General features: G+C 41.4%; 2 protein-coding genes across 4 annotated transcripts; one reads left to right on the forward strand and one right to left on the reverse strand.

Moving 5' to 3' along the window:
• Positions 1–33,104: 33,104 nt before the first annotated feature.
• Positions 33,105–155,428, forward strand: KHDRBS3 (KH RNA binding domain containing, signal transduction associated 3). 3 transcript variants are annotated; one of them, XR_015749057.1, is made up of 12 exons: positions 33,109–33,464; positions 76,446–76,564; positions 95,001–95,117; positions 103,782–103,928; positions 111,063–111,202; positions 115,553–115,745; positions 126,118–126,200; positions 142,461–142,519; positions 145,111–145,260; positions 146,862–146,914; positions 151,813–151,887; positions 155,147–155,428. XR_015749057.1 is itself a non-coding variant. In XM_026678522.2 (9 exons), exons 1-9 carry the CDS (start codon positions 33,377–33,379, stop codon positions 145,200–145,202), a joined length of 1,038 nt encoding a protein of 345 aa, XP_026534307.1. In that variant the 5' UTR covers positions 33,105–33,376; the 3' UTR covers positions 145,203–145,777. The 3 variants fall into 3 exon arrangements, 1 of the variants encoding a protein (XP_026534307.1); XR_003371885.2 differs by lacking the exon at positions 151,813–151,887; XM_026678522.2 differs by lacking the exons at positions 146,862–146,914; positions 151,813–151,887; positions 155,147–155,428 and having other exon boundaries at positions 33,105–33,464; positions 145,111–145,777.
• A 14,569-nt stretch (positions 155,429–169,997) lies between these two features.
• On the reverse strand, positions 169,998–171,098 carry LOC113419257 (4-galactosyl-N-acetylglucosaminide 3-alpha-L-fucosyltransferase 9-like). Its single transcript, XM_026678544.2, has one exon. The coding sequence runs from the start codon at positions 171,096–171,098 to the stop codon at positions 169,998–170,000; it is 1,101 nt and encodes a 366-aa protein (XP_026534329.2).
• Between the last annotated feature and the right edge of the window lie 117,260 nt (positions 171,099–288,358).

Raw genomic sequence — 288,358 nt, forward strand, 5'->3', positions numbered from 1 at the left:
GATGCTTTCTGAGTTTGGTGGTTTTCTTAGAGACATTTCATTCCCCAAATAAGTAATATCACCAATGGTATGAGGGAGTGGTGGTGGTGGTGATGGTGGAGGAGGAGGAGGAAGAGGAGGAGGAGGAAGAGGAGGAGGAGGAGGAGGAGGAGGAGGAGGAGGAGGAGGAGGAGGAGGAGGAGGAGGAGGAGGAGGATTATAGTCCTTGGTGATTTCTGAGCTTGGTGGTTTTCTTGCAGACATTTCATTACCCAAATAGGTAACATCATCAGTGCATTGATAATGTTACTTAGTTGGGTAATGAAATGTCTGCATGAAAATGACCAAGTTCAGAACACCAAGGATTCCACATTATCATATCACCATCCATGCCTTTTGAAACTATTGATGAATGATTCAAAACGAATGTAGGACTCCAGAGATAAAAAGATATTGGTTGCTCTTGGAGGACTATGAACTAGATACTAGAAAGCTGTGATGTGTCTAAAATGGAAGAAATAAGATCATTTAAAGTTGTGCAAAAGTGAGTATTGTGAATAGAGTCCTTACGTAAAATTACATCCATGCATAAAATTGTGATAGGTCAAGAGTAGAAATAGCCACGCTGAGCAATTTCTCAAGATTAAGTTGACATTCCAGTCTAAACATTCTTCAACACCATGCTTCAGGGTTTAATTTTGTTGTTTGTGCCACACACAACCTGTAGAAGCAATGTTCATGTTTACTTTTCTGCTTATTGGGCTGGCATGGAGGCTCCCACAAGTCTTCAGAGGCAAGTGATGTAGTTTTTACCATAATTATTGAAAACTTTACTTTGCACTGGAACTTTTATTGATTTTACCCAAGAGTTTGTGGACACAAATAAAAATGATAATCCTGTCTGCAATTAAGCTGTGCTCTTCATGCCTGAACACAGAACTTCTCCTTGTTCGTGTTTCATGCTTTCTCCTAGTAATCTAATGATTTGCAATGTTGTATAGTTTTCCAGACGTGAGTTGGAAGGAAGGAGGGGAAAGTCAATTCCAGATTCAGTAGCACCTCAGCAGATGCTATCCAACAATATTTTGTAATGGTATGTGTGAATGGTTTCAACTGAAATTATTTATATGGTGTGCTCATCTCACAGATCCTTTTATGTGTTCCCAGGTCAGTGGATGTGTTAAAATGGGTGGAATTTTGGTGGGATGGTGGGATGTATCAGCTGTTCTGAGAAGCAGCTGTTTTAAAAGACTAAAATGTTAGTGCTGATTTTTTTCACTTTTCCAATGTCTTTGTAGCAGGCAGTAGGGCTCCTATTATTTAAAAAGTGCTCAATAATAATTATAATCTACCAATCTGTCTTTGTCTAGCATTTGTCTGTCTGTCTATCTGTCTGTCTGTCTGTCTACATCTATCTATCTATCTATCATCTATCTATCTATCTATCTATCTATCTATCTATCTATCTATCTATCATCTCTCTCTCTATATATATATCTTTATCTCTATCATTATATCTGTCTCTCTGTCTCTATATTTATCTATCTCTATAATTTATCATCATACCTATCATCTATCATATCTATTTTTCTTTCTTTCTTTCTTTCTTTCTTTCTTTCTTTCTTTCTTTCTTTCTTTCTTTCTTTCTTTTTTCTTTCTTTTCTTTCTTTCTTTCTTTCTTTCTTTCTTTCTTTCTTTCTTTCTTTCTTTCTTTCTTTCTTTCTTTCTTTCTTTCTTTCGTCTCTGTCTCTGTCTGTGTCTGTGTCTATCTATCTATCATCTCTATATATATCTTATCTCTATCTCTATCATTATATCTGTCTGTCTGTCTATCTATCTCTATCTATCATCTCTATATATATCTCTATCTCTATCATCTATCATCTATCATTATATCTATCTATCTATCTATCTATCTATCTATCTATCTATCTATCTATCTATCTATCTATCTATCTTTCTGTCTCTGCCTCTGCCTCTGCCTCTGCCTCTGCCTCTCTCTCTCTCTCTCATCTATCATTATCTATCCATCTATCCATCCATCTATCATCTATCTACTGTATCTATCTACTCTATCTATGCCTCGTCTGTCTTTTTCTCCTTTTCTCCTACTCCCTCCACTTTCTTATGAAGAAGAAGAGCATAGCTAGCCTTAGATCATTTTACCCGATATGCATGGCTGTCTGGGACCATTTTTTGGGATGGGGTGGGGTGGGTGGGATAAATTTAAAATAAATTTGTTGAAATATGACACCTGTTTCTTAGTTTCTCTCAAAAGAGAAATAGCAAAAAAAAGACTTCTATGGTGGGTCTTCCTTTGGAGCCTCAGGTGGGCAAGTCTTGTTTTTGACAACTGTATTCCACAATGCCTCATGTTCAGAAATGAATAGTGAGTACTTTCACAATAGATCCACAATTAAATAATGTAGTAATGTTGAGCTGGCCATTCAACTGATTCAAGTTGCTCTAAAAAGCCTGCGTTATGCAGACTTTCTCATATTGTCTTGGGTTGGCCTTGACATTTATCTAAAGCTTATTATGCTACGACGATTGCAATAGGTGACGAAATGCAGAAGCTAAAAACCAAAAATTCAGATCTCCACTTCTGTTGCTTTTGGCTGGTACCCATTTAATTAGACACTTGTGCTCATCCTTGGTGCTGAGACCGGCTGGTGTTTTCAGTTGCTGTGTGCTCTTCTTAGTGGCTGATGAAACTTGATCGTTAAAGGGAAACAGCAGCAGCAACAACAACTTTTTGGGTTACAAGGCTGGTGCCTGGAAGAAAAGATTCTCTTTCCTCATTCGGGGAAAAGTTTAATATTCATCATGAGAAGGTTTCCTATAGAATACTTGTTTTGATGTGTGTCCTGTATTCTCCATCTGCCTTGGTAAATGTTAACTTGGAGAACTCTAAGGAGTCAAATTTGCAAATCCGCACACAAGTGAAAACCCAACCCATCTTGGAGCCTGCTTTGTTGTGGTCTTGCAAAAGTAATTTTATTTATTTTTTATTTATTTGATTTGTCAATCACAAGATAATAGGTATAAGAATAAACATGAGTGTGAATACAGGAAATGGGTACAAATAAATGGGGACCATAGGACTGGGATGATAGGCACGATTGTGCACTTATGCACACCTCTTACAGACCTCTTAGGAATGGGGTGAGGTCAGTTTGGAGCGGTTAACATTGAGTTTGTATCTGTTGTGTGCTCTTGTATTGTTGCAGTTGAACCTGAAGAAGTCATTGACTGGTAGGACATTGTAGCAGATAATTTTGTGTACTATGCTTAAGTCCAACCATAGGCGGCGTAGTTCTAAGTTGTCCAAGGCCAAAATTTCAAGACTGGTGATGTAGGGTATTCTGTTGTGAGCAGAGGAGTGTAGTACTCTTCTCATGAAATACTTCTGGACTTGCTCAATTGTATTAATGTCCAATATACAGTGCGGATTCCAGACAGATGAGTTGTATTCGAGTATTCGTCTACCAAAGGTTTTGTATGCCCTAGTTCCCCGTTTTGGTTTTCTTTCGGTACCTTAATTTGCACTGAACTTCTTTCACTTTCGATATCAGCTCCTTTAGGAATCCAAAATGATCACAAAATGGGATAAATATGCAAAAAAAGAAATAGCCATCAGATCTCATTCCCCAACTGGTTAACTCATACATCAACAAAACATTGATGTGCAGAAGCACTGGACTATTGAAATCCAGTTTTACTCCAGATAACTTTTTCTTAATTTACCAATTTGAACCTAATCCTACAGAAACCAGGATGAGAGCCAATAATCCTTCTGTTTTAAGATGGTTTCTATCTTAACTGAGCCATCCAACATATTACCTGATTATGAAAGTTTTGGCACATTGAAGAGCTAGTTTGATATAGTGATTAACGTGCTGACATAGAAACTGGGAAAGTGTGAGTTCTAGTCCTGCCTTAGGCATTAAATCTGCCTGGGTGCCTTTGGGCCAATCACCAGGAGACTGTGAGTTCTAGTCCTGCGTTAGGCATGAAAGCTGGTTGGGTGACTTTGGGCCAGTCTCTTAGCCCCACCCACTTCACAGAGTTGCTATTATGGGGAAAATAAGTGGAGGAAGTATTTGGTATGCCCACCACCTTGCATTACTTATAAAGTAAGAAAGGTGGGATAAATACCTAATAAATAAAACATATGGGCAGCGGGCTTGTGGCTTTGAACGTGAGGAACAAGCAAAATAAAGTGAGTGCTGCTATAATATGATTCCTTGCAGCTACAAAGGAGAAAATGAAATAGTTACAGGCAAAGGAATGAAAAAAGACAAGGATACATTCAATAGAAGGTTGGGACTGATTCTTACAATCCATTGGCTGCTAAGATCCTCATTCCAGAGGTGGTATTCAGCAGGTTCTGACCAGTTCTGGAGAACTGGTAGCGGAAATTTTGAGTAATTTGGAGAACCGGCAAATAACACCTCTGACTGGCCCTGCCCCCATCTCTTCTCTGTGTCCCATTGAGTCCCAGCTGATCAGTTGGGTCTTCTTTTGTTGCCCTACACAGGAGAACGGAGATGGAAAGCAGGTTAATGGGGTGGGGAGGGAATGGTATTGTGCAGTAACCTTCCCCTGCCATGCCCACCAAGCCACATCCACCAAGCCACGCCACACCCACCAAAGCATGCCCACAGAACCAATAGTGAAAAAAATTGAATCCCGCCATTCTCAACTTTCCCCACATTCATGGCTGTCTCTAGGGAAGAAATCCAAAAAAGGCAGATGGTGACCCCAACCAAAGCTGCACCCTTTTTAATGTAATCTGTGTCAAAAAAAAAAAAAAAGGTGGTGGGATTCTGAGCACATAGTTCTGGTCAACCCTCTTCTCATTTTTTTCACACACACACCCATCCAAATTATTCCAGCTAATGCATCCCATCATTCCAGGACATCAGATCTATGGTGATGTTTCCCCTGGGCAGGTCATCCCAAGCATCTATAATAACCTATCGCAATTACTCACCCTTCTCATTAAGCACATTTCTAGTTTACGTTTCCTGCTGAAGAGTCACCCGAAGTGAGTATAGGATCGTGCCAGCTCCTCCCCAGCCAGATGGTCAGCCTTGGCATTAAAAGCCAGCAAGCTGAATACTAGATTATTGACACTAGAAGGACATAATTTGTTGTTGGGATGGCATGCCTTCTTATGGTACAAGAGATCTAAAATACATGGTTATTTCAGAAGACATTACATACAAGAGGCTTTGTTATTAAATTGGGAGAAGATTAAAAGGCAGCATTATTTAAAAATTACAGTCTGGCTATCAACTATAGAAGCATTTTCATATCCAGTAATATATAAAATGGAACAAACAGTTAGATATGGTGAAATATTGAATGAAAAGGGTGAACTTAAATCTACACAAGAATTAGAAGAACAAGATATACGGATGAATTGGTTTTCATATGTGAAAATACATTCTAGATATGATAAAGATATTAAAACAGGTTTTTATGATAAATTGACTGATTTAGATAAAATTTTGACAGGTACTGATGAAAAGGTGATTAAAATATTATATGGATATTTACTAGAGGTTAAGCTAGAAGAAGAGCAAGTTAAAAAAAACATTTGATTGCTTGGGGGAAAAATTTTGGATTCAGGATTGATTTAGAGAAATGGCAAAAATTGTGGTCTCAAAACTATAATATGACAATGTCAACTGCATATAAAGAAAATTTATATAAGATGTTTTACAGGTGGCACTTACCCCTGACAAGAATAGCAAGAATGTTTAAGAATAAATCCGAAAAGTGTTGGAAATGTCATCAGATACCTGGTTCATTTTACCATATGTGGTGGACATGTGTAGAGGTGAAAAGATACTGGACTAAATCCCACACATGGTTGGAAAAAATGACAAAAAGACATATTGATTTTAAACCAGATATATTTTTATTGGGTATTTTACCAGGAATATATAGTAGAGAATTGAAATATTTGATTGTAAATGTATTAACAGCGGCTAGAATTGTATTTGCTAAAAATTGGAAAAATGAGAAAATACCAACGCAGGAAGAAGTCATTAAGAAAATAGTGGAATGTGCTGAAATGAGTAAATTGACATTTGAAATTAGAGAACAAGAAGACAAACAATATTACAAGATATGAGATTTATTTTCTCAATGGTTAGACAAAAAATATGGAAATGAAATACTTTAAAAAATTTCATAATACAAGGATAATAGAACTATAGTGAATATAGCATAAGGACATATTACTATCACTATTAGACTGGTTTATGATGATGTAATGAATGCTATAATAAGCATAAAGTTAAAATGTTGTATTTCTCAATAAAATGAAAGAATAATAGTTATAGTAAAAAGTTGATTAATAATGATAAATAATATATATATCTACTAGCTGGATAATATGAGAATTTATATAAATTATAAGTGAGGACTATGGAGCAGTGGTGGGATTCAATTTTTTTTTACTACCGGTTCTGTGGGTATGGCTTAGTGGGCGTGGCAGGGGAAGGATACTGCAAAATCTCCAGTCCGAAGTGGTATTTGCCGGTTCTCCGAACTACTCAAAATTTCCGCTACCGGTTCTCCAGAACTGGTCAGAACCTGCTGAATACCACCTCTGCTATGGAGATGAAGCACAAAAGACTTGTAACCAACCGACGCACTGTACGTAACTGGAAGATGGATTTGTGTTTTATATTTTGTTTGTGTATGTTTGTTTAAAAAAAATAAAAATTCTTAAAAAAAACAAAAAAAACACCAGCGAGCGCGTTTTGGAGCTGGGCTGCAGACAAAAGCAGCTCATTATGAAAGCAGGTGGAGGGATGGGATTGGTGGCATGCAAAAGTCCTTATCGAGTCATCTCTGCCCAAGTTGGGTTGGATCTCCCTCTGACTGCCCATTACTTCTTGTCTTATCCTCTGGTGCCTTGGAGAATAGATCAGTTTCCCATTCTCTGGGACAGAATGTGTGGATTCCAACTCCCAGAATTCCCCAGTCAGCCATGGTGGCTGGAGACTTCTGGGAGTTGAAGTCCACACATCTTTTAGCTGCCAAGGTTAAGAAACACCAGATTTAGACAGTATTGTGCCCAGCTTATGACTTAAAAAAATATGAAAGAACTGGGTATGTCTAGTTTAATGAAAAGAAGGACTAGGGGAGACATGATAGAAGTGTTCCAGTATCTCAGGGATTGCCACAAAGGAGAGAGAGTCAAGCTATTCTTCAAAGCACCCGAGGGCAGGACAAGAAGAAGCAATGGGTGGAAACTAATCAAGGAGAGAATCAACTTAGAACTAAGAATAAATTTCCTGACAGGGAGAACAGCTAATCAGTGGAATGACTTTCCTCCAGAAGTTGTGGGTGCTCCCAACCTTGGAGGTTTTTAAAAAGAGACTGGATAACCATTTGTCTGAATTGGTGTAGGGTTTTCTGTTTGAGCAGTGGTTTGGATTAGAAGCAGGGGTGGGCTGCTACGGGTTCACCCTGGTTCAGGCGAACCCGTAGTTAATGTTAGGGCCGCTTCGGTGAACTGGCAAATCCCACCTCTGGCTGGCTCCATCCACCCCACCCCGCCCCTCCTAGGAGACTCCACACGGGCCGTTTTGGATGCGAGGTAAGTGCAAGGCCCACGTGGAGGCTTGAAGAGGGTGAAAAATGGCCCTCCCAGAGGCTCCAGGAGGCCAGAAATCATTTCCGGCCTCCGGAGGGCGTCTGGAGCCTGGAGGTGGCTGTTTTCTCCACCCAGAGGCTCAAGAAAAGCCTCTGAAGCCTGGTGAGGGTGAAAAACAGGCCTCTCATAAGTTCTGGAAGGCCAGAAACAGGCTCGTTTTCAGCCTCTAGAGGGCCTCCAGAGCCCGGGGGCCTGTTTCCGTGCTCCCAAAGGCTCGAGGAAAGCCTCTAGAGCAATGGTCCCCAACCACCAGGCCCCGGACCAGTACCGGTCCGCGGATCATTTTGTACCAGGCCGCTGGTTTGCTTGGGCGTCACCATCTTGTTTCGACGGCGCTTGAGAAAGTGCTTCCGGGCGAGCTTGTCGGTTGTCGGTTGTTGGAAAGCGGCGTTTGGGTGCTGAAGGAATCCTCGCGCCTTAATTTCGTCGAAGGGGGGGCGGCTTCGAATGAAGAGACGTCCCAATGGCGGTGGAGTCTCGCGTTACTCAGGAGGAGATTAAGAAAGAGCTCGAAAAGCACAAAAAAGGTACGAAGGAGGAGTTGAAGGTGGGGGGAGAAGCGGGGGACAGCTGGCTGGCGGGTCTCTCGGCTCACCTTGCCTTGGTCATGCGTGCTGATGCGTACCGGTCCGTGGATCATTTTGTGATGCCGGTACCGGTCCGTGGTACAAAAAAGGTTGGGGGCCACTGCTCTAGAGCCCAGAGAGGGTGAAAATGCCCCCCTTACAGTGGTGCAGGAGACCAGCTAGACCACCTCCACCGTGTCCATGCCCACCCAGCAACTGGGCAGAGAACCGGTTGCTGAAATTTTTGAAGCCCACCCCTGATTGGAAGACCTCCAAGGTCCCCTTGCAACTCCTGAAGTCCACAGAGAAGAATCTCTTTTTGAGAGAAGAGGCATGGAAGACCACCTACGTCTCCTTGCCATTGTAATCTTCTTCTGCAAGGACACCCTGGGTAATCTTGAGAATTAGTAAGAGTTTGCAAATAGCTGTGAGAATGTCAAGCACTGCAGAATGATTGAAGCATTTTCCTCTTTAAACACAAAAGGTGCCCTGATTTGCTACATATAATACTTTGGCAGGTCACCCTGCTAGTCAAATAATGACACCTTTGTTAACTATTGTATGCAAGGGATAAATATCATTTAAAATACACTCAGTGTGTTCTGTCCTCGCTACAGGTTATTCTGTGTGCAGCTTGACATGCATCTAAACCCACCTATCCTCCAATAAAACAGACCGTGTGCACAGATCTGGATGCTTTATTAAAGGAACAGGATGCCTGAACCTGAACAAATAGAAATACATACAATGAGAACCCAAATACAAAATAAGCAGTGTTGCAGGTGAGCATGACAGTGAACAAATACAGATACATCTAAATCTCACCAGAGATGCTGTGTGTATGGAGTGTGGATTTTTGTCCTCGGATGAACATATGCCACGGATTAAGCTGGATTTTTCCTGGTGCTTCTGTTTCCTTGCTAAACAGGAACGCTACAGAAAATGGAATCTGGCTTCCCAAGATGCATTTGTTTTGAGAGTGAGTGGCTAGATGATGTCATGGCCCCATTGGAGCCTGAGTCTGCGGAGGAGGATGAGCTGGAGCTGTGGCTGCTGGAGATCGAAGGGGCAGCCTCGTTGACTTCGGAGGAATATGGGAAGGAGCAAGACAAGGCCATCTCAGGTTCCTCTGGTGTTGTCATGCCCCTGGTGGAGACTGACTCTGAGGGAGAGGAGGAACAGCTGACAGGGAGTGGAAGTGTGGCTCCGGAGGTTGCGGAGGAGGCTGGGGAGGGGCAGAGGCCAACTGAGCAGTCAGAGGAGGACCCAGGCCCATCCCCTCTCCATCCTAGGTCATGCAGGGAGGAGAGGATAAGGGAGAGACGCGGTCTACTCATGAGAAGAGGGATTTGATCCTCTTCATGGGCTGCAGGGTGTGAGAACTGCATAAGAGTTTGGACCTGCGTTCTGGCAAATGCTGGAAACAAAGCGTGTTTTATTTTGGTTTGAGGTTATCTTGGTTGGCATCCTTCCAACAGGCTGTGCCTTATTATCTCCTTGAATTTGGTAAATACTTCCCCTGTTCCGTTGTGGAAATTTCGTCATTGTAGTTTGTTTGGTTTTTATTTTCACCTCTATCTGCTCATTAAATTCGGACCGTATTGCTTTCTTTTGAAGACTATTTCTGAGTACATTTTGTCTCCAAGTGAGAATTATTGAACAATGGGGCCAAGTTGGAGGCATTATAGGACATTTATTTATGTTTGGGATTTTGTTACGTTTGTGTTACACTCTGGGTCATCACAGGTGTGGGATGGCTTGCCAGCAGGGAAGAAAGGGGGCAGGATGACCAAGAGAGGGGGGAAAGGTGGCAGGTAGTGGAAATGAGGAGTGACGGAGCTCAGGTGACGAGCAAGGACTGCCCCCCTCCTGATCCCTGAGCATGGAGAGTGGAGAGGAGATGGGAGCAGTGCAGGGCAACCCGACAATTCACAAGGCACACCTTGGGACTGAGATTTAAAGAGATGCTTTGGGGAGAGGCACTTGTCGGGAGCAAGCACTGAATTTGTGGAGCTTTGTGTGCCATTGCTGACATCTGGCATTCTCTGGACTTCTTGCTTGATTATTGCTTTGTTTGTTTGCCTTGTTGGACTCATTGCCACCTTACTGCCTTGTTGCTTTGCCTTGCTGGACTTCTTGCCTTGAAGCCATTGTGTTAAGAGCATTTTGCTGGACTACTCACAGCCAGAGACTGCTGGAGGTGTGTGTGTCAGCCCTTTGCTATGTGCCTTTGCTATATGCGTTTGTGGGAAAGTTGGGGTGATAAAGGGGAGTTAGAACTATCAGCTGGCTGGGTTGCCTCCGTGCCTTGCCCTGGGTCAGTGGTGGCGAAACGTTTTGGCACCAGGTGCTGAAACAAGAGCGCGCGCATGCCAGAAACCGGAAGAGCAGCTACCTGGCGCACCACATGGGAGCACTGGAAGCCAGAAGAGCAGCTCCCTGGCATGCATGCACACCAGTACCTGGTCTTCTGGTTTCTAACACGTATGCGCACGCAAACACCAGCTGGCTGGCATGAGCATGCGCTCCAGGGAGCTGCTCTTCTGGTTTCTGGTGCTCCCACGTGTGCAAAGACCAGCTGGCTGGTGTGCATGCACATGCCAGAACCTGGAAGAGCAATGGGCAACAGCTGGTGTGCCCGGAGAGATGGCTCTAGATGCCATTTCCAGCACGCATGCCATAGGATCGCCATCACAGCCCTGGATCATCACAGAGGACTCTTAAAGGGCCAGGTCAGTTTCCAAACAATACAGATTGGTATTTGGCCTGGCCATCAGATGGGGCCCAGAGAACAACAGTATATATACAAATTATATGCTGGAGTATGAACTGTGGTTGAAGCCATTATATACCATGATAAGGTACAGCGATAAGGTACAGTCCATCTTTGTGTTAATGGCAAAATGTAGTTAAAACTGATTTTATTTTCAACCAGTCTGGATTTCACTCATGGGAAGGAGCTGTTAGATCGGGTAGATCGGTCCCCATAGAGACGCGAGACCAAAAGTGAACATTCAGCTCTTTATTGAGTATACAGTTCTGTACAAAACCTGTGCTTCTCAGCAGCCCCTCATATAGGAGCTGTCCGCGGCGCAGCGGCCAATGACAGGGCTTTGAATCTCCCGCGATTGGCTCGGCCAATCGCGGTTGATTCTAAGCGTGCCAATCACGGCCGTTTAGTTATCCAATCAGGTTGCGGCCCGTGTGGACCAATCAGGTCTCAGGGTTTGGAGTATGCTAATATAGAACAGGAGCCCTCGCTGAAAGGAAAGCTGGTGTTAAAGGAAGAGAAGAGTGAAGGAAGCAGACACAAGGAAACAAATAAAATCCCAGCGTCTTCAAGGCTAGACCATTAAAGGGCTTCATCAATAAAATGGAACATTTTCATAGCTCTGCGAAACAGTCTTTCCATCTATTCAATTTCAGGGCATTGCTCAAATGGAGCAGAAGAATGTCAATCCCTTTAGGAACTAATCTCAACAACAATATTTGGAGAGTTTTTCTAGCTGTATATAAATATTGGAAGAGAGTCAGTTCAGAAGATGTTCCCTATGGTCACCTTGGAGAGACAACGTGCTGTAGTTCTGGAAGTGTTGGACCAGAAATTCCTAGCCATGGAAGCTCACTGAATAACTTTGGAGCAGCCCAATCTACCTCTCCGGATTGTTGTTCTGAGAAATTATGAATCATGAAATCATGCTGGCTGGGGAATTTTGGAAGTTGAAGTCCACAAAGCTTAAAATTGGCAAGGTTGGACAACCCTATTCTAAATCAAGGATTTTTCCAGGTTTTTGTTCTTTTCTTTCAGTTTGCTGTTCCTGTTACAAACCTCAGGAATCTTAGTCAAAAGACGCTCATGGTTTTCTGATCTCGGCCATTCCTTCAGGGTCATTAAATTAATAGTGCTAACTCTGGGGTCCTTCATCCGTTCCTGCCATTAGATCACATTGTACCCCATGAACAAATAATAATTCTTTAGTAGTTAACTTGATATGATATTTGGTTTGGTGGTAGGAATGGGGTGTGTGGAAACAGGGAGAGTGGAGAAATTTAAAGGAGAAAAGGATTAATAGAGACAGTGCACAATATCAGATATGCGTCTCTTTCTCCTCCTGAAATTATGCCAAAACAGTGACTGTAATTGCCCATTATTCAGCCTTGTCTTGTGCCTATAAAAATTATATTTGTGCTAAAGCAGCCAAATAAATCAAGACAAAATGGTGAGGGTTTTTTTTTTTTTACACAGTTGTTTCATAATCCGTGGTGGAAATTGCTCCCGTAATATATGCCTCGGAAAATGAATTGAATGACTGCAGAATTATCATTCGCCTGCTATCTGCTTCAAAGGGTAGAAGCCGGAAAAAGCGTATATATTTTTTAAAAAGCCAATATAATGGGACGTGTCATTTATAGTGTCCTTATTGGCTTTATAGCATTTTTGGCATCGGAGTGCATTAGTGTGGCAGGATGAAGTTTGGGGAGAAGGAAAATTGTGGGGAGCAGGAGGTGGAAGAGAGAGGAAGGAATGCTAAGTGTTGCCTTTTATCTTGTGAACAGAACATTTATGGCAAATCCCAGGCAGGCATCCATGTAATGGATGCGAAAGGGATCTTCCTGCCACCAAGCTTGGCAGTCGGGAATCATTTATTATTATTTTTTAATTGTTATGCTAATTTGGGTGACTTGCAGCAGCAGCCAAGTGGAAATTTAAGAGGAATGTATCCACTGCTAACTACTGATGCTGTAAAGATAACCTTAGCTCTTTCTGCTAATTTAACAGGCTTGTTTGGAGTGTATTTTTCAAGCACCCACACTCCCACTGGCACAGTGTGTGAAATAGGAACGGTTGGGAAAGTCGATAAAATGGGCTGGTTTTTGTTTTTTTTCAAAGAGTCGTCAATGATTTTCTTTTTCCCCTCCGAGAGTTTCCTGGGGAACGTTAGGAAAAAGGTTGACAAAGGGTTTATCAATAAGATGGAGGTGTAAAAGTTTCTCCTCCTCCCCTCCCCCTCCTCCTCCTCCTCCTCCTCCTCCTCCTCCTCCTCCTCCTCCTCCTCCTCCTCCTCCTCCTCCCTCTCTACTGTTGCTGCCAGAAAGGACCCCCACGGGAATCAACTTCAATGGCACCAAAACCCTAGCCACTATAGAAATCCCCAGCCACAGAATTATCAGAGAAGCCATATAGATTGAAAAAAGACCTGAAAGCATGAATAGAAGAGATGATTCCACCAGACTGTCAATTATTTGGAAGCCTGCACTCACAAACAAAAAAATCTCCACACCACAAGCCAGCCAAACACCTGGGCACAAACAGCCTCCCCGCTGATACCTCCAGCTCAAACACACCCCAACCAGGCACTCAGATGAAACCTAGCTTCCTAATAAATGATAGCTGTCCATTTACTCAGAGCCAAGCTGCACTAAAAGCCTCCAATACAGGAACACAATGTTGCCAGCCAATCAAGACAAAAAAAAAGGCACAAAACAGACAGAAGATATTAGAAACACCAATCAAGCAGAACACAGCAAACTCCAAGACCAATAAACACAGACCAAGACTCCCAACCAATCAGGATGAAGAAAAAACCATTCTGGCACAGCAGTAGGCTAGCCCCAAATTTAAAACTGAAACAACTGTAAAAGTCTGATTCACAGACAAACTCAATACAGAAGCCTGATGATGGCAGATGAGATTCTGCCGAAACGTTGCTACAACTTCAAAAGCACAACTATAATGACGTGGGAAAATACCCGAACAAAGCTGAATACCATACATGTATGTACCTGCGAAAACTTAAGAAAATATGTATATGTATATGTATATGTACATGTATCATCTATCTCCATCTCTATCATATCTATCATCTATCTATCTATCTATCTATCTATCTATCTATCTATCTATCTATCTATCTATCTATCTATCTATCTATCTATCTATTGAATCATATCTATCTGTCTTCTGTCTATCTATCTAGCTCTATCATATCTATCTATCATATCTATCTGTATCTGTCAGTCTGTCTATCTATCTATCTATCTATCTATCTATCTATCTATCTATCTATCTATCTATCTATCTCGATTATATCTATCTATCTATATCCATCCATCCATCCATCCATCCATATATCTCTCTATCATATCTATATATCATCTGTCTATCTGTCTGTCTGTGTCTGTCTATCTCTATCATATCTACCTCTGTCTGTCTGTCTGTCTATCTATCTATCTATCTATCTATCTATCTATCTATCTATCTATCTATCTACAATATATACATGCACAGTTCTGTGCAAGCTACCATTAGATTTGTTGTTATAGCAATGGTATAAAAAGTAATTGGATTTTACTCCTCTAATTGTTGCAAATTCTAGGGGGTGGTGTCCATCTCTGTTTCAAGGCCATTCAGCCAGTGCTGTCCAAAGATATTTCTGCTGTCATGTCGCCAGCATGACATTACAGAGTGCTGTTAGATTCCTAGTGAAGTGGTACCTATTCATCTACTCCTATTTGCATGCTTTCAAACTGCTAGGTTGGCAGGAGCTGGGGCAAGGACAGGAGCTCACCCCATGATATGGTGCTCAGGTCCCAAACCTGGGCTTCCAACTTTCCAGCACAAACCCAGCATCTTAACTGCTGAGCCATTATGTCGCCCCAGCAATGGTATAATGGTATCTCAGCCTCATTATTAGAATACAACCAGAAAATGCAGGAAATTTATCTTTTGTATTTAAAAACAGGAAAAAGCAGGATAAAAACTTCTGTAGGAAGTTACAAGTATTTAGTGTGATCACACACACCCCTTATACCTGAGCAATGGAAGACACCTGGCTCTCCTAAATCTAAATACAATGGAGGTTGGAACCCTAAGTCTGTCTTTGCTAACACCTGTCTATGTCCCACTATTTCATGCTAAAGTGACAGCTGCGCAAATAGGTCTACCACACCAGGTTTGTGCAAGACATGTTTGAGCATTACATACAGCACAGACACATATTGTATGAGTGTAATTAGTTGGAAGCTTGCTAATAAGACCAACTTTCAATCACATCATTCCAGTCAGATGGAGCTCTTGAAGGTGGCAAGAACTAATTACACTTTCTAAGGATTCCTAGAGAGTCAAAGAACTTCAAAGAACAAAGAAAGGTAAAGTTTTCCAACGTAGGGAACTCAGGAGGGAGAGTTCAAGATGGCCAGCCATGGTAGCTGACTATATTGTCTGCATCCTGATCTCAGATAACAGATAATCAGAGTTGGAAGGGACCTTGTAAGTCATCTAATCTAACCCCTGGCCCAAGCGGGAGACCCTACACCATTCCTGACAAAATGGCAGTCCAATCTCTTCTTGAAAGTCTCAAGTGATGGCGCTCCCACAACTTCCGAGGGCAAGCTGTTCCATTGGTTGATTGTTCTCACTGTCAGAAAGTTTCTCCTTGTTTCCAGGTTAAATCTCTCCTTGTTCAGTTTCCATCCATTATTCCTTGTCTGGCCTACAGGTGCTTTAGAAAATAGCTTGACCCCTTCCTCCCTGTGGCAGCATCTCAAATATTGGAAGACTGCTATCATGTCTCCCCTGGTCCTTCTCTTTACTAGACTAGCCAAGCCTAGTTTCTGCAACCGTTCAATGTATGTTTTAGCCTCCAGTGCCCTAATCATCCTGGTTGCTCTTCTCTGTACTTTTTCTAGAGTCTCAACATCTTTTTTATAATGTGATAACCAAAACTGAATGCAGCACTCTAGATGTGGTCTTACTAAGGCTTTATAGAGTGGTATTAGTACCTCACTTGATCTTGATTGTATCCCTCTGTTAATGCAGCTTGGGATTGCATTGGCTTTTCTGGCTGCCAGTGCACACTGCTGGCTCCTATTTAGCTGGTTGTCCACTAAGACTCCAAGATCCCTCTCACTGTTACTGCTATTGAGCCTGGTTTCACCCAGTCAGAAATAAACTTCACCTCTGTTTCAAGCAACTGCTTATCTTCTGTGTACTTGTTCTTGTCCCATTTTGGAGCAAACTGGATTTCCTTCTCACAAGATCTTATCAATGACTTGGACATATCTTCAGAAACTGGACCTTCTGCCAAGAATATTATGAAGGAAGATGGATCCATAGCAGGTCAGATCTGGAGATGGTTTTACGACATTTTTAGCCACAGAAGGGAAAGAAGTGACTCTTGGTTGAGAATATTTTCTTGGGTAATATTTTTCTGCTCACCTTCTCCTTCTCAATTCTTAGATTACAAGGCTTGTGTTGCCCTCTTTATCTTAATTGCTACAGATAGGGAGAAAAGCAAAAGGCCCAAAGGAGTGATTTACAATGCAATGATGCAATTTGCAAAACTGGGTAAGTGTTTGTGTGGAGAAATTTACAAAACATAGCTTGTTGAGGAGCAAACAGATAGGTTCATTGGTTAGATAACCCTTTCTACACAAATCTACTTTATGTCTGCAGAGAAAAAAAGAGATCCAGACCACCATTTTCCTGCTATACCTCTGCAATGCCCATGCAAACATGTTGGACTCTGGTGTTTGTGCTTGCAATGTACCCAGAGAGTATAGAGGAGGAGGAGGAGGAGAGGAGGAGGGGAGGAGGAGGAGGAGGAGGAGGAGGAGGAGGAGGAGGAGGAGGAGGAGGAGGAGGAGGAGAAGAAGAAGAAAGAAGGAGGAGGAGAAGGATAAGAAGGAGGAGGAGGAGGAGGAGGAGGAGGAGGAGGAGGAGGAGGAGGAGGAGGAGGAGGAGGAGAAAGAAGGAGAAGAAAGAAGGAGGAGGAGAAGGATAAAGAGGAGGAGGAGGAGGAGGAGGAGGAGGAGGAGGAGAAGAAAGAAGGAGAAGAAAAAGGATGAGGAGAAGGATGAAGAAGAAGGAACAGGAGGAGGAGGAGGAGGAGGAAGGAGGAGGAGGAGGAATAAGGAGGAGGAGGAGGAGGAGGAGGTAGTAGCAGCAGCAATTTGGTCATTGTTTAAGGCATCAGGCTAAAAACTGGGAGATTGTGAGTTCTGGTCCTACTTTAGGCATGAAAGCTGTTACTATGTAACTTGGGCTGGTTACTCTCTCTCAGCCCAGCTCACCTGACAAGGTGGTTGTTAGGAAAATAGGAAGAGGACGGAGTATTATGTATGTTCACTGCCTTGGGTTATTTATGTAGTAATAAAGGCAGGACAAAAATCAAGTAAGTCCTGAAATAACAAGAATACGTAGGTAGCAGGATTAAAATCTGAAAATGAATCCTGAGAAAGAGACAGGGAATGTCAATAATTATAAAGGAGCTGAACTGGGGAGACAAATGCAGGTAGTCCTCGACTTACAATTTACAACAGTTCATTTAGTGAAAGTTGCAATGGCACTGAAAAAAAGTGACTTATTACTATTTTTCCATACTTACCACTGTTGTAACATCCCAACATGATCAAAATTCAGACGCTTGACGACTGATTCATACGTATGATATTTGCAGGGGGTCAAGTGATCCCCTTTGGTGACCTTCTGACAAGCAAAGTCAATGGAGAAGCTAAATTCACTTTACAACCGTGTTATTAAGAACTGCAGTGATTCACTTGACAAATATGTCAAGAAAGGTCGTAAAATGGGGCAAAACTCACTTAATGAATGTTTCACTTAGCCAACAGAAATTTTGGGCTCAGTTGTGATCGAGGACTACCAGTAGGAGATATGCTATCCCTACTTTAAGATAGGACGAAAGGAATAGGACCTATGGTTAGATTGCAGTGGATAGAGCAGAGTCAGCAACCCACGGCTCTGGAGCTGCATGTGTCTCTTTCATCCCTCTTCTGCAGCTCCCTGTCACCAGTCAGCTTCACAACTGATAGGGCTTTCGCTTAGAACAGGTAGAGGAAAAAGGACGCCGTGCTAGGAGGAGACTCTATGGTGGGGGGAACCGGATTTCTGGTCAGCTCCAGAATTGAATGGGGGGCTTCTGGTTAGGACCTTTGTGATTCTTTGAGAATTTAAGGTTGCCAACCCCTGGGATAGAAAGAAGTCCTGGTTTCCTGTTTCTGAAAATAATTTGCCTTACTAAGCTATTGACGTTTACAGAGATATTTGAGCTTTGCTTGAATTTTTCTCTTAAGAACAGCTATCTTAGAAGAAAAGTCCTAAAAGAGATGGAAGAATGCAATAGGAAATGCAGACCAACCCCATTTAAAGCCAATTTTGGTCTCCTGAAAGTATAAAATCAATACAATTTTTAAAAGAGAGAGAGAGAGAGAAAGCGCTCTAAGAACATATTTTTCTCACTTCAATCAGCTTTGGTTCTCAAGCGTTCAATGCAATTTCAGATCTGGAAGGGGCTCTCCTTATTCTGAAAATTCAACTTAAACAGTCCTAGCTCTGGTTAAACTATCTGTCTGTCTGTCTGAAGATATGTCCCAAAGACTTTGAAATATAGGGAAATCCTGAATGGGACTGAAGTGGATTTAAAAAAAAAAATGTTTCCTTAAGGAGAAGATTCTTACAACCAGTGGAATAGAAGAGACAGAATCAAACAATAAAAGTGGTATAGCAAGGGTGACCAACCTGGGCCATTTTAAGACTTGGGGATTTCAACTCCCAGATTTCCCCAGGCCAGCATGAATTCTGGGAGTTGAAGTCCATAAAAAATGGCCAAGATTGGACACCTTTGTAGTAACGGATGCCAGCCAAAGATGGTATTCAGCAGGTTTTGACCAGTTCTGGAGAACCGGTAGTGGAAATTTTGAGCAAATACCACCTCTGACTCGCTCTGCCCCCATTTATTCTCTGCTTCTTTAGTCCTAGCTGATTGGCTGGTTCTTCTTTTGTTGCCCTGCGCAGGAGAATGGAGCTGGAAAGCAGATTAGCGGGATGCGGAGGGTATGGGATTTTGCAGTAACCTTCCCCTGCCACACCCACCAAGCCATGCCACGCCCACCAAGCCACACCCACAGAACCGATAGTAAAAAAAATTGAATCCCACCACTGATGCCAGCTATTACCTGGAGATGAAATGTTAGCAAAAATACTTATTTGTTCAATGGTCACACTATTAAGGTTTAATATTAATATTAATGTTTTAAGGAGGCTTAAAGAGGGAGAAAGAGAGAGAGAGAAGAAGAAAAAGATATGAACATATTAAAATCGGCTTTGTTCCCCTTGTTGATTGATAACTAGATTTCTTCCTTTGTAGTGTGTTTCTTCGGTTCCTGCAGGGACCTGCTCTCCTTCTGTGAATATTCCATGATTTAAAGGACTTTGACTCTTTCAGATCCCATGGAGAGATTTCAGAGAGATTGGTTTTATTTTTGATGATCGGGGTAGATGTGGGAAATGAATATTGCAAAGCCCAAATTCCACAACTCTCAATTTAAATCTTAAATCAGGTCAAGGCGACACACACACGCACAAAAGTTACCTCCTCTCTTGCGCTTTGCACTGGAGGTTCTTTCTTTGGGCTGTCTTCTTGCCTAGCTTTCACCTTCTTGGGCTTTTCATCTTCACCTTCCCATGGTGAATGTGGTATTCTATTTATTGCCTTTTTTTAAAAGCATGAGGCTCCCTGGCTAGGCACGGAGCCAACATGTATTGCATTCCAACTAGAGTAATCAGAATTTGTAGAAAAGTAAACCCTCCTGCAGAATTCTCTGTGCTGGTGCAAGGAAGAGTATATTTTTTATCAAGAAGCCATCCCTGGTTTGACTGGCAGCCATCGCTTGGGATGAGGCTATAAAGTGGAAGAAAGGTGTTCTCTTTTCATATTGCAGCATGGTATATGCCAGAGGTGGTATTCAGCAGGTTCTGACCAGTTCTGGAGAACCGGTAGAGGAAATTTTGAGTAGTTCGGAGAACCGGCAAATACCACCTCTGACTGGCCCCACCCCAGTGGTGGGATTCAGTCAGTTCGCACCACTTCGGGAGAACCAATCGTTAAGTTTCTGAGCAATTTGGTGAACTGGTTGTTGGAAGAAATAATTAGGGCAGAGAACTGGTTGTTAAATTATTGAAATCCCACCACTGCCCCACCCCACTTATTCTCTGCCTCCCAAATCCCAGCTGATCGGTTGGGTCTTCTTTTGTTGCCCTGCACAGGAGAAGGGAGCTGGAAAGCAGGTTAGTGGGATGAGGAGGGAATGGGATTTTGCAGTAACCTTCTCCCTGGAGTGGGGAGGGAACGGAGTTTTTACAATATCCTTCCCCTGCCACGCCCCCACCAAGCCACGCCATATCCACCAAGCCATGCCCACAAAACTGGTAGTAAAAATTTTGAATCCCATCACTGGTGTATGTGTAAGGCATATCGGAGGTTCACCACATCTTACCTGAGTAAACATTTCAAAAGTTGTGATTAAAGACACACAATAAAGTTCCTTGTGGATTCTGAAGGAAGTGGACGTTGGGAGACACTAAAATTTGCTTGCACAAAGCAAACAGGAAGTAGCCCAAGGTACAGAATAACAGAGTTGGAAGGGATTTTGACGGTCTTCTAGTATTGCCCTACTGAAGCTATACTATCTCAGACAAGTGGTTGTCCAATCTCTTCTTAAAAGCCTCCAGTACGGAGCACCTACAACTTCTGGAAATAAATCTACTGATCTACTCATTAATTGTTCTCGCTGTCAAGAAATTTCTCCTTAGTTCTAGGTTGGATCTCACCTTGATTATCCCAAAGGTGCTTTTTTCAAGAAGCAACTGGACTTTCTTGTTTTGAAGACGTTTCTCTTCTCATCCACGAAACTTCTTCAATTCTGACAGGATAATGGGGAAAGGAAGGATTTATATTCCTTGCAGACAGCTATTAATTTGCATCCTTTTAGAGCAGGGTCTCAACCTTGGAAACTTTAAAGCTTGTGGACTTCAGCTCCCAGAATTCTGGGAGCTGAAGTCCACAAGCCTTAAAGTTGCCAAGGTTGAGACCCCTGCTTTAGAGGGTCTTTGAAGCACTTGAGATGCAAATGGCCAGCTGCCTGCAATAAATATAAATCCTTCCATTCCCCGCTATCCTGTCAGAGCTGAAGAAGCTTCTTGGATGAGAAACAAAACATCTTCAAATTAAGAGAGTCCAAGAAAGCCTCCTGAAAAAAGCATCTTTGGGATAACCATGATGGGGATAACTGAGAATCTCTACAGACCTCTCTTTGATTGGTTTCCATCCGTTGCTTCTTTTTTCCTGACTTCTGGTGCTTTGGAAAATAGGTTGATCCCCTTCTTTTTGATGGCAGCCCCTCAAATATTGGAACACTCCTATCAGGTCAAGCCCGGCCCTTTTTTTCAATGAACTAGACATACCCAATTCCAGGATTATTTTATGGTTAAAAAGAAAAGTTTGTTTTTCAACGTAGCATTGGAATCCAACACATGGTGGGCAATATAATCCAAACAAAAATAGCATTACATTGGGAAAGGTTATGCTTTTTTAAAAAAAAGATTTTTAGAACATGCATGATAAAAAATGCTAATTTATGCAAAAGGCTAAGTTGAAATGTGAAGTAATTAGAGCGCACTAAATATAGGAGTTCTTCATGAATGAAGAAGTGGTAGTGATTTGCCTGAGAAAAGAGGGAATTCTGTCTTTCTAATATAGAACAGTGGTGGGATTCAAATTTTTTTACTACTGGTTCTGTGGGCGTGGCTTGGTGAGCGTGGCAGAGGAAGGATAGTGTAAAATCTCCATTCCCTCCTCACCCCACTAACCTGCTTTCCAGCTCTGTTCTCCTATTCAGGGCAACCAAAGAAGACCCAGCCAATCAGCTGGGACCCGGGAGGCAGAGAATAGATGGCAGCTGGGCCAGTCAGAGGCGGTATTTGCCGGTTCTCTGAACTACTCAAAATTTTCTCTACCGGTTCTCCAGAACTGGTCAGAACCTGCTGAATACCACCTTCTGATATAGATGTTAAATATACGAACCGGATATTGATCCATATCTCTCTACTTATGGGTAAATATTTATATGTTCAAAATCTGGCTAGCTTTGTCCCTGGTTTCAATCCTACTGAGCTTTAAATTGTGCCTGGCTACTATCATTGCTGTTATCATCTGTGGGATGTCCTCTGTATGTTTTTAGAAACATACTAATTCTTCTGAACATACTCTCTTCTGAACCTTAGCAACTTGAAGATGGGTGAACTTCAAGTCTCAGAATTTTCCAGCCAGCTGATGGGCTGGGGAATACTGGGAGTTGAAGTCCACCCATCTGAGGAATTCTGGGAGTTGAAGTCCAGCCATCTTCAAGTTGCCAAGATTAACAGAATAACAGAGTTGGAAGGGGCTTTGGAGGTCTTCTTGTCCAACTCCCTGATTAGGCAGGAGGGCCTATACCAAACAAGTGCCTGTCCAATCTCTTTTTAAAAACCTCCAGTGTTAGAGTACCCACAACTTCTACAGGCAAGTCATTCCACTGATTGTTTTAACTATCAGGAATTTTCTCCTTAGTTCTAGGTTGGTTCTCTCCTTGATTAGTTTCCATCTATTGCTTCTTGTCAGGTCTTCTCGTGCTTTGGAGCAGGGGTCGCCAATCTTTTGGACCTCAGGGACCACCAAACTCATAATTTTAAATCCCGCAGACCAGAGATCCTGGGAAAATCCCCCAAAAAGTCTGCAGGAAAATTTCCCACCCCGTTTTCCTACCTATCGATCACTCTTTATTTGGGATCGCAGGATACCATCTCCAGCTCCATTCTTGGGAGGAGAGAGAGAGAGAGAGAGAGAGAGACTTTTGGCTTCATGCAAGGAAAGCAGCAGGAGCTGCAGAAGTTTTTGTTTCTCTCCCCCAAACTCTGCCAGAAATGAGTCTTTGTGAGACTTGTTGCACTGGTGCAGCCTCTTGTAGCAGGATGCCTTGCAGGATCCCAAAGACTCATTTCTGGCAGAGTTTGGGGAGAGAAAGACTTTTGCTGCTTTCCTTGCATGCAGCCAAAAGCAGAAGAAGAAAGAAGCGGAAAGAAGCAGCCTGGTGGCCAGGCCAGGCACGTGAGGCGAATGGGGCAAATTCCCCCCTCTGCCCTTTTCCCCCTCCCCTCACTACCTCGTGTTGTTCGCAATGCAAGCGATGCAAGCCTTGTTGTTGTTCGCAATGCAAGCGGTGCAAGCCCGTGGGCCATGTGGGCGGCACAGCCTCGTGTTCCCATGCAGCCTTGATTAAATGCTTTGGTGATGACATTTCTCTGTGGACCACCAAAAATTTCTCACGGACCACCAGTGGTCCCCGGCCCACCGGTTGGTGATCACTGCTTTGGAGAATATGTTGACTCACTTTTTTTGTGGCGGCCTTTAGATATTGGAACACTGCTATCATGTCACCTCTAGTTCTTTGAATGAATGAATGAATGAATGAATGAATGAATGAATGAATGAATGAATCCGTATTGTGCTATGAATTCCATAGTTTAAAGAGATACTCTTCTGAAGCACCCAAAAATTATCCAAGCATGAAACAAACATGTTTCCCAGCTCTACTTATAAATGATTCAAAGACCCTCAAACTTAATCCAAGCTAGTCTCTTAGCTGTCTGACACTTCAGCCAAACATTCCTTGTTACCAGCTGAAGTTTTCCCTCTGTGCAAAGCGATTGGGATAAAGAGATAGGAATTCAGGCTGATTTATTTCCCTTATTGAAATATTTATAAGCAACTGTAACCTATGAGCTGCTTAACAGGGTGTGTTGCAAACACCATTTGAAGAAGCTTGGGGGGCAGAGAGAATAATACTTATTGGTTTTTAATGCTTGGAATGAGGGAGATTGAATTAATTATGGTGCATGGTTAAATTGTAAGAAGGTTGGGATACATTTTAGAGAATTTTTAAATTTAATTTTGCATTTTAAGATGGTAGGTCTCCAAGTTCAATGTGTAAATTCCAATGTATGAAGAGTTATCTGGTAATATAGACAGGAAACTCAAGAGGTATTTAACTGACCATAAAGCTGAGATCAAAAACTTTGAATAAATAAAGACTTCCAGTTTGCCCTGTTTGGGTTAATTTAGATCAGGGGTAGTCAACCTTTTTATACCTACCACCCACTTTTGTATCTCTGTTAGTAGTAAAATTTTCTCTAACCGCTCACCGGTTCCACAGTAATGGTGATTTATAAAGTAGGGGACAAAACCCCTACTGCCCATCATGAAAGCTGGAACGTCCACTATTGGGCAGTAGGGACCAGGTTGACTACCACTGATTTAGATCATACATATTTAATGTTTAATACGTTTTATGAGTCTGTAATCTTAAGTCTTGAACAATTTCATTCTACCATTGGCCACTTTAGGAAGAGCCAGGCAAGACTGATCAACCATGGCCAACTGTTGAACCCATCATCCCCTCCCCCCCATCCACCAACATTCTGCTTTTATGGTGTAGAATAGAAGTGCAATCACCTGGTGTCCTATTTTCCTTCTCTATTCTACTACTCTTATTCATATAAAAAGGTTTAAGCTGGAATGATCACATTAATTTCCATGCTAATTATTGTCTGTATTATGATATTTCAAAAGGCTCTGAAAAAGTCCATGCCTTGAGAGACAGAGAGAAGCGAAAAATGTAACTTTGTTGACAATTGTTCATACCTCTATTTCACCTTCAACACTTTGTAGTTTTTACTTATTGCAAGGAAACCCGGAACTTTCAGATTTGGAATTTCCCAGATATGCCAGTTTACTACTCAAATAAAAAAGAACTTTTTCAATGAGCCTTAACACCCTGATCTAAATTAGTTTGATTTTAAAGTAAGGTCAGCTTTTACTAGGGTGGCACTGACAAAGAAACACACCACAAGCAAAGTAGTACCTTTATCTGACTGTTTCACATGATTTGCATCTTTGAATCATGTGGCATTTTGAATAATTCCACTGAACTGGCTGTACCTGAATTTCTGCCCAAGTGATGTTTGAAAAACATTTTTTTCTTCCTCAGATTTTTGTTCTGTTTTTCTTTCAGAACTTCAAGATGAAGGGGGAAGGCAGGGGAGAGGGAGAAAGAAGAGAGAGAGAGAGAGAAAGCGGGCAGGAGACAGGTACAAAATCCCTATAATTGAACATGGACTTTGATTCCTAATTTAACCACTACACTACCTTGGTATTTCTTCTTTTATCCCCATATAGAAATTAGGATATCTAAATGATCAGATACTTGCAGCAATTGAAGTCCACAAGTCTTAAGAGTTGCCAAGTTCCAGGACCTCTGTTCTAGACCTTGGTTGACATTATACAAGCTGAAGGAACTGGCAGATAAAGTCCTACCTCTCCACTTTACTCTTATATTTAAGTGCCCAGCCAGGCCTGCACACAGGTAGTCCTCGACTTACAACCACAATTGAGCCCCCCAAAATGTATGTTGCTAAGTGAGACATTTGTGAAGGGTGTTTTACTCCCCATTTTACGACTTTTCTTGCCATATTTGTTAAGCGAAGCCCTGCAGTTGTTTAAGTTAGGAACACAGCTGTTAAATGAATCTGGCTGTCCCATTGGCTTGGTCACAAAAGGAGATAGCATGCCCCCCCTGCCCCGGGACTCTGTAACTGTCATAAAACGGAACCACTTGTCAAGCCTCCGAATGCAAATCACCTGACCACGGGGGATGATGCAACGGTCACAAGTGTGGAAAATGGTCATACATCCCTTCCCCCCCCGGTGTTGTTGTAACTTTGAATGGTCACTAAATGAACTGTTTGTAAGTCAAGGGCTGCCTCTACTGAGTGCATCAAACTACAGAAGTAGGAGAAATCTGCAGCTCGAAGTCTCAGCAGGAGCCAGCAGGGCCCCGAGGGAGAAATTTAAAGTGAGTTAATTAAGGCAGAGTGTCTCTGAATATTTTGAAACACTTTTTTTTCCCAGGTTTCTCCCCACCTGGGCTGAGCTGAAGTTGATGTGATAAGCTGTCAAATGACTTGCTATCACTTCAATCTCTCCCTACAATTTCTTGCTCAGTGGGATTTCCAGCTCCGACACAATTTTCGACGATCTGCATGTCAGTGAGGCAGATGTCCTAACGGGGGTGGAAACATAGGATCATAGCCATAAAGTAAAACTCAACTATGTGTTCTTATTGATTGTACTACTAGGCTGGGTTAAGGACATATCCAGTGAACTTGGAACAATCTTCTTCTTTTAAATAAATGCTAAGGCTTTGGCAGAAGCAGCATCTGTACGAAAATCTCCAAGGGAGTCTTGAAACCTATTTGGATGATCAGCCTCCAGGGTTGACCATCGCGTTTGGTCTTTCATCTCCATGGAAGCTACAGGTAGTGTGTCTCTCAAAATAACCCCAAACCCAAAACATACATTAAAGTCCGGTAATGCCTTCAACTTAACTTCACTGTTTTATTAGGCCCAGTTTAAAGTCACAAAAGTCAATAATGAGGCAAAAGGAAACCAAAACAAACCGCATTGACGAGAGTTCCGAAGCAAGCCAAGATAATTCATCATACATTCCAGGAAGGATAACGGGGAGAGTCCATGGGAAGACCACCAACAAAGATTAACATCTTTCAAAGGAAACACTAAACTTTGACTCCAGCAATTCTGACTATGCAGTTACAAACTTATATACATAGCTCTCAGCTGCAAGCCACGAGGAGAATCATGGTAATCTCCTCCTGAGTAGACCTCGCTTTTCCCTGATCCTCTCCTCTCTGCGTGCCCTAGGATGGATAGGGGATGGGCCTGGATCCTCTTCTGATTGCTCAGCCAGCCTCTGTCCTTCCCCAGCCTCCTCCACCACCTCTGGAGCCAAACCTCCACTCCCTGTTGGCTGTTCCTCCTCTTCCTCAGTCTCCACCAAGGGCATGACAGGCAGCCTAAATGTCCAGCTTGATCAGTTCTGCTTTTGCTCATGCCAACAACGACAATTGAGGTGGTGGGAGGAATGTGCTCATGAAAGACAGCAGAGAAGCTTGTGTGCAGAGATTTCCCAAGGACCGTGATGTTGAGATCCCCATGACTTCTCATGTTATTAACATCCTTCCTGTGGGTGCCTCACATGAAGTGTTCATTTGTGCAAATCAAAAATTAATCACGTTGTATCTCCCTGTATGGGATGTGGTGGCTCAGTATGGGATGCGGTGGCTCAACGGCTAAGACGCTGAGTTTGTCAATCAGAAAGGTCGGCAGTTCAGCGGTTGGAATCCCAAGCGCCGTGTAATGGAGTGAGTTCCTGTCCCAGCTTCTGCCAACCTAGCAGTTCGAAAGCATGTAAAAATGCAAGTAGAAAACTAGGGACCACTTTGGTGGGAAGGTAACGTTATTTTGTGCACCTTCGGTGTTTAGTCATGCCAGCCACATGGCCACGGAGACATCTTTGGACAGCGCTGGCTCTTCGGTTTTGTAACGGAGATGAGCACTGCCCCCTAGAGCCAGAAACAACTAGCACATATGTACGAGGGGAAACTTTACCTTTACCTAGCTGCCTTCGGTGACCATTTTATTAAGTTTTTGACTGAAATTAGCTGGGGATTAGCAAAATTGCTATGGAAATGTGATATGCAAGGAAGTTTCTGCTTTAGCCTCTTTAGATCATGGTAAACCCTAGCTCCTTGGTGCAACTAACAGACGCTATGGGAGAAACTTTCCAGGGGTCTCACAACTACCAGCTAAAGTAAAAAACAAAAACAAAACAGAACAGAACTCTAGTATTCAATCTTGAAATGGGTTTGTGCAAATGATGTAAGAAGAATATACTTTGGCTGTATAAGTATACTGTTAAATCTATACGCTTGATAATGGCAGTATCTTGACAGTCTCTTATGATTCAATCTCCTTCTTTCCCACTGGATCTAACCATCACATGGATTAAGCTATTTTATCGTACTGATAAAGCGAAGGTTCAAGCTTTCATCCTTGCGTTTTTCTTCTCAACATTATGCTCTCTTTCCCCCCCCCCCTTTCTTTTATCAGAGAGGTACTAAGGATTTCCTCTTGCAGCTCATGGAAAATATACAAGTGAGTACTACTCAGATCAAAGTTGGACTCTCCAAACAGAGGTTAGCATCTCCTCCCAGCTATTTCAGTTGGCTGTGATGCTGTTCCATCACTTCTGCTGAGATCTCAGCCAGATATTCTCACCACCATAGCCATCCCATAATTCCAACTGTCCCAGAGCTGTAATAATTTCCTATCTGGGTCAATGCTTTAGAAAATAATCTTAAGGACCTGGATAGCCTTACTGTTGATGTTTCTAAGCTCTTTTGGAAGTCTCCAGAGTTTTCTGAAGAAAATAACTGTTTCTAGATGGTTGATAGAAGAATAGAATAGAATAGAATAGAATAGAATAGAATAGAACAGAACAGAACAGAACAGAATAGAACAGAATTCTTTATTGGCCAGAAGAGAATAGAATTGTTTTATGTGTGATTGGACACATAAGGAATTTGTCTTGGTGCATATGCTCTCAGTGTACATAAAAGAAAAGATACATTCATCAAGAGTCCAGAATCATCAGGTACAACACTTAATGATAGTCATAGGGTACAAATAAGCAATCAAATCATACTAGGAAACAGTCAGTATAAATCGTAAGGATACAAGCCACAAAGTTACAATCATACAGTCACAAGTGGGAGGGGATGGGTGATAAGGAGTGATGAGAAGATTAATAGTAATATTATTAATTAATTAATTAATAGCAGAAGGTTGAGGTACATAGCTTTTCTCCTAACTGCCATTAGCAAATCCTAAAGGCACTTGCCTTATGAACCTATAAGTCCTCAGTATCTGTTGCTTATACTAGACATGTTGCTGGGAACATCCCATATGGATTTTTTTTTTCTCCTCTGGAGAAGAGAAAGGACAGTGAGAAAAAAACCTATTCTTTCTACACCACTCCTGCGATCCCATTTGCAGACCTTATTTTCTGTTCATTTTAATTATGTTCATTTTTACATAAATAACATGCGCTCCTACTTCTAGAGCAGGGGTATAAACACAATTTCATTGAGGGCTGTATTAGGGTTGTGTTTGAATCGGGGGTGGGGGGGCATGGCTAGGGTGGGCATGGCTACCTCAATGTTACTCATGTCGGGGGTGCCTTTGGTGGTCTGGGTTCTCTGCCAGCGAACACGGGCTCCCAAGCTCCGTTTCCAGCTGTGATGGCCTCCTGCAACCCTCTGCCAGGGAAAATGGAGCCCAGGAGGGTCACACACAGCCCCCATGAGCTCCATTTTCACTGGCAGAGGCAGATAACAGATAATCAGAGTTGGAAGGGACCTTGTAGGTCATCTAGTCCAACCCCCCACCCAAGCGGGAGACTCTATACCAGGGGTAGGGAAACTTGGCTATTTTATCACTTATGGACTTCAACTCCCAGAATTCCTGAGTGAGCCATAAAAATTTCCCCATCCCTGGCCTACTGGTTTTTCAGTTGTGGGGGAAATCAATTTTTAACTTGAATGGGATTGTTTAATATACAAATGTAGGACATACTGAACACCACTTCTGCTCCTGAGCTCTGTTTTCACTGGCAGAGGGTTGCAGGAAGCCATCTCAGCCAAAAACAGAACTTGGGAGTCCATTTTTGCTGACAGAGCCCTGGAGCCATCACAGGTGCCCCCGACATGAGTGACATTGAGCTGGCCATGCCCACCCTGGCCCCCAAGGTGAAACAAACCTTGATTCAGCCCTCAGTGAAATCAAGTTTGACACCCCTGATCTAGAGTGTGCATCACAGTAGTTTAGCCTAAATATGTGAACATATAATCTTCAACTCAATTGTTATGGATGCAGAGTATCACTAGATAACATTCTGGATGGATAGACATATAGACAATAGATAGACAACATTCTCAGAGACTCTTCCCATCCTGCTTACAATCTTTATGAATGTTGCCTTCTGGCAGAAGATACAGAAAACTCGGACCACATATTTTCTGAATAGTTTTTATGCCAGAGCTATAATTGCACTTAACAATGAACTTAAGGACCACCATCAGTGAGCTGTTGGACAGAATTACTTGGTCTGTTGTGTGGATGCTTGTGTGTTTTTAGGAAGCGGGGTGGGTGTTTGGAGATTGTAATTTGTGTGTGCATGTTGAGTCTGGGAGTTATGTGAATTTCATTGTATATATACTGTGTATAAACATACAATGACAATAAAGAGTTCAATTCAATAGATGCTACTAAGTGCCTATTAATGATTGCTGTGTGGTTCATTTTAATTAGTGCTTATCTGGGTATGGACTGCCTATGAGGATTTGTTTTGGTTGTTTTATTTCCTTTTTAGTTTAATTTAGCTTAGTTTGGCTCCTTCTTTCTTAAGCTTAGCTTCAAGCTTTCCTTAGGTCTTTCCTTCTTTCCTAAAAAAGGAAGCTAAGCCAAGCAGAAAACACAGAAATCAAAACATCTTTTTCCCGGCAGCAAGGATTAACACCAGACAAACCACCAAGCAGAAAGCAATAACTTAATCAAGAAACTTCTTCATGTCTAGTGCAAAGCACAAAAGCGTACTCCACAGTTCTTGATACACAGCTACAATCTTCGCATCCTTCCACTTAAGATGGATGTTTTTCAGATCTAATCCGACCTTTGTTGGATCTTGGGTGAGGGTATTTGCTTATGAATAGAGCTATCTATCTCTATATCTCCTAAGTGCTGACATCTGCTGAGCAGAGGTGCTATTCAACCGGTTCGCACCTATTCGGATGAACCGGTAGTGGTTATTTGGCATGGGTCGCCGAACCGGTGGCAATCCCTGGCTGGCCATGCTCCCAACCAGGTCGCCTGGTTGCTCACTTGTGATCGCTCTCCTAGCTTTCCGTTCCCCACGTCCTCTTTCTCCCCAGGGAAAAGGAAGAAAGGCATGGACGCTGCAAGTATCACTTTCCCCATGTGAGTTAAAGTGTCCGGAGTGAGAAAGAGTGTGGTCTGACAGAGTGGGTGGGGGTGAATCAAGCCTTGGAGAAATTTAAAGGAGCTGCTTCCAAAATGCTTGTCTGTTAAGTGCTCTGTGTGTATGTGTGTGTGTGTGTATGAGAGAGAGAGAGAAAGAAAGAAAGAAAAGAATGAATGAAAGAAAGAAAGAGGAAGGTAGAGAAAGAAAGAAAAAAAATAGGAAAAGAGAGAGAGATAAAACTCTGTGCTATTATTTTTAATTGTTCCATTATTTATCATGTGTTAATATTTTACACTGTCCCTACACCTAGAGTGATTTTTCTGCCTTTCTTTTGCCCAGGGCTACCACATATTTTTCAGGGTTTACATGCATTCAATGTCAATAGTCCAGAGCATAAAATACACACATGTTTAACAAGAGTTGAAAGGGACCTTGGAGGTCTTCTAGTCCAACCCCCAGCTCAGGCAAGAAAACTGAGGATGCCAAACTCTGAGTAGAAATCCTGGGAAAGGTGTCAGAATAATATTTAGAAGGGACCTTGGGGTGAACCCTATACCATTTCAGAGAAATGGCTGTCCAGTCTTTTCTTTAAAACTTCCAGTGATTGAGCACCCAGAACTTCTGGAGACAGGCAGTTCCACTAGTTAATTGTTCTCACTCACAGGAAGTTTCTCCTTAGTTTTAGGTTGCTTCTCTCTGTTCAGTTTCCATCCACTGCTTCTTGTTTGCATTCTGCTTCTTTGGAAAATACATTGTCCCCCTTTCTTTGTGGCCTGTTGCTTATCACACTCTTGGGTAAAGCATGTGAGCCATTTCCTCCTTTCAGTGGTCCATGAAAGTACATCCGTAGTATGCAGATAATAAAGTCAAAAAAAGATGAGGAACATTTTTACAAAACTAGAGATAAGTTGAGGCTGGGTGACAAGGAATGGCTGGGAGGGGAGGGGCCAGGTGAGGCACCCCTTGATGTGAGTGACATTGAGTTGGCCACGCCCACCCAGTCACATGACCATAAGCCATGCCCACCAAATAAGCCACGGCCACAGAACTGATAGCAAAAAAAAAATTGAATTCCACCACTGCTGCTGAGGGCTATTGAGAAAGGTGGGGGCTGCTTTCCAAGAGCAGGCTTCTCCATTTCCGATGAAGGGAAATACAATTTTCTGCCTTTTTACTGTTTCTAAAAATATTTCATTCGTCTAAGGAGAGGGGTGGGTGCTAACTTTCTATACCCTGAACTCCAGTAATCCACTTCTTCAGCTGAGACCATTGGAGAAGCTGGAAAACCCAAGGCATCCACCAGGGGGCAGCAGAAAGAACCCCAATACCCAGCATTGCTGCCCCCTAGTGGTCCTTTGGAGTCTTACAAGCCCCACTCTGGGAGAAATGGAATAGAGTACTGTAATCTTTTTATTATTACTATTATTACTATTACTATTACTTATTACTATTATTTTTTATTTTTTATTTTTTATTATTAATTATTATTATTATTATTAATAATAATAATAATAATAATAATAATAATAATAATAATAATAATAATAATAATAATAATAATAATAATAATAATAATAATAATAATAATAATAATAAAAAAAATTGTCTGAGGGGTTTCGTAGGATGATTAGCCAGGCGCGCCCCCGACGGGTGTTTGAACGCCCACAGGTTGCCGCCAACCCGCCTCAAGGCGTCCAAACGATGCAGCGCGCGCCCGGCCACCGGCCACGCGCCCCCTAACGGCTTCTTCTGGGCGCGTGCTAGCTCGCCTTTTTGGTGGGGGGGGGGCGCAGGTCTCCGGCGGGCGGGGCGGGGCGGTGAGACCTCTACCTCTTTGACATTCGCGGAAAGGAAGGCGGGCAGAAAAGCTGCCAATCTCTCTAGGCGGGGTGGGAGGGGCCATGCCTCCTGGCGTCACAACGCTCTTCCGTACCCAATGGCAAACAAAGGGAGGCGGGCGGAAGGGGGACGGCTCGGTCTTTCCTCGCCGGGCGTTGGAAGGGTGGGGAGGGGGCGCGGCATTGCTGCGCGAGGAGAAAGGGGGGGCGTGGCCGCGGAGCCTACTATTTAAAAGGCGAGTTCCGCCGTTGGCACGCTCAGTCGCGGTTTGCCACCGGAGGGGGTGGTGTTGGGGCATTCTTGGCGGCGTCGCTCCTGTTTGGATCCGTGGCCTCGGGGACTAACGAGCGCTTGTGTTTTGTCCGGGAAGGGCGCCAACCGGAACCACCTCGTTTCCTCGGCTCTCTCGCCCAGGGAGGATTTACCGTCTGTGGCCGCCGCAACCGCGTCCTGCTTGGCTTTCTTCCCGGCGTGTCGAAGCGAGTCGTCCGGTGGTCCCCCCCCCAGCAGGGCAGGCGGGCGGGCCATGGAGGAAAAGTACCTGCCCGAGTTGATGGCGGAGAAGGACTCCCTGGATCCGTCCTTCACCCACGCGCTGCGACTGGTCAACCAAGGTGGGGGCCCCGCGTCCGCGCGGCTCTTAAAGGCCCGGGGTGGGGGGGGAGCGCAAACCGAGGCCGGTCCGGTGGGGCGGAGGCGCCGCTTTGCATTGCCTTGTACGGAAGCTCCAGTCTGGGAATCTTTGTCATGTAAGCGGAAAGGGGGGGGGGAACCGATATAACTCGTTTTGCACCCCTCTCCCAGCTCGTGTGAACGCAGGCTTGGGTGCAAACTCGCGTCGTCTCAGCTTCTCCGCCCGGTGCTTGCATTCAAGTCTCTCCGTTTTAAACCCCGGTTGGATTAAACCGGCGTTCCTTAAACTGGAGATCCGTCCGGGATGCCTGGCATGGCAGCTTTTTCTAAATGGGGGTCCTCCCCAAAAATAGGGATAAGTCAACTCCCCCCAAAAACCCACCCCACTCCGCCGTATTGCACAGTAGATGGATCCTGCGATGTTGCTGGAGACGGATTGGGGCGGTTCAACGCGCATCCCTTTTTTATATTTATTTATATTTATATATTTATATATAATATTTATATATATATTTATATTCCAACAAGGGGGTGATGGTATATAGTGAATTTGGGGTCTTCTTTGTCTTGACCGGCTTAGGTGCCGCTCGGTGAAAAGAACAGAATAAGGGTCTCTCTTAAAGAGAGTCTCTCTCTTTTTATGGGGGCTGCATCCAATGCCGGAGTTAGGAGAAAAGAGATGGAAGTTGCTTGTAGGATTGAAGATTGGCCCCCCGAAGACCACTTTGGGCTTGGAAAGATGACCTTTGCTAACCTCCAGCTGCTGAAGGAGGATGGAATATGATGCTAAGGAAAACTGGTTCAGAGAGGCAGTTGAGCCCAACCCCAAGTTATTCTCTCAATATTTGGAGGGTGGGGGGGAGAGAATCACATGAGGTTCCTTAGAGACCCTTAAATCTGGTGGAGCGGCTATAATGGAAAGGCATTCTGGACTTTACTAATAAACATTTGTAGCTCAGGGTTGACATGGGGTGCTCTCTGAGCTTGCTTGACTAGCACTGATGATGAATACCTAGTTTGGGGTAATGAAACAAGAAAAACAAGCTCACAGAGCAGCAAGGATTCTTTCATTTTGAACTTTGCCTTCAGCTTTTGAGAAGTTGCCTTCTGTCTACAAGTGATAGCACCCCTTTTCCTATGACATTGTGGGTTTACTTGGAGGATGGGGTTTTTGAAGTAGATATGACTAGATGCATGGAGGGCTTTGTGGAAATCAGGTATGGAGGAGACTTTAAAGGAAAATGGGGCGTATGCAAAGGTGTCTGGAATGTGTATAGAACAGGGGTACCCTGAGTTGTGAATCTGGAAGCAAAGGCCAAATGAAGATTGGTTGTCCTTAAAATTCAGCTGATCCCCAGAAGGAATTAAAAGCAGATCCGAGGGAATTCATTCTTCCTAGGGGTTTGCTTTGTATGTCTGAGACAATTCTTCTTTCTGTGGAGTCTAACCCTCCAGGTGTGTAGAAATGCAGGTGTAATTACACAACTCTCAAATGAATGCCTTTTTTTTTTGGTATGGATTGTTATTATAAAAGGAAGTCTGTTCTCCCTTCAGGGCAGGAAGTGGAGGAGAAAAGAACCTCCTGTTCTCAGCTTAACGGCAAGGAGGAGTAAAGAATCTATGGTATTGACTGGCTTACCGTGTTAATAGCTTTTGTTTTTCTGTCTGTAGTTCACTGAAATAAGCAGTCTCATCTGCTTCAAGTTAATCATTGTGGCATCTTTTGCAGCTCTTTTAAAATGTTCCTCTTGTAAATAGCTTGTTTTATTTCCTCCCAAACAATGGAATTTTGTGTTCTCGTTTCTGGCTGCCCTGCAAATTTATTTCCTTCTTCCAGAACTTGATGTTCTATGAAGAGCGATCATGAGAAAAGATAAGGATCTTCTCTCTCCATGGTTGTTGGACTGTAAAGGTTAACCTGGTTTTTGCTATCTGGGAAACTGAAAACAACAGATGGTGCTTTTAATAACCAGGTAGGCTTGCAGTTGCCCAAGGAGTCTGGTATAGGTAGTGTCCTGTTTCCATGGTCCCATTAAAACAAAATACAGCTTATTGACTTAACAGGTGATAAATACTAATTTTAGCCTCAAGCTGTTTTGGAAACACTTGTTACTGCATCTTTAATAATGAGATGGTGTCAACATTATATGCTTCCCCTACCCAATATTTTTACATGGGACAGCTTATCAATCTAGTTATAGTTGGAGGAATTCTAAGAACAGTTTAGCACTAAACAAAATTCAGTGTCACTCTTGGTGGAATGCTTTTGGGTGTTTTGGGGAGCTTTAAATGTGTGTGAGTCCTTTAGGTGGGAGATGCTGGTTTTGTGCAATCAGATACATTGTTTTGGTAGCATATACTTGAGTATTGTTGAAATTGGATCTGTGGACTGCCGCTGGAGTTTGTAATTACATATTTAGACAAGCATTGAACATTTTTTTTGGGGGGGGGGGGTTCAGTGTTTGCATCACAACAACTTGGTTAGGTGGTGATCATGTGGTATGGAAGTATGTCAGAATAGCTTATTTACTGAGTTAATTTTCATAAACCACCATGGGCAACTAAAATGTAAGGCGTTAGTGTTTTCCCTTCATTTGCTTCGTAGTCCTACTTTGACACTGCAGAGGGAGCCTCGTGTTCAATCTGGGGTACTTGGCCATGGCTTTAGATGCAAAGGAAACATTGAGGTAAATTTTCTTCTAACAGACTGCTTCTTAAATATTCTGGACTTTGTGTGGACATTGTTGGTGTTATATTTTAGGGGTAAAGAACTTGAATTGTTTTCTTAAAAGTTAATGCACCCCTGTAAGTTTACTTTTCACAATCCAGCTTGCCTAATATTGATTGCTACAACTTTAATTCTGCTTATTCAAGAATGCAATAATAAAACAAGCTTTTAAATATTCTTGCAAAGAAGAATATTTAAAGAAGCACAAGCCAGGATTTCTTGGTTAAGTTTCTTGTTTGTCTAGAGTGTAAAAAAAATACTAGAAGGGAATATTAAACTCCCCTCCAAGTGATGATTAAGTGATAGCCATAAATCCTCACTTTGTAAATCAGTTAGTGTAGGGTACTAGCAATAATCATTAGGGAATCCTTAAATGTTAAGCAGGATTCTTGGGTAATTTAATTTGGGGAGTAAACAATGGGAAAAGGTTATTCCCCACATTCTGTTTGGGTCTTTTAGCAGATGGGAGCACTCCGATTTTGAAATTTGGTGCCATGCAATTTTGTTTTTGAAATCTGAATGATATAAGTATAATCAAGTTTCCAGGTAGAAGACATATTGGAATTTGTTAGAAGGTACAGTTTAAATTACAAAATACTGACCGAATCATAAAACCCTCTTTGTAATTAGTTTTTGCAGTACCATATCCTATTGATGAATGAGTTGGATGACCATACAGTATATGCTGCGGTTAATAATTTGCATTCCAGTTTAAGTTCCCAGACCACTTTATTTTAAGTGATGCATCCCTGAACATCAGTCTCTGGGCTTAACATTCATCTTTGGTGAGATGCTTATTAATTCAAATTGAGAATGACCTCTTTGGGAATGGGCTGATAGCCAGCATTTAAACTGCTGTCAAAGGTTATGTATCTTTATACTGTAGATAATCTTAAACCATAGAAAGCTCTGCAGTGTTAATTTGTCTTAAGTGTCTGCAGGAACAGGTTTGCTATGATAAATTGCTGAGGTTTTGCCTAATGTAAGGAAGCACTTGTAGTCTCAAATGTACTATCTCAATTTTTTTTATTATATAAGGCTTCTAAGGTTGTTCAGCTCCATAGTATTCTTGGATGGTATATTAAAGATATTAACTTACAGAAATCTAACCTAATATTAACATATAAAATCAAAAGAAATGGGGTGCAAATTAACTTTAAAACTGGGCCCTTATGAGATAGCTTTTGATGAATTTCTGAAATTTAGGTGCCTGAATGAAAAGTTCAGGTGAGGGAAGAACAATGAAGTTATTGTTTAGCAAAAGTTCTGCATGCTATCTGAATTGTCGCCACATCTCTATGCTGCCTATTTGTATGAATTAAGAGGTTTGTCTGAGGGGACAGTGAAATAATATCTGTGATGCTTAAAAGGGAAACAGTTTTTACAAAAATGAGAAGTGATGGTAGCCCAATTTTTAATAATGGTAATTTCTTCTGGTGTGGAAATAGTGATGCATTGAGTAATGCATTTTAAATTGAGAAATAATGTGCATATTGGAAGGTTAGGAAAATTATTCCAGATATAGAATAAAGATTCACATGGATGCCGCACCGTCATCCTACTATGCTATCTTTACTGAATTATCCATTTTATAATTAAAAAAAAAACACTGACATAACTGATTTTTAAAATAGGTCGTTGGTTTTAAGTAATTATACTTCCTGCTCATTAAACAAATATTCAAGACAAGCAAAATTGTATTAAAACTGTGGGTGCTTTCCTTCAGGGCAAAAATATCCTCTGATTTGGATAAATTTGAGAAGTTATAGAAAGTATCTGCTCTTTAAAAAGCATTTTTGAATGGAAATCTGAAAAAAATCAAATTTATATGGAAGATTAATGTTCTGGGAATGAAATCTATGTTTAACAAGAATGCGTGTTTCCTAGAAACGTCTCATAGAGCAAATAATTTTGATTTTAATCATTGCGTGTGAATCCTTTGGGCAAGTGATCTGTCTGAAATGATGCAGCAATCAATCTTTAAAGAAATTTGTTTTCATTGTCACTTCTACAGAAACATGGACCAATTTCAGCAATGTAGGCTAGAATCTGATCAGGGTAAGGACTGTAAGAGCCATTATGTAGGACAAATGGGCAGAAGACTAACAGCATATCTATGAACGTCAACTAGCAGTCAGAAAAGAGGGGGAAAACTCTTCTATCTAGACTTCACCATAGTTTCAACTGGAAAATTATGAGCTCCTGGACCAAGCCAGGTGCCAGGAATTCATAGGAGCTTGACATTCAGACAAATCATCCATCAATAGATAGAGATAAACCACATTTAAATGCTAAGGAAGTTAAGGTTATGGAAACAAAAATATCCAAATAGATTGCCAGCAACCAAGTCAGATAAGCTGGAATTAATACAAGGCAAACAATCTGCCAGAAAACGATCTAGATGCCATCAAGAATAATTTCCTCAACACTGTCCAACTATTTACAAAGTCTGCACTACTATTACTATTAATCTTCTCATCACTCCTTATCACCCATCCCCTCCCACTTGTGACTGTAGGACTGTAACTTTGTCGCTTGTATCCTTACGATTTATACTGTTCCTTATATAGTTCGATTGCTTATTGCACCCTATGACTATTATTAAGTGTTGTACCTGATGATTCTTGACGAATGTATCTTTTCTTTTATGTACACTGAGAGCATTTGCACCAAGACAAATTCCTTGTGTGTCCAATCACACTTGGCCAATAAAGAATTCTATTCTATTCTATGCCATCAAGAAAAGCACACTCCCATCAACTCTGGCAAGGCAGGCTACTGTATGTAAATGGGGAGCAAACCCCACTCTTGAAGGCACTGATGATTTACCCTAGTTTGGTAATGAATCATCTGCAGCAGGCATGCAACCAAGCTCTGAGGACATCAAAGACTCCATAAAACCTGACCGCAAGACTATTGTTTCTCAACTTGGACACGCAGCCTGGAGAATTCTGGGAGTTGAAGGCTACACATTTTAAAGCTGTCAAAGCAAAGAAACAAATATTTCAAAACCTACCATTTAGATTGTCAATCTTACAAACATAAAGTTGTTTAGCTTTTTTCTCCAAAGGGACAGTCTGATCAAAGGTAGCTGAGCCTGCAGCAGGTATATGGGACCCCCTGTTTATGGTCGTGGACTGTAAGTTCTGTTTGGGGTGGGGGGGGGGTAATTGTATTTTTCAGACTCTAAAGATTCTGTTAATGTAATCTTCCAGTAAAGTAGTAATTAGCTTATCTGGCCACAGTTCTCATCGGGTCTACCTCACAAGGCTGTCATGCATTGAGAAAATAATTGGTTCTTTGATACTTTAGTCATAAACTACAAAAAGTAATGGCCATGTGTGACTTGAGAGGTCTCTCATAAATGTAAGAACTTCATCTAATATAATGCATTATCATAAATGGGTGAGATATATGGGGCATTCATATTTTCTTAAGCATTTATTGATTGATACTTGAATATGGCTTCATTTTTCTAGAACGTCATATTCTTGGAGGACAGTATTGAATACAACTTGCTTTACTATCATTTTTGTTGGTAATCCCCACAAATATTGTCACGAGTTTTAGTTGTAGGACTGAGTATATTAAGTAGTAAATATTATTGGAGAAAGCAAGCATGATCCAATTATATGTAGGAAATATCAAATTTTATTTTGCTAGTTACAGTATAAACATAGCAAAGAAATGCATTTGCTTAGCACACACCTTAAAATGATAAAATGTCCATGATTGAAATGTTAAACTGCTGGCTTTCCAAATACAAAAACCACTAGGGGGTAATAGACAGAAAGGAAAAGGTAATTTTTTTTTGCATCAGTCCCTTGTCTACTTTGCAAAGAATAATGCAAATTTACATCAGAATTGTTCAACCTTGACAAATTCAAACTTAGAATAGAATGAGGGACCTTAGAGGTCTTGTAGTCCAGTCCCCTGCTCAAGCAGGAGAACCAGTACCATTTCAGATAAGTGACTATGCAATGGGTAAAGATGAGCTGATTGCCATGTGCCCAAAATGCAATAATGTGATTGCAGCTGTTATAATTTCAGAATCAGGTCATGAGTAGTTTTTAGTGAGTCCATTGTAACTACAACTAGTCATAAACTGAGGACTTCCTATACTTTATTCCTTTATATAATGAAGAGAAAGCAGAGGACTGGGGTAGGTAACCTGGCAGGAATCTTCATTGGGGAGATGTTGCTGGTCTTATTTGATGGCATTGTCCTCCAAACAGAGTGCTGAATTTCTAAATGCAATTAATCAATTTACAACCATTCTGTCAACTAAAAAAATACTTCTTTGGTCTTTTTAGTTGCCAGCAGAAAGGGAGTGGGGAAAGTAGTGCATTCCTTAAATGCTTCAGATAATTGCTAGGCAGCCGAAGCTGTTGGTGCACAAGATTATCACTGGAGAACATGATTGATGACTCGTGGCTATGGATGTGTCCCAGTGGAGAATATACATCCAGGGGGTGGGGGAAGACCAGAGTCAATGGGTGAAATGAATGGTCACTCCTAATCAATTTTTTTTTTACTCTGAGAGATGCGGCTAGAGACTTATGATTTGAATGGGGGTGTATTGCATTTAGTGAATGTTCAATCTTACAAAGCACTGAAAAAAGTGACTTAAGAGCATTGCAGCATTGCTGTTATCCCATGATCCAAATTCGAATGCTTGGGAACTGGTGTGTATTTATGATGGTTGCAGCCCCAAGGTCATGTGGTCACCTTTTTTGACAAGCAAAGTCAACAGGGAAGCCAGATTCACTCAACAACCGTGCTACTAACTTGCATGGGCAAGGAGGGGTGAAAGGAGCCAAAGTCACTTCACTCCTGTCACGCTTAGCAATGGAAATTAGAGGCTCAATTGTGGTAATAAGTTGAGAACTAACTGCACTGGAGAATCCTTTAGACACATTCTTCGTTTGAAGTAGGGCCTTCACCCCATTTTATATTTAACTATTTCTGAGACTGATATAGAGCAAGGGTGTTGCACTCGATTTCATTGAGGGCCGCATCAGGGTTGTGTTTGACCTCGGGACCAGGGTGGGCATGGCTAGCTCAATGTCATACCTGTCAGGGCACCTGTGGTGGCCTGAAAGCTCTGCCAACTAAAATGGGCTCCCGAGCTCCATTTTCAGTTGTGACAGCCTCCTGCTAACCCTCTGCCAGCGAAAACGGAACTCGGGAGGGCAGCAGGCTGGCAGAGGCCTATGGGGGGGCTATGGGCTGTCCTTTGCTGTTTCCAGGTCTGCCTGCGGGCCAGATCTAAGCACCCCATGGGCCAGTTTGACACCCCTGACGTAGTAAGTTGCATGTGTTGATTCCTTGTTCAAATTAATTTTGCAACCTGACACAATATACCCTTAAACCTAAGAGTGACATTTTAGTCCCTGCCCCATATGTGGTTTAAATTAAACGAGGCTTGGGGCCATTTTGTTTCCATTAAGGACTTTATATATAAAGATAGATTCATAAGCAAATACTCTAAACTAAAGCTTAATGGAAACCCTGTACCGTATAAATAGTTGCACAAAAATGGAGGGTTTTCCTTGCAGAACCTTTAAAAAACACCACTGTCTCAGAAACACAACCCTCTGGTAGTTACGCTTAGATTTGATCCCCGAGCATGACTTAAACGCTTTAAACTCCCCTCATTGTCTTTCAGCCATCCTAGTATCAGGGGAAAAAAAGCGTTCTATGTGAATTAGTCTGCTGGCAGAGCAGAATAGAAACTGCCATTGTATTTATGCAGGGCAGAGAATTTAAGGAGGCATTCAAGACAAAGCTAATCATGGCTCTCCAGTTAGAGCAAAGCAGAGCAAAAGAGGCCCTGAACCTTGGATGTCCTTAGCTAATAGACCTTACTTGGATATATGCTGAGCAGGCAGCAGTTGCCCAAGATAGTGTCAATTATTTTTGCTTCTCCCAAACTGCATAAATAAGCCATGCAGGGCCTTAAAAGTTGTCGAGAAAAGAACCGAGATCCTGGAATAGCCTAAGAGGTTTTTGCTGGGAACAAAACCATCAATCTCCTTTCATTATGGCAGAGATGTTTTCTGGATGAGGGCCTCCCACCATTGCCTTCAAGTTTGGGATTTGACCCATCCATGGCTCTTTGTAACGCTAGGCTCCTGCTGGAATATGAAACAGGCTGACGTGAAGTTTTAAGAAGAGAATGCTAATACAGTAAATGAAGTTAGCCAATAAAGATGCTGAGCCATTTAGTTTTTAGGTTCATTAAGATTTTACACCAATCTTTCTGGGCAACCAGCTTTGTGCTCAAATGGAGTTATATCGAAGTTTCCTTGGCCATGTGCTGAATGACTCAAAAAATTAAGGAATTCATTTTCCGACAGGGTGCTTCTGTCTGGCTTTGCAAAATGTTAGCGATCTGCCAGACAGGCAAAAGCAACAGTAATTACGTGCTTTTTTGATCTTGGTGTTCCAGAAAAACAAATACTGTAGGACATATGTTAAAATTACACTCTTTTAATAGTTAGGCTTGCCTCACATTTGCTGACAATGTAAGACAATGTCTTACAGGAAATGTAGTTTGTCACTTCTGTTTATACAGCCCTGACTGTAGCTTACATAAATGTTTGCACTATATCCTTAGACCAGGAATGTCAAACTAGTGGCCCGTGAGCCAGAGGAGTCATGCGCTGGCCATGCCCACCCCCAGTTTAGGGAAGGGGAAAAAAGTTGTGATACATCACGTGATAACGACATGATGCCACAAGGTTGACACCTCTGCCTTAGATCATAGTATCAGAAAATTGCCATTTTTCTTGCACATGCTTTTCAGTAACTGCTTGCTGGTGGGATGAAGGTATCAGAACAGTTTCATCTTAAAATGTTGTCATTTTGCCCATACTTAGAGGTGGTGAGATATACTGGTAAGTCTTCCATTTACGGCTGGTTGCTTAAAGACCTATCAAAATGACAGTCAACCTCTCAGGGCTATTTAAAGTCCTGACCATTCTCCCATCATCATAAGTGGTTGCATTTTGGGCAACCACTTAGCCAACTATGAAGGTGAAGGTTTGTTCTCCGATCTTGTGGGTTGGTTTCCGGAAGTTTTGTTACCAGGCTAGCTAACAACTTCAGCAGAATTTAGGAGATGTCAGTGTTCTGTTTATAGGGGCTTCTTTTATGGGTATGTCAAGTGAGGGTCTTGTGATAGGTCAGGTGTGAGTCATCAGTGAGAGTCTTGTGAAGGGTCCTGTGATAGGGAGGTTATATCAGATCAGGGTCCTTGGGAGGAGAACTGGTGGGTGGGCTTGCATGGGTTGGTTGAGGGTTGATGCTGTCTCTGGCTGATTGGCTCAGTGGTTGATTTGGATTCTGAGGGGTTTGTAGGCTGGTTGTAGATCAATGTGTTTGTTGATGGAATTGGTTGTGGAGTGCCAGGCTTCAATGAACTCACAAGAGTGGCAGGTGGTAGTGTGGCCAATGATTCTTGTGTTGCTCCAATCGAAGTGGTGCTGTTTGGTGTCGGTGTGGATAGAGATTAAGGATTTGGGATTGTGGTGTTTGGGATGGTGGCGTTTCGCTGCCAACTGGTGTTTGTCGATCCTGGTTTTTAATTGGCGTGATGTTTGACATTTAGCAACTAGCCTGCATTTATGGACATTTGCATCAGCCTGCAGTGACATGACCACAATTTTCTTTTGCCGGAAACAATCATTTACTTCCATTTTCCGACAAAAACTGCCCATCGCAGAAAATGGATTTGCTTTACAATCATGGTATTTGCTTTAGGATTGCTGTAAGAAAGATTATGTCAGATCTGGTCATAGCATGGTGACCTGCTTAACAACCAGCAGGCCTTACAGTTGCAATTCCAGGTTCAATTATGGTCATAAGTCAGGGACTACTTGTAGTAACTAAAAATAGATAATGTAGTTATTTTTAGGCCATGTTCAACCATAGAAACTCACTGTGTGTCTTTGGACTAGTCACTGACTTGGGGCCCAAGCTGTGTCATAATGTTGGTTCAGAGGAGGAGGAGGAGTAAGGAGTGCAGGTTGGGTACTTTGAAATCCTTTAGAAAGAGCAGATATACAAGGATAAATTCTGCATAAATCATTCTCCTACATTTCTGTTAGCATACTCTTCTGTTTTCTACCGAAACCTTGGTGCTCCTGCCTTAAACTTGGGGTAGAAAATTGAGCCATCTTACTATTTGCTTGTATTTTTGAAAGGACTAGAGGCTAATTTGGAAAGGGACGCCTGCACCAGCTCAATTTGGGTTACGTCCTAAAACCAAGCCGATTGAACCACAAGAAACGTTGACCTGTGAAATTAAAACTAAGGAGCATGTTGTACCTGCAGGAAAAGGATGAGCTACTTGGGGCTGTTCACGGACCCTTCACCATTACGTACGATCATGAGAAATATAATACAGGTAGTTCACGACGTACAACAGTTCGTTTAGTGATTGTTTGAAGCTACAACATCACTCAAAAAAAGTGACCATTTTTTACACTTACAATGGTTATAGCACCATGGGATCAAAATCCAGATGTTTGGCAACTGACTTCATATTTATAGTGTCCGGGGATCGTGTGGCGACCTTTCAGCGAGCAAAGTCAAATGGGGAAGCCAGATTCACTTAACCAACATGTTACTAATTTAACAAGTTTATCGATTCACTTAACAACTCTGACGAGGAAGGTCGTAAAATGGAGCAAAGCTTAACAGCAGATAGTTTGTAGCTCTGTTGTGGTCATAATTTGACAACTACCTGTAAATGAGGATGGAGAATAAAATCAGAAAATTCTTCTCTTTTTAGCATACTGCACTTTGCAGATTCAAGGTCTTGGCTGTAAATTATAACAGACAGTTTGAAAATAAAACAAACAGTGACATGAGTCTCTTTCCAAAGGAGAGGAACAAAAGGCGTTTCGTTTTTTCTAAACTGTAAGCCAAGAACGGGAACCAAAGAGAGCAGCTTACATGTACAGTGGCGGGTGAATGCTTTTTTGTTTTAAAGATGGCACTTAACGCTAATAGCTTTATGCAGCAAACATTCAACATTATTGTCTTCGGGGAGTATTTATTTGTTGTAATTATAGAGTTGACTCTTCAAAGAAAAAAGGAGAGAAGGAAAAAAAAAAAAAAACAGGCCTTGGCTGCTGACCAGAACGATCTCCCATCAATTTGTAACCTTCTAAATGATTCTGGGTCGGGTTCTTCTCTCAAAGAAAATGCATGGAGGTATTTAAGAGTAAAAGATGATCATGGTGGAAGGATATAAATATATATAAAGGTCATTTCAGTGTTATTGAACAGGCCTCTGATATACAAGATGTGGAAGTTGAGCTGCAAATAGTTTACAGTCCGATGGGGTGGAGGATTGGAACTCCTCCAACTGTTAGTAACAGGCAAGGCAGTCCTAATTCATGAGCTTGTCTGATTGGAATAGTCTTTTCATCCTAATACAGGTAGTCCTCGACTTACAACAGGTCATTTAGTGACAACGGCACTGAAAAAAGTGACGACCATTTTTCACACTTTCGTTACAGCATCCTCATAGTCACATGATTTACATTGGGATGCTTGACACCTGACTCACATTTATGACAATTGCCGTGTCCCGTGACCCCCTTTCAGCTTAACTAGTAGTGATTCTTTTGCATGCCAGCTGTCCTCATCAACTTGCATTGTTTGGATCCTTCTTTGCAATTACTTTTTCAGTCACCTACAGAAGATTTGCTATCACCCCAGTGGGCCCAGCGAACAACCCCAGAATATGGTGCCTGGCTGCTCTAACTCATCTCGACACTGGATAAACCTCTCTTTAGACTGTCCTGAATTTAATATGTTATCAGTAAAGCCTAAGAAGAACTTACGAGGGACAGGCTAAGCTTAATTAAATGGAGGAAAGTCATTGTGCTGTTAAGATGATCTACTTCATATGGAAGAATAGAATAGAATAGAATAGAATAGAATAATAGAATAGAATAGAATAGAATAGAATAGAATAGAATAGAATAATAGAATAGAATAATAATAGAATAGAATAGAATAACAGAGTTGGAAGGGACCTTGGACGTCTTCTAGTCCAATCCCCTGCTTAGGCAGAAAACCCTACACTACTTCAGACAAATGGATTATCCAACATCTTTTTAAAACTTCCAGTGTTGGGGCATTTACAACTTCTGGAGGCAAATTTTCCCATTGATCAATTGTTATAACTGTCAGGAAATTCCTCCTTAGTTCTAGGTTGCTTCTCTCCTTGATTAGTTTCCACCTATTGCGTCTTGTCCTGCCCTCAGGTGCTTTGGAGAATAGCTTGACTCCCTCTTCTTTGTGGAAGTCCCTGAGTAGGCAGCTTGACAATGGTTATAAGGCTGCTGGTAGTATTTTGCCTACTCACTATAGTAGCCGTTTTCAGAATATAGGTAGTCCTCGACTTATCACTTATGATCTGAATCTGAGGAGGAAGCCGAATAGCTGACAGGGAGTGGGAGTGTGGCTCCATTGGCTGTGGAAGAAACTGGGGAAGGGCAAAGTCCGGCTGGCAGAGCAGGGGAGAGTTAGAGCAAGGAAGAGGAAATTCAGAGTAAGACCCAGGCCTCTTCATCCTAGGGCACGCAGGGAGGAATAGAGAAGGGAACAACGTGAGTTGCCTGGCTTACGGGGGAGAAAAGGGCCCTGATTCCCTTCATTAACTGCAGCTGGGAACACAGTGTATTAAAAAGGAAGCTGCGTGTGCAGCAAGCTGTTGGGAGCAAACGTGATTTTCTCTTGTCATGGCTTATCAGTGTTCCTGGCATCTTCCCAACTGTGTGAGTTTTGCCGTGCTTTCAAGTCTGAAATACCTGCTCCTGCCCTGTCAAGCTAATTACTTCAGCTTGGTTTGTTTGGATTTTTCATTAGTTTGTATGTACCTTGTTTTGGACTGAATTTTCTACAGTTAAAGGCTGTTCCTGGGAGAGTTTTTCTCCAGCCAAAGGTAACCCGGACATTGGGGGCAAAGTTGGAGATAATAAAGGGACTCTTATTGCTTATTTTACTGTGTTGCTTTTGTGCCATGCCCCAGGTCATCACAGTACTTTCTGCTTGACAGAAAATCACAAAAGAAGATCAGATGAGATGACCCCAGGGCACTGCAACTGTCATAAGTACATGCCAGTTGCCAAGCCTCTGAATTTTGGTCAACCATGGAGATGATGCAACAAAAGTCACTTCGGTGCTATTGTAACTTAGGTTGCTAAACGAACGGTTGAAAGTTGAAGACTACATGTGCTGCGGATCTTTGGACAGCTGGATTGCTTTGATCATGGAGACCCAGTCAACATAGACATGAAGTGATGTCCCTGAAAAATTTTCCTTTGCTGCTTAGTTGATTTTTTGTGAGAATAACTACCTGTGAATCTTAAAGCAATTGAGCCACTGCATTATATATTTTGCCAACTACTTCTTTTTTTTTAAAGTAGCAAGCCTTTATTAGGCTTTCCCATAAGTATTAAGCAGAATTGAAATGATAGTATCACTTCTAAGAGATTGCTTCATCCTCAGGTGTTCGAGCAGTTCTTGACTTACTGGCTGATTATCAACCATTCAAAGTTACGGCAAACCTATCTTGGACTTACTTACGACTCAGATTCAAAGTTATGACAGCCTGCACCCCTCAATGACCAAATTTCAGGTGCACGTTAATCGGGCTGCATTTACACCTGTTATGGGTGTCACACAATTGTGTTTACAATAGTTTTGATGAAAATGAGCAATTACTTTCAGTTTTTGGCAAGACTGCACCTGTAACAATCCATAAGTTCCCTTAATGGCCATGGTGGCCACTTTACACCTGCCAAGTTGGCTTAATGATTGCAGCAAAAATCCTAAGATTGGGTTAATGATGTGACCAATCTATTCTACAAACATTGTGACTTATGAGTTTCCATTACAGTCTTAAGTTGAGGACTGCATTCTGGGCTTCTCCTTCTTTTGATGGCAACAGGTCCAGGGTGAAAAACAGTGGATGTCAGAAGCTCAAAATAATCACATTGTGCCTAATAGCTATAACTCATCTGGAGGCCAAATGACTCATGTCACTTTGGGCAGCTGTTGATGTTTGCCATCTCAGGCAATGTCCCAAGTTTAGACTTGTAATACCTATTATTATTATGAGCAGCAGATGTTAATACGGAACATGGAATGATGTGGCATCGTGGGAATATAGATGTTTACCAGAAAAGAGTTGAAAACACACAATGGGGGAAAACCTCGTGCTGTAGCTCTGCCCAGCACTCCATAAATGGAAATTATTCTGAAGGTTGAACTAAGCGTGAACTTGCATCTGAGTCTTGAGTGGGTGTATTATGTTAATTTAATCTGTATTCTACCGTGTTTCCCCGAAAAAAAAGACCCATCCCAAAAATAAGCCCTACGTTGGTTTTTACATGTGCACCCAATATAAGTCCTATCCCAAAATAAGCCCTAATTAAGACCCCACCTACTAATGGATGCATGGGATGGGATGAAGTGCAAGGGTAAAAATTAAGCTAGGTTGGGGAGGGTGGTGGTGGAGCTACCCTACTTTTGGACAGTTGCAGCCAGGCCTCACACACCCTGATGCCTGCCTCGCTGGCCCATTTCCTGAAGTTCCTGAAGGCTCTGGCAGCGAAAAGGCCGGTGGGGCGACGTGCACAAGTGAGGTGAGTCAGTGGATGACTTCCCCCCAAAATAAGGCCTGGCGCCTTTTTTTGGTAGCAAAAGAATATATAAGACTGGGTCTTATTTTGGGGGAAACAAAATTCTGATGAGCATCCTGTTTTATGTAATACAGCTAGCCCTCGACTTATGACACAATTGAGCCCATAATTTATATTGCTAAGTGAGAAATGTTTGGAGTGAGTTTTGTCCTATTGTACGAATTTTCTCACTGCATTTGTTAAGTGAATTACTGCCTTGGTTAATTTAGTAACGTGGTTGTTAAGTGAATCTGGCTTCCCCAATGACTTTGCTTGTCAGGAGGCTGCAAAAATGGTCACATGACTCTGTCATAAATTTGAACCAGTTGTCAGGCATCCAAATGTAAATCACATGATCGTGGGGGATGCTGCAGCAGTCATAAGTGTGAAAAATGATCATAATTTTTTTAGTCTGTTGTAATTTCGAATGGTCATTAAACGGGCACTAAAATTTCTGCAGCTGGCAGGTTATTGAATCAATTTTTTTTTCACTGTGCAATCGTTAAAATGTTTTCCTCTATAAAAAATTACTGAAAAATTACTAGTCAATCTAAACTCAGGTAGTCCTCGACTTACAGCAGTTCCCTGCTTCGAATTGCATAATGCCAATTCTGTGTTTGCTATTGAGTCATAGAATTAAAGGGGAGAAGCTGGAAATGGCTATAGTTTTGCTTTCATTTATCATTAAGGTATTTTATTTCACTTCTGAACTAAGACAGCTGCAAGTGTTGGTAAACTACCAACATGTTTTTCCAGTATTTTTTTTAAAGGAAAATATTTTAATGATTGCACAGTGGAGAAAGTTGATTCAATAACCCGTCTGCGGCAGAGATTTTAAACAAATCGGAACACCAAACCACTAGAACCAACGTTATATTCCCAAGCTTTTTTTGGAAAGAACTAAACAGATATTGTTCCCCTTGATAAAGGGAGTGATGGAACAAGTGGGGATTGCTCCATCATAGCAGCTATTACCTCTTTGAAAGTAGAAACATAGCCACGATTTCCTTGTTTTCAGTTTTTAAAAATTTCTATTGCATTTTCTGTGCAGTTATTTTCTGCGTAAGTTTCTGCTTGCATGAAGGATAGTGAACGGGTGGGTGTTGGTAGTGTATGCACTGAAAGGCTTGGAAACCAAAGGTAGACCCTTCGCTGAAAAAAAAATTAAATGATAAAATCATTTATGGCTTTGAAGATTAAAAAAAGGAGGTGGATTAAGTGAGGAGCTGAAGGGACTACTTGTATAACATTTAAGAAGGAGGAGGGATTATAAGATTGTAATTTGTTGAAGAAAAGGTCAGAAGTCATATTTCATAACTTTACATTTCTTCTCTTCTGATTTGCCTGTTGCTGAATATAAAAATCTTAATGCAAATAAAGAAATACATACAGTAGACCATGCATTCAAATATCATTCCATGTTTCATTGCTGGATTTCATTGACTTCCCATGTGAATAAAGACTATAAAAATCACGAGAATGATCGTGCTCAGAATAAGGAATGCTCTTTTAACATGTTGAGTAACCCAATTATGTCTGTGGATTTTCTAGAAGCCGATCTGTAACCACAGAGGCTTTGCAGTACCTGATTGACATGTCTACAAAACAGGTTTTCGAAGAGCCTTTCCTTAGGTAGAAAGTGTGTGTTCCTGATACAGCTATAAAAAGTATGTAGCAGTGTGAAAATTGGGAGTTTCGTGTTATGCATGCTTGTCGCTTTGAGATTCCTAAGGGTTGCAGTATGTTGCTTGCCACCTGTTGCGTATAAACATTAAAATTGCCCGCATGTTTAAGAGACAGTGGTCTGGACAAGTTTATTGTCAGTATTGGCTGGCTGTCAGGGCTCCAACAAATCCACCCTCATTCAAATCAAAAGTGTCTAGCTGCATCTCAGAGAAAAGAAAATTGCTTTATTAGAGGTTGCCATGTTGGCGTGTGGCTGGGTACAGCCAATACTAAATTACATCATACATTTCCCCCTTGACCCTGGTCTTTCCCCCCCACCCCCTGGATGTGACTTCTCCAATGGGACACATCCACCTCCAAGAGTCATCCATCATGCTCTCCAATAACCTTCTTATGCTCCGACAACTTTGGGCTACCAGGTTGATTATCTAGGCATTTCAAGAAGGCCTTGTTTTCCCCCACTCCTTTTTTTCTGGCAGTTAAAAAGACCATCTTTTTAGTTGGCGTTTATCAGAGATTGGAGGCTGTTAAATTCAAGAGTTAACAGAGGGTTTTGAAGATTAGCTTTAACTTTTTGGATTACCAGTTAACAGCTTTTTACAGTGAACAGAGATTGGGTCGATTTGATTATTAGGCATTAGAATTTTATATTTGGGATATTTGTTAAGAGATTGCAATTTAAAATGCTAATGTTGTAAGTATAGATGGGAAAATTTACCACAATTGAGCCCAAAATTTCTGTTTAGGCTAACAACTGCTGAAAGAATTTTGCCCCACTTTATGACTTTTCTTGCCACAGTTGCTAAGTGAATTGCTGTGTTTGTTAAGTTAGTAACATGGTTGTTAAATGAATCTGATGTTTGCTTGTCAGAAGGTCGCAAAAAAGGGATCACATCACCTAGAGACACTGCAACTGAACCAGTTACCAAGCATCTGAATTTTGATCATGTGACCATGGGGATGCTCCAATGGTCGTAAGGGAAAAATGGTTACTTTTTCAATGTTGTAACTTAGAACGGTCACTAAATGAACTGTTGTAAGTCGAGGACTACCTTTATTTGTAGACCCGTTGAGCAAGAGGGTGAATCTATTAGACTTGTTTTAATTATATTTATCAACATTCAGCCAGACTGGACATTTAGTCTTGTATATTTGTTACATACACCTTTTTTATTTGTTTTATAAACAGGGTTGTTAATTTTTTGCTCCTGTCTTGTTTGTAGTTTTTGTTATCCTTTGATCTTGTTTTTTTTTTTTTTCAATTTGCATTTTGTGTTTTATCTTTTGGCATCAAGAAACATAATTACCTGCATATATTGCAAAGTTAGCATAGAGCACTTCCCACGTCAGCCGTCTTTATAGCGAGTAATTGGTACAAACAGATTGGTCAATTCAACAGCTGTTTCACAATTGAAAAGATCGTAGGCAAGAATAATATTGGGTGGGGACTTGTCATTCATAATACAAAAATAGTTGTTTCTCTAGGAAAGGGGCCAAAAAACTGCCCAAAGCCTAATTATTTTATACCGACAAACTTACACCGGTCTAGGCAGAATGCTTTGAACACCGGAGCCCTGGTGGGGAGTGTTTAGAATGCAGTATTTGCAGGCCAACTCTGCCCACAGCTTAGAGTTTGATCTTCAAGGCTAGCTTCCATTCTTCCGACGTCAGTAAAATGAGGACCTAGATTGTTGGGGGTAATATGCTGACCTCTATAAACCGCTTAGAGAGGCCTGTAAAGCACCTATGAAGCGGTATTCAAGTAGTCCTTGACTTACAGCAGTTCATTTAGTGCTCACATGACCTTGGGACACCGCAAAGGTTATAAAAATGAGCCAGTTGCCAAGCACCTGAATTTTGATCACATGATCATGGCCATGCTGCAATGGTCGTAAATGTGAAGAACAGCCATAAGTCACTTTTTCAGGGCTGTTGTGACTTTATAAACGGTCACTCGGTGAACCATTGTAAGTTAAGGTCTTACCTGTACATTTCACAAGGAACCTAAAATCACATAAAAACCCCATCCACTCACCAGACGGTTTGGTCAGCTGTCCCAGAACCGATTGCTGAATGCCACTTAGCTTCTAAACTCTGTTAAATGAGACTTCCTTCCTTACCTTCATGTCCTCATTTGCTCCCTTTTTGCATCCGTTCTCCTGACTGGAGAAGCGAGCCTGATCATTTTATTTTCAAAACACTACTTTCTAAAAGTGCAGTTGCTAGATTCAGTATTAAAGTCACTTGAAGTTGAAATCATACCCATATTCCTCGTAGTAAGAAAACACTTGGAGGTTTGGGCTTTTATTGTGGACTAAACAAGATGGAGATAGTGCCAGTCTTCCCAACAGCCTGACCACCATTCTTTGTGTTTAGAGCAGCTTCAAGAATTGGTGTTTCAATGCATCTCAAAGGCACCAGGTTATTAAAAAAAAAAGTGCCTTTTCCATTTCTTTGACTTTCAGGGTTGACTTTTGTTTCTTTTGTCTTTGAATAGTGATGTAATGTTCCAGCTCCAGGAATATTGTCAGGCTAGTTAAGGCAGAATGGGGACAGCGAATTAGTCTTCCAACACAAGGTTAAACGTACATTTCCTTTAACAGTTAGGGGTAAATAGGTGTTTCTGGATGAAGGAGCAAGAGAAAAATACAGCCGGGAAAAGAGAGAAAGGAGGTGAGAGATAGGAGATGTTTCACTGGGTCAGTGGAAGCTGAAAGTTACAGCCTGGATGGTGAATATGTAAGAGATGAGTTGGAAAGGAAAAAATTGTCAAGCATAGTGTGTTAATTGGAATACAGGTTGTCCTTGACTTAAGACCCTCCCAATTGAGCCCAAAAATTATGTTGCTAAGTGAAACATTGGTTAACTGAATTTTGCTCCATTTTACGACCTCTCTTGCCACAGCTGTTAAGTGAATCACTACAGTTAAGGTTGTCAGGATTCCGGCAGTTACTCCAATTAAATCATGAGTCTCGAGACCCCCCTCTCTTTTGGTTGGCAACTCTAAAAAAGACCATCGAAATATTTTATGAGTTGACAAAGGTACTAATAGTTATTAAGTGTCTCTGGCTTCCCCATTGACTTTGCTTGTCAGAAAGTTACAAAAGGTGATCACATGACCCCCGGGACACTGCAACCGTCATAAGTACGTGTCAGTTGCCAAGCTTCCGGATTTTGATCATGTGACCACGGGGATGCTGCCGTGGCTGTAAGTTTGAAAAAATGGGGGAAAGGGGTTTGAAAGAGCAGTCACTTTTTCCAATGAAGTTGTAACTTCGAATCGTCACCAAAGGAACTCTTGTAAGTCGAGGACTCCCTGTGCTAGGTTTGCATCTACTGTATCCTTCATCGTTATTGTGAAATGGTCTCTATCCTTGACCCATGTGGGGTATGGAGGTAGTTTGAGTAAACAGCGACTCAAGAGGTGATATCAGCTCTTGAGTTTGGACCTCCTGTCCCAGGCAGCCTCTCCAGAAAGAATTTGTTCATGTGGGCTCTGCAGCAGAACTTTACCATTTTTCATTTGTTTGCGTTGTACTACTTACAACCTCCTTGACTTATAACCACACTTAAATACGGTGTGTGACTTGCAACCTCAGTCCTCAGGCTTACAACCAGCGCAGCATCTCCAGTAGTCTGAGACCATGTGGTCTCCATTTAGGGCCTTCCCAGCGGAGATGGTACTCAGCAGGTTCTGACCAGTTCTGGAAAACCAGTAGCGGAAATTTTGAGTAGTTCGGAGAACCGGCAAATGCCACCTCTGACTGGCCCCTCCCTCATCTATTCCCTGCCTCCCGAGTCCCAGCTGATTGGCTGGGTCTTCTTTTGTTGCCCTGCACAGGAGAACGGAGCTGGAAAGTAGGTTAGTGAGGGGTGGGGAGGGAATGGGAATTTTGCAGTATCCTTCCCCGTCAGGCCCACCAAGCCACGTCCACCAACCCAAGCCACGCCCACCAAGCCACACCCAAAGAACTAGTGGTAAATTTTTTTGAATCCCGCCACTGGTTCCCAGCCCAGCTTTTGGCAAGCAAAGTCATTGGGGAAAGCCATATTTGCTTAATGCCCAGATGATTCGCCTAACAACCACAGTTGATTCGCCTAACAACCACAGTTTAAAAAAAGTTTATAAAATTTGGGGGGATATCTCACTTAACAACCATCCTTGCTTAATAATGGAAATTCTGGTCTTAATTGCAATAGTAAGTCAACTAACCTGAAATTTTACTAAGGAACATAACCCTTTTATTAATTTCATGCACGTGCTTCCATTTTAGGCAGGGCACATCCTTCTGAAAAGAGAAGTTTTCTTTGTTTGTGTCTACGTGGTTGTGGGTCAGTGATTAGGATTGAAATTTAGCTGCGGTAAGCGGTGAAATTCACAATATAATGATAAAAACAATAATGTGAATACCAGAGCAAAAACAATCTCTCATCCTCCCTGAGGCTGTGATAGCTGTATTCCTCATAATGTTCTTCCAAACCGGTGGCCTTTTGTTGCTATTCAGATCTGGAAAGGTTTAAACACAGTACTTTCAATAATTCTAATTGTTAACTTCCACAGTATAAAAGCCACCGTAATAAACAAAGGTAAATATTGTATTTGGGGGCCTGTTCTTTCTACCTTGGCAAGTAAAGCTTTCCGAAATACCTGAAAAAAAAGATGTTTTGTCAGGATTAGAAGAAAAATGATGCTGTGTATCGCCTAGCTGTGTTCCAATATTGATTCAGTGAGCTCAAGGTGATTTTAGAATTAAAGTAGTATGAAAAATAATAACGCTCAACCTGCTGTTTTACCTGCTCATACTTTCTTCATCTTATGAGATTTCTGCTTGAAGTTCTTCATCTTGCTTCCCCCATGGGGCCTATAAATCTTAGTGTTGTGTTCATTTGTATAACTGTTGCATACCTCTGTTGATGGATGATGTCCTTCTGAAGAACAGGAGAAGGTTGACTCTTAATGGCTTCCCTGCCAGCAGCACATGTCAAAACACATGCAAAAGTCCCTTGTTTTCCAAAGCAGCGAGTTGACCAGCTCTGACGGGTCCTTGGTGCTCCCTGTGCTTGGTTATTTTCTTGCAGAGTTTCATTACCCAAACTAGGGAACATTGCCCACAAAATATCTGAGGTTAAAGTTAGCAATGAAAAAGCTTTGTTCTAAGTTTATGGGGCCATTCCCTATCGTGAAGGTGATTAACCCTGTCACAGTACAGCTTCAATTGTCCCGGTTACTGGGAAAGATACACCCAATATTCCACAGCAGTCTGTTGAAACTGGTAGTGAGTTCACAAGTCAGGTTAATGGACCAACCCCGTGGTGATCGAGGATCAGGCTCGTTATGAAACAAAAAGAATTATGGACGGGTACAAAGGGGACAATTGGAATATTTAATATATTGAAAGGGGTACACACTATCTGCAGCTACCTGGGTGAAAAGTTGGAAGGGGAATGCAGATAGATTGGTAAGATGGTTCCATGACGAGTGTCCTCAGAAGCCTAAAGGACCTCCCAGTGAGGGAAGGGGAGGCTAATGGCAATGGTAATTAGGTCTGTGCTTGATTCTCGCAGGGATGTTCCTCCAGTTGAGGGGGGGCAGCCTGTCAAGCCTGAATTTGGTTAGGTAGTGGATTCATATGAATTCAGTTTGACACACTTGAGACTGGAAGGGGGGACAGCTGTGCTGGATGCAGTTCCAGCCAAAACAACATAGCTGGACGATGAGTCAGCCGTATTCCTATGGCTGCTCAGACAGAGGAAGGAGGAGTGAAATTGCCAGGAGACCGTTTCATATCTTGGTTGAATAATGTGGCATTGTTGTGAAATTATAGTTATAGTGACGTGGAAAGCCGGGAAACTTTCAGTACTGGCTTTCCATCAGTTGTGCCAATATGGTGTATCCAAATAAATTTGTTCTTTGAGGAATTGAAATGCCTCGGAGTTCATTTTATAATGGTTGCATTACTTGGAACCTGACAATGGCACCAGGAGAAGAGTGTGAAACTGAATCTCAGAGAAAGGAATTCTTTAAGTAGTTGTGGCCTAAACAGATCTGATTTCATGTTTGGATCATTGCTTCACTTAATCACAGAAGCCTTTTTTATTCGAATACTTAGAAGGCTCTTAATTGCTGACCTCCAGAGTCAAATGATTTTAAAAGTAGCCAGTCTCAAGTAGCATACTTAAGTGGCTTGTGCAATTCACAATAAAAGTAGTTTAACTTCTTGATTGTTGATATTCTCCCTATTAATGACAGTTGTAAATTTTCCCATTTCGCCAAATCTAGCGCTATCTGCTGTTTAAGTTTGATATAATTATTCTCTTTTAGTGTACTGCATCTTGCTGTCAAGTATATCCCCAAGTACTTGATCTTATTCGTGACCTGAATTTTCAATAGGTCTGCCAATTCTTCCTTTTGTCTTGATAGCATATTCTTTGTCAAGATCTTTGTCTTATCTTTATTTATTTTCAAACCAGCCACCTTTCCATATGTCTCTATCTTTTCTATCAATTTTGATGCTGTTTCTAGTGGGTCTTCTAAGATAAAAACCAGATCATCTGCAAATGCTTGCAACTTAAATTCTTCCTGTTTAATTTTCATCCCTTTTATATTCTTTTCATCTCTAATATTTCTGTTTAGCATTTCCAAAGTTAACACAAACAACAAAGGTGATAATGGGCACCCTTGCCTTGTTCCTTTTCTTATATCGATAGATTCTGTCAGTTCTTCCTCTATCATTACCTTTGCCGTCTGCTTATGATATATAGCTTCTATTGCTTGAATAAATTTTCTAGCAAAGCCCATCTGTTCCAGCAGTAATAACATGAATCGCCAATTCACATTATCAAATGCCTTCTGTGCATCTAGAAATATCAAAGCCATTTTTTTTTCCAGGATGTGCCTTGTAGTATTCCAAAGTGTCCAAGATTACTCTCATATTGTCTTTGATTTGTCTCTTTGGCAGAAATCCATTTTGGTCAGGATGGATAAAATTATTTAAATATTTTTTAAGTCTTTCTGCCAATATTGAAGAAAAGATTTTATAATCTGCGTTTAGTAGGGAGATAGGTCTATAATTCTTGATTTGTAATGGATCGGTCTCCTCTTTTGGAACAAGTGTGATAAAATTAGCTTCTGACCATGATTTAGGTATCCTCTTCTTTAACATAACTTCATTCATAACTTCTAGCAGTGGAAAATTCAATGATTCTTGTAATGTTCTTAACTTGCGATCATTTGTTTAGTAACTGAAGTTACAACAGTACTGAGAATAGTGACAAATAGGACTGTCACAGGTTCCCCATAGTCATGTGATCAAAATGGGGGTCATGTGGCAACTGGCATATACTTAAGGTTGCAGTATCCTGGGGTCATGTGATTACCATTTGCACCCTCCTAACACAAGGGGGAAGCCAGATTTGTTTAATAACTGCGTGCTTCGCTTAACAACTACAGTGATTTGTTTAACAATGATGGTAGGGAATTACGATTTTTATAGTACTTAGCCCTTAGACTTACATGCTTCTTCACAGTGCTTTACAGGACACTCTAAGCCAGGGATTCAAAGCAAAAACCCACAGGCTGGATGCAGACCGCAATGTGGTTGATTCCAGACCGCAGGACCATCCTGGTCTATCCAATGCGAACATAAAAGATGTGGCTTTGGCCTGGTCAACCCAGTGCAAAGAAAGATCAGGCCAGCGTAGCTTCAGCCTGGTCTGCCCAGCATGAAGAGGAAATATGCCAGCAATTTGGAGAGTGATGTCAAGCTGATCATGCCCACCCAGTCAGCCCCCCAGCTGAGAAATCAACCACAGACCTGATGCAGCCCTCAATTGGGTGTGACTCACTAAACTGCCTTGGTTAGCAGTTGAAATTGTGACTCATTGTGGTCATAAGTTGAAGAGTAACTACTCAGGTTTAAAATAACAAAGATCAGGTACATCACTAAGTCTCTTCTGGAAAGACTTTGCTGTTTAGTTTGAAATTTGAATTTGGGACAATTTTGTCTTTGCATGTTCAGACTATGAAGCTCTGGGAAACACCTCCAGTTCTGTTGGATCACAATTGACATCATCTCCAGCTATCTGAAGTTGGAGGCACCAGTGCACAAAAGGCCATCCTAAAACCTCATTGTGTATGATGTGCACATAATATAGATTCTATTTTCATTTGTCATATTTGTGGATGTAGCATCCTGGGTACATTAACTGGAGCCTAGTGCATCTTTCTACTCTGTGCTCATCAGCAGATCTGTCTTTCCCTGTAATTGTGGGATTGCATTCAAAGGATATGAAATCAGCATTCTATAGAGTTGAACAACTGAACAAGATTTAGACATCCGTCGGGAATTCTATCTGAGGTTCTTTTTATTTTGATAGGCAGCAGCTTCTATATGTCTCTATAGGGAACAAGAGACCTCTCTCTCTCTCTCTCTCTCTCTCTCTCTCTCTCTCTCTCTCTCCCTCTCCCCCTCTCTCTCTCTCCCTCTCTCTCCCTCTCTCTCCCTCTCTCTCCCTCTCCCCCTTCCTCCCTCCCTCCCTCCCTCCCGGCAACTTTATCTAGCTAAGCCTAAAGCGTCTTTCTTTTCACGTCATTTGGTTTCATTTTAACAATTTCTTGCCAGATGTGCTGACACACAGAAATAGGAACTACGGCTTTCCAAATGCAGCCATGAGGAAAAAACACTTTTTGTGTATTGTAATCTTTTTTGATAGATTACTTTTCTTGCATGTGTTGTTACTTTCATGGGGAAAAGTGTTGGTAGCAGAGATGAACTCCCACTTACATTTTGTCCTCAATGTATGACCACAATTGAGCCCCAAATTTTTGTTATTACAGTGAGACATTTTGTTGTGGTCTGCCAGTGCCAGTGGAGGTGGAAGTAGATTCGGACAGTGAGGAGGTTGGGGAGGAACATAGGCCAGTCCTGGAGTCTGGGGAAGGCTCTGACAAGGGCTCTGCGTCGGAGGCAGAGATGGGGCCAGGGCCGTCCGACAGTTATCAGCTGCCTTCGGAGTCGGACATCAGTGAGGCAGAAGAACAGCTGGAGCCTGTTCACAGTGTGCGCGTGCACAGAGCTTCCAGAAGAAGGGAACAGCTAAGGAACAAGGGTCCTTGTTGGGAGTAAAGCTACAGGTGGACGGTGAATGGTTCCTCCTATAGAGAATAAAAGAGGAGCAAAAGGGGAGTGGGGTTTTGCGGGAGACAATTAATTCATTTGGGTGAAGATCTGTTCCTGTATTCTTGCCAAGTATTGTCCGCTACAGTGTGGAATCTGAAAAATATCGGTCTGGCCCCTCTCCAAGCCTGATAAAGGTCTGTAATTGTGAACTATCTTGAAAGACAGAGGGTTTATCGGAATGAGGAGTCGGCTTTGTGCTGTTGGGGAAGCCTAGGTCAGAATACATTTGTTGAGTGAGTTTTGCCCCGTTTTACAACTTTTCTTGCCACATTTGATAAGTTAATCACTGCGGTTGTTAAATTAGTAACACGGTTGTTAAGCGAATCTGGCTTCCCCATTGGCTTTGCTTGTCAGAAGGTCTCTGTGGGTCACTGCAAGTGTCATAAATGTGAGTCAGTTGCCAAGCATCTGATTGTAAATAACGTGACCATGAGGATGCTGCAGTGGTTACTGGTGTGAAAAATGGTCATGTCACTTTTTAAAATCCCATTGTAACTTCAAACGGTTACTAAACAAAAGTGTAGTAAGTCAAGGACTACTACACCTTGATTTAGTCAAATTTGCTTGTAACTATTTTTTTAAATTTTATTTTTGAAAGCAGCTTGCCTGCTTGTGTTTCTGTCTCCTCCTCCTCCCCCTCCTGCAGGAGGAAATTGATTGGAAAGGTGTATGTCAGAGATTAAAGTCTTCGCCTACTCAGCCTCTTAATCTGCCCTGCCATTCCTTTCAATTGGGCTGTTCCCGGGGCAAAGGAAGGGGCGGGAAATACATTTTTTGTTTGAATTCAAAAAAGGCATTGTTGGAGGAGGATGGCAAAATATGCTCCCATCACGTTCAAAATTCATGAATATTTTTTCCCCTGTGAATTGCTTCTCCAAACTGCTGGGTTAGGACAACACTCAAATATCAGGGTTGGGCTTCAAAAAAATTAGCAGCTGATTCTCTGCCCTGTTGCTGGGTGGGTGTGGGCTTGGTGGCCCAGTCAGCCTCCTGCATCATGGCAGGGGCATTTTCGCCCTCCCCGGGCTCCGGAGGCTTTCCTCGAGCCTTCAGGAGTGTGAAAACGGCCTCACCAGGCTCCGGATGCCCTCTGTTTCCGGCCTTCCGGAACTTCTAGGAGGCCCGTTTTTCACCCTCCCTGGACTCCAAAGGCTTTCCTTGAGCCTCCAGGAGGCCCATTTCCCCCCTCCGGAGGCTCTCTGGAGGCCAGAAAAGGGCCTGTCTCTGGCCGTCCGGAGCCTCTCATGGTCCCTGCACTTATCTGGATTCCAAAACGTGCCGCATGGAGAATCCTGCAAGGGGAGGAGTGGGCGGGGCCAGCCAGTCATTGCAACTACCCGTTTGATGAACCAGATGTAAAATTAGCATCCGGTTCGCCTGAACCAGTAGTAGCCCACCCCTGCTCAAATGCTTCTTTAGCAACCCATGTGATCATGGAGTTAAAAGAGTTGGATGTTTCCTTCCTTCCATCCATCCATCCATCATCCTGTCCCATCCCATCTCAGTGTGTTTGGTTTTTAACCAACCATGAAAACATGGAGAGTTTGAGATTTCTTGAAGAACCTTCTTCAAAGTTTTTTTTAATCCTACCTTCATTATTTTGTTATAACTAACTCAAGGTGGCCAACATACCTAATACACCTGTTTTCCATAGCACAACAACCCTGTGAGGAGGGCTGGACCGAGAGAGCGACTGGGAGACATTTCCCTGAGCTGCTTGTGAATGCATAGTTCTGGACTTAAAATATGTTTTAAGTGCTTAGTGCCCAGTTAAAGTTACAACATTCCCCCATCTGATGATGTTAGGTGCTTGCTCACGTTTACAACTGGTTGCAGCGTTCTGTGGTTATGCCACTATGATTTATGACTTTTTTGCCAGTGTCCGGCAGAATTACCACCACCCATTTAAGGAGAATAGGTTCACTTAGCAACCACATGGTTCACTTAGCCATGTAATTTGCTTAATGATTAGTCTTAACTGTAGTAAAATTGAGTCATCTTACGTGTCCCGCTTAACATCCACAATTGATGACCAAAATTCTGTGCTCAATGGTAGTTGTTAAGTGAGGACTACCTGTAGCTCCTATTGCCTAGGCTTCCACACATCCCTGTTAAAGTTTCCTCCCTTCTCTCTTCATAAATTACCTCACAACCAAATGGAAAGCATTTGGGATTGTTCAGAACAAGGAGTACAGGTAGTCCTTGACTTACAACAGCTCATTCAGTGACTGTTCGAAGTTAATCACGATGCTGAAAAAAGTGATTTGTGACCGTTTTTCACACTTCACAACCGTTGCAGCATTCCCCAGGGTCACCTGATCGAAATTCAGGCACTTCAAAACTGGCTCATGTTTATGACGGTTGCAGTGCCCTGGAGTCATGCGATCGATCCTCTTTTGGGACCAGATTCACTTAACCACCGGGGGACTAACTTAACTGCAGTGATTCACTTAACCACTGGCGTAAAATGGGGCAGATTCACTTAACAAATGTCTCACTTAAGCAACAGAAATGTCGGACTCCATTGTGGTCGTAAGTCGGGGACTTGCCTGTATTACTGGAGGATGACAGTCGATAAATCTTCAAGCTTGCACAGCCCTCCTGCAAACAGTTGCTCATTCGGGCCACGGACATTCTTAAACTCAAATCCATCGAGTTGATTTGCTTCCGGCCTCCTTCAGTACTGGGGTGTACTACAAGTCAGCACACAGCCTTCTTAAGCAGGAAGTTTGCAAGCACTGATCTGTATTGAGTTGCTGAAGCGGTAAAAAAGAAAAAAAAAATAGTTTCAGGAAAGGCCAAAGGCGGTTAAGTGCAAGAAAGGCAAATAAACTTTCAGAGTTGAAAGATTGGAGGGGGAGGGGAAAAAAAAGTCCAAGCAGAGGCTAGCAATGGAAATGAAAGGCGTTGTAGATATAGAGAGGAAAGCAGGAGGCAGGAGTATTTCAGACCGGCCCATGAAATGTTAGCTGCTTCTGCATTCACTGGGTGGAATTGCTTAAATACCCCCCTTGATTTTTTTGCTTTAAGTTTGCTTTTTTTTTTTTTTTTTTTTGCCAATTCTGGAAACTGCAACGTAACAGATACACAAGTTGCACAAGATGCTGTGTTTTGGAATAACAGAGTTGGGCGGGATATCAGAGGTCTTCTATCTAGTCCAACCACCTGCACAAACAGGAGACCTTATAGGGCAGGACAAGAAGCAACGGGTGGAAACTAATCAAGGAGAGAAGCAACCTAGAACCAGGGAGAAATTTCCTGACAGAACAATCAGCAGAACAACTTGCCTCCAGAAGTTGTGAATGCTCCAACACTGCAAAGTTTTTAAGAAGAGATTGGATAATCATTTGTCTGAAATGGTATCGGGTTCCTTGCCTAAGTAGGGGGTTGGGCTAGAACAGTGGTCGGCAACCGGTGGGCCGTGAGAAAATTTTGGTGGGCCGCAGAGAAATCTCACCTCCAGAGCACCCCCCCCCCCAAAGCAATTAATCCAGGCAGAAACACAAGGCTGTGCCGCCCCCATGGATCGTGGGAACCCTCCCCGCACACTCACTCCTTAACCAGCAAACTTGCCTGATAAATTGCTAATTTTCCTTTTTCTTACCATCAGCTGTTCTGCTGTGCGGGGGGGATTTAGATTAGCTAGGAAGCAGGAAATGGTTGGATTTTTTGCTTTCTAACTAACCTTTAGATCTTCAGCTCTGATTTTAAGCACAGCCGAACCTCCCTTAGGACTAAAGGTTCGATTATTCAGTGCAGCCTCATGGCAAGCAAATTTTATGTGACATACTCAGGTAGCCGATGGAAAATAGATAGATCACTGAATGATTCTGTGAGCAACTCAATCTGCCTGCCTGCTTTGCCTGATTTTGGGTAAAAGTTGCTCTTTTTTAAAGAAAAAAATTCAGTTATTTACTTACATGGTGTGTTGTGAGTTAACTTTGTGAGTTTGTTTGCAAACAAATTTTATGTGACAGACTGAGCTAGCCGATAGCAGATAGATAGATCACTGAATGATTCTGTGAGCAACTCAATCTACCTGCCTGCTTTGCCTGATTTTGGGTAAAAGTTGCTCTTATTTTATAAAAAATTCAATATTTATATAAATATATATAGTATTTACATACAAGCCATGCCCAGTCAGTCACATGACCACCAAGCCACACCCACAAATTAGGGCTTTAAAATTATGAGTTTGGTGGTCCCTGAGGTCCAAAACTACCTGTAAGCAGAAGCTCTTTTTTTTAAAAAAAAAAATATTATTTGCTAACGTACACAGAGCCAGATTTTTTAAATCAAAACCTTGACTGGTGATTCTTGATTATTGCTCTGTGTAGGCCTGCATGCACAGCTTCTTCTCTCCTGTTGTGTGAACTAGTTTGTCTATAGTTTGTCTATATTCACATTTCCACATTTCATCTCAATCAGAAGCTGATTACCATGGTTGAATTAAGCCATTGACCAAGAAAAAAAAAAGTATTACCGCATAGAATGGAAGGACTCCCATGTAAGGCTCAGCAAAGATGTCTCATCTGGCAAGTTATTATTCAAAATCACAAATGGTGCTTAACTGCTATTAAAAATTCCCAAGTGTGCAGTATAGCTTTTTGTGTGAATCCACACTGGAATATTGATAACATGATGATGCTGATGACGACAAAGACAACCAGGAGGCTGAAATTAGCCCGTTCCTGATCTTTTCTTCCTGGTTGTTTTTGACCACATTTTGATTATGTGCATGGATAGGTAGTGAAATTGGCTGCACCCTTCTTTGTGTTGTATTTTTTTATCTTCAATAATCTACCCTGTCTGACTCTCCACATTGCAATGTCTCCTCTAAGATGATTTTTAAAAAGTCTATTTCTTTGGCTCAGCTTTGCTGAGGTCTGGATGTGCCTTGCAAGGTGGACATTTCAGTCACTGTTCAAGAGGGAGAAATATTTGGAATTTCAGAATTTAATTTATTTTTAAAAAAAACCTCTGGTGGGATTTCAAGGCCACAAATATTCAGTGGAAATGTGGAGACTTGGTGGTGGGGAGACCTTTGGGAAAACTGTCATTTTCCTAGTTTTCCTCTTGGCCTCTGCTTGTTTCTTTAAATTGAAGCAGCGGAAAAAAGTGAAGGGGTTCCAATGAAATATTTAGGATAACAAATTAGAATCAGATCTGGTGCTGATACACTGTTGGACTTTCCCCATACACACAATATTTTCTAATTTGTAATAAGATGAACCTTACAAGAGAAGAGACATTTCTTACCCTAATTCCAAGATCTAGTGCTTGATAGAGATAGTCCTTGACTTTCAACCGTAGAGCCTGGAATTAGAGTTGTAAATTGGGCTGGTCAGGAAGCAGGTCACAGTGTGGATTTTTTATGGCAGTCATTGAAGCAACTACATTGTCCTCAATGAGGGGTGTCTTTGGCAGGAAACCAGGAGTAAATGCTGGTTTCCAGCAAAACATTGTAAAATTGTGGATTTTTTGACTGCAGGACTCTGCAAAAGGCCATAAATGCAAGCCAGTTGCCCAGCACCCAAAATGCAACCATGTGACTACGTGGGAGTGGGACACCTATCGGAACTTTGAATGTGGGTCATAAGTAGCCCTGTGGAGGCCCATTTCTAATGGTTGCCAAGCCAACTATTCGTAATTCAAGTATTACCCTGCGTGCATGATTTTAAAGTAGCAAGGCAAATTTGTCAGTTAAGAGTTATAGGGGGAAGAGAAATAAAGAACATTGGAGATACTTATGAGCCACGGTGGCTCAGTGGTTAAAGTGCAGTACTGCAGGCCGCTACAGCTGACTGTCGGCTGACTGCAGTTTGACAGATCGAATCTCACCAGGCTCAAGGTTGACTCGGCCTTCCATCCTTCCGAGGTGGGTTAAATGAAGACCCAAATAGTTGAGGGCAAGATGCTGACTCGGTATAAATCACTTAGAGAGGGCTATAAAGACAGGGGTGGTATTCGACCGGTTCGGACCGGTTCTGTAGAACCAGTTATTACGATTCTGCGCAGTTCGGAGAACCAGCCAATCGTGCCTCTGGCTGGCCCCGCCCCTCTTCGCCTGCCCCCTTCCCTGCCTGCCCAGTCAGTCCTTATCGCACATGCGCAACATCGTGCATGCCCGACATCACTGACTCCATTCTCCCCTGCCCAGTCACTTTTTAAGGTATTTCTTTCCCCCCCCCCCTCCCAATCAACTCCCTTCGCTCTCTTACTGCTTCGCCCAGGAGGCTTCCTTGAGGCCCAGGAAGGCAAAAAATGGAGCGGGGCACAGCACCCCATCCTACCCCCACGCTCCTTTTTTTTTGCTTTCCTGGACCCTAGAGAAGCCTCCTGGGAGCAAAAACTCCCCCCCCCCGGAGGGTTCCCTGAGGCCCAGAAGGCCCCAAAAATAGGGGGGGTGGAGGGGTGCTGCAAAAAACAACAACACCAACCCACACCCACCCAGTTACATGGCCACGCCCACCTAGCCACGCCCACAGAACTAGTTGTTAAAAAAATTGAATCTCACCCTTATTTAAAGCACTGTAAAGCAGTATATGAATTTAAGTGCTGTTGCTACTTCCAGTTTCATTCCTGTAGATTGTGGAGAAATTTCTTCATGACTTTGAAATTTCCAGAAATATTACATCTTTTCCAAACTTTTTCTCTGCTAAAGAGTTTCAAGACTGCTCAAAATTTCAAGATGCAGAAGATATAAATACAGGTATAGAAAAGTGGGTAGATGTAAGTGGGTAACAGTTTTCTTTCTTTATTGTTGTGAACTCTCATTTATCAGCTAAAAGTTTGTTTGTCAATCTTGAGAAGAGGAGATATTAATGAGAGTTGTTTTGTATGTGATGTTCCACAAATATGGATATATCCTTCAGTACCACTTCAGATCCCTTGGTCCAAAACTGAACTAAAATACAAATCTGTCTAGTGCTTGCAGATAAGATATGATCTGGCCCAGGATTACAACAAATAGATAAAAATCCAGTTTTCAGTATCTGCAAGAAGAAGCGAATGGAAACCAGGTGTAATAGATTTGTTTTCTATTTGATCATATACCAGGATCCCCAACCTTCGACGCCGCGGCCCGGTTCCGGCGTCAGCTTGGCGCCATGCCGGTTCTCGGCGTCAGCTGGGCGCCGCCATCTTTTTGACGAAAATCACTTCCGGTGACGTCACCAGAAGTGATTTTTCGTCAAAAATGGCGGCGCCAGCGCTTCTGGTGAGCTTTTCGCAGAATGGCTCTACCCGGAAAGCTCATTGAAACGCTAGCGCCGCCATCTTTTTGATCAAAAATTGCTTTTTTTACCAAAAAGATGGCGGCGCCAGCAACCAGCGCCCGGTAAGGCTTGTTCCATGTCGCACCGGTCCGCATGGGGACCGGCGGTTGGGGACCCCTGATATATACGATTGGAATATTAATGCATATAGAATTTGACGGCTACACAGCCATCAGGGTGTGAGCTCAGTTCACAGACTTAATGGAGAAGATAACAGCATTTTTTATACTTACCACACTTAACTTGCTATTCACTTGAAATCTGCTCAGAGCAACTTATGTTAGCATCATGCAGTTTTTAATTTGCAGACTTTAAATTCAAAAGAACACATAGTAGCAGATGGTCTGAACCTTCAGATGAGAAATTGTGAAATTTAGATTTTAAAAACATGGTTCACTTTTGACTTCTGCTACTCTAGATAAGTGAATATATCACTTGGTGAATGCACCTCTTGAGACTTCTTTATATATTTTATTTACTTAAATCATTAGTCTACAGCTGGTGTGTCCAACCTTAGCAACATTAAGACCTGTGGATTTCAACTCCCAGAATTCCTCAACCATGCTTCCTGAGAAACTCTGGGAGGTGAAGTTCACAAATCTTAAATGTTGCCAAGGTTGGACACTCCTGGTTTATAGGAGACCCCAAGTTGGATATCCTACACCATCAATCCTTTCTGGCGACCTACTTCTTTCTTAGCTCAAATTATTTAATGTTGATTAAATAATTCTATGATACAATATCTCATTCATTTCTGTTTCCCTCTCCCTCCTTCCTAACTACATACTTAGCTACAGTTTTGCTACAGAATAAATTTGCAAAATTATTATCCAAAATTTATCTGGTTGATTAACAAGAGGGAACATTAACTTTATCAATTATTTTCTAGTTTACATCTTTTAAAGCATTTATCACTTGGTCAAACTCAATCACATGCAATTATGGAAGAAGGAAGACAAAATTCATTCATTCAAGACACATTCATTTCAGGAAGACAAAAAGGATTCAACATGAGTTCCCTTTTATTCCTTTCCTAATCTGATGACAGAGGTTCACATCTCATACTTGAAAAATACGCATGAGCAGATGAACTTAAAGCTCTGCCTTCTGTTCCAGATAGTACCATTCTTACTTTGGACATTTGGCAAGGTTATTTTCTCATAAGTCAGATTTATATAGGTGAAATAATACTCCTCAAGTGTCTGGAGCAATATTCTTGTTCTTTTTCATCTCTTTGCTTATCAGAGAATCAAGGAAATTGCAATTTTATTTCCCTTATTTTATTCTCTTCCCTTGTCCATTGATAAAATCACCAGATATTGAGGTCAGAGTTGGAGTGAAGGTTGAATGCAGTTTTCTGTTAAAACAGTGCCCAGTTTCTTCCCAGAATAATTTTAGTGTCATTGGCCAATGACTAGAAAAGAACAGAGAGGAAACATTCCTTAATATTCCCATCTAAATTAGAAGTTTCCTTGTCACAACATTTAGCACATGGTGAGAGGATGCCTACAGAATGGAAGCCAGATAAAAGCAAAGAATAATAAGGATGAGAACAGCAAATACTGTTTGTAAAGGTCTAGAAATGGTATCATAATCTTTCTGGGAATAATCTTTAAGCATAGTATGTGTAAATGCAGTAAGTGTAGTTATTAATGTTTAAGTGTAGTAAGACTACATTCACAATACTGCATCCAGTTTTAATCACCATGTTATAAAAAAAGATATTGAGACACTGGAAGAAGAAAGCAACAAATAGAGGGCTGGAGACTAAAACATGTGAAGAATGGTTGCAGGAAACGGGTTTGTCTAGTGAAAAAAAGGACTGGAGTGACATGATATATCAGTGTTACAATCTTTGAGGGGCTATCACAAAGAAGAGGCTATTGTCCAAAGCCCCAAAAGACAAGAAAAAGTGGATGGAAACTAATCAAGGAGAGAAACAACCTAAAGGAGAAATTTCCTAACACAACAATTCAGAAGTTATGGGTGCTCCATCCCTGGGCGTTTGTAAGAAGAGACCGGAGAGCCATTTGTCTGGAATGGTATAGGGCTGTGGTGGCAAACCTATGGCACGCATGCCACAGGTGGCACGCAGAGCCCTCTCTCTGGGCACACATGCTGTTGCCCCACCTCGGCTTCGCCACGCATGTGTGCGTGCTTCCTGCCAGCCAGCTGGTCTTCGGGTCTGTGTTATGCATGCGGGGGAGCACATGTGGGGGGCACGTGCATGAATGCGGGGCGTGCATGTGTGCGCAGGGGTGGACACATTGCATTTTGGGTATGTGCTCGTGTGCTTTGGGCCCTCTGTACCAAAAGGGTTTACCATCACTGGTATAGGATCTTCTGCTTTAGCAGAGGATTGGACCAAGGCCCCCTCCAGCTCTGTTATTCAGTTATTCTGTTTTACAAATAACTTGACAGGGCCAGTTTCTTAAGCTTCCCAGAGAAATAATGGAGCTTAAAATATTGTAATTAGTGGTTTAAATCATCTTTCTGGTGTGTGAATTTCCAGCTTCCTCAATTTGCACTCAATGTAGCTAATGCTGAGACTTACTCAACGGAAAAGTGGACTGGCTGGAGAAGACTTTGTGGAAAGGATATGGATCAGGCAGCAGGGAAACCAAACTGAAAGAGGACACAGATAAACCTCCAAGTGCTTCAAGGACCCTCTAAAAGGATGCAGATGACCAGCTGCCTGCAAGGAATATAAATCCTTCCATTCTCCACTATCCAGTCAGAGCTGAAGAAGCTTCTTGGATGAGAAGTGAAACGTCTTCAAAAGAAAAAAACACAAGAAAGTCCAGTTTTCTTCCTGAAAAAAACACTTTTGGGACAAACTGAAAGAACATGAAGAGTATCTTCATAAGATGAAGGTGGAAGGCCTGATTGGATCTGATTGGGTGGGAGAAGTTAATTGAAAATATTAAAAAAATCTCATAAGAAGACTGTATTACTGTAGAGAAAACTATATGAACATAACAGATAACAGATAATCAGAGTTGGAAGTCCAACCCCCCACCAAGCGGGAAACCCTACACCATTTCTGACAAATGGCAGTCCAATCTCTTCTTGAAAGTCTCAAGTGATGGCACTTGTTTTATATACCCAACAGGCAGCCAACCTCACTCATCTTGGAGGTTCAAAGATGGTTACTCATTGAGATTTTTCATATCTGACCTCATAATATAACTCATATTAAGAGTTTCATCGTTGTAAATTCTTGGATTTGAATTCAAATACTTCCAAGCTCATTTTTTCTATTATAAATTGTACGGTCCAGATTTGGCATTTATATTTTCAGTTCTTTTAACATTTACTTGTATAAAGTATTTAGAATCCTGAGACAATTTCCCCATATAAACCGATCAGTTTTTCCATGTACATATAATTGCGTTTGAATTGGATTAAAGATTCGAGAGATATTGTTAGATAGAAGAGGGTTGAGGGGGCAGATTAATGCACTGTGAAAGCTCTTTGTATGAACTTTAAGCAGATGCTTATCTTATCCACCACAAATCCTTGCAACGAGGAAAAAAAAAAGTAGTTTTGCAAATCATTTGGGATGTGGAAATTAATGTCTTAAGCAAAACTTTCATTAGAGTAAAATGCTTTTCAGATTAAAGGAAACGCTGGGTTTGCATTTACTATATTAACAAAAAGAGGCCTATAGAAGCCATAGAAAGGTCTCAGGGAAATCTTTGTTACTGTGCCTAGTTTGAATATTATGACTCTAGTCTTCCATTCTTTGCCAAGTCCATGCGATAAAGCTAACCACTAAAAGGGCTTGCGGTTTTTATACTTAAATGTTTACTAAAATCTGTGGTTCTGCTGTTTTATCTTAGTTATTGATGGAGACAATCTCTTGAAAGGCATTCACTTTAATGCGGGCAAAGCTCTCTCGCATAGAGCATTAATAAAGATAGCTAGGCTCATGTCGATGGTCCTCGCACAAGAAGATTAATTCTTTTGAGGTTATCAAAAGAAGTTATCTTTTGATCCATTATCTAAATGCACTCGGCGATTCTGCGGTCCGCACTAGGAAACAATCCTGGCTTAGCCTATTGTGCTCTGCGTAAAATTCGGTAATTCCTTTATTTGACCTGAATTTCTAGGTATCGTGTCCATGATTTGGGAACATGGGATTTTAATCCTTGGCATTATAAAGAAAAGACCTTATCACACACTCATCTATTATTTCTGAGCTAGGAAACTACATCGGAACACAAAGCTTACTACTGGTGCAGTATGTAATCTAGCGATTAAAGAAGGCAAATCCTACTCATTCGATTTTGGAAATCTGATTAGATTCCCCTTGTTGGTCTAGCCCTACTCTATCTACAGCTAAATCGGTATCCTGCATATGAAAATCGCCCACTGGGGGCTTTGGGTGTTGCACTGATATCATCCAGTTTCTCTTAAAGCAGGAGTGAATATGAAAGGGACAACATTCTTGTTCTGACCAAGGCTTCCTTAGACAGTAACAATCACACGCTTAGTCCCAAAAACCCTCTTTTTATTTCAACGGCTGTGAATTATACTCATTCACAGCCCGTAATGAGTCCCAAACAGTTTGTGAATAGTCCAACAGAAGTTTACCACAGTCTTTTTGGGATAAGGCTGATAAGCACCCACCTTTATCTCCCTTGTTACTCCCGAGTTGCCCCTTTTGTCTTAACTGTTATTGTCTTCTAGCAGTCTGTGCAAGAGCGCACTGGGAGCAGGCTCCCCCCTATTCCTCTGTCTTGCTGATGTCAGATTCTGAAGGCTCCGGAGTCAGCATATAACTCTCAGATGGTCCTGGCCCCATCTCTGTGTCAGATGTAGAACCCTCGTCCGAGCCCTCCCCAGACTCCAGGACTGGCCCATGTTCCTCCCCACTGTCCAACTCTGCTGCCAGCTCCACAGGCCTCCAACGGACCACAACAGTTCTTGCGTTGATTTTGTGATAGTAAATATCCAACCTGTGTGTCTGGATTCTCCAGGTAGTGAAAAGGAAGAATTGATAAGATATACGTTGCAGACACATATATATAAATCTATATATATATAACTTTACAGACTTGAATACAGGTAGTGCTCAATTTACAATCCCAATTGAGCCCTAAATTTAGGTTGTTAAGTAAGAAATTTGCTAAGTGAGTCTTGCCCCATTTTACGACTCTTCTCGCCACGTTTACTAAGCGAATTGCTGCAGTTGTTAAATCAGTTACACGGATGTTAAGTGAATCGGGTTTCCCCATTGCCTCGGCTTGTCAGAAGGTCACAGAAGGGGCTCACATGCCCCCCCCCGGACACGGCAGCAGTCATAAATATGAATCAGTTGTCAAGCATCCATCTGTAAATCGTGACCACGGGATGCTGCAATGGTCGTTAGTGTGAAAAATGGCCACAAGTCACTTTTTTTTCACTGCCGTTGTAACTTCAAACAGTTGCTAAGTGATCTGTTGTAAGTCGAGAACTACCTGTAGTTTGTAACTTTCGGGTTGCAATTCTCTTCTTTTTAGGGTTTGGCTATTGACTACTATATTTACAAAATGGTAGGAGCTCTTTACAGCCGTTTAGAGCACCATGGCATAGTTCGGAATGCATGAGCCAACTTAAACAATTCAAATGTTTTCATAGGATAAAACCTTGAAACTCCACAGGTAGTCCTGGACCTTACAACCATTCATTTAGTGACCATTCAAATGACAACAGCACTGAGAAACGTTACTTATGACTTGTCCGTGCACTTATGACCATCACGGCATCCCCATGAGCACATGATCAAAAATTCAGGCACCTGCCAACTGGCCTGTCATTAGCAATGGTTGAAGCATCCTGGGGTCCTATGTTCACCGTTTGTGACCTTCCTACGGGTTCCCATCAAACAAAGTCAATGGGGAGCATCGTATTTCGAACAGAACAGAATAACAGAGTTGGAAGGGACCTTGTAGGTCAGGGGTGTCAAACTCGATTTCATTGAGGGCTGCATCAGAGTTGAGTTTCATCTCATGGGGGTGGGGCATGGCCAGGGTGGGTGTGGCCAGCTTGACGTCACTTGTGTTGGGGGCGCCTGTGGTGGCCCAAACGCTCTGTCAGTGTAAAGGGCTCCCGAGCTCCGCTTTTGGCTGCAACGGCTTTCTGCAACCCTCTGCCAGCCAAAACAGAGTTCAGGAAGGCTGTCCGCAAGTGGATCTATACATGCGCTTGCCTGCCACTTCCGTGGCCCAGTTCTGAATGAGCCACAGCCCGGTTTGTGGGCCGTGGCCCCGGAATTGGGGACCCCTGATATACAGTATAAGTCAGGCCTGTCTAACTGGCAGCCCACAGTGGCCACGTCCACCCCAGCGCCACAAGACAAAAAAACATTGCGATATGTCACGATACGCAATCAAGTTTGACACTCATAGTATAAATAGTCCTCAACTTAAAACCATTTGTTAGTGACAGGTAGCTCAAAAATACAGTGGTACTGAAAAATGTGGCGTGTGATTGGTCCTCAGACTTATAATCATTGTAGCATCCCTGTGGTCTCATGATCAAAACTCAACAAGCATGTATTTATGATGATTGCAGCATTTTCTGGGTTCATTTGATTGCCATTTGTGACTTTTCCCGAAACCTCCATTAAGCCAACAATGGGGAAAGCTGGACTTGCTTAATGATGACCAATTCACTTAAAACATGATTCACGGAGCGACTGTGGCAAAAAAAGGTAAAATCTGATGTGACTTGCATAATAACGGCCTTGCTAAGCAACGGATATTCTACTCCCAGGTATGATAGTAAGTCAAGGAATAACTGTAGCTTGCCTAGGATATTGTTTCCTGCTTGTTAGTTCGTGGATTAGGGTGTTGTTTACTGTTTGATTCTTTGTCTGGTGTTGATCCTGGTGTTAATCCTTGCTTATCTGAGTGTTGATAGCTGGCAAAGAGATTTCTGGTCTCCATCTCTTCTTTTTTAGTTCCACAAAAGTTACTTGATAATGAATTAAACAGCTGGAGTTTGCATTTCTGGCTTGTCACTTTATTTTTATTTGGATACACGCCTGTTCTATTTTTAAAGTATGGCTCTTTATTAAATATATTGGAGGTGCGTGACTTAATTTTAGGAGAACGTGACTGCTGTGCCAACAAATTCAAAGCTTGGAAAAAGTAGCTGATATAAAACTCTACCCATGGATTTTTTAGCTGCATATTATTAGAACACTCCGCAAGTTTTTCTTCCTGGCCGTTTTATAGAATGTTTGCAAAACAGATTTGCATAAAACCATGTAACACTTTAAAACATGTATGATCGTTACAAGCTAAATATACAGTATATGACAGTGTGTAACATTAAAGCAGGGGTGCTTAAATCCAGCCCACAGCGACGGCCTGGAAATATCAAAGGACTGGCCCATGGTGCCTCTGCTGGCCAAAATGGGCTGTGTGTACCCCTCCCCCTGGTGGCCTGTTTTTGGACCCCCAAGCCTTCTGCAACACTCTTCTGGCTAAAAACCGGCTGCGCGGAGGCCTTGGAAGGCCTCCGCATGGGCCGATTTTGGCCGGCAGAGTGCTGCTGGAGGCCGGGGAGGCCGAAAACGGGTGGCGCTGGCCTCCACGTAGCCCATTTTTGGCCAGCAGAGTGCTGCAGGAGGACATGGAGGGTGAAAACGAGGCACCGGGGGGCCGTGTACCCCCTGCATCCCATTTTGGCTGGTAAAGTACTGGAGGAGGCTGGCTGTTCAGGCTGAAGCGGCCCCCATGCCCTGTTTTGGCCGGCAGGGTGCTGCAGGAAGCATCGATCCTGTCTCCCCCCCGCTCTCCGCGCTACCGCCTGCCCGCGAAGGGGAACTACAATGCTGATTCAGCCCTCGAAGAAATCCAGTTTGACACCCCACATTAAAGGAAGAGATAGCTATGTGCGGATGTCCTTCCTTAAATGGAATTCTGTGTTTTAGATCATGTAAGGAAGACTTTTGAGATTGAAGGAGCAAATATGTGTCCTGGGATAATATTGCAGGACCAATCTGGGTCAGTTACTCTAGGACCAGAGGCTTTGTGTTCTGAGTTTTCAAGACTCATGCTGGTGGCCATCTTCAGAGAATCTCTCTGAAGATGGCCACCAGTATGAGTCTTGAAAACTCAGAAGACAAAACCTCTGGTCCTGTTGACTGACCCAGATTGGATCCGGCAAGACTTTTGAGTTTCAGTAAAGAATTGGGAATAAATGAAATAAGGCATATCCTTAGGCAAGACTTAATTATGCTCCACAAAAAAAAAATGCTCTATTTCCTAATTTAGAAGAGGGGGGAGAAGTAGAATCAGGCAAAGAAAAGAGTTTCATACAGAGTAGAGTACAGTAGAAAATAGAATATAGAATATAGAATAGAATAGAATAGAATAGAATTAATTGTCACTTTGAATGTACACTAATCGGCTTGCATTAAAATGAAATTACGTTGCATACAGCTCTCAAAGGGTCTCCACCTTTAATATAAACATGACAAGATATATAAATGTATACAAAATTACGCATGTACCCACATATTTTATATGACACTGAGGAACAATGTCCCACAATTTTTCCAGCTTTGCAGACCCGGGCTGGGATGAAGGCTGGGGTGGGGGGGGGAATGGATCTATGCAAGTGGCAGGCGCAAAGTTCCATTTGTATGAGTGATGGATGCTTGCATGTGCCTGTGCCTGCACCTTGTGCAAATGGAGATGCACACGCCTGCCACCTGTGTGGCTCGTGACCCGTGCACAGCCCCGGGAGTCAGGGACCCCTGTCATACAGCATAAACTTCATGTAGAGTAGAGTATATTTATGTATATAAATATCGAACACAGTGCAATCATCCTGGCATTTCCTCCGCCATACATACAACAATTAAAACCAAACAACATACATATTATTTATAAATTACTAATTTTGTTACCGTTATTTTGATCACAATACCCATTTTGGTTCATCTATGGTGTCACATTTTGGGTCTATTTATCCTAGCTGTTTTATGTTCCTACTTCCACCTCGCTTCCAACCATCAGTAGAATCTATTCCATGTATAATAGTATTCTGTTTCCCATTTATTTTTTAGTTCTAGAGTTAATTCTGCGCAAATCAGTATTTTCTTTATTATCTCTCTTTCTAGAGGTGTATTTTCACTCTTCCATTGCTGGGCGTATACCATTCTCACTGCTGTCAGAATGTATAGTATTAAATAAATTGACCCTTCAGCATAAAGGTTTTTAGAATGCAGGATTCACTGCCCAATATGTTTCTTGGGCTGGATCTGATGGTTATGGAAGTTGGTCACTTGGGTGGCAGATAAATTGCCCTAATGAAGTCTTGGCTGTTTTAAATGAAGATACGTTGTTTAGGAAAGCTCATTCTGAAACAAGTTTTGTATTTCATGTTACAGAAATCGATAAGTTCCAGAAAGGAGAAGGCAAAGAAGAAGAAAAGTACATCGATGTAGTGATTAACAAAAACATGAAACTGGGGCAAAAAGTATTAATTCCAGTAAAGCAATTTCCTAAGGTGAGTTCAATGCACACACAAGCAGATTTGCTGTTGTGTCTGCTCATTGTGTTTCATGCAGCGCGCCATGACTGTAACAGATTTTCAGATTTGACAGCGTAGCTCGAAAGAATCATGCAATCTTTCCGCAAATGTTGGGAAATATAGATTCTATTTTATTTTTTATTTTTTTTAAAAAAATATTGCCTGGGTATATTCATTAATTAGTTAAATAATAATATGATAATTAGTACTATGTAGTGTTGGAAGTTGTGATTCCCCTCTCTTCTAGGAAAACATTGGAAGGGGAAGGAAATTCCCCTAAAAAAAAGAAAGGAAGAGGTGAAAACACAAGCAGGGTCAGCTCCATCAGCCCCCACCTTTTGTCATGTAGGGCTATTAAAATAGCTGGAGCCAGTTTACAGAGAGAAAAAAACCCTACAAACTTGCTAAGATCCTTTCCCATAGAAATCAAATAGATGGCAAGTTATAAAAACTTGTGAAAAGCAAACCAAAAGGCATGGCAGGAAGGAAACATGATAGCAAACAAGCAACTACAAAGGATCAGGACCATAAAACAGTTACTCCTACCAAGATCCCTGGAAGAGATCCCAATCTCAAGAGACAGGAACTCATCACACACACACAAATCAATGACTTCAAGGGTTCACACTTACAAAATCAAAGGATCTGAAGGGTATAAGAAAGGGTTTCTCTCTACTCACAAGATTAGATTAATCCTAGGAACGCTGTGAGATTTCTTACCTGCCTTCCCATTAATAAACTGATTCTGACTTTCAACGCAGCTGACCAAATCATTTTGCATTTCTCCCAGCCAGGAAATTTGAGTCCACAAAAGGAAAGAACTTTGCCTATTCCTTAAAGGGCAAGATTTCTTTTTTCCTTTCCTCAGTTGTTATAAAATGTTCATGTTACCAACCAATGCAAATGAACACTTTTTTTGATTGCACAAAACATTGTTGAAAAAGCACTGTAGCAACATAAGAAGGGTGCAATTCTGAAGTTTTTTGAATCTTTGTTGTTTCACAAATCCCTCCCATTTTTTAGATCATTTTTTTAGTACTTTAGGCATAGATGATTTGTAAAACAACAAATGTATCTGAACGAGTAACTTCCCCAAATCCCAATGCTTGATCAATAAATGAGTCCATTTTTAAAAATCATTAAAATAATTGAACAGTGTCATCCCAAGAGCTGTTAAGACTCCGTTTCAGTTTTTGGCATTCTCTTTTGTAAGATAAATGTAAATGCACACCAAGAGAGCTATTTAGTTGTTGTCATTTATTTATTCAACTGCTGTAGCTGTGCATCTCAGTCAGTGATTCTCAATTCAAAAAAAATATTACAATCAAAATACAGATGGTCTTCAACTTACAGCAGTTCGTTGAGTGACCATTCGAAGTTAAATGGCACTGAGAAAAGCGACTTAACAACCATTTTTCACACTTACGCTGCAGCATTCCCACAGTCACGTGATTTCCAGTGGTGGGATTAAAAAAATTTTACTACCAGTTTTCTGTGGGCGTGGCTTGATGGGCATGGCCATGTGACAGGGTGGGCGTGGCTTTTTTCTTTTTTGCAGCCCCCATCCATTTTTTGGGCCATCTGGGCCTCAGAGGAGCCTCTAAGGGGGGGTGTTTTTGCTCCCCTAAGGCTCCTCTGAAGCTCAGGCAAGAAAAAATGGAGGTGGGTGGGTTGAGGCTTTTTTTTTTTGCCTTCCTGGGCCTCAGCAAGGGGTATCCTGGCACAGTTGATCTATGTACAGCTGATTGTCAGGAGGGGAAAAAAGGAAAGAAATACCTTAGGCGAATGTCAGGCGGGCGGGGTGAGCGAGCATTGGATGGGAGGGCGACCGGGTGCGGGCGTGGCCAGACAGAACTTACTACCAGTTTGGCGACCCATGCCAAATTCTTGCTACCGGTTCGCCCGATCCAGTGTGTTACCGGCTGAATACCACCACTGGTGATTTCCATTCAGATGCTTGGCTAAGTGGTTCACATTTATGAATGTTGCAGGGTCCCGGGGTCATGTGTTTCTCTTTGGTAACCTTCTGACAAGCGGAGTCAACGGGGAAGCCAGATTCATTTAACAACCGTGTTATTAACTTAATCACTGCGGTGATTCACTTAACAAGGGTGGCAAGAAAGATTTGAAAAATAGGCTAAACCCATTTAAAAAATTTCTCACTCAGCAACATAAATTCTGGGCTCAATTGTGATTGTATTTCGAGGAATACCTGTACTAGAAACATGTTAAAATGATTAAAAACAATAGAAACATCCAAAGTAAATACTATTTTATTTTACTAGTAAGTATTATTGGGCTCTTTAATGTACCTTGACTTCCATAAGATGTTACCTGTATTGTTGTTTCAAAAGAGAGAGAGAGAGACAGAAAGAGAGAGAGACAGAGAGAGACAGACTGAGAGTGAGAGCGAGAGCTCTACTAACTAAAGTTGTGATATTAGTTATTACTTTTTTGAACAGGTGATATAGTGCCTGAAGCAGGATTAATAGGTATGTGCAAAAACTAATTTTCTGAGAATTGAATGTTACAGAGAACTGATCTGACCATTTGGAGAAATCTTGAATTTCCAGGATTTTTGGGAAACAGAAATGTGGGTTACTTCTGGTTTGGAGGATTAACTCCAGGAAAACAACAGGTAGTTCTTGACTTCTGACCAGTTGCTTAGCAACCATTTGAAGTTACGAAGGACAGCTCCAGAAGTTTCTTACAATCTGGAAGTTCCAACAGTTGCATACTCCACTGTTGGTCGTAGGGCTATTTTGGGGGAGCTTGGCAAGTAGGTTAACTTTACATATGGTTGAAGCATCCCATGGTCAAGTTGCTCTAATTCACTATGCTTTTTGCTGGATTCTGGTCTTTTCAGCTGGTTTCTGGCCCAAAAACAAAAAAGGTCCACTGGGAATACATGGATAGCCTTAATGACCATTGCAAAAAGAAGTCATAAAATTGGGTCTGATCATGTGAGGGCCCTAACTTACGACTTTCATCACTTAATGACAGAAATCTGGGTCATATTATGGTTATAAATCATGGGGTTCCTGTACAGAAAAGCCTTCAGAACGTTCCTATCAGCATAGAATGGTCGATCCTGCACATCCCTCGGCTAGAAAATAAATTAAATGGTGATTTGAATTAAGAATGTAGACAGGTATTTAATCCTGATGGTTTATGTATGCAGTAGCATGGTTTTTGACACTTCTGACAGATGTTTCCAGCCATACCTCAGAATGCCCCTAATTACATTTCTGTTCTAGTTTAAATATAACCAAGCAGCTGAAGATGCCTGATCCATTTGTGTGCGTGTGTGTGTGTATATGTGCAAGCTCCATATGCCTTTTTATAAAAGGAAGAACTTGAAGTTTTTTTAAAAATGGGTTGCCTTGTAGCAATAAGAATCCAATCCAATTCAGAATAGAGCTGGAAGGGACCTTGCGAGGTCTTTTAGTCCAACCCCCTGCTCAAATTGCCAGCGATTACTTGCCAACTTATTTTACCAATAGCAAAAGGAAGGCTGGTGCAGTCACAACAATTAATTGTACCCTGACACACCAGCCACAAGGCTGCTGTTCTTAACATCTGTGGCTGTGTATTGTCAAAAATGGAGGGTGGGGGAATGGTTTTCTAAATTGCTTGCATCAAGTAACAAAAGCAGAGTTTAATATTTCCTAATTGATAACTTTGGGTCAGTCTGCCATGCTCAGTCTTCAGATTTATATCTTAAAGTAGCTCTTGACATCGCGAAATAGATTTCTTGCGTGGTTTACTGTAAATGAGTAATTCCTCATTTTACAAATGCACTGAAGATTTATTTATCTGCTTTCCCTTAATAGCGTACCTTGCCGAGTATTTCTGGCTGTTCCGTTACTGCAAAAAAAAAAAAAGGCCTTGTAATCATCAAATCATGACAGGATTCGGATTATATTGACCACTGTTCCATTAAACTGAAAACTAGATCTTTATGTATGTTAACTATGGAGCACATTTCAAGCAATGATCATTTCTAATAAAGTGAGGGAATTGTTGACAAGGCATTACGGATGTCTGGAGGGTTTTTATTGTTTTTTTAAAGTATTCTTACTAAATGAGGCTGAATCTATACAATAAAGTTTAATAGCAGTTCCCCTACTCCCTTCCCAGTAACTCTCATGGCTTCTTCAAAAATTAAAAGTTTGCAAATGCTGCTGAATTTTTGCTGTTCTTCCTATAAATTGTCCAAGTCCCACAGCGAAGCCATGTTAGCTCCAACTATGAATATCTAGAGCAGTCGTTCTCAACCTTTTCTTCGCCATGGACCACCTTTAAATACCTTTTGTAGCCACGGACCCCTCAAGACTTAACTTAAGAATTACACCACAACATTTTTTCAAGTCCTTGTGGAGCCCCTGTGACAACATCACGCCCCCCCCCCTCCCAAAGAGGTCCACAGGCCACAGGTTGAAAACCACGGCCTAGATTATCAATTAAGAGGCAGCCTTTGTGAATTTGACCTCCTCCAGTTTGGTTGGGCTTTTTGTCCCATAATTCCCAGCTAAGACTAGTCTTTGGGAGTACAATTCCCAGCCAAGCTAGCTAACCCCAGATTAGGAAAGGCTACACATAAGTTGTGTGATTATTCAGTGTTTAAATAATTGATGAATACCCTGGTCTACAAGGAGAAAGCCTCAGAAATGAAAGTAGCTTAATTTAATCAGAATTGGGTCAATAACAAAAGAAAATTAAGTCCTGAGTATTAATTGGCTCCAGTTTCCAAGATAACAGCTTCAGGTCAAAATTGCGTCCAAGTAATTCAAAATTACGAGGGTGTGTGTGTGCGATTATGCTCCATAACTTTTCTGCAATATGTTATATAGCAATGAGAACAGTGCCTCACCAATCATAAATTTTATCTTTTTATTGATTCCAATAACATAACTTTCCATTCATTTATTGGTTTTTCATGGAACATTTTCATGTTTTTTTGCATGTAAAACTGACCAACTTTAACATCAGATTAAACGACAAGGTTCCATCTCTATTCGGTATCTAAAATGGACTTTTTGGCTTTTATCTTATGAAGTGCAGTAGGATCATTCCTGGGGAGATTCCAGCTGTAATCGGCAAGCATGGATGGGCTCCATTTCCCTTTGGTATCTTTTCTCCATGCCTGCGATAGATATCCTGGTGGAATCTCTCCCCAGGCTTATCACTCACTGGCCCACAGTTCAAAGAGAAATAGTCTAAATGCGAGTGGAAGAAATGAATTTTCAGTGGCTTGTTTGCACCAAGTGCTTTATAGGCCCTAAGCCAATTTCCCACGTGGTTTTCATAGCCATCTGCCTTGCTGTTCTCAAAGTGAAGATAAATTTATACACTTCCGTGTGGTACCATTTTCATTGTTCTACAGTGCTTTGTTGAGAAGTTACAAAGCCATCATGGTCATTGGAACAGCTCCCTCCTTTGTAGGCAAATATACCCACCTGTGTGTAAATCTTTATTGTGAAATATGTTGAAAATGTTAACCAACCAGCACCTTTATCACCTGTTTTTTTTAATTCATCTAATCAAAATATGTAAAATTAACACATTTTATCACGGAGGTCGATAATTTCCCAAAATTTGTAGACTGGTGATTTAAATAGCTTTGGGTGAAGGATCCATAGTTTTAGTTCCTCCATTATGAACTCTATGTATTGTCTCCGTCCTGTTTGATCCTTAGCTAGTTAAACGTCGATAAGCATCTTCTCTTTTTGTTAAAACAAACTAAATGAAATCCAAGGTCTAAAGGAGCAAATGCATTTTTCCAAATAGCAGTTTATAACGTCTTAAGTCATCCAACCAAAGTAATAACAATGTGCTAAACCAATAACAATGAATTCGGGGCTTCAATCATTTCAGCGAGATCTGAGTGATGCTGTGAAGATGTTATTAGTCACGATAGCGGAATAATGGCCTCAGAATAAACAAATTTACGGAAATTGATCTCTCGCAATGAAACTTGGCATACAAATCAGAGGGAAGCTAGCTAGTTGATGGCTGCAGCTTCCCTCTGACATGCCTAGTCCTACAAAACTTTTAAGACGCTTGTACAACTATATGTCACAATATTTACAGCAGTAACAATTGTAGTAAACACTATTTCTTGTCTATCAGAGATTGCCTCTCAATATGTTGTCGCCCATTGGCTGTTGTTGTTAAATCACTAGGAATATGCTGCCTCTCGAATTCCCTAGGGATATTCCATTCAAGGGTTAACCAGTCCTGATTTTACTAAACTTGCCAACCAGAGATCATTGAGAAGGGATGTTCACCCCAAAGGTGCTTTTCCAAAAAAGCACTTGGACTTTCTTGTATTTTTTTCCCCTTGAAAATGTTTCGCTTCTCACCCAAGAAGCTTCTTCAGTTTTGACATCAGATTTTTAAAAAAAGAAAAAGAAGAAGCAAGAAAGTCCAATTGCTTTTTGGAAAAATACCTTTGGAACATTGGATAATTGAGAATCTTCATAGAACAGAAGGGAAGCTGTATTTATACACCTAGTGCTGTAGGTCAAGTTTCAATCTGCCTTGCCCGAGTCTCAGTTTAATACTAATGATATTTGTTAGGGTTGTCCAAAGCATCTCAACCGATGCTTCGTGGAACAGTTGAAGCATCCCTCTTTATAAACATAGATACTCTGTCCTTTTGACAGCTTGGAATGACTATACCTGTCTAGATGTGGACTAGATTGCTGTCTTAAGTGGAACTGCTAAGACTCCTTATGTCAGTCTTGGAAGCCATTTTCTACTTGGAAGCTTGGAGGTTGTCACATTCAGTGCCTGGGAATTTGGGAAGGGGGGATTTCAGAGTGGGGTAGAAGATTAGACATAACAACATCCTTTCTCAGAGAGTCAAGGACATGTTGCCCTGCACCTGGAGGGGAGTGACTGAGAGGATGTCTCCAGTTGGGACGAAGATTTGATTGGACCATGTGATGGACTGATGGTGAAGGGGATGGATCTTTGATTTCTCTTTTGGGTGGGAAAACCCGGAACTCTCAGATTCGGGTTTTCCCAGATGTGCCAATATGACAACTCTAATAAAATGGAACTTTGAGGAACTGCTTGTCTCTGAGTTTTTTGGTTTGGAGTTGATTAGTTGGAACACCTTAAGCAGTCCCTTGAAATTAACAAATTAAATAACAGGTAGATTTATGACCACAATTGAGCCCAATATTTCTTTTGCTAAGCAATAGAGTTGTTAAGCGAGTTTTGCCCCATTTCAATGACCATTCTTGCCACAGGGCTTAAGGGAATCACCACAGTTAGTAAGTTGTCATGGTTGTGAAGCGAATCCCTGCTTCCCCATTGACCTGGCTTGTTAGGGGGTCGCAAAAGGTGATCACAAAAATATCACACTACATTGGAAGAAAGGGATTTGCAACAACAGTATTAGGTTCAGATTTGCCAAAAGGATAAAGAAAACGGCTGTAGGAATACGATAAATGTTTTTGGAATCCTCACGTCTGTAATATAATCTTGTTTTTTTGTGCGTTATTGCCATGCCTATCAATGTGCCATTGGATCATTTCTTCAGCGCTGTTGTAAATGCACTTTTCTGATTCATTTAGCACCACTGTTGTTTTTTTTAAATCCTTGATTTATTCTATAAGAAGAAAATAGTCTTCTGCCATGACAGCTAAGCTAGCTCAGAATATCTACATTATGTGACTGTCAAAGGTTTCTTTGAAAGTTTAGCTAAACGTGACTATAAACCAGTATGAAACATTATATAATACTTGCAAGCATTTGAGTTTCTAAGAACTCTGTATCAAACAAGGGAATAGATTGCGTTCCAGGAAAAGAAAGGCAGAAGACAGGAAGAAAAAAAAAAAAGGATGGTTTACACTCTGCTCACGATGTAATATTCTTGGGTGAAATATAAGATAATTTCCAGATCTGCAGTTACATCTTGAATTACCAAATACAACAATGTAACTTTAGATGAAACGGCTTTCTGGGTTTGTCGGCTTCCGCGGCGGCAGGGATTTGCGAAGCTGTGCGATCCTGCCGCGCTAGCCGTTTTTGGGGCTCCGACCCAGCCGGGTGCGAGCTAGGCTGCCCTGCAGGGGCAGCTGAAGGTAGGGGATCCGGAGAAGGGTTTGGGGGTGCTGCAGACTCCCTCCCTGGCCGGCAGAACTCCCTTTTCCCAGGACGTGCAGCGGCGGTCTGTAATGGCCGCCACAAAGAAGCTGGCAGCCGGGTAAGAATGCGCAGGAGGAAGTGGAGAAAGTGATTGAGAGGAGAAAGTTTTTCTTGGCTCCTAGGACTCTAAGACATATCTAATAAAATTCCTGAAAAGTATGACTTTCTGAATAATACCTGCCAGAAGAGGAAAAAAGCGGCTGTTTGAAGGTGCTGAAAGGATAGCTTTCCCTCTTTTCCTACGGAATAAATAACTGGATATTAAGAAACCTATTTCTTTTAGGTGAAAATTGGTTTTAAGCGATGAGTGGGAAGAGAGAGGATTAAAAAGAAAACATTTGTATGCTAAGACTTTGTTGGAGCAGATGCCTTAAGGATTTGAAGACTAGAATATATTGCAATAAGATTTTAAACAGATTTGGACTTTCTTTCTCTTGGATTGATATTACCCCAGAAGGAGAAAGTGAGAACTCTGCCTTGGTTTGGACTGACTGATAACTTTGGGACTGTTTTATTTTTTTTATTTTCTTTTGAATATTCTGGTTGTTGTAAGAAGAAAGAAGGGGAAAAGAAAAGAAAAGATTTATAATGGCTCTTTCTGTTGAGGAACTAAGAAAAGTATATGAACAAGCAAAAAAAAATGGTAAAGATGGTGTGGAAGAAGCTTTCCTTTTCTTAGAAATGGCGCTTATTAATTATCAACAAACATTACAACAGATGAAGACAGCAGAGGAACAAGAAAGAAAGAAAGGAGCCATTTTTAATGAATCTCAGAACTTGATCCAGAAAGAAGGAAGAGAGAAAGAAAATAAAAAGAAGAGAAAAGAAGAAAATTAAAGGACTTAAGGACTTAAGATTTAAAAAAACATTTAAGAAAGGGAAAAATAAGGTGCAAAACCAATATGATGATAGTAAACAAAAGGGAAAAGGAATACGACAGAGAAGGGAAGCTGGCAAGGCAGAGGCTAGAAGAAGGGGGGTAGAAAGGTTTGTTGGGAGAAGAAAGAAAGGGAAAAGGTGGAGAAAAGCTACAATGTTTTGAAATTAAATGAAAAAAAAGAAATTTTTTTTGGATAATGGATAAAGTATAATTTTTTTTAAAAAAAAAAAAAGATTTTGCAAGGTACATAAGATGAGATGGTAGTATTGTCATGATTTAAGAGTTGATAAGAGATTAAAATGTTAAAATGTTTAAAAATGATTGGCTTTAAAACCTAATAATAGGGGAGGTTTAGAATATTGTTTTAATTAAAGAGTTTAATAAGACTATGGTATTGATGTTATTATAAAATTTTTATTATAGTATCTTTTTTTAATATTTGGATTTATTGTCTAATTATGTATTTAATTATGTTGGATGTATTAGTTAGATAGAATGTACCAAGCAAAATCGGATTGGGTATTAGATATTATTTTAAAGATTAATTTGATTAACTTAGGGGGGAGATAGAAAGGCATCATACTCTGATTAATGATTTCAGGAGAAACTTATTTTCTTTTTTTTTATAAGGAATGAGACAAAGGGATGATAAAAATGGACAAAAGATATAAATATAATGATTCAAATTAAGATGATTAATTAAGATAGAAGTAAGAAGTGTGAAATATGTGGGGAAGTTAATATAGAAGGCTTAGAATGGTAAATAAAATAAGTAATGATATGTAAGATGAGCATGAATATAATTGAAGTCCATGAAGAGAGAGACACCTGGGTCCAAGTTACTTTCCAAAAAGATTTTTTTTTATGTTTTGTGTGTTGTGTGTATATGTCTTTTTGGGGGGAGAATTAGTTAAAAATTGTAGAAATATAGATTGAGAATAATGGTAACTAAGTCAGAAAGAAACAGATGAAATAATAATAATGATATTGAATAAGAGTAAAGAGAAGTAAAGAGAAATTGAATAAGAGGTTTTGGTATGTTGTATGGAAATGGTTTAAAACAGAATTATAATTTATCTGACTTGTTAAATTGACAATGAAAAAAGGTTTAAACATGTAATGAATAATGACAATTTGTGTGTTTTAAAAATTAATAAAACTTGTTTTTTTTTTAAAAAAAAAAACCAGTATGAAACATTATATAATACTTGCAAGCATTTGAGTTTCTAAGAACTCTGTATCAAACAAGGGAATAGATTGCGTTCCAGGAAAAGAAAGGCAGAAGACAGGAAGAAAAAAAAAGGATGGTTTACACTCTGCTCACGATGTAATATTCTTGGGTGAAATATAAGATAATTTCCAGATCTGCAGTTACATCTTGAATTACCAAATACAACAATGTAACTTTAGATATGGTTGTCATATTTAGTCATATTTAGTCGCACTGAAGAGGAAATGTGATACTCTGCATCCTGCCTTATTTTCTGAAAATGTAAAATTCATGTGATAAAGTCTTAACAACCTTTGTGAATCAAAGCAGAAGGGAGAGATCAACGCAGCAGTCCTAGAAGATCAGGGGTAAATTTAAGTGTGTATTAGAAAATAATGAATCACACCTAAGTAAAACAAGATACTTAACAGATAATCAGAGTTGGAAGGGACCTTGTAGGTCATCTAGTCCAACCCCCCCTCCCCCCAAGCAGGAGACCCCATACCATTTATGACAGATGGCAGTCCAATCTCTTCTTGAAAGACTCAACTTCATCTAAGAGAGAGGGTGATAGAGCCTCCTAGTACAGCACAGGTTCTTTGTAGGTTATTACAATAAAATCTACAGTGCAGTGGTGGTATGCTACCGGTTTGGCCCGGTTCTGCCGAGCCCAGTAGGAGCAATGAGCGGAGACTGAACTGGTTCTCTTCGGCGCTTTGCTGTTGGGCCCACCCACCTACCCGCCCTGGCTCCCATACTCACCTTTATCCTCTGCTTTTGAAGTCCAGTTGCTTTGCGCGGCACAGAAGAATGCGGCAGCTGCTAAAGCCCACTGGGAGAGCGCTGGCTTGCAGGACATGAGTTGGAACACCTCTGCGCCTGCGTAAAATGCGTATTTGGTGTGTGGGTGCACGCACGCAAAGCATGCCCACCAAGCCACATCCACCGAACCAGTGGTCAAAGGTTTTGAATCCCACCACTGCTACAGTGCCTTCAGCAATACTTCATTAGAGGTAATCCTCAACTTACGACCACAATTCAGCCCCAGATTTTTGTTGCTAAGCGAGACAGTTAAGGCGAGTTTTGCCCACAACATTTCTTGCCACAGTTATAAAGTGAATCACTGCAGTTGTTCAGAGCTAGTAACACGGTTGTTAAGTGAATCTGGTTCCCCTATTGACTTTGCTTGGCAGAAGGTCCACAAAAGAGGATCGCATGACCCTGTGATGCCATAACCGTCATAAATACGAGTCAGTTGCCATGCTCCTGAATTTTGGGGAGGCTGCAATGGTCATAAGTGTGAAAAGCAGTCGCTTTTTTCAGTGCCGTTGTAACTTCGAACAGTCACAAAGCAAATTCTTGTGAGTCGAGGGCGATCTATATGGATTTGTAAAATCCAGAGGCTCCCTCAGCGATTTGTCTCAAACACGAGCCATTCATATCTGTTGTAGCACCTCACATAATCTTTTGTATCTGTTGGAGTTCTACCTACCTACCAACCCAATTTGAAAAAGGTAGCATAATCAAATCAATCTTTATTGTCAGAATACAACATGTGTACAATGAGATTGGCTGAGCCTCCCTTCGTGCACACACACACACCCCAACACAACTCACAGTGAAGACAAAAAAAATATCCCTAACCCAGTGAATCCTAACAAACACACTATCTATCTTATTGCACCATGTGAATTTATTGCCCAATGTGCCGGCCCAACAAGTCTATCATACTATGTTGACATGAATTTTCTGTTCGGGAGTCTGACAGGCCAAGGGTAGAAACTTCTTCAGTCTGTTGATGCGGCTGGCTATGCTTCTATATCTCCTACCTAGTGTCTAAACTTCTGGACCTTGGACTTTCTCATTCAATCTGCCTTTGGATTATGAATTTCCTGTCTGGCCGCTCACAGAGGGTCAGATTAGGTAATCATACCTCTTCAGCCCTCATTCTTAACACTGGTACGCCACAGGGTTGTGTGTTGAGTCCCTTACTCTATACTCTTTATGTGCATGACTGCATTCCCACTCATGCTAGTAATGCTATTGCTAAATTTGCAGAGGATACAACAGTCATACAAGACTCATCTCTGGAGGGGATGAGTCTGCCTACCGAGATGAGGTGGACCAGTTGCTTTCGTGGTGTGGAGACAATAACTTGGTCCTCAACACCAGTAAGACCAAGGAGCTTATAGTGGACTATAGAAGGAACAGATCAGGCCTCCAGCCCTTGCTTATCAATGGAGACCGAGTGGAGCAAGTGGCCAGTTTTAAGTTTCTGGATGTTACCATAAAAGAGGACCTGACCTGGGATGCTCACATTGGAGCAGTGGTCAAAAGGACCCAGCAGAGATTATACTACCTGAGACTTCTCAGAAAACAACTGAATGAAAAACTGCTGGTGACCTTCTACCTCTGCACTATAAAGAGTATCTTAATTTACTGCCTCTGTATGGTTTGCCAATTGCACAGTGGCAGATAGGAAAACACTTCAGAGGGTTAAAGTCATTGCCCTGAAGATCATTGGTTGCTCTCTCCCCTCTTTGGAAGAGCTTTATAGCTCCCGCTGCCTTAAGAAAGTTTAAAACATTCTCAAAGATCCATCTCATCCCGGGCACCCCCTTTTTTTTGAACTGTTACCATCTGGCAGACGGTACAGGATAATAAAAACAAGGACAAATAAGCTGAAAACAGCTTCTATCCCAGGGCAGTAGCTCTTTTGAATTCTGCTATATAGTGCAATGTTGGTGTAGTGTCAGGGATTTCCAGTTCAATGTGTGAAGGGTGAAGGATGTGTGTTTGTGTTTATTTTCATGGTCATGATGTGCACTGAAGATGGTGTTTGATTGCGTTGTACGAGGTGCAATGATAATAAAGTAAACTAAATACCTGATGGTGAGAGAGTGAAGACTCCTTCACTCACCAGGGAGGGTGTGAGTTGTCCCTGAGAATTTTCCTCACTCTTCTAAGGCAGTGAGCCTAGCGAGGTCATCTAGTGGTATCAGGGAACTGTCTATGATATTTTGTGCTGTGCTCACCACTCTCTGTAATGTCTTTTTATCCACGGCTGTCAAGCTGGCATACCATACCGTAATGCAATGTGAGATGACACAGCCTATAGTGGACCGGTAAAAGGAGGTCATCAGTCGTTGTTCTGTGTAATGCTTTCTCTCTGGGTACTGTTGGCTAATAGAAAACGACACCCAGGAAAAGCAAGAGGAATAACTCTTTAATTTCACTTCCTCTCATTACGTGATTGGCCTCTGCTGATTATTTTCTGACTTCGCAACTTTGACAGCAAAGGCTCTGTTGAGCTTTTTTGGCTCAGTCTCCCCTGATCTAGTGCCCTCCAAATGAGTTGGACTGCAATTGGCGTAATACTTTGAAAAGAAGCCAGGATTTAAAAAAAAGAGCAGCCTGACTGCAGGGCGATCTGAGGGGAAGAGAATGTAATTTTCGACCACTTTTACGCTGCCGAGATTGTTGCGCAGTTAGCAACAGAGAATTGCCCCCAATCAGCAGAGAATCCTCCCAATCGGTATTATTAGGGGAGAGAAAGATGCTTTAATATGTCTCTCTCCAGATCTTCCCTGAGTCAGAATTGTTTTCATTTCATCTTTCCATCCTGATAGCTCCCTAGTCAGGGTTCCTGAGAAAAAGTTTCTGTGCTACCTACAAAAATATGGCTATCCTGAGGCAGAGGGGAATTAATAATACTAATTAGCATAGGGGAAGAAGGATCACCCTGAGGCTATGAAATCTGCCTGCCTGCCTGCCTGCTTTCTCTTTCCTCCTTCTCTCCCTCTCTCTCTCCCTCCCCACAAGGTGAGTCTGGAGAACTTACAACATTTAACACAATAAAACCATACAAATACATGTAACCTTTGGCTTAACAACACTTCATTTAGAGACTAAGTTACAACGGCACTAGGAAAAAAAACAAAAACTTACGGCCATTTTTTTTACAGTTGTGACCGTTGCAGCATCCCCATGGTCACGTGATCAAAATTCAGATGTTGGCCAACTGACTCATATTTATGACAGTTGCAGTGCCCCGGAGTCACGTGATCCCCCTTTGCAACCTCCTTGATGAGCAAAGTCAATGGGGAAATCAGATTCACTTAACAGCCGTGGTATTAACAACTGCAGTGATTTACTTAACTGTGGCAAGAAAAGTCATAAAATGAGGCAAAACTCACTTAAGGGTTAGGGTTACTCATTGTGGTCATAAGTTGAGGACTACCTGTACATGTACCTAATAGCAATAGCACTTAGACTTAAATACCACTTCACAGTGCTTTACAGCTCTCTCTGAGTCAGCCTCTTGCCCCCAACAATCTGGGTCCTCATTTTACTGATCTTGGAAGGATGGAAATTTGAGTCAACCTTGAGCCTGATGAGACTCGAACTGCTGGCAGTTGGCAGAATTAGCCTGCCATACTGCCTTCTAACCACTGTGCCATCATGGCTCTTCCAAATATAAATGTATCCCAGCGGTTACGCATGTTCATGATAAGATACAGTCTGACACAGAGTTTCCTACATTTAAACTTTTTCCCAGTTATGGGCTAAAGGGACCAAGAACTGCAGAAAATCTACAAAACGGTAAGGCAAACTTGGATGCAGTGATTGCCATCCAAGAATCTTAACTGGACAGGTTTCTCCTATTCCGTGACAGTCAATCCAATGGAAATTCTGCAGGCTTTTGAAAGGCAAAAAAGAACAATAAATTCCACAGCTCTGAGTAATGTCCCGGGCTCCTTTTGAGCCAGGCCAAAAGAGCTGAAATAATCTGTCCAAAAAACATGAATGCTACAGCTTATATCCCTGCATCACTGGTACTTTTGCCATCTTCCATTCTTCAAGAGGCCAATCAGTCCTCAAGGGGACTGACTATTTTTTTTTCCTCAAGAGAGCGCTTATTTTTAGATTTTATCTCTTGAGGGTCAGATCAGAGACACTGCTGGAAACCATCTCAGTTGGTTCTGTCAAGTCTCTCTTGCTTTGCCCTGGAATGTCAGAGTCATCTCTTGTCAATCTCTGTCCATTCCCAGTAGAGATGAGCATTTTCAGTGTCTAAACCAGAGATGTCCAATCTTGACAACTTTAAGACTTGTGGACTTCAACCCCCAGAATTCCCCAGCCACCTGTGAACAACCCTGATCTAGACCTTGCCTTTCTCTGACTTTTCGTTGGATACTTTGTAAGATAAACGAAGAAAATGGATCAGTGGAAATTTCATCCATACCTTAGGACGTCATCCACACTTCATTCTTAGGGAAGTGTGGAAACCAACATCTGCATTTCCTGTGTTAGATGAGGAGAGCACACCTTTCTCCTTCTGTCCTGGCCACTTTCTACAGAGGCACAATTGAGAGCATTTTAACAAACTACATCCTTGTTTGGTTTGGTGTCAGCAGCGCCTCAGATAGAAAGTCCACACAGAGAGTGGTAAGGACAGCCGAGAAGATCATAGGAAGCTCGCTTCCCGTTATTCAGGATACTGCTTATAAGTGCTATGTGCTTACAGCTCAAAACATTATTAGACACCCCACAGTCCACTTTACAGTCTGTTTCGGTTGCTCCCCTCTGGGAGGAGGTTTCAAAATATTTCCAGCAGGACTACATCTCTTGCCATGTACATGTATACACCTGAACTAGACTGTGTTGTTTCTCTGTGTCATAGAATATATGTGGGTATATGCATAATTTTGTATTTATTTTATCTATCTATATCCATGTTTATGTAGAGTATATTGGAGGTGGTAGCCCTTTGAGAGCTGCATGCAATGAAATTTCATTTTAAATGTATGTTGATTAGTGTACATTCAAAGTGACAATAAAGTTATTCTAAGTCTTAAGTCTAAGTCATGGCTTCTTGCCTGTCCCAGAAAGTAAAGACCATTGGATCCAGATGAGCTTTACTTGAGAAGAATTCCATCACTTGTGCATTCATAAGTGGCAGAGGCCTTATTCCATCTGGCCTCTTGGACCACTAGAGGTGTCCTTAACTTACAGCTGGTTGCTTAGCAACCATTCAAAGCTTACGATCTATCTGGAAAAGGGGATATGGCCCAGATGCAAAGTTCCAACCATCTCTTCCCCACAGCCATGTGACTGCCATTATGGTCACCATATCTTATTACATTTTGACCGTTTTTATTACATTTTTGGTGGAAACCAGCAGTTCCAAATTTTGGCAGTGCTGCACCATAGCAAATGTTGAGTCAGTTAATGACTGGCCACAAAAGGCATCATAAAACTGGGTCGGTCCCATGATCATTTTGCAACCTTTATGACTTAAAGCTGTAATGGGCAAGTTCCATTATGGTCGTAACTCAAGGACTACCTGTACTGTTCTCCACTTTTACAATTTGTCTTTAAAATACCCAGGATTTTTTTTAAAAAAGAAACGTTGAACACATCTGAAAACTAGCACACTTTTTGCTTTAGAGGGATCACTTGTCCAGCTTGAAACCTTGTCTGAGTGGAGGGAGCCTTTCTTCCAGTTGACGCAACCGTTTTGGCCAGGCTTCATGAACAAGTCACAGAGCCTGGTGCTCAGGAGGGTTTCCCAGAGAACTTTCTAGAGAAAGGAGAAGGAAGAGATAGAAAAATCTGCTTTTTAAAAAATCTTTGAGCTCACCTTTCATGGAATCTAGTCCTTCTCCACCTACAACCATCCGTTTACAACAGTTTGAAGGCACTAAAAAAAGTGACGACAATTTTTCACACTTAACGACCGTTGCAGTATCCCTGTGATGACCAGGGGCATGGCACAGAGATAACACAGTCAGCTGGCAGTTCAAACAACCCCTTTATTTCTTCAAATTTCCCTGAATGCTCCCATGTTTCGTGCAAGTCCCAGAGCAAAGTGATGACAAACCTCCACGCACACCTCAAGCAGTCTCTGGCTGCAAATAGTCCAGCCCAGCGCTGTGTACACCGAGGCTGCATAGCAATAAATCCAGCAGGGCAAATCAAGGAGTTCAGGAAGCAGAGGATCCAGGTAATTAGTCCAGAAAACCAGAAAGAATGCAAATGTCAAATGGAAAGTTCAAATGTCGGCACTTCACACTTCAGGAACTCTAGTGTTTGTTCCCGCCAAATGCCCCTCCCCATACAGTCTCCTTGAGTCTCATTCCCCAGGTGTGCCTTGTGAAGATGGGCGGGGTGCTCTCCTCCCGAGTAGCCTACTCAATCTGTGTTGTCCTCACCTTCTCTTCACTGTCTGTGTTCTTGGATCAGGAGGGGGGGTGAGCCTTGCTCCTTGCCTGAGCTCTGTCTCTCATGTTCATCCTGTTCCTCCCTGTCTACAAGCTGTCCTAATCCTGAAAGGCCTTGGGCTGACTGGTCCTGCCCTTCTCCATTTTCCTCTGCAGCCAGTGAAGCCTCCCCCTCGATCACTGTCAGCTTAGGTTCCAGCTCATCTTCCCCTGCAGATTCAGGCTCCGTTGGGGCATGACGCTCCCGTTGTCACGTGATTAAAATTTGGACGCTTGGCAAGTGGCACACACTTAGGATAGTTGCAGTGTCCTGGGATCGTGTAATCACCTTTTGTGATCTTCTGACAGGAATGTCAATGAGAGAGCCAGGCTTACGTAATAATAACTATGTTATTTCCTTCACAACAGCAGTGATTCACTTAACCGGTGTGACAATGAAGGTCGTAAAATGGGGCAAAACTCAACAGTTGTCTTGCTTAGCAATATAAATTTTGTGCTCAGTTGTGATTCTAAGATGAGGCCTCCCTGTGTCTGTTTTTCATGGAAATTGATTAAGTTAATGGGTGTCATTTTATTATTTTTGACTGAGTTGGAGCTCCAGATGTTTGTTTTCAGATCCCTACAAAATATTTTGTGCCTTTTTCACTTCTTAATGTAGCTTTTTATTACCTTAGAACATTTTAATGCGAAGAAAGCTGCCAGCAGCAAAAGTACTAGCATTATGGTAATAATTTTTTTCCTTTGTTCCTCCTTTCATTCGTCCTCGGCAGCAGTAAAATTTACATCCTGATATGTTTCTTTATTTCCCACAAATAGACAAGTGCTGTTTTCAGCAGCATTTTTTTTTTTATCCCCGGCACAAATCTTAAGACAAGCTTACTCTCAGCACTGTGGGTAGATACTTTATTGGTTTTTATTGTTCCTTATTTTTTCTTTCAGTTCAACTTCGTGGGGAAACTTTTGGGCCCGCGTGGCAATTCTCTGAAGCGCTTGCAAGAGGAGACATTGACAAAAATGTCAATATTGGGAAAAGGATCCATGAGGGATAAAGCAAAGGTAAAATTGCCGGCTGAAGATCATTAGCATGCACTGTACTGCTGTGTGTGTTTTTTCCTCACCAATCCTAGGGTAGCCTGGGGAGAATTAAAGCAAACACAAGTCAAGGTATATATAATGACCTATCCCGATTTGCATTCTGCATGCGTTTTGCTCTTCCCACCATGCATTCCTTGCCTCGGGAGAAAATTCCGTTTTTTTACATGCCTTTTGAGGATAGTTTGAATAGACTGTTGACTGCCCAATCTAGTCTCCAAATTTTTCCTCATGAACTTTTAGCAGTGTACAAAATTCTTGCCACCATGGTACAGGCACTCAAAGCTTTATTTCATTTAGGGAGCCATTTTGGTTTAGGGGTTAAGGTCAGTTAGAAACCAGGAAATAGTCCGCCTTAAGCATGAAAGCTGTCTGGGTGACTTTGGGCCAATTACTAGGAGACTGGGAGTTCTAGTCCTGCCTTAGGCCTGGAAGCTGCTGACTGACTGGTCCAATCACCAGGAGATGTTGAGTTCTAGTCCCATCTTCATCCTGAAAGCCTCTGGGTGACCTTGGTCCAATCACCAGGAGATGGTGAATTCTAGTTCCACCTTAGGCATGGACAGCTGGTGACGTTGGGCTAGTTATACACTCTTCTTTGGAACCTGTATATAAAGAACTTAGGATTTAAGAAGCATGTGGAGTAGCAAAGATAATTATTTTGTGACAATGGAAATATGGCCTTGCCCCAGACTTAGTCTTGGTCTGATGCATTCTTTCTTAACCTTGGCAATTGGACTTCAGCTCCCAGAATACTGTAGGCAGCTTTCTGGGAATTGAGATCCACACATGGTAAAGTTGCAAAGTTTGAAAAACATTGGAATTGATAACGTGTTAATGTGTTCTGTTTTCATTCAATGAATCAATATTCTGCATATATATAATGGGAAGTCTCATCACTTATATTCAGTGAAGTCAAGACTTAATACTGTCTTTAAAAACTGGACTCTAATGTGTGTATTTTTTTCTTTTCTTTTTTTATTTCCCCCCCTTGTACTTCTGTATGTAAAATGAGGAAATAAACAAACCCCACCTGCCTCTCTTTGTCAACAGAGTTCAGACTTGTGTGGATAAGGGCTGGTGAATATTGTAAAGCTACAAGGAGATCCACTTAGATTACGATTAATCATACTGTCTAGCACAGCTCTTGATTATCTCAAACTCTGCTCTTCTAAGTCTTCTTATATTATGTAGATTGAAAATTCTGAGCAAATCAGACCAGGATTGCATATTCCTCTTAAGGTTGCTGGGCAGTTCAGTTAAAATGCATTGCAGGAACCTTGGCACTTATCTGTTGTCAGTCCAAAGTTGCTTTTTCAAGAGGCAACTGGACTTTCTGGTTTTTCTTTGAAGACATTTCACTTCTCATCCAAGAAGCTTCTTCAGCTTTGCTTGGAAGGTGGGAAATGGAAGGATTTATACTCTTTGCTGACAGCTGGTCATTTGCATCCTTTTAAAGTGTCGATGAGGCCTGCATTTCAAAATGAACTGCAAATGGTTCCTGTTGTCTACAGTTTTTTTCTGGAAATCCATTCATACTCCTGCACCATTCAAAAGGCGTTTATCCCAAAGTGCATAGCTAAATGTCTCTGGGGATTCTCAGTCAGCCAGGTCTTGGTTGTCCCAAATGTGCTTTTGACCAACTGTCTGCAAGCAGTATAAAAATCCTTCCATTCCTCAGCATCCAGTCAGAGCTGAAGAAGCTTCTTGGATGAGAAGTAAAACATCTTCAAAGAAAAACCAAAAAGCCCAGTTGCCTCTTAGGGGGCAAAAAAAAAAAAAAAAAAAGCACCTTTGGGCCAACCATGACCTGGATGACTGAGAATCTCCATAGATATCTGTTGTCTAAACCAGCAAGGAGTGTATGTAAAATCCTCTTGTTCACTTTGCTTGACAGCCCCCCACATTAGCACACATCTTTATTACAGTTTTAATGTGTGCTTTTATCTTTCAATCCTGACTGCTCTTTAGACCATCTAGGAGAGGCTGTGAGGCTTGTTTACCAGGTGGTTTGTTTGTTTGTGTATCTCTCTGCTTTGTTCACTCTTAAATTGTTCAGGATATCAGGGCTTGAGCATTGTTTCCCATGGGAGACTATTAGAGCCTAATAGCTCTCACTGTTAAAAAGGATTTTCTGAAAGCTGGCTTGGCTTTTTTTTCCAGATTAAATTTATTACTTGCAGCTCCTTCTCCGTTCTGTTTGTGGACTTTGCTAAATTGCTTAAAAAGTAAAGAATTCTCTTCATCTTTTGAAAGCCGGCTTCATTAGGTACAGGTAAGGCAGCACTAGTATGCAGACAGGGGACCAAACCCCAGTTCATCTTGATGCCACAAATAAAGAAACGGGAGAGGCTAATAAGAACAGAGACTTTATATTTTTCTTATTCTTCTACCCGTTCTTTGTTACAAGCCTCAAACTACCCATCTTTTGATGTGTGTTAACTTCCCCGATTTATGTGGACCTGTCAATTGAGCCCATTATTTTTGCTATACATTTCAGAATAAAAAGATTGTTACCCAGAAATAGTTTCTGAGTGACACAAACCTAAATAGCTCGTAAATAACAATGCAAACCAAGAGCAAATGCAAGAACTTTTTAACCGGATCAGACAAATGTGCGTCTGTGGTCCTTGTTGGAAAAAACAGTGTAGCCTAGAGCAGTGATGGCGAACCTTTTCGGCACCGAGTGCCCAAACTGAAATGCGTGTGCCGGACCACCACGTGCATGCTTGTTTTGGGGGCCATTTTCGGACCGTTTTTGGCCTGAAAACGCCCCCAAAACGGCTTGTTTTTTTGGGTATCTTTTGGGCCAAAAACAGCCCCAAAATGGCCTGAAAAAGCCCAGAAAATGGCCTGAAAAAGTCCTGAAAAACTGGTTGTTTGGGGAGCATTTTTCGGGCCATTTTCTGACAATCTGGTGCCCACAAAGATCAGCTGGCTGGTGCATGTGTGCATTGGAAACCAGAAGAGCAGCTGGTGGCGGCGCACGTGCCCACTGAGAAGCCTCTGGGTGCCACCTGTGGCACACGTGCCATAGGTTCACCATCACGGGCCTAGAGTGTATTTTTAATACGCCCTACCTAGAACAGTAATATAGAAGCATTTCAGAACATACGTAGACTAGAAACGTAAAAGAGGCCATCATGGGTTTCTGACTATTCAGTATACCAGGAGCTTCTGATGTACTTGCGGGTAAGGAATGTCCTTAAATGCCCCTCTTCAAATCATTAGTGATACTGTTCTGTAGTTCTAGTTTTGTTTTTTCCTAATCAGCACCTATTTTACAAGCAGTTTTTAATCTAATTCTCCATGAAGCATAATCCTGTATGCCCAAACATTTATTAAAATAAACACAATGGCCCACCCCAGGTGCAGTGGAAAATGAAAGTGTGTGTGTGTGTGTGTGTAGGTATGTACACAAACACACATACACACATTCCATTTTCCAGTACACCTGGGGTGGGCCATTGTGTTTATTTTAATAAATGTTCTAGGTAGGTAGGTAGAAAGAATCCATGTTTTGAGATTGCTTACTTATTTATCACATATGTTGTAAGTAGATGGGGTTGAAATACCAAAAGACATATTTGTTCCAGGCCTTCCTTTACCTCACAACTTTTATCCTATCTGTGTGGTTCATCCGTGTTTACCTATATGTGTTGAAAGGGTCAGTGGCATCTGCTAAGCATCGCAATATTTCAGTTGCCAGGCAACAGAGATAAGATAGAATGGCAAAACAGAGGAAGTAGAGCAGAAATAGAACACTTGGTGAGGGAAAAGTGTTGTGACAAAGACAAAAACTTAAAGCAGACTTAACGTTATGTGCTAGAGGTTAGTGGCATTTCATAGTTGGGGAGAAAAAAGGATCAAGGCCTGCCATGGACTCGTTAGGTGCCTCTTTTGGTGTGATCAAGTAGGGTGAATGAGGACGAAGGTTACCTATATTAAAGCCAGCACTAAAATACTTAGCTGATTGACAGCTGTAGAGAGCAACAGCTCAAACTGCCCAAGGAGCTGCTGATACAGTTCTACAGAGGAATTATTGAGTCTGTCATATGCACCCCTATAACTGTCTGGTTTGGTTCTGCAACCCAACAGGACAGACACAGACTTCAGAGAGTAATTAGGACTGCAGAAAAAACAATTACTACCCACCTGCCTTCCATCGAGGTCCTGTATACTGCACGAGTCAAAAAGAGGGCTGTGAAAATATTTACAGACCCCTCACATCCCGGACATAAACTGTTTCAACTCCTCCCCTCAAAACGACACTATAGAGCACTGCACACCAGAACAACTAGACACAAGGACAGTTTTTCCCTGAACGCCATCACTCTGCTAAACAAATAATTTCCTCAACACTGTCAAACTATTTACTAAGTCTGCATTACTATTACTATCACTATTAATCCTTCCTTTCACCCATCTCCTCCTACTTATGACTGTAACTTTGTTGTTTGTATCCTAATGATTTTCACTGACTGTTTCCTAGTATGATTTGATTGCTTATTGTGCTCTGTGGCTACCAATAAGTGTTGTACCTTATGATTCTTGATGAATGTGTCTTTTCTTTTTATGTACACTGAGAGCATATGCACCAAGACAAAATCCTTGTGTGTCCAATCACACTTGGCTAATAAAGAATTCTATTCTATTCTATTCTATTCTATTCTATTCTATTCTATTCTATTCTATTCTATTCTATTCTATTCTATTCTATTCTATTCTATTCTATTCTATTCAGCTTTCATTTCAGAAAGCCTGGGAGATAGTTATTTTTTTCTTTCAGGTTTCCAAGATCTTTCCTGGTATCTAGGCCTTGATGGTGGGTGGATCCATGAACAAATAAGTACCTTTAAATGGAGTATCCAAAATATATCTTTTTTTCTAAGAGAATAGCAGGATTTTGAGAATTCCCATAAAGCAGGAAGTTCTTTAGAAGATGTGTAATAATAAGTATGAAACAAAGGGATAATTCTTTAAGAGTTTACAATAGAATTGGGAGGAAGGGAAGTCTCCCAAAAATAATGAAAGGACTATGGATGGGTGCTCAAATGATGCAACAGAAGGAGACAAGGGGTAAGCCAGAGGTAATATTTAGTTGGTATAAAAAATGGTAGAAAGAGAAATAAGATCCCAAGAGAGAAATAAAAAAGAGGGATCAAAAACTCAATAAATGATGAAGTTTCAAAAAGAGTAAGAGATGATGGATAGAGATAAAAAACCTCTCAATATGGTAAATGTATTAGAAATTAAAAGAAGTAGACAATATAAATTGGAAAAACGGGAGCTTCCGGTTTGGGCTTCTTCGGTGACGGGACGAAATCCGCGATTGTGCATGGTTTCGATCCGTTCTCGCTGCTGGAGTGCCCCGATCCTTTGGATTCGGGGCTGAAGCCAACCTGTAGAGGTGGTGAAGAGGGGGGAGACTTCCAGCTGAGTTGAGGGGAGCCACATCTCTCCTCATTGGCTTGGCATTACTCCCTTTCCTGAAGGCGGTTGCAGCAGTGGTCAGAAATGGCCACCTCAAAGAGGAACCCAACTGGACAAGATTGAGCAGGAGGGGAAGACAAAAGGAGAGAGCTTGACAAATCAGGCTAAGCTGAGATAACATCTATGCAAGGTACCCTGGAACTAAAAAGAGAGGGGAAAAGGAAAAAAGATTTTTTTTTTCTTTCTCACATTGATAGCTGCATTCGGCTTTGAAATTTAAAAAAGAAGAGACTCAACTAAGAAATTTGTGTTAATTTACTTTGACACTAGCAGGCAATTCTAAGCTGAAATTAAAGTGTCAAGGGGAAAATAAAGATTTTTTGGACATTTTAAATCCCTCAAAAGGAGGAAAGTGGAGGGAAAAAGAAAGGATGGATTTGGAAATAACAAGAGAGTATTACCTGGAAATAAAAAGAATTAACTGTGAAACTTTAAAAAGATTTCCAAAGGATATACTGTAAATGAAACTTTGCTACAATATAACAGAGCCCCCGGAAAGGAAAAATTGGACAAAGAAGTAAGAAGAAATAGCTTTGGATTACTTGGTGATTTTTGGAATTTTGAGTGTTGAATTTTGAGTGGTTTGAATTAAAATCAATTGGGTGGTTGTTTAAAAGTGTTTAAAATGGCAGTACTCCTAGAGAAAATAAAAAGGGAACTTTAAAAAATGAAAAAAGACGCAAGAGGGAAGAGGATCTTTTGGCTTCGCACTTCAATTTTTAGAAATGGAGATTTTGAACTATGAAAAACAACGAGAAACGCTTGAAGAACAAGAAGGGCTGGACAAAGAAGAAGCCATCTTCAATGACCAAACAATGCAATGTGGGGTAAAATGGAAAAAGGGGTGAAAAGGAATTAAAAATTTAAACCCTGGGGCAACAACTAAAAAAAAAAGAACAGTTTGAAAAGTAAATATAACATTAGGAAGAAGCAGAAGAGAGGATTACAGAAGGGAGAATCAGAGAGATAGGAGGACAAAAAGGGTGGAGAGAAAAAGAGGGGAAAGATAAAAAGGGAAAAAGTTATAAGGGACAGAAACAGGAAATAAAGAAACGGGAAATGTACAAGGCTTAAAGGCATTAGCTTACTTGACATAGAGATAATGGTTAAAAACATAAAAGAAAGGATTCTGCAAGGGTACAAGAGACAGCGTTGTTATATTAGAAATAGTAATGAGCTAGAAAATATGAAACAGGTGATTAAAGTGAAAGATAAAATTGGTATTGTGATGTAATGGAATGCTTGCTAGGAAATAAGGATTGAAAATATTTTAATTGTTTTTAAGAATTTATAAAATACAATTGAAGAGAAATATGAAAGATTTATAATGAAATCAATATCAGTTGTCAGGATGAATTTGAATGGAATAATCACTTTATTCATTATTTCTATATATTTTTCTTTTTTTAGAATTAAGTGTGTATTTTTAAGGGAAAGCAGAATTCAGTTGATAAGAGTTATATGATATAAAATAGATATTAGGAATTGAATGTTATAATTGTATAACGTATAAATTAAATGTTTAATGAGATTTGAAAGGATAATTTTAAAATATAAAGGTGATACACTGTACCTGGTAATTATAGGGGGAACCTTGCTTTTTAATGCCTGGAAGGGGAGTGAATTTTCTTCTTTCTCTTCCCTTTTGGGATGATGATGGAAAAGAATCTATGAAATTGTAAGTAGGACAGACAAAAGCACAAGTATGACTAGAAAAATATAGAAATTTAGAAAAAGATATATAATTGAATTAGAAAGGAATGATATAATTATAAAATAAGGTTGAGGAAAGTAAGAGAAGAATTATTGAAAAATTGATAAAATAGTGATAAGATATGAAATTGAATACAAAGATGAATACGTAACTGAGATTATGTCTGTATGGAGATGTGATAATCTGATATCATGCTGCTCTCAAAAAAAGATGTTTTACTTCTATTATGTTTTGTGAAAACTCAATAAAACTTTTACATACATACATACATACATACATACATGTATATATGAAAACAGTAGAACATATATAGATAGATAATAGAATTTACTATAATCATAAACAAATTAAGATTAGAAGGTAGAAGTCTATGATGTGGTAACCTAACTTTATTATTATTATTATTAACAACGTGTAAAAGTAATATTGAAACTTATAATTTTAGGGTATTGGAGATATATTTTCAGGATTGAATAAATTTGGTTAATGATTAGTCTTATTGGTGTTTTTAAACAATTGGAATATTGGATTTATGGTAGAATATTGAATAATTTTTAAAATATTAAAATACTAGTGATTTAACAGGATAACAAACATACTGCATGAAGAAATGTTATTGAAGCTTATAAGTACATAGTGCAGGTTAAGGTCAGAAGTTGGAAGATTAGAATTATACCTAATTGTATTTTTCTTGCTAGCATTGCATAAAAAATATATTGACCCAGTCAATATACCTTCTTCAAAATATGAATATATGTTAAAGGAAAATTGCAAATTGTGTGTGTGTGTGTGTGTCTAATTCCGTCTTGTTCCACCCTGGTTACAAGGACGGTGGTATAAAATCCACTTTATTTTTGATTAAGAGGCAGACCATTGTAGATTTGTTGAACAGCTATTGAATGCAACCATGAGAGGATTGTTAGCAAAATTCAATCTAATTCAGAATTCTCTCTCTGGTACCACATAATAGTGTTTCTCAATCTTGGTCACATTAAGATATCTGGACTTCAACTCCCAGAATTTCTTGTTGGGAAATTCTGGGAGTTGAAGTCTAAAGATCTTAAAGTGCCTAAGGTTGAGAAATACCGCCATATAGATACTTGTTATTAAAGACCTGAGACCTAGTTTCTACTCATAACGTTGGTTACAGGTTATACAGGGCTCAATTGTGGTGTTACGTCAAGGACTACCTGTGTACCATAAAAGATTAGCAGAGTAGGCACTATAGTATCTTGGAATTATTTAGTTAATTGATAACACGGGAATCCATATGGTATATTTATTTCCAGATTCATTTTGGTTAATCATTCCCTTTCCCCCCCCTTGACCCCTAACAGTGTGTAAAACTATTCATGATCATTGTGTGACTTCTTGCATTTCTTCATGCAATGGTTTCATACAACATTTTACTGTCTTCCCAGGAAGAAGAGTTGAGGAAAAGCGGAGAAGCAAAGTACTTCCATCTAAACGATGATCTGCACGTTCTCATCGAAGTGTTTGCCCCACCAGCTGACGCCTATGCCAGAATGGGACACGCACTGGAAGAAATCAAGAAATTTCTCATTCCTGTAAGTACCAATCACGGCCATTGTTGTTGCTCGTTCATTCATTCATTCATTCATTCATTCATTCATTCATTCATTCTTCAGTTTCTATGACCATCCATCTCAACAAGTGACTCTGGGCAGCAGACAGAATTAAAATGAAATGAAAAGAATTACAAAATGTTACAAAAGTTAAAATGCAAAGCAACTAAGAAAAAAAAAATCAAATCCCTAACACAGGAGTGTCAAACTGGATTTCATTGAGGGCCACATCAGGGTTGTGTTTGACGTCGGGGGGACGTGGTTGACGTGGCCAGGTTGGCATGGCCAGGTTGGCGTGGCCAGCTCGACATCACTCGTGTCGGGGGGTGCCTGTGGTGGCCTGAATCCTTTGCCAGCAAAAACGGGCTCCCGAGCTCGGTTTTCCTCTGTGACAGCATCCTGCAACTCTCTGCCAGCAAAAACTGAGCTCGGAGTCGGGGGGGTGCGTGTGAGGCCCCCCCGAGCTCCGTTTTCTCTGGCAGAGGCACCGTGGGCCGGTCCTTTGCTGTTTCCAGGTCAACCCCATGGGCCAGATCTAAGCATCCTGCAGTCCAGGTCTGGCCTGTGGGCCTTGAATTTGACACACCTGCCCTAAGACAACCAAGGTTTTTATTTGAAAGCATTTGCACATTTGGATTTTTTCCCCCAAAATGCCCTATTTTTTTTTTTTTTTCTGATAAGAATGCTAACCACTGTGCCACCGTGGCTGATTTGGACAATTTTCCCAACCTGCTACTTACAAGTAGATTTGATTATTAGAACACTGGCCTGACCATTTTATTGGTCACCTTAATCAGTTTTCTCCAAATACCTGCATGGATTTTTTTTTGATTTTTTTTTGCAATTAATGAGTCTGTAGCAGCAGGCGATTCAGCTGAGTGTGGTACGTTCATGTTGTAGATTATTAGGACAAATAAGTCTTGATTACTTTCCCACTGCTGATAATTTTTTTTTAAAAGCCAATTTCAAAACAACATAAAAGCGGAAAACATTAGGATGATCGAAAGCAGCCTACAGAATAGAACCATTAAAATACTTAAAAATGAAAATATTTTAATGGCCCAGCATAAAAGTTTTGCCAAACCATGCAAAAAGAGAAGAGAATACCAAATGAGATGGCATTTTATAGTTTTCTCAAGGATTGAAGTATTTGCATGTATAGCAAACCCTTGATTAAACTCCAATTTATTTTGGCTTCAGTAGACAATATATGTTTTTGGACATTTTCTCTAAAATAATGGGTTTCACACATTGTATCTATACTAATTTAAATAGTTCACTGAACTTTACATTAATTCTGACAATTTATGTCGTTGACATAAATTATGCAGATAGTGTACGTTTCTATTGAATCTAATGGTCATTTAAGTTTTAATGCTTAGCTTCTACCCAGAAAATATGTTAAATTGAGTTTACTATATGTTGCAAACCACTTGGCGTGCAGTGTACCACATATTTTATTTTATTTTATTATATATATATATATGTATGTATATATATATATATATATATATATATATATATATATATATATATATATATATATACATATACATATACATACACACACACACACACACACACACACACACACACACACACATATATATATATATATATATATATATATATACACACATACATACATACATATACACACATACATACATATATATACATATATATATATATGTTTTCTTAAGTTTTCGCGGGTACTTACATGTATGGCCTTCAGCTTTGTTCGGGTATTTTCCCACGTCATAGTAGTGGTTCTTTTAAAGTTGTAGCAACGTTTCAGCAGAATCTCATCTGCCATCATCAGGCTTCTGTATTGTGTCCGTCTGTGAGTCAGACTTTTACAGTGGTTTCAGATTTAAATTTGGGGCAGTATGTATATACATACATACACACACAAATAAACTGAGAATTTTCTGTGTCAATAGAATAGAATAGAATAGAATAGAATAGAATAGAATAGAATAGAATAAACAGAATTGCAAGGGACCTTGGAGGTCTTCTAGTCCAACCCCTTGCCTAGGCAGGAAACCCTACACCAATTCAGACAAATGGTTATCTAATTTCTTCTTAAAATCTTCCAGTGTTGGAACATTCACAACTTCTGGAGGCAAGTTGCTCCACTGATTAATTGTTCTGTCAGGAAATTTTTCCTTAGTTCCAAGTTGCACCTCCCCCTGCCCCAGTTGAGTTCAACTTATGCACAGATGGTATCCTATGCATACACAATAATACTTTAAAAAGTATGCATATATTCTGTATATACTCACATATAAGCGCATCCTGAGATAAGCTGACCCTCGAATTTTTAACTACAATGCCATGAAAAATGGATAACCCATGGATTATCCACGGATAAGCCAATTATTAAAAAATTAAAACATAGGAACATTTTGAGGGTTGAGTTATCTGTGGGTGGTACTTTTTCATGTTTTTTTATCATGACAAGGACATGATAAATTGAGTATTTTAGTCATTAGAAATGAATGCATTCCTAAATCTTGTGAATGTTAGATAACTCTCTTGCACTTTTGCAATGAAATGACAATGTTGTGAGGAAGCTTGAGATCCAAATATGATGTTTGGGGGCTGAAAATATATAAGTTACTTGTTATATAACACCTGCAGCACATTGGCAAGGCTGTGTGTTACTACATTAAAATTGTGGAGGAAGATAAAATAGCGCAGGACCATAGCTGACTTGAAGATCCTTTCTATCAACCTATTTTCTCCAAGATGATAATAATACAAGTAGCCTGAGACTTATGGTCACAATTGAGTCCCAGATTTCTGTCACTAAATGAGACATTTGTTAAGTGAGTTGCCCCATTTTATGACTTTTCGTGCCACAGTTGTGTATTTATTGAATCACTGTGGTTGTTTAGTAACACAGTTGTGAATCTGGCTTCACCTCTGACTTTGCAAAAGATTATCACATGACCCCAGGACTGTTATAATTATGAGTCAGTTTCCAAGCATCTGAATTTTGATCGCGTGATCGTGGGATGCTACAACATTTGTGAGAAAAACAAACATCAGTCACTTTTCCCCCCAGTGCTGTCATAATGTCGAAAGGACACTATCAAGTATTGTCAGTCGAGGATTACCTTTATGTACTAATCTCTGGTATCTCTAGACTAATATCATATTACTGGTGTTTCAGTGCTTATTCAATGTTTTGTGGTAAAACCTTCTTGTAAGCAATCTTCAGTATTTGTTTGGAAAACAGGTTGTGTGTTTTTAAATTGCAATAAGCACAAAAAGTGAAAATCACCTTCCCGCTTCCTATTGAAGTAAATATCAGAACTAGAGACCAAGGCTCAGCACAAAAAATTCAGAATAGGGATAGTCATGGCATGGCATGGCATGGCATAGCATAGCATGCAGAATAGAACAGAATTAACGTTTTCGGCACCAAGTGTCGAAATGGGAGCACATGTGCCTCAAAAAGATACCGAGTGCAGAAACGTATGCGCTGGAAACTGGAAGAGTAATTCCCGGCGTGTGCATGCGTGCGCTGGCCAGCTGGTCTTTGCGCCCATGTGCGTGTTAGAAACCAGAAGACCAGGTTGGCCGGCTAGTTTCTAATGTGCATGCGTGCACGGCCAGATGGTCTTTGTACTCACATGTAGGTTAGAAACCGGAAGACCAGGTTGGTGCACATGCATGCGCCGGGAGCTGCTCTTTCAGTTTTTGGCGCTCCTGTGCGTGTGAAGACCAGCTGCACGCCAGAACCCGGAAGAGCAGCAGGCGATGGCTGGTGTGCCTGGAGAGATGGCTTTGCGTGCCACTTCCGGCACGTGTGGCGTAGGTTCGCCATCATGTCCCTATACCGTTTCAGACAAGTGGTTATCCAACCTCTTCTTAAAAACCTTCCAGTGTTGAAGCATTCACAACTTCTGGAATCAAATTGTTCCACTGGTTAATTGCTTGAACTGTCAGGAAATTTCTCCTCAGTTCTAGACTGCATTTTTCCTTGATTACTTTCCATCCATTGCTGCTTCTCCTGCTCTTAGAGCCTTTGGAGAATAGCTTGACTCCCTCTTCTTTGTGGCAACCCCTGAGATAGTGGAACACTCCTATCATGTCTCCCCGACTCCTTCTTTTCATTAGACCAGACATACCCAGTTCATGCAGCCGTTTTTCATATGTTTTAACCTCCAATCCTCTAATCATCTTTGTTGCTCTTGTTTCTTTCATTCTTTTATGGCTTAAAAGTTTGCTCCATCTTAAAATACAGACCTAATTATGTGTAAGTAGAGATTAACATTAACCTATGGACACATGTATTCTTTATTACCTTAAAATCCAGGCATCAGGAGTCCTTCGAGATCTGCCCTTAGATATTTGTGATTCATGCCTCTACGGCTAACATTTCTCATGTTTTCAGCTGACAAATGTATGAAAAATGAACAGAAACGCATCTCGTTCTATGTTTTTTGTGCCTTTTCAGACCCACAACAAAGGCATGAGCTTTTATATGAAAGTTGACATGCCTGTCTTTCTTTTCCCCCCAAGTAGTCTTTTGGATTTTTATAGACAAATGTTTTCAATCTATTCTTCCAGTTGTTCAGTTAATGAAGTGTTTAGCAATCCTGACAGGATTTATGAATTTAGCATCTGGGGTAACATTTCTTCAGTGGGAAAGGCAACCTATTTAGAGGCCCTGTGGGAGTAAGATCAAAGAAACCATATTGGCTTCCTTCATCCTCCTTTACGCAATGTTATCTAACTCAATTATAGAATATTCTGCAAGAGAAATTAAGCTCTGAAGAGCTAACTTCAGTTCATTTATCGATTTTGGGTTGTTTTTTTCCCCTCCATCCTGCACGAGGAAAAACGCATCTTTTAAATATGCAAGATTATTTAAAAATATCTTTTTCTAGAACTGGCAGGCATTCTGGGAACTGAAAGAATCCCTCTTGAAAAGGCAATCGATGGAGAATAGAAACATTTATTGCTTGCCTCTTACTTGTGGTGTGGCGCCTTCTGCTTGGAGGTTTTTCAAGGTTCTTAAATTCAACCTGTCAGCAAAACTATAAACCTCAATCTGAATACAAATGAAGAATTCAGCCTACTCTACACATCAACAGCTTATATTAAGCATAGGGTAGTCCTCAACGTACGACCACACTTGAGCCCAAAATTTATCTTGCTAAGTGAGAAATGTATATTGAATTAATTTTGCCCTACTTTACAATGTTTCTTGTCACATTTGTTAAGTGAATCACTCCACTTGTTAAATTAATAACAAGAGTTATTAAAGTGAATCTGGCTTCCCCATTGACTTTGCTTGTCAGAAGGTCACAAAAGGGATCACTTGATCGCTGGGACCATCATAAATATGAACCACTCGCCAAGAATCCAAATGTAAATCACATGACCATAAGATATGCTGCAACGGTCATAAGTGAGAAACCGTCATTAAGTCACTTTTTTCAGTGCCATTGTAACTTTGAACCATCACAAAGCGAACTGTTGCAAAGTTGAGGACTACTGCTATACCTAACTGCCAAGCGTTTTCAAACAACTCCTGTGTTTGTGGCCTTTGTATAATCTAACAGGCGGTTCCCACCAGACCAATCCCAAAAATCTTGACCCATCTTCAGATCTTTCTTCTTCACTCTACATAAGTGTTTCTCAGCCAGAGCACCTTTAAGATAGGTGGACTTCAACTCCTAGAATTCCCCAGAGAGCAGGTGGAGTCCACCCATCTTAAGGTTGGTCAGGTTGAGAAACACTCTCCTACATCAAAACAACCAGGCTGAGATAAGCCACGGAGAGTAGCACCTTAAGTGATGTGGATTATCTTGGGTTCTGATGCGTTTGCCTTCCACAATCAATGCTCAGTAAATTGTATACATCCGATAGAATATTTTGTCGCTTGGGGTTGAACAGTAGGGTCCTTAATTCTCTCTAAGCTTGGTTATTTTCTTACTGATGTTTCGTTACCCAACTAGGTAACGTTATCGATGCGCCAATTATTTTACCTAATGGGGTAACGAAACATCTGCAAGAAAACAACCAAGCTCAGAGATCACCAAGGACCTCACAGTATTGCACATCCATTAACCACTACTTATGGATGCTACTGCTTACACTAGACCTTATCTATCTGTACTACCTAGAGAGTTCAGTAAGGAAGCTGTATGTGGGATGTGTAAGGTAGAACACACTTGTTTTCTGGTTTGTGGGAAGGTCCTTGACTATTCAGAGCAAATGCATGACCTGGATCAGGGGTCTCCAACCTTGACAACTTAAAACTTCTGGACTTCCAACTCCCAGAATTCCCCAGCCAGGTCTTTTTTTTTTTTTTTTTCACTTTGCTGAAGTCAAGATATATCACGCTTACTGCATTCCCACCATCTATTAAGAAAATTATCTTACATGACTGACAGAGGAATTCTGGGAGTTGAAGTCCACATGTCTTAAAGTTGCCAAGGTTGGAGACCCTTGACCTGGATGTTTACAGTCTGTCTTATCAGGGTGTGCTTAAATACTTCCGGACTGCGCTTTTGCCAACTGCAATTCTTAAGATTTCATTCGATTGAAGGATTGTATTTCTGGAATTTCTGCATGGTGGAAATAACAAACATGTTTACAGCAGGCAATTTAAAGAAAGCTGGTCTGTAAAGGGCTGTTGACCACAGGAAATAATAAAGTCTGTAAATACAGAAACATTAAATCTCTTCCCACAAGATTCGGAGGATAAACAGGAGGGGGGGGGACATTTTCAAAGCTTGCTTGATCCAGCAAGACACTTCTTGCCTTTTTCCCCCCTCCCTCTCACCATCTTAAAGTAAGCTTAAAGCGAGAGAGAGAAAAAACAGAGACCCTCAGGCTTGGATTTCTTAAATCCCACAGAATACTTCCTTTCAGATGTTTGTTTTGCATTGTTTCTGCTTTATCAAAGTGTTGAATCGGCTCTGTACCCAAAAATAAAATAAAATAAAAATAAGTCTGCACCAGTTCTACGAACTCTCCGTTCTTATTAACTGTAGAACCATGAAATTAAAAAAAAATACTTTCAAGACTTTGACACGAGTGCATCTTCAACAGTGTGACATCTCCCCCCCCCCCCCTTTTCTTTTCCCTGTTCAGGACTACAATGATGAAATCCGACAAGCACAGTTGCAGGAATTAACTTACTTGAACGGCGGCTCAGAAAACGCCGAAGTTCCGGTAGTCCGTGGAAAACCTCCTTTAAGGGCACGAGGAGGCTTATCTCCTGCTTTGGCAAGGTATGCAGTGGGGGTGGAGGGGTCGGCAGAGATCATATTTTGGGCTGTTGGCAATAAACTCACTTTACAGTTTGTTGTTGTTGTTTTTTTGCACAGCATCCTGTGGTCACATGACTGCAATTTTCAGTGTTCTTTTCCAGTTTTCTGGCAAAAAACAACAACAACGTCCATTCTGTAAAACAGATTGGCTTCATGATCGGAATATTTGTTTAATGACCATGGCAAAAGAAAAAAAGGCACAGTCATATAATGAGTGAGCCACTTAATGACATCATTGTTTACACCAGTAATTCCAGGCTCAATTACGGTCATTATTTGAGGACTACCTATAACCACTATATTCTGCCTTCATATCTTGCAGGCCAATGATCAATCAAAATTTAGCAGTAATAAAGAGAGGTCCACTTGGACGTAGTGTTGAGAGAAACATTACATTCACAAAAGCCTCCAGCATTACAGATGGGAACTCAAAACAAGAAATGGGGAAACTTTTAAGTGATACCAGATACTTCAAGAATTTAAAAACAAAAGGGGATTTGCTCTGGTCTCGGAAAGGATATTTAGCCAGAAAAAAAGAGACGACAAAAATAATCAATGCAATTGTAGAATGAGGCAATGAGGAAAACAATGAATGAATGAATGAATGAATGAATGAATGAACAAATATCCTTGCTTTACTTAACATTCTTCTGCTGTCTAAAGTAAGAAGAATTAGGGATTTTTATGTGAAAAAAAGAAACCAGCTCCATGGTAATTGACACTGCCAATATTTGCCAACACATTCCAGTAGAGAGAAGTTCCCTGAAGATGGGCCCCAGCAAGAGTCCAAAAGCTCAGAATGCTAATCCTCTGGGCCTGGTGACCGACCCAGATTGGATCCTGCCAATATTGCTGTGCAAAGCAATGATGTAGTTTTTAGGTGCAGGAAAAATTGGAAACCCTTCCAAGATTGCTAAACAAATATATACAGTGATATCTCAGTACTCATTGCTAATTGCTTCCAAGAGGTGTAATGAGTACCAAACAATTTTTTTCCATAACGAATAATACTGTGAGTTACAAGGCAGCGGCAAGTTCTAGTTTGTGTGTTGAGTACCAAACAAACAATGAGTACTGGGACAAAATTTGCACCAAGTCCCATATTCGATGAGTTACAAAGCAATTGAGTACCAAGGTACCACTGTATATCTTTATGTGTATGATTTATTAACCCAGAAGGCAAAATAGTTCAAAATGTAAAATAGAGAGGACATTGAGTATCAACAGTGAAGAGTATAGAAACATCAGTCCATGGGCCCCAACTTGTGGTCCACGGCCTAGTATCAGGCCGTGGGCAGCCACTGGGCCACATGAGGGGACGGCCGGTGTGCGCACCTTTGCCCACACACAGCCTTTCTCGCATAAGCCTTGTTGTGGCCGGTTGCCACTCATGTGAGTTGTCACAAGCACTGGCGGCCCCACTCGTGCATTTCTCGTGGGCACATGCACATATGCATCCCGCCCCCCCAAAAAATTATCCCCTCTTTCCCCTTTCCCTCACACTCCAGGATGCCAACCCGGAAAGTTTGGGTAACTCTGCATTAGTCCTATTCTCATATCATTTTTTAAAGTATTCTCTCAGCTGTCACCTGTGAGCCTGGTTGCCTGTTACTGATTCCTATCGATTGCTGTTTTTATCTTGGCTTTCTGTTTTCTTACAAGCTGCCTGCAATCCCATTGTTCAATTTGGACCACCGCACAAACCCTTTAGATGAAATAAATAAAATACATCAGGCAAACAGAGTGCCGCTGACGAATCGCCTTGCAAATATATCTCCAAAAGGGTTTTGCACATAGCCGTGTAGTGACTGGCAAAATAACGGCTGGTTGAAAAACATCGGGAGCTTTTCAGAGGGGAAAAATGTGATTGTTTTTTTTACTCTCCCTGATTTGATGGGAGAGATAGCGTCTAGGGGTGATAGGGGCAAACATGCGTTGTAGATTATGAACTATTATCCTTGTCTAGCCATCTGTGCAACACAAAAAGTTGAGCTGCGGTTTAACATGAAACAAAAGGTTCAGGTTTGAAGCATTGATCGCTGAAGTCATCTTCAAACTGCTCACCGTCTTGACTTCTTTATCTGCTTTTGCTGCTTCTGCAAAAAAAAAGGGAAAAAGAGAAAAACCCTGCAGATAGTGTATTCTTCTGTGTCTTCTGTTTGCCTTTTAATCTATTTCTTCTTTTAAGACAATTCCTTGAATTGGATAGGCTATGGGCCCTTGATCTGCTACTCAAGAACAGAGCTGCTTGCTAGCCTCCTATTTTTCTTTTTTTTTGCAAAACCAGATTTTTTTTTTCTCCTTTGCTTTGGTTAAAATGCTTTTAAGTTTTGTTTCTGGAGCATTAAGTTTTTTTTTTAATCCCTCTATTTCCAGAAGCAGCCAAGAAAAGTGATACTTCTTAGTGACATAATCTCTATATCCACGTTTGTGTGACTGTACATGTGTACGTTCAGGCTCCTTCTGAAGAAACAAATGAAATTCGTATTTTTACAAGGTGTTTTTTTCCCCCCCATCTGGAGGGTAGTTGCAGATGGCTCTCTGACCCATTAGATTGCATTCTTTCTCTAATACATTTCATTATGTGTGTCTATTAAACGCACAAGGCCAGGTTTTACCCTTACTATAGCATTTCATATGGCAGCTTGCAGCATCTCTCACCCCAGCCAGGTTTGGGGAGAAGCTCACCAAAAATGAGATGTATGTGATGAAATTCATCGGGAAGGACTTGTAATCAATCATCTACAACTGGAAGCATATATCACCATCCCTGGAAAAATAATACATGGTTCTCTTAATGAGTGTTTGAGATGATCATTACCAGTCACCAAGTTACTGTTCTATTTTTTCCTTTCCTTAACTTATTACATCAGAATTGCTTTCGACCACGGCTTGGAAGTATCACATTAATCTCATTTGTTGCTCAGGGTGATCTATCAAAAAGGATACAGGTAGTCCTTGATTTACAAAAAAAAATTGTTTGCTGAACATTCAGTGTGATGATCCAGGAGCCAGAGAACAGGTTTAACTCCTCTTTATTGCTCCAACTTTGCCCCCAAACGTCCCCACGTTTACTACAAGACCTGGAGCAAAGCTCTCACATGCATCTTCAGAAGCCTCTAGCTGCGAGTAGTCCAGGAAGCCAGAATAGCCAGACAGTAACCAGGTCCAGCAGTTCAGCAAAGCAGGCAAACTGGGCAAGCCCCACAAGACGGCACAGTAATCTCCAGGTGTCGGCAAGTGCACACAAGTTTCCACAGATTCGACACTTGTTCCTGACAAATGCCCCTCCCACCGGCACCTCACATCTCAGTCCCCGGGTGTGCCTTGTAAAAGGGGGGCACTCTCCTCCCTCGTACCTGGCTCAGTCTCCGTTGGTCTTGCCTTCTCTCTTCTCTCCGTGCTCTAGGATCAGGAGGGGGTGATCTTTGCTCTTCGCCTGAGCTCTGCCTCTCCTGCTCCTTCCTGTCTGCAAGCCTTTCTAATCCTGAAAAGCCTTGCCCGGACTGACTCTGCCCTTCCCCAGTTTCCTCCAAGGCCAACGGAGCCGCCCTCTCAATCTCTGTCGGCTCTTCTTCCAGCTCATCTTCCCCCACAAATTCATATTCCAACGAGACATGACAATTCAGAGTTATAACAGGACTTATGAGCATTTTCAAACTGAAGCACTGCATAGCCCTACCACGGACTACATTTGCGTTAAATTGAAGGGCAGGGGAAAAGGAGAAGAAATTACATATTTCAAAGAGAATAAACTCCTGACCATCATATTTATTCATTCCTAGTTGTGGAACATGTTCTATGCCTGTGTGTGTGTGTGTGTGTGTGTGTGTGTGCGTGCGCGCCTGTGTATGTGTGTGGATCAAGGTTGATTCATCCTTCCGAGGTTGGTAAACTGAGGACCCCGATCATTGGGGGCAATATCCTGACTCTGTAAGCCACTTAGAGGGGGTTGCTATTGTTATTTGCTATTCCGTTGCTCTTATTAATTCAATTAGAATAAACCTGGAAGGGACCTTGGAGGTCTTCTAGTCCAACCCCCAGCTCAAGCAGGAGACCCTATACCATTTTAGACAAGTGGCTGTCCGGTCTCTTCTTAAAAACCTTCAGTGATGAAGCACCCACCACCATTTAAAAGCAAGCCACTGGTTAATTGTTCTCATATTAACAGACTTAAAAGGGGGCTAGGTGGGATGATTCCTAGGTAATTCCACATTGAATCTCTGTGTCCAGCCTGGAAGAGTTTGTGGGAGGTTCTAAAACTCAGAAGGTGCACTTTTCATGGTGATTTCCCTCTTTCCTTCCCCTTAGGGCCCGTGGGGGTGTGCTGCCACCACCCTCCAGCATTCCAAGAGGGGCCCCAGCACCCCGGGGAGTCCCCTCGGGCAGAGGTCCCGTCAGCCGTGGTCGTAGCCTTATCACTCCCAGAGCAAGAGGAGTCCCGCCATCAGCAGGTTACCGACCTCTCCCGCCACTCCCGGCACAAGACACCTACGGGGAATACGTGAGTACTGACCTCCCAAAATAATGGATGTACCTTTGAGTTCTTACGGCAACTGGCTCACCTTTACATGCCTACCTTGATATAGGTGGACCTCAACTTAAAGCCATTTGTTTAATGACAGTTCAAAGTTACAACAGCACGGAAAAAAAGTGACCCCTGACCTTTTCTCACACTTCACAAACCGTTGCAGAGTCACTTAACAGCTGTGTTGCTAACTTTATAACTGCAGTGATTCACTTACCAACTGTGGCAAGAAAGGTCGTAAAATGAGGCAGGACCCACTTAGCAAACGTCTTATTTAGCAGTGGAAATTGTGGTCATAAGTCGAGGGCGACCTATAATCTGATGGTCAGACAGACTTCCGAGCCCCATAATGCGGTATAATTTCTTTGCAACCTTTCAAGGTAGGGCACATTTCCCCGTTTATTGGGAAGCAGGTCACACTTGGTCCTCACCTCCTCCTCCTTGGAGAAAGATATATGGTGGAGGAGGAAATGAGCAAATGCTCTTGGACAGTTTCTGCATGAACCACAAGCTCATAGGAAAGGAGGCAGCTCCATTGGGCTGGATGAAACCAGTTGCATCTCTCTGCGTTCAGGGAATCCTTCTGCATGGCTGCCACAGAACGTGTTGAGGTGCTTTTGCAGTTAATTGGAATTGGGTGTTACTGTTACATAGGTATTCTGGGCTTAGGTCCACAATGGGGACCAGAATTGTCATTGTTCAACACACTGATCATTAATTAAGTCGAGCCCAATTTTCCCACGGTGTAAGGACCTGCCCCAGCTGGTCCCTGAGGAAAGCAAAACTTCTTGAATCCAAATAATTTTTACTGAGAGAACATGGATGCAGTAGAGCAAGGCGGAATCTGAAAAGTCCCGCGTGAAGCACAAAACAATTCTTTCATTTCCCCCAAACCTAAACCCCTTGACTGGTCCACTGGTAACCAATGTAATGCCACAAGGTTGTTTTGAGAACGCTGAGGTGCTAGGCAGATAACAGTTCACTGTCAGGGCACATCGACCTTGAAACCAAGCTGGAACCGGTTGGGAGGGAGGCTGCTCCATCTCCGAAGACAATCCCCCTCCCTAATTCCCAAGCAGTTACACCACCTCCAACAGAACGACAGGACACGATGGTGACACACAGTGACACACAGTACATCCGATGTCTCTCATTGACTTCGGTTGTCAGAAGCCAACTGAAAAGGTTGCAAATGTCTGTCACATGCCCGTGATCCTTGTAAACATTGTAAATGCATGGCAGTTGCCAAGAGCCCGAATTTTTATCATGTGACCGTGGAGATGCTGTGACAATCATAAGTCATGTTTTTGTCAGTGCCGTTGTAATTTCAAACAATTGCTAAATGAATTGTTGTAAGTCAAGGACTTACCAGTATTGTTCCGACCAAGGCTTCCTGAGACTGTAATTAAGCACACGCTTAATTAAAACAACTCTTGTTTTATTTCAGTGCTGGGAATTATGTTCATTCCCAGCCTGTAATGAGTCCCAGTCCCTCGAGATAAGCACCCGCCTTTCTCTCCTTTGAATTGCTGCCAACAACTAAAGTGCCAAATTAACTGTAAAAAGCCAAACCAAGTACACAGAGCTTCAAGGATTAATCCAATCAAAGCAAATGACTTTGCTTCCTGCAAAGGTTTCTCTACCTTTGCATGTCCTTTATACCTTATGGGAGGGGCAATCACCTCCAAGCCTTACTCCCGAGTTGCCCTTTTTGTCTCAGCTGCTCTTGCCTTCTAGCAGCTCTACGCACACGTGCACTGGGAACAGGCTCCCTTTATTCCTCGGCCTCGCTGCTGCCAGACTCCAGAGGCTCCAGAGTTAGCACACCACTCCCAGATGGTCCTGGCCCCATCTCTGCATCGGATTCAGGACCCTCGTCCAAGTCCTCACCAGACTCCCAGACTGGACCCCATTCTTCCCCACTGTCCGATTCCGCTGCTGCCTGCACAGTCTGCAGGCAAACCACAAGTATCCTGACGATTGTGTTGCAGAAACTCAGTGCAGAGTGTAACCTGTTCTCAGAATACAGCCCCTCATAATACTATCAGTTTATGCAGGAACTTCCAAGGGTTGGCTCTCACTACTCTTGTCTTCCCTTTGTAGGGACTGCCAAACCTTTCTGATCACAAAACCGTTTGCTTAATTCCCCATAAACTTTTTGAAATGCAGCTATCAGCAGGGATTTTCAGGAAACGCCACCGGATCATAACTCTTGATCTGAATAATTACTACATCAAACCAATCAATGAATGAAATGCAGGCGGTTGTTAGTTAATAACCTTCAAACCAACTGTTTCTCATTAGATCCGTTTTTGCAAAGTGGTCTCGTGGCACGCTTTGACTTGTTGACAGCAGCATCTGTTGGAAAACAGATTGCAAGAATTAAAAACGTTTAGAGCTATATGCCATTGTACTGCTAGCCAGATGAAGAATGTCTTAGATAACCAAGGAAATGGTCTTAACGTTAGATTTATGAAAGAAAGGCAACCTCAAGAAGGTCTTTTTAAAATGATTAAAAGTTGGTAGGTGAAATTTTCCAAGTCTGGAGATAATTGAGCATCACACAATTGAACTGTCTGGCAGAATCTGCAAAGGGCAATGTTTGTATCATGTTTTCCTAAACTAATATTAGTTCCATGTTTCTCCTCATGTCTGAAATGAGCAAAATTCACTTAATGAGATCCTCCTATATTTAAAAGGATGGCTTGGGTCATGAAGTTGTTAAAAAGTGCTGGGATTCTGAGGGAAATATTTGGGTGACCTTGGGCACGGTCCCTGTTTTGAATTCTTCACAGAAAAATAAGTTAAATCCACAGTAAATAAATATTAAGAGTTCCACCTGATTTTTAATAGCTTTGTTGGCTGTGGGTTTCTATGTGCAGGAGAAAACTTAACGGAGAGTCAGGTATAAGAATTTACAAATCTAACACTATTATTTTTGAGCAGACAGTAAAATCTTCCATTTAAGAAAAGTAACAGATTTATCTTGTTTCCTTGGAAGATTTCACCAGAGATTTATCAAATTGGCAAGTACAAATTAACAACAACAAAAATCCAATAAGGGGTCTGACGATTCTGTGAAAGAGTACTTCTAAAATAGCAGAAAGATAGATAGATAGATAGATAGATAGATAGATAGATAGATAGATAGATAGATAGATAGATAGATAGATATTCATTTCCAAATGGAAGCATAGTTTTCAAAGAATTTTAACCCCTCATAAGTATCAGAAAGGGGTGCCTACAAATGAAAACTTATGCATCCCACAGGTTTTATGCTTGTATAATATTTGAAACGCACTGCAAAAGACTTTGAGGGAGATTTTCTAATAAATTAAAATGTTAAATGCCTGTTTTTATACAGGTAGTTCTCAGCTGGGACCAAGGTTGAGCCTGGAATATTGGATACTAAGTGATAACATTGGTTAAGCAAGTCATCCCATGACTGGACCCATAGATACGGCCATTTTTACCATGGTCATTAACCATATCTTTCCCAATTGACGTTGCTCGATAGAAATTGGCTGGGAATCGTGATCGCAGGTCATTGCAATCAGTTGTCAATGGGAGCCTATTGCCAAGTGCCTAAAATTTTGTCACATATTTTGGGGATGTTATCAACCAGAATAGAGCTGGAAGGGACCTTGGAGGTCTTCTAGTCCAACCCCCTGTTTAAGCAGGAGACCCTATTCCTGTGATGGCAAACCTATGGCACGTGTGCCACAGGGGGCACGCAGAGCCATTTGTGCCACCACGCAAGCCTCAGGCAAACTTACCTCACTGCGCACCTCCCAGCTGATTTTTGGCCTGCTTGAGACCTTTTTCAGCCTCCCAGAGGCTTGAGGACAGCTTCTGCAGCCTTTGCAGGCCGAAAATAGGCCCATTTCATCACTTCCTGTTTTTTTCGGCCTGCAAAGGCTGCAGAAGCTGTCCTCAAGCCTCTGGGAGGCCAAAAAAAGGCCTCAAACGGGCCAAAAATCAGCTGGGAGGCGCAGTGCAGGTATGGGGGTGGCGGGGGGTTTGCATGCACATGCGTGGGGGGGCGCACGCATTGCCTTCTGGGTGCTGGCACATGAACGCGCAAGCGCACACACAATTTTTGGCACAGGAACCCAAAAACTTTAGCCACCACTGCCCCAGGGGTGGGATTCTACCTGGTCGCACCAGTTCTATAGAACCGGTTGTTACGATTCTGCGCAGAACCAGCAAATCGCACCATTGGCTGGCCCCAGTTGCAAGCAAATTTTATGTGACAAACTCAGGCAGCAGATTGCAGAAAGGTAGACCTCTGAGTGAATCTGTGATTCTGGGACCAACTCAACCTGCCTGCCGGCTTTGTCTGATTTTGGGTAAAAGTTGCTCTTTTTTTATAAGAAAAATTCAATATTTACATATTCAATATTTACAATATTTACACACAAGCCACGCCCAGCCAGTCACGTGACCACCAAGCCACGCCCACAGAACCGGTTATTAAGACATTTGAATCCCACCCCTGCACTGCCCTATACCATGTCAGACAGGTGGCTGTCCTGTCCCTTCTTAAAAACCTCCAATGTTTTTTTTTAAAGGTTTTTTATTTATTTTCAAAACCTCCAATGTTAAAGCACCCAAAACTTCTGAAGGCAAGCTGTTCCACTGGTTAATTATCCTCACTTTAGGAAGTTTCTCCTTAATTCCAGGTTGCTTCTCTCCTTGATTAGTTTCTACCCATTGTTTCTCACCTTGCCTTCAGGTGCTTTGGAAGTTAAGTTGAGCCCCTCATCTTTGTGGCAGCCCCTCAAAAACTGGAACATTGCTATCATGTCACCCTAGTTGTTTCTTTTCTCTAGACTAGACATGCTCAGTTCCTACAACCATTCTTCATATGTTTTTTGTCTCCAGGACTTTAATCCTCTTGGTTGCTCTTTGCTCTTTATCCAAAGTCTCAACATCTTTTTTTGTAATATGGTGACCAAAACTGTATGCAGTAAACCTAGGTGTGGCCTTACTAAGGCTTTATAAAGCGGTACTAATGCTCTACATGATTTTGATTCTACACCTCTGATTATACAACCCAGGATTGTATTAGCTTTTTTGACTGCTGCTGCTGCATACTGCTTGCTCATGTTTAAGTGATTGTACGAGATGTAATTTGAGGAAGGTCTTAAATATTATTATTTTTTTGAGTCTCTTGTCCTTTTGAACCATCATTAAACAAATGGTTGTAAATCGAGGACTATGTTTACAGGTAATTTTTTTTAAAATGATTATTGCATGAGGCCCAGTGTCAACTTTTCACAAGATGGGTGCCTGTATAAATTTGTTTAATAAATAAATCTGGAAATAGTTTTTAAGAACACTCTTTACGGATAAATAATATAATTCTCAGGCAACACCTAAGAAGCTCTTTATCAGCAGGATTTTTTTTTTTTTAATATACTGTAATTTGAGCTATTACCCAGAGTTACAGTGGCATTTTAAAGGATTATGTGATGCAGGCATTTTATTTGCTGGTTGTTTATATGCTCCCTTCCCTCCAGGAGTTCAGATCAGCCTTCATGCATCTCTCATCCCTTTTCCCCCTACAGCAACAATTTTGTGAGCTCTGTTGTGCTGCAACAAAAAAAGAGAGAGAGAGATTGGGCCAAATTGCCTGCTGAGTTTCTTCAAAGGAGGGTAAACTTAAACCTGGGTCTCTGCAATTCTTTCCACAATCTTAAAATTCTCTCCCACTGGCTGTCACTAAAATTGAGGGCTTGCCTAGCTTTTCACAGGTGCTTAACTCAAGCATCCAAGGTTCAAGGACAGGAAACTCGAACAAAGCCCAATCTCAAATATGAACAGGATGAGCTCCTATGACAGATTATTTTGCCTTTCCAAAAACTCTGCTGAGTCTCATTTTTCTTCAAATTCACTCTCCCGAAATGTATTTAAAATTCAAATAATATCGTATACATGCTGAGAATTCCATTTGGAACATGTAGTCCTCAACAGAACTACATCTGCATGGAGGGAAGTAAGCAGTGGGATACCCCAAGGTTTCGTTTTGGGTCCAATACTCTTCAATATCTTCATAAATGACTTAGATGAAGGAGTAGAAAGGGAACTCATCAAATTTGCAGCCGATAACTAAGCTGGTAGGAATAGCCAACACTCCAGAAGCAAGCTCAAGATCCAGAAAGATCTTTAAAGACTTGAACAATGGGCCCTATCTAACAAAATGAAATTCAGCATAGATAAAAGTAAGGTTTTACACTTAGGCAAGAAAAGCCAACACTATAAATACAGGCTAGGGGAAACTTGGCTTAATGCCTGTAATTGGGAGAGGAATCTTGGCGTCCTAGTGGACAATCTCTTAAATATGAGCTAACGGTGTGTGGCGGCAGCGAAAAAAGCCAATACAATCCTAGGCTGCATTAATAGAGGGATAAAATAAAGATCATATGAAGTTCTAGTACAAAGCTTTAGTAACATCACACTTGGTCTTCCAATATTTGAGGGGTTCCTACAAAGAAGAGGGGGTCAAAATATTTTCCAAATCACTGAAAGGCAAGGCAAGAAACAATGGATGGAAACCAACCAAGGAAAGAAGCAACCTAGAACTAAGGAGAAATTTCCTAACGGTGAGACCAATCCATCAATGGAACAGCTTGCCTCCAGAAGTCGTGGGTGCTCTATCACGGAGAATTTTAAGAAGAGACTGGACAGCCATTAGTCTGAAATGACATAAGATTTACTGCTCAAGCAGTTGGACTAAAAGGCCTCCAGGCTCCCTTCAATGGCCAATTTGTTTTGAGCGCTGTCCATCTTGTCTAGAGGCCACTTCAAACACCCGGTGATATTAATATGAAGTACTTAATATGAATCCCAGGTTCAAAGTCTTTTTGGGCTTCATTTGAGCAGAGAACAAGAGTGTCCAGGAGAACCTCCTTTCCACATTCCTGACTTGAAGTCTCCAAAAAATGGATTCAGTAAAATCAGACAAGCTGATGTGTTGGTATCCTTCCTCCTTCCCCAACTACATGCTTAGTGACAGTTGACAGTTACAACATCATTGAAAAATATGACTTATGACTGTTTTGCACAGTTATGACCAATTGCAACATCCCTGTGATCAATGTGATTAAAATTTGGACGCTTGTATTAAAGATTATTACAGTACACTAGCGTTTTAGAATATAGAATATCAGAGTTGGAAGGGACCTTGGAGGTCTTCTAGTCCAACCCCCTGCTTAGGCAGGAAACCCTACACCACTTCAGACAAATGGTTATCCCATGTCTTCTTAAAAACTTCCAGTGTTGGAGCATTCACAACTTCTGGAGGCAAGTTGCTCCACTGATTAATTGTTCTAACTGTCAGGAAATTTCTCCTTAGTTCTAGGTTGCTTCTCTCCTTGATCAGTTTCCACCCCTTGCTTCTTGTCCTGCCTTCAGGTGCTTTGGAGAATAGCTTGATTCCCTCTTCTTTGGGGCAGCCCCTGAGATTTTGAAAGACTGCTATCATGTCTCCCCTAGTCTTTCTTTTTATCAGACTAGACATACCCAGTTCTAGCAACCATTCTTTATATGTTTTAGCCTCTAGACCCCTAAACATCTTTGTTGCTCTTCTCTGCACTCTTTCTAGAGTCTCAACATATTTTTTACACCAAAACTGGATGCAATATTCCAAGTGTGGCCTTTTCCAAGACATTATAAAGTGGTATTAACACAAGATCACTCATGTGATCTTAATACTGTCCCTCTGTTTTGTTAAAAGAAGATCTCTTTTGACAATTACTTTAAATCTGTAGCCTTTCAAAATGAGGATTTATTGGCTGGTAAGAGAAGAAGTAAATATATCAAACTTAGGTCAAGAAAGTACTGTGGATATGATTGCCACCCTCTTTCCTTGTCTATCTAAGCACACAGCAGTAGGCATCTTCTCATTTATATAATAGATATTCAACACATTATAGGATATGGTTACTCACTACCGATGGTAAATAAAGTTTTAGATCACTGTCAGTTTCATCCACCATTCAGATTTGTCTTCTATTCTTGAACCAGGATCCAGAAAGTTACTTGTTTGCAATATCCAGAGTTGGTGAGATTTTTTTTCTCTTCCCCTTTCTTTAAGTGGCTTTGTCTCCCTTTATGACCTTGCGACTCATTTTACAACTGAAGAAGTACAACTTCTCTTTAGGGAGTGTTGATCCCTGGCCAACTGTAGCCAAGGCTAATACAGATGACTGGGCCTAAGGAGTTTGGTTTACACTGGTAATTCCAGATTGATTTCTAAGCATTGTATCTGATCAATTTCAATGCCAATTTATTAGAAAGAGAAAAGGAGAAATCCAGCAACCCTCTTCCCACTTATCCTTTGAAATCCCATCAGCGAAAGGGAAACCAGTCATCTGTTTGGGAGATGAGTCAACTGGTTGTCTCAGGAGGCCATTTGGCAGAGCCGCAACGCTGGATTCAGGAGGTATCAGCCAAGACTTGAACAGCACTTGCAACACCTGGTAGAAAAGTATTCCAACTACCTGTAAAGAATGCTGTCTCTTAGCACTTGCCATAGATTTAAGGGCAACGCTCAACCTTCGCCACCTTCTCCTTTGCTGTGGGGTCTGGTAGAAGATGTGCACCTCATTTAGGACACAGGGGAATTTACTGAAAGGTAAAATGGCAGAAACATTTTCTACAAACTTAGAAAAATAATATAATTCTAAAGCACCTAAAGGCAGGACAAGAAGCAATGGATGGAAACTAATACAGAAGAGAAGCAACTTAGAACCAAGGAGAAATTTATTGACAATTAAAATAATTAATCAGTGGAATGATTTGCCTCCAGAAGCTGTGGGTGCTCCAATACTGAGGGTTTTCGAGAAGAGTCAGTTGTCTGAAATGGTACAGGATCTCCTGCAAGTGTAGCAGATTGGACTAGAAGACCTCAAAGGTCCCTTCCAACTCTTATTGTTCTGTTAATTCTGTTACAACAAAATACTCAAGGCAGATTCAATGCAACCATTGATGTGACCTTTCCCATTCTTCTCCCATGCAAAGATGCATCCCCTTCTTTTCATTTTCGTATTCCTTCCATCATTTCAGCAAAACCTGAATTTTCCAGAGTCAGCCAACAGCCGTGTCTCAATCTTCTTCATGCAGTCCTTTTGAGCACACAAATGGGTTTAAGGCAAAGGCTCCAAGGCCTTTGCAGAGAAGGAAGGCTGGCCATCAACTGTGATAAAACAAAAATAATCCTGGTTACCAAGAGACTGGCCAGCTGCAGGCATTGCTGAAACTTTAATGGTTTCTGTAGAGTACAAACTGAATGTCCAGGATTTTCATTCTTACCTGTGTGGAGAAGGGGTCTCTGTGTAGGACAGTAGAGTTGCTAACACTTGTAGTTGGGCTTGTGATTACATTTCCACTGCTGTGAGTCAGAACAAAAGCTATTTGTCCCTTGCACAAGTCACAGATTTGTCCTTCTAGATCAAGATCTTCAAACTTGGCAAGTTTAAGACTTGTGGACTTCAACTCCCAGAATTCCTGAGCTAGCATGACTGGAGAAGGAATTCTGGGAGTTGAAGTCCACAAGTTTTAAAACTGTCAAGTTTGAAAGCCCCTGATCTAGAAGAAGTCCAGTCCATTTTTTTAGGACACGTTTAGAGTGTCTTGGTGAATCTCCAAGCCTTAACTTGGTATCTGGACTAATTTATTTAGTGGCTCAGATGCTATTTTGCCCTTCAAAATGCTGGCTAAAATTGATCTTGATTTGTAACCTTTGCTCATTCAGGATAATTTTCTGTCATCCTGAAGAAAAGGAATTGATTTGGATTTAAAATCCTTTAGTGTTGCAACTGGACTTTGTGGCTTTTCCTTGGAGACGTTTCCCTCCTCATCAAAGAAGCTTCTTCAGTTCAGAAGCTAATTGGATGAGAAGTGAAACATGCTCAAGGAAAAATCAGAAAGTCCAGTTGCCTCTTGAAAAAAGCATCTTTGGGGCATCCATGACCTGAATGACTGAGAATCTCCACAGACATCTGTTTAGCTTAATTCCCCATCCCCTTCTTGTTTATTTTCCCTTGTCCAGTGCAGTTAATTTGACCATAAGTCAAGATGAAGTAATTTATCTGATTAGTAGCTTCCCATGTCCTCCCATCAGATGTTCCTAAGATTTTGCTTGCCCTGGGACCAGCTGTTCCATTTTCCTTCTGAATTAGACCCGAGCTAACTTTTACCAAATACTTAGTCTTGCTAGCATCTCTCTGTGAATTTAGGTTTCTGGGGGGGGAGGGGAGTGGTGGTTTTTTTCAGACAGACAAAGTGATGTTCTGGTATAACTCTTGAATTGTAATGCTGCCTTTATGTGGGCGTTTCTATGCAGGAATACGATGATGGATACGGCACTTCGTATGATGAACAGAGCTACGATTCCTATGATAACAGCTATAGCACTTCGGCACAAAGGTAAGGAAAATAATGCATCTCACGCCCTTAGCTGGAATCACCTTCTTTTAACAGAGTTAGAAGTTTCAGCTGTAGGTGGCTTGGGTTGAAGGATCATTTCTTCCGTTGAAGATGTCAGAGAGCTAATGGAGTGGCTGAGTAGGGAAAAACGGTGATCCTTCCAAAGCATTTGGGGGAGAGTTCAGGACACGCTGCCTATCCAGAGGGCATCCTTTCCCTTTTCATCATGTCAACTCTTAAATTGTTCTTAAATGTTCATGTTGGAGTAAAATAGTGTGTCGGTGTCTGGGCATGATGACTTTGTGCCCTCAGAAAGTCCAATTATGTTGGCCTACAATGCCTGTGGTTTTAGGAAAGCTTCTGTTGTCTTCCTGTAGCGTGCTAATTTGAGCTTTTTTGCAATAATGTCAATATTCACGGTTGACCTCACCTCTGTGTGGTGCTAACTCACACCATGGATGTCTTAATTATAAGCCTGCCTATCTTTTTTCCTCTAATGATTAATTATTATATTTCTCATTTTGTCCTTGCCTTGTTTTTATTTAATGTTTACTTTATTTTCCTTCTACTTCCCTTGGTTTTATTTTGGGATATTTTTATGGCTGTTAGAAACGACTTCAGGGTTTTTCTCTATAATGAGAAATGGCATAGAAGTACTTTTACCAAAAAGAAAATAGTGTTACACTCTTTCAAAATGCCCTCGATGATTAAATATTTTTATTTATTGATATCTTTGCATACGTTTTGTGCCAGGGAGTAAGTAGGTCTATATGCATGTGCACTGAAGCAGTAGAACAGTATTTCAGGTGTGGTAAGCTTTTAAATGCCATTGAAGGAATTTCTTTAAAATGCTGAGCTAAAATGTAATTGGGAGGACTTAAAATGATTTAAGGGATTATCTTACAAACTGGAAGCAAATTTCAGCAGCCACTGCCTAACCATTCGTCTTGTTCTTCTGAAGTGAATTCAATGCATTGTAATTCACAGATATGGTAGCAGGATAGAGAGATGGCTGGATAAATGGATTTATTTATTTATAGGAATTACTTTTGACAACTGACTGCAGGGATATAAGATCTGCTGCGGTTTGTGCTGGCGAAATTCACTCAATTCCATTGACTATAGAGAAATATGAACGTGGGCAATAGTGTTCAGAGGAAACTACCATCAGTTTGCATAACTTTAATTGAGACAAGCCAATTACAGAGTGTTTCTAGAAAGCCACAATATCTAGGTTCCAAAAAAATAGTGGTGTAGATGTTGAAGGCTACACAACTCTGAACTTTGTTGTTTCGGGAGAACCTGTTCAATGCTCAGACTATATCCCTGTATTTTGATTCCCCAAATTAAAGACATAAAACGCCTGGATATTTGTAAGTGAGGGTAAGTAACTAGGATGCTTTAAGCCAGCGGTGTCATATTCAATTTCATTGAGGGCCGTATCAAGGTTGTGTTTGTCCTCAGGGGTGGGGTGGGGGTGGACAGGATGGGCGTGGCCAGCATGATATCACTCGTATCAAGGGGGGGCGCCTATAGTGGCCCGGGTGCTCTACCAGTGAAAATGGGCTCCCGAGCTCTGTTTTCAGCTGAGACAGCCTCCTGTAACCCTCTGCAAGCGAAAATGATCTCGGGGGGAGTGGGACATGTGGCCCTTGCGAGCTCCATTTTTGGCCGCGACCACCTCCTGCAACCCCCTGCCAGCGAAAACTCAGGGGGGACGTGTGGCCCTTGCGAGCTCCATTTTTGGCGCGACCACCTCCTGCAACCCTCTGCCAGCGAAAACTCAGGGGGACGTGTGGCCCTTGCGTGCTCCATTTTTGCTGTGACCGCCTCCTACAACCCTCTGCCAGCGAAAACTCACGGGGGACGTGTGGTCCTTGCGAGCTCCATTTTTGCTGTGACCGCCTCCTACAACCCTCTGCCAGCAAAAACTCAGGGGACGTGTGGTCCTGCGAGCTCCATTTTTGCTGTGACCGCCTCCTACAACCCTCTGCCAGCGAAAACTCAGGGGGACGTGTGGCCCTTGCGAGCTCCATTTTTGCAGTGATCGCCTCCTGCAACCCTCTGCCAGCGAAAACTCAGGGGGACGTGTGGCCCTTGCGAGCTCCATTTTTGGCAGTGACCGCCTCCTGCAACCCGCTGCCAGCGAAAACTCAGGGGGACGTGTGGCCCTTGCGAGCTCCATTTTTGGCCGCGACCACCTCCTGCAACCCTCTGCCAGCGAAAACTCAGGGGGACGTGTGGCCCTTGCGAGCTCCATTTTTGGCTGTGACCGCCTCCTACAACCCTCTGCCAGCGAAAACTCACAGGGGACGTGTGGTCCTTGCGAGCTCCATTTTTGCTGTGACCGCCTCCTACAACCCTCTGCCAGCGAAAACTCAGGGGGACGTGTGGCCCTTGCGAGCTCCATTTTTGCCGTGACCGCCTCCTGCAACCCTCTGCCAGCGAAAACTCAGGGGGACGTGTGGCCCTTGCGAGCTCCATTTTTGGCCGTGACCGCCTCCTGCAACCCTCTGCCAGCGAAACTCAGGGGGGACGTGTGGCCCTTGCGAGCTCCATTTTTGGCGCGACCACCTCCTGCAACCCTCTGCCAGCGAAAACTCAGGGGGGACGTGTGGTCCTTGCGTGCTCCATTTTTTTGCTGTGACCGCCTCCTACAACCCTCTGCCAGCGAAAACTCAGGGGGACGTGTGGTCCTTGCTTGCTCCATTTTTGGCCGTGACCGCCTCCTGCAACCCTCTGCCAGCGAAAACTCAGGGGGACGTGTGGTCCTTGCTTGCTCCATTTTTGGCCGTGACCGCCTCCTGCAACCCTCTGCCAGCGAAAACTCAGGGGGGACGTGTGGCCCTTGCGAGCTCCATTTTTGGCCGCGACCACCTCCTGCAACCCTCTGCCAGCGAAAACTCAGGGGGGATGTGTGGTCCTTGCTTGCTCCATTTTTGGCCGCGACCACCTCCTGCAACCCTCTGCCAGTGAAAACTCAGGGGGGACGTGTGGTCCTTGCTCCATTTTTTGCTGTGACCGCCTCCTACAACCCTCTGCCAGCGAAAACTCAGGGGGAACGTGTGGCCCTTACAAGCTCCATTTTTTGCTGCGACCGCTTTCTGCAACCCTCTGCCAGCGAAAGCTACCTCCGGGGCCATGCTCTGCCCACGTGAACTCCGTTTTTGCTGGGAGAGGCACCCCAGGCTGGTCCTTCGCTTTATCCAGAGCAGCCCCGCAGGCCAGATCTAAGTACCCTGCAGGCCGGATGCAGGCCTTGAGTTTGACACCCCTGCTTTTAACCATTATTTCTTGAAAGCTGACCTTAACTTGCTACGTTTTTATTCTTTAATGCAGGGGTGTCCAACCTTGGCAACCTCAGCTTTGCTGGCTGAGGAATTCTGGGAGTTGAAGTCCACAAGTCTTAAAGTTGCCAAGGTTGGACACCCCTGCTTTAATGTAACTGACCAGTAGATCTTTGCACTGCTTCCGTGTAACTCCCTATGTTAATCTTTGGGCTACACATGATGTTAGATAGCATTATGGGAACTCCATTAGAAATCTTCTTGAACCTACATCCCACTAATTGTAGTGTCAAAGCCTTAAGAATTTATTAATTCGACGGGTCCAGAACAATTCCATTATAAAGTTCTCCTGAACAGGGAAACAAATGGAAAACCGGATTTGTAACAGGCGTCGTCCACAAATTGTGTTTGAAATGCATTTTGTAAACAATCCTACTATGTGTAGTCTGTTGTTTTTTTTCCTTTTAAAACACTTTCTATGCACAAAATTAGACCACTGGGCTGCAAGCCTTGCAGGATTTTGCCGTCTCCCACACTAGTCTTTGCAGAGGCAAGAATCGGGGCAAATGTAAACCATTGCTGATAATTCTATTGCTGATGTCAGCCCACTATTTAATGTTCTCCAGCATGCATAAGATTTATCACAGAGGAATTATGGAGTAATGGCAGAGTATAGAAACAGAGTCCACCAGGGAGATGTATTACATCATTTGGATTTAGCGCTACCATCTGCTTAATAGCGCTCAGATCACTACCAAGATACTTATGATCAGCCATTCATGGCAGTGACAGATGCTGCAGAGAGTTAACATGGCAGAGAATGAAGTTTGTTACTAAAACTCAGAAGATGTGACCGGCTTTCAGAAAGAGAAGGAATTTATTTCCCGGGAAATATCATTTTTATCCTGATTTCTTATCTGTCTCTTATAAGATATTAAGCAAACATGTTTTGGAATTATCAAGAGATATGCCATTTCGGCATGAGGTGGAGGAGAGGAAGAGCGGAGAGAAGGCTGGGAGGAAAAACTGAGAAAAATACAATGTGATCCTCAAGGGTTCTTGATGCTCTCTGAGCTTTGGAGATGTTTCATTAGCTTGGTTGTTTTCTTGGAGACATTTCATTACCCAATTAGGTAACATCATCAGTGTTGGAAGGGGTTGCCTTCTGTTTATATACAAGCAGCTTGCCCTGTCAGCTCTGGTGGGAGTGTTTGTGGCTCAACAACACTTGGCTGACCAACACGGTCAGGGCAAGACACTTGTTTATAAACAGAGAACAAACCTGACTCCCTTCTAGCAGTGATGATGGTAATTGGTTAGGTCAGAGGTCTCCAAACTTGGCAACTTATAAGACTTGTGAACTTCAACTCCCAGAATTTCTCAGTTGACTGGGAATTGAAGTCCACAAGTCTTAAAAGTTGCCAAGTTTGGGGACCCCCAGGTTAGGTAATGAAATGTCTGCAAGAAAACAAGATGAACGAGCACGAAGGACCCCACAATTCAACCCTGAGCTACAAATGTTCTTATCAATACCTCGAGGAATTTTTATGTTCCCATTATGTAGCGTACTTCCTAATTATGGATAGGTTTGCCACCACGTCTTTGAATGAGGCTGCCAGCTGATTCATGGAGTTTAGGGGTCAGTTAGATCCAAGGACAGTTGTGAATCAAAATTAAAAGAAAGGCACTTAAAATAAAGCTTTTGAACTTTACGTGCAAAGAATGCCCATTGCTTTTGGAATGCATGACCTCATTGTTCAAATCTCAAGGGTTTGTACACATTATTTTCATCATTTGTCCTTATTTTTCGGGGATTTCCCCCCCCCCCCCATTTCTTTTTACTGTTGTTACAGCCCAACTTCCCCTCCTCCTCCCAAAATCAAGTGGCTTGTTAGGACTTTGTGGCAGGAGTGCCTTGACTGAAATGCTTGAATTCTGATGATGTACTCAAGACACAGTGGAGGACTGAATGGAACTCCTGAGTCCAATAAGAAAGGAAACAGCAACAACTAAAAAGTGTATTGCCGAGAAACTCTTGTGTTTAGGGAAAGCGGTAGCGCCTCTTTCCAGAGGTTGAAACCACCCAAGCTGTACTTGCGATGCTCTGCAGTTATCAATCACAGGACAAATGATGCTGCATTGTTGCAAAGGCACGCAGCAACATTCCTCTTGGATCTTTTAGAGTGGATGTAATTGGATCATTCAAGTCTGAAGGCCTGCATTGATTGCATCTTGAAATGGTAGCATTGAGATTTCAAAAACTGTACTCAAAACAGACTTGCTAATGTCGGGCTTCCGTTTCTCTGAATTTTATGTGGATCAGCAGTACATTGCCAGTCGTACACAAATAAATATGTTTTAAACACTCCAGTGTATGCCGAGCTATTGTTGCTGGTAAAGGCAGCCATTTCCTTTCTATTGATGTATTGTAAATTTACAAGTTAGGAGTAAGTAGCCTTCCAACTCGGCAGCAAATGAAATAAAAATCTCACAACTGTATATATGTGTGTATGTATATAAAAACAAATTGTGTGTGTGTGTGTGTGTGTGTGTGTGTGTATCTGTGTGTGTATAAACACACACACACACACACAAAGATCTGGACTTAGATGTAGCACATTTGAGTTTAGGACTATCCCAACATGTCCTAATCCAACTTTTCTTTCTGTTGACCATCAGAAATACCCCTTTGACTCACAAATCTGAGAAAGAAGTTATTACTATATATGGTATTTATATATAAAGTTTATAAAGCCTTGGTAAGACCCCACCTAGAATACCGCATCCAGTTTTGGGCACCATATTATAAAAAGATGAGACTCCAGAAAGAGTACAGAGAAGAACAGCAAAGATAATTTGTAAGTGACTGGAGGATAAAATGTATGAAGAACAATTGCAGGAATTGGGTATGTCTACTCTAGTGAAAAGGACTAGGGGACTAGTTTTCCGATATTTAAGGAGCTCTTACAGAGATGAGGGGGTCAACCTATTTTCCAAAGTACCAAAAGGCAAGACAAGAAACAATGGATGGAAACTAATCAAGGAGAGAAGCAACCTAGAAGCAAGAAGAAATGTCTTGACAGTGAGAACAATTAACCAGTGGGCCAGGTTGCCTTTGGAAGTTGTGGATGCTGTTGGTTTTAAAGAGGAGATTGGACAGCCAGTTACCTGGAACGGTAGTTTATTTGGCCAAGTGTGATTAGACACACAAGGAACAGGATGAAAAGATAGTGTGTGTAGCAGAGTTTCTCAACCTTCACACCTTTAAGGTGGGTGGATCCTGGCTGGGAAATTCTGGGAGTTGATGTGAAACACTGGAATGGGGAATGAACCCCATTGAAGGACTGAAAACCAACTGCAGCTCTATACTCCTTATTCTTGAAAAGAGCCAAACAAAGAAGCCCTTTGAAACATTGCACTATGTAAGTGAAGCTGCTTTGAGCTGTAATATATCTGTCTCAACGATATCCATCACGTTGAGGTCATGAAAATGTATTTTCTGTCTGCCTGGGAACAGACGTGAAGACGTCTCTTAAAATCTGCTGCTGGGAAATACGGGATTGCTTGACTTTCACAAGGAAAAGTAACTATAATGGAGTTAAGAGTGAGTTTTAATGAGGCATCTGCTTTCTCTCCTTGGAAAGCAGGTCTGTTCCCAATAAAGCCGTGTTGTGCTAAAAGTGAGAGGCACGTTTCTTTAATTTTTTTTAACTTTTCCCAGCTCCACATGGCAGATAACGTCCTGTGAACAGAGTCAGATCCGGAAGGCTTGTTCAGCATCAGTTACAAATGTGTTTGAATTTTTAAGCAGGCAACTTTGTTTTCCTGATCACAGAAGGCTGGGGGGCGTTCAAGTTTTTGCATGCTCTAGTTGAGAAAGCAAGGGGCGGCTGGGGCGGGGAGAGAGAATAAAAGTGCCTGAGATCTAATCCCCTTCTGGCACTGCAAGGTTTCTCTGTGCAAAGCAGCCAAGCTTCCCCCCCCGGAAAATGGTTCAGTTCAGATGTGGAAATGGTTGTGTGCGCATGCTCCGTCAAAAGTTTTAATTAGCTCTGGCTTTTGTGTCTCTTCTGCGTTAAAACCTTTGCAGAGTGTGAACTGAGAAAGGAAACTTGCTGATCAAAAGATTCTAAGCAAGAAACATCTCGGATGCTGGTAGTGCTTGGAAGTTACAACCGCACCCAAAAAGTGACTTTTAAGTTTTTCACATGACTGCTGGCAGCATCCCCCATGCTCGCGTGATCAGAATTCGGACGCTTGGCATGTATTTATGAGGGTTGCAGTGTCCCGGGGTCATGTTGAACTCCTTTGGCAACCTCCTGACAAGCCAAAGTCCAGTGGGGGAAGTGTTGTGGTTCGCCAGCAGCCAGTGCAGACGGCAGCAGAATCGGACGATGGGGAAGAATGGGGACCAGTCAGGGAATCTGGGGAGGACTCGGATGATAGTCCTGCATCCGATGCAGAGATGGGGCCAGGACCATCTGTGAGTGGGGTGCTGCCTCCGGAGTCTGGCAGCAGCGAGGAGGACCCAGGGGAGCCTGTTCCCAGTGTACATGTGCGCAGAGCTGCTAGAATGCAAGAACAGCTGAAAGAAAAGGGGTGACTCAGGAGTAAGGCTTGGAAGTGATTGCCCCTCCCATAAAGGATAAAAGTCAGGCCAAGATGACGAAACCTTTGCAGGAAGCAAAGTAGTTCGATCAGTTCCAAGTCATCTTTGAAGTTCTCTGTTCTTTGGTTGGTTTTTCTTTTACTTCGGTTGGTTTCTTTTCTAGTTAATTTGATGCCTCTGTTTTGGCAGCGCTTCAAAGAACTGAAAGGTGTGTGCTTACTTTGGGGGACTGTTTGAGCTTAATTCCAGCTGGGAATGAAAACAATTCCCAGCGTTGCAATAAAATAGGTTTTGTTTTTAAAACAAGTTTGTGAATAATTACGGTTTACGAAGCCTGGGTCAGAACAGGAAGCCAGATTCACTTAACAACCGTATTCCTCACTTACCAACTGTGGTGGGTCACTTAAGAAGGCAAGGGGGAAGAAAGGTTGCAAAATGGGGTAAAAGTCACTTCACAGCTGTTTTAATTAGCCATAGAAATTTGGGGCTCAATTGCGATCATAAGTTGAGGGCGTTTCCTTTTTTAAAAGAATGGGGTGGAAAAAATCATCATTTTTCCAGCCTAGCTGAAGAGATAGAAGGCAGTGGCGCTAATAATTAGCTAATTTATTTTTGCCTTTTTAGGAATTTGTGGAGACAGCCTTGGTTAACTCTTGGTGTCCTCTTTGTACTTGCAGTATTTCAGAAGCAACATTGAGGATGATGTTGTAAAGTCTACATCACTCTGCTTTGTAAGGATTAACAGAGTAACAAAATAATAACCATGGAGGTCTTCTAGTCCAACCCCCTGCTCAGGCAGGAAGCCCCATACCATTTCAGACAAATGGTTGTCCAATCTCTTCTTAAAAACTTCCAGTGCTGGAGCATTCACAACTTCTGGAGGCAAGTTGTTCCTCTGATTAATTGTTCTCACTGTCAGGAAATTCCTCCTTAGTTCTAAGTTGCTTCTCTCCTTGATTAGTTTCCACCCATTGCTTCTTGTCCTGCCTTGCAGATCCTTTGGAGAAAAGGATGAGTCCCTCTCCTTTGTGGCGTCCCCTCAAATATTGGAACACCACTATCATGTCATCCCTAGTCCTTCTTTTCATTAAACTAGACATACCCAATTCCTGCAACCAATTTAGTTCTTCAGCAGAGGATGAAAATGTTCAGAAATGGCACTGCTAAAGAAGAGTGTGTAAAACAGAGTTTTCAAGCTGGACTTCAACTCCCAGAATTCCCCATCTAGCAAATCTGCAGCAAATTTTAGAAGGTAGAAACAGTTTAGGCCTGGAAGTGCCTGTAAATTAAAAACATGGATGTAGGGTACTGTATTTACTTGCTTCTAACCAAATCTGGTCACTCAGACAATGTATAATTGTTTGTTTGTTTTTTGTGGTATTTTAATTGCTGTGGTATTATTCTCCGATCAGTTGGATTGAGATGGGCGGCTAGAGAAATTGGATAAATAAATAAATTCAAGATGTGTAGAATTCTTCCAGCGTTCCAGCCAGCTCATTAACTCCACTCCCAACCTAGCCTTTTGTATAACACCCAGGGATTAAGATGATGAGTGGCCTAAAAAATAACCATCAGTCAATAAAAATAAATACATTTGGAGGCGCCCAGCTTGGGGTGAAAAAAGCCGAGGAAAAATTAGTACTTTAAAAGGGATCATCTGAAAGGCTTATTCTTTGCGAGCCCGAGAGTGTTTTGTACGGTGAGGGCCTGTGACATGCTATTCTCAGAGATAAAAGACATTTTAAGATTATGCTACAACTGGAGATTATCCTGCTTATATTTGTTTTAATTGCTTGGGAGACAACCAAGCAACCATTAGCTATAGGGGATGAAAGCTGGCTACAAGTGCCAGACTGGAAGAAAGGATGAAAATCAGGATTGATGTTCTTGCTGATGTTAAGCTATCTCACCACAGAAAATGCAAAAATGAGCAAAGCATAAAAGCCTTGGCCGGAGAAAAGGAGGGTTTTTTGCTGTTGATTAGATACTGTCGTGCTAATCTCAAACGACAGGGAAGAGGTGGAAAGATCTTTTTTATTAGAAAAACCCAAGCTGCCTCACCTGTCATCCTTGGAAATGGCCTCGAGATGGTAGAAAAATACAGGTGTTCTTAAACGTACGACCTCAGTTGAGCCCCAAATTTCTTTTGCTAAGTGAGATAGTTGTGAAGTGAGTTTTGCCCCCATTTTATGACACAGTTATTAAATGAATGACTGCAGTTGTTGAGTTAGTAACACCGTTGTTAAGTGAATCTGGCTTCCCCCACGGACTTGGCTTGTCAGAAGGTCTCAAAAGGTGATCGCATGACTTCAGGGACACTGTAACCGTCATAAATATGAGTCGTTTGCCAAGTGTCTGAATTTTGATCTAGGGGGATGTCTGTGGAGATTCTCAATCATCCAGGTCATGGTTGTCCCAAAGGGGCTTTTCCAAGAGGCAACTGGACTTTTTGGTTTTTCTTTGAAGACGTTTCACTTCTCATCCAGAAAGCTTCTTCAGCTCTGACTGGACTGTGGATTTATACTTCTTGCAGACAGCTGGTCATTTGCACTCTTGAAGAGAGTGGTTGAGGCCACCTGGAGGTTTATCTATATAGTCAGGGTCACCTAAGTGGCGCAAATGGGTATGGAGCTTTCTTGGAACTGTTGAAGAGGCCATTATGTCAAAATTGAACAGCCCTTTCTCAGCAGAGGGTGAGGAATATGACATCATCTAACTCCAAATCTACAACACAGTCCTTTCAGCAGTTCCAAGAAGGCTCCACACCCATTTTCACCACTCAGGTGACCCTGACGACACAGATAAACCTCCAGGCGGCCTCAACGACTCTAAAAGAATGCAAATGACCAGCTATCTGTAGGGAATATAAAACCCTTCCATTACCCCACCATCCAGTCAGAGCTGAAGAAGCTTCTTGAATGAGAAGTGAAACGTCTTCAAAGAAAAACCAGAAAATCCAGTTGCCTCTTGGGAAAAAAAAAAAAACCACCTTTGGAACGACCATGGCGATGCTGCAACTGTCATAAGCGTGAATAACGGTCACAAGTCACTTCTTTGTAACTCGGAACGGTCACCAAACGAAATGTTGTAAGTTGAGGGCAGTCTGCGCTTTTCTGAAAGCGTAAAGGTTGCACGAGGAAGATCTTCGCATCTTTACTAAAAACAGAAATAAAAGCAGGCAGCTTTCCTTAGCTAAGGAGCTGCTATATATTTGTAGCAGAAGACCAGGGGAAGGTAGGGTTTCATAATTCATAGCGTTATGCCAAGCAGCCAGACTTCTTGCCCAAGGTTTAACCTGATACGGATCTCCACGGCTGTTGATCTAACACGATTAGGCAGGTCTCCTTCCATCTGACTGGAGACTTTGAACCTGAAGTGCTACTCATGCAGAAGAGGGGAGGCTTCACCTTGGGCCTCCTAGTTATTCCATGTAAGTGAACCATGCAGGGAGCTCCGCGTTGAAGCCTGTGCAAAGGTCAAGCAAGTAGCAGACTTGTAGACGCTAAGAGATGGAGGAGCTGATCTGGGGAACTTTGGTCTCTCGGACGGTCTGTGGTGCTTTAGCGCATCCTCTCGTGTAGTGGTGCGTGCCGATTAATTTGATTTACGGTCCTCTGGTGTATTGGAAAGATAAGGAAACCTGAAGGTGGAAGCGAGCTGTTGCTTTTAGGTCACCTTTCTCAACTGTGACAGCTTGAGGTTGTGGGGAGCTCAACTCCCATAATTCCCACGCAGAGAAGGAGAGGGGAGACAGGGGTCAAGGGTGCCCCCGTTCCATTGAGAGCCCCCTGATTTGTCTCCCTTGAAATCTGGAAAGAACAAGGTGTGCTGGGTTTCAGATCAACTTTATTAGGAATCTATTTGGAGAAATCTATCCAACCGTTTGAGCCACACTGTCGTATTTTCCATTTTTTGTGCAGGTCAAAACGTGGGTTTTTGTTTTGTCTCCTGGCTTGTTTTAGGACAATTAAATGAATTCATCATTTGCCGGTCAGTTTCTGCCTGTGATATTTCTGGCACTTAGCAGTTATTTCGATTTAGTGGTTCTGTTTTGAGCCAAGTTGGAATTCATTCATTCGATCATACATAAAGAACAGAGTTAAAATTTATTTCTTTTTTTCTTTATCACATTTAGAAGCTCCTCTGGCTTTGCGACTAGGCCTGGGCATGAATGACAGTTTAAAAGGGCCTCCTGTTTAGGAATAGGCACAACTGCTGCCCAAGATAAAATTATAAACACCTTATAGATTTTTGATACCTTTGATACCTATATTTTTAATAAGCCAGGTCTTTTTCAGGATTATCCAAGCAGGATGCAGTTCCCTTCCAGGCCGAGATGCAGCCTCAGCGATCGCTTTGAGTTACTGCTTCTCCTTTCTTTTTTCTTTTTTGATACGATTATCGTGGGTGAAGGGTCTGTCAGTTAATAACATTGGTGGGCTTTTTTCATACACCTTGAATGTAAATAAGTGATTTCTCCGCCTTTCCAAGGAATTATTGGTTTTGCTGTTTACATGCCCACGAGAGGCAAATCCTGTTTGCTTTAACAGGCGTCTGGGTTTGTGCAATGAAGCCCTGCTAAAGTAATTCTGACAGGATGGAAGTGAGTGGAAGAGAGGGGGCTCAGCTGCTTGAAGCGCCCAGCCTTGATGGCTCCTACAATAAGCAATCAAGATACTGTAGGGAAGGAATAGCAACTGTCACTTCAAAGGTCTCCGTCAAGATATGAGTATCTTGCTGTGATTGGTGTGTGTGTTGGGGGGGGGTAGGTAAAGTTTTGTGAATCAAAAACAGTGCTGCGTTTTCTTCTCCTGCAAAGCTGTTCAGACTGTGTTCCATAATTCTGGCTGGAGGTTCTTTATGGAGTAACTTAACAGCGGTGTCTTTTGCCCCCACTCCCACCCCCTTGTAGTACTGATAGTTATCTAATGTGCTTTCCGTAAGGCGACTGCCATGCAGAGTGAGAATGATTGCATTCAATGCGATAATGAAGCGTCCAATTCATGGCCCTCAGGGCCATAAATGTTGCTTCTTTGCTCAAAAAAAAATCACAACACCTGCAGCAGGTAGAAAATGGTAGAGTTTGCTGATTACAAATTCCAAATTCCAAATATGCGACACTGATTCATCTGGAAGGAACTTGCTGGAGAATATCTGGAACATTCCTTAAGAGCAAACTGACATTTGGGAATCCTACCTTTGTTGGAGCTTATGAGCCAAGGCAGGATTTAGCCACCTGCAGTCTACCCTTCCTTCCCTTCCCTTCCCTTCCCTTCCCTTCCTTCCTTCCTTCTCTCTCCCTTTCTCCCTTCCTTCCTTCCTAGGCAGAGGTGAAGGCAGAAGTTAAGGCAGAGGTAACCAATTCTCTCTCTCTCTCTCTCTCTCTCTCTCTCTCTCTCTCTCTCACACACACACACACACACACACACACACACACACACACTTTCTCACTCTTTCTTACTTTTTCTCTCCTTTCTTCCTCTCTCCCTTCCTCCCTTCCTTTTATAAATAATGCAAACACACAAAATATTCCTTCCTTTTCCTATTTTCCCCACAGCAACAATCCTGTGAGGTGAGTTAGGTTAGGAGTGAGTGACTGGCCCAGCTAGCATTCAGGCCTAAAGTGGGACTAGAACTCACCGTCTCCTGGTGATTGTCTCAAAGTGACCCAGCTGGTTTTCGTGCCTAAGGCAGGTCTAGAACTCACTGTCTCCTAGCAAGTCACCCATCCTGGCTTTCAAGCCTAAGACAGGACTACAACTCATCACCTCCTGCTTTCTAAGCCAGCACCTTCACTATTACCCAAACTAATTGCTGAATATACGGTAGTAGCTTGGTTTCCTCCCATTTTCTGATGGGGAACCACGTGAAAGCTATATCATAAAACTCTTAAAATTAGCTTAATATAGTAAAAGGAAAAAAAAAACCTTATTCAGATCCTTCCCCTCTCTGAAAAGCCCCGATCCTTTTGCATGTGTGATATGGGCCTCACTCTTCTTGGGGTCCAAGACCTTTTCAACCCAGGAGCTTATATCAAAGTCACACCTTAGTTTCAAAACTTTCCATCTGCAAGACTTAGCATCTGCCTCGCTTAACAAGGCAGAAGTGTAGAGCAGGGAGGGCCCAGCCTGTTTAAGTCAGAGGACATGTTTGACCTGACAGCATATGTTGGGGGCTCTAGCAAAGCAGTTACTTTGATGGATGGGACCAGTCACAGCAGATTAGTCTTGACAGCTTTCCTATTCATTTTTCTGTTGCTGAAAAGAATCTAAAGATTCAGTAGAGCAAGGCGTTAGCTTACATCAAGGACCAAGTTGGCCTAAAGTGGACCTGCTATCAGTTGAGGAGCCATTAGTGCCACCTCTGAGATGATAACCAGCAACCTGACACATCTCTTTGTGAGCCACTAACCCCATAACATTAACCACTAGCACCACCAGGAGAAAACTCGTCATTCTTTTTATATCTATCTATCTATCTATCTATCTATCTATCTATCTATCTATCTATCTATCTATCTATCTATCTATCTATCTATCTATCTATGGTTATTCGGGTTTTCTCCCGCATAAGATTGGAAGTATCTAGGCAACGTTTCGATGAAGTCTCATTAATCATCTTCAGGCTTGTGTCTTCGGCTCTGTAATAATCCAAAAATTATTCTGGTCAGAGGGAAAAATAATCCAATAATCACCAAATGATCCAAATAATCCAAAGCTGTTTCTTTCTTCTTTCTTCCCTCAGTTAAAATGTATCTTTTAGGAATCTTGTTAAGACTTCACTGTAAATTCCTTTTAATTCCAGGCAGTCTCCTCCATTTTTCCAGATCCTGCCCTTTTATTCTTTTTCTCTCCTTTCCTGTTTTTAAAAGCTTTTAAGTATCCAGAAATCTTTATTATCCCTTTAACATTTTATTTTCAGCTTAAATGCCTATTAATGTCAAAGTGGATTTTTTTTTTCCAATTTCTTGCTTAAGTCTCTTAGCTGTCAGTATAAGAAAGGGAAGAAAAAAAAACCAAATCCTTTCCCTTCTGTCTCTCCTTCGCTGCTTGAAATACTTATTTGGGAACGATGTTATTTTTTATAGTTTAAAATCCAGGATACCTTACATTGTTGCTTTTTCAGTTTAACCCGGTCAACCAAAACTTTCTCTTCTTATCTTCCTCCTGCACATTCTTTTCTGGTCGAGTTCTTCTTTGAGGTGGCCGTTTCTGACCACCGCTGCAACTGCCTTCAGGAAAGGAAGTAATGGCCAGCTGGAGAGGAGAGATGCAACTCTTCTCGACCCTGCTGGCAGTCTCCCCCCTCTTCACCACCTCTACGGGATGGCTTAGCCCTGAAACCAGCCGGCTCAGGGTGTTCCGGTGGCGAGCATGGATCAAAACCGCGCACGATCGCGGATTTCGGTCCGTCGCCAAAGGAACTCAAACCGGAAGTCCATCATTCTTCTTCTCTACTTGGAGGGGAAGCAGGCAACAAATAGCAATAGCACTTACTTACATACTGCTTCACAGTGCTCTACATCCCTCTCTAAGCAGTTTACAGAGTCAGCCTATTGTCTCCCAACAATCTGGGTCCTCATTTTAACCATTTCTGAAGGTTGGAAGGCTGAGTCAACCTTGAACCTGGTGAGATTCAAACTGCCAAATTGCAGGCAGTCAGCAGACGTGGCCTGCAGTACTGCATTTTAACCACTGAGCTACCATGACTCATTGTTCTGTTGCTCATTCACTTTGGCATTCTACTTTCCACTAAGGAATCTTTCTGTGGACTAGAGTTGTCTTTATTTTTATTTATTTATTTTTTAAAAAAAGAAAGACAACTCCATCTTTATTTGAGCACCGTGGCCATTTTAAAGCATTACCAAGTCATCACAGTTTTTATGTTTTGTTGCTGTTTTGTTGTTATTATTACCTGACTTCTTTTCTGGTGTTGTGCTTCTCCTTGGAATCAGAACTAAAGAACTGTTGTACGTATTTAAAATGAATACATTTAGCCATTTAAATTTGGAGCTCTTTAATACTACCTTGGTAAACCTCTAAGTTTTCCTCCCCTTTGGCCTGTCTGATGAAGCTTGGAACTGTGAAGAAGTCTGCCTATATACATCATGGTCTATCTTCAAAGGGTGTGTGTGTGTGTGTGTGTGTGTATGGTCACCAGAGACAGGGATGCTCTGAGTTCAGTGTGTCAATTTGCAATGCTTACTAATGTCTTCTTGCTGTTTTTGAAAGATGGTCAAAAACGCAGCTGTTAACATATGAATAAAATAAAAAATAATAATTTAAAAAAGTGTAGCTGCTAAGTACGGTCAGCTTCATTCTGTCTTGTAACCAGATGAACATATTTTCTTTTTCTTTCAAACAGTGGTGGCGATTACTATGACTATGCCCATGGCTTGAACGACGAGACGTACGATTCTTACAGTGAGTACCTTGAAATGCTCTGGAGTACACTTTGATGCAGAAAAAGGGGTGATGGCTATCGTATGTTTCCCAGAGTAATAATTGCCCATGTTGTCATTATTATTGAAAATGGGAATTAATTATGCATGGAGATGACATTATTCAAGGCATGTTCTCCTCTCTCTCTCTCTCTCTCTCTCATTCTCTCTTTCTCTCTCTCTCTCTCTCTCTCTCTCTCTCTCTCCCCCCCCCCCCCCCACACACACACATAGGAGGAGAGTTTGAAATTACAGGAAGGCAGATTCTCAGTTAAAGTTAGTTATATGAGTTTCTGACACGGATATGGGAGTGAGTGGGATTTATTTTTACCTTATATGGTTATTGTAAAGGTTAGATTGTCCCAATTCAGGGTTGCTGGATTTAAATTCCTGCATTGAGCTGTGGTTGGACTAGCCTATATGATTCTTTGTGATTCTTTCAATTTGCCATTTTATACAGCAGGGGACTGTGGTTTCAGTCCCAAAGCAGAGTGATTAGGTAGTGAAATTTACCATTTCACCAGCCAAACTGGAGATTGGTGGGTAGGTACCAAAATGGCTGGCCGTATAAGGAAATTTGGCCAAGGTATTTGTCCATTCCACTAGATTGGATGGCGTGGGCACTACAGAATATGGAACAACTCCTCTTCTTCTCTAGCAATGTTTCTCAGCCTCCACCATTTTAAGCTGTGTGGCCTTCAGGTCCCAGAATTCCCCAGCCAGCCATGAAATGGAATGCGGAAAAGGGAATGGGGTCCAATAAAATAAAAGCAAAGGTTTGGAGCACAAAGCTGAATTTTTAAAGATTGTAATAAGACTAGAGGTATCGGATAAAGGATGTTCCAAGATGTTATGGGGAAAGGGGTGGCTAGATACCGGGAGTGGGGGGAAACCCCTCGAAATTTCAACCAGGGCTTCACGCCCATGAAGACAATCATAATCACACCCCACCACATTTTTCTTGTTGTCAGAGGGAGTGACAGCAGATTTCTCTGCTAATTGCTAGACGTTGGGAGAAACAAGGTTGAATTCCTGTTTCTCTGGGGCTCTTTGTAGGTGGGAGGGGATTAAAACATTGTTTCTCAACTGAAGCACCCATCCTCTTTAACTTGGGAATTTGTCATGATACAATAAATTATTCTACCCTGCAAGCTGCCTCCATGTCACAGGTTTAAGTAGACTCTTAAGTCACCTGGAGAGGAAACAGCTGATTACATGATTCTCTGAAAAGTCACCGAAGCTTTCTCTTTTTTTCCCCCTTGCAACATGATAAATTGGTCTCCATGGACTTCAGAGCTTTAATTGTTCCATGCTCCGACATCAGTATGAGTTGTCCCCTGTGTGCCTTCTTGCAGGATAACATTTTAGCCCTGAGCTCACTGTGTGCTTGGTGCAAACAGGGAATGAGTCATTGCTGTCTTCCCATACCTCTGCTGACACCATCTCAAGTCTCAGTCCTCCTATTCTTCTCCCATCTGATGCTCAGGGACTGAGTGGGGGGGATAACAAAGAATCATGTAAAGAAAAGAGTTACAGGAAGAATCATTTTGAGGCTGGGATACCCCAGTCAGAAATGATTTCTCCGGGGAGGGGTACGCTTACACTCATCTTTGCTTGCCCGTAAACGAGGAGCAAAAGTGGGCCATCTCACTGAATTTTTCCAAGGATTTTATTGTTGATGTCTTACATTTTTTTTAAAGTGGTTTAGATGAGTGGAATGGTACCATTTTGAGTTTTTTTTTCTTTTGAGGGAGGGAGGGAGGAATCTGATAGGGGATAGAGGAAGGAAGGAGAGAGGGACAGGAAGGAAGATGGTAGGAGAAGAGGAAAGGAAGGAGAGAGAAGGGAAGGAAGGAAGATGAGATGAAAGGGAAGAAAGGAAGCTGAGGACAGGAAGGAAGATGGGAAGGGAAAGGGAGAGGAAGGAAGATGAGATGAAAGGGAAGAAAGGAAGCTGAGGACAGGAAGGAAGATGGGAGGGGAAGGGGGAAGGAAGGAGAGAGAGAAAGGGGAAGGAAAGAAGGAAGATGAGAGGGTAGAGACAGGAAGGAAGATGGGAGGGGAAGGGGGGAAGGAAGGAGAGAGAGAAAGGGGAAGGAAGGAAGATGAGAGGAAGGGGAAGAAAGGAAAGTGAGAGGGGACAGGAAGGAAGACAGAAGGGGAAGGAAAGAAAAAGACTCTCAGGCATGCTGTTCCCATGCGATTAAACAGATGTAACTCGCAATCCTGTACCAGGAAAAAGGGCAGCTTTTAACTTTGCTAAGGAGCGGAAAGGAGTAGCAGTATAATTCTCTGCCCTAGAGCTTAGCTGCCACTGAAGAAAATTATGCTTGGGCCTAGCTTTTGCCGATGAGCCAGGTTTTTGTTCAGAAATTCCATGCAGTTCGTGTTTTCGGGGCTGCTGAGGTCCTCGAGGAAAAGGTATTGTGGAAGAGTGAAAATATTTCCTTTTGGGTGTTTCCCCCCCCCCACACACACACACACATTCCTCCTCCATCTTGAAAAAATAAAATGGATGTACACCTTGAAGTTTGGTACAAAACGCCTTACACCTTTTCCAAACTGTGATTTCAGGACAGGAAGACTGGACCAACTCAAGACACAAGGTTCCTTCAGCAAGATCATCAAAAGGAAGCTACAGAGAGCAGCCATATGCAAGATACTGATTATTCTGTCCGATGTTGTGAATTGCCCAAACTCCACCAGTCCTGTAAACTGTTCAAAGTAATTTTTTTCTATGAACAATCCCTTTTTATTAAAATCAAAGTGCTTAATCTGAATGGACGGACTGAGCTTAATCTATTTTTTGCTGACTGAAAAACCTGTACAGGAAGGAAGACACGTGAAATGAGCTTTCTTATTTCTGGATTGTATTTGGGAGAGGGGGAGGGGGGAAGGAAGGGGGGGGGAAAGGAAAATAGGTGATCAAAAAAAAAATACAAAAAGGAAAAAAAAAAACCTTTAACTAGTGTTAAAAACAGCTAGGTTTACTAAACATGTTAATCTATTATTTTAACCTAAGCGTAACCTTTTATTTTAAAGGTTTTCAACAATTAAGTTCTTCTCTAATTTTACCTTTCAACTATTTTGCTAGTTTTTTCTCTTGCAAACATGCGTAAAAAAGGGAAAGAGATCACAAATGCAAATAATGTGGTATTTTGTAATTTGAGTCTTGAAATGTTCTGTAGTGTTAAGCAAAGTTTATTCTTGCTTGATACTAAATAAACTTTTGAAAGAAAAATCAGTGTGTGTGAGAGTATGCATTATTTATTTAAAAACCTTAATAAATAGTTGTAAACAGGGAAGGAGTTATTTTTTTTTAACCACGATCAGCATAAAATGGTTCCTCTTAAAATATCTGTACAACTATTTTTGTTTTATTTTTTAAAAAATGGTAAAAACCTAAAGGTGCATTACATTTACTATAGCTATCTCTCTTTTGTTTTCCATTTATGCACACAATATAGATTTTAAAGAGTTGTTAAAGGAAGTATCCAAACGGTATTGAGCGGCTGGATTCCAACTTTTTTTAAAAAAAATATATTCTTGTTTTAAAATAGCTAATGCATTTTCTGAATCAGATAAATTAAAAAAAAACGCAGAGAATCAAAAAAAAAATAACCTGTGACTTAGTTTTTCATCTTGTTGAGCAATTTCTTCATTAGTGAAACTTTGGAATATTTTTTGTTGTTGTTGTTGTTTTCTGAGAGTTTTGATACCTTAATGACAACCTCACACTCCGTGCCGGAAGCAATAAATTCAAAGCTTTTAAAGACTTTCTGACTTGACTAATTGCGGTCGCTTTTCGTCAGAGGCAGAGGATGTAACCCTTAAAACGGTCTTCATTTGCAAAAGGTAAATAAATCAAATAAGATTTTAATCTCACTTAATTTATCTTAATATAACCCATAAAAGCAGGGAAGCATACCAATTAGCCAGTTTTATTTTAGATTACAGAGAGAGGTTTTTAAGATCACCACCTAAAATTTCATCTTAAAAAGTTTAATTTGTGCCAGTACCTAAAAAAAAAAGAAAAAAGCCTTAGCTCAGTCAGTTTAATTGAAGCCAAGTCTTCATGATTAAACCAATGTAAAACATCATAACTAGTGTAACTTGTAATCCTAGAATTTATGGACAAAATAATGTAACTAAGAACTCAAAACATTAGAGATGTTTTGCCCCCTAAACCTTATTCCTCTTTGTTGGCTTGATGTCTTTTAATTGTGGTGTTAATGGTTTATGATTTGCTCTGTTGATTTTAGATTTTAGAAAAGCGGAATTCTTGAATTAGTAAAAAAAAAAAGCCATTTTCTTCTTTTTATTAGGAGTCAAATGGAACGTATGGAGACCAAAGAGACCTGTTTCTCTTGATACTTTGGTAGGTATCTATTTTTTTTTCTTTTAATTTTAAGCTTTAGTTAATAATGTACCTGAAAATTGCTCTCAAATAACTAACCCATGTTTCAGACTGTTTGACGCTTTTCTACCGATCAGGGGGAAAAAAATGGGAGATTTCTAGCCAAAATTTTTCTCCACTTCCAGAGTGTCCAATTGCACCTTCAATGGTGAGTTGGAAGCTATGGTTGATGCATTGGAATTCAGAAACGGTTGACGTTGATGCCATTGGTCGACCTCAAGGTGTGGTTCCATTTTTGTGGTGGAAGGCATTTTTATAGGGTAGATGGGGGGGAATCAAGAACTTGAGGTCCGAGTGGACAATCACTTAAATATGAGCCAGCACTGTGCTGCAGCTTCCAAAAAAGCCAACACAGTTTTCGCTGCATAAACAGGGATAGAATCAAGATCACGTGAAGTGTTAATACCACTTTATAATGCCTTGCTAAGGTCACACTTGGAATAATGCATCCAGCTTTGGTCACCACATTGTAAAAAAGATGTTGAGACTCTAGAAAGAGTACAGAGAAGAGCAATAACAATGATTAGGGGACTGGAGGCTAAAACATATAAAGAACAGTTGCTGGAACTGGATATGTCTATTTTGATGAAAAGAAGAACTAGGGGTGACATGATAGCAGTGTCCTGAGGGGATCACGTTGATCCCCTTTTTGTGACCTGAGAAGAAAAGTCAATGGGGAAGCCAGATTCACTTGAATGACCACGTTGCTAATTTAACAACCACAGTGATTCCCTTACCAAATGTGGAGAGAAAAGGCGTAAAATGGGGGAAAACTCACTTGTAACAAATTTCTCACTTAGCAACACAAATGTTGGCCTTAGTTGTGGCCGTAAGTGGAGGACTACCACTGTATTTAGGAGGCTGGGAACATGTGATGGCCTTTTGTGACCTTCCCAGCTGACGTCCGACAAGCAATTTCAACAAGGGAGGCTGGCTTTGGTTAACAACCACATAATTCACTTAATAATTAGCCATTCGTTTAATAGTTGTGCCCCCCCCCCCACCCCCAAAATGGGTGAAAATCACTCAACAATTGCCTTGCTTAGAAAAAAATTTCTCATCCCAGTTGGATGCAGATTATTTTTTCCCTATCAGTATATCTTGTTTTGGGGAGATAAAATTTTGTGGTATTAAATTACAACTGTTTAGGTCATATCCTTCAAAAACTGATCTGGGCCTTACATAAAATCCCAGCTGTGCAACAAAATTCAGAACTACATTTAAAATCTGTCTTCCCCAATTTGTCTTCACCTCAGACCTGTTGGATATCTGGAGACTCCGCGTTGGTCTAGTGTTGGGGAGTTTAGTCCAGAACATTTGGAAGACTATCAATATGGGGGAAACAGATGCACATCTCAAGAACAAAAATATTTTTATTTTTAATTATATAAAATACAAAGAAGAGAAGAAAACGATAGAAAATGAAGGGAAGGGAAGGGAAGGGAAGGGGACAGGGAAAAAACATTGACTTTGGTTTTGTTGATTAGAAAAAATTGATGTTATGGGAATAGCTAGTTATATATCAATGTGTAAAAGCAAAAAGTTGAGGTTGGAGCATGTATATTTTGTACTGTGCTAAGGAGAATTGGAAGTCAAGAACAAAAGACTATCCATTGTAACTATCCAATGTAAGAGTTGGTTTGAGGAAACTGCATGTAGAAGGAGTTTAAGGTATGTCCCAAAGGTGCTTTTTCAAAAGGCAACTGGACTTTGTTTTTTTTTTCCTTGAAGACTTCTCATCCAAGAAGCTTCTTCCGTTCTGAGTGAACGGTGGAGAATGGAAGGATTTATATTCCTTGCAGTCATCTGGTCATTAGCCCCCTCTCTGAGAGTCATTGAGGCCACTTGGAGATTTATCTGTGCCCTCAGGGTCACCTGAATGGTTCAAATATGTGTGGAGCCTTGGAACTCATTGTAAACAGGAGATAGGTAGTGTCGTATTCCTTCCCTTCTGTTGAGAGAGGGCTGTTCAAAATTAACATAGGTGGCCTCTTTGTTTACAACACAGTTCCAAGAAGGTTCCACACCCGTTTGCACTATTCACGTGACCCTGAGGGCACAGATAAACTCGTGGCCTCAACGTCTCTCAGAGAAAGTGCTAACAACCAGATGACTGCAATGAATATAAATCCTTCCATTCTCTCACTCAGAACTGAAGAAGCTTCTTCGATGAGAAGCAAAACGTCTTCAAGGAAAAAAAACAAAGAAAGTCCAGTTGCCTCTTGAAAAAGCACCTTCAGGATAACCATAACTTGGATGATTGAGAATCTCCTTAGACATTTAGTTAAAGGTATATGTTTAGAAAGATCACTATTTTTGTGCCTCTCCCCCCCAAAAAATCCACTCCCCCTCCCTCTCTCTCTCTCACACTGCTTCCAAAGAATCTTTTAAAAAATCCATTTATGAGAGTTCAATAATAGCCAGTTATATAGAATTTTGAGCATCAGTTCCTTACGTCTTTTCCATCTCAATCTGCTGAAGCTTGTTTACTCGCCATTTGATGATATCATATTTACACCATTTGGGAAAATAGTATGCTGAAAATACTATGTGTTTAACCATGGCATAGTAGTGTGATAGCGCCGTCTTCAATAGCTTCCTTTCTCCCCCCCCAAAAAAATAAAAAAAATAAAAACCTATTCACATAAAGGCAGGTGTTTTCAAAGTATGAAATGCTGCACATCTTATGAGAATTGATGAACTGTTTGCTCCTTAAGGGCAGTATAGAATATGTTATTGTTTTTTTTATGAAAGCCACTTGCAGAAATAAAAGTCATTTTGAAAAGTACAGAATCTCAGAAAGTACCACTGCCAGGCTAGTAGTTAAGTGCTAACACAACAACAGTTTTCGTTTCTGTTTTTCTAGAGGTTAAGCCAGATAACACCTTTGAATCCAATAATGGAACAAATTTATTCCTTTGAGAATGCTATAAGCCTCCCAGAGCCAGTTGTGTGTCAGTTGGGATGCTGTATAAATGTAATTAATAAAATTTCATAAACATTCTTTAATTAATCCACGTGGAATGAAATAATACCATATTTTTTAATTTAAAAATGTGGCTTGGAATATAAAGAGCAGATTGCTCGTTCGTGTACAAAAAGTTCAAACTCATTTAACTATCGGTAGTCCTTGACTTACAATCCTTTGTTTAGTAGCCATTGGAAGTTACAGACAGCACTGAAAAAAGTAATGCATTAGTTCTTGAAGTTATCATCATTGCAGCATCCCCACAGTCACGTGATCAGGTGCTTGTCAGCCAGTGTATATTTATGAAATTTTGTTTCTAATAAACAAAGTCAATGGGAAAAGCCTGGTGTGCTTAAAGGCCATGTGATTCACTTAATGTTGTGGCCTGCCAGCTGTCAGCAGAGCTGGCGGCAGACTCGGATGATGAAGAGGTTGGGGAAGAACTTGGGCCAGTTCTGGAGCCTGGGGAAGGCTCTGATGGATGCTCAGCGTCAGACGCAGAGATAGAGCCAGGGCCGTCCAGCATTTCCCAGCCAGAGAGGCAGCTGCCTTTGGAGTCAGAGATGAGTGAGGAGGAGGAACAGCTGGGGCCTGTTCTGGATGCGCGTATGCACAGAGCAGATAGGAGAGGTGAATAACGGAGGACAATGAGCCAGCTCAGGAAGCAAAACAAACATGGACACTGACTGGCCCCTCCCTGGCTGGGGAATAAATAGGAAGAAAGGGGAGTAGTTTGGTTGTCGCAGACAACTATTCGTATTTCTGGAAAGTTTGCTCCTTATGTTTGTTTCGTGGGACAAAGACTGCCTTGCCAGAACTGATGTCTGTCTATTTCTCTGTTTGAACTGACTTAATTGGCAGCCTCTGGGCTGGGAACTCACAACTTTGCATTTATCATAACGAGCTGATAAGGACTATTGACTTCTTGCAGGACTCTTGCCTGGACTTTCTGTTGGTGAATGCAGTTAATTCCCAAAGGGGTTTTTCTTTGCGGAGAGTCTATTTAATCCTTCTGTGAAGGTCGGGTCAGAACACTGACAACCGTGGCAAAAACAGTAAAATCAAGTCTGCCTCACTTATCGACTGACTTGTTTAGCAATGGAAGTTGCCATCATAACTTGAAGATACCTGTACTATAGTGTCATGAGTAAGCAATTGCTAAAAGCAGAGTGGATCCACGGATTCAGATTGGGCCATTTTAAAATGGGTAAAAAATGTCAATTTTTGTGCTATTGTCTATATTTCTCAAAACAGTTGTGGAGATTTGACAAGGTAACTCCACTAATTTGGCAGCTGAACAGCATCATTTCTTTTTGTACATCCAGAATTTGCATCTGTTTGTTTTTTGTTCTATCTAGACCAAAGGTTTCTGAATTAATCTGCCTAGATAAAAGTTAAGGTTAAGTATGAGATTTAAGGGGGTTGTGTTGACTAGTTTTTTGGGTCTTCCTCTTCCCAAAGTTAATATTTTCTGTTTTGGTCTGTCAGTTAATTAAGGACTCGTAATTACTGTGTAGTCTAGAAGGAAATGAAATGGCTGTCTAATGCATAGAATATAGGTACTCGTGTTTCAGAAATGAACCAATTGATTCTTCATTTTAATTTAATGCATTTAAGTACAGATATTGATTCAGTTTACCAATTATCTGTACATCTAACTTATTCAGATCCAAACTATTCAATATTGGTCTAGGTTTACGAGAAAAAGCATTTAATTTTTATGATTCTTGAAAATAATGCAGTTTTTATATATACTTTTTCATAATGATGATAGATTTTTTTTCCTTGTTCTCATTAAAAGTTAAATTTCTGCTTAGGCAATATTTCTTTCCAAATGCATGATCTTCCGAAGAAAATATTCTCTCATTTATTTTTTTTATTTATTTTAAAGGAAGTATAATTTAGAAGTCTTAGAGCAAGATGGCTGGCTGGGGAGTTGAAGTCCATCTGTCTTAAAGTTGCCAAGGTTGGATACTCCTGATATAGAGAGAAAAAAAAATCTGAAAATGTTAATCTCTGTTTTTAGTCCAGAGTGTAAGCAATAGGTTGCTTAGCTTTAATTTAGAGTTTATACACTGCTCAAAAAAATAAAGGGAACACTTAAACAACACAATGTAACTCCAAGTCAATCACACTTCTGTGAAATCAAACTGTCCACTTAGGTAGCAACACTGATTGACAATCAATTTCACATGCTGTTGTGCAAATGGAATAGACAACAGGTGGAAAGCATAGGCAGTTAGCAAGACATCCCCAATAAAGGAGTGGTTCTGCAGGTGGTGACCACAGACCACTTCTCAGTTCCTATGCTTTCTGGCTGATGGTTTGGTCACTTTTGAATGCTGGCGGTGCTTTCACTCTAGTGGTAGCATGAGACGGAGTCTACAACCCACACAAGTGGCTCAGGTAGTGCAGCTCATCCAGGATGGCACATCAATGCAAGCTGTGGCAAGAAGGTTTGCTGTATCTGTCAGCGTAGTGTCCACAGCATGGAGGCGCTACCAGGAGACAGGCCAGTACATCAGGAGATGTGGAGGAGGCCGTAGGAGGGAAACCCAGCATCAGGACTGCTACCTCCGCCTTTGTGCAAGGAGGGACAGGAGGAGCACTGCCAGAGTCCTGCAAAATGACCTCCAGCGGGCCACAAATGTGCACGTGGCTGCTCAAACGGTCAGAAACAGACTCCATGAGGGTGGTATGAGGGCCCGACGTCCACAGGTGGGGGTTGTGCTTACAGCCCAACACCGTGCAGGGCGTTTGGCATTTGCCAGAGAACACCAAGATTGGCAAATTCGCCACTGGCGCCCTGTGCTCTTCACAGATGAAAGCAGGTTCACACTGAGCACATGGGACAGACATGACAGGGTCTGGAGATGCCGTGGAGAATGTTCTGCTGCCTGCAACATCCTCCAGCATGACCGGTTTGGCAGTGGGTCAGTAATGGTGTCGGGTGGCATTTCTTTAGGGGGCCACAGATCCCTCCATGTGCTCTCCAGAGGTAGCCTAACTGCCATTAGGTATTGAGATGAGATCCTCAGACCCCTTGTGAGACCATATGCTAGTGCAGTTGGCCCTGGGTTCCTCCTAATGCACGACAATGCTAGACCTCATGTGGCTGGAGTGTGTCAGCAGTTCCTGCAAGACGAAGGCATTGATGCTATGGACTGGCCCGCCCATTCCCCAGACCTGAATCCAATTAAGCACATCTGGGATATCATGTCTCGCTCCATCCACCAACGCCACGTTGCACCACAGACTGTCCAAGAGTTGGGGGATGCTTTAGTCCAGGTGTGGGAGGAGATCCCTCAGGAGACCATCCGCCACCTCATCAGCAGCATGCCCAGGCATTGTAGGGAGGTCATACAGGCACGTGGAGGCCACACACACTACTGAGCCTCATTTTGACTTGTTTTAAGGACATTACATCAAAGTTGGATCACCCTGTAGTGTTTTTTTTTTTCACTTTAATTTTGAGTGTAACTCCAAATCCAGACCTCCATGGGTTGCTAAATTTGATTTCCATTGATAATTTTTGTGTGATTTTGTTGTCAGCACATTCAACTATGTAATGAACAAAGTATTTAATAAGAATATTTCATTCATTCAGACCTAGGATGTCTTATTTTTGTGTTCCCTTTATTTTTTTGAGCAGTGTACATCTGCATATCGGAATCTTACATCTATAAGAGGAAAAGTCCATTCACCATTCTGATTAATGATGTAGTTAATTCACTATTTTGATTAATAGATGGTAGCAACAGAAGCTTAAAGTCACAAAACATCAAACTGGGAGATTTCCTGACCAATTGCCAGGGTTTTGTTTTTTTTTGCATATATTTTTAAAATATGAACCAATTGAACCAAATACAGCAGACAAAAGAATGGGATAAAAGGAACTGTTGTAAGGCAAAACACAGAAGAAGCAAAACAATCAGGTCAATTAATGAGATCTATCGTGCTTTTAATGTTCTAGAAATTGGTTTCATTGAAATTTTTTCTGAAAAATTATATACATATACAATATATATACATATACAGTATATATACAGTACACACACACACACACAAATATATATATATATACACACACACACACACACACACACACACACACACACACACACACACACACACATGCACACACCTGAGATAATGGTACCTTGGGACTCAACTGCTTTGAAACTTATCGAATTTGATACTCAATTTTCAGTGTGAAAATTTTGTCCTAGTACTTATCATTTGTTTGGTACTCAATGCACAAGCTAGAACTTGTCGCTCTCCTCTGCCTTATGACTCATTGCATTATTCCCTATGGGAAAAAGTGGTTTGGTACACCTCGCGCCTCCAGGATGAGTACCAAGGTACCACTGTAATTTGATTTTCTGCACATATAGGTAGCTCATGCTTACATACAGCTTTGTAAATCCCAGTCAGAATCAGATTTTGTTATGTTGGGGGTCCCCAGTCCACAACTCGGTACTGTTGACTGCGGCCTGTTGAGAAGTGGGCTGCGCAAGTGGTGGGCAAGTACACACACATACGCAAAGCTCCATTTGGGTACGCGGCAGACACGCCCACAAAACCATCCTTCTCACACACCCTCTCCGCTGCCGCCAATGCTGCTACTCTGCAGAGCCAAGAAGGTTTGGGACCGCTGTGTTATGCTACAGTTCAAGTCACAGGCAGTCAAAATAATGACAGCCCTGTTCTTGACATATCCATGTTAGTTTACGTTTGAAACATGAAATATTAAAAAGTCTCTTTTAATGTGTAGCTTGCTGTTTTAAGCTTTGGTGGTGCAGTGGTTAGAGTGCTGTACTGCAGCCACTTCTGCTGACTACTGGGTGCCTGCAATTTGGCAGTTCAAATCCCACCAGGATCAAGGTTGACTCAACCTTCCACCCTTCTGGGATGGGTAAAATGAGGACCCAGATTGTTGGGGGCAATATGTTGACTCTGTAAACTGCTTAGAGAGGACTGTAGAGCACTGTGAAGCAGTATATAATAAGTGTTATTGCTATTTCAGTCGTAGATCATTTCTACCAAACGGTAAAGCCAGGGCCATGTTAATTTGCTGTTCTTTCTCAAACAAATTATTACTCTTTCTAATTGCTATTTTCCATCCTTACAACATGAAAGTCCCAAGAGAACTATCAATTGTTATTAATGTTATATATATATAATAAAAAAAACAACTGTGTGTCTTTTGTTCTGTTGTTTTCCAGGGATTTCATGATGGATATGGACAGCTTCAAAATCCTTCCTTCACCAACGTGCCTCCAAAACTATAGCCAGTTCGTAGATGAAACAACAGTACAATTTTTATGTTGCGCCTCTCTCTCTTTTTCTCTTTCTCCCTCTTTCTCTTTCTTTCTCTCTTTTTTTTTTGTCCTAAACTTTGTAACACAAAATAGCTTTTCTGGATCTTTGTTTTAACTCCAAAGTGTTTCATCACTTATTATTGTAACTTCGAACAGATGTAAATAAACAGTGGGGTTTTTTTGTAATTATCCTGCGCAAAAGAATCTTCTTCAATTATGAATCTTTTTCGTAGATGGATGACTTCAATTTTCACATCACTCAGCTCAATGACTCTTTAAGAATAACCTGAGATATACTTTCTTTCAAGCTTGCCTATTATAGAAAGGTGGTTATCTACTATGGGCGTAATCAGAGGAAGCAAACAGGCAGAAAATACTTCGATTAAATGTCAACAGGCTTTCTAAATATAAAGTCACATGAAGAGAAAGGAGAGGGAACCCAACATTTAATTCCATGCTGTTGGTAGAAAATCAGTTAACCGAAAAACTTTCCTCACTGGTGTTGAGTTGTTGCCAACATAGCACAGGGCACCAAAGTGTCTAATAGCAATTTTAAAACCACATTCACCTTCTTTCAATCTGGCTTCCCATAAACTATAACCAACATAGAGGGATAGAATCAAGAGCACGTGAAGAGTTAATAGCACTTTATATGATGCCTTGGTAAGGCCACACTTGGAATACTGCATCCAGTTTTGGTCGCCATGATGTAAAAAAGATGTTGAGCAACAAAGGTGATTAGGAGACTAGAGGCTAAAACATCTGCAGAACAGTTGCAGGAACTGGATATGTCTAGTTTAATAGAAAAGAAGGACTAGGAGAAATATGATAGCAGTGTTCTAATATCTCAGGGGACTGCCACAAAGAAAAGGGAGTCAAGCTATTCTCCAAAGCCCCTGAGGACAGGACAAGCTTAGAGAAGCAATAATCAAGGAGAGAAGCAACTTAGAGCTAAGGAGAAATTTCCTGACAGGACAATTAACCAGTGGAACAACTTGCCTCCAGAAGTTGTGAATGCTCCAACACCAGAAGTTTTTAAAAAGATGTTAGATAATCATTTGTCTGAAGTGGTGTAGGGTTTCCTGCGTAGGCAGAGGGTTGGACTAGAAGACCTCCAAAGTCCCTTCCAACTCTCCTAGCATAAATAAGGGGACAATATACATCCTCCTCACAATCCTTTGCCAATCTGGAGCTCAAGTCTGTTTTGGCATGTCCATCTGGACTGTAATTTTTTGTCCTCTGCAAAGGTTTCACCTCAGAGGACAATGAGATGTTCTGGGATTCCTGGTTGCCTAAGGACCTTCTACAACTTGAGATTGATATGAATAAAGATCTTTCTTTAATCATACAGATTCCTCTTTGGTACTCTGTTTTCTCAATTATCCAGCAGGGATTATCAATATTGTGTCTTGTTCCTTGGCCTTTTCTAAAACTAACATGAATATGTGGCATCTCTCTTTCTGTGTAGGACTCTAAACCTGCCATTAGGTGATCCCAAGCATTATTTTGCTAGCAAGTGAAATTAAGAATCATACAATACATTCTGTTAAGTCTTCTTTCTTTGGTTTCGATAGGTAGATTGTCCTCTTCTTTTGGCCATTGTGTCGTTCTCCATATTTGCTGCCTTAGTTTGCTTGGACCTTTTTATTAGATCTTCTGTTGCTTTCCATATTCCTGCATCCATTCCATCAATTCTTGTAGTCTTCCAACTTGGCAACAACCAGAGTGCGGTTCTGATTTTGTCTTCTAGTATGTACTTATAAATAGGGAATACCAGTAGCACTTAGACTTATATACCGCGTCACAGATATTTACAGCCCTCTCTAAGCAGTTTACAGAGCCAGCATCTCACCCCCAATCATCTTGGTCCTCATTTTACCGACCTCCTGAGCCAACCTTGAGCTGGTCAAGATCGAACTGCTGGCAGCTGGCAGTCAGCAGAAGTAGCCTGCAGTACTGCATGTTAACCACTGTGCTGCCACAGCTATTATCTTCTACAGCAGGGCTGTCAAACTCGTGGCCCACGGGTTGGATGTGTCACATGCTGGCCACATCTAGTTTAACAAAGAGATCCCAATACATCACGTGATGCCACCATGACATGAGTTTGACACACGTGTTCTACAGTATTCTGGCCCCTGATGCCTTTACTGCTCAGAATTTCAGTATATTCCTTCCTTTTTATTTGATCTTGAAATCAGCTGCTATCTGTCCATTGGTATCTTTCCTTTCTGTTCCATTTCCAATATCCTAAAACAGATTGTCATAATAACTACTTTTTGGTTCTTCTGGCAGCTCTCTTTGTGAAAAAACTTTGTTAAGTTTCTTCTGGAGATCTTTCCCTTTGGCTTCTTTTATCTTCTTGGCGATTTGTTTTGACATCGGTTTGTTTTCTATTCTTTCTTAGTTCATATTTAATAATTTATTTTTTTTACTGAATTCCACAGTTCCTGTGGTTTCTTATCAGTGAGATTCAGCACTTTAAAATGATTCCTTGTAAATAGTAAGTATATGACCAGGATCCTGCCATGGAAACTGGTTGGCTTTACTTTCCCACTTTAGCTTGACTTTGCACATAAGTAGTCTGATATTAACAGATTAACAGAGTTGGAAAGTACCTTGTAGGTCATCTAGTACAGTCTCCCGCCCAAGCAGACCCAACACCATTTCTGACAGATGGCAGTCCAGTCTCTTCATGAAAGCCTGCAGTGATGAAGCTCCCACAACTTCCGAAGGCAACTTCTGTTCCATTGGTTGGTTGTTCTCCTTGTCAGACAATTTCTCCTTATTTCCAGGTTGAATCTCTCCTTTGTTCAGTTTCCATCCATTATTCCCTGTCTGGCCTTTGGGTGCTTTGGAGAATAGCTTGACCCCTTCTTCTTTGTAGCAGCCCCTCAAATATTGGAAGGCTGCTATCATGTTACCCTTAATCCTTTTCACTAGTGGTGGGACTCATCTCCAGGGGGGATTGAGTCTGCCTACCGAGATGAGGTGGACCAGTTGCTTTCGTGGTGTGGAGACAATAACTTGGTCCTCAACACCAATAAGACCAAGGAGCTTATAGTGGACTATAGAAGGAACAGATCAGACATCCAGCCCTTGCTTATCAATGGAGACCGAGTGGAGCAAGTGGCCAGTTTTAAGTTTTGGGGTGTTGGAGGACCTGACCTGGGGTGCTCACTTTGCAGCACTGGTCAAAAGGACCCAGCAGAGATTGTACTACCTGAGACTTCTCAGAAAACAACTGAATGAAAAACTGCTGGTGACCTTCTACCGCTGCATCATAGAGAGCATTTTAACATACTGCGCCTCTATGGTTTGCCAATTGCACAGTGGCAGATAGGACAGCACTCCAGAGGGTCAATGTCATTGCCCAGAGGATCATGGGTTGCCCTCTCCCCTCTTTGGAAGAGCTTTATAGCTCCCGCTGCCTTAAGAAAGCTCAAAAGATTCTCAAAGATCCATCTCATCCTGGGAACCCTTTTTTTTAACTATTACCATCTGGCAGACGGTACAGGATAATAAAAACAAGGACAAATAGGTTGAAAAACAGCTTCTATCCCAGTAGCTCTTTTGAATTCTACTGTATAGTGCAGTGTTGGTGTGGTGTCGGGGGTTTTCAATTCATTGTGTGGAGTGTGAAGGATGTGTGTTTGTGTTTATTTTCATGGTCATGATGTGCACTGAAGATGGTGTTTGATTTTGTTGTACAAGGTGCAATGACAATAAAATAAAATAAACTAGATGCGACAAACCCAATTCCAGCAACTATTCTTCATGTTTTAGCCTCCAGTCTCCTAATCATCTTGGTTGCTCTTCTCTGCACTCTTTCTAGAGCCTCAACATCGTTTTTAATAGCATGGTGACCAAAACTGGATGCAGTATTCTAGGTGTGGTCTTACCAAGGCTTTCTCTTTGCTGTTATCATTGAGTTCTTTCACCTCCTTGTATCAATAATACACTCAATTTGATTTGATAGCATCTATTATATAGGGATCTTTTTTTTTTTGAAACTGTATTAGCAACAAAAAAACACTTTAGATCGGCAGGAGTTGTTGAGACATTATCTTGCTTCTATTTTTCTTCATTTTTTTTTCTCTTCCTAATCCATATTGTCAAACTGTTTGCTCCTGACTATTTCCAATTTTGGCACTCCAGTCTCCACTACATGCAGTATATCTTGCATGTTTTGTCAATTTCAGATTGAATTTGATGTTAACATTTTCCAACCTTCCCTTCTCCTGCCTTAATGGTTGGAGCATAAAATTGGATGGCCGCGCTATTTAAAGTGTTGCCTGCAAAGTCTAATCAATATGTGGTCATTGACTGCACAGTATCCAAATAGTGTGTTGGCCATATTCATCCTGAATGCAAAAGGAAAAAAAAAACTTCATTTTGATGCCTTCAGTAGCAAATTGTGTGAGCTTCTGACTTATAGTGTGTTTTGTCGAATGTTAAAAGAAGGGATCAGGCATTCTTGGCAATTGGTTCTTTTGGATCCAGAAACAATGAACACTCCAGTAAATAAAAGAGATTTGATGCTTTATGATTGGCTCAAGCAAGCTGATTGAAAAGCATAGCATCAAAATCATACATAACAAGCAAAATAATACTCAAATATCTTACAAATTCCCAGGAACTCATTAATGACAGCAAAGATACCTCATGGTATAGGGCCGTGATAGCAAACCTATGGCATGCGTGCCGCAGGTGGCATGCAGAGCCATTTGTGCGGGCATGCGAGCCCCAGCCAAACTTACCTGCACTGTGCATGCACATGCCTCACAGCTGATCTTTGGCCCGTTTGAGGCCTTTTTCGGCCTCCCAGTGGTTCGAGGGAAGCCTATGCAGCCTTTGGAGGCCGAAAAACAGGTCTGTTTTGTCCATTTCCTGTATTTCCGGAAATAAAACGTGCCCATTTTTCAGCCTCCAAAGGCCGCAGAGGCTTTCCTTGAGCCTCTGGGAGGCCGAAAACCAGCTGGAAGGTGTGCAGTGCAGGTAAGGGGGTGGGGTGGGGTAATCGCACGCGCATGCGCAGGGGGCATGGAGGGCTGCACGCATTGCCTTCTGGGTGTTGGCACGGAGCCCAAAAGGTTAGCTACCACTGGTATAGGATTTCCTGCCTACTAGGAGGCTGGACTAGAAGACCTCCAAGGTCCCTTCCAGCTTTATTCTGATTGATTGATTGAGTGGTAGCCAGTTTCTAACAATACCTAATACTAGGTTCCATGCAGAAACTCAACAAATAACTCCCACCATTTCGATAAAAATGATAAAAAATGGCACCAGGATTTCATGGCCCTGCTATGGTCAGGAGACCAAGATCTAACCATGAATGAGTGACACATGATTCTGGGATGGGAATCAAACATCTCACAGCGAGAAAAGCTTTGGAGATATGTGAGGATCTCCCCCCCCCTCCTTAATTCAGTAAACAAAGGTTAAAAACAAGCTGGCTAATTCAGAATGAGCTCCAAACTTCTAGACTTTTCCTAATACGAAGGAGAAATCAGAATAATGTCAATAAACTCCTTGAAATAACAATGGCCTTACCCACTGCCATTACAGTGAAGTGTTACGGGAAGTGTTAATTCCACTTTATAAGGCCTAGGTAAGGCCGCACTTGGAATATTGCCTTCAGTTTTGGTTGCCACAATATAAAAAAGATGTGGAGACTAGAAAGTGCAGGGAAGAGCAACAAAGATGATTAGGGGACTGGATGCTAAAACATATGAAGAATGGTTGCAGGAACTGGGTATGTCTAGTCTAAGGAAAAGAAGGACTAGTGGGTGACATGATAGCAGTGTTCCAATATCTCGGGGACTGCCACAAAGAAGAGCTATTTTCAAGCTATTTTCCAAAGCACCTGAGGGCAGGATAAGAAGCAATGGATGGAAACTAATCAAGGAGAGAAGCAACTTAGAACCACGGAAAAAAATTTCTGATAGTCAGAACAATTAATCGTTGGAATGACTTGGTTTCAGAGGTTGTGGGTGCTCCAACACTGAACGTTTTTAAGAAAAGATTGGACAAAAGGTTTGTCTGAAATGGTATAGGGCAGCGTTGGTGAATCTTTTCGGCACTGAGTGCCAAAACGGGAGAGTGCATGTGTGTGCAGAGGAGTGCCGGAAGCCGAAAGAGCAGCTCCCAAGCATGTGGGACTGCAGGAAACCGGAAGAGCAGCTCACCGGCGCACATGGATGCACCGGGAAGCTGAACTTCTGGTTTCCGGCATGCGCATAAGCCCCGGCCACCTGGTCTTCCAGTTTCCGGCATGTATGCCAGGGAGCTCCTCTTCCAGTTTCCAGCACTCCTGCACACACAAAGACCAGCAGGCATGCTGGAACCCGAAAGAGCAACGGTTGATGTCTGGCGTGCCCGGAGAGATGGCTCTGCATGCCGCTTCCGGCACACGTGCCATAGGTTCGCTATCACGGATTTGGGGTCTCCTGCCTTGAGTGGATTGGACTAGAAGACCTCCAAGGTCCCTTCCAACTCTCTGATTCTATAATACAGAGTATCTAATTGTAGTCAATTCATTCAGGCCTTATTAACCTGTCTGTCTTGGATGCGTATCACATTGCACTGTGCTGAGCATTCCTGCATTCGTGGTTCTTGGATTGCATTCTGCCAATGACATTTTCATCTCTTTGAGGTAGACAAGGTCAAAATAGAGACACGGCAGAGATCCCAGGAATGTCCTTTATTGTGAGAATAACAGAACCTTGAGAGTCTCTCCAAGGTCTTGTGTGATCTCCCTTACCATCTGAAACTGAATAAAGTGTAGGTAGAGTTATGCAGAGTTTCTTTCTCGTGCTTCCCTTTCCCAGGGCCAGGTAATCTTTCTGCAAGTCCCTTCATTAAACAACCTGTTCACTTCTCTGGTCCCAAGTTCTAAGTTCTTCTAAGGTAATTCAATCTGGGCAGCTTCAGATCTACCTTTTCTGTGATATCAGCAGTTTAGACAGCCTACATTTGTGAGATGGAGCATCCTTTTTGGAGGCAAGCCACTCCACTGATTAATTATTCTCAATGTCAGGAAATTTCTCCTTAGATTTAAGTTGGATCTCTCCTTGATTAGTTTCCATCCATTGCTTCTTGTCCTGCCTTCAGGTGCTTTGGAGAATAGTTTGACTCCCTCTTCTTTGTGGCAGCCCCTCAAGTGTTGGAACACAGCTATCATGTCACCCCAGTCCTTCTTTTCATTGAACCATACATTATCCAATTCCTGCGACCGTTCTTCATATGTTTCATATGTCTTCATATGTCAGGGGATAAAGGAAAATTAAAACATGAAAGAAGTTTGTGGAGAAATGGCCATCTCAGGGGAGCTGATAAAAATACAACTGAATGAATTGTGGGGTCCTTGGTGCTCTGAGCTTGGTTGTTTCCCTTGCAGATATTTCATTACCAACTGGGTAAGAACATCAGTGCTAGAAGGGAATAGGTTTTGCCAGACCCCATTCCTTTGTAGCACTGATGAAGTTACCTAGTTGACTTATGAAATGTCTTCAGGAAAACAACCTAGCTTAGAGACCATCATGGGCCCCATTTCTCAACCCCGAGCTACCAATATTATCTTGTATTACTTGAATGAATATTTAGGTTCTGCCTTGCACACGGTGGCCTTTTCCCCCTAATGGACACACTTTCCACTTGGTGAGATTCCTGATCTGTATCTTTCTGGTTCTTTCTGTTAAACTTTGCTGCTCTTCCCTGTCTTTGTAAGATACCTGAGCTCCATACTACTACTGAAATGTGCCCATTGTGTTGTTGACACACATGCTAAAATGGATGGAGACCCCTGGATATAACTTCTTTCTCCATACCATTATGAAATATGATTAAAATGAATAATTGTATATTTATTTCAATTCATTATTTTAGGGGGGCTGGATAAAGCCTGAATCAAGTATTTTGTGTTAAGATCCAACTTGCTGGTTTCTGAAAGATTTGAGAGTGCAGGAGACTCCATATTAAAAAAAAAAAATTCACACACACAAACCAAAAAATCCACATACACACAAAATTAGGAGCTGGCATGGTGCAGTGGTTAGAATGCAGCATTGCAGGCTAATTCTGCCCACTGCTGGGAGTTCGATCCTGACCGGTTCAGGGTTGACTCAGCCTTCCATCCTTCTGAGGTCAGTAAAAGGGGGACCCAAATTTTTGTGGACAATATGCTGACTCTGTAAAAGAGAGAGAACTGTAAAGCAGTATATAAGTCTAAGTGCTATTGCTATTGCTCCTGCTAACTAAACTCACTGCCAGAAGTAACAATCCTCCATCATCACAAGATATGAGTCAGCCTTCCATCCTTCTGAGGTCGATAAAATAAGGACCCAAATTGTTGGGCGACAATAGGCTGACTCTGTAAACCACTTAAAGAGGGCTGCAATATATATGTTATATAAGTTTGTATATAAGTCTGAGTGCTATTGCTATTTCTACATTTTGAGTCTAATCATTCAATTTCGTCTGTTTCCTGGATTTGTGTCAGATTTGGACTGTGCACCATTATTCACAGTGACACCCCATAAAATGCATCAAGCAGTATTCCTAAAGGAGATCTTAAGTCTTTTTAAGTTTAAGTTCATATAGCAGGTTAAATTTTGGCTATATTTAAAGGAGACAGCTTGATTTTAGGTTAAAAAAAAATTAAATATCTTTAAGTGCACTGTCATGTCCTCAGTTGACTGCAGTAAAACCAGATGGAAGAAAAGATTACATAAACTCTCTTCTATACTACAGCTCGCTTTGCCCTAAAGAAGTTCCTTCACCCGCTCTCTCTATATTTATGTAATATTAAATAAAACTCCAATAAATATTTTTAGAAGATTAAGCCATAAAAGGTGGAGCCAAAGAATGGTCCTTTGAAGCCGAAGGACAAGTGCTGCTTCCCGGATACATATTTTAAATACTCATCTTCCTCTGTCATGCCCTTGGTAGAGTCGGACTCTGAGGGAGAGGAGGAACAGCCGACAGGGAGTGGAGGTGTGGCTCTGGAGGTTGTGGAGAAGGCTGGGAAAGGGCAGAGACTGGCTGGGCAGTCAGAGAAAGAACCAGTCCCATCCCCTCTTCATCCTAAGACACGTAGGGAGGAATGGAGAAAGAAACAACTTGGCTTACAAGAGAGGAAGCGGCCATGATCCCCCTCATTGGTTGCAGCTGGGGAGAATAGTATATAAGAGAGATGATTACAACACAGCGTTGCCAGAAGCAAAGTGTGTTTTATTTTGGGCTGAAGTTATCTTGGTTAGCGTCTTTCCAACAGACTGTGCCTTGTTATCTCCTTGAATGTGGTAATTACTTATCCTGGTCCGTTGTGGAAATTTCTTCATTGTAGTTTGTTTGGTTTTTTATTTCACCTCTATCTGCTCATTAAGTTCCGACTGTATCGCTTTCTTTTCAAGGCTATTTCTGAGTAAGTTTTATCTCCAACTGAGAATTATTGAACAGTGGGGCCAAGTTGGAGGCATCAAAGGACATTTATTTACATTTTGGATTTTGTCACATTTGTGTTACACTCCGGGTCATCACATCCTCCTTTAAAACCATTGTGGTAAAATGCTGAATATAATGGTTATTCTGTAATTTAAAACCGGCATCATTGGCCAGCCATTAGGTAGGTCATGTTGTGCTAATAAATGTCATTAGGACAGAATTAAAATGGTTTATAGCCCGGGGAGAGCTAACATAATTGGGAAGGGAAAAGAGTCCCCTTCACTCCAATCTCTGGCTAGTTTCATCTCTGTCCTCAGGAGAAGAGCTGTTGGATCAGTTGTTGTAGCAGCCAACAGTTCATTTGATGTAAGAGTTGCAACTTTGTGCTTTGGTTTTAAACAAAACAAAGAAACGTTGGAATCCATCCTCAAAGCACAAGAGAAAGGAAAGCAGCTTGTGTTTTTCATTTAGAAAAGAATTGTGAACTACAGAAAATAACTTTTTTTTGGGGGGGGAAGGCTGGGTTTTTTTTTTTAGCCTTCGGTACTTCTCTTCCTTACCACTGTCTGCAATTGCACTATAGTAGCATCATTGCCTTAGAACAGGGGTGTCAAACTTGATGTCATTGAGGTGGCATCCAGAGGTGATATTCGGCAGGTTCTGACTAGTTCTGGAGAACCGGTAGCGGAAATTTTGAGTCGTTCGGAGAACTGGCGAATCCCACCTCTGACTGGCCCTGCCCCCATCTATTCCCTGCCTCCCGAGTCCTAGATAATCGGCTGGGTCTTCTTTGGTTGCCCTGCACAGGAGAACAGAGCTGAAAAGCAGGTTAGTGGGGTGGGGAGGGAATGGGGATTTTGTAGTAATCTTCCCCTGCCACGTCCACAGGACCGGTAGTAAAACATTTGAATCCCACCATTAGCCACATTAGGGTTGTGTTTGACCTTGGGGGAGCTGGAGTGGGCATGGCCAGCTCAATGTCATTCGTGGTCTGGGTTCTCTGCCAGCGAAAATGTGATCCCAAGCTCCGTTTTCGGCTGCGACGGCCTCCTGCAACCCTCTGTCAGTGTCACTGACTGAGACACTGCGGGCCAGTCCTTCGCTGTTTCCTGAGTGGCCCCGTGAGCCAGATCTAAGCACCCTGTGAGTCCGATGTGGTCCATGGGCCTTGAGTTTGACACCGCTACCTTAGAACAGGGATATCCAAACTTTTCAACTTCAACCAGGATTCAAATCGGGAAGTGAAATTCCACAAGTCTTAAGAGTGGCCAAGTTTGAACACTCCTGACTTGGAGAACCGAATCAGAACAGAAGTGTGAATATGGCAAGGGAGGAGGACATCTTCTAAAGGCAAGGGTCCCCAACCCCCAGGCTTCAACCCGCTACTAGGCCGCGGCCTATTAGCAACTAGGTCATGGGCGAGCACACTCTACTTGTGCGAGCAACAGGTCGGCGTATGCGCACATGTTTGTGCAGCTCGACATTGTGTGTGCATGTCAACACATTTCTGCTTGTGTGAGTTGAAGCGTGTGTGTGACAGCCTGCCATTCATGTGACCCAGTTCTTTTCTCCTCCCAACCCCAGCTGGGCCGCCAAGCCGCAAAGTTGGGAACTGATGGCCCAAGGCAGGGGTGTCCTTGAGGGCCCCATCAGGGTTGTGTTTGACCTCGGAGGGCCGGGTTGTGTGGGGGGGGGGGGGGACAGGCAGGACTTCCCTGAGATGATCCTCACTCTCACTATAATCTTCCTCCCTCTCTCCTTTCTTTCCCTCCGTTTCTTCTTTTTCCTTCCCTCTTCATTCTTTCTTCTTCCTTCCCCTCTTTATTTTTCTTCCCTTGCTCTCTTCCCACTTTTCCTTCTTCTTTTTTTTTGTCTTTCCTCTTTCCCTTTCTCATTTCCTGTCCCTTCTTGCATGTTCAAATGCAAAAGGGGAAACATTTCTCCTGGTTTTGTTTTTATTTTCTCCTTTTATTTTGATTTGAAAGCCCTCTGCTAGCTCCATTTTCGCCGGCAGAGGCACCACGGTCTGGTCCTTTGCTGTTTCCAATAGCCAAGGCCCCGCGAGCCAGATTTTAACACCCCATGGGGCAGATCCGGTTTGCGGACCTTGAGTTTGATACCCCTGACCTAAGGCATTTTTTGTATGTGTGTGTGTATCTACAGCAAGGATTCCCCAAACTTGGCAACTTTAAAACTTGTGGACTTCAGCTCTCAGAATTCTCCAGCCAGCTATGCTGTAGTTGAAGTCCACAAGTCTTAAAGTTGCCAAGTTTGGAGACCTCTGATCTACAGGTTGATGTTGATTCCTGTCCGGACAGGTCCCTGCAATTTACTTGACAAGGTTTTGAGGAACTGTCTTGCCATCGCCTCCTTCCTAGGACGGAGAGAGAGAGATTGACCTAACGTGATCCTCCTGGGTTTGAGCCTAAAGCAGGATTAGAACTCACTGTCTGCCAGGTTCTAGCCTTCCTCACAACCCCAAATTGGGGTAGGTGAACCCCTGAAAACCTTAGATAAAAACCCAACAGCGCTTCTAAAACTCCAGGATTTATGTGGCGAAGTGAGAAATTTGTTCAGCGAGTTTCCGTCCCGTTTTGCGACTTTTCTTGCCGGCATTTGTGAAGTGAATTGCGGCAGTTGTTAAATTTGTAATGACGTCGTTAAGTGAATCTGGCTTCCCCATTGACTTTGCTCGTCAGGAGATTGCCAAGAAAGATAAGTCACATCACCCCGGGACACTGCAACGGTCATAACTATGAACCAGTTGTTGAAAACATCCAACTGTACATCGCACGACCACGGGGATGCTGTGACGGTCATAAGCGTGAAACATGGTCATAAGTTGCTTTTTTTTTCCAGTGATGTGGTAACTTCGAACAGTCACTAAACGACTATTGTACCATTGTTAATGTGGCAATAAGGGGAAATGGTTAAACACATGCAGAGAATGGAATGCACTTTCAATTTCCAAGCTGCCGCACTGCTCTTTCAAACCCCTTTCCCCCCCTCCCTTTCTGTTGGCAAGTCTAAAAAGACCATAGAAATATTTTATGAGTTGACAGAGAAATTCTAACAGCTAGTTAATTGGATTAATTAAAAACAATGAAATATAGCGTTTATCATGGACTGACCCAATTTTTTTTTTCAAAACCAGCACATCAAAGACCAAAACAAGCATCTCCTGGAAAAAAAACCACCTCTGCATTTATAGCCTAAACAGACAAATAGTTGGACTATTTCCTCCATCCCAAACCGATAGACTTTGATCCGTACAAACTCTGTAATATAGGTTTAATTGTGTCCTATCCCCCCCACCAAAAAAAAAAAAAAAAGTGCTGTTTTACTATGTTCTACTTTGCCAGTCACGAAATCTGGGGACTTGTAGTCAAAATAAAATTATTTCTCCTGGGAACCAAGGACATTCTCACCAGGTGCTGGGGAGGCGTGGACTGGAACCAACTGGGGTTGGGCCTGTGACGGGATTGGAATATGTGATGGACATGTGGAAGTGGAGGAAAGACCTTTGGCTCTTAATTTGGGTGGGGAAAATTGTGGGACCTTCAGAGTCAGGTTTGCACTAGATGTGCCAGTATGACATGCCAAATAAATCTGTCTTTGAGGAACACCTAGGCCTCAGAGGTTTGATTGCCTTGGGTTTGTTACTTGGAACCTTGGCACTGGCTGTGCAATTGCCTGTGCATAAAAAGGGATGGAGTGTTGATCACTCATCCGTGCTCACCATCCTGAAGCCAATAAACCATGGCATAAATGTTCTTCCTCCCACATAGCCTTCAGCAGCTCCTGTAACTGAAGACAATCTAGGAAGCCGTTTATAAGACAAGCACGGAAAATCCCTCGAATGCATCCTATTTTGTAAATTGTGGTTAAAGTGTCATAAATAGCGTGGAGCTCATTGCAGGATCTCCACGGCCAATGTTTTCCTCTCACTTTCTTTTTGCGGCCCTGCAAGGACAAAACTCCCCATCAATATAAACACAATTGTATTGTGTCATTGGCCTGGGATGCATTGAAAAATGGATGACACCAGATTGAAAAAGAAATGAGGTGTTGTAAGACGGCGAATGTTGACAGACAAGAGCAGCATAAAATGATGCTATGGCAGAGATGCAGGATGAAACAATGTTGCATCTAGGTTCTGACTTTTAAATGGGAGTGAGTTACTTCTCATATTCCATCTAATACAGGTAGTTCCCAACTTACAACAGTTCATTTAGTGACCATTCAAAATTACAACATCACTGAAAAAAGTAACTTATGACCAGTGGATTCAATTTTTTTTAACTACCGGTTCTGTGGGCGTGGCTTGGTGGGTGTGGCATGGCTTGGTGGGTGTGGCAGGGGAAGGAAACTGCAAAATCCCCATTTCCTCCCCACCTCACTAACCTGCTTTCCAGCTCTGTTCTCCTGTGCAGGGCAACAAAAGAAGACCCAGCCGATCAGTTGGGACTCAGGAAGTAGAGAATAGATGGGAGCGGGGCCAGTCAGAGGCGGTATTTGCTGGTTCTATGAACTACTCAAAATTTCCACTACCAGTTCTCCTGTTGAATACCACCTCTGCTTATGACCATTTTCCACACTTAGGAATGTTAAAGCAGCCCCATGGCCACATGATCAGAATTTGGATGCTTGGCATGTATTTATGACGGTTGTAGTATCCCAGAGTCATTGTAAAATCTTTTTGCAACCTTCTGCACAGCAATGTCAGTGGGAAAGCCAGATTTGCTTCACAGTCATACTACTGGCTTAACAACTGCAGTGATTCACTGAACAACTGTGGCAAGAAAGGTCATACAATGGAGAAAAATTCACTTTACAAATGTGAACATAAATTTTGGGCCCAGTTGTGGTTGTAAGTTAAGGACGACCTGTACACTTTGCAAAATTTGCAACCCTAAAGAGGAAATTGTGTGATTAAAATACTACAGTCACACACGATGGGGCGCGGAATGTTTAAATGAGGGAACACAACATAGACTCAACTTAGCAGCTTTTAATTCCTGTTTAAAATCACAACAAAATGAGGTTTGAAAGCCAAAGTCGAAAGCTGGCGATCATCTCTTTGAGCAAAGAATGCAGAAATGTTCTGATAATTTTTTTTTAAAAAAAGATAACATCTAAGATAATGTTATCCACATACGATCTGGATTAACATGTCCAAGCCTTAAGGAAAATAATTTTCCATATTCAGAAGAAAGAAAAGTTTGCAAATACGCCGTGCTCAGAACATGTATTTCTTTATATACCTGCTCAATTTCAGGTGGATGATCTCAACAGTTTTTTTCTTTTTTCTTTAACGTGCAGGAAAAAAATCGCAACTATTATTCCAAAACCATTTTTCTAGATTTCCGACAGATTTATATTCTGGGTGTTTCTGGATATAGTCACAAGCCAGGCAGAAGTGTGATTTCCAGAAATGAGGACGGTAGACCGAAAAATCCTTCTTCCACTCAAAGTAACTTAGATATAGCGTGTCATTTTGGTCGAGCATCAGAAGGTATTCCGAGAGATTCCTAGGTGACTTGAAATCATCCACGTGGATGAAAGACTGAGGTAGAACGTAATCCTCGTAATTTTCTCTAGGAGGTCCCAGAACCACCGGCACAGATCCAGCCAAAAACGTGAAGTAAATTTTCTCCGTAATATAATCTTTAAAGATAGAATTTTCAAAGGCCAAATAAAACTTGCATGAGGAAATGGTGGGCACGAATTCCTTCCTGCTCAGATGGCGTCCAAACAATTTCCCATAAGTATGAATTTTAATATATTTCTTTAATTCCTTGTAATATCTAATTCTCTCCTGGGGATACCGGTTGCTGACTATCCAACATACGAGTTTGTCTTTCGGGGGCACTACTGCCCGAGAGACGTTTGGTTTAAAGGTGAGCAAGCCGTAAGGTACGTGAATATCGGCATCCCGGCGGTAATTGAGGGTTAGGTTGAAGATGTGGTTCAATCCACGCTTGGGGGGCGAGTGGCTGGGCGACTCCATGTTCATCCAGATCCACTTCTGAAATAAAGGCCTGGGCTTCTGAGGGAGGTTCCTGAGATTCCACCAAATGTCTCGGTGGTGAAAGATGACTGCGTGGGACCGACTGTATATGCTCCGATCCATGGTGATGTAGCAGTTGGAGATGTTCATATCCAGACAATCTGATGGGTTGACTCTCGTCCCAAAAGGGCTCAGCCAGACCAGTATGAGGGTGACGTTGCTTTGGTTATTATAGAGTTCATTCTGACTGAAGACCATGTCTTGGTTTGATGTAGAATCATTCTTGCTTAGTTTGAGGTAAAACCAAAGCTGGGTGGGTTTGATGTAGACCAGCAGACAGGCCCCAAAACAGATCAGCAATAAAGCCAAGCTGGACCAGAAAACTTTGGATGGTATGCCCATGGTGCAACCTGAACCCCAAAATCACCTCAGAGTGCTTCACTAATCCTGAAAGGATGACCCAGGGCTGGATGGAGAAGGATGACCAACCACCTTGGGCAGCTAGTAGATGTCCAGCTGTTTTTGTTCCACCAGGAACAGCAGGAAGAAAAAGGGGCGGAGCCACAGAGGCAGGGGGCCCGCCCTTTCCTGTTGAACTCTTCCTGCAAAGGAAGGCCACACCCCTTCCTGACTGGAATTAGTCAGGCCATTGAGAAGGCCTCTTGGCAACGTGGAGGCCTGCAGTTTAAAAATCCAGAAAAAAATATGCATTCCTACAAATATTCATACCTACATACGATATTATTTGACCTATTTGCCTTTAGTCCACTGGTGGCTCCCTAGGTCTATATGGAATCACAAGAGGACCTGAGGCAAACAGGTCAACCTTTAAAAAAAACAACAACGAATAAATTAGACAAATTTATCGATGGGCTCAGTCCTCTCTCTGCCCCAAAGCCCGGATCTGCAGCACCATTGACTTTTCACATTGCCTATAGCAGAGTTTTTCAATCTTAGTAGCTTGAAGAGGTGTGGACTTCATAGCTGATGGACTTCATAGTATTCATAGCTGGCTGGGGAATTCTGGGAGTTGAAATCCATGCATCTTCAAACTGCCAAGGGCTGAGAAATACTTGGCCTAAGGGTAGCAGTTTACAAATTGGGTGTTTAGATGGGAGTTACTGACTGCACTGCAAGAAGGCTTGGACAGGGTAAAATGACTGGGGCTTGGGTTCTTCTAGGGCGGGCAAATGGCTGGGGAAGGAGCTGGGGGCAAGGTGGAGGAAAAGGAGGGAAGGAGAGAAGACATCCAGGAAGAAAGAGTTTCAAAGCAAGGCAGATTTCTGAAAATGCATGGGGATAGTATGTGTGTGTGTGTGTGTGTGTGTGTGTGTGTGTGTGTGTGTGTGTGTGTGTACAATGTGAGTAACAACATACACAGCACAATCACGTAGCTGGCATGGTGTATAGAAACATCTGCCTGGTGTACAATCTAGAGTCCCTCCCAAATCAAGATGGGAGGCTCTATAGAAGATGATAGAAAATAAAAAGGCTAAGTAAGATCTAGTGGGACTTCCAGGTCCAGGCAGATGGGTGGGTATCGCCCAACATAATGAAACATTGTGGTAGCACACGAGGACCAGCGGTGGTGATAGATGTAGCGGTATCAAGTGACAGCAACATCAGGAAGATGGAGGAGGACCAGGGTCTGAGGAGGATCTGGAGAAGATGTGGACAGCCAAGACCAAAGTGGTCCCAGAGATGGTAGGATACTTAGAGCTGTGACCTCCTCAGCTGGGTGAGGGGATCCAATAGATCCCAGGAACGACCTCAGTTATCTGAAATGGAGGAAGTCAGATATCTTCCATGGAAGTGAAAAGGGAAGTTATATATAAGGCCTGCAATCAATCATTCAAGATAGACAGATAGAGATAGATAGATAGATAGATAGATAGATAGATAGATAGATAGATAGATAGATAGATAGATAGATAGATAGATAGATTGATTAGCCTCTAGGCCATATCAACGTACAGGTTCAAACACATTTTACCAATAAAATGGTAAACAAACAATTTAAAATGAGAGTAGGGTAAAATACAATATATAGAATAAAATACAATAATTGAATACATAAACATCCGAAATAGAATAAAATGACATAACATTATATATACATATATATTTTAATCACCTCTGCAATCTATCCCAATCAGGCCCACATATGCCAATCTCAGTCGGACCATTTAGTCAGAAATTGTGCTGTATTAAATGTCGTTTTCAGATTCTGGCCACACATGAGATATGTTTTAATACGGGCCTCCCACTGGGCCATACATTTAATATGTGAATCAAGGTACTTATTTCTCACCCCCTTATATAAACAGCAGTCGAATAATATACGAGTCAGATCTTCTACCTCTTCAACTCCAAAGATACATGTACATTCATTGTATGGGATAAAAAGGAATTTCCCAAATCTAACCAAATACAAAACGGATGAAGATTGCTCTCTGGGCAAATGTTGGACACATTTCTTCATGAAGTTTTCAATTTCCAGGTTCCCAAAAAACAAAGATAAGGTTGCATTTGTAATTATAGAATACAGAATTACAGAGTTGGAAGGGACCTTATAGGCCATTTAGTCCAGAAACTAGACTCCATAATCTCTTCTTAAAACCCTCCAGTGGTGGAGCACCCACAACTTCCAGAGACAAGCTGTTCCACTAATTAAATTTTTCTGTCAGGAAATTTCCCCTTAACTCGAAGTTAGATCTCTCTTTAATGATCTTCCACCCATTACGTCTTGTCCTGCCCTCAGGTGCTTTGGAGAGTATTTATAATAACTAGCTCGATAACCATGCTTCGCTATGAAAGTATGTTGTCTAGCTTAGTTTTTGAGGAGGAAAATAAGGGGAATACATTCTGCCTACCAGCATCCATCGGTATTCATCTGGCTAGTGTCCTGTCATTGTGTGAGAGAGTTGAGGGCTGTTTGGAAACTGAAACAGTATTTGCTGTGTGAGCAAGGAGACAGCAAAGAGCCTGGGCACGGCTTAACTCAACTGTTCTGTACGAAAGCTGCTTGATGTTGTGAAACTAAAACTGAAACTGAAACTCCTCTCCTCTGCTTGTGTTTTGCATTTGGAACAGATTTCTTTTCAGGTGGGGAGGGGGAGTAGAACTCCTTAGCATCAGAGCGTGTTAATTACTGTATAAGAAATACTAATGCTCTGATAGTCATTTCAAAAAACCCTTTCTTAGTGAGCACCTAGAAGCCAAGAGGAACATACGTGCCAAATTTCAAGTTTATAGGCTTTACGGTTCTTGAGATGTTGTGATGATGAGTGAGTGGTCCTTCGCTTTTACATATATAGATTGTTTAGCAGAGACTGTCTATGTGCACTAAGCAGAGGGGGAAAATTCAAACCTGATTTATTATCACTCCATGTTGGTGCTTCCCTCTTGAGCATCCATGCTGGTTTCTTTGGCGCATTGGGGGGAAAAGCTTTCTTAAAATTACTCTTGCCTTTAGAAAAAAAAAAGAAAAGAAATCAAAGCATTTTTTAAAAAGTTCATTTCAAATAAAAAAGTAGGAATAGACCTCGGCTGATGACCACAACTGGCCCCCAAAATTATGTTGCTAAGCAAAACATTTGTTAAGTGAGTTTTGCCCCATTGTACGACATTCTTGCCACAATTCTTAAGAAAATCACTGCAGTTGTTAAGTTAGTAACCTGGTTGTTAAGTCAATCTGGGCTTCCCATTGACTTTGCTTCTCAGAAGGCCACAAAAGGGAATCACGTGACCCTGGGACACTGCAACCGTCATAAATATGAGCCAGTTGTCAAGCCTCTGAATTATGATCACGTGGGGATACTGTAATGCTCGTAAGTGTGAAAAACAATCATACGTCACTTTTTTTCAGTACTGTTGCAATTTTGAACGGTCGTTAAATGAATAAATATAACTTGGCGACTGCCTATACCAGTGATGGCTAACCTTTTCAGCTTGGTGTGTTGAAAATCAGGAAAAAGTGTAGCCTTCCTCGAGTCGTGTGTCACTTCAAGAAATATCAATAATTTGGTTTATGACGGACTGGGCTGGGGTGATCACACAGGGCTGTGAAACTCGTCTCCCTGGTCTCAGGACTGCAGGTGCAGGATGTGGGGATCGGAAGGCCACCTTACAGGGCTGTGAACCTCATGGATCTCCTTTCCTCCTGTAGCGTTCCTGAGGTAATGAAACTGACAAACCTCAGTTTATGGCGGTTAAAACTGGTTCTCTGCTGCAAAGATCTTGCGGCAGCGGTGACACCACGCCTCCACGCAACAAGCAGGGAGCAGGGATTGGAGCAGAGCACAGGCAGCTCTCTAAATGTGCAGGTTTTCCATATAATATACCAAAACCTCTTATTCAATTTCTCTTTACTTCTCTTTACTCTTATTCAATATCATTATTATTATTTCATCTGTTTCTTTCTGACTTAGTTACCATTATTCTCATTCTATATTTCTACAAGTTTTTACCAATTCTCCCCCAAAAAAGACATATACACACAACACACAAAACATAAAAAAAATATCTTTTTGGAAAGTAACTTGGACCCAGGTGTCTCTCTCTTCATGGACTTCAATTATATTCATGCTCATCTTACATATCATTACTTATTTTATTTACCATTCTAAGCCTTCTATATTAACTTCTCCACATATTTCACACTTCTTAATTCTACCTTAATTAATCATCTTAGTTTGAATCATTATATTTGTATCTTTTGTCCATTTTTTATCATCCCTTTGTCTCATCCCTTATAAAAAAAAAAGAAAATCAGTTTCTCCTGAAATCATTAATCAGAGTATGATGCCTTTCTATCTCCCCCCTAAGTTAATCAAATTAATCTTTAAAATAATATCTAATACCCAATCAGATTTTGCTTGGTACATTCTATCTAACTAATACATCCAACACAATTAAATGCATAATTAGAGAATAAATCCAAATATTAAAAAGAAATACTATAATAAAAATTTTATAATAACATCAATACCATAATTTTATTAAACTCTTTAATTAAAACAATATTCTAAACCTCTCCTATTATTAAGTTTTAATACCAATCATTTTTAAACATTTTAACATTTTAATCTCTTATCAACTCTTAAACCATTGCAATACTACCATCTCATCTTATGTACCTTGCAAAATCTTTTTTTAAAAAAAAAAATTATACTTTATCCATTATCCATAAAAAATTCCTTTTTTCCATTCAATTTCAAAACGTTGTAGCTTTTCTCCACCTTTTCCCTTTCTTTCTTTTCCCAACAAACCTTTCTACCCCCCTTCTTCTAGCCTCTGCCTTACCGGCTTCCCTTCTCTGTCGTATTTCTTTTCCCTTTGTTTACACTCATCATATTGGTTTTGCACTTTATTTTTCCCTTTCTTAAATGTTGTTTTAGATCTTAAATCCTTGAATCCTTTAGTTTTCTTCTTTTCTCTTCTTTTCTTTTCTTTCTCTCTTCCTTTTTTCTGGATCAAATTCTGAGATTCATTAAAGATGGCTCCTTCCTTTCTTTCTTGTTCCTCTGCTGTCTTCATCTGTTGTAATTTTTGTTGATAATTAGTAAGCGCCATTTCTAAGAAAAGAAAAGCTTCTTCCACACCATTTCTCAGTTCCTCAACAGAAAGAGCCATTATAAATCTTTTCTTTTCTTTTCTCCTTCTTTCTTCTTACAACAACCAGAATATTCAAAAGAAAATAAAAAAAGATAAAACAGTCCCAAAGTTATCAATCAGTCCAAACAAAGGCAGAGTTCTCACTTTCTCCTTCTGGGGTGATATCAATCAAAGAGAAAGAAAGTCCAAATCTGTTTAAAGTCTTGTTACAATATATTCTAGTCTTCAAATCCTTAAGGCATCTGCTCCAACAAATCTTAGCATACAAATATTTTCTTTTTAATCCTCTCTCTTCCCACTCATCGCTTAAATCCAATTTCCACCTAAAAAAATAGGTTTCTTAATATCCAGTTATTTATTCCGTAGGAAAAGAGGGAAAGCTATCCTTTCAGCACCTTCCAGCAGCCGCTTTTTTTCCTCTTCTGGCAGGTATTATTCAGAAAGTCATACTATTCAGGAATTTTATTAAATATGTCTTAGAGTCCTAGGAGCCAAGAAAACTTTCTCCTCTCAATCACTTTCTCCACTTCCTCCTGCGCATTCTTACCGGCTGCCAGCTTCTTTGTGGCGGCCATTACGGACCGCCGCTGCACCGTCCTGGGAAAAGGGGGTTCTGCCGGCCAGGGAGGGGGTCTGCAGCACCCCAAACCCTTCTCCGGATCCCCCCTACCTTCAGCTGCCCCTGCAGGGCAGCCTAGCTCCGCACCCGGCTGGGTCGGAGCCCCAAAAACGGCTAGCGCGGCAGGGATCGCGCAGCTTCGCAAATCCCTGCCGCTCGCGAAGCCGACAAACCGGAAGTCCCGATATATAGATATATAGATATATAGATATATAGATGTATGGTATTCAGCTTTGCTCGGGTATTTTCCCACGTCACTATAGTTGTGCTTTTAAAGTTGTAGCAACATTTCGGCAGAATCTCATTCGGCAGAATCTCATTCAGCAGAATCTCCCACTACAAAGCCTAGCTAAACACTTAGCAAAACAGCTACAGCCCCATGCTGAAACAGCAGCTTCACATGTACAAAACTCATACCACTTCTTGGAAATGATCAAAGATCTACACGTGGAACAAGAAGATCTGCTTGTAAGTTTCGACGTGGTTTCACTATTCACTCAAGTCCCGATAAAAGAAACTCTTGAAATCATCAAAAATAAATACCAACCAGCTAAACACCTCATGGAACTAGCAGAACACTGCTTAACCAACACATATTTCATATACAAAGGACAAAGATACAAGCAAATTGAAGGAGCCCCTATGGGATCACCACTGTCACCCGTCATTGCAAACCTGTTCATGGAAGAATTTGAATCCAGAATCCTAGCTAGTGCCACCCACAAACCCAAACTATGGTTAAAATACATCGATGACACATTTGTGATTTGGCCCCATGGAAAAGAAAACCTAAACAATTTCCTAACACACCTAAACAGCACACACCCCAAAATCAAGTTCACCATGGAAACGGAAACAAACAAACAATTACCATTCCTAGATGTACTAATCTACAAAAAAAACAGATGGCACACTAGGACACACCATATACCAGAAGAAAACACACACCAACCGCTACCTCAATGCCCAATCCCACCACCACCCAGCACAGATAAACTTCGTGGCCAAAACACTAATTGCCAGAACCAAATGCCTGGTAGACAAGACACACATAAAGACTGAACTATGCACCCTGACTAAAGTACTAACAGCCAATGGTTTCCACAAAAGCAAAATCACTGGCTTGATCCACAAAAACACACTGAGAAATAATGGAGACCTAGAAGATGAACAGACCTATGGAACAGCTGTCCTGCCCTACATAAGAGGTACTACAGACAAAATCAGTAAGATACTACACAGGCATCACATCAAAACTGTCTTCAAAACAGACAGAAAAATAGCAGCCATCCTAAGAAACCCCAAAGATAAAATTGACCTGGAAAACCAAGGCATATATGAAGTCCCCTGTGCATCATGCCCTGCCACATACATTGGACAGACCAATAGAAGAATAAGTACCTGCTTAGATGAACACAAAAATGCAGCAAAAAAGCTGGAACACATTTCTTCACTAGTCCAACACATGAAAGCCACAGGTCATATAGCATTGACTTCAATGGCACCAAAACCCTAGCCACTATAAAAAACCCCAGCCACAGAATTATCAGAGAAGCCATAGAGATTGAAAAAAGACCTGAAAGCATGAATAGAAGAGATGATTCTACCAGACTGTCAATTCTTTGGAAGCCTGCACTCACAAACAAAAAAATCTCCACACCACAAGCCAGGCAAACACCTTGGCACAGACTCCCCCTGATACCTCCAGCTCAAACACACCCCAACCAGGCAACCAGATGAAATCTAGCTTCCTAATAAATGATAGCCGTCTGTTTACTCAGAGCCAAGCCACATTAAAAGCCTCCAATACAGGAAACACAATGTTGCCAGCCAATCAAGACACAAAAAAAGCCACAAAACAAACAGAAGATATTAGAAACACCAATCAAGCAGAACACAGCAAACTCCAAGACCAAGACCAACACTCCCAACCAATCAGGATGAAGAATATATATATATACAGTCAATGAATACTTCTGTTTCAACCATAACAATACACAAGTACACAATAGATACAAACTCAAAGTAAACCGCACCAAACTTGATTGCAGGAAATACAACTTCAGCAACAGAGTGGTTAATGTCTGGAATACTCTACCTGACTCTGTGGTTTCTTCCCCAAACCCCAAAAACTTTAACCTTAGACTATCTACTATTGACTTCACCCCTTTCCTAAGAGGTCTGTAGGGGGCGCGCCAACGTGCCTACTGTCCCTGTCCTATTGTTTCTTTTTATTTTTCTTACATGTATCCATTTCATGTATTCATAAGTATGTTTATACTTATACCTGTTATCTTATAATCGCTTGACAAAATAAATAAAATAAATAAATAATCCCAGATTTATTTATATTGTCATCGGCCTTTTACTTTTTTAAAATTAACATTATTGCTTTTGAAAGGAGATTTCATATAGTGATTAAAAACAATTAAAAGAAAAAGAGAATAAAATGTTTGGGTCTATAAGGAAAAAACATCAAGCATCCCCTATTTTTTCCCCCAACAGCTAAACAAATATTTTGATATGTAGCCCCTTACTTACTGATCACTCATTCAGGGAGTGAATTTATAATAGTGGGAGATTTACGTCCAGTTCTTGAAACTGAGATCATCACAGCATCCTAGTGGTACCATGATTGTAATCTGTGGCCTTCATAGACGGCTCCTGACAAGCAAAAGCCAATGGGAGGAAGCCAGCAGGAAACCGCAAATTGCAATCACGTGACATCACAGCTAACAACCAGGTGGCTAAGGGTGCAGAAGGCACAGAAAGTTGTCAAGCTAGGGATACACAACCTCAGATGTTAGATAAAGAGGTGGCATCAAGTACACACAAACCATTAAACATGAAAAATAAATAAAATAAAACCAATGCCAGGATATAAAAACTAATCTGTTGAGCTGTTGCCAAAACGGATACAAGGATAATAAATTCCAGTTTGATTCATTTTTTTTAATCCCAAAAAACAACATCTGGATAAATGGTGCTTGAAATCTGGGGATTAGGAGATTATTAATGAAATCTGGGGTGTTTAGGGTAGTCCATAATCCCCATTCTGAACCCCTCCAGCACTTTCATTTTTCATTTGCTAGGTTTCTGAAACAGGCCTTGGGAATAAGAAAGCTATAAACTGTTCCCTCCTGTAACCTGGAGACTAATAAATGCAAAGATTCATTTCTTTATTTTTTTTTAATTAAGCTTCATTATCAAATAAAAAACACAGCAAAAAACAAGAGTTAGGCAACTAAGAGAAAGAAAGAAAAAAGTGCAAAAGGAGGAAAATAAAGAGTTGTGACTTCCAACTTTCTTTAGTGCAATTATAGATAGATAGATAGATAGATAGATAGATAGATAGATAGATAGATAGATAGATAGATAGATAGATAGACAGATAGATATAGATATAGATATAGATATAGATATAGATATAGATATAGATATAGATATAGATATAGATATAGATATATAGATATATAGATATATAGATATATAGATATATAGATGTATGGTATTCAGCTTTGCTCGGGTATTTTCCCATGTCACTATAGTTGTGCTTTTAAAGTTGTAGCAACATTTCGGCAGAATCTCATTCGGCAGAATCTCATTCAGCAGAATCTCCCACTACAAAACCTAGCTAAACACTTAGCAAAACAGCTACAGCCCCATGCTGAAACAGCAGCTTCACATGTACAAAACTCATACCACTTCTTGGAAATGATCAAAGATCTACACGTGGAACAAGAAGATCTGCTTGTAAGTTTCGACGTGGTTTCACTATTCACTCAAGTCCCGATAAAAGAAACTCTTGAAATCATCAAAAATAAATACCAACCAGCTAAACACCTCATGGAACTAACAGAACACTGCTTAACCAACACATATTTCATATACAAAGGACAAAGATACAAGCAAATTGAAGGAGCCCCTATGGGATCACCACTGTCACCCGTCATTGCAAACCTGTTCATGGAAGAATTTGAATCCAGAATCCTAGCTAGTGCCACCCACAAACCCAAACTATGGTTAAAATACATCGATTACACATTTGTGATTTGGCCCCATGGAAAAGAAAACCTAAACAATTTCCTAACACACCTAAACAGCACACACCCCAAAATCAAGTTCACCATGGAAACGGAAACAAACAAACAATTACCATTCCTAGATGTACTAATCTACAAAAAAAACAGATGGCACACTAGGACACACCATATACCAGAAGAAAATACACACCAACCGCTACCTCAATGCCCAATCCCACCACCACCCAGCACAGATAAACTTCGTGGCCAAAACACTAATTGCCAGAACCAAACGCCTGGTAGATAAGACACACATAAAGACTGAACTATGCACCCTGACTAAAGTACTAACAGCCAATGGTTTCCACAAAAGCAAAATCACTGGCTTGATCCACAAAAACACACTGAGAAATAATGGAGACCTAGAAGATGAACAGACCTATGGAACAGCTGTCCTGCCCTACATAAGAGGTACTACAGACAAAATCAGTAAGATACTACACAGGCATCACATCAAAACTGTCTTCAAAACAGACAGAAAAATAGCAGCCATCCTAAGAAACCCCAAAGATAAAATTGACCTGGAAAACCAAGGCATATATGAAGTCCCCTGTGCATCATGCCCTGCCACATACATTGGACAGACCAATAGAAGAATAAGTACCTGCTTAGATGAACACAAAAATGCAGCAAAAAAGCTGGAACACATTTCTTCACTAGTCCAACACATGAAAGCCACAGGTCATATAGCATTGACTTCAATGGCACCAAAACCCTAGCCACTATAAAAAACCCCAGCCACAGAATTATCAGAGAAGCCATAGAGATTGAAAAAAGACCTGAAAGCATGAATAGAAGAGATGATTCTACCAGACTGTCAATTCTTTGGAACCCTGCACTCACAAACAAAAAAATCTCCACACCACAAGCCAGGCAAACACCTTGGCACAGACTCCCCCTGATACCTCCAGCTCAAACACACCCCAACCAGGCAACCAGATGAAATCTAGCTTCCTAATAAATGATAGCCGTCTGTTTACTCGGAGCCAAGCCACATTAAAAGCCTCCAATACAGGAAACACAATGTTGCCAGCCAATCAAGACACAAAAAAAGCCACAAAACAAACAGAAGATATTAGAAACACCAATCAAGCAGAACACAGCAAACTCCAAGACCAAGACCAACACTCCCAACCAATCAGGATGAAGAATATATATATATACAGTCAATGAATACTTCAGTTTCAACCATAACAATACACGAGTACACAATAGATACAAACTCAAAGTAAACCGCACCAAACTTGATTGCAGGAAATACAACTTCAGCAACAGAGTGGTTAATGTCTGGAATACTCTACCTGACTCTGTGGTTTCTTCCCCAAACCCCAAAAACTTTAACCTTAGACTATCTACTATTGACTTCACCCCTTTCCTAAGAGGTCTGTAGGGGCGCGCCAACGTGCCTACTGTCCCTGTCCTATTGTTTCTTTTTATTTTTCTTACATGTATCCATTTCATGTATTCATAAGTATGTTTATACTTATACCTGTTATCTTATAATCGCTTGACAAAATAAATAAAATAAATAAATAATCCCAGATTTATTTATATTGTCATCGGCCTTTTACTTTTTTAAAATTAACATTATTGCTTTTGAAAGGAGATTTCATATAGTGATTAAAAACAATTAAAAGAAAAAGAGAATAAAATGTTTGGGTCTATAAGGAAAAAACATCAAGCATCCCTATTTTTCCCCCAACAGCTAAACAAATATTTTGATATGTAGCCCCTTACTTACTGATCACTCATTCAGGGAGTGAATTTATAATAGTGGGAGATTTACGTCCAGTTCTTGAAACTGAGATCATCACAGCATCCTAGTGGTACCATGATTGTAATCTGTGGCCTTCATAGACGGCTCCTGACAAGCAAAAGCCAATGGGAGGAAGCCAGCAGGAAACCGCAAATTGCAATCACGTGACATCACAGCTAACAACCAGGTGGGATTCACTTAACAACCAGAACTAGAGCTGGTGTTACTAAGTGATACTAAGTCAAACTGTACTCAATGAGTAGTCCTTAATAGTACTACATCTACATGGAGGGAAGTAGGCAGTGGAGTACCACAAGGTTCCGTCTTAAGCCCAGTATTCTTCAATATCTTCATAAAGCACTCAGATGAGGGAATAGAAGGGGAACTTACCAAATTTGTGGATGATGCTAAGCTGGTAGGAATAGCCAACATCCTAGATGATAGGCTCAAGATCCAGATGGATCTTGACAGACTAGAACCCTGGGCCGTATCTAACAAAATGAAATTCAATGTAGAGAAAAGGAAAGTCCTACAGTTAGGCAAGAAAAACCAAAAGTACACATATAGACTGGGTGAAACCAGGCTTAATAGCAGTAACTATGAGAGGGATCTTGGAGTCTTAGTTAAATATGAGCCAGCAGTGTGCAGCAGCAGCCAAAAAAGCTAATGCAATCCTAAATTACATTAACAGAGGGATACAATCAAGATCAAGTGAGGTGCTAATATCATTCTATAAAGCCTTAGTAAGACCACACCTAGAATACTGCATCCAGTTTTGGTCACCACATTATAAAAAGATGTTGAGACTCTAGAAAGAGTGCAGAGAAGAGCAAACAGGATGCTTAGGGGACTGGAGGCTAAAACATATGAAGAATGGTTACAGGAACTGGGCATGGCTAGTCTAGTGAAGAGAAGGACCAGAGGAGACATGATAGCAGTGTTCCAATATTTGAGGGGCTGCCACAGAGAGGAAGGGGTCAAGCTATTTTCCAAAGCCCCTGAAGGCCAGAGAAGGAATAATGGATGGAAACTGAACAAGGAGAGATTCAATCTGGAAATAAGGAGAAATTTTCTGACAGTGAGAGCAATCAACCAATAGAACAGAAGTTGCCTTCAGAAGTTGGGGCTTCATCACTGGAAGCTTTCAAGAAAAGACTGGACCATCTCTCAGAAATGGTGTAGGGTCTCTGCTTGGGTGGGAGCCTGGACTAGATGACCTAGAAGGTCCCTTCCAACTCTGTTAATCTGTTAATGTGCTGCCCCACTTAAAAATGCATCACTTAGTGATGGAATTCCAAGGACTGCACATAAAATTAATAAATAAAATTAACAGTAGGCCTGGATTTGCCCTCAGTGCAAACCTGATTTTGCAATTAAATGTGGAAGTGAATTGGCAAGCTGTATCAAAAAGCTTTCTTTATCCACAGTCCAAAGAACCATCACTGGAGATTTTTAAAAAGAAATGGAGAACCATTTGTCTGAAATTGTGTTCTCCTGCTTGAGCAGGGGGTTGGACCAGAAGACCTCCAAGGTCCTTTCCAACTCTGTTATTCTTTTAACGACTGTCCCCTTCTGAAGCTTTGCAGCCCATCTGGAACTTTAGTTGGTGACAGCCAGCTTATCAAAGAAATGAACAAAGGGTTCTGCTACATCAAAATACTCAAGGCTTGTCACATCACTCTCACAGACACCTGTCTGCTTACTCAAAGCTTTCTATTTTTACTCTGATTCTGACCTAGTTTTGCCAAAGCAGATCGTCCTCTTGCAAAGATGGATGAGAATTGGAGAGTCTTGAGTCCTCCTCCATCGCACGCTGGAAAGCCTTGAGGAGATGACACAGGACTTAAGGGGCCCAACCTGAATCCTTTCCTTTCTCTCTAAGACGAAGTTGCCAGTCTCCCGTGCAAGAAAAACCCCTACAATTAACTCTTTTGTTTACTTTATTTATTTAGTTTAGTTTGTCAAGCATGTATGAGAAAACAAGTATACAGTAAGTGTGAACATAACATATAAACATGTAAGTATAAACAGGTATAAGTTTATACATAATAAATAAGTACTGTGATGACCCAGAGTGTAACATAAACATAACAAAATCCAAAACATAAATAAATGTCCTTTAATGCCTCCAGCTTGGCCCCACTATTCAATAATTCTCAGTTGGAGATAAAACTTACTCAAAAATAGTCTTCAAAAGAAAGCAATACAGTCCTAACTTAATGAGCAGATAGAGGTGAAATAAAAAACCAAACAAACTACAATGATGAAATTTCCACAACGGACTAGGATAAATAATTACCAAATTCAAGGAGATAACAAGGCACCAAGATAACTTCAGCCCAAGATAAAACACACTTTGCTTCTGGCAACGCTGTTTTGTAATCGTCTTATATATTGGTCTCCCCAGTTGTAACCAATGAGGGGGATCATGGCTGCTTCCTCTCTCATAAGCCAAGTTGTTGCCTTCTCTGTTCCTCCCTGCATGTCCTAGGATGGAGAGGGGGTGGGCCTGGGTCCTCCTCTGACTGCCCAGCCGGCCTCTGCCCTTCCCCAGCCTCCTCCACAACCTCCGGAGCCACACCTCCACTCCCTGTTGGCTGTTCTTCCTCTCCCTCAGAGGCCGACTCTACCAAGGGCATGACAAGTACAAATAAATGGGAACAGTAGGACAGGGAAGGTAGGCACGCTGAGGCGCTTATGCATGCCCCCTTACAGACCTCTTAGGAATGGAGTGAGGTCCACGGTAGACAGTACGGTAGACAGTTTAAGGAAGTCAAGCAAATATTTAAAGAGTGAAAATGATTTCCCTTATCTAAATGAATTGTTCCCTTTCGGTTTTTTTAAAAGTTTTTTTTTTAAAAAATAACATTTACAGCAAAGAAAATAGATCTTGGGATCTTATTCTGCCTAAAATTCTAAAATAGGGGAATAAGTTTCTAGGGGAAGCTGCTATGGGGCTGAGTGGATGATTGGTTGAAATTTGTAATGTTTTTGATTTGCTCTGTAGTTAGCATAGATTGGTGGCTGGTTGCCACCATATTCATGCCCAAGATTAGTCTACTTTTTCTTCTTCTTTATTTCCTCTCTTTTATCAATTTGAGTGCTGAGACAGAATGTTGTATCTCCTCTCCCTCAAGACCTGAAGCGGTAAAAGAGAAGGAGAAAGAGAAGGAGGAGGGAGAAGGGGAGGGGAGAGGGAAGAGAGGCAGAAGGAGAGGCAGAGGTAGGGTGGGGTAAAGGAGGAGGGGAAGGGGAGTTGGAGGAGAAGGAGGAGGAGGAGGAGAAAGGAGGAGGAAGAGGAGGAGGAAAGAAGGAGAAGAAAGGAGGAATAAAAGAAGAAAGTGAGGAGGAGGGAGAAGGGGTAGGTGGAGAGGAGGGGAGGGAGGAGAAGAAGAGGAAGAAAAAGAAAGAAAGAAAGAAAGAAAGAAAGAAAGAAAGAAAGAAAGAAAGAAAAGAAAGAAAGAAAGAAAGAAAGAAAGAAAGAAAGAAAGAAAAGAGGAGGAGAAGAAGGAAAAGGGGAAGAAGGGGAGGAGGAGGAAAAGAAAGAGGGGAAGAGAAAGGAGAAGTAAAGGTGGAGGGGGGGAGGGAGAGAAGGAAGAAGGAGGGAGAAGGGAGAAGAAGGAGGAGGAGGAGAAGAGGAAGAAAAAGAAAGAAGAAGAAGTGGAAGAGGAAGGAAGAAGGGGAGGAGGAGAAGGAGAAGAAGAAGAACTACTTTGGGCATGCATATGGTGGCAACCTGCCACAAACCCATCTTGTTCCAACCATGGCTTACCAACTAACCCAAGGCAATAGCAAACCTCTTCCATAATATTGGTAAGAAAACAACACAGACCCACCTGTCTGCATTGAACAACATTAGACACAAGAAAGCAAATTTGGTGTAGTATTTAAGATGCTGGGATTGAAATTAGAAGACCATGCAGTCTACCTAAGGTCTTCTCTTAGACACCAAAGGTGGCTGGATGGTTTTGGACCAATCCCTTCATCCTTCCCTCTCCCTCCCCTCTCTCTCCCTCCCTCCCCCTCCTCTCTTTCTCTCTCTCAACCCTACCCACCTTACAGGGTGGTTGTTGGGTGGAAAATAGGAAGTTGGAACTAGCTAGATTGTCTTGATTCAGCCAAAATAAAAGTGGGATTAAAAAAACTAATAAGAAGATGGCCTTTATTTTTAAGCTGCATTAAGTGAACCTGATTATGAACTCCAATAGTGATCTGATGGGGGAAAATTAAGTTGTAAAAGGCAGACTAATTAATTGTCACTGTTGGTTGTTTGCTCTCTTACTGATTTGCCTGAAAAGTTCAAATTTATCTTTCAATTAGGTGTTACTTTTTATTGTTTAGTATTAAACGAGGGTGGGCAGATAATTCCTTGCCAAATGAAGTTTTTATTTACTTCCTGATCGTTCCAGAGTACATTTCATCTTTATATAGCCTTTAATAAGCTTCCTCACACGCACATTCACACAAAACAATCACACCACCCTATACCAGAATCGATTGGTTAGTTGTAAAACACGGAGGGCATGAAAATGGCAGTTTATTTATTTTTCTTCTTGTTTTCTGTTGCTGTGTTTCACAACTCCTCCAATAGTTAACAGCACAAAGGTACATAAAATATATCCAGGGTAAACCAAATTAAGCAATTAATTTTTTTTAAAAAAGAAATCAAATTAAATTAAAACCTTCCCAGCAATGGTAAAAAAAAACACAAAAGCAATTGATAGATTTTACAGATTTTATAGCCCAAAAAGATTCTGTGAGAAATCCAACAAGTCAAAATGGTAAAAGCAGCAACAGTAATGGTAACAAAAACAATTGATATTGATTTTAGTTTTTATAGCCCCAAAAGTTTCTGTGAGAAGTCCAACAAGTTAAAGTGATAAAAGCAACAATAGAAATCTATCCAAATTCTGAAAAAGCAACCCTAATAAGAAATCAACCCCTCCTGATATGGGTAAACCTTAACTAGAATTGAAAGGTTAATAAGTTAAAACTTTATTTCACAATCTTTTAAGAGTCATGAAGGAAGGATATTTAAGAACCTCTGTGTGAAGAGTCACAATGTCTGGAACTGGGGGCTATGATGGAGGAGAAGGAGGAGGAGGAATAATTCCAAAGCTTCATTTCAAAGACAGAGAACAATTAACATCAAAAGTCTTCCAGAATAAGACTACCTGATTTCCAGAAAGTTATAAAAGATAGAGTAAGTCTAGGTTCAAAGAGGACAGTATTCAACAAAGCCAGAGAAAACACATCACCAGCCATCAACAATCCTCACCCTGAAAATTACCCAAAGCATCTTCTGGAATGGGTTGAATCCAGCTGGAGAATAGCAATAGCACTTAGACTTATATACCACTTCACGGTGCTTTACAGCCCTCTCTAAGCCAATTTAACAACTGTGGCAAGTAAACTTGTGAAATGGGGCAAGCTCAGTTAACTTAAGGCTCTACTTACCAACAAAAAAATTGGTCTCAGTGAAGGCAGTAAGTCAGGGACTACAGATAGATAGATAGATAGATAGATAGATAGATAGATAGATAGATAGATAGATAGATAGATAGATAGATAGGTAGGTAGGTAGGTAGGTAGGTAGGTAGGTAGGTAGGTAGGTAGGTAGGTAGGTAGATAGGTGGATAGATGGATGGATGGATGGAGGGATGGAGGGATGGAGGGATGGAGGGATGGAGATAGAGACAGACAAAGATATAGATGGATGGATGGAGAGAGACAGACAAAGATAGAGATGGATGGATAGGGAGAGAGATAGAGAGAGATGGATGGATATAGATGAGATAGGTAGGTAGGTAGATAGATGGATGGAAGGAAGGAGGGATTGAAATAGACAGAGATATAGAGAGATGGGTGGACAGACAGACAGACAAAGATGGATGGATTGAGATAGTGACAGAGATAGAGAGATGGATGGACGGATGGATGGATGGATGGATGGATGGATGGATGGATGGATGGATAGGGAGAAAGATAGATGATAGATGAAAATAGATGATGGATAGATGATGGATAGATAGATGATAGATGAGAGAGAGATGATAGATAGATGATAGATGAAATAGATGATAGATAGATAGATAGATAGATAGATAGATAGATAGATAGATAGATAGATAGATAGATAGATAGATAGACAGAAAAACTAGTACTTCCTAATGGATTTTCTCTCTGTTCCTTTGATGCTGGTTGAGCACCAAGAAAATACAGCACGCACACACACACACACACACAAAGCTATATCACAAAGAGAGATAGAGACAAAGACACGACATAGCTTGCAATTCAACACAAACACACGCACACCACTGCTTGCCATTCAAGTTTGAAATACTACCCATCCGATCTGGTAGCCGTTATCAGAAGTGGGTAAAAAAACCCAGGCTTCTTGTATTTTTAGTACCCACAGGCCAATAACAGGGAAGTTCATCTCCCCTCCCCGTCCTTTATATTTGCCCATCGAGGCAGCCGTTCTGTCCCTGTGAGGGGGCAGGTGAGGAGTGGAGTTGTGAGTGACTACAACCCTCCCCTATGGATTCCCCTCCACTTCCCTCCTCACCAAGTTGCTTGATAAGAAAAAATGCCATTTAAAACCGAATCTGATCCTCTAAAATACGTTAGTTGCTCTCTGAAAGGAGTCCTGGCTTATGATTAATATGGTGAATGGCTGGGGCCTTAATCGAAGCGATGCTTCTCGATGCAGGCCAAAGCGGCCCAAGCGTTTCAGGCAGTAAAAATGAAGGAAGGCTGCGAAAAAGTCATTTCGTCAATGAAACACTCGGCACTCTTTTGCTTTACGCGACGCTACTGCTGGTTTAATGGCTCTCTGGTGGCGTTGTTAATCTGCAGGGAACCGAATTTTATTTTCTAAACAACTAGCCTTAGAAATTATTCTAATTAAACACAACCCTTTCATGTGCATAACATTATTCTGCATAAGTTTTTTTTTCTTTTAAAGTACTCGGCATAATTTACTAATCACAGAAAAAAAACACTTCAGTGATATTGGGGAGTCTAAATACATTCCCTACTAAGATTCTTCTTCTTCTTCTTCTTCTTCTTCTTCTTCTTCTTCTTCTTCTTCTTCTTCTTCTTCTTCTTCTTCTTCTTCTTCTTCTTCTTCTTCTTCTTCTTCCTCCTCCTCCTCCTCCTCCTCCTCCTCCTCCTCCTCCTCCTCCTCCTCCTCCTCCTCCTCCTCCTCCTCCTCCTCCTCCTCCTCTTCTTCTTCCTCCTCCTCCTCCTCTTTCTCTTCTTCTTCTTCTTCTTCTTCTTCTTCTTCTTCTTCTTCTTCTTCTTCTTCTTCTTCTTCTTCTTCTTCTTCTTCTTCCTCTTCCTCCTCCTCCTCCTCCTCCTCCTCCTCCTCCTCCTCCTCCTCCTCCTCTTCTTCCTTCCTCCTCCTCCTCCTCCTCCTCTTTCTTTCTTCTTCTTCTTCTTCTTCTTCTTCTTCTTCTTCTTCTTCTTCTTCTTCTTCTATCAGTCAATCAATCAATCAATCAATCAATCAATCAATCAATCAATCAATGTGGGTGAAAACCATTTACAGAGAGAAAATGTTGAATTTTGAACTGTTTTTTTGCAGAACTGCATGCTCAACATCTGATCAGTTACAATCCTTCTCTTCTGAAATAAAATAATGTATAACAACAACAACAACAACAACAACAACAACAACAACTATTATTATTATTATTATTATTATTATTATTATTATTATTATTATTATTATTATTATTATTATTATTATTATTATTATTATTCCTCCTTCTCTTTCTCCTCCTCCTTTTCCTCCTCCTCCTCCTCCTATTCCCAACTCAGGAAGCAGTTAAGGGACCTGTTTACTATTTGTCCCCTCTCCCAAATTTCATGTTTGAGTTTTTAGTCAGATATAGCTTGTCATTAATTACTTCATGCTCATGGTGCAGAGGTTTGTCACAGGTCTCAATTGGACTCAAAAGAACCCTGAAAATCTTCACTTAGACATGCCCCATAACCATTTTCTGGTTAATTACCGGAAGGTAAAGATAATTGCATTTGCCCCAATGTGTAAGGGGACATATCTAAAGGTAATATAACTGAGCATATCTGTTTGGGAGGGGTTAATTGCTTTGGGCAGGACAAAGGCCTTGAGGTTCAGAATTGACAGCATAGGAAAAATACAGCAGATTCTCACATTCTTTGTTTGAAAGCATGGTGATGGGCTAGCTGCTCTTTGACTGTTTGAGATTATGATAACAGAATAAAAGAGTTGGAACGGACCTTGGAGGTCTTCTAGTCCAACCCCATGCTCAGGCAGGAAACCCTGTACCACTTCAGACAAATGGTTATCCAATCTCTTCTTTAAAACTTCCAGTGTTGGAGTATTTACAACTTCTGGAGGCAAGCTGCTCCACTGATTAATTGTTCTAACTGTCAGGAAATTTCTCCTTAGTTTTCCTTGATTAGTTTCCACCCATTGCTTCTTGTCCTGCCCTCAAGGGCTTTGGAGAATAGCTTGACTCCCTCTTCTTTGTGGCAGCCCCTGAGATATGGGAACCCTGCTCTCGTGTCACCTCTACTCCTTTTCATTAAACTAGATGTCAACCCTAAAGCGAACCTGGCTGAGTCCATCTTTGAGGTTACTGTTAGGAATCTTTTCCACCAATTAGTTGGGTTGGCAATATATAAACCAACAATGTAGGTTTGTAGCTTTAAGACAAAATCACTGTATTGATTTACGGATGGAAAACCGGACCCACCGGCAAAAGGACCGAGGAAACTACCCAAAGCCCACGCCATCTTATGAAAAGGCCTAGCCACCGAAAGCTCACCGAGCTTAAAAAAAGGCGGGCCGCAACCAGGTCTTTGGAGTGTCCACGGACGGTTCGGTCCGCGGACGGGGGGGTTGGGGACCCCTGATTTATACTATATTCCGATTGATTGATTATATTGCAAATTACCATAAGAGGGAGCTAGAGATCATAGCTTACTCTCTCTGACATTCTGTCTCTCTGACATTCTGTTGCTATCTAAAGTTATCTGTTGTATTATACTTTGATATCTTTGTTTACTGTAAATGACAAAGGCAACCGGTAAGAAGATTTTGTAATTGGATATTCTTTGGACTGTTAAACGTATATGACCTGGACCTTTTATTAGACTGTGCTATTTCTTAAAGTAAACTTTAACTCAGTTTAGTGTATCTGTGTGTGGCTGAATAATTATTCACAACTACTCTCATAAACGTTTGCATGTGCATATCCTTGTTACTCAAAGGTTATTCTGAACATATCATAACAGTTACCATAAGAAGAAGAAGGAGCAGGGAGGAGAAAAATAGATAGCTGGCAGTTTGTAGTCAAAATAAAAAGTTTTTCCCGTGGGAACCAAGGACATTCCAACAGGTGGCTGGGGAGAGGAGGAATGGCATAACCAAGCAACCAGCCAGCACCTCCATTGGACAATATGACCAGTGGTGGGATTCAATTTTTTTTACTACCAGTTCTGTGGACGTGGCTTGGCGGGCATGGCAGGGGAAGAATACAGTAAAATCTCCAGTCAGAGGTGGTATTTTCCGGTTCTCCGAACTCAAAATTTCTGCTACTGGTTCTCCAGAACTTGTCAGAACCCGTGGAATACCACCTCTGAATGATGACTTGGGGGAAGGGAAAACTTTTACTTTTTAATCTGGTGAACTTTCAGAGTCGGTTTTCACCAGTTGTGTCAATATGATGTATCCAATAAATCAGTGGTGGTATTCCAATTTTTTTTACTACTGGTTCTGTGGGCATGGCTTGGTGGGTGTGACAGGGGACGGATACTGCAAAATCTCAATTTTCACCCCACTCCTGGGGGAAGGACACTGAAAAATCCCATTTCCTCTCCACCCCACTAACCTGCTTTCCAGCTCTGTTCTTCTGTGCAGGGCAACAAAAGAAGACCCAGCCGATCAGCTGGGACTCGGGAGGCAGAGAATACTTGGGGGTGGGGCCAGTCAGAGGGTGGTATTTGCCGGTTCTACGAACTACTCAAAATTTCCGCTACTGGTTCTCCAGAACCTGTCAGAACTGGCTGAATACCACCTCTGCAATAAATCGTTCTTTGAGGATTCTGCCTGCCTCAGAGTGTCATGCCCCTGGTGGAGACTGACTCTGAGGGAGTGGAGGAACAGCCAACAGGGAGTGTGGCTCGGAGGTTGTGGAGGAGGCTGGGGAAGGGCAGAGGCTGGCTGAGCAGTCAGAGGAGGACCCAGGCCATACCCTCTCCATCCTAGGGCATGCAGGGAGGAGAGGATAAGGGAGAGACATGGTCTACTCAGGAGGAGAGGGCCTTGATCCTCTTCATGGGCTGCAGCTGTGACAACTAAATAAGAGGTCGGGCATGCATACGGGCGAATGCTGGAAACAAAGCATGAAAATATCTCTAGTTTATGGTTCCTCTCTGAGTTTGGCATTCTTCCCAGTGTGTGTTATCTGTGGACATCCTCCAGCCCTTATCTTGCCTGGTTTGTATTGCTTTTTTCCTTCTTCTTGTAACTGTTTGTGTGGGAGTTTTTTGTCTTCCATCAAAAATATTCAGAGCTTGGAAGCAAAGTGAAGGAATAAAAGGGGCTTCACCTGTTTTCTGTGACTGTGTTTGTTTTGTATCCTACCCTGGATCATCACACAGAGTTCTGCTTTCTATAGGTGCATTACTTAGAACATTGACACTAGACATACCTAATTCCTGTGACAATTCTTCATATGTTTTAGCCTCTCTTCCCTGATCATCTTTGTTGCTTTTCTTGCACTCTTTCTAGAATCTCAGCATATTTTTTTTTGACATTGTGGCGACCAAAACTGGATGCAGTATTCCAAATGTGCGGGCTGAGGTCCCATACAGTGCTCAGTTGAGACCTGACTCACTCCAGGCATTCCCGTTTAGAAACAGTGTAATGCAATTTTGAGAGGACTTTATTTCAGATTCCCAAGTTTGGTCAATTTGGAAACTCATGTACATCTGGCCGTTTTTCATGCTGGCTTGGGAATTCTGGGAGACTGGACAGCCATGTGTCTGGAATGCTATAGGGCAGTGATGGCGAACCTTTTTGGCACCAAGTGTCCAAACTGGAACGTGCGTACATGCATATACATGTGTGCATACTGGAGTGCTGGAAAACCGAAAACCAGCTGGCCGGTGCCGGAAAACGGCCCGAAAATCAGCCAAAAAACAGGTCGTTTTTCGGGCCTTTTCCAGGCCATTTTGGGGAGCATTTTCAGACCTTTTTCTGGGCTGTTTTCAGAACATTTTCAGGTCAAGAGGGGCACACGTGACCAGTTTTGGTCATTTGGGGGCCATTTTCAGGGCATTTTTCAAGCCGTTTCTGGCCTGAAAAATGGCCTGTTTTTTGGTCAATTTTCAGGCCATTTTCCAGTACTCTAGTGCCTACAAATACCAGCTGGCCAGTGTGCCAGTAACCAGAAGAGCAGCTGATAACAGTACGCCGCCCATTGAGAGGGCTTTGCGTGCCACCTCTGGCACGCATGCCATAGGTTCGCCATCACGGCTATAGGGTTTCCTGCTTGTGCAGGGGGTTGGACTAAAAGTCCTCCATGGTTTCTTCCAACCTTGTTATTTTTCTCTGTTCTGTTTTTTTTTTTTCTCCATCGTCCGTAAACTTGAGTTCCGTGTGTTTGTGTGTGTGTGTGTGTGTGTGTGTTTATTGGCTTGAATTCCATAAAAAATATCAAGGAGTATCTCTCATTTATTTATTGATCCTGCCACTGGGCTTCTTCTGTAGAAGGCTGATTATAACCTACTGAATAACAGAAACGATGTTGTAAAAATAATGATGTAGCCTTGAGAATCTCCTTCCTCGTTAGTCGCAGCAGCCTCCTTTCCTCCAACCTTCATTTTTGTGTCCTTGGTTCTTTCATCACACAGATGCCAGTTTCTCCCACACCCTTCTTGCTTTCAGGTCTTACACTGCAAGAGGCTCCGGTGGTTAGTCAATATTCTGCGTGATAGAAAGAAGTCGAGTTGTTTGAGGTAGAGTCTCTGGAAAAGAGTCTAATGCTAGAAAAGGTGGAAGGAAAAAGAAGGACAGGATGACAGGAGTACAGGATAGGGATAAAATGACAGGGTTGATGGGTAAGTTTTTGGGAAAACCTGAAAGAGCAGGTTAGGGATAAAACATCAAGGGAAAAAATCTTATGTGGTCATTAGAAGTGAAAATGACTTGATGCCATATAATCAGTCAATCAATCAATCAATGTGGATGGAAATAATCAATCAATTAATTGATCGATGTGAGTGAAAAACATTTAGAGAGAAGCGAATGTTAAATTTAGATCTGTTTTTTAGAGAACAGTATGCTCAACATCTGATCAGTTATAACCCTTCTCCTCTTCAAAATTTTATAATAATAATAGTAATAGTAATAATAATGATAATAATAATAGTTATTATTATTATTTCTCCTCCTCCTTCTTCTCCTTCTTCTTCTCCTCCTCCTCTCTTCCTCCTTCTCCTCCTCCTCCTCCCCTTCTTCTTCATTGCTTTAATATAGATTAAACCATCAAAATTAATCAAGGTGAAATATTGATATTCAAATATACTACCTGGTAGTAGGAGAGTTTGAACTGGTGCATTGTTGGGAAGTTTGATGGATTTCAGAGATTGGCTCTGAATGTATCAACCATTTAGCAAATGAACATTTTGTGCATAAATTGGGGAGCATTAAAAGTGGCCGCATTGCTGTCTAATCCATGGCTGCAGCTGATGCATAGAAGCCCAGCTAAAGTACTATATTCTAGAAGCCAGAAGAAGTAATTACTTTTTCAGTCCACTAATATTATTATGTGTGCAGTGCAATTCCTTAATGAGTGATGTGGAACCCAGATTAAAGATTATGCATAGCTCTGTTCTTCCTAATGTCCCCCTATGTTCCTCAGATCTCTCATTCGCTTCTTCTGTGCACTAAAAATGCATTATCAAATCTTTTCAGAATTAATAGTATTAGACCGGATTTAGATAAGGTCATCCTTGAAGTAGAGTCATTAAAATGAGCAGAATTCAATTTTAATCATAACCCCAGCATTTATTTGGATAGTGTGAATCATTACTCAAATCTGGACAAATAGTTATGGAAAGTTAGCATATCAAGGCCTAAATGCAGGACAATGAAAAACACACACACACACACACACACACACACACACACACACACACACACACACACACAATATATATATATATATATATATATATATATATATATATATATATATATATATATATATATATATATATATGTTATATATATATATATATATATATATCTGCATAACAACTAATGACGGCAAACAAGCACACCTCATTATACATAAACTTAAGAAAACAATATATATATATATATATATATATATATATATATATATATATATATATATATATATATATATATATATATATATATATATTGAGTAAGCTCCTATTATATCCTATATCATCTACCCAGTATAATCATTGACCAGGGATTAAGAGGATTAACACTCAGCACAAGTAGGAGGCAGCAATTTGACATACATATAACAGGATAACAAAATTGGGAAGGGACCTTGGAGGTCTTCTAGTCCAGGAGTTGCCAACCTTTTGGACCTCAGGGACCATCAAACTCATAATTTTAAATCCCACAGACCAGAGACCCTGGGAAAATGCCAAAAAAAGTCTGCAGAAAAATTCCTCACCTCGTTTTCCTACTGATTGATCATTCTTCATTTGGGATTGCAGGATACCGTCTCCAGCTCTGTTCTCAGGGGGAGAAGGAGAGAGAGAGAGACTTTTGGCTTCATACAAGGAAAGCAGCAGAAGTCTTTCTTTCTCTCCCCCAAATTCCGCCAGAAATGAGTCTTTGTGAGACTTTTCGCACTGGCGCAGCCTCTTGGAGCAGGATGCCTTGCAGGGTCCCAAAGACTCATTTCTGGCAGAGTTTGGGGGAGAGAAAGAAAGACTTTTGCTGTTTTCCTTGTGTGCAGCCAAAAGCAGAAGAAGAAAGAAGTGGAAAGAAGCAGCACGGTGGCCAGGCGAGGCATGTGGGGTGAGTAGGGCAAGTTCCCCCTCTCCATCCTTTCCCTCCTCCCCTCACTAACCTCGTGTTTTTTGCAATGCAAGTGACGCAAGCCTTGTGTTCCCACAGGCCATTTGGGTGGCGCAGCCTTGTGTTCCCATGTAGCCTGGATTAATTGCTTTGGCGTGGGGTGCTTTGGGGTGACATTTCTCTGCAGACCACCAAATTTTTCTTGTGGACCACCAGTGGTCCTGGGCCCACTGGTTGGCGACCACTGTTCTACTCCAACCCCCTGCTCAAACAGGAAACATGAAGCAAAGTAGAAGAATCCCAAGAAATATCTGTGTTTCAAATGAAGATCCATAGGTAAACAGAAGAATCTTAGAATCATGGAATATAATAATTGGATTCATGGGACTTTAGAAATCATCTATCTTTCCAAGAACTGGGTGGTAATAGATTTGGCTATTTTAATAACTTGTGGCGCACAAAAAATGTTCACAATTAAAAAAAAAATCTCTGGAACTAATTTATTATAAATTATGATTCGTGTTTCCTCATATTACTTTAATGGAAAGTTACTATGTACTTCATTGATTACAGAAAGGCCTTTGATTGTGTTTCTCATATTGACTTGTGGATGTAGGAGATGACCAACTTGGGCCTGAGGGAGGTGTCAAGCACATCATCACTTTGAAATCCCTTCGCACTCACAAGAGATCTAAATCCAGCCCTCCTTGTATTCCATGAACTCTAACAAAAATCTAACAAAATGAAATTCAGTGTAGATAAAAGTAAGGTTCTACATGTAGGCAAGAAAAAACAAATGCATAGGTATGGTATAGGTCAGTGATGGCTAACCTTTTCGGCACTGAATGCCCAAAGCATGCACGCACAAATCCCCAAAATGCAATATGTGCACGTCCTCCATGCATGTGCCCCACACCCACATATGCACATGTGTCCCCCGCATATGCATCCCACCCCCTATGCACGAGTGTATATCCTCGTGCATACGTCCCTCCCCCAGGCATGCGTGGCAGAGAGCCAAAGACCAGCTGGCCATCAGGAGGCGTGCACACACATGCATGGCGCAGCTGAGCTTGGGCGATGGCTCACGTGCTCACAGAAAGGGCTCTGTGTGCCACCTCTGGCATGTGTGCCATAGGTTCGCCATCACGGGTATAGGTGGTACCTGGCTCAATAGTAGTGGGAGGGATTTTGGAGTCCTAGTGGACAACCACTTAAATATGATCCAACAGTGTGTGGCGGTAGCCAAAAAAGCCAATGCAATCCTAGGCTGCATTATAGAATCAAGTTCACGTGAAATTCTAGTACTGCTTTACAAACACTTGTAAACACAGCCACACTTGGAATACTGCATTCAGTTTTGATCACTACAATATAAAAAAGGCGTTGAGACTCTGGAAAGAGTACAGAAACGAGCAACAAAGATTATTAGGGGGCTAGAGGTTAAAACGTATGAAAGAATGGTTGGAGGAATTGAGTATGATTAGCCTAGTGAAAAGAAGGACTATGGGAGATATGATAGCAGTGTTCCAGTATTTGAAAGGCTGTCCCAAAGATGTGGGGAGGAGGAGAAACTATTCTCCGAAGCACCAGAAGGCAAGACAAGAACCAATGGATGGAAACTAATCAAGGAGAGATGTAACTTAGAACTAAGGAGAAATTTCCTAACCAGTGGAAGGACTTGCTTTCAGAAGTTGTGGGTGCTCCATCACTGGAGGCTTTCAAAAAGAGACCGGAGAGGCACTTATCTGGAGTGGTATAGGGCCGTGATGGCGAACCTATGGCACGTGTGCCACACAGAGCCATTTGTGCTGGTACATAAGCCACAGGAAAACTTACCTCACTGCGCATGTACTCGCCTCACAACTGATTTTTTTCCCCCGGTTGATTTGAGGCCTTTTTTTGGCCTCGTAGAGGCTTGGAAAAAGCCTCTGCAAGACTTTTCAGGCTGAATTATAGGCCCGTTTTGTCACTTCCTGTAGTAGTTGTTAACTTAGTAACATGGTTGTTAAGTGAATCTGGCTTCCCCATTGACGTTGCTCATCAAAAGGTTGCAGAAGGGGATTGCGTGACTCCAGGACATTGCAACAGTCATAAGTACATGCCAGTTGCCAAGCTCTGACTTGCTCTGCAACTGTTTTTGACCTGCTTTATGGTTCATATAGTTGAGGACAGTTGATGAGAAATAGTACTGTAATTGACAGGGCAGGAGAAGGAATTTCAGACTTGAAAGCACGGCAAAACTCACACAGTTGGGAAGATGCCAAGAACACAGATAAGCCACGACGAGACCAGATAAACTCACATTTTTCTCCCAATAGTTTGCTGTGCGCAGCTTCCTTTTTTAAACACTTTGTTCCCAGCTGTAGCTAATGAAGGGGATCAGGGCCCTTTCCTTCCCTGTAAGCCATGCAACCCATGTTGCTCCCCTTCTCTGTTCCTCCCTGCATGCCTTAGGATGAAGAGGGAGTGGGCCTGGTCTTCCTCTGAATTCCCTCTTCCTTGTTCTACCTCTCTCCTGCTCTGCCCAGCTGGACTTTGCCTTTCCCCAGTTTCTTCCACAGCCAACAAAGCCACACTCCCACTCCCTGTCAGCTGTCTGGCCTCCCTCTCCAAATCCGATTCCGACAGGGGCATGACACTTAATAAACGAAAGACCAACTTATCAATTGCAGCGATTTGCTTAACATCCATGGCAAGAACGCTTGTACCATAAGGCAAAACTCACTTAATAAATGTGTCACTTAGCGATGGAAATGGGGGGTTCAATTGGGATCGTAAGGCAAGGACTACCTATATACAGATTGTTAATCTTAGCAAACACAGTCATAAGTTTTAATGCCTTTTCATTTTATGTATGCCATTTCCTGTGGATGTTTATTGATTTACAGGCCAAGGAGATTTCAGCTAGAAATAGCTGGACAAAACACAGCATTAAACAGGTAACATTAAAATCAGATCAGAAGTAAAAATAGCAAGAGAATAACACAGGTGGTCCTCTACTTATGACCACAATTGAGCCCAAACTTTCTGTTCTTAAATGAGAATTTGTTAAGTGGAGTTTGCCCCATTTTACGACCTTCCTTGCCACCGTTGTTAAGTGAATCACTGCAGTTGATATGTTAGTAATCTGGTTGTTAAGTGAATCTGGCTTTCCCATTAACTGCTTGTCAGAAGGTAACAAAAGGGGATCACACTAACAACGATGCTAAAAAGGTAGTAAAATCAAACACAATTCACTTAATAATCATCTCGTTTAGCAGCAGAAATTCTTATCCCAATTGTGATCATAAGTCAAGGACTACTCATAATAAGTATATGCAAGCCATTGATTTTACTAAAATTATACGCATATTTTCCTCAGAGTAAATCTTGTTGAGAGATATATGTAGCTTTTTCTAATGCAGATTGTGTGTCTCTTAATGTTCAGCCTTGAACACCTATAATATAAATCTAGCAATTTGATTTCTGATAAGATTAAACCACGTCATTTGGTTTGATAGAAAGCTGATGGAACTCTCGTTTTGGTTTTGCCTGGAATTATTTTTTTACAAGAATAAACAGCTGACAGTTTAGCTGACAACAGCGGGGACGAATTGCGCTTCCAACATTCAATGTAGGAAAATATGTATATACAATATATATAAAAGGGCAGGTCAAGAAGGAATATATATCTATTAAGCATTGATTGCTGTAAATTGCTTCAAGATGTCATGTTTTGCATTGGTCAGCACTGCTGAGTGGATGGAGATGGAGACTGCACATACACGTTCATTATTTTTTAAATCAAATTATGAATGAAACACGGCTATATATGCACGGCTAAATTTAAATGTGCAAATCTTATCTAAAATCTTTAATATCCCCCTATTCCACTGGGTTAATGCAGTGGGCTTTTGGCAATTCCTCTAGAGGTATGGGAAACCCTGAAAAACGTTGTCTTAGCTACCCTACTTAATCTGAAGAAAATCTTCCATCAGAATAAAAGAAAGGTGGATCTCTTCCAGGTAATGAGAAGGATCCAGTAAACGGATCACTCAAATTGTCCACCAAAGAAATCTGTAGCAAAAAACTTCCATATCTTTATGCTTTGCCCAACTTCTCATGAACCTTATTGAAAGTTTTATTGTAAGCCTCTCAGAGCTGCCTCGAACTGTGAGATGGGTGGTGTCAGGCCTGTCTCAGCTTGGGCATTTAGGAAAGAAAGACCCTCGACTCCATCTGTAGTGAAAGATATACTTTTACTAAAAGCCAAGTGGTTACAGCATAAGCAAAGTTAGATCTGGGGATTCCCACATAAACTTGCTAATTTCCCCTTCTACCAGGCCCTCCCCTGCCCGGGTCATCTTGTTAGTGTCCAATTAAGTTCAGATTGGTTGCAATTATTCCCAAAGTTTGGCACCTCTTTGATGGACATTCGTATTCCGTTCCCGTCCCTGTTTTCTTGGATCATTCCACCATTGTGGCTTTGGTTCCTGTCTCCCCGCCAGTCCATATATCCATCCCCCCTCACTTTATGGCAGTCTGCCATCAAAATGATTCAGGGCTGAAGCGGTGTGACGTTGGATCTGATGGGTGACAAATAAATTTAACCATTAACACAAAAAATAAAAATCAAGTCTCTTGCTTGGATTCAACATTTGTGGGAAATGCTATTCTTCAAAGAACTTCTACGCTACTCTAAGCATGCTAAGCTTTTAATGTGTTTAACAACATTGGAAGAAATCCTTTGTATTAATCCTTGCATTATTTTTTTCGAAGAAAGTCCCAATCCAAATCCTTATCCTCCCTTATCCAGGGTGGTGAATATTCTGCAGATATTTTTTTTTAAAAAAAATCCGTATTCCAGATTACAAATCTGTAGAACGATAAGTGGAAGGGATCTACCATATCCACTTATGCCATATCTGCTTACCTCTTACAACAAACTGTACTTAACCCTTGACCTACAACAATTCATTTAATGACTGTTCGAAGTTACGTCACTGGAAAAATGTGACTTAGGACCGTTTTTCACACTTTCGACCATTGCAACATCCCCATGGTCACGTGATCAAAATTCAGACGCTTGGCAACTGACTCATATTTATGACAGTTGCAGTGTCCTGGGGTCATGTGATCACCTTTTGTGGCCTTTTGACAAGCATTCAATGGGGAAGCCAGATTCACTTAACAACCGTACTACTAAGTTAACAACTGCAGCGGTTCACTTAAAGACCATAGCAAGAAAAATTGTAAAATGGGGCGAAGCTCACTTAACAAAAGTTTCACTTACTGTAGCTGCAGGAATTTGGGGCCTAATTGTGGTTGTAAGTCAAGGACTACCTGTATCTATATCTCTTCAGTATAAAGGGGAAAGTAACAGCTTCTCTCCCACATCCGTGCTAGTCGTTTCTGGCTCTAGGAAGTGGTACTCATCTCTGTTACAAAGCCAAAGAGCCAGCCCTGTCCAAAGACGTCTCCGTGGTCATGTGGGCAGCATGACTAAACACCGAAAGTGTACAGAACGCTGTTGCCTTCCCACCAAAGTGGTTCCTATTTTTCTACTTGCATTTTTACATGCTTTTGAACTGCTAGGTTGGAAGAAGCAGGGAGAAGTAAAGGGAGCTCACTCCATTATGTAGTGCTAGGGATTCGAACTGTCAAACTGCCAACCTTTCTGATCAATAAGTTCAGCATCTTAGCCACTGAGCCACCACATCCCTCTCTTCAGTATACATAGGCAAAATATACCTATCGGTAGTCCTCACTTAATGATTGGTACTCATCGACCATTCAAAATTATGATAGAATCCCAAAACCTACTTACAACTATGTTTTGAAATTACAGCCGCTGTACTGCCCGCGTAGCCATTCACTCTTATGGCTGACCACAGTGGGCCCCCACCTCTCTCCCTCCATTACAATCCACTAGGATCTCCCCCACCCCTGTGGCACCCTGTGCTCCACTTAATGACCCACATATTCGTTTACTAGCTGCATCAGAGAGACCAGAGGATGGGGTTCGTTAAGTGAGACTGTCCCAACTGATGGCCATCACCACTTAAAAGTGTAATAGGCAAGGCCCATTATGGTTGTAAATCAAGCATTATCTGTATCATTTTAAATATATAGTAATATACATGAAGTCAGAACATATAGTAAGAAATAGTTGTCCAAGAAGTCATTTATTTTATGCTTACATTTGACGTCTTCTCATTTCCTATGACCCAGTTGTCTAGTTAGGAGAGAGACCCCTAAGTACAGATGGTCTATCTCACAACCATGTCACTGAGGACACACGTGTCAGAAAGACCACATTGATTACATGATCCCAGAGGCTCCTTTCTATAGATCCTATCAAGATGATGTGTGATTTGTCACCACTCTATGTTGAGGCTCTAGAAAAAGTGCAGAGAAGAGCAACCAGGATGATTAGGGGACTGGAGACTAAAACTTATGAAGAACAGTTGCAGGAACTGGGCTTGGCTAGTCTACTGAAGAGAAGGACCAGGGGAGACAGGATAGCAGTCTTCCAATATTTGAGGGGCTGCCACAGGGAGGAAGGGGTCAAGCTATTTTCCAAAGCACCCGAAGGCCAGACAAGGAATAATGGATGGAAACTGAACAAGGAGAGATTTAACCTGGAAATAAGGAGACATTTTCTGACAGTGAGAGCAATCAACTAATGGAACAGAAGTTGCCCTAAGACGTTGTGGGAGAGCCAGCACTTGAGACTTTCAAGAAGAGACTGGATTGCCATCTGTCAGAAATGGTGTAGGGTCTCCCGCTTGGGCAGTGGGGGGGTTTGGACTAGATGACCTACAAGGTCCCTTCCAACTCTGATTATCTGTATCTGTATTTGATTTAGCTATGTGGAAAGAGCAGCATTTGACAATTCATTTATATATATAAAAAAGTCTTCTATTCTGCTAGCTTCTGGCTGCCCAGGATAAAGGCATAAAGATTTACTTGGCTGAATTAACCTCATGGCCCATTGCCTCCAAATTTCTGAGTGGTAGATAACCAGCATGACTGCTTATATCCCGAGATGTTTGTGTGATTGGTAAACCTTTTCATTCCATAGGGGATTCAACCTGGGGAGAAGATGTAAACACATAATCTCAAATACTTAAACTATATCCAATGTAGTGAATCCAATCTAAACTCGAATATTTAAACCATGTCTAATTTGGTCTGAATTTGGGGGAATTTGGCCACAAAGGAGAAAAGTTTAAATATGTTTTCCTCTTAGTGCAGTAAGAATAATGGGAAGGAACTGGGTGTCTCTAACACATTTAAATAATAAATAAATGAATAAATAACTCTTTGATGACGGTCAGAAAATTGGAGCACTTCAGTTCCAGATATCTTCTGCATTTCCTTGCAGTAAAAGTCAGGAAGATCAACCTGAGGTTAAGAGAAGAAGATGGCTGGAAAAATAATTTGTTAATCTTGTTTTATCCCCACTCTGGGTTTCCTTCCATTTCCCTTTCCCATGGCGATAAGAATATCATTATTAGACTGGCTAGATTATTCATTTATTTATTTCCCGCCTTTATTATTTTTATAAATAACTTAAGGAGACAAACATACCTAATAGTCCTTCCTTTTCCCATTTTCCCCACAACAACAACCCTGTGAGGTGGGCTAGGCTGAGAGAAAGAGACTAACCCAGAATCACTCAGGCAGCTTTCATGCCTGAGATGTGACTAGAACTCACTTCTGGTCTTCTGGTGATTGTTCCAGAGTCATCCATCCAGCTTTTCATGCCTAAGGCAGGACTAGAACTCAAAGTCTCCTGGTGATTGGACCAGAGTTATTCATTCAGCTTTTCATGCCTAAGGTGGGACTAGAACTCAAAGTCTCCTGGTGATTGGACCAGAGTTATTCATTCAGCTTTTCATGCCTAAGGTGGGACTAAAACTCACAGTCTCCTGGTGATTGGACCAGAGTTATTCATTCAGTTTTCATGCCTAAGGTGGGACTAGAACTCAGAGTCTCCTGGTGATTGGCCCATGGTCAACCAGTTGGCTTTCATTCCTAAGGCGAGACTAGAAAAGTCTCCTGGTGATTGGCTCAAGGTCCCTCATCCATCTTTCCATGCCTAAGGCGGGACTAAACTCAAATTCTCCTGGTGATTGGACCAGAGTTATTCATTCAGTTTTTCATGCCTAAGGTGGGACTAGAACTCAAAGTCTCCTGGTGATTGGCCCATGGTCAACCAGTTGGCTTTCATTCCTAAGGCGAGACTAGAAAAGTCTCCTGGTGATTGGCCCAAGGTCCCTCATCCATCTTTCCATGCCTAAGGCGGGATTAAAACTCACAGTCTCCTGGTGATTGGCTCATGGTCAACCAGTTGGCTTTCATTCCTAAGGCGAGACTAGAACTCAAAGTCTCCTGGTGATTGGCCCAAAGTCCCTCACCCATCTTTCCATGCCTAAGGCGGGACTAGAACTCACAGTCTCCTGGTTTCTAGCTTGGTGCCTTAACAACTAGACCAAACTGGTTTCTCAATATCATATTCATTTTGTTTTGACACAGTCCTCAGAACAATGCTCAGTGAAATGTCTTTTGCGATGGCCTATAGGTGGAAGAGATTCTTCAAATTACCTTATACTATGTTGTCCTGGGTGAGAGCTGTGGAACCCCTAGATATAGGAAGTAACCCTATAGGGCCAGAAATGGCTGGTAACAAGTGGACTGGGCATTAATGATTATCAGTAGATCTCATGATCTATTCCAAAGAGCTACTTCCTTTCATCAAAGAGTTTGACCGATTTACTGCTCATCTTTGGGTATAACCCATAAAATGGTCAATGGTCAAGTCCATTCATCTTCAATTGGGGATGAAAAACATTTTTGCTTTTTCCGTTTGGTAAGTAGGTAAAACAGAGGTGGTATTCAGCAGGTTCTGACCAGTTCTGGAGAACCAGTAGCGGAAATTTTGAGTAGTTCAGAGAACCGGCAAATCCCACCTCTAACTGGCCCCGCTCCCATCTATTCTCTGCCTCCCGAGTGCCAGCTGATCGGCTGGGTCTTCTTTGGTTGCCCTGCACAGGAGAACGGAGCTGGAAAGCAGGTTAGTGGTCTGAGGAGGAAATGGGGATTTTGCAGTATCCTTCCCCCAGGAGTGGGGAGGGAATGGAGATTTTGCAGTATCCTTCCCCTGCCATGCCCTCCAAGACACGCCGACCAAGCCACACCCACAAAACCGGTAGTAAAATTTTTTGAATCCCACCACTGAGGTAAAAGCCAGAATCTAAATATCTTGTTGGAGTGAGCAGCAATGGGAACGTGGTTATTTATGACCTATTAAAGCGTGCTTTAAAAAAAAAGGTTTAAATTAAGACAGTTTTCCCTATCTTTGGAAGTCAGCTTCAATCTTCCTAAAAATTGCCTGTTACACTGGGAAAAATACTTACAGCGAATCCTTGACTTACGACCCCGATGGAGCCCCCAAATTTTTGTTGCTAAGTGAGACATTTGTTAAGTGACTTTTGCCCCATTTTACGATCTTGCTTGTCACGCTTGTTAAGTAAATCACTGAAGTGGTTAAGTTAGTCACAGTTGTCGTTAAGTGAATTTGGCTTCCCCATTGACTTTGCTAGTCAAACTGTTTCAAAAAGTTGATCACATGAGTCCGGGACACTGTAACCGTCATAAATCTGAGTCCGTTGCCAAGTGTCTAGAATTTGGATCATGTCACCATGGGAATGCTGCAACAATCCTAAGTGTGAAAATTGGTCATAATCAGGGGTGGGATTCTACCGGTTCAGACCGGTTGTTATGATTCTGCGCAGAGAACTGGCAAATCATGCCCCTGTCTGGCCTCGACCCTCTCCACCTTCCCCTCCCCTCCCCACCCAGTCAGTCCTTATCACGCATGCACAACATCTTGTGCATGTCCTACCTCGCTGACTGGGTTCTTCCCTGCCTAGTTACTCCTTAAGCCAGGGGTCCCCAACCACCGGTCCCCGGACCGGTCCCGGTCCGTGGAACATTTTCTACCGGGCCGCCGGTTTGCTGGGCGCCGCCATCTTGTTTCGATGAGAAAGTGCTTCTGGGTGAGCTTTTCCGGTTGGAAAGCGGCGTTTGGGTCCTGAAGGAATCCTCGCGCCTTAGTTTCATCGAAGGGGGGGCGGCTTCGAACGAAACTAAGGCGCGAGGATTCTTTCAGCACCCAAGGCAAGGCGAGCCGAGCGACCGTCCCGAAGTCGTCCCGAAGCCCATTGACAAAGGAGGAGTTGAAGGTGGTGGGGAGAAGTAGGGGACGGCTGGATGGCCGGTTGCTCGGCTCGCCTTGCCTTGTCATGCGTGCTGATGCCGGTACCGGGCCGTGGATCATTTTGTGATGCCGGTACCGGGCCGTGGCACAAAAAAGGTTGGGGGCCACTGCCTTAAACTATTTTTTTCCCCTCCCGACGATCAGCTGTTCCTATGATCAGCTATGCTGGAATTCCCCTCCTGTCTTACTGCTTCACCCAGGAGGCGTCCCTGAGGCCCAGGAAGGCCAAGCATGGAGGGAGGGGGGGCGAAGCAATCCCTCCCCGCGCTCCATTTTTTGCTTTCCTGGGCCCCAGGGAAACTTTCTGGGAGCAAATATGCCTCCCCAGGAGGCTTCCCTGAGATCCAGAAGGCCCCAAAAACTGGGGAGGGGAGTGCTGCCAAAAAACACCCCCCCCCAAGCCACACACACCCAGTCACATGGCCCACCTAGCCACGGCCACAGAACCGGTTGTTAAAAAATTTGAAACCCACCCCTGGACATAAGTCACTTTTTTAATGCCGTTGGAACAATCACTAAATGAACTATTGTAAGTGGAAAAGCTGCCTGTAATTTTTTCCGACGGGTTTGCAAACAGCCATATAAGGCCCACACATAAATGCACAGGACACAACAAAGAATTATTTCCCTGTTTGTGAAAAGTGGCATTTCCTAGGCTGATACATCTGAAGGTGAAGGAAATATTCATCTGGGAACAATATATTTTTTTTTTCCAGCTGCCACCACCAATGACTCCCGCTTCCCTCAAGAGGTTTGTCGACAAAGGAAGTTTTCGAGATAAAGTTTTTCATTTGCTGCTATATTCATCACAAGATACTTATGCTTTCAGCACTGAAAAAAAGGGTTTTCCCTTCCCCTCCTCTATTCTCCAAAACAGAAGCCTGGAAGGATTAAAAAGAAAGAAAGAAAGAAAAAGGTTGAGGGGAGAAAGGCCTCAAAAGAAATGTGATTATATCAGAATCGATTAAGCCCGCTGTAATTCTCATTTGCTGACGACAGACTTTTATCTCAGAATGAGTTTTCCTGAAACATTTAAGAAAGAGGAGAAAGAGAGAGAGAGAAACCTCAAAGCACCTTTAATAAGTCAGACCTGCACATTTCTGTCTTTATTCTTTGACTTTCAGAAGTGGAGGGAGAAAGAAGGCTAAATTAATAAACAGAGGGGAAATGGCCTTCAGAAAAAGTTGGTTATTGGTGTGAATCAGTGGTGGGATTCAAATTTTTTTTACTACCAGTTCTGTGGGTGTGGCTTGGTAGGCGTGGCAGGGGAAGGAAACTGCAAAATCTCCATTCCCTCCCCACCCCACTAACCTGCTTTCCAGCTCCGTTCTCCTGTGCAGGGCAACCAAAGAAGACCCAGCCAATCAGCAGGGACTCAATGGGAGGCAGAGAATAGATGGGGGCGAGGCCAGTCAGAGGTGGGATTTGCCGGTTCTCCGAACTACTCAAAATTTCCGCTGCTGGTTCTCCAGAACTGGTCAGAACCGGCTGAATACCACGTCTGGTGTCAATGCTTTGATTAGGTCACAGTACAGAAGGAGCATGAGGAATAAATTGGCGGCAGGTTGGCAAAAAAAGTCTACTGTATACGAACACAATTACAGGCCCAAAATTCCTGTGGCTAAGTGAGATAGTTGTTCGGGAAACATTGTCCCATTTTATGACCTTTCTTGACATAGTTGTTAAGTGAATCACTGCAGTTGTTAAATGAGTAAGAGTTGTAAAGTGAATCTGGCTTCCTCACTGACTTTGCTTGTCAGAAATTCGCAAACGGAGATCATGTGACCCCAGGACACTGCAACCGCCATAAATGTGAGTCAGTCGTCAAAACTTCTGAATTTGGATCAAGTGACCATCAGGATGCCATATCTTTCATAAGCAGAAGTGGTATTCAGCAGGTTCTGACCAGTTCTGGAGAACCAGTAGCGGAAATTCTGAGTAGTTTGGAGAACCAGCAAATGCCACCTCTGACTGGCCCTGCCAACCCCATCTATTCTCTGCCTCCCGATTCCCAGCTGATCAGCTGAGTCTCCTTTTGTTGCCCTGCACAGGAGAACGGAGCTGGAAAGCAGGTTAGTGGGTGTGGGGAGGGAATGGGATTTTGTAGTAACCTTCCCCAAGAAGTGGAGAGGGAATAGAGATTTTACAGTATCCTTTCCCTGCCATGCCCACCAAGAGAAGCAATACCCACAGAACTGCTAGTAAAAATATTTGAATCCTACCACTAGTCGTAAGTGTGAAAAATGCTCGTAAGCCACTTTTTTTCAGTGCTCTCGTAACGCCAAATGGTCGCTAAATGATCTCTTGCAAGTGCAACTCTTGTATGCAGTTTTCTCATTTGTTCAATCTATGCTGATAGTGCTGGAATTACAGTCATTCATTTAGGGAGCGTTCAAAATCACAAATCACACCCTTGTAATTACAAAGGTGTGATAATTTGAATAACTTGTTTGATCCTTTGTTTGTTGATTTGAATGAATAAATGAACAAATTTGAATAAAGTAAAAAATTTGTAGCAATTTGAAATGACAAATTGCTTCTTGGATGCAGAAGTGAAATGTTTTCGTTTTCATACCTAAACAGTCCAGTTGCCTTTTGAAAAAGCCCCTTGGAGACAACTATGGCCTGGATGACTGAGAATCTCCATAAACATTTGAAATTAAACCCTCACTGAAAATAAGAGACTTACAAGTGGTAGTGTGTAGAACTTTGCAACAGTTGGTAAAGATGAAGACAGAGGTGGTATTCAGCAGGTTCTGACCAGTTCTGGAGAACCGGTAGCGGAAATTTTGAGTAGTTCGGAGAACCAGCAAATCCCACCTCTGACTGGCCCTGCCCCATCTATTCTCTGCCTCCTGAGTCCCAGTTGATTGGTTGGGTCTTCTTTTATTGCCCTGCACAGGAGAACGGAGCTGTAAAGCAGGTTAGTGGAATGGGGATTGTGCAATAGCCTTCCCTGAGAAATGGGGAGGAAATGGAGATTTTACAATATCCTTCCCCTGCCACGCCCACCAAGCCACGCCCACTAAGACATGCCACGCTCACCAAGCCACGCCCACAGAACTGGTAGTAAAAAAATTTGAATCCCACTACTGGATGAATACTTTTGGAGTTCTTATGATCCCATAATTAGCTTCCGATAAACCTGAGATTCAGTATCGCCTCAAACACAAAGATTTTGGAGGAGTAGCGCTTTCCCTGCATTGTGTACATAATTGCATTGTAAAGGACGTGTAAAAATAGGTAGTTTCCAGGGTAACAAGAAGGACAATTGACACCCAAACCCACCTAGGGAATGGCCAAATATAGGTTGTCCTTGACTTATGACCACAGTTAAGCTCTGAATTTCTGTTTGCTAAGTGAAACATGGGTTAAGTGAATCTTGCCCCATTTTACATCCTTTCTTGCCACAGTCCTTAAGCGAATCACCACAGTTATTAAATTAGTAACATGGTTGTTAAGTGATTCTGGCTTCCCCATTGACTTTGCTTGTAAGAAGGTCGCAAAAGGGGATCTGTCATAAATATGAGTCAGTTGCTAAGCATCCAAATTTTGATCATGTGACCATGGGGATGCTGCAATGGTCAAAAGTGTGAACAATTGTCATAAGTCACTATTTTCAGTGCTGTTGTGATGGTCAGTAACTGAACTGTTGTAAGTCAAGGAGTACCAGTAGACCTACATATGGGTGTTTACTTCTGCATTTTTCAGTGGGCAGTAGACAAATGCATATGTACCTTCATCCTAACAGACAGGAAGCAGCAGAATCATATCTGATACCTGTACAATTAGCACAGCCCCCCCGCCCCAAGGCTGTGTGCTATCTCCACTTCTCTTCTCCCTATATACCAATGACTGCATCTCAAACGATCCATCTGTTAAAATACTGAAGTTTGCAGATGACACAACGGTGATTGGTCTCATTCGAGACAACGACGAATCTGCATACAGATGAGAGGTTGTACAACTTGCCTCGTGGTGTAACCGGAACCATCTGGAACTAAACACACTCAAGACAGTAGAAATGGTGGTAGACTTTAGGAGAAACCCTCTCTTAGTACCACCTCTTACAATACTAGACAACACAGTATCCACAGTAGAGACCTTCAAATTTCTAGCTTCTATTATATCACATGACTTAAAATGGACACCTAACATCAAAAACGTCATCAAAACAGCACAATAAAGTATGTTCTTTCTGCGCCAACTCACAAAGCTCAAAAACTGCCCAGGAGCTGTTGATACAGTTCTACAGAGGAATTATGAATCTGTCATCTGCACCTCTATAACTGTCTGGTTTGGTTCTGCAACCCAACAGGACAGACACAGACTTCAGAGTATAATTAGGACTGCAGAAAAAACAATTATTACCAACCTGCCTTCCACTGAGGACCTGTATACTGCAGGAGTCAAAAAGAGGGCTGTGAAAATATTTACATCCTGGACTGTTTCAACTCCTTCCCTCAAAACGACGCTATAAAGCACTGCACCCCAGAACAACTAGACACAAGGACAGTTTTTCTCCAAATGCCATCACTCTGCTAAATAAATAATTCCCTCAACACCGTCCAACTATTTACAAAATCTGCACTACTATTACTGTTAATCTTCTCATCACTCTTTATCACTCATCCCCTCCTACTTGTGACTGTATGACTGTAACTTTATCTCATGTATCCTTACAATTTATATTGATTGCTTATTGTACTATTATTAAGTGTTGTACCTTATGGTTCTTGACTCTTGATGAATGTATCTTTTCTTTCATGTATACTGAGAGTATTTGCACCAAGACAAATACCTTGTGTGTCCAATCATACTTGGCCAATAAAGAATTCTATTCTATTCTATTCTATTCTATTCTATTCTATTCTATTCTATTCTATTCTATTCTGTTCTGTTCTGTTCTGTTCTGTTCTGTTCTGTTCTGTTCTGTTCCGTTCCGTTCTACTCTACTCTACTCTACTCTACTCTACTCTACTCTACTCTACTCTACTCTATTCTATTCTATTCTATTCTATTCTATTCTATTCTATTCTATTCTTGTCTGCAATAGAGATGATCATGTCATCTCACTCCTGTGGATTTTCTGTAAAGTAAACCAAGTGCAGAAGGTCAGTGTCTGGAAAAGCAAGATTTACGTCCATGTCTGTCACTCTTACTTAAATTATCAGCATCTGCAATTTAAAAAAAGACACTCTAAATCTCCTTACATAAATCAATATGAATCTTCAACACTTCTGGAGTTCTTATGATCCCACAATTAGCTTCCAATAAATCTTTGATTGCCAGCTTAAGATATAGATTCGAACCCAGAGTGAGCAGCTGCCTCCTCCTGCTCTTGACAACTGCCATTTGCAATACAACAGCAAAAAGTTTAAAATACTGATGAAAACTAAGGCAGGGTCTATTGGTTTGGTATGTATGTATGTATGTATGTATGTATGTATGTATGTATGTATGTATGCATGTATACATTATATCGGACTCTCACTTCTCTTGCCAACTACTCATTGTAATTTACCATTTTACACTTCACCTTTACAAAAATCAGAATAATAGACTTGGAAGGGACTCTGGAGATCTTCTAGTCCAACCCCCTGATCAGGCAGGAAACTCTAAACCATTTGAAATAAATGGTTGTCCAATCTCTTCTTTAAAAATACCCAGTGTTGGAGCACCTACAACTCTGGAGGTGTTCCACTGATTCATTGTTCTCACTGTCAAGAAATTTCTTCTTATTTCTATATTGGTTCTCTCCTTGATTAGTTTCCATCTATTGCTTTTTGTTCTGCTTTCAGGTGCTTTGGAGAACAGGTTGACCCCATCTCTTGTATGTGGCAGCCCCTCAAATATTGGAACACTGCGATCACATCACTTGTCATCCTTCTTTTCACTAGACCAGACATACCCAGTTCCTGCAACTGCTCTTATATGTTTTAGCCTTCAGACCCCTGATCACCTTTGTTGCTGTTCTCTGCACTCTTTCCAGAGTCTCAACATCATTTTTATAATGTGATGAACAAAGCTGGTTGCAGTATTCCAAGTGTGGTCTTACCAATCTTGAGAACTGATTTGTCAGGAAGATATTGGCTGCTCACAGGGTTTCTCAGATGACTCAAACTTGCTCAGAAAGTTTCATAAATGTGAGGTAATGTTTAAATCTAGATCTTTCTCTTTCTTGTAGAATATCCTAACTACTCTTTCTCAGTTTAGTACTCTCTAGACCTATTGACAGGCCTGTTGTCAAGAAGGTCAAAAGTAAATAAAACTAGGCAGTTGAAGTCCCATATTCATCCTTTTTATATCTGAAAGATCTTTGAGGCACATATTATGGAAGGGTGGACATTTGATTGTCCAACAGTGCCCACTGTTTTGACTTCATTATCTCCTGCTATGGTTATCTCTCTCTGCTGAGACTAGAAATCTCAGAATTATCAAGAAACATGGCCAACTCTGCTGTTGTAGATACCCACCAAGATGACCTTTGAGAAGGCCACTAGAACTGCTGTTAGAACAACAGCAGGTACAAAAAAAGAAAAGCATTAAGCCAGGGTGGGGGGGCAGTGGTGGTATTCTACCGGTTTGGCCCAGTTCTGCCGAGCTGGTAGTGCCGATGAACAGTGGAGACCGAACCGGTTCTCTCCAACACTCTGCCGTTGGGCCTACCCACCCGCCCGGGCTCCCATATTCACTTTTATTCCTTGCTTTTGAAGCACAGCTGCTTTGCACAGCACAGCAATTGCCGTGCGGCAGCTGCTTGAAGTGACAGGGGGAGTGCAGGATTGCAGGAGGTGAGTCAATGCCTCTGTGCCTGTGCAAAGTGCACATTTGGTGCGCACGTGTATGCAAAATGTGTGTGCAAGCCAGGCCCACTGGACCAGTGGTAAGAATTTTTGAAATGCACCACTGGTGCGGAAGAGAAGGGAGTATTAGAAAGAGACTCAGGGCTGATTTTCCCTGATTCCCTGGAGCATAAGAAGGAAGGAAGATAAAACACAAGCTGTTGTCATTGTTGTCAGCCATTCAGCCATGTCTGACCCCTCTGTCTCACCCTGCCTCCTTCAGATCTGCCATGGTCATCTCAATGTCATCTTATACAGTGCCAGCCAGTGGGTGCAAAAGGCGTGGCCCCTTCTCCTTTTTCTGCTCATAATTCCCAGCATGATTGACTTTTTGACTGAGTCAGCTCTCATGACATGACCAAAATATGATAGACTCTGTTTGGCCGTCTTGGCTTCAAGTGATATTTTTTGGTAAAGTCTGGTTTTTTTTTGTTTTTTGTTTGCAGTCTATGTGATGTGTAATAGCTGCCTTCAGTACCACAGTTCAAAGGCATCTACCTGTCTCCTATCTGCCTTTTTCAGAGGCCCAAGTTTTGCAGCCTTAAGTAGGAATTGGGAAAATTATTGCGTTAACTAATCTGAATGGCTTAGTGGCCTAGAGGTGAAGATGCTTGCCTCCCACTTGGAAGGTTGAAAGTTCAATCCTAGACAGCAACACATGTTTCTCTTATCAGGATGCAAAGAGAAAATATCTGCTGTGAGTTCCACATAGGTGTCAGGAAGGGCAGCTGGATGGTAAATGCTCAGGTCCATTCAGTCGCCCCAAATCCATACCAAAGCAAGGGGTTACAGGTCATTAAAAAAAGTGGGGGGGGGGGAATGTGTTAACTAATCTGCATTTGGTTGTGAGGCTGATGTCTTTAATCTTCCAGATGTTATTCATGTCAGACATTGCAAGCAGACTTGCAAAATTCAGTGAAGCATCTGGCCTCCCTTGTAGAGTTAATGGTGGTCCCAAAACATTTGGAAGGTCCTACATCTTCCAAATCCCACTGAGGAAATCATTCTGCATATAATCCAAAGCTCACTCATTGAGTGACAAGAACATGGGGGTCCACCGTGATGAATTTCATTGAACCTTTCTTCTATTTTTGCCCAGAAATAAAATTAAAAGTGAAAATGATTTCCCTTAATCTCCCCACCACACAAATGAAGGGGATAGATAGATAGATAGATAGATAGATAGATAGATAGATAGATAGATAGATAGATAGATAGATAGATAGATAGATAGATAGATAGATAGATACAGAGATACAGAGATACAGAGATACAGAGATAGATATAGATATATAGATATAGATATAGATATAGATATATTGGGGGCAAATTGTAGGAAACATTTTCAGTTTTCCTCTGTGTTTTTCTTCCCTGGACTGGATCAGAAGAAACATGTATTGTAGATGCTCAACTTTATTGCAAGGATCCCTTGGAGGATAGTCGAACAATGGGACTTGACGTGATCTATTCTCCCTCTAGAATTTACCTTCCCAGTTATGATGTAAACGGCTGTAATCCATTGAACTGAGCAAACCAGTGCTCATTTTGCATCTAATTTGGGCCATGTTGGAGCATCCCTGCCTCTTTAGACTTGATGAGGGAGTCCCAAGGCAAACAATTACAAGAAATCAGGGAATCTCTGTCCTCTAATTGAACTCCATTAATTCAAGGCAGACCCATGAGTTACCCTATAGAGCATACCAAACATGCAATTACTACATGGTTACTGGCAATTATTAGCATCCTTATTAGCAGTGGCTGGAGGGATCACTGTTGTCTGTAGTCCTCACTTCATTGTGAGTTTTTAAGGAAGGATTCTCGATGGTGATGATGGGGGTTTAGGGTAGGTTTAAGGTTCCATGGTGATTTTCCTAAAATGGCAGGAGAGTGAAAGGAGATCGAACCGCTGCTAACAAATAATTAAGGAAAAATCTGAAGCTAAACGAGCAATATTGCAATGGAGTCTTCAATGTTTTGCAGCCTTATGTGTGATGGAAGGTATAGCGATTGGCCATTTCAGTAATAAAACATCTGCAAAAAAAAAAAAGGCACCAATCTTGGAGAGCACTAAAGACCTTATAGATATATATTTTAGTGAGGCAAATATTTGCTTTAGTTTGGCAAGATTTTAGTCTACAGGGAACAATAAAGGAAACTGCTTAGAAGAAACTTGGAGTGTCTTTCATGGTTTTTGGAGCTGACCCACAATTTTCATTCATTCATTCATTCATTCATTCATTCATTCATTCATTCATTCAGATGTCACCCATCTCGTCTATAGATTAAATCTGGGTGGCTTACAGAGCTTTAAAAGATAAATAGAGAAGCAGTTAAAAATTTAAACTGTGGTTAACAGAGGGATTTGAAGATTTTAATGCACATTAAAATTTTAAAAATACATCAAAAACCAGAACGAAGGAGACAGACAATATGGGGAGCATCCTTCTTATGAGGATCGATTTTCTTATGAGCCTCGGTGGCGCAGTGGTTAGAGTGCAGTACTGCAGGCTGCTTCTGCTGACTGCCAACTGCCTGCAGTTTGGCAGTTCAAATCTCACCAGGCTCAGGGTTGACTCAGCCTTCCATCCTTCCCAGGTGGGTAAAATGAGGACCCAAAATTGTTGGGGGGCAGAGTTTGTAAACCGCTTAGAGAGGGCTGTGAAGCACTATGAAGCGGTATATAAGTCCAAGTGCTATTGCTATTTCTATCCCGTCAGCCACCTCCTTGTTCTGACGATCAGCTAGTACTGAACTGGTTTGCTCCGATGAGCGTGTGGGCCCGCCCACACGCCCCTGTTCTTTCTTGTACTTTATGTCTTTTTGTTAGAGCAGAGCTGATTCGGGTGGCAGAGCGGTTTGCCGTGCCTCAGCTGTTTTCTTCAGCTGCAGTTGAAGGTGAGTATTAGCTTTTTTAAACGTGGAACATGCATTTGGCTGTGCGCGTGTGCAAAGTGTGCGTATGCATGCAAAGCACACACTTACCCAACCGGGTGTTATACCAGTTGAATTGCACCCTTGCCCCTAAAGCATTTGTGTTGCTCTTCTCTACACTCTTTCTGTTAAGTTTGGAGAATAATGGAGACCAGACATCTGACCAGTGACTTCAACTCTTTAATAACAGTAGATAGAACAGAACAGAGCAAGGCTATGGGCAGCAGTAACCCTTTTATAGGGTTGGCTGCTACCCTATTAACCAATAATATGTGCAACAAGTTCAACTAATACCCAATAAGAAGTGTCCTAATATGGGCCAATCAGGGACTTGTTATGGACCAATCCTTGTTCGTTGTTTAAGGACCAATCAGGTGTGCAGGCTTCCAAAACCCGCTTTGCATTTGGGCTTAGTTACTTTTTATTGATTCACAACACTTTCCGAAGTCTGGACATCTTTTGTATAATGTGGGGACCAAAACTGGATGCAGTATTCCAGGTGTGGCCTCTGGCATTCCTTCTGCCATTTTATTAAAGCTTTTGGAGTGCTGCAGTGAGATTTTATATCGATGCACAGAGAGTGGGCCTTTCCAAGGACTCTCCCCAGCAAATTGGTTTCGTCTTGCTGTTGTTTCTGTGCTGCACATGGCTCTCCCTTTCAACAGTGTCCTCTCACACGCTTCTCCCCGCCTGCTTTCCTGTTGATTATTTCCCCTGCCTTGTTCGCTTGGAGAGGTGATTGTTGTGAAACGGCAGGGAAGGACGAGCACTTAAACGAAATGAAAGAAAATTAGTTTTTAAGGGGCGCAAATTGGATGGAATAGGGCCCTTAAGGATAACAAGTTGGCAAGAATTCAGTTGTACTCTTGCCGGCTCTGGTTGTGCTTATTAAATATTCTTATTGACTGCTGTTTCTCTCAGCCTTTCCTGTTCGGCAGCAGATAAAATTATAGCCATGCAATATTGTGTTTCGAGCTGCTGAGTGTCATTTGAGAAATGAGCGTTCTTAGGAGAGAAGTGGGTTTTTTTCCCCCTCCCCTGTGCCAATTGCACAGGCAGTTCTGTGATCTTCTGCTATAGATGTGTGTGTATCTGTATGAAAATAATGGATCCCTTATTAAATGGGCAGACTGCAGTTATGTTGCCTTCTATCATCAGACCTCGAAAGGGGTCAGGAATCAAACCTTTAACTTCTCCCAGTTTCAATGGGAGGAATATAATCTGACTCACGCTTCTCAGACAGCAGAATTTGGAAACAAAAATACCTGGAGAATCAGAGTTGCATTATAATCGCCCTTATCACTGTAGGAGCCCTGGTGGCACGAATGCAGTATTGCAGGCTAATTCTGCCAACCGCTAGAAGTTTGATCCTCAAGATTGACTCAGGCTTCCATTCTTTTGAGGTCAGTAAAATGAAGACCCAGATTGTTGGGGGTGATATGCTGACTTTCTAAACCACTTAGAGGAGGCTGTAAAGCACTATGAAGTGGTATATAAGTCTAAAAGCTCTTGTTATTGCTGTCAAATAGGTAGGCTATAAGAATGTGCATTTTCTTTCTGCTTAGGCAGATAACAAAATATGAAAAGTTGAGAAAAAAAAGCAGGCTGATCAAGTCAGGGTCAGCCATTGGAACTTCAGAACCAGACCGTAAGTCCCCTTTGAGGGATCTTTTGTAACTTGGAATTGTTGCTAAGCGACCGGTCATAAGTCGAACACTACTTATATTGAACTTGGTAGTCTATCAGATTCAAAATGTGGTCAGCTCCACCATAAAACAACCCTTAATTTAAGCTAAGGGGCAAAGTGAATAAAAATTAAGTGAAATGAATAGTATACAAACGTACGAGTCTACAATAGTCTCTCTCTCTTTTTTTTAACCTCCCGGTTGAAAGTTTATAATTTTTGGAAGCTTTTGAATGCATTAAACCTCACCGTTCGACCATATGGTTTAAAGCCAAGAGAAATGGAGCAGGGAAATTGTTAATATTACAAGCTGCTCTTGATCTCAAGGTACGTGATTTAGACGTTATCTGGTAATGGCACAGCGCTAAGTGTTAAACTGTTGAAAGTGCCTTCTCTCAGGATATGAAGTTATTTCATTATTTCACTATTTCAGGAAACCCCACCCCCCCAGCACCCATTTATGGACATAAAACGAAATGCAGCTAATAAGAGCATTTTCTATGTTGTTGAAGAGAGTCTCAATCATCCTGCCCAAGGTGTCTAAAAGTTTGAATCATGCAACTGGACTAATTTTTTTCTTCGTTTGAGACATTTTGCTGCTGCGGCTTCATCAATCAAAGTGAGCTTGCTGGGGGAAAAAAAAGCATTTTCTGTAGATTCATTTTACCTTCCGGTAACATTAAACAATGTTTATTGTCTTCTGGGGGTTGACTAAGGGAGCTCCATCCAAGCTTCAATGTCTTTGGAAGTTCAAATGATAAGTTTTGGTCAGTGGTGGGATTCAAATTTTTTAACTACCGGTTCTATGGGCGTGGCTTGGTGGGTGTGGCAGGGGAAAGATACTGTAAAATCTCTATTCCCACCCTACTCCAGGGGAGGGATACTGCAAAATCTCCGTTCCCTCCCCACCCCACTAACCTGCTTTCCAGCTCCATTTTCCTGTGCAGGGCAACAAAAGAAGACCCAACCGATCAGCTGGGACTTGGGAGGCAGAGAATAGAAGGGGGCAGGGCCAGTCAGAGGTGGCATTTCCAGAACTGGTCAGAACCTGCTGAATACCACCTCTGATTTTGGTGCTTTGAGCCTCTACCCTGCTTTCCTTTTCTTGGCCCAAGATGCTCTGGCAATTCTTGTAGAGAAGACATCGTAAAACCTTTTCAACATTCAACCCAAGGCTTAGCTGGTCCAGCTTTCAGTTCCATGCTGGGTCATCTACATATCTGTCAGAATCCAACAAGCAGGGTATGATTATATTAACAGCCTCCGGCTTCTGTTGTTAATCACAGCTGGCCTTATCTTTCATTATCTTTCATCTTTCATTAATTTCTCCAATTCTCCCTCCTCCTCAAATGGGTACCACGTACTGTACTTCGAGCGTCTGCATTTATCCAACGAATTGATACGGCTGCTCAACTCGCACCAAAGTGCCTCCGGGTTGTTTACAACATGAATTACCCATGATACGGAAACCCATAAAACCCCACCTCGCTGACCCATGGCTGCAGCAACCCAATGAAATCAATCATTTGATCATCTCCATTTCCATTCGTGGTCCCTGCTGACCAAACCGCATCTCTGGGGCCTTTTGGAAAAGCAACAAGTTGGGGACCAGTTGTATCTCTCATGGGGAATGCAGTTCGACCTGGTCTTGCTGAGCTGGTAGTGGCGATGAGCTGTGGAGACCAAACCCATCCTTTCTGCCGCTCTGCTGTTGGCCCCACCCACCCACCCGCCCACCTGGGCTCCCATAGTCACCTTCATTCCCTGCTTTTGAAGCGCAGCTGCTTTGCACGGCACAGCAGAGTGCCACGTGTCAGCTGTTGAAGACATAGGGAGTGTGTAGGATTGCAGGAGGTGAGTTGGAACACCTCTGTGCCTGTGCAAAGTGCATGTTTGGTGTGCACGCACACACAAAGTGTGTGCACATGCGCAAAGCGTGCCCACCAAGCCACGCCCACTGAACTTGTGGTAAAACTTTTTGAATCCCACCACTGGGGGAATGATGTTCCAATAGAGAAAAGACCATTTTCCATGATCCCATCAGATGTACATCCTTAATAAATGGGTCCTACAACATACCCTGCCTTTCCATTCTGGGGTGGTTGGCTGGGTTGATGTAATATGAACATGACCTTCATTATCCTTTTTGGGGGGACATTTTAGCATCATTGAATAACTCCAGGTTTTAATATTATGAAATGTCTATCAAGGCTTTTTTCTCTTATTTCGAAAATGACAAGCTTTATGTTAAAAGGTTTCCTGTCAGGAGTTGTCCCAGTTCCCCCAAATAACCCCCTTCCCACAATCTTAGGTCAAATTAGATCATCACTGGTGTTTTTGTACAAGAAATACTTGACCCCTTTCACCATTTACATCTCATACCTATTTTCAATCATGACACGGATTGAATGATAAAATGTGCTCCGCTTAATCAACCAGGGAAAAGTTTTTATATTCCATCATTTTTTTTACTTCCGAGTTTTTAAAAACAGGGAGTAAATTATTTAGAGGACCAGCTATGTTGTGGTATTGTTGGCCCACTCAGATTAAGTATTTTTTTCTGTCTGGTGAGACGGGTCTAGAATAGAATAGAATAGAATAGAATAGAATAGAATAGAATAGAATACTTTATTGGCCAAGTGTGATTGGACACACAAGGAATTTGTCTTGGTGCAAATGCTCTCAGTATACATAAAAGAAAAGATACATTCATCAGGAGTTGATAATCATAGGGTACAATAAGAAATCAATCATACTAGGAAACAGTCAATATAAATTGTAAGGATACAAGCGACAAAGTCACAGTCATACAGTCACAAGTGGGAGGGGATGGGTGACAAGGAGTGATGAGAAGATTAATAGTTATAGTAGTGTAGACTTTGTAATAGTTGAACAGGGTTGAGGGAATTATTTGTTTTGCAGAGTGATGACTGTGCTTGTGTCTAGTTGTTCTGGTGTGCAGTGCTCTATAGCATCGTTTTGAGGGTAGGAGTTGAAACAGTTTATGTCCGGGATGTGAGGGTTCTGTAAATATTTTCACAGCCCTCTTTTTGACTCGTGCAGTATACAGGTCCTCGATTGAAGGCAGGTTGGTAGTAATTGTTTTTTCTGCAGTCTATCAGGCCAACCTGTCTACCCCAAATATGGGACGGAGCATGCTGCTTCCGCTTTCGCCTTTCAGCCCCAATCCAGGAGCCTTCGCAGGTGGTCGCTTTTGTGCCAAACTATTTTTGTGTTGAATTTATATTTACTGACAAAGAAATAAAGGGAGACTAGTATAGATATATTTCAAGCTATTTCAAGTCCACACTTATATTGATACCAAGATTTGTGCTTTACATTAGGGGTCCCCAACAGTGGTGGGATTCATTTTTTTTTTTACTACCGGTTCTGTGGGCATGGTTTGATGGGTGTGGCGTAGCTTGGTGGGCATGGCTTGGTGGGAGTGACAGGGGAAGTATACTGTACAATCTCCATTCCCTCCCCACCATACTAACCTGCTTTCCAGCTCCGTTCTCCTGTGCAGGGAAACCAAAGAAGACCCAGCCAATGATCAGCTGGGACTCAGGAGGCAGAGAATAGATGGGGGTGGGGCCAGTCAGAGGTGGTATTTGCCGGTTCTCTGAACTACTCAAAATTTCCTCTACTGGTTCTCCAGAACTGGTCAGAACCTGCTGAATACCACCTCTGGTCCCCAACCTTGAGCCATTTGGAACCGGGCTGCAGAACTGGTGGGTGAGCAGGTGTGCATCCCATTTGTGCAAGCGTCCATTTGTGCAAGCAGCAAGTTGAGCTTGCAGTTGAGTCGTGTGCACATGCGTGCTGGCCTGCCACTAGCACAAGTAGGTGCGGGCAAACCAGCCCTCCGCTCACACAGCCTAGCTCCCCTTCCCACCCCAGCCGAGCTTCCAAGTCGCAAAACTTGAGGAATGCTGGTCTAGATGATTCTTTTTCCTAATCCAGCAAACAAGTTTTAATGATGCCTGCAGAACTTGTTCCACTAATGCAGCAGAAAAGAGCTTAGGGGAAAGAGAACAGAAAGTTTCTGCTGCCATGGATGATGTGATGACAGACAGATTTTCCACCACAAGGTCTTGGTTTATTTAACACCTAACTGGACCAGTTTCTCATCAAGTATTCTGCAGTTTGGGAAGACAGAGCCTGGAAGACATTTGCTTCTGCCTGGCTCCAGGGACTTAGATGTGTTTCATGGATGTGATCAGTATCTACAGTGCTTAATATTTGATAAGGGCATCTGCTAGAGGGAACTAATATTGACTCAAACAACTTTAACTGCTCCGAATAGAATTTTGAAAGAGGGAAAGACAAGCTGGGCTCCTGTCTTACTTCAGAAGGGACTGACTTCTTCTCAACTGAGCTGCCTACCAAGCTCTCTAGAACTTTTAGCACAGAGCATCCCTGAAATGTGAGTGACATGGTCATTGCAAAGCCCTAAGTCCCTAGCATGGCTAATCACTTGTCATGCCCTAGGTAGGTGGTCAGCTGAAGAAGTGAGGAGCGCAAACTTTCAGAAAGCAGCTTGAATGCTAGCCAGGGATAAAAATGTAATCCTGACAACCATTGTAGGAAGAAATGTCCATCTGGGTCAGTGGTGGTATTCAAATAAAGCTGCCACTGGTTCAGTGGGTGTGGCTTGGTGGCCGCGCTTTGCGCACATGCACACTTTGCATGCACTTTGTGCAGGCGCAGAGGCGTTCTAACTTGCCTCCTGTAAGCCTGCACGACGGTGGTCGCTGCAGCAGCTGCCGCGCGGCGCTATTCTGTGGCATGCAAAGCAGCTACGCTTTGAATTCTGGCCATAAAAGTGAGTATGGGAGCCCGGGCGGGCGGGTGGGCCAACCAGAGAGCAGCGAAGAGAACCGGTTCGGTCTCCACTGTTCATCGCTGCTACCGGTTCTCCAGAACCAGGCAGAACCGGTCGAATACCACCACTGATCTGGGTTCAGTTCCAAGTGGGGCAAAGACACTGGAAACATGGAGGCTATTTGGAAAGATGGTTTAATGCAGGGGTGGGCTTCTACCGGTTCGTCCCGGTTTGGGCGAACTGGTAGCTAATTTTATCATTTTTAATTACTGGTTTGGTGAACCTGCAAATCCGATCCCTGGCTGGCCGTGTGCACCCCTCCCCTCCCAGGAATCTCCACGCAGCCCGTTTTGGATGCCAGGTAAGTGCAGGGCCCATGCAGAGGCTCAGGAAGGCCAGAAATGGGCCCATTTCCGGCCTCCAGAGGGCCTCTGGAGCCGGGCGGGGGGGCATTTTCACCCTCCTGGAGGCTTGAGGAAAGCCTCCAGAGTCTGGGGAGGGTGAAAAACGGGCCTCCCAGAAGTTCTGGAAGGCTGGAATGGGGCCATTTCTGGCTTCCAGAACTTCCGAGAGGCCCGTTTTTCGTCCTTCCCGGGCTCTGGAGGCTTTCAGAGGGCCTTCAGAGACCGGGGAGGCCATTTTTGCCTTCCCAGAGGCTCAAAGAAAGCCTCTGGAGCCCAGAGAGGGCTGACTAAGCCATGCCCACCATGGCAGAGAACCGGTTGCTAAGAAATTTGAAGCTCATCCCTGGTTTAATGGTGGACAGGACCCGGTTTAATGGTAGACATGGTTTAAGGTCCTGGGCAATTGAGCACATGGAAGAGAGAAAAAGAGAGAGAGATATATTTATACCCTCTCTTGGGCTTTGAACTTGCTTCCTGTTTCTGAGGCAAGAAATGTATCCTGACTGGTTGTCAGACTCCCATGGGGTCATGCAGGGGTAACTTTGCAGGTTTTTTTGAGTTCCAGGCTTGATTGAATCTTGCTGGGTGATGTAATGAAGGAGCTTTGGGCAATTCCTATTATGCTTCAATAGCTTTGTCCTAGTTTAGATCTCGAGTGAGGGCTAATACTATTACCCTGGAGCTGAAGGTCTTTTGTCTTTTTGTGAAGATGGCCTAGTCTTTTGTCTTGTAGATAAGCTGGGACCAAAATATCTACTGGGGCTGAGTTTCTGTCTCCCTTAAGATTTTTCTTTCTGTTTTAAGGGAAATATTCTGCCTTTTAAATATTTCCTAGAATATTTCATTTTTCTATGAGAAGGGTGGATGCTAACTTTATAGTAAGCCAACTAAGACACAATGTTATTCAATGTTTCCTTCCATCAACAGGTCTATCCATAAGGTATGCTTTAAAAAAGAAGGTCCAGATAGCACCCATGATGTTCAACCAAAGCTCTGTCCATTTTTATGTCTATTTCAGTTTTGATGACATTATTATGATCACCATGTTGACTTTTTTCTATTTTAATGTGTGGACAACCTGCCCCAGGTCTGGGCAGGATTTCCTGTCTGTAACTACTTCCCATAAATTCCTAACTGTCAGGAGGCAGTTATGCTGTCCATGGAAATATTCACAAGCAAACAGAAATGGACACATTGATCCATGTGAACCAACTGGAACTTTGGAAGTAAACTTTCCCGTGCGGTTCTTAGTGATCTCTGAGCCTGGTTTCTATGGAGATTCTCATCTATGGAGACCAAGACTGGGTAATGGAAGAGAGCAGCCTTACAGTTGACTACTTGATCTTGGTGCTTAAGTGCTCATCATAACTCCTGTGACTGCTATTTTGTGAAAAAGCCACATGCTGTTTTGTATAACTGTAAGGGTTCATGGAGTCCTAGTGGACAATCAATTAAATATGAGCCAGCATAAATATGAGCCAATGCAACCCTAAATTGCATTAACAAAAGGATACAATCAAGATCAAGGGAGGTACTAATACCACTCTATAAAGCCTTAGTAAGGCCACACCTAGAGTCCTGCATCCAGTGTTGTTGACCACACTATAAAGAAAAAAGATGCTGAGACTCTAGAAAGAGTGCAGAGAAGAGCAACCAGGATGATTAGGGGACTAGAGTCTAAAACATACAATGAACAGTTGCAGGAACTGGGCTTGGCTAGTCTAGGGGAGAGAAGGACCAGGTGAGACAGGATAGCAGTCTTCCAAAATTTGAGGGGCTGCCACAGAGAGGAGGAAGGGGTCAAGCTATTTTCCAAAGCACCTGAAGACCAGACAAGGAACAATGGAGGGAAACGGAATAAGGAGAGATTTAACCTGGAAATAAGGAAAAAAATTCTGACAGCGAGGACAATCAACCAATGGAACAGCTTACCTTCAGAAGTTGTGGGTGCTTCATCACTGGAGGTTTTCAAGAAGAGACTGGACTGCCACTTGTGAAAAATGGTACAGGGTCTCCTGCTTGAGCAGGGGGTTGGACTAGATGACCTACAAGGTCTCTTCCAACTCTGTTATTCTGTATCTGTCTATGTACAATTGCGGATATTTCTGCTTGATACAAAGGATTATCTAGTTTGATGAGGCAAACCTTCAGTTATTGCTTTCATTGTGTAATCTTGGTTGCCTTCTAGTCTAGCCTTTGGTGACAATCTGGAAAATATAAGCATATTTATGACAACAACTATCTCGGCCTTCTAAAGACTGCCAGCACATTTTCCTTTTAGACTTTTCTTTTCACCTTTATTTCCTTTTAGACTTTTCTTTTCACCTCCTTTACATTATATATATATTTGTTTTCTGAGGTTCTCGCGGGTATTTGTATGTGGATCTTTGGTTATTCGGGTTTTCTCCCACGTAAGATTGGAAGTATCTAGGCAACGTTTCGATGAAGTCTCATTCATTATCTTCAGGCTTGTGTCTTCCGCTCTGTGCTTCTCAGACGAACACAATACAGAAGCCTGATGATGGCAGATGAGATTCTGCTGAAACGTTGCTACAACTTTAAAAGCACCACTACTATGACGTGGGAAAATACCCAAACAAAGCTGAAGGCCATACATGTAAGTACCCGCGAAAACTTAAGAAAATATATATATATCATCGGTAATTGAATATTGGAGTGTAAGTTCTTCAGTGTATCTTGAGTGATGAAGATGTACTAAAAATCCACAAATGAAATGATTGATTGTTATGCACATTTGAGGGAAAAGGGACTATAACAGGGAAATAAAAATCTCCATTAGTACAGGGATTACAATATTTAAAGCTTGTGAAGAAAAAAAAAATGAGTTTGACCTCTTTGTGAAAAATCCCTCAAAAATCCCTCTTCCTTTTTAGGCAATCAGTTTTGCTTGTTTTAGAAACCTGAATCTTCAAAACTGTTTTTTCTTACCTGGACTCAGGAGGATCTTCAAGAGAAAAGTGACAGTTTCTGTTTTTTTTTCTGAAAACAGAAAATGCACCCAACTGCTGTGCTTTATTACAGATACTACCAACGTTATTTCTCTTGAGAGATCGCAGGGCTGGTTCTGTGTCCTAGCAGAAAAAGAGCTGAAATCTTAGAGCCCCAATAAATATACAAACTTATACAAACACAACAAAATCTGATATTTTGTGGGATGACCTGGTTGGATTCTTTCCCATTTCCTTTTAAACTTGACTCACCTGTTAAACATCTGCCCCCAGGTGCTGATTTAAAAGCTGGTAGTGGCTGGAAGACTAATTGGAGTTTACTGTAATGTGTGTTTGCTTTGGGCTACAACACAACAGAATCCAAAACAGGCAGCTGGAACAAAACACAGCAGCTGTTAGAATCGAAGGCATGGGCTGTCGACTATATTGTACTAATCTTATCTCAGTTCCATTGTTTGTGACCCCAATTTGCCAAGTCAATTCTTTGCACAGAGTTTTTTAAGCTGTTTAAAATCAAGCTCTAGGGGAAAAAAAACCTGGGCCTTCCTTGATGAGTATTCACTGGAGAAAGCAATTATGTTTGGAGGAGTTAGAAGTAAAAGAAAACCAGGCCTCAAAATGTTCTGATCCAGCTCCCCAAACACGACAAACCCTCTGAAGTTAAATTAATGATTCCTTTATTAGGAGCGCCAGCAGCCCCGGCAAAAAGTTTCTCTCTCACCACAGGCTAACAAGTCTGTCCGGCAGGGAGATGAATAGTTGTTTGCCACACCTATTAATCTCCATCCCCAGAGCTAGGGAGGGGCTTTGCTAGCAACGGTGGCTCTTCCATCCCAAGGACCAATCCATAGATTTCCACTGCTCTCCTCTCCTCTGCCTTCTGCACAACCATGCATCAGGCACTGGACCCAGCTGTTCCTCCTCTTCCTCATCAGCCACCTCCAGACCTGGTGGCTATTGACTCTCCATCTGAGGGCTGACGGATGGCCCGGGATCCTGTCTCTCTCTCTCTCTCTCTCTCTCTCTCTCTCTGCCAGCTCCATTCCCTCTTCCCCCTCGGAGCTCTCAGGTCGCCCTGATGCTGACCCTGACTCCCACGCCTACTCCTCCTCTGATTTGGCTTCTGGAAGGGCTGGCGGCCGACAGGCCACAACACAAAGAACACAATAGAATACTTTATTGGCCAAGTGTGAATGGAACACAAGGAATTTGTCTTGGTGTAAATACTTTCAGTATGCATAAAGAAAAGGTACATTCATTAAGAGTCAAGAATAATAGCGTACAACACTTAATGATAGTCATAGGGTACAATCAACGATCAAATCATACTAGGAAACAGTCAATATAAATAAGGATACAAGCAACAAAGTTACAGGTTGGATACCAGCCAGAGCACAGAAAAACTCAAAGAAGCAATGCAAAATCAGAAGACGTGGAGAGACATGGCTTATAGAATCACCAAGAGTCAGACACAGCTGAATGGCTAACAATCATCATCATGGTGGAAGTGACTGAAGCACCTGGGCATTTGGCGAGCTGCAGTCGGCCTGGGGGAGCAGGACATTAGAAGGAGCCCAGCCCCAGAGCAATGGCTGAGACTGTAGGGAGCCTGAGAGCAGGGCAGAAGATGATCCAAGAACAAGCTGGGAAGGTACAATTGTAGTTCTTCATCTTTTCTTCTGGGAGAGGAAACCTATGCACAAAAAAAATTATGGGCAAGGAAGAATATCAGACAAGAAGGAATTAATGTGGTGGGTGACTCCCTTGCTGAGGTTGGCTCTGATTAGTTGATTTCTGAATGGTAACCCAGAGGTCACCAAGTTGGCTCACAAGCATGAAGGCTCAGGGGGAGAGTAGTTGTAGACCTTCTGGTCAGGTATCAGCAGGAATAAACAATTCTAGCACTCAGAGAAGCAACCTAGAACTAAGGGGAAATTTCCTAATGATGGGAGTGGTGGGATTCAATTTTTTTTACTACTAGTTCTGTGGGCGTGGCTTGGTGGGCGTGGCAGGGGAAGGATACTGCAAAGTTTCCATTCCCTCCCCACCCCACTACCCTGCTTTCCTGCTCTGTTCTCCTGTGCAGGGCAACAAAAGAAGATCCAGCCAATCAACTGGGACTCAGGAGGCAGAGAATGGAGGGCGGTGCAGCCAGTCAGAGGTGGTATTTGCCGGTTCTCTAAACTACTCAAAATTTCCACTACCGGTTCTCCAGAACTGGTCAGAACCTGCTGAATACCACCTCTGGTTCTTCATCATCTGAATTCCCTATAGTTTAAGATCTTTTGTGATCCAGGGAGGTATCCAAGCAGTGAGTGATCAGGCTAGTGAATGTTGATGGGGTTGTTGAAGAATTTTTGCCCTATTCACTTACAATTCAGTTGGGTTGAAAAATGTATTTTGTTTTTCACTTGAAAAAGGATAAGGTTGATCCCTGGAATTGGTAAGACTACGTGGTTTGACAATATTCTGCATTTAGATTTACCAATGGAGGAGTTATTAGGCCAGAATGTGACCATGCACGAGAAGCTTCTAGAACTGATCTGTTTGAGCACCAATTTTGCCACCACGGCTGTTCTATTGTTGGAAGGTAACCAAAGTTAAGTTTATATTTTTCAAAATACATAGTATCAACAAAATAGCTAACAGTAAAAAAAAAACCACATGAGTAAATGAAGCAATCTTTAAGCAAGCAAGGAAAAAAGGAAGGAAGGAAGGATAGTGTTCTGAACTAACAGGCTCGTAAGCCTGCAAACCTGACTGGCCTTTTCCACGGCAGGCTCGTAATCCTGCAAGTTTGATTGGTCCGTTGACAGCGGGTCGCGATTGGTCGTTCAGGGCCGATCCGATTGGCTAGTTAACGGGCTGCCGCGATTGGACGCTCCAAGCGTGGCAAACTTAAACCATTGGACGCTTTGACAGCAGCCAGCTCTATAAAAGGGGCTGCTGCTGCCTTACGCTTTTAGCTCTGTTCCTGAAGTCACTAATAAAGAGTTTGGAGTCACTATCTGATGTCTCGTCTCCGTTCTTGCGCCCACCCTCCGAGATAGAACAGGTAGGTAGGTAGGTAGGTAGGTAGGTAGGTAGAAATAAATAAATAAATAAACAAATAAACAAACAAACAAACAAATAAATAAATAAATAAATAAATGTGGGAGGGAGAGAGGGAGAGGAAGAAGGAGGAGGTGGAGAGGGAGGGAGCGAAGAAAGGAAGGAAGATAAAGCTAAAAACATTATACTAAAAAGAAAAAAATGACCTTAGCTTGATTTATACCTAAATTTACAATGATCAGATTCTTAATTCCACATTATGTGAAGAGATAATTCTGTTTAAAGATGTGATTTAACTTTGTTTGCCTTGCAACTGTAGAAGGACCAATATTACTAACAACAGCTACTACTACTTGTGGACTGGAATAAGCATCAAATGGCAAAGTCTGCCATGCTGGTCAATATTTATTTATTTTTACCTTTTATGCGCTGCCCTTCAACACAGAAATGCTCCAACCATTGTAAATTATAAAGCTGATTCCAAACGGCTAAGTGGGATTATTCATCCTTATAATGGCTGCGTAATAACCACCAACCTCAATGAAAATTTCAAGAGCAGCCTCTTCAGGTCCCCTGAATTTCACAGATAATAATTTGACCATTGATTTATGGCAGGGAAGGGAATTCTCCTCACAGATCACATTGAAGTGGCATTAACAGTAATAATGTTAACACCATTTAAAATGATCATAAAATCATGCATTCACTGTTCATTTTATTACAGAGATAGTCTCCAGCTGCCCTGATGGACACATTAAATAAAACCAGGGTAATAAATCATTGTAGTCAGTCCCTAGTGATTCCTTACCTCAATCTCCTACTTTAAGATTAGTTTCTCATACCTAATTTATAGAAACTTTTGGGTTCAATTTTTTTTAATTTTTTTTTACAAAGCATAAAATACAAAAATATAAAGAAAAATTGAGGTTAAAAAAGAGGAGGAAAAGGGGAAGAGAGAAAGGTTTAGGGAAGAGAGAGGAAAAGAAAAAAAACATTGCTGACTCCTTTGGGTATATTAGAATAAGATAATTATAACATGAAACCTCAATTTTTTAACTTTTATATAATAGCATATATATTAGCCATTTGTATAACACCAGACCTAGCTAATCAGCAAAACATAAAATCAAAGTTTCATTTTTTCCCACCTCAGGCACAAAGTCCAAAAGTGGTTTCCAAGTAGAAACAACATTAATTGTATTCTTTTCTTTCATCAAAACAGTCAATTTATCCTTCTCTGCTAAATTTGTGGAAATGTCTCAATCTCAGCTCATTTGTAAACATTTGCTGGCACGCAATTTCAGAGAAAGGCAAATTTTTCAACAAACTTTCCAGACCCCAAACTCCAGAGTCTGAATTGCTGTAATTATAACTTTCTTCTGGGAAAATAGCCCACGGGTGGACATTATCAGTTGCTAACAGTGCTTCCTATCTTCCACTCCTTTCCACATTTTTCCTTTCTAATGCCCAATCAGGTCTTTGGAGAATTGTCAATAAACATAGACCATCTAGCAAGTCTATCTTTTTATTCAGCTTCATCGATAATTCTGTCTGAGTTCAAGAAATGGAAACCTACACCTGATTTAAGGGATGAATTATAAAAAGAGATCAAAAATCTATTGACAGGTGCCAGACTCAGGTTGGTTGTAAAATAATAATCATTTGGCATGGTGTAGTTTTGAACTATAGCTTTGAACTATAGTGGTTAAAGTACACAATTGCAGGCAAACTCTGCTCACAGCCTGGAGTTTGATCCTGATGGGTTTCAAGGTTGACTTAACCTTCCATTCTTCTGAGGTCCGTAAAATGAGGACCCTGATTGTTGGGGGCAGTAGGTTGACATTATAAACCACCCCATAAAGCACTATGGAGCGGTACATAAGCTTAAATGCTGTTGAATCCCTGGGAAAACATTTTATCACTAAAATGGAAAAACAAAAATCTCACCTCGCCCATCCTACATATTCTTTCTCTTCCCATCTTTTAGTTATAGCTGATAATTTGTATTTTTAGAGTATTTTATTCTTGTTATTATATGCTTGTTTGGTATAGTTTTAGCCTTTTCAACATTGGAAGCTGCCCAGAGTCACCTCATGATGAGATGAATGGCAAACAGAACAACTGTAGGCAGGACAAGAAACAATGCATGGAAATTAATCAAGGAGAGAAGCAACCTGGAATTCAGGAAAAACATCTTAACAGTGAGGACAATTAACCACTGGAACGACTTAGCTCTAGAAGTTGTGGGTTCTCCATCACTGGAGGATTTTAAGAAGAGATTGAACAACTATTTGTCTGAAATGGTATAAGGCAGTGTTGGTGAATCTTTTCGGCACCGAGTGCCAAAACAAGTCTGTGCGCACGGAAGGGGCAGCGCCAGAAACCGGAAGAGCAGATCCCTAATGCGTGCATGTGGGAATGTCAGAAACTGGAAGAGCAGCTCCTGGTTTCCATCATGCGCATGTGTGCCAGCCACCTGGTCTTCCAGTTTCTGGTGTGCATGCACACGTAAAGACCAGCTGGCCGGTCACTCATGCCCGCGCCAGGAACCGGAAGCTCAGCTTCCCGGCATGCACATGCACATCGGGGAGCCACTCTTCTGGTTTTTGGCGCTCCCACACATGAGAAAACCAGCTGGCTGGTGTGCCGGAACCTGGAAGAGCAACAGCTGGCCTGCCCGGAAAGATGGTTCTGTGTGCCACTTCCGGCACACCTGCCATAGGTTTGCCATCACTGGTATAAGGTCTCCTGCCCAGAGCAAAGGATTGGACTAGAAAGACCTCCAAGTTCTATTCTGATTGAATAAATAAAATAAATAAGTACCATTGGTTCTTGATCAGGTTTCCTAATCCACCACGTGAGTCCAGAGATGTTAGCCAGAAAATAAAGATAAAATGTGATCGTTTGGGTGTGGATGGCCATATATATTTTGATTTGAAACATATCGCTGTATCATTTGAAATGCTTTTTCTCATCATTCTTCAAGGCCACAAATGGGCTGTAAGTAAGTAATTAAGTAAGTAAGTAAGTAAAAATAAATAAATAAATAAATAAATAAATAAATAAATAAATAAATAAATAAATAAATAAATAAATAAATAAATAAATAAATAAATACATACATACATACATACATACATACATACATACATACATACATACATAAATGGTCTGGTTGCAGAAGCCAGACAGGCAAAAGGAAGGGAGATGTTTAAATGACTTCAATCAAGCATCTACAATGGGAAAAAAAAAACCTCATGCTATCAACATCCATCCTAGATATTTACCCTTTACTCTCTGAATATATTTTTTAATTTTGTGTTTTGATTGTGCTTACAGTATATGCAATATGAATATTTTCCCCCCAGATTTGGATCATTGACCCTCTGGGTAAATTGCAGACTGTACCTAAAGAGGTGAAAATAGATAAGGCAGAATAAATTTCACTATTGCTGATGTTTCTGCTTCTTCTTCCAGCTCAAATTTAGGGAATTGAGAATTAAATTCAACTGATTTGCTGCCCAAATAGCATCTCCTCATGTAGAACTGATGGATTTCCAGATAGAGCTTTTTAAAAGCTGAAATTGCTAGTCAAGTATTGAAATATCTTATGGTGTTTGCAGCTACATAGCTCTTGAGAGATTCTTCCTTTTATCTTTAACAACAAAACAAGTGTAGAAATAATCTAAATATAGATGTTCTCCACTTACAAGTAATTTCAGTTTCTTTAAATATTAAACTTTTATCCCAGCAAAAGCAACTTCAATTTCTGAACTTTTAATTAACTTCCCCAAATAACTGCAAAATCTAGCTTTCATTTTTGGTACATTGAAAATGTTAATTTTCCATTTACAAGAAACAGAATGCTTTTTATTTTATTGCCAATTTTCTCTTACTTGTGCTTGCCTCTTGATCAGAAGATGTGTGACTTTAAAAAACAATAACAAGATTCTTGCAGCCTGAACAAAGTTTGAAATTTGTTGTTGCTGTAGATAGCTGGGTAGCCTTGATTACAGGGAAACATTAAATACTAAATCAGAAGAGCCAAAATAATAGTAATAATTTTCTCCTAGAAAGCAAATTATTACTTCAGGCTACAGAAATATGCTTAGGTTTCTGAGTTTTAGCAGTGGGGGTTAGATGGCAAATTTCAAAGGAAATATTGGTTTTTCTGTCTTTAGGGCAGCATTTCTCAACTGTAGGAACTTTAACATGTGTGGACTTCAGCTGTGGTGAAATTTCAAAAGTCAGTTCTGTAGTATCGCTTAGGATGTGTTCTTGAAAATAAAGATTTATTGGAAAATTTTGCAATTGAAAAACAAGACCTTCTGAGGCTGGAAAAAGTGTCATATTCACCATGGTTCCATGTACATGCAGTCCTAAGTAATTTCAGTATAACACAGTTAGAAGGGACCTTGGAGATCTTTTAGTCCACCCACTGGCACCAGCAGGAGACCCTAAACCAGGGCTGTCAAACTCATGGTCTGTGGACTGGATGTCTCATGCACTGCCCACACCAATGCCCGGTTTAGCAAAGGGGGAAAAAGTTCCGATATGTCAGGTGACACCGCCATGACAACACAAGTTTGACACCCCTGCCCTAAACCATTCCAGACAAGTCCAGTCTCTTCTTAAAAGCCTCTAGTTAAGGTGAAGCCACAACTCCACAACTTCTGAGGGCAAGTTGTTCCACTAATTGATTGTTCTCACTGTTAGAAAATTTCTCATTATTTCTAGATTGCTTCTCTCCTTGGTTAGTTTCCATCCATTGTTTCTTGTCTTGCCTTCTGGTACTTTGGAAAATAAGTTGATCCCCTCTTCTTTGTGACAGCCCCTTAAATATTGGAACATTGTGATAATGTCACCCCTGGTCCTTCTTTTCACTAAACTAAACTCACTCAATTCCTTCAACTGTTCTTTGTATGTTTTAGTCTCCAACCCTTTAATCATCTTTGCTGTTCTTCTCCGTACTCTTTCCAGAGTCTCTACATCTTTTTTATAGTATGGTGACCAAAATTGGATACAGTATTCCAGGTGTGGTCTTACTATAGCTTTGTAAAGCGGTGCTAGTACTTCACGGGAGCTTGATTCCATTCCTCTGTTAATTGAACCTAGAATTGTGTTGGCTTTTTAAGCTGCTGCTGCACACTGTTGGGTCGTTTTAATTGATCATCCATTAGGATTCCAAGATCCTAGTTACTGCTTTCATTTCATTTCATTTTAGTTTTTCACTGCAATTGTTCTTATGGATGTGCGATGACTCAGGGCATGGCACAAAGGCAACACAGTCAGATAATCAGTAAGAGTCCCTTTATTAGCTCCAACTTTGCCCTCAATGTCCTGGTTACCTCCTGGGCTGGAGAAAAACTCTCCCAGGAACAGCCTTTGGCTGCAGAGAATCAAGTCCAAAACGTGGTCAATAAAATCTGTAACGATAAGTCCAAACAAGGCAAAAAGAGGTAATTAGTCTGGCATGACCGTAATTCAACCTGGTTGAGGGGATGCCAGGAATACAGATAACCAAAGTCAACACAAGATAAACTCACATTTTTCCCCAAAAGACACAGCACTTAGCTTGCACCTCTTTTAAACTCTCGTTCTCAGTTGTGGCTAATGAAGGGAATCAGGGCCCTTTCCTCCCCCATAAGCCATGCAACCCACATTGCTCTCTTCTCTGTTCCTCCCTGCGTGCCCTAGGATGAAGAGGGGGCGGACCTGGGTCTTCCTCTGAACTCCCTCTCCCTTGTTCTACCTCTTTCCTGCTCTGCCCAGCCAGACTTTGCCCTTCCCCAGTTTCCTCCACAGCCAACGGAGCCACACTCCCACTACCTATCAGCTGTTTGTCTTCCTCCTGGATCCACACTCTGACAGGGGCATGACAGGATGCCAAGAACGTGAAATAGTTTGTGTGTCTTTCTTTCTTTCCCTCCTTTTGTCCTCCTTTAGTTCCGGGCCTGTTTCTGGCTTCCGGAGGGCCTCCGGAGCCCGGGGGAGGCTGTTATCGCCCAGCTGACTTCTGACAAGTAAAATCAATAGAGGAACCCTGATTCACTTAACAACCAATGCTTTGCTTAACAACTGTAGGGATTTGTTTAACAGCTGTTGCAAAAAAAAAGTTGTAAAATGGGACAAAACAACTGCCTTACTTAGTGACAGGGGCGCAATTGTGTTCTTAAGTCAAGGACGTCCTGTAGTTGCTTGCTGCAATATATCTATTAAGCTTTCTTCTGATATATTAATCTAAGTTCTTTTCTTCCTTCTTTCCCTCTCTTTTCCCATCCTTCTCTTTTTCTCTAAAGAAAATAATTCCACCAAGAACGTGAAACATTGCCTGATAGACTTTTTTCCCCTTGAAGAGAAAGGTATGGTGTTTAAGATCAAAGCACCTAAGAGTGAATTATGCAACAGAATTGATATGAATTATAGCTTGACTCTGGAGTCCCTCTCAGAGATTGAGAACTGGCAGGAAATCAAATCCACGGCTCCAGATTGCTTGCCCCAAATCTTTTCCTGTTTGCTGCTCTTGGAGATTAAATTTTTAATTTGATACTTCTTATCTATTTAGCCAAATTTATTGTACAATAATCACATGTTAATAAATGATGAACGGAGATATTGCGCTTTCCTTTCAGAGCTGCTCTTCATCCGTAAGAGGGAGGAGGTAAGGGAAAAAAAAACCCAGAAAAGAAAACAAAAGGGAAGCTTTTATGCAAAGGGAAAACTTTTCACAAAAAAGGGGTCAGAAAGCAAGTGCAATTATCTCCGCTTCAAAGAAGGCAGTTTTGTGCTACGAGGGTGGGGTGAGGATTAAAATAAAAATAAAAATCCTACTTTTGGTATGATGGATTGCGGTCAGTTTATTTTCCAGATAAATAAGGGGATCAACTTATTCTCCAAAGCACCAGAGGGCAGGAGAAAGAAACAATGGATGGAAACTAACCAAGGAGAAAAGCAATGTGGAATTAAGGAGAAATTCCCTGACAGTCAGGGGTGGGCTGCAAATTTTTTAACAACCGGTTCTCTGGCTGGGTAGGCGTGGCCAATTGGTCATGTGACTGGGTGGGTGATGTCACTCATCATACCCAGTCCCGCCCCCCGGCCACTTGCCTCAAAGGAACAGGTAGGATTCAGCCAGTTGGGGTTAATCCCATCACTACCTGGCCCCGCCCCCATCCATTTTCCCACCTGTTTTTCAGCCTGTTTCGGGGCTGTTTTCAGGCCATTTTGGGGGGCACTTTTAGGCCATTTTCACCTCCAGAATGGCCCCGAAATAGGTGGGGGTGAGGCCAGCTCGTGGTCTGATTTGCCGGTTCTCTGGACAGCACAGAATCAGAACAAGGGGTTTGGCCAAACCGGCCCGAACCTGCAGCAGCCCACCTCTACTGACAGTGAGAACAATCAACCAGTGGAATGGTTTGCCTTCAAAAGTTGTGGGAGCTTCATCAGTGGAAGATGTAAGAGTACCACTTTATAAAGGCTTGGCAAACCTGGAATACTGCATGCAGTTTTGGTGACCATGTTACAGAAAAGATGTAGATAGAGACTCTGGGAAGGGTGCAGAGAAGAACAGCAAAGGCGATTAGAAGGGTGGAGACTAAAACATACAAAGAATGCTTGCAGGAATGAGTAAGTCTGTTTTAGTGGAAAGAAGGACTGGGGTGTCATGATAACAGTGCTCCAATATTTGAGGGGCTGCCACAAAGAAGAGGAAGTCAAGCTATTCTCCAAAGCACCTGAAGGCAGGACAAGAAGCAATGAGTGGAAACTAATCAAGGAGAGAAGCAACTGGAATTAAGGAGAAACTTCCTCACCATGAGGATAATCAACCAGTGTGACAGCTTGCCTTCAGAAGTTATGGATATTTCAGCATTGGACGCTTTCAAGAAGAGACTGGTGTCAGCTTTGGAAGCTATATTGAGATTTGATACTCCCACGCTGCCATAGTTGAGCCTGAGAAAGTGGGAGGGAGAAATTCATTTGAGTATATCTAGTTAGACAAAATAAAATTCTTTTGTTTGGTTCAGGGTTCAAGTGTGGCGCATAATGAAATGGGAATCTTACTTTAGGACGGATGATGATTGGGCCATGTGATGTGGTGATGGCTAAGGTGGGGGATGGATTTGTAGTTTTGACTTTTGCAAGGAAGCCCAGAATTTTCAGATTTGGGATTCCACAGATGGGCCAATTACTATCCAAATAAACGTACCTTTGAGAGTTGTCTGTCTCAGAGTTATTGATTGGAATGGAGGTTTGCTGGAACACTGACAACTGGACTGCCATCTGTCAGCAATGGTGTAGAGTCTCTTGTTTGGCTGGAGGGTTGGACTAGATGACCTACAACATCCCTTCCAACTCTTTTAATCTGCTAATCTATTAAAGATGGTGATATTTGGTTGTCTTCCTAAGGGATGTCACAGCTTTCCTTTCTTGATTTATGAAGTTCTAAGGGACTGTTTTGGCACCAGTCCAGTTGCTTTTTGAAAAAGTTCCTTTGGGACAGTCAACTATATTTTAGCACATTGCAGCTTAGCGTAGCATTTCCTTGTCTTTTCTTTTATATTGATTTTTATATCATCTTCAAGATGGGTTCTTGGTCTCCTTGATTATCACCAGGGATCACCCTTGTGCATCTAAGAGCCGTGGTGGTGCAATGGTTAGAATGCAGTACTGCAGTCTAACTCTTTGCTCCCTGCCAGGAGTTTGATTCTCACCAGTTCAAGGTTGACTCAGCCTTCCATCCTTCTGCAGTTGATGAAATGAAGACCCAGATTGTTGGGGGCAATATGCAAACTTTGTAAACTGCTTAGAGGGGGCTATAAAGCATTGTGAAGCTGTATATAAGTCTAAAAGCTATTTTTTTCAGTTTTCGTACCTAGGGCATGACTAGAACTCACATCCTCCTGGTGATTGGCCCAAAGTCACTCACCTGACTTTCATATCTAAGGCAGGACTGGAACTCACGGTGTCTTGGTGATTGGCTCAAAGTCACCCAGCCAGTTTTCATGTCCTAAGGCAGGACTAGAACTAACAATCTCCTGGTCTCTAGGCCAGCACCTTCACCACTGCACCAAAATGGCTCTCTTATTTGTTCTTCCTCTTAACCCTCTTTGATTTGTCCATGGATGTCATCATCATCATCATCATCATCATCATCATCATCATCATCGTGACAAGTTCAGATACCTACTGAATATCATGACATTATCCTGGCCTGTGTTTGATCTCTGATTAACTGTAATCATCCCTCTGGTAAAACTGCTCCTAAAAGGAGGAAGAGGAAGAAACATTGAAATGGTGCCAAACTAACAGCTGTGTTGGAACCTGGCTCTAAGAAAAACAGAGGAAATGAATAAATAAAGCAAATATAAGAATGTCAGTATTTATAGAGGTAAAGCTCTATAGGAAACATTCCACTTGTACTAAAATTGATATTTTTGTCCTAGGAATAAATGCTGGGAAATTAGCAAAACTCTCTAATGTTTGTGATTTTTACCCACCTCTGAACATTTTAAACATTTTCAATAAATGGCACCTAATGTGCCAACTTTTCCTCTGAACCCTGATGTGACACCATCAGATGTCTAATTATTTTGGCCCGGCTTATTAAGCACATTTGAAAATTGGCAGAATGGCTTGATTTGATTTTTTTTTTTTTGAGTGTGTGTGAAAAAAATTACATGCTACATTTAATCAGCTCCGGCTTTAAGAAACAAATGTCATTAAACACCATTTAATTAGCAGTTCTTACATCCCTACTGTGTGAAAAATTGTATCCTTGATAACTACAAAACAGTTTTAAGGTCAAATGTGGAAGAATAAAAATACTGCTGAATGGCCTGTGGTAATCGGCTACTGAAAAGAGCAGCTTATTTTCCATTAATTGAAGAGATCGGTTGTGTATCAGGATTAATCAGAGTTTGATGACTAGATTCTGGACAGATGTTATATTTGCGGTTATCTCTTCACCTTTCTCTATCAGCCTATTGTCATTCTTCCTTATCAACCCAACAATGGCCTCCTACATATTAATAGATCTCCAATCTACTTAGTTATCAAAAAACCCCAAAGATTATACGAGAGACGGAAAATATGATGGAATGGAAACAAAATCTGGAACATTTTCCATAACTCTCCTACTGGTCTTCCTTCTTTTCTTAAAATTAATGATTTCACCTTTCCAAAACACCTCCAATATTTTTAACATACTAGTGACAATTTAAACAGTGTAGATTGGCAATTTCCCCCCCACATCTGGAATTACCATGTAATTTCACACAGAGATAGGATTAGCTCCCCCCAAAAATAAATAAATAAATAAATAAAGCTGGCAGGAATAGCTAACACCCAAGAAGATAGGCTCAAGATCCAGATGGATCTTGACAGATTAGAACACTGGGCCGTATCTAACAAAATGAAATTCAGTGTAGAGAAAAGTAAAGTCCTAGACTGGGTGAAACCAGGCTCAAGAGCAGTAACTGTGAGGGGGATCTTGGAGTCTTAGTGGACAACCAGCTAAATCCGAGCCAGCAGTGCAGCAGCAGCAGCCAAAAAAGCCAATGCAATCCTAAATTCCATTAACAGAGGGATACAATCAAAATCAATTGGGGTACTAATACCTCTCTATAAAGCCTTAGTAAGACCACACCTAGAGTACTGCATCCAGTTTTGGTCACCAAACTTTAAAAAAGAAGTTGAGACTCTAAAAAGAGTGCAGAGAAGAGCAACCAAGATGTTTAGGGGACTGTAGACTAAAACATATGAAGAACGGTTACAGGAACTGGGCTTGGCTAGTCGAGTGAAGAGAAGGACCAGAGGAGACATGATAGCGGTCTTCCAATATTTGAGGGGCTGCCACAGAGAGGAGGAAGGAGTCAAGCTATTTTCTAAAGCGCCTGTAGGCCAGACAAGGAACAATGGATGGAAACTGAACAAGGAGAGATTCAACCTGGAAATAAGGAGAAACTTTCTGACAGTGAGAACAATCAACCAATGGAACAGCTTTCCCTCAGAAGTTGTTGGAGCTTCATCACTGGAAGCTTTCAAGAAGAGATTGGACTGCCATTTGTCAGAAATGGTGTAGGGTCTCCCGCTCGGGCAGGGGATTGGACTAGATGACCTACAGGGTATCTTGCAACTGTTAAACATACAGATAGTCCTTGATTTACGACCACAATTTCTGTTGCTAAGCAAAACTGTTGCTAGGTGAAGGTTGCCCCGTTTTACGACCTTTCTTGCCCCCATTGTTAAGCGTAGCTGTTAGGTCAGTAACATGGTTGTTAGGTAAATTTAGCTTTACCATTGACTTTTTTGGTCAGAAGGTCACAAAAGCAGATCACATGATCCCACCACACTGCAACCGTCATGACTATGAGTCAGATGCCAAGCGTCTGAATTCTGATCACATGACCATGGAGATGCTGCAAATTGTGAAAAACAATCATAAATCCCTTTTTTTTCAGTGCCAGGGTCACTTTGAACGGTCACTAAATGAAGTGTTGTAAGTCCAGGACTACCTGTATATAGGTATGCAGCAGTGGTGGGATTCAATTTTTTTTTACTACCGGTTCTGTGGGCATGGCTTGGGGGGCATGGCAGGAGAAGGATACTGCAAAATCCCCATTCCCTCCTAACCCCACTAACCTGCTTTCCAGCTCCGTTCTCCTGTGCAGGGCAACAAAAGAAGACCCAGCCAATCAGCTGGGACTCGGGACGCAGAGAATAGATGGGGGCGGGGCCAGTCAGAGGTGGTATTAGCTGGTTTCTTTGAACTACTCAAAATTTTCACTACCAGTTCTCCAGAACTTGTCAGAACCTGCTGAATACCAACTCTGGTATGCATGTGTATTAGGTTTTGGGCCCATTTGGGTGCTACATTGCTAATAAACTAACTGATGGAATAATGCCACTTTAATGTGATCTCAGAACGTAAGGATGGAAAACTGTTGCCATTGTCTAGAACGAGGCGGGGTCAAATTCAATCTCACTGAGGCCGCATCAGGATTGTGTTTGACCTGGGGGGGGGAGCAGGGGGCATGGCCAGCTTGGAGGTGGCCAGTGTGTCAACTCATAAAATATTTCTATGGTCTTTTTAGAGTTGCCAACAGAAAGGGAGGGGGGGGGGAAAGGGGTTTGAAAGAGCAGTGCGGCAGCTTGGAAATGGAAAGTGCTTTCCATACATACCGTGTTTCTCATATAATAAGGCCGGGTCTTATTTTTTTTGAGCCCGAAAAAATGGCTAGGCCGTCTTTTTGGGGGTGACTTAATCCCCCCTTGCATCTTCGGGCGGGTAGTGACGGCTTGGATGTTGACCTCGGCGTTGGTGGGCACTTCGTATCAGGGTCAACGCAGGCAGCACCATATCCGGGTGTGCAACAAAAGTACTTCCTAACTGCAAGCCCCCACCATTCCCCCATTTCACATGTTTTAATATAGGCCTTAATTTGGGGGAGGGGCTTAATTTCATTTCATGCCTATAAAACATGCTGGGACTTCCTATTGGGGGAGGCCGTATTATTGGAGAAACAGGGTAGTTTTTCAAAGTGACTGAAGTTTCTGCCATGCAAAATTCTAACTGGAGAACATGATTGATGACTATGGATGTGTCTCACCAGGGGAAACCAGGGTCAAGGGTGACAGTGAATTATGTGTCTCAGAGTCGGCTACTCCCAGGCGGTGCCAAATATTTTAACTCCCAATAAATCCTTCTGAAGTTTTGGAAGTTTGGCTCCAAATGGGGTAACTGCCAAAATCCTGACACAGTGTCGGTGTGGGCATCTCAATGTCACTCGTGTCGGGTTAGGGTTAGTGTGGTCGCCAAGTGCTAAGGCAGGACTTCTCTCAGACCTCATTATAATCTTCCTTCCTCCCTTTCTTTTCTTCTTCTTTACTTCCCTCTTCATACTCCTTCCTTCTTCCTTCCCCTCTTTCCTTATTTTTCCTCCCTTGCTGTCTTCCCACCTTCCCTTCTTTTTCTTTCCTCTTTCTCTTTCTTATTTATTTATTTTGATTTGTCAATCGCTTACAAGATAATAGGTATAAGTATATACATAGTTATGAATACATGAAATGGATACATATAAGAAAAATACAAAGAAACAATAGGACAGGGATGGTAGGCATGTTGGTGCACTTATGCACCTCTTAGGAAAGGGGTGAGGTCAATAGTAGACAGTCTAAGGTTAAAGTTTTGGGGGTTTGGGGAAGAAACCACAGAGTCAAGTAGAGTATTCCAGACATTGACCACTCTGTTGCTGAAGTTTTATTTCCTGCAATCAAGTTTGGTGTGGTTAACCTTGAGTTTGTATCTATTGTGTGCTCTTGTGTAGTTATGGTTCAAGCTGAAGTATTCATTGACAGGTAGGACATTGCAATGTATGATTTTATATACCATGCTTAAATCAGACCGAAGACGGCGTAATTCAAGGTTTTCTAGTTCTAGAATTTCAAGTCTGGTGGCATAAGGTATTCTGCAACGAGTAGAGGAGCGGAGAACTCTTCTTGTGAAATTTCCTTTCCTGTCCCTTCTTGCATGCTCAAATGCAAAAGGGGAAACATTTCTCCTTTTGTTTTGTGTTTTGTTTGTTTTGCTAGCCCTCTGCCAGTGAAAATGGAGCTCAGGAGAGTAGTGCGCAGCCCTCCTGAGCTCCGTTTTTGCTGGCAGAGGCACCTTGGGCTGGTCCTTAGTTTAGTTTAGTTTGGTTTGGTTTGGTTTAGTTTAGTTTAGTTTAGTTTAGTTTAGTTTAGTTTAGTTTATTGTCATTGCACCTCGTACAACGAAATTAAATGCCATCTTCAGTGTACATTATAACTATAAAAATAGAACACAAACACACATCCTTCGTGTTCTACACAATTGAATTGAAAATCCGATATTGCATTATTTGTAAGGGTGGCTCCGTGGACCAGATCTAAGCACCTCACAGGTCGGATTCATCTTGCAGGCCTTGAGTTTGAACACCCCTGGTCCAGAAGTGGTATTCAGCAGGTTCTGACCAGTTCTGGAGAACCAGTAACAGAAATTTTGAGTAGTTCAGAGAACCGGCAAATCCCACCTCTGACTGGCTGCACCCCCCTCCATTCTCTGCCTCCTGAGTCCCAGTTGATTGGCTGGGTCTTCTTTTGTTTCCCTGCACAGGAGAACGGAGCTGGAAAGCAGGTTGGTGGGGTGGGGAGGGAATGGGAATTTGCAGTATCCTTCCCCTGACACGCCCACCATGCCACGCCCATAGAACCGGTAGTAAAAATTTTTGAATCGTACCACTGCCCTGGTCTAGAGTCATGTGAAGACCTCACCTCTGCTTCTGTTCTTCTTTTGAGCTTCTATTTACCTTAGTTTCTGAAGTTTCTGAGTCCTTCTAAATAGGTTTTGGAATTCACTTTGGTGTAATTTTCCCATGGATTTGAGTCGTGCTAATCCTGCACATATTCGAAAACTCATTAGATTGATGAAACCTCAACCCTCCCAGGCCAAAATAAACCTGAACATATTAAAAAGGATTAAAAGTCTCCTTTTCATTAATGTAGTAATTGCTTAAAGCTATCGCTAGGCAGTATACTTTGGAACTTTGAAGATAAAAGTAAAATATCCCTAGATAAATGGATACTTAATCAAATGTTGCTTACTCCCCACATACCTTCTTAATCCAAAAACAGTTCTATTAGGAGAGCTCTAGTACATAAACAAATAAGGAATAACAATGAATAATGCACTTAAGTATGGATTTAAAAAAAATATCTTTGTGTAAGTTCCTATTCACAGTAAAAAAGTGGCACTAAAACGATGCAAACACATCATTCAGAAAAGATACCTGCTAGTGTAATATTGTGATGATCCGGGACAAGGCATGAAGGTCACAAGCCAGCTGGGAGTTCAAATTCCCCTTGAATACTTCAAATTCCCCCCCAAATGGCAGCCTCTGGCTGCGCCCAGTCCAGCAAAGCAAAAGAATAAAAAATGAATCCATGAAATCAGGAACAAGGCACTGAGTCCATGAAGCCAGGAAGAAGCAAGCAGTTCTGCAAACTCCAAATGTCTGTACTGGCACACCAAACTACAAATTCAGCATTTGTTCCTGACAAATGCCAATCCCCACAGTGTCTCCTTAAATCTCAGTCCACAGGTGCCCCCTTGTGAAGAGGGGCAGGGTGCTGTCCTCCCAAGTTGTCAGGTCAGCCTGCGCTGTTCCTGGCTTCTCTCCTCTCTCCGTGCTCAGGGATCAGGCAGGGCCAGTCCTTGCTCATCACCTGAACTCTGTTGCTCCTCCTGTCTACTCCTTGCCCTCTCTTGGTCATCCTGCCCCTGTTCCTCCCTGCTAACAAGTCATCCCAATCCCGAGGGGCCCTGAGCTGCCTCGGCCTGCTCCTCCCCACATTCCTCCAAAGCTAACGCCGCCTCCCCCTTTATCTCCGTTGGCTTCAGCTCCAGCTCATCCTCCTCCACAGATTCAGGCTCCAGCGGGGGTATGACAAACATGTGTATGTGTGTCAGAACTGGCCCAGCTTGGTTTTCTATGAAAGAAACTGTTACATATTTGCATACTTGAAATACTGCATTGTGATTGGTCCGTCAATGCTACCTTCTGATTGGTCCTAAATACTGTTTGTGATTGGTCCGTCTGAATACTTGTAATACTGTCTTTTAATTGGTCGGTCTGACGGCGGGAAGTTTAAGGAGCCGTCATTGGCCGCGAGCCGCGAGCAGCTGCTATAAAAGAGGCTGCCGCGGCTCCGGTTTAGTTGAAGTTACTGAGAGCAAATAAAGAGCTGAAGTCACACTGGTCTCGAGTCAAGTCTTTTCCCGCGACAGAACAGAAACACTCTCGACTCCATTTGTAGCAAAAAGGTTACTTTTCGCAGTGAAAATTATAACCCCCGATGGGTTGTCCAATCTCTTAAAAACTTCCAGTGTTGGAGCACCCACAACTTCTGAAGGCAAGTTGTCCCACTGATGAATTATTCTCATAGTCAGGAAATTTGTCCTTAGTTCTAGACAGCTTTTTAACTTGTTTAGTTTCCATCCATTGTTTCTTGCCTTACCTTCAGTTGTTTTGGTATCTTCTATTGGAGAAAATGTTTTATAGCAGAAGAAACTTTGGTAACCTTCTGGTTGATACTCCTCAGCCCCCCCCCAACCTACTCTGTGCCCTAGTCATGACACATTGGAAGACTTAGCTGCGGATACAGTAAATTATTGATGGAACGAGCGTGCATTATTCTATTCAATTAAATCTCCCTTTGTAAGAGGTGAGCATGTGACAGTCTCCCCTTAATTGAAATCTGCAAGAATCTATTATTACTTTTACCTATCTGCTTTCAACAGCATTTCTCATTAGCACACGGCGTCTCATTGCCACAAAAGATTATATATGCCCAAAGCAAACAGAATTGCTATTGGAGACCCTGTCTTTGCTTGCTCTTTAATCTCCACGGCTTTGTGCTAGCTTTCAGGAGACATGAGGAGGCTCTTTCAACAAAATTAAGTTCAGCTTAAACAAAAGTCATTCCCCCTCCCACTTTATTTTAACCTACATAAAATATATCATTGAAGAGATAAAAGGGACACTTATCCAGATGTGCTAATCTTCTTCTTTTTCTTTCTTTCTTTCTTTCTTTTTTTTTTCTTTTTTTTTTTTTTCTTTTCTTTTCTTTTCTTTTCTTTTCTTTTCTTTTCTTTTATTTATTTTTTTATTATTTTATTATTTTATTATTTTATTATTTTATTATTTTATTATTTTATTTTATTTTATTTTATTTTATTTTATTTTATTTTATTTTATTTTATTTTATTTTATTTTATTTTATTTTATTTTATTATTATTTTATTTTATTTTATTTTATTTTATTTTATTTATTTATTTTTATTTTTTTTTTATTTTTTATTTATTATTATTATTATTTTTTGTCAAGCAATTATAAGATAACAGGTATAAGTATATACATAGTTATGAATACATGAAATGGGTACATATAAGAAAAATAAAAAGAAACAATAGGACAGGGACAGTAGGCACATTGGTGCGCTTATGCACGCCCCATACAGACCTCTTAGGAAAAGGGTGAGGTCAATAGTAGACAGTCTAAGGTTAAAATTTTTGGGGTTTGGGGAAGAAACCACAGAGACAGGTAGAGTATTCCAGACATTGACCACTCGGTTGCTGAAGTCGTATTTCCTGCAATCAAGGTTGGTGCGGTTTACCTTGAGTTTGTATCTATTGTGTGCTCTTGTATTGTTATGGTTGAAGCTGAAGTATTCATTGACAGGTAGGACATTGCAATATATGATTTTATATACCATTTATATACCATCAGACCGAAGACAGCATAGTTCTAGGTTTTCTAGGTCTAGAATTTCAAGTCTGGTGGCATAAGGTATTCTGCAACGAGTAGAGGAGTAGAGAACTCTTCGTGTGAAATATTTCTGGACTTTCTCAGTTGTATTAATATCAGATATGTAATGCGGGTTCCAGACTGATGAACTGTATTCAAGTATTGGTCTAACAAATGTTTTGTATGCTCTAGTTAGTAGTGTGATATTACCAGAGAAAAAGCTATGCATGATTAGGTTAACAACTCTTAACGCCTTTTTGGCTATGTAGTTACAGTGGGCTCTAGCACTTAGATCATTAGAGATGAGTACTCCAAGGTCCTTGACAGAGTTTGTATTGTCAATAAGGTCTTGATTATTCAGCTTGTATTTTATTTTCTGATTTTTTTGCCAATATGTAAGACAGAGCATTTATTTGTTGAGATTTGAAGTTGCCATTTGTTTGACCATTCTGATACATAGTCAAGGTCTTTTTGAAAGGTACCAGTATTGTCGGTGGTGTTGAATAGCTTTACGTCATTGGCGAAGAGAACACAGTTGCTCTTAATATGATCACAGAGGTCATTTATGTAGAGTATGAAGAGAGTTGGTCCTAGAACACTGCCTTGGGGGACACCACTATTGACAGGCACAGAATTTGATAGGATACTCCCAATTTTGACCATTTGTTGCCTGTTTGACAGGAATGCCTCTATCCAGTTATGCAGGTGTCCAGAGATACCATATGATTTTAGTTTTAGTAGTTTGTCATGTACCACTCAATCAAAGGCTTTACAGAAGTCTGTGTAAATTGAGTCTATTGCTTTTTCTTCCAAGCATATTCCCACAGGTTCAAGGTCTGCTTTTTGAATCATTGAACATCACTTTGTACATCCAGCTGTGTCCCCAGGCCTGCGCTTGCATATCTTTGTTAATGGTGTCTTGACATCTCTGTTTTGGAGGCCCACGAGGTTGCCGGCCATTGACTTGTAGTTGATAGACAGTGTTGGCCATGGTGGAAGGTGCTGCTCTCTGGACATGTCCATACCAGCAGAGCCAGAAGGCCTTCTCTCATCTTCTCTATAATTGGTGCCACACCAAAATGCTGTTGAATGGTGTCATTTGTGATGTGGTCAAGAAGGGAGTTGCCCGATATCCAATGGAGCATTCGCATTTCCATGGCATGGAGATAGCTGTCAGTCCCTGTTGTTGTTGCCCAGCATTCAATGCCATACAGTGCAACAGGGGGGATGTTGTGCTCAAGGACAGTCTTATTATCCATCTGAATTATGGAAGTGTAATGGAGAACCTCAAAGACCTAAAGTTTGCATTTGTTTAAAAAAAAAAAATCAAAATTAAGTAAAGATGGAATACACAGCAACCAAGTGAAGTTTATCTAGTAATGTTGTGCTCAGCTGCATGGCACATTTTTCTGGCAATGTTTTGCTCGTCACAATTTTGCTTAAATTGGTGTAGCTTCCATTGTAGTGGTGCCTCTCCAACTGGCTGTATCAAGATCTTCCTTGAAGTTTCTCAAAGGTTTTGCTCCTCTATAACAGGGATCTCCAAACTTGGCAACTTTAAGACTTATGGACTTCAACTCCCAGAATTCCTGTGCTGGCTGAGGAATTCTGGGAGTTGAAGTCCACCAGTCTTAAAGTTGCCAAGTTTGGAGATTCCCTGCTCTACAAAAAGTAGTATTGGTATTCTATCTTATTCTAACAATATTTGGATAGTTATCTTAGTATGGTTCTTGAGTTTCCTTCATTGTGAAGCTGCCATTGTTGGTGTTATCTGTGGTGGCGCAGTGGTTAGAATGCAGTACTGCAGGCTACTTCTGCTGACTGCCAGCTGCCAGCAGTTCGGCAGTTAGATTCTCACCAGCTCAAGGTTGATTCATCCTTCCATCCTTCTAAGATCAGTAAAATGAGGACCCAGATTGTTAGGGGCAATATGCTGACTCTTAGAGAGGGCTGTAAAGCACTGTGAAGTGGTATATAAGTCTAAGTGCTATTGCTATTGCTGTATGGCAGCCCATCTGACAAGAAGCAACACCAGAAGGCGCACAAAGAAATAAAAATAAAAATAAAAAATGTCTAAAAATGTTGATGCTTTCAGGATACATTTTTTGAAAATACAGACTTTTCCCTCTTGACCTTTCCATATTCCTATTCATTCTAAATCACCATAACCTGGATTGATATCAGGGATGTGGTTTATTTAAAAGAAATTCGCATTTGGCCAAAAGAGTTTTAAAAAAAGAATGTGAATAAGATTAAAAAACCATTTCTCATCTTTGAAGGTTCAGACCTAGATTAGGCTGCGATCAAACTTGATTACTCTGCTACTTTTCAGGCTACTTCTGCTGACTGCCGGCTCCCTGCAATTTGCCAGTTCGAATGTCATCAGGCTCAAGGTTGACTCAGCCTTCTGAAGTAGGTAAAACGACGACCCAAATTGTTGGGGGGCAATCTGTTGACTCTGTAAACTGCTTCGAGAGGGCTGTAAAGAATTGTAAAGTGGTATATAAGTCTAAGTGCTATTGCTATTCACCTTGAAGTCAATTCAGTTGCCCATACGTCCAAATGTGCAAAAGAATGGGAGAATAGGAGTTGTACTATGATGTTCCCTTGGGATTATGTGGGAATTTGGGAAATCCAGCACTGTAAACTGCTGGAAAAACTATATCTTTGTGTCAATTTCCACCTGACTACACTTGTCTTGCCATCTCCATCTTTCTACCATGAAAGACAGACGTTCTTCTATACAGGTAATCCTCGACTTTGAAAGACTACCATCTTAGCTTTAGAAGGACCAATCTTAGTTCTAGAAGATGTTTAACATGCAGTTAGTCCTTGGCTTACAACAGTTCATTTAGTGACCACTTGAAGTTACAATGGCAGTGAAAAAAGTGACGTGACCTGTTTTCACACTTACGATTGTTACAATAACCCCATGATCACTTGCTCAAAATTCAAAACTTTGGCAACTGACTCATATTTATGCCAGTTGCAGTGTCCAGGGGTCATATGATCACCTTTTGAGACCTTCTGACTACTAAAGCCAGTGGGGAAGCCAGTGTGATGACCCAGGGCGTAGCACAAAGGCAACACTGTCACATAAGTAAGAAGTGCCCCTTTAATATCTCCAACTTTGCCCCCAATGTCCAGTTACCTACCTTCACCCAAGAACAGTCTTTAAGTAGAGGAAATTCAGTCCAAAAACAAAGTACATACAAACTGTAAATAAAAATCCACCCAAACCACGCTGCAGCAATTAACTGGGCAGGGTAGGATAAGGAATTGCAGACTTGAAAGGCCAGCAAAACACACATAGTTGGGAATATCCCAGGACCCCAGATAAGCCTTGACAATACTATAATAATATTTGCTTTCAACACTTTGTGCGCAACCTCCCTTTTTAAGCACTGTGTTCCCAGCTTCAGCTAATGAAGGGAATCAGGGCCCTTTCCTCCCCCATAAGCCACGCAACTCATGTTGTTCCCTTCTCCATTCCTCCCTGCATGCCCGAGAATGAAGAGGGGTTGGGTCTAGGTCTTCCTCCGAATGTCCTCTGCCTTGCTCTACCGCTCTCCTGCTCTGCCCAGATGGACTTTGCCCTTCCCCAGTTTCTTCCACAGCCAGTGGAGCCACACTCCCACTCCCTATCAGCTGCTTGGCCTCCCCCTCAGAATCAGATTCCAACAGGGGCATGACAGCCAGATTCACTTAACAACCATGTTTCTAACTTAAGAACTGATTGTTAACTGACTTAACAACTGACTTAACAAAAAGCGATTCACTTAATAACTATGGCAAGAAAGGTTATAAAATGGAGCATTTAACAACTGTCATGCTTAGCAACAGAACATTTGGATTCAATTGTGGTCATATGTCAAGGACTACCTTGGGTGGTTTTTCATTACATAAAGCTAAGAAGTCCATACTCACTTCCTTGAGATTATTTCTGAAATTTCTTTCTCCTTTGGAGAAAATTCTATTTCTTCAAAAGAACAAACTCCATAAACGGCAAAGGGTTTATGTAGCCTAAAGAGAAATAATTCTGTTTGTATAGAAATAGAATGAAAATGAATCATATGATTGCAGATGCAATGAGGAAAATGCTTCATTAAAGCACAGGTTCTTGTGATGTCCACATTTATGTTCTTCAAAGAATTAATTGCACAAATTAATTTGACTGAGACAATCTTCTTTAAAGCTACATACCTATTAAGTGGAAATTGATGGCTGGACAATAGGAAATTGGATTATATGGCCTTCTTATTGCTAAGAGATTGGTCCAACATGGGAAAGATAAATTTATGGCCCCAATTACTTAGTGGATTGAAGACCTGACATTATTTGCAATTTATGAACAAGCTGCCTACAGATGTAGATTATGTATGGATGATTACAATGAAATATGTCCATCTTTTATTGAAACTTATACATAACATAATATATACACAAATGAGAAACTCTGAAATATTTATAGTTGACATTCTTTTTTTCTTTTTGTAAATAATTCAGGGGTGGGCTTCTGGGAGTTCACAAGGGTTCGGGAGAGCCCCTAGCTAAGATTCTGTGCAGTTTGGAGAACCCCCAAATTCCACTCCTGACTGGCCCCGCCTATCCCTCCCCTCCCCAGAGTCCCCCATGAAGCCTGTTTTGGATGCAGGTAAGTGTGGAGGCTTGGGGAGGGCAAAAAACAGGCTCCCCAGAAGTTTGGGAAGGCTAGAAATGGGCCCGTTTCTGGCTTCCAGAGAGCCTCCGCAGTCCGGGAAGGCTGTTTTCGCCCTCCCAGAGGTTTTCATATTTGCAATACAATCTAGATTTGATAAAGAAACAAAAGGTATTTATGATAAACCTTTGCTAAATTTTTTGAAGCCCACCCCTGAAATAATTACAATGGTATTGTTGTTGTTGATGATGATGATGATAAGAAAGAAACATGGATGATTGGGGGTTATAAACTAAGTTATAAGAAGAGAGTGGACAGCTAGTTTGCTCTAGTGATTAAGACACCAGGCAAGAAACCAGGAGACTGTGAATTCTAGTACTACCTTAGGCAAAATGTCAGCTGGGTGACTCTGGAGCAGTCCTGCTCTCTCGGCCTAGGAAGAAGCAAGCAAGGATGAACCACTTCTAAAATCCTGCTAGGAAAACTACCCTTCCCAGGTAGTTGCAGAAATCAAGTATCGACCTAAACGTACATTAAAAAGAGGAGGGTGGGTGGAAGATTGAAGGAATTTGATGTGTCTCAGCTATAAGAAAATATAATGGAAGGAGTGGATATAAACAATATTTTTCAGTCACCAGAAAGGGTGTCGTATTAGAAGAAAGACCATATCTATTCTTTATTATTTCAAATGCAACACCTAAAATAATGTCTTGAAAGTACAGGAAGGAAGACTTTGATGTTAGGAAAATACAGGCCTTCTAAAATACTTAAGGATAGAGCTGGACACAACAACCTCATAACCCTTCCCAAGTCTATGGTTCAATGAATAAAAATGACAGGAAAACAGAATTGGTTGTAAAGCCTTTGATTAAGTGGTACACGACAAACTACTCCTAAAACTAAAATCTTATGGTATCTCTGGACAACAGCATAACTGAACAGAAGCATTCCTGTGAAACAGACAACAAATGGTCAAACTTGGGAGTGTCCTATCAAATTCTGTACCTGTCAACGGTGGTGTCCCCCAAGGCAGTGTTCTAGGACCAACTCTCTTCATACTCTACATAAATGACCTCTGTGATCATATTAAGAGCAATTGCGTTCTTTTCACTGATGATATAAAGCTGTTCAATACCACAGACAATACTGCTACCCTACAAAAAGATCTTGACTATGTATCAGAATGGTCAAACAAATGGCAACTTCAAATCTCAACAAATAAATGCTCTGTCTTACATATTGGCAAAAAAAAATCAGAAAATAAAATACAAGCTGAATAGTCAAGATCTTGTTGATGACCCAAGCTCTGTAAAGGACCTTGGAATACTCACCACTAATGATCTAAGTGCTAGAGCCCACTGCAACTACATAGCCAAAAAGGCATTAAGAGTTGTTAACCTAATCCTACGTAGCTTTTTCTCTGGTAATATCACACTACTAACTAGAGCATACAAAACATTTGCTAGACCAATACTTGAATACAGCTCATCAGTCTGGAACCCACATTCCGTATCTGATATTAGCACAGTTGAGAAAGTCCAGAAATATTTCACAAGAAGAGTTCTCCACTCCTCTACTCGTTGTAGAATACCTTATGCCACCAGACTCAAAATTCTAGACCTAGAAAACCTTGAATTATGCCGTCTTCGGTCTGATCTAAGTATAGTATATAAAATCATACATTGCAATGTCCTACCTGTCGATGAATACTTCAGCTTCAACTATAACAACACAAGAGCACACAATAGATACAAACTCAAGGTTAACCGCACCAAACTTGATTGCAGGAAATACGACTTCAGCAACAGAGTGGTCAATGTCTGGAATACTCTACCTGACTCTGTGTTTTTTTCTCCAAACCCCAAAAACTTTAACCTTAGACTGTCCTCACCCCTTTCCTAAGAGGTCTGTAGGGGGCGTGCATAAGCGCACCAACTGCCTACCATTCCTGTCCTATTATTTCTTTGTATTTTTCTTATATGTACCCATTTCATGTATTCACAACTATGTATACACTTATACTTATTATTTTGTAAGCGATTGATAAATCAAATAAATAAATAAAATAAATAAATAAAAGAATTAATGCCACACCACATTTTAAAACCCAACCCAACCTAGTAGCCACTGACCCTTTCTCCTTCTCCTTCTCCCTCCCCTTCTCCCTCCTCCTCCTCCTCCTCTCTTCTTCCTCCACCTCCTTCCTTCCACTCCTCCTCCTCTTCATTTTCTTTCCTTCCTCCCTCCCTCCCTCCCTCCCTCCCTCCCTCCCTCCTTCCTTCTTCCTTCTTCTTTCAAAATGAAATCCTAATTTCAAACTGGTTATGGCTCTTTGCCTTAACCAAAATTGCCTATACATTCAGCTTTGTTTTAAACATGTCGACTCACTGGAATGAAAGAGATTTCAAATATGGAGAAAGAGTAACTTAGAGAAATTAATATACTTTTTGGTTGGCAGCGCACATCAGCACAACTGCATCTGTCAATTCTGTTTCACCCTGGTTCTTCAGTTAGTGATTTAACATCTCACTCCATTTCTGCATTAGTTGCAAGTTCAGCCAAAACAGCTGATTGACAGATGAGTTTTACAGATGGCTAGATCTGCAGGTTTATTTTACATTGTTAATTCTGCATTGTAGTAACTTTACCAATCATTTCCACTATTGATTTTTTTAAAAAACAAATCAGTAAAAGAGGTACATGATTGTGCAAAAATACTTCTGTTGATCTTTTTTCTACTTTTGAAATTGGAGCTGTTAGATTTTGAGAGGGTAGGCTTTCCTCGGGAACCAAGAGGAGTGGACTCACCAATGCCCACTCTACAGATCATTAGATAGATAGATAGATAGATAGATAGATAGATAGATAGATAGATAGATAGATAGATATGATAGAGATAGACAATAATAGATAGATAAAATAGATAAGAAAGAAAGAAAGAAAGAAAGAAAGAAAGAAAGAAAGAAAGAAAGAAAGAAAGAAAGAAAGAAAGAAAGAAAGAAAGAAAGAAAGAAAGAAAGAAAGAAAGAAAGAAAGAAAGAAAGAAAGAGAGAGAGAGAGAGAGAGAGAAAGAATCTTCCCTTCTTAGCATTCTTCCCATCCAAATATACGTAAGCTGGTCTCTGCTTATGGTCTGCTCCAACTATTTTTAGCTAACATGGTTGCTGAAGAATTCTGAAAACTGGTTCCCCAAATCTGTAGCTAGATACGAATATCCTCAAACGTTATTCAGCAATACTTCCATTTTTCTCCTATTGTAATAATAGATCAGAATATGTTGGCTAATGTTTCTTCCCAAAACAGTAGCCAAAATTATTTTGGATCCCAATGCCTATGTGAGTAGGAGTGGAAGGAAAGAGATTAACTAATAACTATTCTCAATATGAGCTCAGGCCAGAGAGGATCCTGAGATCATAGAAGGCTTGGCTGATTTACCTTAATGTCCGTCCGTTCCCCCCCCCAGTCTGCATCTAGGGAAAAATTCTTCTAGATAGTTAGGAGAGGAATTTATTTTGCCTGCAATAACATGAGCAATATCATTCCTTCCAATGATTAAGTATTTATGGCCGTCTATAAATTACTCTTTCTTTGCTCTGGATAATAACAGATTATTATTCAGCCACATGAATTATGGAAGATAACCAGTTTCTTTAATCTCACAAGAAGTGTGTTGTGTCCTAAAATTTGTTTGTTTGTTTCATTCTCCTTAGCTGAGGAAGGGAAGAAGTCTCTTCTGGCAAATTAGGATAAATAGATAGAGGCCATCAGATATTTCTGACTTGGTTTTTGTTCCTTTCTTTCTTAAAAAAAAAAAAAAAAAAAAGCCAAAGAAAACTCATGCTTGAAGAAAGCAGTAAGAAGAATTTATGGTTCCCTAACTCTAGAAATGTGCCTTTGTTCTTTATGAGATGCCTCTTCATCCTTTAAGCATAAAAAAAACATAAGTTCTATTTAAGACCAAGCAAAGATTCCATCAAGTCTACCATGACATTCCTATTGCTGTTTCTAGGCCTTCCAGTTCATTTTAGGCAGCTTACATGCAGGACATAAAAATGAATCACCTCATAACTATGATTTACCTTCCAAGTCAATAATAATCTGATCTTCCATGAATTTCTCCAGTCCCCTTTTAAAGCTATCTAAACTGAAGTCAATCATCACATTTGATGACTATGAATTCCATAACTTAACAAAGCCCCATACAAAGAATGAAATGGAATGGAATCAGAGGTGGTATTCAGCAGGTTCTGACCAGTTCTGGAGAACCAGTAGCAGAAACTTTGAGTAGTTCAGAAAACCAGCAAAAGCCACCTTTGACTGGAGATTTTGCAGTATCCTTCCCCGGCCAAGCCCACAGAACCGGTAGTAAAATAATTTGAATCCCATCATGGAATGGAATGGAATAGAATAGAATAGAATAGAATAGAATAGAATAGAATAGAATAGAATAGAATAGAATAGAATAGAATAGAATAGAATAGAATAGACGTTATTGTCACTTTGAATGTACATGAATTGGCATACATTAAAATGAATTTTCGTTGCATTCAGTTCTCAAAGGGTCACCACCTCCAATATACACTATGTAAACATGACAAAATAAATAAAGAAATACAAAATTATGCATATACCTACATATATTATATGATACAGAGAAATAACACAGTCTAGTTCGGATGTATACATGTACATGATGAGAAAAATGAATCTTAAGAGACAGATGGCCTAGGGCAGGGGTCCCCAACCACCGGTCCGCGGACTGGTACTGGTCTGCGGAAACCTCACACGGTCTGCTGCTTGTTAAGATGCCGGGCCATCTTTTTTCATGAAAGATGCTTCCGAGCTTTTCCGGTAGAAAGCTCACCGGAAGCACGCTTTTCATCAAAAGATGGCGGCGCCTAGCATTTCGGGTGAGCTTTTCCGGTAGAAAGCCATTTCTACCGGAAAGCTCACTGGAAGTGGCGAGCCGCTTATCTTTTTGATGAAAACGCAGCTTCCGTGAGGTCACCCGGTGCCACTTTTTTCATCAAAAAGATGGCGGCGCCCAGCTGATGCCGGTAACCGGGCCACCGCGCCCAGCTGATGCCGTACCGGGCCGCAAGGCCAAAAAGGTTGGGGATCACTGGCCTAGGGAACAAAGCTGTTACAGAATCAGATAGTCCTGCTGGAAATACTTCAAAACCTCCTCCCAGAGGGGAGCAACAGAAACAGACAGTGAAATGGGTGTGTGGGGTCTCTAACAATGCTTTGAGCTCTAAGCACATAGTGCTTACAAGCAGTATCCTGAACAATGGGAAGAGAGCTTTCTATAAGCTTCTCCGCTGTCCTCACCATTCTCTGTATGGGCCTTCTATCTGAGGTGCTGCTGCCACCAAACCAAGCAATGATGCAGTTTGTTAAAATGTTCCCATCATGCCTCTGTAAAAAGTGGCCTGGACAGAAGGAAAAAGATGTGCTCTCCTCATCTGGATGCAGAAAATGAAGATACTGGTTTGAACTTTTCACTAAGGATGACGTGTGGAGAGACCAATTCAGATTGTTAGTTACCTGCACCCCCAGATACTTAATCCTTTATTTTCCTCAATTTTGAATTGCCCCTCATATATTTTTCAGTTGTCAATAAATTTATTTATTTATTTATTTATTTATTGATTGATTGTATGGCATCTCATATTATATGAACCTGCAATAATATATATTAACATAAACACAATAAAACATAAATATTAAAAAGATCTATCTTCAAATACCAATGTCTATGCTATCTAATCACTGAAGTACAGCATCGTTTATATGAAAAATAAAATCAGACACTGGACTGGCGTATTCCCTCAGCTCACAACCAGTCACAATGTGATCTACAGTTTGACATGGGACCCCCTAATCACACTGAGGGGAGGATGCTGTGCCCCATTTATACAGAGAGACCCAGCAGACGCCATGTGAGGAGCGAATACTATTCAGGATTGTCCACTGCTGACATGTTGGTTCAAAATCTGGCATCTTTTTTTGTAAAGTCATTTATATGTCTTCTTATGACTGGGCGTTCCATGACCCATTTAGCTTTGCACTGGAAATCGATGTTAAAGTTGTCGGACAAATGTTGTGGAAGTGCCAGTGAGGGTTTCCTGGATTTGAGTCTTCTGGTTGATAAATGTGGAAGGTCGGCACGCACCAATAGGAGTGGGTTGTTCATATTTTTTCTGTATTCTCTCACGAGTGCATCTTGCCTTCACAAAGCTGGTGGTGCTATATCATTCAGAACAGAAGGCCAACAAGTCGGAATAGTTTTAAGACATCTGCTTATAATCCTCATGGTATTGTTGAGTCTAGTGTCTAAGTTACTAGTATGGCAGCTGTTAGCCATACAGGGACACAATATTCTGGTGTCCCAACCTTGGTGCCAATGACCTGAGGGTGCCAGCTGACAGTCACCATTTAGTTCCACATAATTTCTGGAGTATGTCATTCCTAGTATTGATTTTGCTGCTGTAGTCCCTAAATGTGTCTTATAGAAGAGAGTCCAGTCCAATGTTGCTCCACAGCTCCTTGGTGGCACAGTGGTTTGAATGCAGTATTGCAGGCTAATTCTGCTGCCAGCCAGCTGCCAGCAGTTTGACAGTTCATTTTTGACTCAGCCTTTCATCATTCTGAGATGGGTAAAATGAGGATCTAGATTGTTGGGGGCAATAGGATAACTTTGTAAAGCACTTAGACAGGGTTGTAAAGCACTATGAAGTGGTATGTATGTCTAAGTGTTACTGCTCTTGCTACTTCATCAATGACAAAGGTGCTTTTTTTTCAAGAGGCAACTGGACTTTCTAGTTTTTCTTTGAAGACATTTCACTTCTCATCCAAGAAGTTTCTTCAGCTCTGACTATGTTAAATGAGCTGAAGAAGATTCTTGGATGAGAAGTGAAACATCTTCAAAGAAAAAACTATAAAGTCTAGTTGCCTCTTGAAAAAAAAAAAGCACTTTTGGGACAATCATGACTGGGATGACTGAGAATCTCCATAAACATTTATCAATGCCAGTTTTACTAATGTAAACATCTCCCCCCAAAACCATTTTTTCCTTGTTGTGAGAAGCTGTTCTAGTCTTCTTAATGTTAGAGTTCTCTTTTCTGTAACCTTTTTTTCCATCTCTACAACCAAGGACATCACTACGTGCAAGGAAACATTTAATGAAAATTAAGATCATAGCTGTGTCCATGTGCCACTTGTATTTTATATGTGACACACTGAAAACACGAATTTAAAAAGGCAAGTGTTTCCTTTCACAGTTGTGGCTCTGATCTTTTCTTTCTTGACCCCTTCCACCTCTGTCTACAACATCTGTTCTGTGTTCTGCAGTGATCAGAACTGTGTTCAAAATCATTCTGAAACTTTCTGAAACCAAACAGTTACAGCAGTCAGCAGTAGTTATCAAGCGATATTGACTGCTTCAAGGAAAGAAAGAAAAGTTCCTTTGAAATCTGGAAGGACAAAAACCTTCTGATGTTATTTTGTCCTTGTTTTCAGTTCTCCTGTCAAATTTGGGTCCCTTCATTCTTTGGCGCAAAATCTGTTCTATTCAGAATTCAGGGGGCGGGATTGCTGGCAGATGATGGCCTACATCACATCGGAAGAAGATTATATGAAAAGGTTTCTAATCTTCTGTGTGAAGATGTCAGGTCCTGTGATAGAGTTGTGGGTTTGTATGAGGCTCAGAGTTGACAGGCCACATGTACAGCAACCTCCCAGTACACCACATCGGAGATCTCAAAGGATCTGTTTCGCATCAAAGAAACTTTACCAGCACAAAGGAGTGAGAGGCTTCTGTACTCATAAGGAAAAAATAATAATCAGGCTATCTTAAGTGTGTGTGATGAGAACAAGGATGAAAATGCGCTTGCTGTAATTCAGGGGTTTCAAATTCAAATTCAAATTTCAAATACTTTATTGTCATTGTTACGTATATACACAGTATACACATACAACGAAATTCACGTAAAACCCAGAGACCAGACCCAACACACACACACACATGACAACCTCCAAACACGCTCCCCACCCACCAAAATTCCCCACCCCCTAAAAACACACACAAGCATCCACACAACAGAACAAGTAATACTGTCCAACGGCTCACTGATGGTGGTCCTTAAGTTCATTGTTAAGTGCAGTTGTAGCTCTGGGATTAAAACTGTTCAGAAAAATGTGTGGTCCAAGTTTTAATTGTTCTGTATCTTCTGCCAGAAGGCAACAGTCCAAAAAGATTGTAAGCAGGATGGGAAGAGTCTCTGAGAATGTTGTGCAACTTCCTCAAACAGCGAGTTGCGAAGATGTTATCCAGGGCTGGTAGCTGGAGCCCAATGATATTCTGGGCAGTTTTAATGGTTCTCTGTAGAGCATTTTTGTCTGCTACAGAGCTATTCCCTTACCATGCAAGAATGCCGTATGTCAGGACACTCTCAATGGAGCTGTGGTTGTAGGACAGAAGTAGATGCTGAGATATATTTATCTTCCTGAGCATTCTCAGGAAGTACAGCCTCTTCTGTGCCTTCTTCACAAGCATGTTAGCATTCATAGTTCATAAGAGGTCCTCCGAGATATAAGTGCCCAGAAATTTAAACTACCAACCCTCTCCACCTCCTCGCCATTTATGTACAATGGTAAATGTACATATCTCTTCCTCCTGAAGTCAATTATATGTTTTTGGGGTGTTAAGTGTAAGATTATTTTCTTTACACCACAGTGTCAGCCCTTGTACAAGCAGACTCATTGTTCTTCAAACTCAACTAAAACTTTTATTGTTAGAGTACAACATGTGTACAATGAGAATCCTACTAACAAACACACAATCCTATTGCATGTTACGCCGGCCCCACAAGTCAATTGTACTACATTGTTGTAAAGTTATTTTTCATTCAGGAGTCTGACAGCCCACGGGTAGAAATTGTTCTTCAGCCTCTTGGTGCGGCTGGCTATGCTTCTATATCTCCTACCTGATGGCAGGAGAGTGAAGAAGTGCTGACTAGGGTGTAAGTCATCCCTGAGATTTTCCTCACTGTTCTAAGGCAGCTAGCCCTAGCGAGATCATCTAGTGGTATCAGGGGACAGCCCACGATGTTTTGTGCTATGCTCACCACCCTCTGTAATATCTTTCTATCCACAGCTGTCAAGCCAGCATACCACACCATAATGCAATGAGTGAGGATGCAAACTCAAGGCCGGGGACAGATCTGGCCTGAAGGGTGCTTAGATCTGGCCCATGGGCCCACCCTGGAAACAGCAAAGGACCAGGCCACGGTGTCTCTGCCAGTGAAAAAGGAGCTCAGGGAGGCCGTGTGAGGCCTTCCCATGCTCCATTTCCACTGGCAGAGGGCTGCAGGCCATTGTAGCCAAAAAATGGAGCCTGGGTGGGCCATGTGCAGCCCTCCTGAACTCAGTTTTCACTGGCAGAGGGCTGCAGGAGGCCATCACAGCCAAAAACGGAGCCCAGGTGAGCTGTGTGCAGCTTCCCAAAGCTCCATTTTTGCTGGCATGAGGCTCCATTCAATATCCAGGAAAGAAAACCTTAGACTCCTTTTTTATAGAGAAAAGGACTTTTACTGAATATGAAGTGGTGGCAACAGAAGAAATACAAGATCTGAGACAAAAGGTGCATAAATTACATATAGAAAGTTATCCCATGTCCTCACCCCCCAACAATTCAAACTGGACATCCAATCTGAGGTGTGTACAATGTCATGTGGGTACATCTTCAGGTGGCATCTCATACAACTGGCATGCCAAGATGGTTGACCTTGGCCTAGATAAGTGGCTGCATTTGCGCCGTAAGCAAGAAAGCACCCCAACTTTTACAGTTCACATAACTTCAACCACCAGCACCCTTCCCCCATGAGGCCCAATTATTCCCCTCCCCCCATTTCTATAGCAGCTGGAAAGAATCAAGCAGAAGAAGGAATCTTGGAGGCTGACAGCCACATCCAAAAGTTTCCCAACACTTTAGTGTAGTACCTAAAGCAGTGGTCCCCAACCACCGGGCCCCGGACCGATACCGGTCCGTGGATCATTTTGTACCGGGCCGCCTATTTTGCTTGGGCGCCGCCATCTTGTTTCGACGGCACTTGAAAAAGTGCTTCCGGGTGAGCTTGTCGGTCGTCGGTTGGAAAGCGGTGTTTGGGTGCTGAAGGAATCCTCGCGCCTTAGTTTCGTCGAAGGGGGGGGCGGCTTCGAACGAAGAGCTGTCCCGATGGTGGTGGAGTCTCACATTACTCAGGAGGAGATTAAGAAAGAGCCCGAAAAGCCCATCGACTGCGAGAAGGTACAAAGGAGGAGTTGAAGGTGGCGGGGAGAAGCGGGGGACGGCTGGCTGGTCGCTTGGCTCGCCTTGCCTTGGTCGTGCGTGCTGATGCCGGTACTGGTCCGTGGATCGGTCCGTGGATTGTACCGGTCCGTGGTACAAAAAAGGTTGGGGACCACTGACCTAAAGGGTCTTTTCTTCTGTACCTAGAAGCTACTTGCCAAAGAATGCCTAACCAATGCCTGCCAAAGAATGCCTAACCAAAAAAGCAAAGAAAATCATTAGACTAAGTAACTATGGAACAGATATCTTGCCATTCAGTTAGACTTCCAGATGTCAGTTCTAGCAGATGAAGCCATCAACAATTCATGATTCTTGAAAAACATTTTTTTTTCTTGTGGATCCATTTAAGATGAAATATGAGGCTGCTCTTTGTGACAGGTAATGCAGTATTAAATTAAGGATAAATAAACAACAGAAACAGAGGTAGTAGTCATGGTTTACCAGGGCTATTAATGGCACTTTTAGGAGGCTGGGGGAAACTCCATATCAAATTTCAAGGCTGAAAAATGCTCCTGGTATTTGTGTATGTCTCTCTCTGTGTTTTTAATGTCTTTTGTTGTCACAAATGCAGCAGATGATGGCTAGAATCTGAACCTGGGATATTTTTTTATAAGCAACACATTGCAATACTTGTAAGCAATGGTCCTTTCCGCACTGTTATAATATTCTTTTCACATGTTTAATTTTAATTTTAGGTACCCTTTTAATTTGCTTAAGATGCTAAAATAATTAAAAGTAAATTCTTCTTCAAACTGATTTAGTGACTACATGAACTTCTCCATATTATTTTCTTGGGTACTATATAAATATTTCCTTCCTCCCTCCCTCCCTCCCTCCCTCCCTCCCTCCCTCCCTCCCTCCCTTCCTTCCAATTTACTGATGGCTTCATTCAAATACCAAACAAATCCATTGAAGAATTAAACTGAAATGCTTTTACCTAAACTTGAATTTCATAAAATAGCCAGAACATTTACACAGTTCCTTTGGGGAATGCATCAGTGGATAAAATCCTTCTACATATATTTACAGTTCCTGTAAACTGTTGCATGACAAATAATTTCGTATGTGGAGTACTTAGCGTTCTCTAAGCTTGCTTGCAGACATTTCATTACCCAACAAGATAGCATCACCTGTGCAAGTGAGTGTGGAGTTTGCTTCCTGTTTATAGACAGTAGTTTGCCCTGCCATGTTGTTGGGGTGTGTGGTTTTGTTTTCTTTAGTAGTTCCTTGATTAGGATATGGTTTTCTGCTTGATTGTTTAATTGGGGTTAATTCCTGCTTATCTGCATATTGATTGCTGGAGAAGAGACTATAGTTGAGTCCATCCATGTGTTGCAAAATTAATGTATTTGCATCACGTCTTCTGACTGCTAGTTGTTGTTCACAGATGTGTCCTGCTAGTCTTCTGCCTGTCCATTCTACCTAGTGACTGCAACAGTCCTTATGCCATTTGTTGAAGATGATTCTACAACATAGTTTAGCATCTCCTCAATTAGCTCTTCTCCTCCTAGAAGTCCAATGACTTTGGATTTACCCCAATGATAAGTTGAGATAAAACAAAAGCAAAACAACACATCATGTTGAAAATAGTAAGTGTGTGTGTGTGTGTGTGTGAGAGAGAGAGAGAGAGAGAGAGAGAGAGAGAGAGAGAGAAGAAGAAGAAGAAGAAGAAGAAGAAGAAGAAGAAGAAGAAGAAGAAGAAGAAGAAGAAGAAGAAGAAGAAGAAGAAGAAGAAGAAGAAGAAGAAGAAGAAGAAGAAGAAGAGGAGGAGGAAAGATACACTGATACAGAGGTGGTATTCAGCCTGTTCTGATAGGTTCGGAAAACCAGTAGTGAAAATTTTGAGTAGTTCAGAGAACCAGCAAATACCACCTCTGACTGGCTCCGCCTCCATCTATTCTCTACCTCCCGAGTCCCAAATGATCGGCTGGGTCTTCTTCTGTTGCCCTGCACAAGAGAACGGAGCTGGAAATCAGATTAGTTGAGTGGGGAGGGAATGGGGATTTTACAATATCCTTCCCCTGCCATGCCACCCAAGCCACGCCTTGTCCACCAAGCCACATCATGCTCACCAAGCCATGCCCACAGAACTGGTAGTAACAATTTTTTTTAATACCTCCACTGCATTGATGGATCCATTTTGGATTGAAATCCAGGGTATCACATGGGAGTAGAATCTATATTGAAATCTAGAATACCCCTTTTGGAATAGGTCCCTAACACCAACCTGCCCGCCCCCCATCTACCCAGTTTATTTGATTTGCTGTGCTCCAGTTGATGTGAAGAGAATGGTTGAAGCATTTCATGTATATATCCAATAAATGCTGAACTGCAAGCATCACATCCATATGTTTCTTTAAGTTCTTTTAAAAGATTTAACCCAAGAAGATGTTTCTGCTAAATAACAAGGCATAGATAGCCAAATGGCTATCTTTAGTAGCTATCCAATTCCATAAATTGGAATATAAGGATTAATCCAAGAACTTCAGATAGTTTATTTTTCTGCTCATCATTTCCCAACTTTAATGAAGAAATTATTAATTTGTTTGTAATAAAAGTGAGAACTTGATGGATAAATTACTCAGATGAGAAGGTGGAGGAATTTACATCATAGTTCTTGACCAGCATGGGTTGTGTTAGACTGGATGGATCCAAAATTGTTCTGAGTAGAATTAGATTCAGCCATATTTTCTGGTTCACTTCTGAACTGGACATCTTTGAGTCCCTGCTTTAATAAACCATAGCTGAATATGCAGCCTGCTAAAAAAAAATTTAAAACATGCCAACAAATGTTGGAAATGTAACCAGATACTGGGCACATATAATATTTTTGTTAGGCACAGTACTAGAAAAATATAATAAAGGGAACATAGATTTAATATTACATATACTGATGGCAGAAAGAATTGGAAAAATGAGGAAATCACCCATAGAAGAAGATGTAATTTAAAAAAAAACCTAGATTGGGCAGAATTGGATAGGTTGACATTGAAGATAAAAGATAAAGAAGAGACAGAAGACTTTCAAACATGGGATTTATTTTATTAATGGTTGGATAATAGAAACAGAAATTAGAAATTGGAAACATACTATTATGTGTGTTTTATGTTTAATATGCTATTATATTATATACTATTTTGTTAAGCAAATGCACCCAGACAGTATGTTGTTCATAACGTTTTCATGTGTGTTATGGAAAATGTATAAATAAACTGTAAAAAAAAATTGAATTACTAATAAATACGCTGTGCTTTGGTCTGCTCCTCACCTTGTGACACATACCTGCAATTAGATCTCTCTTTTAAAGCTAGTCCATTTTACCAGGAAAATGAGAACAGTGGAGTTTTTAAAAAAAATGATTAATTTCTTCTGGGAATGGTAGATGCTGGAGCTGTACTATTTAAAGTAGATGATCTATGAAAGAAGAATGCTACCCAAGCATTCTTTCTCTCTCTCTCTCTCTCGAACTTACTGTTGAGTTGACAAGTGAGATAATCAATACAAAGTATTCCTATAATACACTACTCCGTCAGAATATGTTGCCTATTTTTTTTTGGGTGGGGGGGGAAAACAAGTATCAACTCCTTGGACACTTTTAGCATATAAGGAACCTTCCATGTGTTTTTTTTTCTTGTAGTAGATAGCATGGGACTCACACAGACACTCAGTGTGCTTATTTATCAACAAATATACAGTATTTCCAGGACAAACTTTTATCGTTATGGGAATTAGAATAACCACCAACACTGTGATCTTCAGAAATTGTGATTTCTCAGTAGTCATTTGGGAATAGAAATTGCCATTCCCTCCTTCCCTCTCCCCCCCTCCCTCTCCCTCTGTCTGTCTATCTATCTGTCTATCTATCTATCTATCTATCTATCTATCTATCTATCTATCTATCTATCTATCTATCTATCTATCTATCTATCTATCTATCTATCTATCTATCTATCTATCTATCCATCCATCCATCCATCCATCATCTCTCTCTCCCCCCTCCTCTCTTCTATCATACTTCTCTTTTCCCCCTTCCCCCCCTCCCTCTCCCCTCTCCCGTCTGTGTATACTGTCTGTTTATGTGTGTATGTATCTATATGTATCTATCTATATCTATATCTATATCTATATCTATATTATATCTATATCTATATCTATATCTATATATATATCTGTGTGTGTGTGTGTGTGTGTGTGTGTGTGTGTGTGTGTACAGCATAATTCCCAGAAGGCTAATGTAAACCTCACCTTTCATATTCTTACTGTCAAGCTATTACTGTTACTATTCTATTTCTAACTTCATCTTCCCATGTTGTGATTGCATCACAACTTGATATAAAAGCAACATCTCACGATGTTGGTACCATTGTTCTTTCATTTTAATCTTAGCAGTTGGCTTCTCTGTTTCAGTTCTATCCTGTGAAAACTTTTACATCACTTTAGGTGGCTTTTCTCTCCAAATGTGGTATCAACTGTTCTATTCTAAAAGTTATATTCTTTTTGCCATGTAATGGTAAGCTCTTCTACTATGTCCTGTCCATGTACTTTGAGCCTTCCATTAAAAATAATGCATTCTGGGTGAGAGATGGTCATTCTTCTGTATATTTAACCCTGCTTCAGTTTTAATAGTCCTTGTTAAGCCTGGATTCCCCAACGGGTGTTAAGGAAAACAAACTAAACAGAACGTGCAGCGAAGTCAGATAGGAAGACAGGTAAATGTGTGAGATAAGTTTTTTAGTTAACACGCAGTAATTATACAGATACTTGTGCTATCAAAAGTATAGTTTATTCCATTTAAGAAGTATAGCATAGTCATATAAACAGTCCATTAGTCATATACCAAATTCAGTCAAGTTTTGTCAAGGATACTCTAATTGCAAAGTCCGTGTCAAATAGCCAGTGTCAGTACACATATAATAAATCTGTCCAAAACTTATCTTCTCTCCGTTGAGAAATATCTTCAAAGTAATCCAACACTTCTTCTCCTCCCGATCCAGCAAGAACGCAGTCTTCAATAAGCCAGCCAGTAAGAGCCAGAGAGTGCCTTGCTGCTTATATAGTACTTTTACAGCTGCACCCTTAATTACATTCCTTTAGCTTAAAGTCACATACACTTTATCTGACAAACCATGATTCATCATTTTATTATCTTTACCCAAAACAGTTAGGGTAAAACAATGTTATCCCTAACAGTCCTAGTTTCTGGGAATGAGCCTTGGAGAATATTGCATGAAAACCTGTGAAATGGCACAATGTTGAATTCCAGCAGTCCTTTTGATTATGGAAATATCTAGTACTACCAGTGAAAGCATATTTATATCTCAGGTTTAAACTGTGGAGTCCTTGGTGCTTTCTGAGCTTGATTATTTTCTGGGGTTTGCTTTCTATTTATGTACCAGTGGCCTGGAGTATTCTTGGTGGTTCCTTGATTAGTCTGTTGTTTACTGTTTGAAAGAGGGGCACAATGACTCAGTGATTAAGAATGCTTAGGTTTGGGATCTGAGCACCACACAACAGGGTGAGTTCCTGTTCTTTGCTCCAGCTCCTGCTCACCTAGCATATCGAAAGCATGCAAATGTGAGTAGATAAATAGGTACTACTTTGGTGGGAAGGTAACAGCGTTCCGTGCACCTTGGCATATAGTCATGCTGGCCATATGACCATAGAAAGAATCTTCTGACAATGTTGGTCCCTCAACTAAGAAATGGAGGTAAGCATCGTCCCCTAAAGACGGATATGACTGGAAAGGGGAAATTTTACCTTTACCTTTACTGACTGTTTGTCTGAATTGGTAATTTTCTGATTGGGATATTGTTTACTGTTTGGTTGTTGGTCTAGTATTAACCCTGGTGTTAATTTGTACTTATCAGCCATGGTGGTGCAGTGGTTAAAGTGCAGTATTACAGGCTACTTCCGCTGCCTGCCGGCAGCCTGCAATTTGGCAGTTCAAATCCCACCAGGCTCAAGATTGACTCAGCCTTCCATCTTTCCAAGATGGGTAAAATGAGGACCCAAAATTGTTGGGGGCAATATGCTGACTCTGTACACTGCTTCGAGAGAGCTGTAAAGCACTATGAAGTGGTATATAAGTCTAAGTGTTATTGCTATTATCAAATATCTAGTAGTATTATGTCAATTTGTGGAATTGTTATTCTGATTCACTTTGATTCTCTTATGTTTTGTTTAGAGTAAGATATTATGGTATTATAGCAGGGATCTTCAAACTTGACAGCTTTAAGACTTGTGGACTTCAACTCCCCAAATTCCTGAGCTAACATGACTGGAGGAGGAATTCTGGAAGTTGAAGTCCACAAGTCTTAAACTTGCCAAGTTTGGAGACCCTTGTATTATAGATTGGTATTATTTGATTGTTTGGATGTATCTTTTATATTTTAGTTTTGTATCTGGTTTTTTTTAATCAAGAGAGCATTCTATTATTTTATCTGCATTGAAGAGCATTTTCTTAATGTTATTTTTATGTGTATGTCACTTTTTATGCTTTCTTTGTTGTTTGTCTTCTGCAGCTTCCCCTTTTTATTGCAACTCCCCTTTGTATTTTAACTCTCTATCTTTGTAATTTAATTAAAAATAATTAAAAATTTCCAGCAATCTAGTTTGTTCTTGTGGAAGCTACATTCAAATTTACATTTGTGTGCACATCTACAAGGAAAGCCTTCATTTGGTCTGACAACTTTCTGATGTATTGTAGTAATGCATCATCAAAAGCATCATCCCTCTGATAATATATTGCTGTGTTATACCGTTAACATGACTTTGTTTGATAATATGCCCAGGCGCCACATCTTCTGACAGATGAACAGTAACGACAACAGCTCTGCCGCTGAAGAATGAAGGATGACGATGACAAAGCGCACGAGTTTCAGAAGGAACCGCCTAGGATAGCCATATCGCCTACAGCTGAATTTTGAGCACAGGAAAAAGTCACGAATCAAAATGAAAAATAAAGAATACAACCCCAGGATATAGATAGATGTTGATGACCCAAGCTCTGTAAAGGACCTTGGAATACTCACCTCTAATGATCTAAGTGCTAGAGCACACTGCAACTACATAGCCAAAAAGGCATTAAGAGTTGTTAACCTAATCCTACGTAGCTTTTTCTCTGGTAATATCACACTACTAACCAGAGCATACAAAACATTTGCTAGACCAATACTCGAATACAGTTCATCAGTCTGGAACCCACACTACGTATCTGATATTAGCACAATTGAGAAAGTCCAGAAATACTTCACAAGAAGAGTTCTCCACTCCTCTACTCGCTGTAGAATACCTTATGCCACCAGACTTGAAATTCTAGAACTAGAAAACCTTGAATTACGCCGTCTTCGGCATGGTACATACGACTTAAGCATGGTATACAAAATCATACATTGCAATGTCCTACCTGTCAATGAATACTTCAGTTTCAACCATAACAACACAAGAGCACACAATAGATACAAACTCAAAGTAAACCGCACCAAACTTGATTGCAGGAAATACGACTTCAGCAATAGAGTGGTCAATGTCTGGAATACTCTACCCGACTCTGTAGTTTCTTCCCCAAACCCCAAAAACTTTAACCTTAGACTGTCTACTATTGACCTCACCCCTTTCCTAAGAGGTCTGTAGGGGCGTGCATAAGCGCACCAACGTGCCTACCGTCCCTGTCCTATTGTTTCTCTTATTCTTTTATTTTTCTTATATGTACCCATTTCATGTATTCACAACTATGTATACATTTATACTTATTATCTTGTAAACAATTGGCAAATCAAATAAATAAATAAAATAAATAAAAAATAAATAGATAGATAGATAGATAGATAGATAGATAGATAGATAGATAGAAAGAATGGAATAATGGCTTGGAGGTAAAGATATTTGCCTCCCACTCAGAAGATTGAGACTTCAATTCTCAGCAGTAGCAGATGTTTCTCTATCAGGGCACAAAGAGAAAATATCTACTGTGAACTCCATGTAGGTGTCAGGAAGGGCTTCCAACCAGTAAATGCTCAGGTCAATTCAGTTACCCTGACTCCACTCTAGTAAAAGGAAATACAGGATTGTAAAAATGATATATGTAAAAATGATATATGTAAAGCTATTCAACACCACAGACAGTACTGCTACCCTTCAAAAAGACCTCGACTATGTATCAGAATGGTCAACCAAAAAGCAACTTCAAATCTCAACAAATAAATGCTCTGTCCTACATATTGGCAAAAAAAATCAGAAAATAAAATACAGGCTGAATAGTCAAGACCTTGTTGATGATCCAAACTCTGTCAAGGATCTTGGGGTACTCATCTCTAATGATCTAAGTACTAGAGCCCACTGTAACTACATAGCCAAAAAGGCATTAAGAGTTGTTAACCTAATCTTATGTAGCTTTTTATCTGGTAATATTACACTACTAACTAGAGCATACAAAACATTTGCTAGACCAATACTTGAATACAGCTCATCAGTCTGGAACCCGCATTACGTATCTGATATTAATACAGTTAGAGAAAGTTTAGAAATATTTCACAAGAAGAGTTCTCCACTCTTCTACTCGTTGCAGAATACCTTATGCCACCAGACTTGAAATTCTAGACCTAGAAAACTAGAACTATTCCGCCTTCAGTCCAATCTAAGTATAGTATATAAAATCATACATTGCCATGTCCTACCTGTCAATGAATACTTCAGCTTCAACCATAACAACACAAGAGCAAACAATAGATACAAACTCAAGGTTAATCACACCAAACTTGATTGCAGGAAATATGACTTCAGCAACAGAGTGGTCAATGTCTGGAATATTCTACCTGACTCTGTGGTGTCTTCCCTAAACCCCAAAAACTTTAACCTTAGACTGTCTACTATTGACCTCACCCCTTTCCTAAGAGGTCTGTAGGGGGTGTGCATAAGTGCACCAATGTGCCTACCGTCCCTGTCCTATTGTTTCTTTTATTTTTTTATTTTTCTTATATGTATCCATGTATTCATAACTATGTTTTTACTTATACCTATTTTCTTGTAAGCAATTGACAAAAATAAATAAATAAAAATAAAATAAAATATATAATTTCATATATATATATATATATATATATATATATATATATATATATATATATATATATATATATATATATATTTTCTGAGGTTCTCGTGGGTATTTGTATGTGGGTCTTTGGTTATTCGGGTTTTCTCCCACGTAAAATTGGAAGTATCTAGGCAACGTTTCGATGAAGTCTCATTCATCATCTTCAGGCTTGTGTCTTCGGCTCTGTACTTCTCAGAGTAATGTGAGCTTGCAGCTGCTTCTTCCTTTTAACTGCTAGTGGGGGTATATATATATATATATATATATATATATATATATATATATATATATATATATATATATATATATATATATATATATATATATATATAATAGGTATTCAGCTTTGTTCGGGTATTTTTCCACGTCGTTGTAGTTGTGCTTTTAAAGTTGTAGCAACGTTTCGGTAGAATCTTATCTGCCATCATCAGGCTTCTGTGTAGTGTTCGTCTGTGAGTCAGGCCTAGCCACTATAGAAAACCCCAGCCACAATATTATCAGAGAAGCCATAGAGATTGAAAAAAGACCTGAAAGCATGAATAGAAGAGATGACTCCACCAGACTGTCAATTATTTGGAAGCCTGCACTCAAAAACAAAAAAATCTCCACACCACAAGCCAGCCAAATACCTGGGCACAAACAGACTCCCCCTGATACCTCCAGCTCAAACACATCCCAACCAGGCACCCAGATGAAACCTAGCTTCCTAACAAATGATAGCCGTCCATTTACTCAGAGCCAAGCTGCACTAAAAGCCTCCAATACAGGAACACAATGTTGCCAGCCAATCAAGACAAAAAAAGCCACAAAACAGACAGAAGATATTAGAAACACCAATCAAGCAGAACACAGCAAGCTCCAAGACCAATAAACACAGACCAAGACTCCCAACCAATCAGGATGAAGAAAAAACCATTCTGGCACAGCAGTAGGCTAGCACCAAATTTAAAACTGAAATGGCTGTAATAGTCTGACTCACAGACGAACACAATACAGAAGCCTGATGATGGCAGATGAGATTCTGCCGAAATGTTGCTACAACTTTAAAAGCACAACTATAATGACGTAGGAAAATACCCGAACAAAGCTGAATACCATATATATTGGATATATATCTATCCATCTGAATACACACATACACACTTCCCACACACAGCAAAAAAGAAAATTTGCAGAAATATACATCCTGACAAATATATGTTTTTGGTACAATATATGTGCCAAAAAATGAAAATAGGGTCATTTTTCTGAACAGCTCTTAAATAATTTATATAAACATTACTGTAAATGAGGGGGAAGATTTATGTCCCCATATGTTATGAGAAAGGGCATATGTAAATATTTACATATGCTTCTGCTGTGTGTATAATATATATGTATGTATGTATTGTATATGTATGTATTTAGGTGTTTGTGTGTATTTTATATGTATACTTTATAAAAACTAACACTAAATAGGGTTTTTACTGGCAGATTATAACCAACTAAAAGTTCAAATAATGAAAAACAGAGATTGACAAAGGATATCCAAGAGATGACATCACCAGTAAAGTTTTTTTTTTTAAAAAAACTACAACAGGAATGCAGATTTAAAAAAAACAAAAAATAAAACCCATTGCATTTAATAAAATGCTTTATTGCATTCAGGAAACAGTATGAAAAAAGCCTACAAAATATCATACAAAACCACATATGCATTTGACAGATTAAAACAATGAAATTATTTGTAAAAAGTAATCAGCATGTAGATTGAACTTAAGATGCAGATTTTTCACTTGAAAAAGGACAATATATTAACCAATATTTCATTGCGCCAAATACTTATTTCAGGCATAACTATCAATTTGCATTTTCCTTGCATTCATCAGATTTTGAGTTCACTGAAAACAGAAGCTGTAGTAAATAGCACGTTACAAGATAATTTAATTTAGCAGGCATTTTGTTATACATTCCTTGTCACATGGCTTCTGTACAAGAGATGGGGACTATGTTAATTTTTTTATTTTTTATTTTATACTCTCCCGGATTTGTCCTACAAGAGAGATAGGTAGGTGGGTAGATAGATAGATAATAGATGGATGGATGGATGGATGGATGGATGGATGGATGGATAGAGAGATCTAACAATGGAGATATACAGACATAATAATGATAATAATGATGATGATAATAATAATAATAACAATAATAACAATAATAATACCTGTCTATAATTGTTCATGCCAAGCTGTGCTCTTGAAATATTTTCATTTGGAGAAATCTATTTCATTGTAGTGATGTATAAAATTAACATTTTGGCATCTCTCACATTTATCTATAAAGTAGGTCCCCCCCCCTTTCTCAAATTAAAGAGAAATTAAAGAGAAACGGGTGTCTTTGTTCCCAATTTCTTCGGTGTGTGCAGCAATGACTTCTCACTTCTAGGTGAGGTTTGGTGGATAAGGACTCAAAATGCATGGATTTAAAAACTCTTCCACCTTTTCTACAAAGAGAATCTGGTGCGTAGAATGGTTTACACTCCCCTCCCCGTAAATTCAGCTAATGTTCTCTACAACTTCTCCCAAGAGATTGGGGTTCCCATCTGGCACACAGCTTCGATGAACTCCAGTGAGCTCGTCTGCACCATCAAATTACTCCGTAATGCAACACCATTCCAATTTAATTATCAGCCTCGTCTCAACGGCCTGCAGCTAGGATGCTAAAGGTTTAGTGGATGAGTACTTTCAGGAGGATCCAGATCCATCAAGGTCAAGGATAAAAAAAAACCGGGCTATCCTTTGACCCCCTCCTGATTTTGTAAACTTCAGCACTTCACAGCTCCAGCTATCATGGCTGGTAACAGTTGGAAAATTATGGTGGGGAGTTTTCCAGTACAATTTGCAGCCAGCGCCCCTGTATCCAGATCAAAGAGAGTATTCGGTTTAATCAGCCAAAAGTAGAGCTGGTTTTTTATTTAGTGCCGTTGTTCAGGTGCGACGTCACGCCTGGCTCTTCAAGATCCCATGGACCATAGCACACCATGCCTCCCCTGTCCTCAACAGTCTCCTGGAATCTGCTCGAGCCACTGCGTCAATGGCACTAGCACTAGCAATTAGCAGTAGACTTTGTAGAAAGTTAGCACCCACCTCTCTCTTAGAAGAATGAAGTATTTTGAGAAATATTCCTGTCAAGCCCAAAATTGATATATGTGTAGCCATTTTAGTTAGGCTTAGTATATATTCTTTTTCTTACTTTCTCCTTGGTGGTTATGGGGGAAGGGTTTTGGCCTTGCCACATTCCTAAGGAGGGAGGAGTGGAGATAGAGAGAGTTGTTTAGGCTAGGTGATTCTTCTTCCTGTGGGAACATGAGCTGACCACGCGGAGGCCCCTTGAGGGGAAGATTTATGACATCAGGCAACGTTGAATTACTTCTATTGGATAATGTGACTTTTGGAGGTTGTTTCTAACTTCTAATATTGTGGGGTAATTCCAGGGTTTGTCAGATCCAGAATTACAACAGACTTTGCCAATTTGATGCTTTCCTAAATAATATAAATTGTTTTGGAAGATGGACTTTGCTCTTTTTTTTTAAATGGATTTCATCACTTGGAAACCTGACAATTACAAAGCAGAATATTATATTTCCCTGGATAAGAAATGGAGAAACAATGGAGAAACTCCCCCTTTTTTAGAGGGAGAAAGCAACCCCCACCTTTTCTTAATAGCCCTCAGCAGATGTCAGCACTTAAGAGATAAAGAGACCGAAGTTTCTGCAGTGCAAAATTCTAACTGGAGAGTATGATTGATGACTCTTGGCTATGGATGTGTCCCATTGGAGAATATGAACTACTTATACACCCAGGGGGTGGGGGTGGGGAAACAGAATCAAGGGTGACAATGAATGATGTGTCTCAGAGTCACCCAGACAGCACCGGCATGTTTTCTCCTAATAAACCTTCTTTAAGCTTTGAAAATCTGGCTAGAGACTCATGATTTAAATGTGGGTAACTCCTGGAGCCCTGACAGCACAAGGATTTGGAATTAAAGTAGCTTAATTCATGAATTAGGTTTCTGGATGTGATGATTGCTTGCAAGCAGCCTGTCTCCAATTACTGCTCTCTAACTGTTGTTCTTGCGGACTTCCACGGTTTACCTAACTGCTCCAGGAAATAAAACCACAGAAGGAGGGCAGCTGTAAGGAAGGAAGGGAACGTTATGTTAATGTATGTGCAGGCCCAGGATCTGGGCTACACCTTTGCAACATCAGCATCTCACAATGCTTACTGACTGAGCAAAATGTGACCCAGAGACACTGTTTAAGGTGACCTATGTCCTCTTGGGGAGAAACAGAAAGTTTGCTATTCCTTCAGGCTACAGCAACATGTTTGCAAAATATTTTGCAGATAAAATCACTCTGATTCACTTATTTAGACTCCATATTGGTACCCCAATAAAAAGGTAACTAGGTCAGTGTGTAGAGTAGGGTAGAGCAGAGCAGAGCAGAGCAGAATAGAATAGAAAGTAGATTAGAATAGAAAGTAGAATAGAATAGAATAGAATAGAATAGAATAGAATAGAATAGAATAGAATAGAATAGAATAGAATGGAGAGAGAGTAGAGTAGAATAGAATAAAGTAGAGTAGAATAAAATAGAATAGAGAATAGAGTAAGAATAGAATAGAATAGAAGTAGAATAGAAGAATAGAATAGAATAGAATAGAATAGAATAGAATAGAATAGAAAGAGTAGAGTTGAGTAGAGTAGAGTAGAGTAGAGTAGAGTAGAGTAGAGTAGAGTAGAGTAGAATAGAATAGAATAGAATAGAATAGAATAGAATAAAACAGAACAGAACAGAACAGAATAGAATAGAGTAGAATAGAATAGAGAATAGAGTAGAGTAGAGTAGAATAGAATAGAGAGTAGAGTAGAGTAAAGTAGAGTAGAATAGAATAGAATAGAATACAATAGAATCGAATAGAATAGAGAGTAGAGTAGAATAGAATCAAATAGAATAGAATAGAAAGTATAATAGAATAGAATAGAGAGTAAAAAGTAGAGTAGATAGTAGAGTAGAGTAGAATAGAATAGAATAGAATAGAATAGAATAGAATAGAATAGAATAGAATAGAGAGTAGAGTAGAGTAGAGTAGAGTAGAATAGAATAGAATAGAATAGAATAGAATAGAATAGAATAGAATAGAATAGAATAGAGTAGAATAGTAGAATAGACTAGAATAGAGTGAGAATAGAGAGAATAGTAGAGTAGAGTAGAGTAGAATAAAATAGATTAGAATAGAATAGAGTAAATAGAGTAGAGTAGAGTAGAATAGAATAGAAAGTAGAGTAGAGTAGAGTAGAGTAGAGTAGAGTAACGTAGAGTAGAGTAGAGTAGAATAGAATAGAATAGAATTGAATAGAATAGAATAGAATAGAATAGAGAGTGGAGTGGAGTGGAGTGGAGTAGAATAGAATAGAATAGAATAGAATAGAATAGAATAGAATAGAATAGAATAGAATAGAATAGAATAGAATAGAATAGAATAGAATAGAATAGAATAGAATAATAGTTGGAAGGGACCTTGGAGGTTTTCTAGTCCAGGGATGTCACTCAAGACCCGCAGGCTGGATCTGGTCCATGGGCTGCTTAGATCTGGCCTGTAGGGCCGCTCTGAAAACAGCAAAGGACCCCAGTGTCTCTGCCAGGGCGGGCCATATGTGGCCCTCACAAGCTCCATTTTCTCAGGCAGAGGTTTGTAGGAGGTTGTCCTAGGCAAATACAGAGCTTGGGAGCCTGTTTTCTTTGGCAGAGTGCTCGGGTCACCACAGGTAGTCCCAACATGAGTGATGTCAAGCTGGCCACGCCCACCCTGGCTACCCCCACCCTGGTCCCCCGAGGTCAAACACAACTCTGATGCAGCCCCCTGTTCTAGTCCAACTCCCTGGTCAGGCAGAGAAGCCTATACCATTTTAGACAAATGGTTGTCCAATCTCTTCTTAAAAAACTTCCAGTGTTGGAGCATTCACAACTTTTGTTGAGAAGTATTGAGGATTGGTCTGGTCTTACAGACATTGAGGAAGTTAAATGGGATTCTCAGGGATAGGGATTTTGCCATATGAGGGTTGGATTCATCTTCAATCAACTTGTTTGCAAAGTGAGTTGTTTGTGTTTGTGTGATTAATCTGAGTGTCATGCCCCTGTTGGAGTTTGACTCCAAGGGAGAGGAGGAACAGCCAACAGGGAGTGGAAGTATGGCTCTGGAGGTTGTGGAGGAAACTGGGGAAGGGCTGGGCAGTCAGAGGAAGACCCAGGCCCATCCCTTCTTCATCCTAGGGCAAACAGGGAGGAGAGGATAAGGGAGAAACATGAATGGCATGGTCTACGGGGAGGAAGAGGCCCTGATCCCCTTCATGGGCTGCAGCTGTGAGGACTGTTTAAAAGGACAAACTGCACATGGCCCAGTGCTGGAAGCGAAGTGTGAAATAATTCTAGTCTTTCATTGCTTATCTGAGTTCTGGAGTGCTTCCCAGTGTTTGTATTTCGATATCTGTGGACATCTTCAAGCCCTTATCCTGCCTTGTCTCACTAATTGCTTCAGTGTGGTTTGTGTTGTTTTTTCTATTTATAATTTATATGTATTTTGAGTTTGAATGGCATTTCTTCCTTTTCGCAACTCTTTGTGGGGGAGTTTTTTCTCCAGTCAATGATAATTGGAGCTTTGAAGCCAAGTTGAAGGAATTAAAGGGACTTCACCTGTTTTTTGACTTTGTTGCTTTTGTATCCCACCCTGGGTCTTCACACTGAGAGGTAAACAGACTCTGTAAATGGCTGTAAAGCTCTGTGAAGCAGTATATAAATATAAGTGCTATTGCTATTATCTGCTTGATTCTAAGTAGGACAAAAGGCAGAAGAATTAATGGACACAACTTTGACATCGAAACTCAAAACAAGGGCAAAGTAATAACAGAACCTTTCACCCTCCCAGAACACTACACAACAGACCTCGGAATGTCTGTTTTGCAAAAACAGGATTTAACTCCACTTGGTGTGAAAGACTGTTGAATTCACATACATTAAAAGGTTTCGGGCACACGTAGAAGGTCTCAGCAAACACAGTGGGCTTTCCGCCCATTACAAATGTTAATTGATATGGAGCTTGTAAACTATCTCCTAGGTAATCTGCATGACCAACCTGTCTTCCCCTCCTCACCTCTTCCCCAATTTAAATCCCACATCAATCTAGCCACTCAATCCACTTGATGAAGAGAGTTGCAGCTGATGAAAGATTAGGCCTTTTAATAAAATGTGTTAATTGGTAAAGATGCCACCTGACTCCCGATGATTTTTTTCCACACTGTTCACTGACATGGCTCACCTCTACAGTGTCCTTGAAGGATGGAGATGAACTTATGCTTTGAAGAAAGAAATGCTCCAGAAGTAATATTTCCATCCAACAGTGACTGACAGCTTTTCCCCCTGTCTTTTTTTTTTAGGGGGGGTATAACAATTTATTGTAAGCCTGAGTTCTCTACAAGAATCTGACCTAGTAACAGCCGGGGGGAATTAACGGAAGATAAGAGTAGAAGGAATTCAAAGTAGGCTGGACATAATAGATCTCTTGTGGGAACAAAGGGACTCATGACAAATGATGTGTTTGACCTCTCCCTTGGACTCAGCCTGGTCATCTCCTACAGGTTCCTAGCATATCCCAAAATAAATGATTTTGTAGATGACTTTTTCCAAGCTTCAGATTGTGTCGTGTTCATGTGATTGGTAAGCCCCTTTTTCAATATTCTTCCTCTCTTCCAAGATTATCTGTTCCAAGAGATCTTGGAACTAGATTTCCATCATCTTCTAAATAGGGATAGGCAACATGTGCTCCATAAAGCGCATGCAGATTCCCCAGACCTATTTTCTACCCCCAGAGGTCCCAATTTCTACTGACCATCTCCAGCCTTCCCTTTTCAGTTGTCCCAAAGATGCTTTCTCAAAAGACAACTGGACCTTGTTTTTCCTTGAAGATGTTTTGCATCTCATCCAAGGGTGGGCTTCAAAAATTCCAGCAACTGGTTCTCTGCCCAGTTGCTGGTGGGCGTGGCCATCTGAGCATGGCCTAGTTGGCCTCCTGCATCATGGTGGATGGGCTGTTTTTTGCCTTCCCTGGGCTCTGGAGGCCCTCCGGAGGCCTTATGGAGCCTGTAGTAGGCCTGTTTTTCACCCTCCCCGTACATCCGCATGAGCCCTCGCATCCAAAATGGGCTGTGTGGAGACTCCTGGGAGGGGTGGGATGGGGTGGGGTGGAGTGGGAGTGGTGAGGCAGGGTGGGCGTGGCCAGCCAAGGGTGGCATTTGGCAATTTGCCAAAATGGCCATAAGATTAGCTATGGGTTCACCTGGACCAGTAGCCGCCCACCCTTGATCTTATCCAAGAACAGGGGTAGGATTCTACAGGTTCGCACCTATTCGCTAGAACCAGTTGTTAACATTCTAAGCAGTTTGGAGAACCGGTTGTTAGAAGAAATTACTGGCCTAATCCTTTAAGGAAGGCAGGAAGGAAACATTCTGGTGTTGCTTACAGAAACTGCCTCTCTATTAACCTTTAGTATGTTCTTGGCAGGACTAGACTTCCTGTCTCAGGAACTTCTCTGGAGTATTTTTCCCTCCTTTGCTTGTACTTTGCTTGTGTGGAGTGACCATTCAAAGTTACAATGGCACTGAAAAAAGTGACTTATGGCCGTTTTTCATACTTACGACTTTTGCAGCATCCCCACAGTCATGAGAGGCCAGGCGAGGGGATACATGCCTCTATGTGAGTGATGTTGAGTTGGCCACGCCCAGCCAGTCACATGACCACCAAGCCATGCCCACCAAGTAAGCCATGGCCACAGAACCAGTTGTTAAATAATTTGAATCCCACCCTGTCCAAGAAGCTTCTTCAGCTTCTACATCCTTGGGCTTTTCTTTGTAGGCAAACAGTTCATCAATTCATTCTTGATTCACCTTCCGTCTTGACTATTGCAACACATTTTGCATGGGGCTGCCCTTGAGAAATATCCAGAAGCGTCTACTAGTTGAAAATGCAGCAGTCCACATGGTTTCACACAGGCCTAGATGTGCACACGTATCACCTTTCCTGTGGGGGCTGCACAGACTGTCAATTTGTTCCAGGTCCAATTTAAGTTGCTGATTGTCACCTTCAAAGCCCTGTATTACTTGTGAGCAAGTTATTATTTTTAATTTAATTTTTAATCAATCTTATGGTATCTCTGGTCACCTGCATAACTGGATAGAAGCATCCCTGTCAAACAGACAACAAATGGTCAAAATTGGGAGCGTCCTATCAAATTCTGTACCTGTCAACAGTGGTGTCCCCCAAGGCAGTGTTCTAGGACCAACTCTCTTCATACTCTACATAAATGTCCTCTGTGATCATATTAAGAACAACTGCATTCTCTTCGCTGACAATGTACAGCTATTCAACACCACAGACAATACTACTACCCTTCAAAAAGACCTCTACTATGTATCAGAATGGTCAAATAAATGGCAGCTTCAAATCTCAATAAATAAATGCTCTGTCTTACTTATTGGCAAAAAAATATATCAGAAAATAAAATACAGGCTGAATAGTCAAGACCTTGTTGATGATCCAAACTCTGGAGTACTCTTCTCAAATGACCTAAGTGCTAGAGTCCACTGTAACTACATAGCCAAAAAGGCGTTAAGAGTTGTTAACCTAATCTTACGTAGCTTTTTCTCTGGTAATATTACACTAATAACTAGAGCATACAAAACATTTGCTAGACCAATACTTGAATACAGCTCATCAGTCTGGAACCCACATGACGTATATGACATTTGAGAAAGTCCAGAAATATTTCACAAGAAGAGTTCTCCACTCCTCCTCTCATTGCAGAATACCTTATGCCACCAGACTTGAAATTCTAGACCTAGAAAACTAGAACTACGCCGCCTTCGGTCCGATCTAAGTATAGTATATAAAATTATACATTGCAATGTTCTACCTGTCAATGAATACTTCAGCTTCAACCATAACAATACAAGAGCAAACAATAGATGCAAACTCAAGGTTAACCGCACCAAACTTGATTGCAGGAAATATGACTTCAGCAACAAAGTGGTCAATGTCTGGAATACTCTACCTGACTCTGTGGTTTCTTCCCCAAACCCCAAAAACTTTAACCTTAGACTTTCTACTATTGACCTCACCCCTTTCCTAAGAGGTCTGTAGGGGGTGTGCATAAGTGCACCAACGTGCCTACCGTCCCTCTTGTATTGTTTCTTTTATTTTTCTTATATGTATCCATGTATTCATAACTATGTTTTTACTTATACCTGTTATCTTGTAAGCAATTGACAAACCAAATAAGATAAAAAAATAAAATAAAAATCCACCACGTGTGAAAATTTATGTGCTTGATACATCTTTACACTTCCAACAATTTGGAGATATATTTTTAAATGTTTTAGAAAGCCTGGCTGGTGGAAGATGCCACCTGTAAAACACCTTATAAAGGTTTTTTTTTTTTTTTGAAGGATAGATATCCCATATCTATCCCATATCTATCCAACCCACCACAGGTAGGTTAGATATAACTGAGAGACAAGGAATATTACAGGTCCCATCTCTTAAGGAGGTACATCTAGCAGGGCCAAAAATAAGGGCTGTCTCCATGATGGCTCCGTCCCTATGGAATATCATCCATGTGGAGATATAAATAGCCGCCATTTGACATTCTTTTGCAAAGCCCTGAAGACCTGATTTTGTCAACGTGCCTGGGAGCCCCAGCATAGAATGGAACCCATCAAATCACTTATTTGATTGACTGATTATTGTCGTTGGGGAGGAGGAATTATAGTTTTCTATTGTTTTTCTATTGGGTTTTTATCTTTGTAAGCTGCTTAGAGTGAGCTGGGTAGCCATATAAATTTTCTTAATTTATTTTTTCTTAGACTAAGAGCCACGGTGGTGCAGTGGTTAGAATGCAGTACTACAGGCTACTTCTGCTGACTGCCGGTTGCCTGTAATTTGGCAGATCGAATCTCCCCAGGCTCAAGGTTGACTCAGCCTTCCATTCTTCCGAGGTGGGTAAAATGAGGAGCCAGATTGGTCAGCGCAATATGCTGACTCTGTAAACTGCTTAGAATGGGCTGTAAAAGCACTGTGAAGTGGTATATAAGTCTGTGCTATTGGTTAAATAAAATAAGTAAATTCTGCTGTTTATTTGACCTTGTTAGGGGTTTTTATTTCAGGTTAGAGAAAAAAAACATTTAAGAAAGCATGCAATAAATGCAAAAGAAAAACAGGACTGGTGGGTATGTACTGTTGAAATTCCAAAGAATAATATTGGTGGTATTTAATAATAGGTGGCAGGGCGGGAGAAATTCCACTCTTGCAATGGAGTTGCTTAGTCTCAAGCACTATTGACATGGATAGAAGCCTGGGATGATTGAAGATAGCACCAGATGTTAATGAATATTAAGAGATGATTATTATTAGAGCAATCAATTCTCATTTTGAGTTGTCTAGCTGAGAGTCCACCGGATGCCATAGAAGAATAATTCCCTGGGGTGCCATATCGAACAATTAGATTCATTACGGTGATTTTATCACTTCCCCCTGCAATGTTTGGCAAGAACCTCTTTGAGATAAAAGGGTGGAGGGAGGGCAGTGACAGCATTTGATGGGCCATTGAGCTGTTCCTGTGGGGCATTTCCCCTGTGATTAGAAATCACTCCTGGCCAGCTGCTTTAGCTAATGGCTTCAATCAAAGATCCAAATAAAAGCAGAAGAGGCTTTGATTCATCAGGACATTAGCCCCCCATATGGGATAAGTAAAAAGGGTTCAGAGAAGAAAAGCAAAGAAGAAAAAGGCAGGGCAAGAAGCAATGGATGGAAACTAATCAAAGAGAAATCTAACCTAGAAATAAGGAGACATTTCCTGACCTCTAGAACAATTAACCATGGAACAACTTGCCTTTCAATGCTCCAGAAAACTGGATGTTTTCAAGAAGAGATGGGACTGCTATTTGTCAAAAATGATGATACAGGCTCTCCTGCTTGAGCAGAGGATTGGACTAGACCTCCAAGGTCCCTTCCAACTCTGTTATTCTGTTATATTCTGTTGTTTAGAAAAGTAATGGAAATACAAGACATTGACAATGCTGGGGAAATCCCCACCAGCTTCTCAGCACCATCTGGAGTTGTGGCAGTGATTTTTATGCTCCTTCATCAAGGTTCTTGGAGAATGGACGTAACTCTAGATATTACTTTCTAGAACAATTTCTAGAAATTAGCTTTAGAAATTACTTTCTAGAGTAGCTCTAGGGCAGTGGTCGCCAACTAGTGGGCCGCAGACTACTGGTGGGCTGCAATAAAATTTTGGTGGTCCACAGAGAAATGTTCCCCCCAAATCACTTTCCCCAAAGCAATTAATCCAGGCTGTGTGGGAACACAAGGCTGCGCTGACCACATGGCCTGCCCACCCTCTGGCCCCCACCCTTCGGCCGAGTGCAAACCTTACCTTGAGTAGAGCCACGCGAGCTGGAACTGGAAGGTAAGACCAACAGTGGGGGAGGGAAATCCGCCCCGGGATGGCTTGCTGACATTGGTGGGAAAGTCAGTCCCATATTCCAGAGCTGCAGTAGTCACAGGACTGGCCCTTTGGCAGCTCCTCCAGTCCATAGCAGGCTGGCGCACCCAGGTGGAGGAGCAGCTGCTCTGGGATGACCAAAGGGCCAGTCCTGTGATTACTGCAGTTCTGGAATATGGGACTGACTTTCCCACCAACATCAGCAAGCCACCGTCAAAATTCATCTTAGTGGTCCACGCGATTTAAAAGTATGAGTTTGGTGGTCCCTGAGGTCCAAAAGGTTGGCAACCATTGCTCTAGGGGAGTGGAGGCTAAAACATAAATAACTGTTGCAGGAATTGGGTATGTCTAATCCAGTTGACTCAGGTTGACGTAGCCTTCTGTCCTTCTGAAGTAGGTAACATGAGGACCCAGATTGTTGGGGGGCAATAGGATGGCTCTGTAGACAATTTAGAGCACTATGTAAAGCACTATGAAGTGATATATAAGTCTATGTGCTATTGCTATTTCTAGAGAGAAGAAGGACATGATAGGGATCACATGATAGTGGTGCTGCCACAAAGAAGAGGGAGTCAAGCGCAGCGGAAGCGTGCTGGGCCCATAACCAGTGTTAGGGATACAACACCCTAGCAGAACGTGCAACGGCAGTCAAGCAGACAGTGAGTGTGTGTGAGATAAAGCATTGTTGTCAAGCTATCCTCCAAAATACCAGAAGGCAAGACAAGAAGCAATGGATGGAAACTCATCAAGGAGAGAAGCAACCTAGAACTAAGGAGACATTTCCTGATAGTTAGAACAATGAATCAGTAGAACAACTTGCCTCCAGAAGTTGTAAATGCTCCAACACTGGAAGTTTTTAAGAAGAGATTGGACAACCATGTGTCTGAAATGATATAGGGCTTCCTGCCTGAGCAGGGAGTTGGACTAGAAGACCCCCAAGGTCAGTGGTGGGATTCAATTTTTTTTTTTTACTACAGGTTCTGCAGGCATGGCTTGGTGGGTGTGGCAGGGGAAGGATACTGTAAAATCTCCATTCCAACCCCACTCTTGGGGAAGGTTACTGCAAAATCCCATTCCCTCCCCACCTCACTAACCTGCTTTCCAGCTCTGTTCTCCTGTGCAGGGCAACAAAAGAAGACCCAGCCGATCAGCTGGGACTCAGGAGGCAGAGAATAGATGGGGACAGGGCCAGTCAGAGGTGGGATTTGCCGGTTCTCCAAACTAATCAAATTTTCCACTACCGGTTCTCCAGAACTGGTCAGAACCTGCTGAATACTACCGCTGTCCAAGGTCCATTCCAACTCTGTTCTTCTGTTCAATGTTAGCTAGTAAGAAGTGTAGCCTTGACTTCTTTGCTGCTCAAAATGTACGTTGCAGCATTTTCTGTTCTAATCTCCCCCCCTCCAGCATTTTCGCATCTCCTCATCCCCTCCCCATCTCTGTCCTCCACAGCTAAGCTATTATCGTTTCCAGACGTGCCCCATTAATTCCCTATACGAATTCATGCACACTCAGCTCTCCGCTCCTAATGACTTCAGAGAAGTAATGAATGTGGCCCATAGACAGAGCTTGCTTTTTTTGTGAGGCTGCCACCAGATTAATTGATGGATTTGAAATCTCTTCTGTATATCTCTCTGGTGTCTGCTTTTGATGGACTCCCAAGATCTAGAATTCCCCAACACAATAAGCAAAACTTTTGGAGTGCTGGCTAAGGGTTATTCTTAAGTATAGATCGCTTTTATTGTAGAGGACAGAAAATTTGCGGTTTTCCGGAAAATACATTTATCGAATTAAGTGGGTCTTCTTTTTAGTAGACGCAGTATTGTAGAATCACTGAAGTGGAAAATACTTCAAAGTTACCTGCAACTAATATAAACTACTTCTCCATCCTTAATATCCTACTTAAAAACTGTCAGCAAAGAAGAGACCAATCCTTCACTTTCTGAAATAATCACAGTAGAAGTTTATCTTCAGTCTTCCCAATGCAACTCCATCCACTACTTTTTCGACTCAAGGAGCAGGAGGAAAATAATTTTATTCAGTTATTTATGTGAATGTCCTTGACGGATCTAAACAAGGCAGAGGAATCATTTCTAAACTAAAACTGAGGCTAAAACATATCAAGAACAGTTGCAGGAACTGGGTATGTCTAAGTTTAATGGAAAAAGGGACAATGGGTAACATGATAGAAGTTTTCTAATATTTGAGGGGCTGCCACAAAGAAGAGGAGGCTCAACCTATTTTCCAAAGCACCAAAAGGCAGGAAAAGATGCAGGAGAGAAAAGCTGCATTCCAGAAAACCAAGGAAGACACATAAAATAACTTCCAAGCAGTTTCCTTTATTTCTCCTCACTGATAGAATCTTGCCAAACTAAAGCAACTACATCATCATTTAAGATGTACTATCAGGCACAAAATATCAGGTCTACATTTGAAGGTCCAATAAAAAGTGATTTATTGTTAATTATGCCTATACTCAAGAATCTTCTTAACTAATGGTTAGCATCTGCTTGGAATTAGATAAGGGTCAGTGGAATACAAGGGAGGCTGGAGTATGCCTATGGCTACATAAGGATTCTAGGCTGAACTCCTTTTGACTCCAACCTCAGCTTCTCCCAGTTGCTGAAATTGGGTATGTCTAGTTTGACGAAAAGAAGGACTAGGGTTGACATGATACCAGTGTTCCAATATCTCAGGGGCTGCCGCAAAGAAGAGTGGGTCAAGCTATTCTTAAAAGCACCTGAGGGCAGGACAAGAAGCAATGGGTGGAAACCAGGGGTGGGATTCTACCAGTTCGCATCTATTCGCTAGAACCGGTTGATAACATTCTAAGCAGTTCGGAGAACTGGTTGTTAGAAGAAATTACTGGCCTAATCCTGTAAGGAAGGCAGGAAGGAAACATTCTGGTGTTGCTTACAGAAACTGCCTCTCCATTAACACTTATTACGTTCTTGGCAGGACTAGACTTCCTGTCTCAGGAACATCTCTGGAGTTTTTTTTCCCTTCCTTTGCTGGTACTTTGCTTGTGTGGAGTGACCATTCAAAGTTACAATGGCACTGAAAAAAGTGACTTATGACCGTTTTTCACACTTACGACTTTTGCAGCATCTCCACAGTCATGAGAGGCCAGGCGAGGAGATGCGTGCCTTGATGTGAGTGATATTGAGTTGGCCACACCCAGCCAATAACATGACCACCAAGGCCATGTCCACCCAGTCACATGACCACCAAGCAACGCCCACCACCTAAGCCACACCCACAGAACCGGTTGTTAAAAATTTTGAATCCCACCCCTGGGTGGAAACTAAGCAAGGAGAGAAGCAAGCTAGAGCTAAGGAGGAATTTCCTGACAGTTAGAACAATTAACCAGTGGAACAACTTGCCTCCAGAAGTTGTAAATGCTCCAACATTGGAAGTTTTTAAGAAGAGATTGGATAACCATTTGTCTGAAATGGTATAAGGTCTCCTGCATGAGAAGGGGGTTGGACTAGAAGACCTCCAAGGTCCCTTCCAACTCTGTTATTCTATTCTATTCATTTGTTCTCCTACATATACTCTGAGAACTTTTAGAAAGGATTTATCCTGACTCACTCTCTCTCAGCCAAATGATCTAAACCCCATTGTTTCTTGGTTCTCTGGAATGCAGGCCAGTGGTGGGATTCACATTTTTGTACTACCGGTTCTGTGAGCGTGGCTTGGTGGGCATGGCAGGGAAAGGATACTGTAAAATCTCCAGTCAGAGGTGGTATTTGCCGGTTCTCCAAAGTACTCAAAATTTCTGCTACCGGTTCTCCAGAACTGGTCAGAACCTGCTGAATACCACCTCTGATGTAGGCCCTCTCTCCTGTGAATCCAGATTCACCATAGAACGAGATTGATGGTCATTTACCAACAAACTGATATAAAGCCAAGAAGATGTTGTTACTAGTGCATCTTATGAGGACAACTGTGACAAGATGTTGAGGTGTCAATTTTCAGACAGCCAGTTATGAAATGGGCTAAGGGGGTTAAAAAATCTATCCAGTCATTGCTATGATGTGTTCCACCATCACCTGCCATTATTCTTTGTTTTTTTAAAAAAACAGAGTTCTTCAAACAATGAATACTTCAGCTTCAACCATAACAACACTAGAGCAAACAATAGCAAACTCAAGGTTAATTGCACCAAACTTGATTGCAGGAAATATGACTTCAGCAACAGAGTGGTCAATGTCTGGAATACTCTACCTGACTCTGTGGTTTCTTCCTCAAACCCCAAAAACTTTAACCTTAGACTGTCTACTATTGACCTCACCCCCTTCCTAAGAGGTCTGTAGGGGGCGTGCATAAGCGCACCAATGTGCCTACTGTCCCTGTCCTATTGTTTCTTTTCTTTTCTTTTTAATTTTTCTTATATGTATCCATGTATTCATATCTGTTTTTAATTATTCCTGTTATCTTGTAAGCAATTGACAAATAAAAATAAATAAATAAATAAAAATAAACAACTTACAGTTGGTATGGTCCATTAGGAAGTGTGGATGTGCTCCTT

This window comes from Notechis scutatus, chromosome 3, assembly GCF_049901735.1.
Source record: "Notechis scutatus isolate UNSWTSFEM ecotype Mainland chromosome 3, rNotScu1.2, whole genome shotgun sequence".
NCBI lineage: Eukaryota > Metazoa > Chordata > Lepidosauria > Squamata > Elapidae > Notechis > Notechis scutatus.

What these genes read in the sequence shown, in the direction of transcription:
- KHDRBS3 (XM_026678522.2), top strand. Translation starts at nt 33,377, where the DNA reads ATGGAGGAAAAGTACCTGCCCGAGTTGATGGCGGAGAAGGACTCCCTG. An exon ending in AAGACACCTACGGGGAATAC is followed by an intron (nt 115,746 to 126,117) that starts GTGAGTACTGAC and finishes GTTTCTATGCAG; the next exon opens with GAATACGATGATGGATACGG. An exon ending in TATAGCACTTCGGCACAAAG is followed by an intron (nt 126,201 to 142,460) that starts GTAAGGAAAATA and finishes TCTTTCAAACAG; the next exon opens with TGGTGGCGATTACTATGACT.
- LOC113419257 (XM_026678544.2), bottom strand. Translation starts at nt 171,098, where the DNA reads ATGGGCATACCATCCAAAGTTTTCTGGTCCAGCTTGGCTTTATTGCTG.